Consider the following 288358-nt stretch of genomic DNA (forward strand, 5'->3'; position numbering starts at 1 on the left):
TAAAAACTCTGCTAATTGGCGAATTACAATTTTTTCCAGTATTTTGGACATAGCTGGCAAGACTGATATTGGCCTTAAATCATTTAAGTTCGAGGGGATCTGCTTTTTGGGCAATGGATGTACCATACTTTTCTTCCACGCCTGTGGGAATTCACTCTTTTCTAGAGATACATTCATTAGGTGAGTTATTGCATCAATCGCAAATGGGCTGACGGATTTAATCATTGCAATGCTTATTTCATCAACACTGACAGCTCTAGATGTAATTTCATTAATAGTTTCCCTCACTTCGGGTAAGGTAAACGCACCAGTAGCTGACAGTATAAGAAACTATACGCACTTAATAATCCGTGGTTTTGAATAAATAGGAACTAAAGAGATATTACGGATTTTATGTGATTCTAAATTTAGTGTAGTTTTCAAATTTGTCATACAAAAAGGGTTTTTTAAATATATTTTATAACATTTTTAAACTTAATTCAACCTTTGTACGTGTTCCAGTGGCTGACAGTGAAAAAAGTGCTTGTACCAGTAACTGACAGTCAGTTGTCCCAGTAGCTGACACTGGAACTTAAATGTATTAGCTGCTAAACCTAAAGGTTTTATAATTTATAAGACGAATAAAATCTAACTTAATAATTAAATTATAAAATCACATAAAACGTTATTAAGAAAATTTATTTTACATATTTTAAAATCCTACTAATATTATAAATGAGAAAGTTTGGATGTATGGATGTATGGATGTATGGATGTATGTTTGTGACAAGTGAACGCGAAAAATACTGGTCGGATTGGGCTGAAATTTGGCATGATGATAGCTCACATTCCCGATTAACATATAGGCATATTCTTATTTCAAAAATCCTTTCGGGCTCTGCCCCAGTGGCTCTGGAATTTCCCATGTTAACCTTATGAGAAATGAAATTATTGAATCTTAACAGCTGTTTCAATTAAACAAGTTGGTTCTGTTCTGTGATGTTCAATAGCATTAAAGTTACAAAAATTACCAACAGGGTGCAGCACTATTATTTCTTTTACATTTATGACAACAGCTAATTTGCAACCAAAAGGTGAGTGAGCGTAGCGAACGAACTTCAACCTGGAGGCGAGTTAGCGTAGCGAACGAGCTAACCTGAAGGCAAGTGAGCGCAGCGAACGAGCTCCAACCTAAAGGTGAGTGAGCGTAGCGAACGAGCTCCAACCTAAAGGTGAGTGAGCGTAGCGAACAAACTTCAACCAGGACGTGATTGAGCCATGCGAACGAGATAATCTTGAAAATTAAGAAGTTAAACGGGGCAAAGCCCGCGGGTTACAGCTAGTAAATAATATTTACATTAAAATATATATACAGGGTGACAAAAAAGTCTGGAAACGGCTTGATATCTTTTTAACTAAATTCGTTTGAAAATTCAAACTTTTCACATCAACTTATATGTATGATAACTACTTTTTGCAAGCATTACCATTTTTTGACCTCTACCAGGGGACGACCCATGAGGAGTAGGCACATAATCTTTGATGTAAGCATAGGTTGATATGCACATCATTTAAAAGGTCTGGTCCAGTGGAGTTCATTGCCGGAAACCGCGTCAAAAAAGGTTCATCCGTTACAAAATGGCGGCTGTCCAAAGTTCTTGCGGAATATACCTACAGAGGCCTTAGTATTGGTAAATACTCATATTAAACATTAGCCGGGAAATCTGAAACTCGGTAAAATTCGTTTTGAAGATTTTATAATATTAATCTATGAGCTAGTTGACTTAAAAATACAGTTTCAGCTCTCAAGCTAATGTTTAAATTGCTTAAATATTTAACCTTTTTTGACGCGGTTTCCGGCAATGAACTCCACTGGACCAGACCTTTAAAATGATGTGCATATCAACCTATGCTTTTTTTTTGACGCAGTTTCTGGCAATGAACTCCACTTGACCAGACCTTTAAAATGATGTGCATATCAACATATGCTTACATTAAAGATTATGTACCTACTCCTCGTGGGCCGTCCCCTGGTAGAGGTAAAAAAATGATAATGCTTGGAAAAAGTAGTTTTCATACATGTAAGTTGATGTGAAAGGTTTGAATTTTCTAACGGATTTATTTAAAAAAATATTAAACCGTTTCCAGACTTGTTTGTCACCCTGTATATATTTTATATATATTTTAAAAAAATATACATTTTTTAAGATAATTTGGCTTATAAATTAAAAAATTAAAATCATTTTATAAAAATGTGAGATCACATAAATTATAAATAGCATGCAAATTTCGATGGGTGAAACCAATTTAATATTGTGCAAGTAGCAAATATCCCCTGTCAGCTAGTGGAACTTGTATGGCTTTTGTGTACCAAAGCCTGACATTGATATAATTTTAAATCCAAAACCCCTAACGCCCCAATTTTTTCATGAAATTGTCAACAAAGGTATAATTGATAAAAATAATGAGCCTAATCATTAATACTATTTAAGAAATTTAGCGAAATGACAAAAAACTAAACTAACTTTCTTAACAATTTCATTAAGGGAATCGACTAAATGTGATGTGTACGGACAGGGTCGCTTTCAAACCACCACCATTCCGCAAGTATGGGCTAAATTTAACTGATTTTTTTGAAAACAAATCAAGAATAAACATATGTTCTTCTAACAATGCAATCATGTGTAAATATTTTTAAGAGACCACATTATAATGTTAAGAAACTCAAACTGTCAGCTTCTGGAGCACTGTCAGCTACTGGTGCATTTACCTTACTGATAGTTTTTTAAACTGGAATTTATTTGCATTTGTATTATGTGTATCTTCACTGTATGATTTAATCAAATCTGCATCAGCTTCAAAAAATGATCCCATTTTTACAAAAAATTCATTCATTTCACTGACCTTAAAATCATTTGGTAAATTATTTCTACCCTTTCCTGCTACTATGTCACTCTGTTTTAGGCATTTCCAAAAAGTCCTTGTATCCTTACAGTCTGACAGTTTTTCTGAGAAAAAAATTCTTTTTGCCTTCCATACAGCCCCATTAAGTTTGTTTCTTACTTTTTTATAATCCACCCAGTCTACATCCTGCCCTGAGCTTGAAAATTTCCTCCTTAGCTTATTTTTCATTTTTGTTAACATAATAATTTCATTATTCCTCCATGGTGCTTTTTTCTTTGTCACTCTCTTTGTTACTAGTGGTGCATGTTTATCATAAATATTTTTTATAGAAGAGCAAATGAAAGAATTTGTTTGACTTGAATTGCTCATGCTCATTACTAATCCCCATTCGACATTCTGTAGCATTGAAATCGCATCTCCTATGTTAAACTTAGAAAAATCTCTGTAGGTTACAAACTTGGACATAGATTTATCTTTTTTTACTTCTAATTCACAATAAACAAGTTTATGGTCGGTGATTTTCTTATTTCTATGATCAAGTATAGCTGAAGTGTCAATTATGCCACATCTATTTAACTGCAACGCTTTATTTGTTATAACATGATCAATCAAAGTTGCTGAGCTGTCAGTGATCCTAGTCGGTTCAGTGATGTGCTGTACACTGTTATGGAAACGTAGGTGACGTCGAAGATATTTAGCTTCAGGGCAGGAGTTAGATAGTAAATCCATATTAAGGTCACCCAAACATACCACATAGTCCACCTGAACTGCTACATCCACAAACAATGCCCGAAGCAAGGAGCCAAGACAGGTGTAGCTCACATGCGGGGGTCTGTACACAAAGGCTACACAGAGCTTGGCACCCCTCACCTTGAGGATCAATGAGATAGATTCAATGCCTGGATCAACACTCGCCAAAAGGACCTGTTCAAAGACTATACCACATTTGATATAGGCAGCGACACCACCACCAGTTCCAACCGTGCGATCGGCTCTAAGGAGTGTATAGCCAGGTATCTCATAGTGATCGGAGGGGGTAGTTGACCCAAGCCAAGTCTCAGTTACGCCAAATACATCAAAGTCAAAATCAGTTGTCAGTGCAGACACCTCCTCAAACCCTGTGTTGAGCGAGCGCATGTTCAAATGCGCAACGCACAGGCCCCTGCCAGCTCGTTTCCCGAAACCCCAGGGACGGCCGGCCTTGATCTCTCCTCCTGGGAAGGTTGAGAGCTCGGCACCGGGTCCGCCCCGAGAGTCACGGGATCCGACTGGGGAATGCATTGTGACGTCCTCCCTATCATACGCAGTGCCCCAGAGATCACCGCATCAAACAAGGAAGCAAGACGCAACACACCCCTTCGATTGAGATGCCTTCCATCACGGGCAAGATGGCCACGCGCGACCCAGCAGTTGGCCTCCACATACATAACTCCGAAATTGTTACACATAAGATCGAGTTGTGTGTTAAAATCATGAAGTGCTTTATACCCAAGGTCGGATCGAATTATTATGCTGTTTACATAAACTTTTGAATTTTGAAATTTGGTTCTTACAGTAAACAGCAGGTCAGCCATGTCATGGAGAGCCTCGCGATTGCCCTGGCCCCCATTGTACCCTGGACCTCCCCTGTAGCCCCTCCTCAGATTGTTCGTGCCAATATGGATATGAATTACATCTAGATCTTTGTGGTTAACATATTTCAACAGAACTTTTTTTAAACTCTGTATACGAGCACCTGGACAACATTCAACAATGGCTCCTTTGTTTAACAAATCAGGCCTTACGTGACGGATCATAGAATCACCTATAACTAAAACATTACTGAAACTAGACTTTATTTTAGGTTCTGAACAATCGGATTGTTTATTCTTCTGACTCATTTCATCATCCATGGTTTCACGAACCTCCGAGGGACAGCATGATGGCGTGGTCCCAGCTTTCAAATGTGACACTCTTTTCTTTGCTTTTGGCACATGCCTACTTAAAGTAACACTAGACTCACTCTCAGAGCCACTACTCAAATCAGACTGAACATTATCCTGGTCACATAAAATAACAGGATTGTTTGTGAGCACACCAAACTTGTTTTCACATACTACATCAGGGGTACTCAGACACACTCGCCTTTTTCTGCGTTTTTTGGGAGCCACTGTGGCCCACTCATCTTTTCCTGACGTGTTTGAATTTACGTTTGCAACATCTTCACATGTATCTGAATCACTTTGCGATGCTAGCTCAGAAGGAACAGCAGCGAGTGATTCACCGCAGAACAGATGAGTGTATCTGCTTACTCCCCACCACTCTTCAAATGTACACAGGTGTGATTTATTGATACAATAAAACTGTAAAATGTGTTTTGCATTAACCAAAACATTTAGCCCACACTCAAATGAATTGTCTTGCTGGTAACAGGGCATTTCCATAACATTATCGATTTTCAATTTGTGTGCTAACAGTTTGCTAGAATGAGCATTTAATCCACCCAAAGAGTCAAAATGGTAGGCTTTACATTTCTGCATGTCACAAAACAATAGACTCCAGTGAGAACCAGAGTCCTCATCTGGGCTATCAGAGTTATTCAGGCAAAACAGAGCAAACTTCAACTTATTAGAAACAAGTTGTTCAAAGACAGACGAGACGTTACTCTGACTACACAATTTTAACAAGTGAGTTTGTGAGGGCCCAAAAAGAACAATTTCATCTTTGTTACTAATAGCTGTTGACATAGCTTCAAAATAAGAGTTAAGTGTATTATCATCAGCCCATAAATGTTTGTTCCAAGATGGTTCGGCTTTACTTTCTAGAGATAGTACCTTGTCACTAAGTACATTAATCTTACTTTTTGCATGGGAAATTGCATCATTTAAACTATTGTTAAGTTCAGATAGTTTAATACTGGTTTCTTTTTCAGTTTTTAGCTCACTTATAGCAGAGTTTGCGGCTAACTCCGCAGCCCTACATTTGAGTACTAGATCATGTAACTTGCTTTCTAAATTACTTATTTTATTTTTAAGAAGTGTAACTTCTTCGTCAACTTCGTCCTGAATTTTAAACGAGTTGTTCATCTCCTTCGCTCTCATTAAGTAAAGCAGTTATTTAAGTAAAGTTATCATTAAGTAAAGCTCTTATTAAGTAAAGCAATGGTTCTATCCAGTAAATTATGATTTGATTTATTGCTTTAATCCGTAAATGGGATAAATCTATCACGTATTATCTGTTAACCACTGAATGATTTATCACAAGCACAAACATCAGTTCGTTACCAGGATCTCTGTAATCATCACGTACAGCTGTTGGTTATTGTTATTTGTGTTTCATACACTTCATAGGTCTTTGTTGGAGCAAGTGACGACATGTTGCCCGCGATGCAAGACCCAGACATCACCCCTCTGTGCGCATCACGTAGAGACTCGATACGAATGTTCTTATTCTTCATTTTCGTAATTTTAGTGTTTTCGTCAATGTTGTGTTTATTCTTTGCTGCTCTTAACCTATACATCTTGTCTAATAAACAATAAACAATCATGGTACCGTTGTTGAAGCTTTGGGAAGAGATTGGTTTACGCTATATTATTGTCAGGATTTTGCTGTGTTCTTCATTTCATAATGTAGTATGGGTGATGTATTATGGCCACTAAAGTGACCCTAAATAACAATTAGTTTTAATACCATGGTTATTACTATTAGTTTGGTAGCTTTAGCTTTTTTTCATTTGAAAATAACTATGTATGTATTACGAAAATTTATATTTATGTTTAATATAATATTTATACAAAGTAAAGAAACAATAAACAGGTTTCTTCAAAATTTTTGCCTTATTAAAATCAATAATTTACTATTTTACATTCACATAAGTTTTGTTTACACATTGTTAAAAATACATTTTTATTTTAGGCTTCATAGCATGACGTCTTGTCTACTTAAGTTTTAGTTTCAATTTTATATTCATCGTTCATTTAAATGATCAAACAATCTTAAAACTAAATGTGGAAAAGTTCTATAATAAATACTAATAACTTCTTTATTGTTGGAATGTCTGCATAAAATTCTGCATCACTCATCTACTATACATTTACAGTAAGTGTATATAAAGTATGCGTGATTGGACATAACATAATATTTATGTTCTGTGTATATAACTAAATATTGAGACACGATACATTTCAAATAGTGTTGTAAGGTAAAATCTAGGAACCACACAAACACATGTTCCTCATTTTATTTAAGATTTTTTACAAATGTCATGACTAGGGAAGTTTTACTTAATAACAGCTATGTCAATTATCTAGGCTATATAAACTCGCTCATAGACTACAATGACTTTAACTAGTTTATTGGAATTTGTAATTCCAAAGCAACGAATAAATCTAGCCTGAAGCCGTTTAGTGATTACATTTTGAAAGATTATCCATCAACAAGTTTTCTTCCGTTAGCCTCGCCAGCTTCACGGAAAATTAGAGATGAAGACACATAAGTATCATCACCAGCTAAAACCTTTGACGGTGTCGTGCCAGAAGCGACCGTGCCAGAAGCGACCCGTGCCGGAAGCGACCCACCAATTTTCTACCGTGCCGCTAGCGACCCAAGAATTTGGAGTGGGAGGCGAGATATGAACTATCGCCGATTCAACTTATATTCTTAACAAAAACTAAACCGAATTAAAAACCATGAAAGCGATTTGCTGTGACATTAAATACATAACAAAATACTCCCGGGTATACACATTTACCAACACATATCCATAAATAAAATAAGCAAACTATAACTGTTTGTAGACTCCAGGTGCATGGTGCATTTATTTTTGGCCTATTTATTTTTTATTCGTTATTGTAGGTATGTGTGTGTGAAAGTTTATGGACATTAGTAAACAATGATAAGTATTTTTTTCCAACTGTAATGTTTTGACAATGGCGTATACAAGCCGAAACATGTAAACAGCCTACTATTTGAGCTGTTTGTCGGATCATAAGGTATGTAAACCTATTTAGCACATTGAATATAACAGCTCAGGAGCTAGAATGGAAATGAATTAAAACCAAATTACTTAAGTTACCAATAACATATTTTTTACGAATGTAATCTCTCGGGGCATCAACACGAAAAATGAAATAGGTCCCGGGTCTAGGTCTTTCAATGAGACCTACGGTAGTAACTTATTCCCTATATGGAAAAGAGTATGCTAGCACAACTAAATAAAGAATATTTTGAGGTTTCTAGTCATAGTGACAGCTTACAACCCCTGATGTTGTTGACCTGCTATCACGAAAAATTACTAAGACGTCTCTACTAATTCAAGGGGGATATTTTAAACGTAATGAAATAAGAAGAAAAAAAATTAAATGAAAACAAGCTGTTGCAATTTTACTTTGCAACTGACAGGACTTTGAAGAAAGAGTCCAAGTATCTATTTCAAATCCTAATCCAAACATAATATATTAACAATTGTTAACGCGTTTACTTCATTAAATTCTACGAAGCCACTATCTCCAAACAGGCTAGTAGCGAACATCAAAAGTTTGACGATTCGAATGGTTTCTGCTTTTTGAATTTTGTCTGGATTTTATTAGTCCAAGTTGCACTAACTATCCAAATAATAAAACTGTCTTCCAGTTATTTTGTATACCTTTATTTTTTATTTTAGTTATTCTTTATTTTTTCTTTCAACCAAATTATTACCAATTAACTTTCATCTCGTATTTTATAAATATCTATTTTTTTATATTTATAATGTTTATTTACTGATAAAGTAAATTTCTCACGCACGGGCAGTAGGCTACGTGAGAGGGATTTCATATTTAATGACTATGACAGTATATTATTACATAACTATGGCATAACTATAAAATTTGTACTGACAAAGTACCTATTGTAACATAGTATTTTACATACTGAAATAAACATTATTTTTTTTATTTTTAGCGAATATTCCTATAGGGAAGTAGCTATTAACGTAGGTGGCACGGTAAGACCTAGGCCCGGGACTGATTTACTTTTTCATTTTGATGTCCCCAGAGGCTAAAAAACACAATTCGTTCAAATTTTAATATATCCGTTTTATATATGTCCGCACACGCGATAACTTGTGTAATTTTTGTCCAATTTTGATGAATTTTGGTTTAAACGTGTAAGGCGGGATAGACTTGAATGAGTTCGCGAACCAGCATGATGGGACCATGGGAGTTTGGTTTTATGCAGTAAAAAGTGGTTTTTCTCATTTTTGACCCTCAAAACACAAAATTACCCAATTTCTCTCTAAATCTTTTTAAATAGCTAAAAAAAAGAAAAATGATTTTGTATATCAAAGTGTCTTTGTACGGTTATTGGTAACGGAGAAAATTAAAAAAATTGTAAATTTAAAACTTCCATGTTATTCTTGTGGAGAATATTGTAAAATGTTGTAATTTGCTTGTTTATGCATATATTTTGATCAAACTTGGCATTTATATTTATTTTATACTAAGCTATTTTATATTTTACTAAAAAAATACACTTTATTAGTTTCCTTGTAGCAGCAAACCTAGATACTCATACCTAGAAACTAATGTTATTTAAATAGATTTAATTGAAAATCAATTCAGACAAATGGAAATTCATTTAGTCACAGCAGGTTTGCTGCGGCGGGGGTATATTTGATAAACTACCTCCATGTGAAGTTTTATTTAAATCTTTTGAATGGTTCCCGTGCGATTGAGTAGTATACAAACAAACACACATCCATTATCTCATATTTACATATTTAGATAATAAATTGAAAAATAAAGAAAAGGTAAGGTAATTGTTATATTGACTCTTATAAAATTATTAAAATTCAAGAAAAACTGTTTGATTAAGTTAGCACACATAACTTGAGCCTATGCTAGCAGCTGGAAACTAGAGATGCTAAAATAGCTCTTAAGGTGAATATTGGGCTCTTCCACATATTACTATAACAAGAATAGGATTTGTTTATAAGCCATTAACACCGATTTGAACAAAACATTGTAAAATCCATTATCAAACAATGGGTCGCTAGTGGCACTCACGCTACCAGGGTCGCTTCTGGCACGATATTTGCTGGGTCGCTTCTGGCACGGTCGCTTCCGGCACGTAATCCCTTTGACTATTAATACAGTCAATGCTAAAACATAAATAGTTCGATATCTCATATTATTGAACAGCCTAAACATATTTGTCTTTGCACATGGCATTAAATGCAATGTTTATAATATAATATGTCGTTTTTAACTTGATACCTTTGTTGGAACCTACAATCATACAGATAAATTTGAACCGTGGCCAACACGGTTCATATGTAAACATAGAACAAAATATCAATAAGAGCATTTTGAACTGTAATCTAAGCTACAAATACTTTGTTTAGTAATTTTCTGATGATCTTCCTTCACTATATTAAAAAGAACCAGTTTTGACACTGGTTATCGGGTAACAATACAATTTTAATATTTTACCATATTTACCAAACTATTTTGAATCCTTTTTCCGGATGTGTGTGTTATATATTGAACAATTCAGCAATGGAAAAGTAAAAGTGTTCAAAGTATTGAGCAGCCCAAGTCCCTACTATTGTCTTTGAAATATGATTGTTTTATTTTAGCAGATCTTTTACCCTTAGAGCAACACGTACCTAGGCTGCAAATGCACAAGTCAGTTGAAGCTTCTTTGTCAATTGAATGACACGGATTTTACACAGATGTACATATTATTTTCTTTCACTTTGCAGATCTTTATATTTTTTTTAAGTTTCTCTGTTATTTAATGACTGTTTTATCCAGGCATTACCTTTACTGTATGATAAACCAAACACGAGTCTTAGTGACAGGCCTGTTATGTTGGATAACTGCCCTTCGCAGATCTTTCCCTGGCCCCTTGTCTTCTTTTAATTTTATCAATGAATTATTACAGTCAAATATTACCTAACTATCTTCAAAAAAAGGTATCTGATTATATTAATTCACAGCACATCACCAATTACCTGCGTTACATAAAATCTTTGACTGTAAAACAAATTAGTTATTATTATTTGTAGCTCTTCAATACATGCAAATATTAAATGCGTTATTGAGCTGTTCACAACAAGTTAAAAGTAATCCAGTTGAATGGACGTCAAATTCTTTCGTAAAATCTTTCCTCCTTACCATGCTGTGTCTTTTCATGGGAAATATATTAAAAACTGATTCCTTAAGTTTAAGATGTTTTAATTCATCACGATAATTTTGATAATCTTTGTTGTTACCTCAGGCTTTAATGTGTAGAACACTACTTCAGAGAAACAAAATTACTTTCAGCTATTTAACACTCGAATTAACATTTTATAAGGTGGAAATTGAAAACAGAGAAGCCCTTGGCAGTTTGGAAGAACACAATTTAACTCCTTTGTAAAGTTTCAATTAGAGTTATGTTTACAGATATTTGTTTTAGTTTGTTTATTAATTGTTTGAGTAGACCACATTACATATTCACGGCTTTGGTGAATTTTATAAGGCAAAAAAATCAAAATAAATAAATATATAAATATAAATAATAAATAAATATAAAAGTAATATAATAAATTCATATAAATGTAGTGAACGTGCAAGTAAGGAGTACTTACTCAAAGGAAGTAATATTAACAAAAAAATCCACAGTAAGAAATTAAAGATATGTTTGTCGAATTTTCAACTTTTGACGTATTCTACTGAGATATACAAGTGTAACCTACATTGTTAAAAGGTCCTGCAATGTCTTCATTTGGAACAAGGAGTCTGATCAATAAATTAATACACATATAACGCATCATCACAAAAATTAAGTAATGTATTTTACATACGACTACTACTGTTTTTTTTTTAAGTGGCCGTTTCAGATCAGTTCTTAGAATTGAAAAGTTTCCCATAACAGCATTGTTTACTTTCATGTCAGTAAAGTTTTACTCATAACAACACAGGACCGATGAGGTTCAGGATTGAGAGAAAAGAAGTAAAATTGTAATCATTTAAACTTTAACTGTTCAGGCCAATTTAATTGTTGAGTGGTGCAATTAGTTGGTACAATGCTTCGTTGCATCACTGTCAGTGGCAATGAAAGGTTATAAACGAAAACATACCCTCTCTAAAGTTATGAGTAGGCCTAGTGATTTTTAGTAATCAAATCACTGTCATAAGGTAAAAAAGTGTATGCAACTCGCGTAAATAGTGTTAACGACACGAGTAGAAAATGTGGTCTAATATCGGAGGGGATAGACGAAGTGTTATTTTTCCCTTGGGGTTCGGTCTCTGAGATGACATTTCCAATTTGGTTGACCCTTGACAATATCCGGCCAAGGCGCGGCGACGGTTAGTGACGTGTCTGACACCCGTCGTGGGGAGTGACGTTGTCATGCTGATGACGTCACCAACCCCTCCTCATAAAAATACCACTACAGTATTTATCACCGGCTTTCTTCACTACGGTTCTTGTCTGGAACGTACGCAATGACATGTTGCCCCTTTGTGTATTATATTGTTGATTATGGTTCTCTTTGTACTACCAGTTTTGTTTCTTTTCTTCAGTTTCTAAAACGTTGAAAAAATTACATCGTTTCCTTTTGGAATTGTGATGAATACCGATTTAGATAAAAAAAGCTCTTAAACATATTGTAAAAAATCTAAATTAAAATTTATAATCAGATATTCTGTTCGAATGTTTTCACCTTCATGGGCTTAATAAATAACAACTAAATCATACCTACTACAGTTTATAGAGCCTTAAGCGTGGCCACTCGAGTGGCTCGCGACCACGACTGCTCAGTCGCTCTGGGTGGCCACAGGTGTGGTGGCTAGGGGTAGCGACAAGTGTGGCGAGGTCACGCGTCTGACCGAATTTTATACAGTCTTGTATGTAGTTTCTCAGTGTGAATGATGTGGTAGTCAAGTGAAGAAGATGAACTATTTCTTCTACTTTTACTTAAGCGTCGTAAACGTAGGCGAAACAAAAGTATTGGAGTCCATTTGTTACAAATATACCTTAGGAGTATTTTTCACACTTTTTGATGATCTCAGTAAAGAGGTCATGTGAGGATTACTGTCTGTCTGTCTTCTTCTCCTGTCTTTCTCCTGTCTGTCTTCCTTAGAGTCAATCTTCGATTTTTTGTAGTTAACATAACGAAATTCAAAAAGGGTCTTTACTACTCAATGAAAAAAAGGTTAACTCGCACACTGGTGTCATAATGTCATGTAACGTACATCACACTTAAGTGTTATCATCTTGTGTTAACATCTTGTCTGTGTGGATATGTCATGAGATAAGACAACCTCCAGGTCGTCATAACTCATGCTCAATGGTCATTCACACACCGGTAGTGATGATATCATGTGACGTACATCCTATTACTGGATTATCATCAGTCTCTGTGTGTTTGTCTTTGGACGTACATATGTCGTGATATTACACAACCTCCAGGTCATTATAACTCGTGCTCAATGGTCATTTTTACGCCTGTAGTGATGATATAAGTTTAACCTTTCACTTTGGTTTTAAATAAATTGCGTTTATTCATTTGTCAATAGTATCTCAATTTTGACATAGAAGACATTTGTTTGTTGGAGGTACAAGTTATTTTTTTTTCTATTCCTGACTAATTATTGCGATTTGTCTCACGGTACGCAGCTATTTCAATGTACTGCGTGAAGGCCCGCGATATCTCGCGAGTACAAACGGAACTAACTACTGCCATGGTGACCTTACCACAACAGTTTCTAAACCGTATCAGTTTACTGCGTTAAATATAAATACTATGGGTTGCTATTATTACGTTCACGCAATGAATAAATACGTACGATAGTTAACATACGTCCAACTAATGTTTATGTACAACAATATCATTGTTGTTGTGTTTTACACCAGAATGACTCAGCGTCGGTAAGTTGATTTTCTATTTGAAGACTTTTGAATAAGTGCTTTTTCTTGTACTAGAGCTAGTATAATCCTGTGTAACGATGCTGTAAGGTAATTATTGTTTTTTTTTGTTTTTTTTCAACTAAGGTGTCCATATTAACATTTAAAAAATACACATTGCTTAAGGATATGGTATTATTGATCGTTGAAATCAGTAATAATTGCTGAGACCGACCATACCCATTCCATCAAAAGACTTTGGGCTACATACAGTTATTAATAGGCTACAGGTTTATTGCGTGTAATAAAAGACGATTTGGTGTTAATTATATATACGTCTCTTTTAGCCTAAACCAATCAAACCCTACCGAGCATGTCTCGGTCTCCTGGTACTTTCATATCTACCTACAATAGATAACACCGACCAGGTGTTGATATAGCCTACATGAATAGTTACTCTCCATCAATGTACTGTATCACGTGGTATCATTGATACCACCGTACAAACAGTCTAGATCTTCTTGCCCTAGTTGTAGTCTGTATGTTCTGATATGAGCTACAGTGGCCAGAATCTGTATGTCGCACCTGGAACAGGACGTCCAGCGACAGTGACAGCGACGGCCCAGGTGGAGGTCACTCAGCCACCGCCACCTCCCTACAGCTGCTGGAGACGAGCGCTACCCGCCGTCCTGCTTGTAGCTGCGGTAGTCCTGCTGGTGCTGGTCTTCTGCACCGAGCCCCTCATGAGACCCAGGGAGCAGTTGCCTATCTACACAACACACAGGCAGTACCCTCGCTACACCACTCTACCTGCAACCGATGGCCCTCGACGGTCAAATCACACATGACTGTGTCGACAATAAGTGAGCCTGGGTGGTCTAATAATAATAGCTACAGAGACCTGAAATATTAGCTTCTAATAGACTAAAACATCGTAACATCACATTGTTGTTAATATTTGTAAGCAATAGTTTAGCTTAGCTGATTATGCAATTTGAAATTGTTGACAAACGAAACTGTTTAGAAACCATACTCTAACGTTATTGAAATGTTACTTATAGCCCAATCAAGAAAAGGTTTAACCTCCGAAAAGTTTCGAAAGTTTTAAATCAAAAGATCGAAAGATCATTAAATTTACAACAAGAATGATATTTACGTTTTTATTTTATTTCTAATGGTCACCGATTTATAGGGTGCCAAAACAACCCCCCTAATTGTTTTAGTTGTGTGTTTTTTTCTCAGACTGTCGGGGTGCGAACAATGGTGTAAACTAAAGTAGGTATTTCGTTGGAAAAAGCGCCATATTTTAGCTCCTATAGCTCGATAATTATTTGAAATATATTTTTTTTATTTAATGATCTTTCATTTGGTACGCAGTAACTTTTAACTCCAACCGACGGTTCTTGAGAATTTGGCCAAAAACCATAAAGGCTAATAGCCTTTCACTAATAGCCGCTAGAGCTCGCCTCATATTTATAGAGACTTTCGGTATAATCTTCCCTAGGTACCTAGATATATATGTGCAAAGTTTAAAACCTTTCGGATTTTTTCGGAGGTTGGGTCATCAATGTATATATTTTGACTGAACCGTTAAATTATAGTTATTTAACAAATTTGTTTTATAAAAAATATTAAAATACCATGTTTTTTATAGACGTAGTTCATTTATATGGGAATTTCCGTTTTGTCCATAATGAAGTGCAATTCCAATCTATGCTGTAATTTGTCAACAATGAAAAAGTATTAAATTATTTAATTGATTTACACTAATAAGTTATAATTTGACAATATTTATACTTTGTTTAGGTTGAATAATACACACTATTGCCTAATCTATACTATTGAATTAACGCCACCATGTATTGCAAATGTATGAAGAATAATTACAATTCGATCCGATCGTGTTGAGCCTACAACAATGAGTGAGTCAGGTCTCAGGGGATCATGGGTTCAAAGTGATTAATTACTTTTCTGCCGGATGATTAAAATGTTCCACTTTTGTGTGTCGCTGCTCTTGAGGCTCCAGTGCTATTCAATTTCCCTTGTACCTTTTCACGCTACGCACACTGTAGGGACACCTGCCAATTGAATTATATAAATGAACTTCATTATGAACGTGAACGCATAACTCACAATATATAGTTATTTCTCCCTGGAGATCAATCGTTTAGCCCGATGCAACAGTTAGGCTGATGCATGGACGATTTAGCTAATTTAGCTCGAGATGTTGTTTCCACAGAGGTGCCACAGTCTCACATGTCACACCAGCACCAGGCAAGGAAGGTCTCAAGGTATCTCATAACTATAGTGATTTGACAAATCTACAAAATTAAAAATAATGCATACAATAATAAGCGAAAAATTTTAAAATAATTGAGTGAAGCTATTTAGCTTGGACCCAAATATTCTTACATCATCGCAAAATAACGGATGAACATATTTTAGCCATATATTCCAGAGTTTTTTTTTTTTTTTTTTTTTTTTTTTTTTTTTTTTTTTTCAAAAATAGTAAGGAGGTTTGTGAGAAAACAAATTTTAATTTGATAATAAGTTTAACTACTAAACTTAACTATCAGTTAAAAACTACCCGTACTCGTAAATTATTTTATTTGTATTTCTAACTCTAGTCTTATGGGTTGCCTTGATGGTTACGAAATAACAACGTATATGTAAACAAAGAATCATAGCATATGTTTACAACCAAGGCATTTTACGACCATGACACAGTGCAAAGGAAAACATTTATATTGTGATTGTGACCATCGGTTAAATAATACACAGAAAGTATTACCATAGAATAACCACCACAAATAGACTCATTGTCATCACCCCATTGTAAATTTTGAAGCTTTCGTGTCTAGCTCATGCCCGGTGACATAATCTCACGAACCACATTATTACCTTTCGTGTCCTTTTCCCGTTGCGAAGCACAGGCATAGCAGCTAGTTTATTAACAATTACAAATAAAAACAATATTACAAATCCAATAAAATCAACTATTTAAACCCTTACTATACATTATAATGAATATACGTCATAAAAATGTTACTTTTGCATCCCTATTTACAAACTGGACATCGTTACAAACATTGTCATTGAATTTGAACAAAATCAGAGTATCTTTTCAAGATTTACAAAACGTCCAAGCTGCTTTTAAAAGAAATTAAAACTTTGGAACATGTTAGTTTAAATCGTATATATTTGTACATAACTAAATAACTGATGGAGTCTCGTTTCACAGTAAACGTATTCAGCGCTGTACACACTGGATGTTGTTATACCCGCATTTAAGGTTTGTTTGGCTAAAGGACGAAGTACAGTTATGTGTGGCAGAGTTAATTAATAGCAAACGCAACGTTGATGTTTACACCGTTACCTTGGCACCGCTAGCAAGTAAAACTGTATCAGTCAGAATATCTAACTAAGTTATAAATACATTTTAGAGCATGTGTACACATAATAAAGCATGAATTGGTTTATTTTTGACAATCTTAAGAATAATTAATTATTAGTATATTCTAATTTAAATAAAATTAATCCATATTATTTTGTTAACGCTCCAACTGGTTAAAACTTAATAAAATAACAACAACGTTGATAAAAAGCGTTGTCCCTATCTATAGTCATATAATTTAAATAGTTAGTTACTTTGAAGCAATATAATTCAAAGCCAAATAAATTACACTGGAAAACACAACAATATTTTAGTCAAGAGTAAAAAATCCTGCTTTGTTTAGAGAAAATTAAAATAAATTAGTTTTGTTAACCTACAAAGAAAAGTGTCACAAAGAGATGGACCTTAGTTTTTGTTCGTTCACTTTAGAAATCCGAGCTCTGCAAATATTAATTTTAGAAGCTATGAGAATTGTTGCAAAAATACAAATAATATTAAGCTTTTGTATTCAACTAATTTATTACCATAACAATGTGATGTTATAGTCGTTAGAATAATATTGATTTACTCCAACCTCATATTCCACCCCATATTCTTGAATGAGTGAAAGAATTTTATTTTATGAGAATGAATGCACTGATTAAAAATTGTATTTCTAACTTTATAAATCATGGTCAAAATCTATTAATCTGAATTAGAGATGAGATGGCACCACCGACTCTTAAGAAAGTACCAGTACCGAACACTGGCTTTAAAATGTCAGTACTGGTAAGTATAATTCATAAGCTTTTTTGTTCAGGCATCAAAATACCCGTAGTTCAGTTACCTATGATATGATATACAGTACTGTTATATAACTGACTAAAATAATTGTGCCCATATGTGTGCCTGATTAATTAACACTTTGTTATTTTGTTACTAGGTATCCCTACTTTCCCATTTGTAATCATTTTTGTGTTGTTTTAAGGAGTTTCTACTCCAAACTTGTAAATGGTTAATCCTCTGCGAAATTATCAAGATTTCCTTACAGGTTTACACATTATAAGATTATGTTTGTTACTGGTTGATTGATTGAATGATTGATAACTCATATGAATAATGCATGTGTTCACAATAAAAGAATTTATTAATAAAGCTGAAAACAATAACTGTTTCATTAAACGACACAGATTCATAAATAGGTTTTGTAATCCCTACATGAGATTATGAGGCCAATGAAACTAAGATAGGGTAGTGTCCGAGCATGGATTACGTTTCAAGAAACTGATAAAACGCAACATTATAGCTCCTCCATCCAACCGTATCATTTTTTCCTAGAACGCTAGGCACGAGCCCGGGATTTTTTTCACATTACTTCAGGCTAGACCCAGGGGTTGCGGCATTATCACTTAGATAAAATCCATTGGTGATTTGACAGGATTTGAACCCGGGACCTCAGGCACCAAAGTCCCGCGCTCTAACCACTAGACCAGCTCGCTCTCCACCAACCGTACCATGTTACAAGTGTATCTGGCACAGTCAGGATTAAGTGTTAAACTATTGCCTATGTTATAATACTACTTTATTACAACACATACACATTTTCTATAAATCTTGATCAGATTTCAAATAGTGAATCGGTTAAAGTGTTTAATGTTAGCTGGTGGTTGTGGTGGTGTTTGGCGGTGACACCACATTAGTTGGGGACGCAATCACAAGTTAGCTGGCCCACGAGACAACAAAGTTTAGCTCCACTGATTGGCTGGCTCACGTACGTGATTAAATGTCAGATTCTGTTCGGCGAACTTACTTCCCAAGTCTTGTACATTGCATTTTTCCTTGTAAAAAATATCCACTAAAATGTACGAAAAAGTACTAAAATGTACTAAAATGTAAGAAGTAATGGTATAGTACAGTACACATTAAACGTCCTAAATTAGTGTTATGGCTGATATGCAAAATGTTAAAGTCACTGTTCAACATAAATTATAGTTGATATCTTACAGGATTTTCATTACTCTCATATCGTGTCTAATCAAATATACCCACAATATCATCAACTAGGGAGCGAGCTGATCTAGTGGTTAGAGCGCGGGACTTGCCCGGTCTCTGAGGTCTCGGGTTCAAATCCCACCAAAGTCACCAATGGATTTTATGTAATGATAATGCCACCACTCCTAGGTCTAGCCTGAAGTTATGTGAAAAACATTAACGGGCTCGTGTCTAGCAAAAAAGTCTTGTCTAATACATTATGACTATTTGTTTAATAGAGTTTGGTTTTTTGGCAAATTGAACGAGTTATATATTAATTGATAATATGTATAAATACTATAAATTTTTTTAACTAATAAATGATTAACCTAAATAAACCTAATAACCTAACTGGGCCTAACCTAGAAATCAAAACTTTATTTTATCAATACAAGGATTTTTGTTATTAATTACGGATCATCTTCAAATGGTCCAAAATCGTTTGGTCCAACAGTTGTAAAACAGTTCGTTTGGTCCAACACATTAATACGAGTTCGTTTGGTCCAACAGTATAAACTATTGCGTCCCTCACATTGAAGGCGTTCAAATATCCGCCGTCGTATACAATAATAATATTAATACAATTTTTGCTTTAAACATGTAGACTTTTCAAATTCATTAATATCCGTAAAGTGGTTCAAAATATCAAAATAAAAAACGCGTTCATATATTTATATATATATAGTATATCAGACTAGTATTTATCCGGCACGTGTTGCAGTACTAAAAACTATTAAATCTATGCAAACAATATTTATAATTTTTATAAAGGCATAACAAATGCAAACTATTTTCTTTACAATAATTTATTCACGGTTCTCATGGGGAGTAAACATAACATTTTGGGAAGTTTTACAAATAGGATATATCTTCACTGAGAAATTCACTTCATATATTTGTAGGCCTATTATTAACTACATGATTGTTACAAATACCATGACAAACACACGACAAACATAGATTGAATTAAATATATAGATACTGTAAATGAAATAAACCATCTGTTTAACATTAACTGCAAAGTCAAAGCAAAGTCAATGTTTATCCACAAATCTAGGGAATTCAAACGCGTTGTTTTAAGATTGACATAAAAAGTAAACAGGACAAAAACACATTATATATAACTAAATATATGTATATGTACGTTTATATAAATGCAAACGTTTAAATTATTTAGAAACATAACACAAACAACAAATAGGCCTCGGAAGGCAGGCGGTTGGGTTGACGACGTGACGGCGATTATTTGAACGCCTTCAATGTGAGGGACGCAATAGTTCATACTTTTGGACCAAACGAACTCGTATTAGAGTGTTGGATAAGACGACCCGATCGAATGGTCCACCGTGAAACGTACAGTCTATTTCATAAGTTTACTCCACAATGCAAAATTGTACTTCTGGTTTTGCCTGTACTTTTGGACCAAACGATTTTGGACCAAACGAACTGTTTTACAACTGTTGGACCAAACGATGTTGGACCAAACGAACTGTTGTACAACTGTTGGACCAAACGATTTTGGACCAAAGGAAATACTCCCTTAATTACCAATTCGGGATGTTTTAGTTTCACTAAAATATTTAACTCTCGGTTTATTACATGTGACCACATAACAACTGTATGTCGAGGATATGAATGTTGTTATAAACAACTGATTGAAATGTATACATATACAGTGTATGTCCCAGGGGTTGTCGACACGTAAGGGTGGTGAAATGTAACGCAAACACATGACCATCCCCCTTGGCCATCGGGTGTCCTTGGCAAATATTGGTATTGAGCGTTAGCAAGGAAAAGTCACAACCTGGGTAAACATTGCTTTTCTTATCAACTTTATTTAACAGGACAACTTATACTACAGTTAAACAAATCATCTACTTTTCCTACTCTGGTTCATACGTTTATCCGATCTAGCCAGAACATTTTAATAATTTAAATTAGAGTACGATGAATTGAAATTAAATTTATGAGGATTTCCTACAGTAAAAGTTGACGCAGTAACAGAAATGTAGAAATTTTCGGGCAAAATTTATACTGTATTGGCTACGATATGCGTGAACTATTTAATTAATTTAGTGTCTTATGTACAGAGCTACCTGAACTCACTCTACATACTGTATTAGTTACTTGCCTTAATATGACGTTTTTGTTCATATAGGAATCAGTTTTAAGTTTGCATCATTGCATAGCACGTTAAAGTCTTTATTTTGTGATGACATAAATATTTTTATAGTCTGTTTAAGACATAGTTTCTAAACGAACACATTTCCAAAACTCATTCTACAGTAGGCCTATATAGAGTTCAGATTTTGTAACCTGTAACGTAGTTTGTTGGTTTTCTAAATAAATACCAACAATATGTCTAAAAGCTAAACTTTAAAACTGACTTGGTAAAAATTCTACTTCAGAAGAATTCTTTTGTGCTAATTAAATGGCTGTATCATACAAATACGTAGTTGACAATGCCTGTACTGCTTCTTTGTCATAACACAATGGCTAACAAAAGCGTCGATCTAGATACATGAGATGTTGATTACAAATACATCTTGCGTTGTAATTGTTGATGCTCAACATTGTTCAACTGTGTCCTGGGTTGTGGTTAGAGTACAATAACTGTCAATCACTCTTGACAACGACTGTTGCTGAACTGAGGGATCGGTGCAATAAGCAGAAACCAATGCTTTAGGTCATATGCGTACTGATATAAACTAGCTATCATGGATTGTGAGAACAATAATTCACCTGAGCACGGATAGTGATAAACAAGGAAAACAATAAAAGAACATTTTATTGCTTTCACCTCAGATCGGTGATTTTTTCAAACACAATTTTCAAAAGAAATATAATTGAGTAGAGTTCACAGTAAAAGTTTAAACTTATCCTAAAAGTATTTACAACATTTTGCTATGAAAACATTTAATCTTCGAATATTCATAATAGATTGAATTACAGTTTAGGTTTTATTCACGTTATCAATAACCCTAAAAGTGTTGTAAATTTGAGATGTTATGTGGAAATTATTTTCGTAAGAGTACATGTGTGATCACCGATTAATAGTTTTTCATAATCCTAGGTTATGGAAGCACAAGGTGTTTAATCAGAAATTCTCATAGATTTTAATAATCAATAGCTTTCAGTTAGATGATTCGCCTCGGTTGGCATCACTGGGAGAAATACTGCCTCAAGTTATCAATAAACTATGTCCATCATTTCAAATTTTCTCTCAGCCCCGAAGGTATTGTTTTTAAAAAATGTAGCCACTTTAACCATGGTGAAGTTGTAATATCATTGCTGGGTTTCGAGGGTCGAAGAATATAAACACACGACTGTCGAAAAAGAAGTTTCATGAGTTTCATGTGTGGTTTAAAAGGTATTATTGAATAAGTATATAACATCGATGTCACAGTAAAAGCTATAGTTTAATAGAGGCGTTATAATAATGTTACCATTTAGCCCGGGTGTTATAGTAAAAATAGAAACACAATGTGAATGTAGTTATCACAGTAAACTTTACAATATAAGACAGATTTAACGGAGCAAATAACATATAACTACCGTTACAGTGATGTTCTGTAAGACATGGGGATTACAATCAAACTACAAGTTTGTTTTTCAGCGTGCCTTATGGACCGAACTTGTAATCCTGCTGTAATTACTTCAACCCGAGTCTACTTCAAACTCCCTACGTTGTAGCTTTCGTTTCGTCTTGTAATCTATTAGAAATTGTAATCAAATCCTCTCGATTCCTAATTATAAAATTATTTTCAAAATTTCTGTTTAATTCAGTCTGATTAATCACATAATTGTTAAAGTTACGTAATCTTAACATAAGAAAATGTTTAAAATAGTTATTTATGAGTAATTTTATTGGCGTTATGTCAGTGGATATATTAGTTTTTTAACCATGGATTACATAATTAAACTGTTGATAACACACTCATCGTGCTTTATGGCTTGGCATCACTACTATATTTACCTATTAATTGCCTGTATGATGTAGGGCTATTCTTTTTACTATCCGTCTACCTGGGCCTGGCCATGGACCATTGGCCAGTCTCCAGTTAGACTGAGGGTCAGGTGACGGGTTCTTTCATACAGACTATAGCTGTTACGGGCTTTTTCAATCATCAGCCTACAATAATGTCATTAACCTACTTCAGTGACCCTTGAGGTTGATATCAAACATGGGAGAGTCAGTTGTAGCCAATCACGTGTTTTGCGATAATTGCTAGTATTATTCTTACGTGTCGTGTTTGTAGAGCTAAAATGCAACATGCAAATAAAACAAAAAAGACTGAGTATTAATTAATTAATAATAAATAATCATCACTAAAAACCCGGGTTTTTATCGATTTACACCCGGACTTAATAGTTTACAATTAAATGTGGCTGCAGGACCTCGATACATGTGAACAATATTAATGAAACAACTTATGTACTTGATACCAGCTGTTTTTGGGGGGGTATGAGGGTAGTATAATCACAATACATGTATTGAAACAGATATTATTGCAGCCGTATGCGAAACATAATTCATTATTAGCTCTCAAAATTAAATAATAAACACATACAGCTTTGACAAGAAAACATCCAGTTCCAATGTATCTTACTCTCGACTGGCCAAACGGGCTAAGTTAAATGGAGCAGTTTGTTTCCAGGTTAATTAATAGTAAACAGAGATTGTTTGGGCAGCTCTGACGTGTGTTCTGTCTGTAAACCACATTCGTCGTCAGTGTACAGTCTGAGATAAGGGTGTTAATTAATCGATGTTAAAGCATTCTATTTTAGTTTTATAAAACTAAAATGTTCTCGTCCATCTCTCACGACATACTTTGATGGTCATTCAAATCGATCAATCCCAACAATAATCATGAATTGGCCTAAAAAGCTTCCCATTAAAACAATCCTTTCGCTTGTAGAACTGACTGCCAAAACTACTGATTCAATCCAAAAATGGACAAAACGTGATTAAAATTGAAGTAATAACATAAATAATATCAAACCTCTAATATAACGAATGTGGGACAGTTTCACATGGCTGGTCTTAGCATTTACTAGCATAACCATACATTTGGCTTACAAACACAGTCAATACGGTTGAGAACTAAGTTTACCTAGTAATGGGGATCATGAAAATGATCTTTATAAAACCGGAAAACGATCAAACTGTTCATACTTGGCTTAAAATACCTACTTTGTATAGTCGCCATTACATTGAAAAGGTATTGAAAAAGTAGTATTGTTTACGGCCTTGGATTTGGGCTGTAGTATAAATACACTGCGATTTTTTAGATTTTAAATGTAGGCTATTAGTTCACGATTGATTCGATGCATATCAATAAACAAAGAACATTAGGTAATGATAGGCTTGAGCTAACAACATTCTCTTTGAAAAACACAAACGTATTTTCTAGAACTATTATGTTAATAGTTCAGTCGCACACATTTGTCCTGATTTATACAGAATATTCACTAATAACACCGTTTCCATTCCTTTCTTGCTTTATCAGTCAAAAATACGAGAGTGCATTAGGTTGAGTAGGAAAATACAAATAGAAAATAATGATTCCAAGCTGGGGCTTCGATAGGTAATTATTGTGTGAGTAGATTTGGACGAGGAAATGAATCAATCGCTTGGTGTATGACAAGCCAAAGAGAAGTAGTAATTATTGCAGCCGCTCCATCGTCTGGGCTTATCCAGACTAATGCTACAATAACTCCAGCTGACTATACCTGGGATTATAATGACGTATCGAGGCTCTGTGAGGTCGCCTCTAAGAGCCTCTCGCCATACATTTTTAGTATCAATCCATCTATCTTGCTTAATACAGTGAATTGATCAAATGGGTCAAACCATCCATGTTGAATATGCTAGGTTTCTGGATATTGTTCAGGTAATTGTGATCAATTAAAATTTATTTCCCCGGAAATATAAAATTTGAAATACCCCTTTACAGCAATTTGGAATGCCAATTTTTAGTCAATTTATTTGGTTGTATAAGAAATTTCACAATAAATTGATACTTGTCTTGGATAAGCTTCCAGAACTGTTAACTTCAATTTAATGTGTTGGTTTGATGGCTGATACAAGAAACACCAAAAATTGCAGTTTGATTAAAATTAAAACCAGTCAAAAAATTTATAAAACACACATACAAATATATCTTGTAGGTTTTCGTGACTCTTAAAAGATTAATAATACCTTCCCTACAGACAAATTTATAAAATCGATGAGACAAGCATTTAATATATACCCTAGCTGTAAACATGCATACTTTACTTGAAGCATAACTTAACCATCATTAAGTATCCTGAATGTCTTAAAAGTTTGCTTGTACTGTGTAATATACATTTCTTAGTAGATTAGAAACGAACTTTCGAACGAGCATTTAAATCGTGGTACCAAAAATTCCTGGATATGTACTTACAAGCTGCTTCGCAGCGGGAATACAAACATTTGACGCCATTTTCCATTTACTGATCTTATTTACATAACACAAAACCAAGAACATAATTGTGATACCAAACGATTTTTACAGTTTCTGTGATACTGAACATTTTGCCATTATACATTAAGTACTATGTAAAATTCTCAACACATTTGAAAAGATGAACTTGTTTAAAAGTGTAGACCTTCTTACTTCAAAACCCCTCTTATATTTGAAGTCAACAGATGGAAAAGAATTTAACAAAATACCGTAGAGTAACAATGATAATGTATTTCATCACAAGAGCGTAAAGTGACTCTTTTCAACTGAGTGAAAATTCTAAAAAATATTATGTGTCCATTTGAAACATTCTTAGATTTTAAACATAATATCGAAATAGTTAGCCATACATCACGTAAGGATTTTGCGTATATTCAAACAAAAGAGACTTTACAACGAAGCATCAATCTACCGCCGAGCGCCGCCTGGCGGAGGCAAATGTTGACAGACTACAAATTGAAAATCATCTTACCGGAGTCCCGAGGTTTACTTTGCAACGTGATTCCAACCCACTGAACACCGTCGTGCATCTAGATACTTGGAAACTAATTAATTGTCAGACGTTTATTGCATAAACCTAGCGACAATTATCGGAAAATCGTCTCCAATAAAACCTTGCTGTGGGTATAAGTTTTTTCACACTTATATTATTACTAAATCAAAACATTAATGTTTTTGTTTTTTTTCATAATAGTTGTTTATGTTTACTTACAAAACTATTTTTTCAGATAATGCTATGGAGGTTGTGAATTTTAGCACCTTCGTTAGGTACAAGAACATCTCTCTCCACCTTAATTTTTCACCCAACATAGTGAGATTCATTTTTTTTAATACTTGAAGCGGTTTTAAAACTGAACATAAGCATTCTACGTGGAATGTTTAACAACATATATTTAACTGGGGCTTATTTAAGCGTTGTACATTATTGTAGACCCATAATGTAAATCGGGGCTATAACCACACATACTGTACAGTGTCCCATAGCTATAATCATTGACTATATATACCTACCTGTAGGTATATATAGTCAATGCTATAATGTACTGCTAACTGTACACATGTACACTAGCACGATGCGGCATATAACACACCTGTACCTTACAATACACTGCATCAATACATCAATGAAGCACATAATCGTCGCAGTACATCATAATTCCACGCTGCTACAACACAAGGATCAATACATTGTAAAATAGTGAAAACGAATAATTAAAAATCATGAGGTAAATAACTGCCATGGTAAAAACTACAAGTTAAAATCCACCTAAAATGAAGTCACTACACTAAAACAAAATTGTACATGGTAAATAGGAAAAAATGTTTATGAATATAACCTGCAAGAATTATAAAATTAACATCTAAAATAATGTCCCTTTGGAACCAATCTACGAGTAATTACATTGAAAGAAACTAACCACAACAGAAATTGGTTGTGTTGCATGAAAAAAAAAATTGTAAAGCCAAACAGTACAACAGGGATACTTTATTGATAAAAGAGGAATTGAAAAATAAACTTATCAACATTTATCATGCAATTTGATGTATTTTTTGTGTGTCTCCATAATAAACAATAATATGGTAATATGCACACCAGTGTTTATAATCGCATCATGTTAAGCTGTAAGAAGGTAAACACATAATTATGAATAAAGATAATAGTATTATGTATTATTATAGTCACGAGTTCATACAATAATATTATATTTGAAATTTGAAACATCATCGAAACTAATGAGATGAGCAGACATTATTAGCAATAAATTCCTCTTCTGAAGATCCAATTATTCCTTCTGACGATTGAATAACCAATTAACTTAAGAAGGCCTTCAGGAATGCTTCCAAGTGAGATCGATTTAGCTCACAATCGTCGGTATATTATGATAATTTGTTACATTTATTTAATGTAGTTTTTTTGTCAAGTTTGAGTTTTATACCAGTGCAAATTTAACTCTATCCTATAGAATGTTATTTATAAAACAAATGTTTGAATATCTCTTGTAAAAATCCAAAAATACTCCCGCCACAGCAAGCCTGCAGACTAATCGAATTTCCATTTGCCTGATTGGATTTTCACTTAAATTAAATCTATTTCAATAACACTGGATTTTACAAGTACCTCGATTTGCTGCTACAGGGAGGGTAATAAAGTGTGTTTTAGTAAAATATTAATAGCATAGAATTAAATAAATACATTTTCCAGGTTGTATTAAAATATATTCATACACAAGAAAAATATAACAGTTTACTTATCCTCCATAAGAATAACATAGGAATTTGAAAATTTTTTTAATTTACTCTGTAACCAATAATTGTAAAAACACAGTTTAATATACTAACTTATTTGTCCACAAAACAAGTGATTATAAGGCCCCTTTCATTGTGTCATTTATCTGAATGGGTTTTCAACCGCTTAGGCTATTATTTATTTAAATATACAATTTCCTACGATTCCGTATACAATTGTTGGGTTTGTAACTAAAAAAAATTCAAGATCTTTGTTTTTACTTCTGAAGATATTGATTCATGTGGCTCTCCTACCTCAATGTTTAAATGATGTCAAATACTGTTTTTCATCTAAGAACCCTGGTTTTAGATAACCATTAGGAAGTATTCATGGTTAAACTAGTTGAAACTACTGAATTACAGTAATTAGATAACCATTAGGAAGTATTCATGGTTAAACTAGTTGAAACTACTGAATTACAGTAATTCTTTCTTTCCAAAAGACTGACTCTGATGTGGTATAATGAAACACTAGTTTATTTCCACTTTATTTTACAAAGTCTGGTAATAAAAGACTTTTTGTAGCTTTTTTGTAGTTTTTTGGACATCTGCATTTGTATAAAAGGTACCATCAAATATCAACATAAAAACACAATATAATAACATTTACAAGTAGTCTGCTACTAGTTTCTGTTATAATAACATTTGCAAGGTAAAAAGTAAAAATGTAATAAATTAACTTCTTCGGGAGAGGTTCACTCATGCTAACCAAGTTCATTCATAGTTTAAATACAGTTAAAGTTGCAACTACCTTTCCACTTTCTAGATCTGCTTTCAACACTTTAAGCCAAATATTTATCACAGCATCCTACTCACAAAATCGTCATGAGGTTCACACAATACTACTGCTTGTATCAGTTTTGTCAATCCATACAGTTCTCCAACAATCTGTCATTGTTTCTCTTGATGTTTTCTTAGTTCACTCTGCAATGCCTTGGATTTATTGAAGAGTTTGAAGTCATTATAAATTCCTTAATTTGTTTATTTTATTTTTGTTGTTGTTGATGTTGCTTGTTTTTATGTTAATGGCATTTTCTAATTCAAACGCTTTTATGGGAAAGTGATCTAAAGTTTTGTGGATGTGCCAGGAATTAAATCCTTAAACAACAATATTCAACAATATTCAAACAATATTCAAACAATATTCAACGTTCGAATATTAGCTGGGCGTGTTTTTACCATAGGATACACCACTAAAAGTAGTACAGTAAAAATATGTTTTGACCCAAAAAAATTAGCACAACCGGGGAATTTGGTACAGATGTTGGGTGTACCTTCCTTTTGAACATACTAAAAGTCCCCTAAAATTGAAGCTGTGCTACGGCCGCCATATTGGAAAATGGCGGCATATTTCTGTATTTTTCGCTATAGTGACTTTATTATTAGAGATACAGGAAAAAGCTTAATATACAAAATGTAGGTCATCTAAAAATACACATTTTTTGTATTTATCATCTTTCTCTAAACCCAACGGTTTTTGAGTTATTTGTTATTAAGTATATTTAGTTTTTTCTATTTATCAAAAATAGGTGAAACACGTGGAAATCGACCGTTACTTTCAAGGATTATGATAATTTATCCTATATAGTTAAATAGTGTGATACTATAAAATCTAAAAATTTAAGCTTATTTCATGAGTAAAACAACTCCGCCACAGCAAACCTGCAGACTCAGCAAATTTCCATTTGATTGGATGTTTTATTAATTGCATTTAAATAATATTATATTCAACAGGTACCTAGGTTTGCTGCTACGGGTAGGTTATTATAGTGTTTGTTTTTTTTTAGTAAAATATCAATAGCTTACTATAAAATAACTAATTTTCCAAGTTTGATCAAAATATATCTATAAACAAGCAAACTGCAACAGTTAACTAATTCATTAGAATAGCATGGGAGTTTTAAATTTACAATAAACAAATTTGAATATACAAATTTTGGTTGTGTTTACTAAAAAGATAGCGATTATTCGTCACGATTAGAATATTAACCAAATGGGGTTTCAAAAGGAGATGGAGCCTGCTATTTAAGTAATAATTATTCGTACCAAGCACCGAAAATATTGTATGCAGTAAGGTAATCTACCATATTTTGTAAAGTACGCAATAGTCATATTAATATTTTATCTTCATTTTTTACCCATTTAATAGTTAACATTTTAGTATTTTTATGGCACCACCACACTAACTAACTATACTTGACATCCCATTGTAAATTTGGAAGGGTGTTTTTCGTGTCTAGTTCCTGTTGGTGACTAATTAAGTATGGTATAGTATAGTTAGTTTTATTTATCAAAAATCGGCGAAACCCATCGCAATCGACGGTTACTTTCAAGGTTTACGACAATTATTCAACCCCCTTAGTTGATATCAGAGTGATAGTGGTAGTGCCATCAAAATATTAAAATATTAATTTATTAAATGGGTAAAAATGAGTATAAAATATTAATATGAATTTGCGTAGTTTACAAAATATGGTTGATTTCCTCACTGCATACAATATTTCCGATACTTGGTACGAGTTAATATTACAGTACTTAAATTACTTGCTTCATCTCCTTTTGAAAACCCCTTCGGTTAGTATTCGAATCGTGATAAATAATCGCCATATTTTCAGTAAACACAACCAAAATTTGTATATTTAAATTTGTAAATTGTAAATCTTAAGCTACCATGCTATTATTATGAATTAGTTAACTGTTGCAGTTTGTTTGTTTATAGATTTATTATGATCAAACTTGGAAAATTAATTATTTTATACTAAGTTATTGATATTTTACTAAAAAATAAACACACTATAATAACCTACCTGTAGCAGCAAACCTAGGTACCTGTTGAATCTAATTTTATTTAAATACAATTAATAAAACATCCAATCAAATGGAAATTTGCTGAGTCTGCAGGTTTGCTGTGGCGGAGTTGTTTTACTCATGAAATAAGCTTAAATTTTTAGATTTTATAGTATCACACTATTTAACTATATATGATAAATTATCATAATCCTTGAAAGTAACGGTCGATTTCCATGTGTTTCACCTATTTTTGATAAATAAAAAAAACTATAAATATACTTAATAACAAATAACTCAAAAACCGTTGGGTTTAGAGAAAGATGGTAAATACAAAAAATGTGTATTTTTAGATTACCTACATTTTGTATATTAAGCTTTTTCCTGTATCTCTAATAATAAAGTCACTATAGCGAAAAATACTGAAATATCCCGCCATTTTCCAATATGGCGGCCGTAGCACAGCTTCAATTTTAGGGGACTTTTAGTATGTTCAAAAGGAAGGTACACCCAACATCTGTACCAAATTCCCCGGTTGTGCTATTTTTTTTAGGTTTATGGAATTTTTCTCTTATTTTTACTGCACTATAGCTCGAGAATCTATTCCTGTGGTAGTATTAGGAGTTAGCCTAACCATTAAATGAAATGAAAATACTTTTTTACTGAAGCGAACAGGGCCACATGGTCCTTTCTAGCATGTATCCTCTAGAGTACTAAATATAAACTAAACAATAACTAAACAATTTTTATAACACTTGTTTAGCTATAAACAAAATAATAACAGTAAACTAAAGTGACAAATAATGGGTGGTGGATGTGAGTTTGACGAGCGTGAAGGTTGAGTGTAAGTTGATGTATTCACCACTGTTGTGCTGATTGTACTGGTGATGGAGGTGCTAGCTGTCAGAGATGTGTCCGTGCATGTTGTTGTGGTGGTACCGCTGCTGTCTGTTGTGGAGGTAACTATTGGAGGAATAGGTGAGGGTCGAACATCAGGTGGTGTTGGTGTGAACAATGTTGTCACTGTCACGTTACTACTCTTGGTTGACGTAGTAGACGTCAACGTAGAAGTGTTACCAGGGGCGACACGCGGAAGACCAAAGAAAATCTTGTAGTTAGTGATAGCCACGCTTACGAAAATTAAGGTAAAAACCACTACGTAAACAGCTCGAGTGGGGGTTATCCAATCTGGACAACATCTTCTGGAAACTGATTGTTCATCTTCTAGCACTGGAATGTCTGGCAGAGGCCTGGAAGCCCAAGAAGGTCGCTGAAGCCCTGGAGCTACTGAGCCGCTGTCTTCAGCCGCGTGCAACTCCATGTACATTTCCGGCTTAGCGCCATCACGCTCACTTTGTCCATCGTTATAGATCGTCGATATCGGCAAAACATATCCATATGAACTCATCTGTAGTGCGGTTGTAACGTACTGGTTGATCGTTGGCGCAAAGGTCTGATATGATATCGCACGCGGTATCAATACACGGGTTTTCACTTCTAAATATTGCAGCGATAGGAGTGTGTACTGTGTTTTTTTTTTCTCTTGACTCTTAATGTTTAACAGGTTAGGTGTTGGAGGTACATTTAATCTGAATACTTCAGATGAGTTTGTCGTTTATGTGCTTTTATAAACTTTCCTTCAGAGCAACGTGATACTTCGGAACAATCGACGTTTAAGCTTAAAAATTAGGCCTATTTTACTTGTTTAGAGTGGTGGTTGGTGCAAACCCAAGATCGACTATACAATCTATACACTAAATTGTTGTAGGTTAACAGTATACATCACAATAAAATCAAAATACACAAGTTAAATACCAATATAATAGTGAATATACGAGTACGGTATCAATTATTGCAGCGAAATAAGAGTATAAAAAAATGGGGAAAAATATTTTATCTCATAATAGCGTACGATTTTGTATCTTTTGTTACAAATATGATAACCATGTTTGTTTACGCTAGATTAATCACTGTACCATTTCTTCTGTTCGTTATAAAGAGGCCGATAAAAGTAGATAGTCAATAAATGTTTTGAGTATAAAGCTTTTGGGCAAAACAATAGCGATGTTTTCTCTGATAAATCCAACCGATTTGGGTGGTAATCAATTTCATTTGATGCCATAATGTATACAAAGCGGCAAATGAAGAGCGATGATAACAACACAGATAGCTGGGTGAACAATGACACTGGCTCTGCGGCCTGACCCGCTTCTTGCAAACTACAAATTGATTTTACAAAAACTAAATAACTAACAAATAACAAAGATCGTAAACGTTGGCTACCCCAAACATTCGATATTTTTATTTGCATTATTATCGGTGCATAAAATCACAAAATGAGTGACTCGTGCCCCTTTTAGCTTGATAAATTGAGTTTTTTTTATGTTAAGGAGGATTAACACCCCCACCGCATCAAAACTGCAGACGAAGCGATTTTTTTTGCATGATTTGATTTTCAATTAAATTTATTTCAATAACATTATGTTAAACAAATACCTCGGTTTGCTGCTACAGGGAGGGCGATAAAGTGTCTTTTCACTACATTATGATGTTTTTAGCTGTTTTACATACGTTAATTGGTGGCCGAAAGTTACGTTTTGCTAGCCATGCCAGCTGTCATCGTTATTTGGGGACCGAGCAGGTTTTTACATCCCTAGGGCCGCAAAATCAGCTGCTCGCTTACTTTCTTAAAACATGAATGCATATTAAACACACAATCAGTATCCATAACATTACAATAGAATTGTTTTATTGTTTTTTAATTGTGTTGAATGTTAGTGTGCATTATTATTGTGGTGAAAAGTGGTGATAGAATAGTGTGGTGAAAAATAGCGTTCGTACCACGGACCGAAATGGTTTTGCCGCTCTCGATCGTTTAAAAACTATCTCTAGCCGGCAAAACCTCATTTTCGGCCCTAGGTACAAAATGTACTATTTTAGCAAAATATTACTAGCTTAGCATAAAATAAATAAAATTTCCAAGTTTAATCAAAATATATATCATAGGTAAATATGCAAACTCCAACAGCTTACTTATTCTCCATAAGAATAACATGTCAATTTCAAATTTAATTTTTTCGGTAACTACTAACCGTACAAAAACACTTCAAAATAATAATTTGTTTGGTTATAAACCATTTAAAATAGTTCAGAGATAATTTGGGAGATTTTATGTGTTGGGGGTCAAAAATTAGGAAAGCCAATTTTTACCCTATAAATCCTATGAAATTAAAAATGAAATTAAATGCTACTGACTGTGATTGTAATCTAAATTTGGCTTCCGACAATCCTTTTGAGGCTTTTGCAGCTTATTGGACATGATGAAGTGTAAAGCTTAATTTTGTATTTAAATAAATAAACAAATAGTATAATAACTAGCCCAATATTAGTTGTCTGTAGGAATCTTTCCGCCCTAGTAAATTCCACTAAAATTTTGCACTAAAAAATATATCCAAACTAGGATTTGTAAGACTCATGCTCATTTCTTCTCGGGAATATTTTTCTGCCAACGAACAAAGATTTACTCCATATGAAACAGAGACACAATAAACCTGTTCCATCAGAATGTATGGCTTCCGAGTTATTGTGAAATACCAGAACAAGTTCACTTTTATGTGGAACACCAACAAACATTGTTTACTTCAGCACATTTCATATTTTTTGTAAAACTTAGAAAGTAGTTAGTTTGTATTCAATTGGAGATTTATATTCCTTATTCATACCTTTAAACTAATCAATATAAAAGGCCGACAACAGCCTTTATATTTTATAAAACTATGGATTAACTCATGTTTGTATGAAATGTTCATTCAGTCAAAACCCCACCAAACAATGTGAGATGATGTTCGTATTCAGTGGTGGTAGGCTTACACAATACATTATTTAGTAGCTATACACAATATGAATGATATTACAAGAGCTATTTCACAACCCAAACCCATAGTTGTACAAGAACTAAAAACAGAACTCTTCAGCTCTGGGGGAGATTATGTTATTGATTAAAAAATCTCCTAAATTGATTAGCATTTAGGCGTCATCAAAGTTTTATAGACCTCAATAATTGCTGACTGGACAAGCTTTAAAAACATATTTATGTGACCGTATGTTTAAGGGAATATATTTTCTGGAACTAAGAAAACTAGAAACCCTTATAAAACATGATGCACCAGCAAAAATTGTAAAAATGGTTACTGGCTTTTGAGACTGTACAAATAAACAATACAACTAATATTATTGTTGTTGGTTAGCTGTGAACAAATAAAAGCTACAAATGGCATTCTTTTTTCCGAGATAGGCTATTCTACCATCATGTAAATAGTAAAATATAACTATCAAAATCTGAGAAAGAGGAATTAACTGAGAAAGATAAGAGTGAAATTATATTCAGATTTTATTTTAATCGAAAGATAAAGAACGTAAAACAAAATTGAAAGTTAGAAGGCGAGAGTTGATTAATTAAAGCGGGACATGGCTTGTAATTAGTTAAATTAGTTGGCACCGGTGTGACTCTGACTTCCTTTGTTGCGACGAACAATCGCTTTGGGAACTTTAGTAGGAAGAAAAATTCAAATTAGGTTATTAGAAGTAATATGTAAATAAATCATCGTTCAGGTCTGTGACTAAGTTATTATTTTTAAATTAAATCAATTTTATAAGTTTTTCCAACATCTCTTGTTTTGCATTTGTTTTTGCATACGTTACTTTTAAAATGAGTAATTAAATAATTTTAACTTGAACGTAAAAATATTGCATGAAGATAGGGGTTATCAAAGGTCCTTACTGATATTCTAGGGGACAGTCTCTGCGTGAAAATTTACACTCTTGAAATAGAATAGGTTATTGAGAGTATAAATAAAAAACTTTTGGTGCTTTTTTATTGGTTTTAAATATTAATTTTAAATACAGAAAGAAACATCAATACAATAATTTCATAAAATAACAATACAATGTCTGCTAATACAACAAAACAAGTACATTTGAAGAACACTAACAATGCAAATAGTACAAACACTCGACTGATTATTTGCAATAAAACTTTCGTTTAGAAAATAAGAGTTTTTCCTGGTTGGATGAAGAACAACCAGGATCGTTTAATTGGTACCAGGAATCCACCGGATTGAAGTCGGTGATTTAATGAAAGGTCTCATCAGCAAATATCTGAAAGGCTTTTGAGCTTGAATTGCCTCAATAATCCATTCATGTTCAATAATTGCTATTGGCCTAACGGAGGAGATGCCTTCAAATATTTTACCATTGTTACAATATCACACAAATCACATAATAGCTGGTGGTGAAATATTAAAATGAACTTAAAGCCGGAAATCAAATTATTATTACATTTTTAAGCTTTAGATATAAACGTTCTATTTATTTGATTATCTGAAAATATTTAAAAGAAATAACTAATCTTAAGTGTCAACAAAAAGGATAAATATGTAAAATGTTACATTAACATGCCGTCCCCGTAGAATGTAAACCATGTACTGGAACATAAAGGTTTTTCAAACGCGTAAAGGTCTTTACATGTTTAGAAATGTTATTTGTTTTAAAACATGTTAATTCATTGAAGATCAATTAGTAATATCAAGTTCTCGGCTACACGGTTAAATTAAATAACAGAAGTGTCAGGTAATGAGGTAAAACAGAGCATAACTATCAAATAGTTACATAACACATGAAGTAGATAGAGTTTCGATGTAAAAAAACTTCTTAATTGAGATCTGATAAAATACATGTAACTGTAATGATAATAACAATTCTGGCTTGAATGCTCTAGAAAATATAAACTAAGTTATTTGAAATCTTACCTGGTTATCTCATAAGATACTACCATTGGCTATTGGATACTGAAGTTGACTTCCCATTTATATGGTCCAGCTGCAGCCATTTTTTTATTTTTTTTTTTTATTAAAAAGGAACGTATTTGAGTGAGCAAGTCACAGAATGCGCTAGAGTCTAAAATTATATTTTATACCTTATTTTTTGTTGCTGACCAGGTTGAGGGGTCATACCAATTGCTATAGCTCATCATAAGTCATTCCCTATGTTTGACATGGTAAAAAGGTTTGTGTATTTGACCGTATTATGTAACTTAGATCAGTGCAGTCTATAGGTGGCTCATATCAACTACGACGATTTTGATAAAAAAAATCCGGCTACAAATTTAACATGGGCATGGAATGTATAGTTGTATTAATAGTCAGAGATACTACTAAACGTTTGAAAATTATTTCTTTAGATTATTAAGTTCAAAATATATTGCTTGAAAAACTAAATAATATTACATCTAAATAACATTTATATTTAGCGAGTTAGGCTTCTATAAGTTGAGAAAAATAACAAAACTTAGCACTGCGGAGACATAACACGAGATCATCTAAGTACTTATGCTGGCTACTGACTGGGCATTTGACAATACAACATTTGCTAGGGTTGCTATGTTCTGGAATGTGTTGAAATTAGATAACTTGTCAAATATATTACCTAAAATATGAAGGTATTGTATATCTTACTAACAGAGCTTACAGAATAGTTAAATCTTTCTAGTACTATTATACTATTGAACACATACAAGTAGTTCAATCCATTTGTTTTTTTAGTACATAGTTTGTTGATTGAAATAAAAGATTGGTAACATTTACTGGTACCCTTTGCCCAACATTTGATACTGAGGATCACAATTGAATCTCGACGTCATTATCCTGTTGTACGTCCAGGTCTCATTTCGATTGTATAGCCTTGCTTCCAGTTAGGTCATCAATCTAAGTAAGATTTGTTAAAACATGCTGTTTATCTTATTGTCACTGTGAATATATATTTGTTTTAATTGGTCAGTTTTTATGCATAAATGATTGGATCTGATAAGACTATTCACACATGTAGACCAGTGATAATAATTAGTGATTTAAATGATTTTATCTAATAAACGATTTTTACGAATCAAGTATGCATTGTAATGCTTTTCCAGGAGGAGGGTCTCCAAATCATAAACTGATTCCATCCCCCAAGTTTAGAAGACCCGTTATTTTAAGGTTGAGCTTAGACCAAAATTACTCAGAATTAGAGAACGTTTTATGTCATTTACTACCTGATTTGTTTTTGGGTTTTTATTTAATCAACAAAGAATCAAAAGAATATTTTGATAGTAATTTGGAATATCGGTAGAATATGACTTTTTATTGGAAATGAAATCTTCTATTACATTACGTGACATCAAATAAAACAATCCATCCAATAAGTTTGTAGTAGAAGAAGCATATTTTTTTAAGTAATTTGTGGAATTAGTTGTGTGAAGTTACACTGCAGGGTGAAGCTGTTACGTTTTGTGGAGTGGAATTGGAATAGATTGGTTCTCAAACCAAAAACAATACATCCAAGAAATCCTGTAATATCAGAAGCTGCAGAACTTTATGCTCACCATCAGATTCAATAGCCCTTCTAGGTTTTATAGCTCCTAAAATGATACCCAATGCGCTTAATGGTTTAGAAAATTGAATACTACTTTTGATGCTGATTCGTCGAGAGATTCTGTTGAATTTACGGTAAATTAAGTTAAGAAAACTATCAGTATAAACAATAATAAAACAACATTTAAAAATTTTAATTTAGCATTAGTGGAACCCAGTTGAATTCTAAATAACTGCTGAAAGACAATACCACTCATTCTACTCAAGTGATCCAGATATACGAGTAAAAAGTTTGCACAATGTGAATGTGTACTCGAAATTCGAGTGTTCGAAGAACATTGGCTACCTTTGGAAAATTATTATCAATAGGATTATTTTTGATGACACAATTAGGGGGGATAAACATTCGATTCGAAACTAAAACACGTTTGTAATATTTAAGAGCCACAGAGGAAAGTTGTGTATGGTTTGAAGCAAAGATTTCACGCGTTTCTAAGCTGGTTTGTAAAAAAAAAAAAAAATTGTGGTTAAAAACTCGGAGTGTAATAATAAGACGTCCAAATCCTCAAACATAGATTTTTGAGGCATTTTGGACGTGAGTGAAACTATGTAATGTAAGTGGTTTTATTAACTAATATATTATATCCATGAACGAATAATGTAGAGTCGTAAATAAATATTGTGCACTTGGCAAATTGTCTTATTTTGCAACCAAACAAAGTAATAGTACCAAAACAGTTATAATAGACCTAAGCATATAGGGCATACAGAATTTTTATGTATCTAATCTTAAAAATTGTATTTTATTATTTTACGCCTATCATCGTTTATTTTATTGGATGAAAAGTAAAACTGTGCCAAAGGATGCAATTAAACGACGCTATTCCAACAAAGCTCGAGTGAATGTTGAATATTCCAGGGAAAAATACCTAGCACTTTAAATCATTATTCTCGAAAGCTCTTGTGTAAGATAATTGGTAACTCAATCATCCGACAACATAATTGGAACTTCAGCAGAGTATTTTTGCGATCGTTATCTTCAACGTGATTTAGTGCTTGCAGCTAATTCAAGATCAACTGCTTCGGCACGTTATATAAACTCACCCTTATATTGGAAAAAGATATAGTCAAATACATAAATCCCGTTCTTCTCTAAGCTAATGATTATTATAAGATAAAGATTAGTTACAAAATCATCATGAGCATTAAAAGTATTTAGGTACACTTTAGTCATATGAATGGTTAAGCGTTTTTAAACTGGAAATCTTAGCTTAGCAACAAATACTAGAAACGTAAAACACAAAATAAATACCCCCAAACCATTTTAATTCAGGACTTTCACAGCAATTATCATTACGTTTTTTCATGTTTTATTGCCTTATGTTTCTATTCAGGACGTTATTATCCAGAATCATAGATGATTGTGTGTGTCTTTATGTTTATGAGACACACATAGCCACAGTTTGTAGGACCTTTGACCATAGTTAGTCGCAAGTAATTAGATTTTGGACCTGATCCTGTTACTAGTAAAGCCGAAAAAGTATTAACTTGTTCTGGTTTGTATTGTTCTGGTTGAACACCAATTTGTGTTCTAGTTGATGTAATCGTTGCTTCTACAACCATGTTATTTGAATTTTATTTTTAATTATCTCACAGTAGTTATCTGGTAATTGTTAGTGGGTTTCCCATGTAATTGGTTTGCTCTAAGAATAGCTTTTGAGGAGGTGTTAATATTGGACATATATTACGTGCATAATCTAAATTTTCCATTGAGGCAATAATAAAAATCGAAATATTTTTTCTCAAGTGGCAGCAACATTATATTGATTATCAATTTATATGAACTATTACTTGATTCGTATAAAGACGGTATGGTCATAAGTAAAATTCATGTTGTGGTGTATATAAATGGTGTTAAAATAATCCAACCCCGATTTGCTCCAATTGTTTTATAGATCCTGGTGGGGTTTTCCATAGACTAACCAACACAAGTAGATTTCTTATCCCATTGTAAATTTTGAAGCTCGTTTTTCGTGTGTAGTTCATGTCCAGTGACACTGATCGCTAATGTCGACGAAATTTGTTTCTATTATTATTTTATGGTTAATTGCATGATCTGTGCTTTACTGCTTGGTTATATAACTAGGGAACGAGCTATCTTATATTATTAAATCGCTTTATTTGGTTAACCGAGGTTTCAAATTGCTGATAAGAAAATAAACAAATTGTAAACAATTTTAGATATATTTCATCGACGGAAGGAAGTGAAAGTTTTGTATTATTTTATTTTCCCCTATATCTAAGATTCCTTTTCCTCTTTGACTTCAAATCTAAGAACTTTTATACTTTTAAGAGAGCTTTTGATTTTTTGTATGTTAAAATAACTGCGGATCAACGCTATCGTACCAAGTAGCCCAATAAGATTTGTCCACTTATTACATTTAAAGAAAGATTCTTGTCAAAAATTTCCTTTAAAATTTAACTTTCTTATAATCCATATAGTTTATTATTTAAAGAACCAAAATTTCATAAATCGCGTCATCTCTCCACTGCAAATGTAAAACACAAGTATAACTTTATTACAATAAGCAAGTTACACTTATACGTCAACCCAGTATGAAGGACGAATACTTTGCTAGTTATTATAAATAAAACATTGCACAAAAATATTTAAGCGATTTTTAAAATTCTCCTCATCAATATTTTCTGTTTTATCGGTACGTTGTTAAATTAAAAGGAGGATGACTTTAACCAAAGAATTACTTGAATGTAACTTAATTTGCGGTCATCCATGGTAAATCTTGGTATTTAAGGCACTTTGTGATATATTTATTTTTTCTTTTCAGCTAGACGCCACCCACGGCCGGGACAGTTTCTGTGTCACACTAGATATATTTTTAATACATTTCCATTCTATGCTCTCTGGTATTTTACCAGTGAGTGTAAAAGTTTAGTATTTTAGTTCGACGTTATTATTACTACTATCATTATCATTATCAACTAACGTATTTGCGTATTTTAGCCCAAATATTAGTTAAGAAGGATGAGTGTGAGATGATCTGTAAATCGTGTCCAGAAAAGAGGTTTGATCGATGATATAAGTACAGTAGATGAATTACACAGTAAATTGGTTTGGCTTGGACCGTTACCTTTCAAAACATAAAATACCCCCGCCGCAGCAAACCTGCCGTCTAAGCGAATTTCCATTTGTCCGAATTGATTTTCAATTGATCTATTTAAATAACATTATTAGGTTTAACGAGTACCTAGGTTTGCTGCTACAAGGAAACTAATAAAGTAGTGTGTTTTTAGTAAAATATTGATAGCTTACTATAAAATAAATAAATTTGCCAACTTTGATCAAAATATATCCATAAACAAGCAAACTACAACATTTTACAATATTCTCCATAAGAATAACATGGGAATTTTAAATTTACCATTTTTTTAGTTGTCTCCGTAACCAATAACCGTACAAAAACACTTTGATATACTGAATTGTTTGTTTTTTAAGCTCTTTAAGAAGGTTTAGAGAAAAATTGGGAAATTTTGTGTTTTGAGGGTAAAAAGTGAGAAAAACCCATTTTTACCCCATAAAACCCCCCATAAAACCCTGTTCCCATGGTCCGATCATGCTGGATCGCGAACTCATTCAAGTTTATCCCGCCTTACACCTTCAAACCAAATTTCATCAAAATCGGATAAAAATTACTCAAGTTATCGTGTTCACGGACACATATATATATAAATCTATATATATACCTATATATATATATATACATATATAAAAATTTGAACGAATGGTGTTTTTGGCCTCTGGGGACATTAAAATGAAAAAGTAAATCGGTCCCGGGCCTAAGTCTTACCATGAGACCTACGGTAATAGCTACTTCCCTATAGGGAAATTCGCTAAAATGACACTCGCGTAGAAAACACAAATAAATGTGTACTGAATTTTGATCAATGATAATTAATGTTTGTTTGTACTTATAAATACTAAACACATATTTTTTCAGTATCACAAGCAGTATAAAATATAAAAGAGCCACACAAATTCAAAAGAATAAAAAAGTAATTAAACGTCTTTGTATGATTTTCTTCAAACGTAGTCATTAAAGGGTTCAGCTAAAATACCAGGAAAATTCTGGTCATTAGAGATGGATAAAATATCATATACAAAAGAGAATTTATTTAAAGTTCGGCTATCGACATTTGTTTTTTCCAAAGATAATCTTTAACTCTTATCATCAGAAATGTATTTTGAATAAGCAACGCGTTGCAGGATTTGTTAATATTCGACGCCATTGAAGGTATAGACGGTGTATGATTCGGAGAAGTGAAGCATGAAATACTTGAGCTGCTTTAAAGATGCTCCAATTAAATTCCTTCATAGATGATTATCCTTGAGCTCTTTGTAAACAAAGTAATATCTCTCGCGTTCAAGATCAAAGCGTGCCATTAATTTATTATTAGTTATCAAACCGATCCCCGTGTCTCGCTAACAACGCTAATCTACTGATATAGTAATGTTCGACCTACAGTATCAAACTGATCCCCGTGTCTCGCTAACAACGCTAATCTACTGATATAGTAATGTTCGACCTACAGTATCAAACTGATCCCCGTGTCTCGCTAACAACGCTAATCTACTGATATGGTGATGTTCGACCTACAGTATCAAACTGATCCCCGTGTCTCGCTAACAACGCTAATCTACTGATATGGTAATGTTCGACCTACAGTATCAAACTGATCCCCGTGTCTCGCTAACAACGCTAATCTACTGATATGGTGATGTTCGACCTACAGTATCAAACTGATCCCCGTGTCTCGCTAACAACGCTAATCTACTGATATGGTAATGTTCGACCTACAGTATCAAACTGAGCCCCGTGTCTCGCTAACAACGCTAATCTACTGATATGGTGATGTTCGACCTACAGTATCAAACTGATCCCCGTGTCTCGCTAACAACGCTAATCTACTGATATGGTGATGTTCGACCTACAGTATCAAACTGATCCCCGTGTCTCGCTAACAACGCTAATCTACTGATATGGCAATGTTCGACCTACAGTATCAAACTGATCCCCGTGTCTCGCTAACAACGCTAATCTACTGATATGGTAATGTTCGACCTACAGTATCAAACTGATCCCCGTGTCTCGCTAACAACGCTAATCTACTGATATGGTGATGTTCGACCTACAGTATCAAACTGATCCCCGTGTCTCGCTAACAACGCTCATCTACTGATATGGTGATGTTCGATCTACAGTTATCAAACTGATCCCCGTGTCTCGCTAACAACGCTGATCTACTGATATGGTGATGTTCGACCTACAGTATCAAACTGATCCCCGTGTCTCGCTAACAACGCTAATCTACTGATATGGTGATGTTCGACCTACAGTTATCAAACTGATCCCCGTGTCTCGGTAACAACGCTAATCTACTGATATGGTGATGTTCGACCTACAGTATCAAACTGATCCCCGTGTCTCGCTAACAACGCTAATCTACTGATATGGTGATATTCGACCTACAGTATCAAACTGATCCCCGTGTCTCGCTAACAACGCTAATCTACTGATATGGTTATGTTCGACCTACAGTATCAAACTGATCCCCGTGTCTCGCTAACAACGCTAATCTACTGATATGGTAATGTTCGACCTACAGTATCAAACTGATCCCCGTGTCTCGCTAACAACGCTAATCTACTGATATGGTTATGTTCGACCTACAGTATCAAACTGATCCCCGTGTCTCGCTAACAACGCTAATCTACTGATATGGTTATGTTCGACCTACAGTATCAAACTGATCCCCGTGTCTCGCTAACAACGCTAATCTACTGATATGGTTATGTTCGACCTACAGTATCAAACTGATCCCCGTGTCTCGCTAACAACGCTAATCTACTGATATAGTAATGTTCGACCTACAGTATCAAACTGATCCCCGTGTCTCGCTAACAACGCTAATCTACTGATATGGTGATGTTCGACCTACAGTATCAAACTGATCCCCGTGTCTCGCTAACAACGCTAATCTACTGATATGGTAATGTTCGACCTACAGTATCAAACTGATCCCCGTGTCTCGCTAACAACGCTAATCTACTGATATGGTGATGTTCGACCTACAGTATCAAACTGATCCCCGTGTCTCGCTAACAACGCTAATCTACTGATATGGTAATGTTCGACCTACAGTATCAAACTGATCCCCGTGTCTCGCTAACAACGCTAATCTACTGATATGGTGATGTTCGACCTACAGTATCAAACTGATCCCCGTGTCTCGCTAACAACGCTAATCTACTGATATGGTGATGTTCGACCTACAGTATCAAACTGATCCCCGTGTCTCGCTAACAACGCTAATCTACTGATATGGCAATGTTCGACCTACAGTATCAAACTGATCCCCGTGTCTCGCTAACAACGCTAATCTACTGATATGGTAATGTTCAACCTACAGTATCAAACTGATCCCCGTGTCTCGCTAACAACGCTAATCTACTGATATGGTGATGTTCGACCTACAGTATCAAACTGATCCCCGTGTCTCGCTAACAACGCTCATCTACTGATATGGTGATGTTCGATCTACAGTTATCAAACTGATCCACGTGTCTCGCTAACAACGCTGATCTACTGATATGGTGATGTTCGACCTACAGTATCAAACTGATCCCCGTGTCTCGCTAACAACGCTAATCTACTGATATAGTAATGTTCGACCTACAGTATCAAACTGATCCCCGTGTCTCGCTAACAACGCTAATCTACTGATATGGTGATGTTCGACCTACAGTATCAAACTGATCCCCGTGTCTCGCTAACAACGCTAATCTACTGATATGGTGATGTTCGACCTACAGTATCAAACTGATCCCCGTGTCTCGCTAACAACGCTCATCTACTGATATGGTGATGTTCGATCTACAGTTATCAAACTGATCCCCGTGTCTCGCTAACAACGCTGATCTACTGATATGGTGATGTTCGACCTACAGTATCAAACTGATCCCCGTGTCTCGCTAACAACGCTAATCTACTGATATGGTGATGTTCGACCTACAGTTATCAAACTGATCCCCGTGTTTTGCTAACAACGCTAATCTACTCATATGGTGATGTTCGACCTACAGTTATCAAACTGATCCCCGTGTCTCGCTAACAACGCTAATCTACTGTTACGGTGATGTTCGACTACAGTATCAAACTGATCCCCGTGTCTCGCTAACAACGCTAATCTACTGATATGGTGATGTTCGACCTACAGTATCAAACTGATCCCCGTGTCTCGCTAACAACGCTAATCTACTGTTACGGTGATGTTCGACTACAGTATCAAACTGATCCCCGTGTCTCGCTAACAACGCTAATCTACTGATATGGTGATGTTCGACCTACAGTATCAAACTGATCCCCGTGTCTCGCTAACAACGCTAATCTACTGATATGGTAATGTTCGACCTACAGTATCAAACTGATCCCCGTGTCTCGCTAACAACGCTAATCTACTGATATGGTGATGTTCGACCTACAGTATCAAACTGATCCCCGTGTCTCGCTAACAACGCTCATCTACTGATATGGTGATGTTCGATCTACAGTTATCAAACTGATCCCCGTGTCTCGCTAACAACGCTGATCTACTGATATGGTGATGTTCGACCTACAGTATCAAACTGATCCCCGTGTCTCGCTAACAACGCTAATCTACTGATATAGTAATGTTCGACCTACAGTATCAAACTGATCCCCGTGTCTCGCTAACAACGCTAATCTACTGATATGGTGATGTTCGACCTACAGTATCAAACTGATCCCCGTGTCTCGCTAACAACGCTAATCTACTGATATGGTAATGTTCGACCTACAGTATCAAACTGATCCCCGTGTCTCGCTAACAACGCTAATCTACTGATATGGTGATGTTCGACCTACAGTATCAAACTGATCCCCGTGTCTCGCTAACAACGCTAATCTACTGATATGGTAATGTTCGACCTACAGTATCAAACTGATCCCCGTGTCTCGCTAACAACGCTAATCTACTGATATGGTGATGTTCGACCTACAGTATCAAACTGATCCCCGTGTCTCGCTAACAACGCTAATCTACTGATATGGTGATGTTCGACCTACAGTATCAAACTGATCCCCGTGTCTCGCTAACAACGCTAATCTACTGATATGGCAATGTTCGACCTACAGTATCAAACTGATCCCCGTGTCTCGCTAACAACGCTAATCTACTGATATGGTAATGTTCGACCTACAGTATCAAACTGATCCCCGTGTCTCGCTAACAACGCTAATCTACTGATATGGTGATGTTCGAACTACAGTAGCAAGGATTAGAAAATATGATTTTTAGTCAAGAAAGGTTGTTGTATAAAAAACAAGTTAAGCAAAAGTTAAAACCTTTGTTCAACGTAGTTAGTATAGACAAACGTGACATAAAACGGATTTGATCATGACAATCTTCGAGTTCAATTAAAGATTAGTATAATTAGTTTAACAAATAGTAACAAGAACCAAAAAACCATACACAAGAATGCTTTGGTTGGATCCCTAAATAGAGTTAATTAATACGAAAGGGTAAAAATGTTATGATCAAGCTTGTTTATGGTTTTCTCAGACAAGTTTTGTATACAATTTTTGGGAAAATATGAGCCTGTTACAATTTTGATTTTTATTTTATTTTTGTAGGTACAAGTATCAAATTGTTACAATTATTTTGACGGGTAAAAGAAGAATGAAATGTGAATTTCCCAAGGAAACTATTGGATTATTCTTCAATAAACATACGCCAAAGATGACGTTATCCTAGAACGTAGATCATGTGGACGTGTTATCAACCACACAGGCACCTGTTGATCTGACATGAGTTATGGCTCAGGCTACAGAATGGTATAAACCAGGTCTATATGCAATACTGTGCAAGAACTTTGGCGGGTAAAACACAGAAATAACACTGAATGATTCTCATACCAGCTAAGGCTTAAGTTATAGTGAATGTCAAACAGAGAAGATGAACCGAAGTTTAACAGGTCTTCCACGTGTCTAAGCCAATTAAAAGTAAACAAGCCATGCCTTACTGTCAATTAACCTTCTGTTTTAGGTTGGTGGATTCGCCTACAGCAACAGTTCAACAAAGAAACCAGATTTTTGTTGTTGTAAAACATACAAAGTCTGGACAAGGTGAGAGGAGAATAATCCATCAGTCCTTATTTGCTAAATTAATTATTCATTTAGCACATGTAAAAAAATAAATACATAGATTAATTATTATCAATTAACACAAACATACATTGAATTGAATAATACAAATTGAAAATTATGATCCATTAAACATTAAGAGGTTCATTGACAATAATGAGAAATCATTTATATGGCAAACATCAAAATTAATCAGTCTTATAGCTGTTATAATCCTTCAGTATTTTAAGTGTATATTTTTTCTGTGTCATTGGCAACAAACTCTTTTCTCTTTATGAAGCGTAGGTCTATAACATAATTATACATGATCTCGGTCTCCATCTCCAGTAGGATCTAAATATATTATTAGCGTAAAAGTGACCGTATGGAAACTTACATTCTTAACATTCGGATATACTAGCTTCCAAGAATTTACATGTTATGCACTTTAAATATAATCGAAAATTAATTAGGTACCTTATTATTAATACATTGTATTAATGAAATTGTGAAATTTGGCAAGGTGGCAACGACGTTGTGGATTCGTACATGATATACGTTCTAGGAACATCATCCATTGCTTATGTTTGTTGACGATAAATCCAATAGTTTCCTTGGGAAAACAACAATCAATTTTTTCATTCGTAAAAATAATTATGAATATATACAATATAAATAGACCTAAAAATATCTAAAACAGCAACACTTAATTGCGATAGATAAGAGTGTATTGCGTACAATAGTTTTTGACAATCTAGAGCACACTTAAAAATGTTGTATTTTAATTGTCTATGAACGATTTCATGGAAAAAATCATAGATGTGAGGTCCTTTCTTTCACAACGTTTATCGAGCTATCGAAACTCGTGTAGGCCTAAGTAACATAATGATAAAAATATTCAAAACTGGTCTTGAAAGCGTTTGAAAACCATGATTAGTCTTCCAATTTTGAGCTACGTCAAATTTAGTTGAAACACCTTCACATATAGATCTTATCTGGATATTGAAGGAAAATATAATTAAAGAAGTTGGGAACCCTCCAAACGATCTTCAGCTAACTTTTATAAGTTTGGCGGAACTTTATATTTGTCCTGCACTCCAAGTGAAGACATATGAGAGTTTACTAGTTTCGGCTTCGAGATGAATTTCCAACGATAAATAATAAGAAATAATCAACGCTTTAAGAATATCGGGGTTGATATGTTGAAAAGCTTATTTAATCTTACTTTATCACAATGAAAAAAACCCCTTGGTTTTGGGGTTATATGGTTTGTTTGTGTAGGCTATATAAAGGTTAAAAACTTGTACATTTCGGCGGTTATTTCGGGTTTCATCAGAGGTTATTTCCACTAATATCCAAATTAAAATTTTGAAGACTTTCGTTTTGAAATTTTGAACGAGCATAATGTCGTTCTATGTTGCACTTTATAACAAAACAACAGCAATCCATAATCCGCAAATATATAATGGAAACAATGAAACGGTTGACCAATTATGTATGGTTTCAGTAATGTTTGTTTTAAAATGTAAATCAGTCTGGAAATGATAAATCCGATTGATTCAGCTTAGTACTGCACATGATTGGACGTTGATACCATTACCGGCTTAGGGGATTAGCCGTGTTGGCTTCGGCCTTCTCTCGTGTCGGGATTTACATCTACTTTTAAAATTAAAAATTGACCATTTTACAGGACATTTCTGTGACTACTAACTATTGAAATAAGTTGAAATACTAACTTTTATGTAGGTTTTTAACCTGCCTTCTATTAAAACTTGTATGGGTTACAGGACCGCTTTCAACAATCAACAAGACAATTGATTTTCGTTGATTATGAAATAACTTAATTTTATATTTGAAATAGAAAGTATATAATTAGCTGGAATTACTATGTTTTTGTGAAATTTCCTTATTTTCGCATATTTAGGTCGGCTCACAACTTAATATTTGTTAGTATGTCCGAAAAATGTTTGTTCAAAGTCATTTTAATATTGTTGGAGTATTGTTGTTGTTTTGGTGGAAGGATTTTAATACCAGTATCTAAATCTAAGCGCATATGCAGGTGGCGTTTTCATGACACAATATTATTCAGGCAAAACATTACTTTTTCGATTTTAAAATATTTTGTGGTGATTCATCTTAGATCCGCCTAGCCTTCCTATAGGCTACTCATTGTAAAGATTTATGTCTCTAATGAACGATTGATTTTTGTGTGTTTAACTTATAGTTAAAGATAATTTAATAAACAGATTGTTTTAGATCTTACTGCACCTATACAGTAAACAAATTTAATTTATATCTCAAATCATGAAAATTATAATCGTGAATGGAAGATACGAGGCAAAAAGAAAACCGGTGACTACGATAAATATTTAGATCCACCGTTGAAATAAACTTTTCATTGCTCATACTGTTTATGAACAGATGTAAACTTTTCCATCGGAAGAGACTTACGGCTCTCGAAGAGAGTTCATAAAACCACATTTTATGGCTCGTACTAAACTTGGCCCTATAATTCTTCACAAAAAACTGTCGTGCTTCAAAAAGCTTTTTACACTAAAGTTCATTTATCTAACAAAAAATAATGCAAAAGGCATATTAAATACTGAATAGTGAATACCAATGAGTACGAGATTACTATATACATAGGCTACTCGACTTGATCCCCCGGACGCATTACTATACACACTTGGAGAAAATAGTGGATGTTACTCAACCATTTACCAAGCTCCCATCATAAAATGGCAAACTAAACTCGGCACATTTTAATCCATGCGCATACAGGTTTTGGCACGTTTTAGCGTATATGCGTTTAAAGTCAAATGAATTTTCGATTTAGAACTGTTTCCGAGTAAAGTTTGTTGCTTCACATTGCATAGAAAATATTACAGAATCCATCTAATTAGCTTAGATAACGTCACCCAAATAACCTCACTATTTGAAACCTGAGTTTCGCGTTCACGGATAGAGAATGTTTATGTTTTTTTTCTTGTATTAATTATAAAATATACACAATTTGTATATATTTCTAAGCACTGCTGTATTTATCAACTTGAGGAAAATTATACTAAGCCTGGAGTACTGTCATTATGGGGTTTCACTTGTAATTGTTTCTTTTCTTCACAATAAACACTGAGAAGACAATATGCATTTCTTATTACTTAATAAGAGACACAAACACCCTTTTCGTACAGCAGACACCTGGAGTAAAACTTGTTGGTAAGCCTTTAAAATACATCCATACTAATAGGGCAGACGTATTTGGAATTTGTTGGAACATGATATTTTTGTTAACGAATAAATATTTAAATATTATTGGTTACCCCAAACCAAGGCACTCTAGATGAGTAGACAATTTAAAATATAGACCTCACTCCCAAAACTTAAATCTATCCAGTGAGTGCTGAGTGCTATAGATTTTTTGCTCACGTAAGAACACGCAATATAATACTAGCAACAAATTCAAATCAAACTGTTGGCACTAAATTATTAAAGGATAATAGGACTGTTTGGTAAATAGGTTAGATAAAAATTATTATTTTTGCAGGAACAGCCGATACAGTATGTAAGTTGATTGTGATCGTATTTAATAGTTACTATTTTGGCTGAAGACAAACGGCTCAAATGAACCGCAGTGGCGACCGTTCATGAGCAGACGACAGCTCCAACACGGATTTGCTTCTCATGAATAGAACTAGAAGTCACCAGCAGTGACCCCCTTTGGAATCCCGACAACCAAAATAGGTTACTAATTTGAGAACAAATTACCATCATATGCTTTAATTAAAACTAAACGTCGTATTCAGTGACAAAAACAAGTTTGCGTCTGAAGTCGAGAAGCAGAAGTAATGTGAAAGAATGGAATTGGACCTGAGTAGACTGTCTCATAAATAGCTTAGCCGTGACATAGCTTCCAGACGTCAGTTCCAATTTACTGTGACTTCGGTTGAAAACCTCCCAAATTTATTGCGACTGTTTCGCTTAGTATTTTCATTTGCTCTCTCCTTTGCAATTTTCGTACGAGTTCAATTTGTAAATTGACATGTTATGATTAAACATATAATTCATCAGGCATACAACTGGCTAAAGATGTTCATATTTAATTCGATAGAGATCGATGTTCTAATCTCATGCACTTGGAGCGAGTTTTAGTTATGAGTATATATAAATATTGCTAATATTCAATACATCGTAGCTGTAAACGAATTACTGTAGTTCCTGACAACGTGTGACATTATTTATTCAAATCTACGAATGTTATGGCTCTGGAAGGTGGTGAAACTAGTCTAGAAGAACTTAGACTTGAAGAAGATTTGATTTCTTTTTTATTCTCTGTGTTAGGATATTAATGCAAAACATATAGTGATCAAACTTTTACTGAGACCCAGAAATTTCAAAAATGGTGAGAATTAAATCTAAATTTTCTTACTTTCACCCCACCTTTAAAAAAAACTGAGGTAATTAGGTATTATTAATGTATACTCAATTTACCACCAATTCGTATACACAATATCTTTGGAAGTAAGTCAGTTACAACGGAGTTTACTCTACCACGCGTTCCCTGAACTTCAAGGTTGAAAAGGATACTGTGCGTTTTAGGGAAGGAGTTAAATGGTTTTCACTTTTAAAATGCCTATTGCCACGTCAAGGGTTTTTTTAATTGTAAATAAAAAAAATTGTGAATCATTGTACTGTTAAAAGTTTTTTAGTATTAGCATTGACTAAATGTGTTTTTATAGTTAACTTTTGACACTACTATTACGCAGATACTTCTGTGCGCTATTGAAGATTTTTTTTATTTTATAAGAGTAGGAACAAATTCTATCAGTCACAAAACTGTTTTGTGAATTCAAGGTTCAATGCCCAGAGGTACAAGGAACCGCTTCTGCTACACCATGCGTTGATGTTTAAATTAAAAATTATAAAAACCAAAGAAACTGGGGTTACCCATTATGGTGTCTGTATCCTGAGTGTTAAAAACTACGTTTTTATTAGGTAAGTAAAAGCATTTTCGTACCAAATGTCAGTTACTTCGAACTTTCTCCCAGTAAACTAAACCGCTTAGTCAGAAAACGAAATCCACAACCAAAGTAAAAGTTTCTTAACGTCGCCGTTTCTGTGGTGAAGATGTAGTAAATTGTTGAGGTGGAAAACTACAACAGAAGTACAATCGGCATTGGTTTGGAAACTGTGGAATGGAGTCAGCCAAGAGGAACGAAGCGGCTAGCGCCTCTCTGCCTCCTCTCCACTGTCCCTATCTACTCAAAACGACCGCTCTATCTGTAGCAGAGCGTCCCAATGTAGACACTGCTCATGTAAAGTTAATCATATAAGTTGAAGTATTTTTACCAAGTAGTAAACGACCACTGTTGTTGTTGCAATTATTAGTTTGTCTTTGTTACAATTTGTTACTGTTAATATTGTTGAAAACATTTATATCTTTGTTAATTCATCACCCTGTTATTCTTTGTTAATTAGGGGATTAAAGAGAAGAAGAAGAAGAAGCAAAGTGAAGTGTCTAACTCCCATTAAGTCTCTTGGTTTTTATCGATTTAAAGTTAATTTTACAATAAAATAGGCAATATATATAGTTCTGTGACAAACTGTAAGTACGAAACTTCACTTTTATTCATACATTTTTATCAAACCTGCTATATATTCGCTTAAAACTAGACATTTAAAAGTGCCGGCTGCAAGACTGTTCAGACATACGTAAATGCTCCACCTCAAATTTTTAAAGTCTCATAGTATCTAAATTAACCAGAATTTACAAAAACCTATTTATTATAAACATTCTATAAACACTCTGAATCAATTGTATATCATTTCATTCAAGCCAAATAATCAAATAGTTTAGTGAGTGATTATTTTAAATTTGTGAATTGGTGAACCAAAATGGCGACCTGAATAACTCCAACTGTTGGACTCCATCACCATCTCATCTATATTTCTCTCCAACTACGTCATTGACAAATCAGTATTGCCAACATCAGAGACAAAATTGCCCACAAAACACATTTTACCCTGCACACTTTGCTACATTTTAAATTCACTTCACACCATCATAAAAACCTACAGACTTATGGGGAAACACACAGCATATTAAGATAAGACACTAAAGCAAATTGAATTCATAAATCAAAACAAAAAAATAAAGTAAAACAAAAACACAAAAAAAATTAGGAAAACAAAAAACACAAAAAAAATAGGATAACAAAAAAACAAAAAAAATTGAACAAACCCCCCAGCCTAGCCACACCTACCTAGCCTATCCACCTGCTCCGCCCTAGGCCAAATTATGCCCCCGAAAACCAAAAGGAGTAAAGCTTCCACTACCTCCCCTGACCACACATTAGACTCTCAGGACTCACAGGAAGAGATGAAAGACGTCTACTCTTGCCCAATTTGTACCCAGAACGTTCTCGACACACAACAAGCAGTAACGTGCAACTGTGAAAATGACACATGGTACCATGCCAAATGCGTTCACCTGACAGAGGAACAATATACGCTCCTAAATGAAGATCAAACAAAACTGACCTAGGTATGCGCACAATGTAAATCCCTCTCTTGTAGACCAACACCAGAACATACTAACCAATCCAAGCAATTCGATGAAATTACAAAAATCCTTCTCGATGACATTACCACCCTGAAAGAGGAAGTGAAAGCGCTTAAACTAGAAAAAGATGGGCTATCCGAGATTGTGGCAAAAAAGACTGAAATAATTTATAGGCTTGAAAGTATAATCCTAGACCTTACCAAATTATAAGTGACTTAAGTGACTTAAGTGACTTACCAAATTATAAGACCTTACTACAAGGAATTTATAAGTGTAGTTTTTAGCCAAATTAACTATCTTAGTATAAAATAAATAAATTTGCCAAGTTTAATCAAAATATATCAATAAACAAGCAAACTGCAACATTTTACAATACTCTCCATAAGAATAACATGGGAATTTTAAATTGACAATTTTTGGAATTTTCTCCATTACCAATAATCGTACAAAAAAATTGTGATATAGGCCTACTAAATTATTTGTTTTTTAAAGTTCTTTTAAAAGACTAGAGAGAAATTTGGAAATTTTGTGTTTTAGCGGTCAAATATGAGAAAACCCAATTTTACCCCATAAAACCCCCGTTCCCATGGTCTGATCATGCTGGTTTGCGAAATCAATCAAATTTCATCAAAATCGGACAGAAATTACTCGAGTTATCGCGTTCACGAACACATATAACTCTCCATATATATCTATAGATAATATCTATCTATCTAAAACGAAACAGTGTTTTTTTATTTCACGATTCTGGATCAACCACTCGACGGATTTTCATGATTTTTGTGTTGAAAGAAAGATAATTTTGAGAACTAGGGAATGTCGAAGCCATAATTTTAGTTTAGGGTCCCAGTTTTTTAGAAATTAAGTTTTAATTTTTTTAAAGTCTAGCAGCCGACGCTAAGATTCTAAACTAGCTTTTGGCATAAAATAATTTGCTTAAGATAACAGCTGTAAACATTCAGCTTTTGTGTCACAAATTCAGCATTTGGATAATAATGGCATACATAGGGTTGACTTATTAATACTATATGTAATGCTAATGCTATACTCATTGATCCGTTCATTTAATCGGTAAGAGGATGAAAGATTATTTAAATAAACATGGTAAAATGCTGGATGTTCTAATTTATTTTTTAGGGCAGTCTAAAGTTTAAGTAGTTTGTTTTAGTGCAATATATTTTGTTTTAACTAACAGCTGGTTGAATACAAAAATATTCTATAGAACCATAGATAATACCCCCCGCTGCAGCAAACCTGCAGACTAAGCGAATTTCCATTAGCCTGATAGGATTTACAGTAAAATGTCCCCTTAAAAATATCATATTTATTCCCTATTTAAATAGAATTAGTTTAACAAGTACTTAGGTTTGCTGCAACAGGGAGGGTAAAAAGGTGTTTTTTAATGTTAGTTTAGTAAGAAATGAATGTATTTTCCAAATTCAATCAAAATATGTTCATAAACAAAACAACCAAACTACAACAGTTGACTTATTCTCCATAAGAATAACATGGGGATTTTAAATTTACAGTTTTTTTGGAATTTTCTCCGTAACCATTAGGCGCACAATAACGCTTCAATATACAAAATTATTTGTTTTCTTACGCTCTACAAAATGGTTTGAAAAGAAATTGTAAAATTATGTGTTTTTAGGGTCAAAAATGAGAAAAACCTATTTTTACCCCATAAAACGCCCCATAAACCCCCGTTCCCATAGTCCGATCATGCTGGTTCGCGAACTCGTTCGAATAAATGTAGGTTTACACGTTTGTACCAAATTTCATCAAAATCGGATCATTTTTGCTCGAGTTATCGTGCTAACGGACACATATATATATATATACTCGCCTTTGGCTCGCTGGGGGCTCCGCCCCCAGGCCCCCTTTTAATAGTAGCCGTGATGAGAAATTATCACGGGGGACAGGATGTTGTCCGGAGACATTTTTGCTTTTTGCGTAAAAGACGTAGTGATAACTTGGCAGTTGCGAAGTATTCCATAGGGGGGTTGTTTAGTGCAAACCAAACCAGTCTTGGCATGTTAGAGTCTCGATGTAGGGCCTGTGCTATGATGAATTAAATTTGCTAAGTCACAACCCTAAAACTTTCTTCACATCAATAAGCATCGATATAAAGTCTTGGGAGTTAGAGTGAGGTAAAATAATATTTTAAAATGATCTTAGGCCCCCTTCGGGGGCGGGGGGTTGGTAAAAATCATCGGCATGAAGAATGGACCCCTTGCGCAGTCAAAATCACCAAAAATAGGGAAAATAAGGTAAAATTTCAGGTTTAAACACGAATTTGGGGGGGAAAGATGGGAAAAATTAAACTAAACGCATGGCTCAATCATATCCTGGTTGAAGTTCGTTCGCTACGCTCACTCACCTTTAGTTTGGAGCTCGTTTGCTGCGCTCACTTGCCTTCAGGTTAGCTCGTTCGCTACGCTCACTCACCTTTAGGTTGGAGCTCGTTCGCTGCGCTCACTCACTTTTAGGTTGGAGCTCGTTCGCGACGCTCACTCACCTTAAGGTTGGAGCTTGTTCGCTAAGCTCACTTGCCTTTAGGTTAGCTCGTTCGCTAAGCTCACTCACCTGTTGGTTGCAAATTAGCTATTGTCATAAATTTAAAAAATAATAGGGCTGCACCCTGTTGCTAATGGTAAAATTTTATTAATGGGGATGAAAGAGAGGGGGTTAGAATGGGATTGGTCTAAAATATCCATAATTCACCTACTTACATTTAGATCTCGTTTGCGTGTATAAGCATGTTAATCTTCTATAAGGAATACGTTAAAAAAGAGTTAAAAACTACCTTTTTAATTTAAAACCCGCCATTTTAAATTTTTTAGCACGTTGAAATTATAGAAGGTCACTCAAAGGATTTTCTTTTCAACGTTAAGACCATAAAAAGTACATATATATGGACGAAAAGTCGTTTTATAAATTAAAAACAAAAAAAATCAAGAATTTTCACAATTTTTCGAAGTAGGGCGTTTTTTGAAGGTGAAGGAGTCAGATTTTCGATATGATCCCTTCTTTGAGAAAAGTGTCTTGTAGAAAATTTAATTCTGAACCTACGATTTTCCCTCAATTCGATTCTAGCTCTTACCGTTTTCGAGCTACAGCAGTTGTAAAAAAAAACGTGTTTTTCCCAAAAACTAGGGTTTTAAGGGATTTCTTTTAATGGGTTTCGGTTGGAAAAGACTAAATTTTGGGACTTTCTGGACGGTTTGGTACCCAGACAAACTTTTACAAAAAATTTCAGCTCCGTAGCAACTCTAGAAGTGACAAAAATGCTTTTTCTGTCGCCAAACGCCCATATTTCACCTACTGACGTTTGCTTGTCGAAGCATGTTAATTCTCCATAAGAAATACGTTAAAAAATAATATTTTCGATTGAATATCCGCCATTTTTAATTTTTTTTAGTACGTTAAAATTATAGAAGGTCACTTGAGGCACTTTCCTTTCAATGTTGGGAGCATAAAAAGTACAAATATACGAACGAAAAGTCGTTTTAAAAATTAAAAACGCGTAAAAAAATCGAGCATTTTCAAAATTTTTGGAAGTAGGGCGTTTTTTTAAGGTGAAGTAGTGCGATTTTCGAAAAACGCTTAATGGTGTCTTGTAGAAAATTTCATTCCAAACTCACAATTTTTCCTCAAATCGATTCTAGCTCTTACCGTTTTCGAGCTACAGCCGTTTTAAAAAAACGTGTTTTTCCAAAAACCGGGATTTTAATGGAATTTTTTTTGGGGAGGATGAATTTTGAAAATGGGGTTTTTACGAACTTCACCGGTAACATAAGATCCTATAGTGCAATACTACGCAAATTCCAAGTCTCTAGCATTTTTCTAAACGGTTCAGATGAGCGTACGAAAGTCGGTATTTTTCCCATAAGAATAACATGGGGGGGGGAAATTGTTAATTTAGGGGGGGTTGAAAGGGGAAAATGCTACTTTTCGGAATTTTCCCGGGGGTTTGGGCACTAGACCTACAAAACGCCAAAAATTTCAAGTCTCTAGCTCATCTAGAAGTGCCCAAACATTAGTATACCTGATCAGTGAGTTACACATCGGGCTGTATAGTTAAGACCTACAAAACGCCAAAAATTTCAAGTCTCTAGCTCATCTAGAAGTGCCCAAACATTAGTATACCTGATCAGTGAGTTACACATCGGGCTGTATAGTTAATTAGATTAGATATATAAATATATATATTACTAAGCAAATCAAAATACCACAGTACCCTAAAAACATTTTATTTTATATTACTTACATGTTTCGGACATTAATGCCATGATCACAGTATAGTATATAACCTATTAGTTTCTTTTATTTACAAACATTATTAGATATTTCTTATTAAAGAACAGTCGAACATTCGAAGTCAGGTACAAAGAGCATATACAGGCAATCAGATCAAACAATATGACAACACAAAAATCCTCATACGCCGAACATATACTTCAGACCGACCATACATACTCAGAAATGAATAAAAATATGCACATTCTGGATGTTGAAAATAAAGGTGAAAAAATGAATACAAAAGAAGACTTTTATATTTATACTCATCATATTAATGACAAAGACAATTTACTAAACTTGACACAAATTCAAAATCAAAACGTAATATTCAATGAAATTATACATCTTAAAGAAAACACCTCCTTCCCTTAACATAAAAATTATCACCTGTTCTTTAATAAGAAATATCTAATAATGTTTGTAAATAAAAGAAACTAATAGGTTATATACTATACTGTGATCATGGCATTAATGTCCGAAACATGTAAGTAATATAAAATAAAATGTTTTTAGGGTACTGTGGTATTTTGATTTGCTTAGTAACATTTAAAGTAGCCCTCATTGATGTATACAATAACAAAATAAATATATATATATATATAAATATATTTAAATATATATGAATTTTAACGGATGGTGATTTTGGCCTCTAGGGACCTCAAAACGAAAAAATAAATCGGTCCCGGGTCCAGGTCTTACCATGAGTACTACGGTAATAGCTTATTCCCTATATGGGAAATTCGCTAAAACATACTCCCAGGTTAGTTTATTATTCTGTGATTTTGCCATTGATTATAGGAAATAAATAGGATTCTATAACCACTGATGTATACAAATTGAGGCTCTGCCCCGGAGTCTTCAGAGAAAAGTTTATGCAAATTATTTTTCTGTTCAACCTTTTGAGGAGAGAATAGGAAAATAACAATGTTTACATGTTTTAATTATTCTTGACAGCTTTTTGTTTACAATAAATGTTTAACCGCTTAAACTCTGCTTGAATTAGAAATGGAAATATTGACATAACTTCAGTTTTAGTTGACTACTCAATTCCCGTACGTAGGACGGGCCAACAGCTCGTATAATATAAATTTGAACGAATGGTGTTTTGGCCTCTGGGGACATCAAAATTAAAAATAAATCGGTCCCGGGCCTAGGTCTTATCGTACCACCTTCGGTAATAGCTACTTCCCTATAGGGAAATTCGCTAATAAACATGTTTTGTAATATTGTATTCCTTATTCCTTGATTATGAGCATGGAGTGAAAGCTAAGTTAGTGAATATATCATTCTTATAAAAATGTTAGGTTATCGCCATAATAACACTGACTTGATTGACGTGTGGCTTATTAAACAAATTTAGTTGGAAACGCTTAAATAGGTTTATGTTCGCGTTGGCAGCGTGTTGTGTGTTGTTTGAAAGTTGATTTCGTAATCTATAATAGTCTTTGTGGGTTTTATTTGTGACATTATTGTTCAAAATAATGACATGTCTGGAGGTATATGTAAAACGATGCAAGTTAAACTGGACTAAACTTATCTATACCGGTTATTTTAGGTATACAATCTCTTAATTGAATTAAGATTTCGTCGTAGTCACGATAGTTTTATTGCTGGTCAGTGGCCACACTAGGCACGTACGTCCCGGAAGTGATGTGTTGGTATTCAGTCCTCGGACAGCGCGGCGTGGTGGTCGTGGTGACGGCGACACAGGATGCCCAGACAGTGGGCCACGCGCGTCGTCGTCGCCTTCCAGAGTCTGTGTTGGTGCACGGCCATCCTCCTGCTGCTCACCCGGGGCCTCGCCAACCTGAGGTCCGCCGCGCCCCAGGGTTCCGCCCTCGGCGTCGGCCTCATCGTCCTCGCCGTGCTCATGATCGTCGTCAGCCCCGTCCTCCTGGTCGCCCGAGCCTACGACCGTCGTAACCGCAGATACGCGAGTGTCGTAAGTATATAGAAATCGTAGATGACGTCATAGATTAACGCCCTAGTAGATAAACATAAACACAAGTTTGTGTTGGGTAATATCTTGATCGAGGGGCATTTTCAGCAGAGGCAAACCGATTTGTTCCAGGGGTCGTTAATAGAGGCCACACCAAAGCAATAAAAATATAAAAAAAATAACTACGCATTTTTGCTGTTTTAATGTTATCATTATCTTTATAAAAATTTACTTTGTTTTTCATACTTTGTAAACATTTCTCTCATGTGCAGCAACGCACACTAGTTACACAATAACTAATTTTGCTCTCCTTTTTTTGTTTGACTGTTTTATATTATACCTTAGGCATACTGATAATAGACTAATGAAATTAACTGTTGGAAACATTTTTCAACGAACAACTTTACAATATGTAATATAACCACACCATTTTTTTTTTACACAATTTTAGTTATTTAAACTATTTTCCTTTTAATAAGTGTGTGCAGAATTATGTATGAAATTATGGCTATGGTAGTAGATATATATACCGAAAAATTAAATAACCACTTTTTTGCAAACCGTTCCTCCCTCATCGCAAACTAAAGCACTATATAGTGCAACTACAATAAGCATTTTATACCATCCTATTCGCCAGTCTCCAACCCTGTACGAATTAAGGACACGATTTTTTGGGTTCATTCAGCTGTTCATCAGAGGTGTATAGTCAATGGTAAAACCCACAAATATTAGTTAACACAAATGTATTAGGTAAAAAAGCTTTTGTTTTTTAACCTCTTTTTTGTCCCCTTCCCTTACAATGCCCAACATCTTGGTTAACAACTGACACTTTTAATTGACAGTAATAATCAACAATGAACTTTGGGGGGGGGGATCAAGTCACAAAAAGGACCTAATAAAACAGTGAAAAATAATAATCTAGCTCATAATGACTCCTTCCTTGACTGTCCTAAAACCCTACTCACAAAAGAGACCTAGTGTTTTAAGGACGTAGAGCTCACTTGATGACCAGTGCTAGAATAGTTTGTATGCATGTGAGAATGCTGTGTAGTTGCCAGATCTGATCATCAGTCATCACCGCTGATGCTGTTGAGTTTACTGAGGTCACACCTGCCTGTGTTATGCTATACTAAACATAATCTTCTAAACCAACAATAATAGCATGTGCAGCCATTGAGAGATTCTCTAATGAAAACTGCATACTGTTGGTTATAGATCTGTATTTGTTGATAAGTTACCACCTAGTCAGCTGCAACTCAATTTTATAAGTTTCCTCTTCCCCAACTTGAAATTGACCAACCCTAGGGGCCGGTACACACACACACACCGACTTTTGTCGTGCCCCCTGTACGATTCAAGAAATCTTATAGCTGCACGACAAGCAAAGAAACAAAGTAGGCAATGGAAGTCGTGGAGGTGTCAAAGTCGTGGAGGTGTCAAAGTCGTGGACGACAAATTTCAAGTCGCGCCCTACACCGACTGGGGGTCCGACAGGCAAGTCGTGTCGTATGGGCTCACGACTGTTTTGAGTCGTAGCGGGACATGGCGTTATACGGCTGTCGCGTCGGTGTATACAAACTAGTGGGTCTCAGGACACGACTGCGGGGCGCCACGCTGGGAAATAACGTGTTTTGTCCCTAAAAGTATCCAACAGGATGTCAAATGACATTGGCGACATTCTGAAATATCCAAAAAACTTTTTTCCATCACTTTTCAATTCGTCAAACGATACACTAAAAAGTCCTTTTGTCCTTTTCTCAAGTAAAAAGGATCTGTTTGGATACTTCTTCTTCTATGTCGACGTTTTCTCCTTAACAAGAGAAGGAGAAGGAGAACCTCTTCCTCCGGCGACATCCTCACAAATGAATAGTCCTAAAGCCAGTAGAGTTCGCTGTTGTGTTTGCTGAGTCGTATACCGATACGACAACTGTTGTCAGGTAACACGACTTTGTCATATGCCAGCACGACACGAACAGTCGTACTCACATGCCTCAAAGTCGGTGTGTGTGTACCGGCCCTAACAGACTTTATTGTCTCCCCAACACTGACTCGACCAACCATCTTCTCGACTGTCCTCTCACACCTCCCCAACTTTCTACAGTGTTTGTGTTAACTAAATTGTTTGTGTTAACCTTTGTTCTTGTTGTCTTAAATGCAGTTTTCAATTAATTTAAACAGTGTGTATAAACATGATGATCAATAAGTACGATACATCAAATATGTTTTAATTATTCTAGGTCATAATAGTTGGGACGATGATCAACCAGAATTGCAATTTAATCTGCCATAAATATACCATAATGATGCTCAATTGTAAGGACAAATAAAAAATTGAATTTACTAACTTATGTTATACAAAGATGTTAAATGTTTGAGACTACTGATTTTAACCCAACTGTTTGATGTTGTATGTACTATGTACAGGACCAGATGCCTGACCTGGGCTGTCCCCCAGCCTACGAGGACATTGTGAGCCGAGCCCCCAGTTACACATCACTGTTTGATGTTGTATGTACTACATACAGGACCAGATGCCTGACCTGGGCCGTCCCCCAGCCTACGAGGACATTGTGAGCCGAGCCCCCAGTTACACTTCACTGTTTGATGTTGTATGTACTATGTACAGGACCAGATGCCTGACCTGGGCCGTCCCCCAGCCTACGAGGACATTGTGAGCCGAGCCCCCAGTTACACTTCACTGTTTGATGTTGTATGTACTATGTACAGGACCAGATGCCTGACCTGGGCCGTCCCCCAGCCTACGAGGACATTGTGAGCCGAGCCCCCAGTTACACTTCACTGTTTGATGTTGTATGTACTATGTACAGGACCAGATGCCTGACCTGGGCCGTCCCCCAGCCTACGAGGACATTGTGAGCCGAGCCCCCAGTTACACTTCACTGTTTGATGTTGTATGTACTATGTACAGGACCAGATGCCTGACCTGGGCCGTCCCCCAGCCTACGAGGACATTGTGAGTCGAGCCCCCAGTTACACTTCACTGTTTGATGTTGTATGTACTATGTACAGGACCAGATGCCTGACCTGGGCCGTCCCCCAGCCTACGAGGACATTGTGAGCCGAGCCCCCAGTTACACTTCACTGTTTGACTGTGAGATTCCTCCGCTGCAGCTGCAATGTTCATCTCCTGAGGTCAAGACACATCCTCAGATGACACCAGAGTGACAAGCCCTTGTGTCAAGGTCTCCACCACACTACATCTCCTAATCCATAGACATTTGTACTTCTGTAATCTTAATTTTTATAATTTAAAAACACACACAATTGTTTTTCTTTTTTGACCTTATAAGGAGAAAAATTATGGTTGGGTTAAAGACCAAATGCATATAATAGTGAAGTCCTTGTAATCTTGCTGCAAACCAAACGTTTACTTAAATATTCAAGAATTAACTGTGAGATTGGTCTCCATAGAGCTTATGTTGCTCCCAAACAAAATACTAATCTGAGACTGACATTGTGCTCCTTACTTCATTCAACACTATTCAAGCTGGTTCCCTATGGTACGATTATAGTCTGGTCATATTAAAAAACTTTGTGAAAGAAAATAAACTATAACACCCCACCCAGTATTGAATGATGTTTTGAGGTTAGGTTTTTGTAGGGAGGTGGATACTGATGTCATTTTACAGATTTGCATGCAGAAAAGTGTTTTCATATATGTAGAAAATGTGGATTAATGGCTTGGGGGTGCGTTAAAACCCGTATATATTTGCAAAACGGAGCCAGAAGCAGATGTTCATCAGTTTCCATCGTGAGAGTGATTGATATTAAGGAAACTTTGCTTGCAAATCAGCATATTTCAGACTTCCAGGGCTGATCATAGTCCTCGATAGTCTTCTAGACACATACCATTTGAGTTCAAAATTTTCTCTCGTTATAAGTCACACAGCAATGTGCATGCAGAATTTCCTAACTTTGTACAAATGAGACAGGTGAACAACAGCAGTCCGCCTACACCAAGGAAAACATTGAGCAAATGGTAAATCCCCTTTGAATCCCCTCCTCCTCTTGTTCAAATTTTCTAGGTCCAAATTCTTTACTCCATTTGTGTCTATCAACGGGAGAAAGAATCAATAGCGGTTGACCACTGATAGCACAAAAATCTACTCACAGAATGCAATTTATACTTGGCAGGAGCATCAATTTTCTTTTAATATGACCAGACTAATCAGCCTGTAAGACTATGGATCAGCTAGAATAGTAGTGAATGAATTAAAGAACAAAATATTTGGTCTCAGGTTTGTATAGCTTGCTTGCTTGTGACGGGATTTGATGCAGATCTTATTTACAGACATCCCTCGCATCTACATTTAGAGGTTAAATTTCGTTGTAAATTCAGGAAGAAAGAAAATTTAATATTGAATATGTTATTTAAAAGTAGATATTAACAGATTACAATGAAAAATCAAGCTGTAAAAGTTTACCTAAATATTGTGCAAATTTTCTTTATGGATTGAAAAGAATTAAAGGAGATTAAAATGATTATATAATTAATTAAAAAGCTTTATTAAAAGTTAACAAGGGTAAGTTTTTATTTAACTAACATTTTTATTTGCGCAATAATGACATTACTACTCAAACAATTAAGCTACAACTCTCGCAAAGAACTTAACACTTTCCTAAAACTAGTGTAACTACTTTGTAAGTTTAATAATACCTCAAAATGTATAGTACAAACTTTATCTTGGATATACACAGCAAACATTCCATTAGAGAGAAAAGTGTTAAAATAACCGTGTGGTTTTACACAATATATGATTATTTAAATTAGTAAATTACTGCTGGTAACTAAGTAAAACTATTGATATCGATTCAAAACTTTACATTGTTCTGTTCTATATGGAGGTTATAAGTAATCTTTTCTAACAAAAATTAGCACCACAAGAAAATTATCATGTTGATTTATAACTAACATTTTCAAATAATATACATATATACAAGTTTAAAAAATCTTAAAATGATTTTTTTTTATTGTTTAAAAAATGGAAGTATTTACAGGATTTACTTCTTTAGATTGATTACTGAGTTATAATGTACATTGACTTTTCCATTAATGGCTTCGCTAGAAACAGCATTTCATAAACAAACATCTTAGTGGCATCTTGATGGCAGGCATGCCAACCTACCACATTTTTCTGGGAGGTAAAGCAAGATAGTGACCATTTAAAAAACAAATCCTAACCATGTGTACATTGTAATCTTCATTTCAATCAAACCATAATAAACTTACATTTTAACCTTAACTATGTTTAAATGAGAATTCCCTTGAGGTTAACAGACATAAACTTAAATTGTATAAGTAAACAAAACTTTCTTTTGAAATTAAGTCTACTAGTCTAGTTTGAAATTAAGCATGCATTTTAGAAAAACATGCCTTAAATCCGTCAAGTGTAAAACTCTTAAAACTAAAATGACCAATCTAACTGTTGTTACTTCTGCCAATTTTTAAATGAATCACCGAGAACATAAATACAGGGTGAAGTAAGGTAATTTTGTTATAGTTCAGAGCTGTTGGTTGAAGAGAAGGGAGATAAAAGTGGCTGTGGTTTAATTGATAGGTTACAACACAGGTTTGTAATCAGCTGATTTTTGGTTGTTCAGTTGCCAAAATGAAGTGGACAAAAGTGAGGAGTGCACAATTTGTCATGACATGAATTATTAGTCACACACTCAGTTATTGCTATGCAGCTTGGTTTTAGTTTTCAATTAATTTCGGGCCCATATAAATGCATTGGCCAGTAAATAATTGTTAGAAAAAACTTTATTATGTACCTAATGTAAAGAACATTTGCTTTTTCACAGATTTCAATACTGCTGTTGGTACAATCCCGTTATTCAGGATGCATTACCATGTAAATATAATTATTGGTTGCTATCCCAGGTCATGTCAGAACCATAAATCGCAAACCAAAAACCAACTGGACAAAAGATCAAGTGGGGGATAGAAAACGTACATTTCATTGAAGAATTAGCACTCCTCATATTTTCACTGTATTATGGCAACTGAACCTGGGATGTTTCTATACGTATAGAAACCACGAGGTTTTATTTGTGAACCACAAACACTCTATCTTTTCTTTAACCAAATGCTCTGCTGCAGTGTGGATAAAAAACAATTTACCACACTTCATAAAGTACAACTAGAGTGGACAATATATTGTACTCATTTATTGGAGCAATTGTTGACACTTGAAACACTGAACTGTTAGCTATGCATGACTCAGGAGTTCAGCCAGCTTAAAAGAGTGTTGCAAATTTAAAATATGTTCACTACTTACAACTTTAAACCTGGCTAATTCCAGTTATATTTTATATAAATGTTATGTATTTCATCTGGCTCTAGTAAATTACCGACTTTACAGAGTGCTTAGTTACAATATCAAGGTTAAGGAAAGGGTTTTTTTCATAACTAAGCGTATTTTTACCCAAATATGAAAGAAAATTAAGTGTTAGATGCCTTGTGTAGCATTTATTTGTCCACTAAATTATGTCTATCTTAATGATAATTTACAATCACTTTTTGCTTTTTTTAGCCAATTAAATATTTAGGATTAAGAGCCACTGTAGTAGCAATTAAAATAATATAGTACACTCCCTAGAGAGAAAAATTACTAATACAGTTATAAAAATTGGCTTAACATTATTGAGGTAATATTGTTGTTATGAAACAATATGATAGGTAAATAATTGACAGCTATATTTTAATAGGATAAATTTTATAAATTTAATAGGATAGTCACATTTCAGTTAATACTTCTACTAGTGAGAGCAATCTTAACATAATTAATAGGAGATAACCATTAATTAAGACAAATACCTTTTAGCACTAAACTTCCAAAAAAGTTTTGCTTGGTCTAATAAAACTAACAAACATAATATACTTTGTTTTACTCTAGGCTACTATATTAAATGCTCAAACACATGTTCACATAAAAATCCATAACAACTAGTAGATAACCTATAGCAATTTGAGTTTGGATATGATTACAAAGTGCACCATTTTTCTTGTACTTTTGGTAATATAAGGATCCTTAAAACCCCTTAAGATTAATGACAGAGTGAAAAGACCCTTTGCTGACTTAACTATTACTTTACCAAGAAATGCAAGGTTTTAATCAGCTAATGCAAACAATATCACTGATGCTTTGCCTCTGAAGCCAAATAGGAAAAACAGCCAGTTGATAAGTAGAGGTGTTCAGTACTGCTATGTTACACCCATACAATGTTCTTTGTACCATCCAGGACAAAACTAGTTGATAAGTAGCACAAAAGGCGTACAAAAATAAAATTCTGACTCTACATTTTATATAATTAACTATGCATTATTGTTTTTTACCAACACTATCTGAGAAATGTATTTCAATTTCACTGGACTGTTTATGTTATACTAAGCTTCAGTTACTGTGTCGTCACAGATTATTTTTGTAATGCTCAGTGAAGTTGTTAAAATGATCAACGCCTACTCATATTATTAACAACTTTCCCACTCATGACATGGTGAAAATACCTGTTTGCATTACAGAATATCTGGGAAATAATTTTGAGTGGCTACCTACACTAGTGTAAGGAGCATGCATATTTCAATATCATCACAATCCATTTACAAGAATTTGAGGAATTTGATTTTCCTGTCAAAGTAGCGGTTGCTATACCTCTAACTATTGATACAGTGTCCAATAGTCAATGTTGCTACCCAGCCTGGTTTTTCTTATGTAATTAGATAACGATACAAAATGAGTTGATATAACTCCTCTCTTATAAACCTGAAGCAGTCAACAGAGAACAAGTGAGTGTTAAATGTATTTAGTTAAAATATACATAATATCAATAATAATACTGGTAAAACAGAAAACAGTCTTTGAGTGAGCCTATAATTGAACAGTTAGCCAGATATAGCTACATTATTTGATCAATCTGAAAATGTGTTACTTAATACTGTTTAATAGAAGCTATAGATGATATAGTCTTCCTTCAGTACTTCTTAATTCAGTTTTGTGCCTTGAATACTTCCTTCACAATGACAAATTTCACAATTTCAATTTGGTCTAATCGTAATGGTTCGCAAACTTTTTCAAACAAATGTAGGTTTACTCATTTATACAAAATTTCATCAAAATGGGATCATTTTTGCTCTTAAGTTATCATCATGCTAATGGACACTCACATATATAAATATATGAATTTGAACGGATGGTGTTTTTGGCCTCTGGGGACCTCCTAGGCTTTTCAATGAGCCTAACCCCACCACCCTCAGACGACCCATGAACAGTACGCTGCAGAAAAGAGATCGGTTATTTTGTAGCACTCTGTATGTTTCCGTAAAAGTCCGGTGATTTTAGAAGAATATGACTACATCCAAGAAAAATTTACTAAAATTTTCATTGAAGGAATTAATTATTATTCACCGTTGGGAAAAAACCACCTGAACAACATTGGGCCTTTTAACTCTACACTTTCTCAGGTAAATATAATTGACTCTATTACAGCAAACTAACCAAAAGAATGCCATTTGAAGCGAATAAAATTGTGGCAGATATGCTATGCAGGAAAGTGTTAGGTTTTAAGGTCCTAAGGCTTTTAAAAGTAATGTGAACAAATGTTATGCCTATAAAAAAAATTACTGAAATTTGTAAACATTCTGGCGACAATAGTGGTACCATGGGCTACATTATCAATAACAAAAGATAAACATGGACAACTTATGCGGCTGTTGGTAAGTTGAGAAACATTTGTAGATAACACTAAAAAAACAAGATCAGCTTTTGAAAAATTATAAAATATTTACAAGAAATGTTGATTATAATGAACTAAAACTTTTACTGTTATTGTGAACATTGTGAATATTTCATTTCCATTAGTTACATAATCTTTGAGTTGACTCTTATAAAAATCATCGGAAATTATTACTGTTATTGGTTTTTAAATAACTCCTTTAATACTTTGCATTTGCTCAGATTCAAGCAACAGGTACACTAGTGTGTTATAAATTGAATTGACGTTTGAAGTATTATCAAACAATTAGCAGTTATTAAATTTTCTGTGTTGCAAAAATAATATAAAAATGGAATTGGATCCCCCTTTGCTATTAGAAATCTCAAATCTGTATGAATTTCTAACTAGATGGAGGATATCATGATATCATGACCTTTAAGAGACGTTACCTCTTGATGATTAAGATGACAAACAATTATTAGGAAAATAACTCGAAATACTTCTAAAGCACAATGACAAGTTTAAACTGAAATTCCCAAATTGTCTTGAGTTCTATCATATTATATCAGTATACACCATCTTAGCTCCTATTAACTAAACTACTTCACATATTGCAATTTACTTAAGTAAAAAGTTTTCAGTGCACCTTTACTTTGTCATGAGCTTATTGTCAAAAACTACGACTTGATCTACATGGTGAGTGTTGCAAGAAAAAGCACAAATACAAGTTTAATTTACATAACACTTTTTACCAGTATAATCTAGTATAAAAAGACCATAAGTGACGTTCTCAAATATTAGAACAGATCTTAACAGATAAGAAACTGTTTTCTTAACTTTAAGATGATCACAGCTTTGTTCATGGCTATAACTTTTAGTAGCAAATGTACATTAGTTATAAAACTTCAACTCTACTAATTGTGCTATCAATAGTAACCTACTATGAGCCTAGGTACAGGAGGGTATCAGACACAACTACGGTAGACCACCTCTTATCTGGTCACTTTTTAACCGGACTAGACTCGGCAGAAAGTGACATCTCTCTAACTGGACAATGTTTATCAGCACATCAGTTTAACCGGATTGGATTGGCAAGGATTGGGTAACACTGAAACAACTCTTCTCATGGAAAATATTTGAGACCAGCAATTACTTATATAAATACTATGCTCTCCCAAATTTAAGTAAAATTATTATTTAAGTAAAATAAGAAAAGGTTTAGTTTTCGAATTATTCAAATTTTAGGGGACATCGGATTAAGCGGAAAACCCGCTGTCAGAAATAGTCTCCATCTCGAGGAGTCCGGATAAGAGGTAGTCTACGATACTAGTGTACTAATGGTTACATCTTATAAAACACATCATTAGAGTACCATGACGGGGTGGTTAGGGGGTCGAGTAAAAGGCACCACAGTACCAACCCAACAACACACAGCGCCATGATGACACTTCGCTGGGGCTCCTGGTATGTGTATAACTCTGACAGATCTGGGAAGCCCATGTGATTGCAGAATGCGTGAGCCATGAATGGAGCGATAAAGTGGCCCGTCCGAACAAACAGGTAAGCCGAGTAGGCACCAAACATTGTTGTGTAGGAAAACTGAAAGCCTGTGGATCAAACAGATCAAGTATGCTGGCTTTAGAAGTTTTCCATTTGATCCACCAATTCAACAAAGAAATCAGAATGAATTAAAGATGCCACATTATTCTCCTAAGTATTCTTGCCCGCTTGCAAAGCACGGGTATATTAAATAGTTCACAGTAAATTTATTAAAAAACCCCATCTTTGTTACTAGGTAGGGTGTGGTAATTGAATGGCTTTCTCTCTAATACTTTGTCCAAGTTTATAGCTAAGAAGTGATCATAATCTATTTATATCTTTCAAGTTTTACACCTGTCACCTGTTTCACTAGCTAGACTGGAAGAAAAAAAAAATTGTGATGAAAAATAAAGAGTTTAACTTTATTGGTTACTTCATATTTTGTTGTGGTGTTTCCGGACCAATAAATGTGGTGTTTGATTGACAAATAAATAAAAGGTTAAAATACCTGCTTGTCGCCTTGTGGTCCAAGTCTTGGACTACACACTTGGACCACAAGGCGACAAGTAGGTATTTTCAGTGGCGTAACAGCCGCCCCCGCAGACCCCGCGGTGCGGGGGGGCCCGCGAGGTTTAGGGGCCCGCGAGGTTAAGATACCCTTTTCTCATAAAACCGTCCGTAAAACCGATCCTTTGTTCACAAATGTTTTTCTCTCCTGACAAATTATAAATAAAAAAACGATGTGTTGGTAGATACTTTTATTCTGCCAAATCTACCAAAGTTTTATCTTTTAATTAACAATATTGTTAACGAAACGCCAACGCTCCCTACGATCACCCGACGATGTGTATTGTCAGTGTGGTTGTGTAGCTTCATGCTAGCGCTAGGAGCTGTGTGCCGGGCCTGCCTGCCGGCCTGCCGCCGCGCCGTGGCGACACACACTCGGAGCCAGCCCCTCCGCCTCCCCCCTCCCCCACTAACCGCTCACGTGTACTCAGCTGACCGTAGATCACCTGATTTTGGAGATCCATTCCATGCGGATTGCGAGTGACTCGTCAGTAGTGCATGTCGCGAGAGTTTCTCAATCAGGTGGCATGTCATTAAATTGGGCTAATTTAGTGAAGCACTAACATTTACAGTTGGGACCACGAAAGTTTGCAGTTGGCGGCAGCCAATCACAAGACTAGTGCGACGTTGCCATATCGCCCTTTGACGACACTAATTAAAATACTAAACAACATTTTTCAAACAGCTGGTATTATTCGATTTGGCAACACCGCACTGCCCTCATTGGCTCATTTGAAGTCAAATGGTAAATATGCTACTCCCTCAACTGCAAACTTTCGTGGTCCCGACTCAAATTATAGTTGGAAGCTTGGTTGAGTTTAGTAATGAATGTGAATGGTGGAGTAATGTAGTAGCCCATATATATTAATCACGGACATAACTCCCAAGTTTATTATCACTGTGACAGTGACAAAATATAAAATATGTTTCAAGGACGACTCTGGTCGTGTGGTTGAAGAATAGGTAAATACTTGATATTGCTAGAGACCATCCTCTGCCAGTCTGATCGTGTAGGCCGTATGCCTGCCGTCACCTACGTCATGTGATAGTTGTGGTGTGGTGATGGTTGTGGTATATAGTGCTGTGGTGGGGAATGGGAGGGGTAGTAGGGGGCCCACAGACATATTTGCGGGGGGGCCCGGGGAAATACTGTTACGCCACTGGGTATTTTAACCTTTTATTTATTTATTGGTTATTTTCTTATATACAGAATAGCCCAATAAATGAAAATCGTGAATGAAGAATCCAAAGAAATCAAGAACTAAGAACTCTGCACAAACATCCGGACTTAATAGCCATCATCAAAAGCAGGAGATTATCGGACGTGGCGAGAAAACCCGAAAAATCCCGTTATTAAAGAAGTATTTGAGGAGAGACCGCAGCAGGCACCAGACTGCTAGGAATGCCAAGACTTAGATGGAAAGATCAAATGGAAAAAGACCTGAAAAGGATAAGAGTATTCTGGGAGCAAGCCGAGGACCGGGAAGCCTGGAGGCGCATCGTTGCAGAGGTCAAAAAGCTACTTCTGTTTGAATGGCCACATCAGTAAGTTAAGGTAAGTTATTTTCTTATTAACACTTTCAGGGTGGTTGAGCGATGGCCAGCTGCGGCCCATGGCGGGAACAGCTAATGCACTGCGTGGTTGAGTGCCCGAAAACGTTTTAATTTAACTTCATTCAAATGAGAGGCATATTGTAGCATGTACTGGGTTCCAGTCGTTGTGGGTGTAGTTTTACAAGACAAGAACAGAACAAATACAGAACTAAACAAAACTGCTATCGGTAGCAGGCCCTCAGTATTGCCAAATGGAAGGAAAAGTAGGGGCAAAAAAACCCAGATACAAAAAATACCACAAAAAAAGCAAGTAGATTTGAGGTTAGGCTCCCTCAGGTTAATGTTTCACTACAGTAATAATTATAACATTCTATTACATATCAATAAATTCCAACCAAAACATCACACTACACTAAATTTGGAACAACCCCACCACTTATAAGTTAGTCGGATTTAAAACCAATAATACTGGATTGAAGTATACAACTGGCACAATAAGCGGCAATCGGATACAACGTTCTCTGTAAGAGGAGTTTGTTGTTGGCATGAGAGAAGGACAACATTTAAAATCAAATCAAATCAAATCTTTATTCATCATTTAACATGAGTTAAAATAGATTTTGTCAAAATGTATAATGTAAATACCTTAAAGACACCTCAAAACATGACTAGGCCTACAGCATTAAAGACAATTTGTTTAAAGGTTTCCAGACAATAAAATAAATAATAAATAAGCAGTTCAGACAAATGCACCTCGTAAAGAATTATTTTGGTAACTAAGTTAACTTATTGAATAAATACATAAACACTGGTGTATAATTTTAAAAAGCAGGTACGGTACCGGTACATAAATAATTAAGATTATCACAGTGGCTTAGGCAAAAGACTAACCTAAAATAAATAAATATTTGAGTGATAAAACATGTAAAGTAGGCTACTAAAAGAAACTAATAAAAAATTTAAATGATGCAACAAGCAATTTCCCGCCCCGTCCCACTGGTGTGGGTATTGTATGTCGAGATTTCCCACACCGTGCTAACAAATATTAACAATTGTTAGTTTTCTTTAGAACCAGTGATGTCAGAGTCAGTGAGGTCAGAGTCTGAGTGATCACTAGAGTGTGCGTAAGATTCACTTGTTCCCTGCTGAAGATAAACTGGTTGCTATTTTAGGTTGGATAATACATAGGAGATTTGCTAATTAGGAGATTATCACATGGAGGTAGGCCTATTGAGTGAAACACAAAACCTAATTGACACTTCTCTTATTTGGGAAATATAGAGGATACTTACATGAAAGTAGAAGAGCTTTCTTCAATTCCATTCCGTGACTTAATCTTTCAGCCATGTGGTGAAAGTGTGCTGAAAAAACACCAAGTACAGACTGGATTATAGTCAATACAAAGGACACATTTTAATCTTAACTGGACAGATTTGGCCAAATTGTGTACCACATTTACAAAGTCAGTACCAGTATTGGGTTCTTACCAATCTATTCACGGTTCTTGGTATTGAAATTATCATCAAACTGTCATCATGATGGAATGGCCTCTGGATTGTCTGAATTAACTATATAGTGGTTTAAAATACCTTGTTACTGTCAAAAACGATCCTTCGTATGCAAGACTACAACTGTTTCATGCTTCAAAGGAGCACATCTTCAGGTCGGAAGAACGTAAGTAGTCTTCATTAAGATTAGATATTCCTCGTAGTGGAGTTTGTCAAAAGTTTAATAAATAGGTAACAAAACACATAGCTCACGGAAACACAGCTCTCATTACGGCTCGCTTTAATCCTCCTTAGCGTCAACCGTTGACAGTCCCTTCCTGAAGCCGTACTGACGAGGGGATAGATTTCCTGCAGCAACCACGGTTGAATTCAGTCGGGAACGGATCAACTTTTCCAAGACTTTCCCAGCAGTGTCCAACATACAGAGAGGTCTGTAAGAGGAGGGTAGGTCTGGGTTTCCTTTTCCCTTCCCCACGAGCACAAGCCTAGCTGTTTTCCAGCAAAAGGGAAACTTGCCCTCGGCCAGACAGGCATTGTACGTGCTCAAAAGGATTTGTGGATTTATTGAAAAGACTTTCTTCAGGGCCTCACCAGGTACCCCATCCGGTCCAGGAGCCTTGTTGTTCTTCAGGGATAGAACGGCCGCCTCCAACTCCTCGAGACTGAACAGCGGTACGTCGTCCACCCTTCCGAACTCCCGCAATGGGCGCAGTGTGTGAGTCGGGAAAAGGGACTTTACGATCCTCTCCATAGAGGCCCCGTCCATAACGGAAGGTGGAGAGCGGGTGCCAAGCGGTGCGAGCCCTGTGGGCTTAGGTCACATGTTGGCCTGACTTGAAGTAATGTGACAAACAATTCCAGGTCTGTGTCCAACAGAGTAGAGGGGGTTTTTTAGTGAGTAGTCTGTGATAAACTCAGGAGTCTCACACTACAGGCTGGCTACCTGTGTGTGTAAAAGCATTTTCCCTCCTCACCCAAAAAAAAAAAAAAAAACTATTATCATCCTAACTAAATATTACTCACTCTTTATAAGACATATTTCCATCATAATATAATAAGTTAGCTAATAATAATATTATTACAAAGGGCATTTAATTGATTTCATTGATGTGATTATGAATGCAGTTTAATAATTGGAAGCAGGTAACTTTTTAAGTATGAATGAGAATTGTTTTCAAATAGGATGGATTTAACTGCCCGGGTACTGTTCTCGTTTAAATAAGCAAATCTTGAACCAAGTAAAATAATGTTGAACTGATTACCTATTTGTTTGTTTTAAAAAAAATCAGCAAGTCGCAGAAAAATAAAGAGGAAGTTGTGGGAAAAAAGAAGAACAGAATTAGGAACTAAACAAAATAGTAGAAGACAAAATAAATACTGAGGATCTAATTAGCGAGATTGAAAAGTACCCTGAAATTTGAATAGTAACGCGAGAAGGGAATGTTCAATAATTGCTCGTTAGAATTTTATCAACAAGTTCTACGGTGGATATTGGTGGAGTGGCTTGTCAGTTGCCTGTAACACCAACTGCGTTTGCCTGGGCGGTAACTGGTGGCGGCAACTAGTGACCTTACGTGAAACGGCACTAAAAATTAACACAAAATTATATTTTCTTACCAGTGCCAAAAAATAACGGGCAGATGAAGATTGCTGTGTTAGGACGGAAGCACTGCAGCAAGAGTGGTAGCATGCAAGCTCTGAACGTGAATTCCTCTGATAATGGAGCAACAATGTGGTTCCTCATCCATATCAGATTCAACATATTGTTAACCCAGTACATTGGCTCTGGAAACAGACAAAACAAAACCTTAATTTTCAATTTTGTAATTCACTAAGTTCATGAGAAATCTTGAGAAAAAATCAGACAATTAGAGTTAGACTTTGACTGTTATTTCAATAACTTAAATTATATGTTCAGTAAATTGTCTGATATCAACAATATGCAGAAGCGTGCTTTGAGATAAAGTACATTACTTATTTCTGATCAAAATTTGATTCTAATTCACAAATTATTGACCAGTACCATATTAGTTTAACTATTTTATTCAAAGTGAGCTGTGTAAGATAGTTTAAATTGTCAATTACCGTATAACATTTAGGCCTGGCTTATGAGCTGTGATGCTCATGACACAACGGATCAGGCCACGCAGCATTTGAATGTTTGACTAGCACATGTTGAGGCACAGCACACACACTACGCAGTCGCCAAGATCCAGAATAGCAATTTTTCTGATTTCGATATGGGAATTGAATTTTTCTCTATTTAAATGACATTTTCTTTAACGTATTTTTTGGGAAATAAATGAACTTGCCAAATTAAATCCAAATTTAAATTAATAAATAAATAAAAAGCAATTTAAATTAATGAATAAATAAAAAGCTTTTAATTTACATGGGAATTTCATATCAAATGGATTTCAAACTAACAAAAGTCAAAACTTAAACTAAACTAGCCTAATATACTGACATAAGAATAATATACAGAAAATGTCTACAAAATAAATTTACAATAGGTACATATTTTAATTTTGTTTTATTGTGGTCCTCAATGAGCTATATTTTTTGGAGCAGGGCCGCGTTAAGGGTCAGTGGAGCCCTGGGCAAACTCAAAAGCAGCGCCCCCATTTTTCCTAGTGCAGGCGAGCAGTAGTTGTACGGCATAATGCCCAGTCTGCCCATTTATAAGAGCGGGCCTGATTTGGAGTTCTTAATCTCCTGAGGAAGGCCATTATACAAATATGGGCCGAAATAAGAAAAAGACTTCTTCCAACCTCAAGCCTCACTTTAGTAAAGTGTGTGAATTGGTCAGAGCGAGTATTACACAGACAGATTCCCTCCCTGTACTTAAGCTTCTTGCTGATGTATTGAGGCTCTCCCAGCTTGAGCACTTTGGACCAGGCAGCAAGTCAGCTTCCTGCATCATCCATTAGGACGAGCTTTTGTAGCATCTCAAAAGGAGGACACATAGTCAAAGCGTAAGGCCAAAAATTAAGCTAATGGCAGAATTTTGATTTCTTTGAACTCTTACCAAATACTCCTTAGAGATGCTGTTTCTATATGTAGGAAAGCAATACTGTATGTAAGGACTGGGAGGACCTCAGCCTCATGAGTTGCGTTTTGGATTATTCTGCCGTTGAAATGCAGATGTGACAGGGGAATGAAATGCCAACAAGGGTGACTTCTATAGCTCAATTCCTGCATCAGAATGTGTGATCCAGTATGTATGACAAATCACTTATCAACATTCAACCAAAGGCCATTCATGACAGACCATTGCTCACAGAGCTATGTTCTCGCCTAATGAAAAATGGCAACAGCTGGTCCATATAGATGGGATGGCTACTGCAATATCCAAAAGCCAGCTATCACAAAGCCCTTTGGACTGTGCTTAGGATAATAAAATAAATGTCTGCTTTAATTAATATCTTTTTGCATTAAATTGTCAATACAATACAGATGACTATCAAACGCATACCTGCATAAAGCCTCCAAATGCCACTTCGCCCTTGCATTGCCAGGGGTCCAAGAAAAAGAATCATTGTAAGAACCAACGGTAAAATGGAAGCAACCAGTATGCCTGGTAATCTGAGACCTAATAGCTCCCATATCGTGTTCTGTAAAAAATTCATTAGCTTAACACAATTTTGATCTCAACATGGAGTTTAAAAAATAGTTGTTTTGTGATATGCAACTTCTTCATACTCTAGCATAGTTTTCTATTCAACTGATATTTTATAATGGATTACTCAAGCACTACAGAAAATTACTTATGTAGTACTTCACTAGATCAACTAGAACTAAAAGTAAGTGCACTTTTTCTGCTTGTATAAACCATTCATTTAATCACTTGATATTTACATTAACTGCAATTGCATGTAGGCCTAATACAACTTTGCATACATAAACAGAGTCTTCTTTACCACACTGTTCTTGTAAGTGAGCCAGGATTTGTAAGTGAGTGCTAGCTTAGGTAACCTAGACAGAGATAAACTTTTTTAACATATTGATGTGCACAGATACATTTATTTACAACACAGATTCGCCAGAGAGTGCATTTTAAGCTGGATATGACATTTGTATGATGCATACAAATTCAATTATAATAAACAAAACTCTATACTTGAACAGTGTCAAGAAATAACATTTGTCTAAAACCAACATTTCTGTTTTTCATCTATGGGTCATGAGCCCTACAGTACAACATGCAAGGAGGATAGTGTCATGTTTGTAAGATACTAGCTGTTACCGCCCCATTTGACTTCATATGTATTAAAAAAAGCTATTGATTGCCATACCGGTTTGAGTGGCACTTTAAAAGGTTTTCATGGTTACTTTGAAAAACAAAATTGGGCTTAATAAGCTGTCAGGGCGGAGCCATAGTAGAGTATTAAAATTAAAATGACTATGTCCTTAAAGTCTGTGGTTAAATATTGGCTCTACTAAGGGGAAAAATCAGCTCAAATAATCGGTCAAGTATTTGTCACGTTATTGACATACTCAAAACATTCATATCTATAATATTAGTTCTTTACATCCAAGTCATTGACTTGATCAGTAATGCACTAAAATTATTAACACACTAATCCGTTTCCCAGAAATTTCTCTGGGAAACAGAAACAAAACACTTTTTTATAATAGTCAGGTTGGGTAGCAGGAAAATATTTCAGTTCTGGCGGAGAGGCTGCAATTTTAGGTGGTTATAGTATACAAGTTTCTGAATCAAAAACCGCCGAGACCCCAATTTTTAAGGACCTCGGTCGTCCGTAATGACGTCATCAAAATGGCGGCCGTAAGAGGATGCTGGGTCCCCATGAATTGGCTATAACGACCGAATGCCTGAACCGATTTTCATGAAATTCGGCACACAAGTGCTTAAATACATTATCTCGGCCTGGGTTGAAAATGGTCAAGTTTCATCAAGTCATTTCTAAATGGCGGCCGTTAAAACCTAAAATTAAAAATAAATCATTCATTGTTTTGTGTTCTCAACTCCCTCCAAAAATCTGCAGCAACCTATTCACTTTCCTTGCAATAAAAGATTGCATTACCGTCTCTGCATTTCATGGAATAGGCAAAATACCCCCACCACAGCCAACCTGCAGATTAAGTGAGTTTCCATTTCCCTGATTTGATTTTCAATTAAATCAATTTCAATAACATTAGGTTTCATGAGTATCTAGGTTTGCTGCTACAAGGAGATTAATAAAGTGAATTTTTATTAATATATTAATAGCTTAGTTTAAAATAAATAAATTTGCCAAGTTTCATTAAAATATAATCATAAACAAGCAAACTACAACAGTTTATGTACTCTCCGTAATAATAACATGGGAATTTTAAATTTACAATGTTTTAAATTTTCTCCGTAACCAATTACCTTATAATACCCCCGCCGCCGCAAACCTGCAGACTTAGCGAATTTCCATTTGCCTGATTGGATTTAGGCCCTACTCTAAAATATCTCCTTAAAAATGTCACATTTATTCCCCACTTAAATAGCATTTGTTTAACGAGTACTTAGGTTTGCTGCAACAGGGAGAGTGAAAACGTATTTTTTTATGAAATGTAATAGTTTAGTATGAAATGAATAAATTTTACAAATTTGATAAAAATATGTTCACAAACAAGCAAAATACAACAGTTAACTTATTCTCCATAAGAATAACATGGGAATTTTAAAATTACAGATTTTTGGAATTTTCTTCGTAACCATTAGGCGCATAGCTACGCTTTAATATACTAAATTATTTTTTTTTTTAAGCTCTACAAAATTGTTTGAAAAGAAATTGCTAAGTTTTAAGTTTTTAGGGTTAAAAATGGGAAAAACCAATTTTTACCCATAAAGCCCTCCATAAACCCCTGTTCCCATAGTCCGATCATGCTGGTTTGCGAACTCCTAACTTAATGAAATTTTGCAAAAACAAGTAAACCAACGTTTCTTCGAACAAGTTCACAAACCAGCGTGGTCGGGCCTTGGCAACGGGGGTTTTGGGGTGATTTAAGGGGTAAAAATTGGGTTGACCCAAAAATGTTTGACCCTCAAAACATGAAATTCCCTAATTTTTCTCTAAACAATTTTGAAGATCTTAATAAAACAAATAATTTAGTGAATTCAAGTGTTTTTATGAGGTTATTGGTTACGGAGAAAATTCAAAATATTGTCAATTTAAAACTCCTACGTTATTATTACGGAGAGTACATAAACTGTTGTAGTTTGCTTGTTTATGATTACATTTTTTGAAACTTGGCAAATTTATTTATTTTAAACTAAGCTATTAATATATTAATAAAAACTCACTTTATTAATCTCCTTGTAGCAGCAAACCTAGGTACTCATGAAACCTAATGTTATTGAAATTGATTTAATTGAAAATCAAATCAGGGAAATGGAAACTCACTTAATCTGCAGGTTGGCTGTGGTGGGGGTATTTTGCCTATTCCATGAAATGCAGAGACGGTAATGCAACCTTTTTTTGCAAGGAAAGTGAATAGGTTGCTGCAGATCCCTGGAGGGAGTTGAGAACACAAAACACTGAATGATTTTTTTTTAATTTTAGGTTTTAACGGCCGCCATTTTGAAATGACTTGATGAAACTTGACCATTTTCAACTCAGGCCGAGATAATGTATTTAAGCACTTGTGTGCCGAATTTCATGAAAATCGGTTCAGGCATTCGGTCGTTATAGCCAATTCATGGGGACCCAGCATCCTCTGATGGCCGCCATTTTGAGGACGTCATTACGGACGACCGAGGTCCTTAAAAATTGGGGTCTGGGCGGTTTTTGGTTCAGAAACTTGTATACTATAACCACCTAAAATTGCAGCCTCTCCGCCAGAACTGAAATATTTTCCTGCTACCCAACCTGACTATTATAAAAAAGTGTTTTGTTTTTGTTTCCCAGAGACAAAATCTTGTACGTTACACGTTACGCAAGAGCGTGTTTACATCACTTCGGTAAATTATGCAACTCGCTTCCGCTCCTTGCACAACATTCACCTGCGTGATGTAAAAACGCTCTTACTACACTTGTAAGGTAAATAGCTATTATTATATTGAAGTGTTGTTGTAGCCTTTGCATAAAAGTTTCAGAGAAAAATCCAACAAACAGTAAATTTCAAATTTCTACCGTATGTTCTTCAGCAGAATAAAATAAAACTGTTTTAGTTTTCTTGTTTAAGAATATTTATACATATTTTGATAAAATTTGGCAAATTTGTTTCTGTAACAACAAATATTGATGAAGTAAGGTTCTAGGAAAATCCATGTTGAAAATTAAACAGAAAATAAGAATATCGACAAAATCATGAGTTTGGCAGATTCACTTTGTGTCTGAATTTCTTTAAAATATCTACCTTCACTAACCTTGTCAAACACATCACATCCAGAGAACATGTAGAGAAATAGGGGTGAAACAAACATCATAGCAAATACACTCAAAAACCTCTTCTTTATGGTTGTTGGATGATCTCTGTAACAAAAACAATCATCATACAGCTATAACATCACGTTGATTGGGCTTTTCTTTATAAATATATGCCTAGATAGATGGTGTGTTGATGGCCTAGACTCCCTGATGGGTTATCCACATTGACCATCGATTCAATGTATAATAACTCCCTGGATTGCGCGCTCAGGTAGAAAAGTAGGGCTCGAAAAACTGCCAAAGGCCATCGCTACCTCGCTCTGTTCACCATAGGAGTGGTGTTAAAGGCACGACCCACCCTAGTGCGGAGCGTCACGCCCGCTCTCGCCGTGTATTGCTATGTTAGTTTTGTGGAATCATACCGAGGATAATTGATTGTAACGAACTTAGGCCCATTCTACACGAGAGTAAAACCCGCGAAGGGATTCCCGCGTCGTGGCCACGCGCTCGACGGGGACCATTGCGTTAAATTGGCGTGTCTACACAAGCGGGATTCACGACGCGGGTCAACGCGTCAGTAGGCGGGAGCGAGAAGTTGACGTTGATGTCGGCGATAATCCCGTGTCGGAAATCCTGCTAGCCATTCTACACGTAGCGGTATCAACGCGCGCGGCAGCTTACTTCACATAATATTGTCCAGTTGCGTTTAACTTGGCCTCTAACCACAGACAATTCTGTGGTTCAACTCAGGGTGGTGTAATGTTTGATCATAAATGTAGCATTGAATTAGTTTTCATATGTTATACATGTTGCATGCCTTTATTCAAAAGTATTTTTATTTTAACTATGAAAATAATTGGTAAGCTTCAGCTGGTAACTTAAGTAATGTGTTTGACATACAGTACATTTAATTTATTAACATCAATTAAAATATTCATTTCTAATGCCAAATAAAATAAAAATAAAATCATAATATGACAACCATAATATGTTCTATACAATTGAAATTGCAATCTATTCGTCGGAGATAAGCGATTTTGTATATACTGAAGTTAAATTAAGCTATATTTCTAAACAATGTGAATAAAGAATAAAAGAAGAACTTGGTCCAAATTAATAGCTTGAGTTGGACAACTCCGGCTATAAAACCGAGCTCCACCAACTCGTTTACCAACTCGTGTCCACCAAGCGTCTACGTGACGGGGATCCCACCACGTGTAGTTTGCACATAATTTTGGGGCGTTCACGCTGGAATCCCGTCGCGGGTTTCACGCTCGTGTAGAATGGGCCTTAAGGAGGTTTTATAAGCAGATATTATTAATCTATGTACTTGCTCACACTATACAGAGTACTTGGGGACCGAGCTTTGCTCGGGGAAAATCATTAGTTCACTCTGAAAGCACCTTAGTATTGGTGATACATAAATCCATTCCCAAACTCCACACGGCTCGCCTTTACTACGCCCTACACCATTTCCTACGTCATGGACCTGTTTCCCTCCATTCCCATTGCATTTAAAGATTGCAGATACCTTAATCTAATCGTCATAAACAGTTCCCACACTCCGGACTACTCGCCTTGACTACTTCCTTCACCACTTCCTACGTCGCGGACCTGTTTCCCTCCCTTCCCATAGCATTTTAGGTTTGCTGATACCTTAATCTAATCGTCATAAACAGTTCCAACACTCCGGACAACTCAACCTAGACTACTTCCTTCACCACTTCCTACGTCGCGGACCTGTTTTCCTCCCTTTCCATAGCATTTGCTTCCTCAAATTTACGGTATGCTATAGTATTGCAATGTGAGAAGACACGGTTTGAGAAAATTTGCTTCCTCAAATTTACGGTATGCTATAATATTACACATCTACCATAGCCATTATGTTCTACCACTTCACCTACACAATAGAGAAAGAGATTATTAAATACCCCCGCCGCAGAAAACCTGCAGACTAAACGAATTTCAACTTGTCTGATTACATATTTACTAAAATACTTCCATAAATAAGACATATTTATTCCCAATTTAAATAACATTAGATAGGCTATAACGAGTGCTTAGGTTTGCTGCTACAGGGAAGGTAAACAGTGTTTTATGACCAAACGTCAATAGTATAGGATGAAATAATTAAGTTTGCCAAATTTGATCAACATATTTCCATAAACAAGTAAACTACAACAGTTTTCATTTTCTCCATAAGAATAACATGGGAATTTTAAATTTGCATTTTTTTTTATTTTCTCCGTGATCGCTAGGCATACAACAATGCTTCAATATACTAAATTATTTCTTTTTTTAAGCTCTACAAAATGGTTGGGAAAGAAATTCTAAAATTTTATGTTTTTAGGGTCAAAAATGGGAAAAAAACATTTTTACCCTATAAAACCCCCCATAAACCCCTGTTCCCATATGGTCCGATTATGCTGGATCGTGAACTCGTTCAAATAAATGTAGGTTTACACATTTGTACTAAATTTCATCAAAATCGGATCATTTTTGCTCGAGTTATCACGCTAACGGACACACATATATATATATATATATAAATAAATATATATATATATATATAAATATTTATATATATGAATTTGAACGGATGGTGTTTTTGGCCTCTAGGGACCTCAAAACGAAAAAAAAAATCGGTCCCGCGTCCAGGTCTTACCATGAGTACTACGGTAATAGCTTATTCCCTATATGGGAAGTTTGCTAAAATTCGCAAAATATAACAAATTATTTGTGAAATTAAAAAAATAAACATAACTGTAAACAATCCTACTTTTACAGTTTTCATTGCGTATCACAGTTTTTTTGTTGCTGTTTAGTTCAAATTCGCTGTTTCATAAATCTTAACCCTTCCAGAGCTATGGATGGATATTTCCGTCAATCTTTGCTTACTCCCAGGGCTGAAAATGGATATATCCGTCCCAAGAAATTTCTTTTCTGGGATAAAGACGGATATATCCGTCCAAAAAACGAATTGATATACAATGTTTATAATAGGGTAATAAACATTACACTGCATTATAAATATGTTATTTTGTTTTTGTGGGTGGTAATAATAATTGCCGCAGCTGTTTCGGCTATTTTGCACCATATAGAGTGTGCGTAAGTAAATATTGCTGTCACTTCACACATGGTTGTTAGTGAGTAATGTTAACATTTTGTATTTTGTACCTTATTTTTATGTTATTGAGCTAAAGTTACTAACGCAAACGATCTGAAATTTGAAGATGTTATTGAGATGCTTAATAAAAGTATGTCTGAGGGGGGTTTTATACTTGGCAGTGAAAATAATAGTATGGAATGTGATGGATATGATGAACCTGAAGAACAGTCTTTAAGTAGTGGAAGTCTTGGCGGGGAATGGGATTGAGGACATGGGAGCGGAACTGAGTGGTTTAGATTTACTTCAGAATGATAGATACATTTTTATGGATAAAAAATAAAACAAGGGAAGGAATAGCCTAAGGTTGACGGATATATCCGTCTGCCGCCCACAAGAATACTCAAGATTATTGGCAGTGTTCATATTTTATTTTGTGATTATCACTGAGGGCGGCAGACGGATATATCCGTCCACCTTATATTTTTTGTGGGCCAAAGACGGATATATCCGTCAAATCAAATTTTATTTTGTTCATAACTTTTGTACAAAAATTAGTTCAGCCCTAAGGAAAATCTTTTTATGATCCATGAATTATTTCAAGTAAAATAAGTACAAAACACAACCACTTTAGTTTTTGATTTTTGGCAAAAAATAATTAAGCTCCAGCCCTTCATTTAATTTAGCCCTGGAAGGGTTAATATATAAAAGAAAGTTGTGTTAGTTACCGTACAGTGTTTATTACTAGAAAACTACTAAACCAATTGACATGAAAATTTACAGGGATATTCCTTAGGTACTAGAATAACATAATAGCCTGTTTCCGTTTAAAAACCCCTTAAGGGAAGCGTCCTATGGCCCTTTGCAGTTTACATGCTAATCTTATGGAAGAATATTTTATTTTGTTTACCATGCCATGTTCGTCATTTCTTGATTAAATTAAATTAAGGAAACAGCTGTTGTAATGATAACCTAATTTTTAAAACAAATATATGCAAAACAAATGAGAGCTATCAAATAGGTTTCTATTCCATTTGTTTTTTACGAATATTTGTTGTCAAATGTAACTGAAGGCAAGTGAGCGCAGCGAACGAGCTCCAACCTAAAGGTGAATGAGCGTAGCGAACGAACTTCAACCTGGAGGCGAGTTAGCGTAGCGAACGAGCTAACCTGAAGGCAAGTGAGCGCAGCGAACAAGCTCCAACCTAAAGGTGAATGAGCGTAGCGAACGAACTTCAACCAGGACGTGATTGAGCCATGTGAACGAGCTCATCTTGAAAATGAACGAGCATTTGACATAAAACCACATTAGGACAGGACGACGTCTGTCGGGCCAGCTAGTAATGAAAAAAATAATAATACTGCACCCTGTTGGTAAATCTTATAACTTTTTAATGCTTTTGCATATCATAGAACCAACTCTTTTAGTTGAAACAGCTGGCTAAATTCTTTAATTCCCTTTAAATATGAATACTCATAAGGTTAACATGGGTAACTGCAGAGCCACTGGGGGGGAGCCCAAAAGTATTTTTGAAATAAGAATATGCCTATAATATGTTAATCGGGAATGTGAGCTATCATCATGCCAAATTTCAGCCCAATCCGACCAGTATTTTTCACGTTTACTTGTCACAAACATACATACATCCAAACTTTCTCATTTATAATATTAGTAGGATAATTATTTGATCACATAAGCATGTCATCATTTGCTGCTGTGAGGCCCAATTATTATTAAGGGACTTTGCAACATTTAAGAATATATATTTTGTTACCTGGACCCGGGACGGATTTCCTTTTTCGTTTTGAGGTCCCCAGAGGCCAAAAACACCATCTGTTCAAATTCATATATATAGAGTACCTATATATATACTAGCAGTTTATCCGGCACGTGTTGCTGCACTTAACAACTATTATTTTAAATGGTAATTTGTTCTGTACAATTATAATAAAAATGTATAGGCCTACCAAAAACAAAAATAGAACATTTATGTTAGCCTAAACAATGTTTTTTGTTTTTTCATTAAGTGAACCCTTATGTTTACATATTTAATAGTGGAGAATTTAAAAGTTGTTGAATGCACATGTGTGTTTGATTGGGGCTTAATATATTTAGGCTTATCCAAAAGTAAAATAGTTTTCTGTGCTGCATTCTGTGGGTACGGTGTGGCAGTATTTCAAATCATGACTAATACAGAATGATTATTCATACCTACAATCATTGACTATTGGATTTACAATGCAGTTGGTGAACGTAAACTTCTGCTTTTAAATTAAATTTATTTGTAAACATTGTAGTTCCAAAAGTCTGACATTATTTGGACTTTGGACCACTTAAAAACTCTCTGGGGCGGAGCTCTTTTCATGGATCTGCACCAAACTTCACACAAACAATCCTTGAGTAATGAGTACCCAATGCTTAATAATGCATGAAAGTTCTTTTGATGAAATTTGGTACAGACGTTTAAACCTACGTTTATTCGATCGAGTTCGCGAACCAGCATAATCGGATTATAAGAACGGGGTTTAATGGGGTAAAAATTGATTTTTCTCATATTTGACCCTAAAAATACAAAATTTCATAATTTTTCTCCGAACCATTTGTTTGAGGAAGCGTTATTGTATGCCCAACGGTTACGGAGATAATATAAAAAAATTTTTGATTTAAAATTCCCATGTTATATTCTTATGGAGAATAAATAAACTGTTGTAGTTTGCTTGTTTATGGATATATTTTAATCAAATTTGGCAATTTTGTTTATTTCATACTAACGCTCCTTTCACACTTTACGATTTCGCTCGTGCGGTATTTGTTGTATCGCATTGGAGCTTATGACCCCTCTTTCACATTATACGATTACCAACCGTGTACAATTTTCACCTGCATAGTGACCGTAGGTGCACGTACGGTTGGTATCCGACTCCCGCACGAGTAAATAATCATCTCTACTGCTAGTGGCCATGTTACGATTGTTTAGTCATGCGAGAGCCCTCCCCGAGTGCAGTTCATTGTGTTTTTGAAATATAGTTGTTATTTCGTTTTTCAGTTTTATTTTTGTTATTGAGTTTAATTACCTATTATTCAGTTTTTGTGCCCAACTTATGATACCCATAATCTTACTAGATTTTGTGTTCTTGCTCAATTAGGGCGCATTAAAGTAATATTGTGTTTTATTTTTTATTTTTCTACTTATGATGCCTAATTAATCTTACTAGATTTTGTGTTCTTAACTGAATTCTATATGGCGCATTGAACGTCGTGTTATTTTTTTGTAGGTCACTTTTCATTCAATTTTTCGTGAAGTTCATCGGACGATTCTCTCGACATAATAAAATAATTTAAAAAGCTTGCCTTCATCGTTCCTCAAGTCTTGGAATAAAGTATTAAACATCCCCACTTCCTCACGTTTTTAAATAGGATGTACCCAGTGGAGACGGTTGCGTTTCTTTCTTTTCCTCCGTCTGTAAATAATTATAGCAGCAATAATTTGCTCGCGATCCATACTGCTCAACACTTTCCACTGAAGTATCAAAGAACTCTGTTCAGGTGGAGTGGGGGGTTTCGATTTATTAATCGTACGATTACAAATCGTATAGGTAGTGTGAAAGCAACAGACCCATGATTGTCTGCCCGTACGATTAAAACTCGTTTTGGTAGATATTTCAAAATTATAAATGAACTAGCTGTGTACCCGTTCTACGCACGGGGATCTTTTAGTAATCAGTTGAAACCTTCTTATATAAAGAACAGCAGTTGGTTTGCATATTTTCAGATATGCTGGCCAAACTATTTATTATACATAACTTCATTTTATGTCGTTTGTTGTTGTTCTGGATCGGTATGACAATCAATAAAAGGCTAAATTACCTGTGTCCGCTGGTCGATCCTAATGTATCCTATTACAGGAGATGCATTTCGGCGAAATTAAATCGCCATCATCAGTCCTAAAGGTCTTGAGCTTCCCCATTAGGCGCGTCTTGGAGTTTTTGAAACACATACACGAACTGTACACTTATACACATGACGAATAAAACATAAATACACGGTTAGGCCCACTTTTATTTTTACTATAGACAAGTAGACGGGCGTCGGTCGTGTGCCGAGTCTCGACTGAAAACGCTCATTTAAAAAATGTAAGTTTCCCAGCAATATACAACACTGATTCAAGGTCTATTTCCCGGTTATCAAAACTCAAGAACAATTTTATACACAAAGAATCTATATTTTCATTTACTGTTACCCTACATATTATTGCACTTGCGATTAATTAAATCCGTTATGTAAGGAAAAACGTTTTTAATCTTAATTGGTTTGGATTTGCTTTCAAAACGTGATCGGAAATGGTTGCGGTATTTGTAAACAACATTCAATGTAAACATATCAGTGACAGCTAGAAGAAATAATCTTGATTTGAACAGCTGTTCGTTATTTCATAGAAGAATAGGTGCTAAACAAAACATTGGGAGAAAACTTTACAAAAAATCGCACAAAATTGGGTAAAACGTCCGTTATTTTATTTACAAAGTGGTGATGCCATATTTTAATGGCTAAAGACAATTTCGCCAATCCAGTGAATAAACTTACATTAAAATGATTTGGAACTTGATTTGATAGGTACTCTCGTTTTTCAGGAGTAGGCCGCGTAAAATGGCTCTTGGGTCGTAACAGACATGAAGACAGACAGAAATTTAGATGAGACTTGTTTCGGTTTCTCTAATGTATAAAACGTAAAAATAACCTAAAAGTTTATGATTCTGAGCAATGTACAGACAAAACTCTAATTTTATTTATATAGATATATAAATGTAATCTTATGTAAATAAAGGGAAAGCATATTCATACTACCTAATTATTTTGCATTTAAATTTTAAAATTCCCCCCTTTTTGCGGGGAAAGTCCTTCAAACCACTCATACCCAGATCAAACCCTTTCTTGATCCTTGTCAGGCGTACCCAAAAAAATATTTCTGGAGCCACCCCTGTCTGCAGGTTTTCTGCGGCGGGGGTATCCTTGGTTTTATTTCTGTTCTATTCTGATGCTGGTTCTTCTAAACCCAAAAATATTGGACCTCATAAGTATTTATTTTTATTGATAAATTATTTCCTGAGAGTCACGAACAGTGGCGGATCTAGATCAGTCACAAGGGGGCGGCAAACAGGGGGGTTCGGGGGTATCCCCCCTCCCGAAAAAATAGTGTAAACTAAGTCTCCAAAATGGCTGTTTTATACCATTTCTTTGTCCAAAGTGAGTTTGACAAATTATTTTACACAATGTGTATGCACTGGTACTGTATTACACGCAGTAAAAAAAATACATTATGTATGCCCGAGGGAGGGGCGGTCACCCCGTTCCCTCCCTCTGGATCCGCCACTGGTTACGAAGACAAATTAGTATAGAACTTGAAACTGTTAAACAAAACATTTGCATACATTATACATTTTCTACATTATCAAGAGCTTCTATTTTATGATTGCAAAGTTTGCTCGTTGGCAAACCTGCCATGCCAGCAATCATGATGAGGGGGCCTATCCTGAAAATTACACAGTTCTTTGATAAGTTATAATCTTTGATTGCGAAGGGTTGTAAAAATTCTTACCTGCTATGAGGCGAATTCCAAATATAAAGACTTGACACATAAACAACAGAAAGAATAAAACAAGCACTAATCGAGCTTATACATGGGAAATTCTCTACAGGGATGCCAGCCATGCTTGCAATCTAGTCACGTGACACACATACTAGCTCCTGATTGGTCAATTGGGCTTCCGTCTACTGACTGACTTTTATGAAGGGACCACGGAACGAGAAAATGGCTGCTATGGTTGGTGTTGCTGTCTCCTTTGTTTGAAAAATTAACTTTATATTTGCATTGTACTGACTGTAAAATGCCGAGTGCTACATTTAGTTCATCACGATCCTACGTTCGGCGATCCCGGAGAAAAGGTGCTAATAGGATTCCTCTTCCATCTAGAACCAGTTCAGGTAAGTTGTTACGATAAAATTATTTTATCTATTTAAGGATTGACCATGGACTCGTCCTGCCAGTAAATCCGTAATGTCTCCCACATTTCATCTCAATACTAAACATTCAATGTTACCGTAATAATCATGGGACGGGCACACAAAGTAGTATATTAAATTAACTTAATAGTTTGACCCGTTTTCCTATTAATTCTTGTCAGCTTAATGTTTTGATCAGGACCTGTCAAATACTGATCCACAGCTGCACGGATGATATAGTGGGCCCTAGGCCTAGGCCCTAGTTAATAGGTAACTTACTAGCCAGGCCAGGAGGAGGAGACTTATCGAAGTTGCTTCCAACAAATGTCTTATCTAAGTTTATTATGTTATTAAGTTACTTAAGTTAATCTATTTAAATTTAAACGGGTTCAAGTTTTAACTTAAGGTATTCTATTTTGGATCCTGGCACATCCTAATGTTGTAAATTAACTTAGGCCTAAATGAACCTTGTTTTTTAACCAAGTTTAGGCCTAAGCCTTTATTTTAATCATGCCCTTGACCTTAACCCTGCAACACTCGCGCGGGTGACAGTTGTCACCCAGCACTTTTGTTTAGGGCACAGCTCGGTCGCCGAGTGGGGGGGAGAGGCGTGACCTTCAGTAGCTTTCCGTTACAAACAATAGATCCTCCTATGTGCGTGTTCGCGCGTCGAACCGGTTGGTGGCCCGTGTTATATCGCTAAATAGTCGGCTGGGTCACAAGTGTCCCCTGCGCGAGTGCAACCGTCATGAGTGTACCGAAGCGCCCGAGATTGTGCGATGACCCATAATTTTGGACATGTTGATGGAAGATAGTTTTGATAAAGATATAATAGAAAATGACAGTAAAGAGGACCAGATAGAGGCAAAAAACAACGTGTCGGACATTGAAGAACATTGTGGACAGACATTGTCGGACATTGTGGAGTAGACAATACCTCCTGCCATGTATAGTTTAGCGTAAGTTTTTTTATATTTTTTTATTTTGTTTTTTAAGTTAGCCTATGCTTTTTATTTTTAGGCTAAGTCAGTAGAGGAATAAACAGTCACATGTTTCAACACACTTGTAACTATGCATACCTTGAATGTCATGTGATGTACAAAGATGCACACTTTCATTTGAAACTGCTATATCTACAGTAATTTCAGTTTTTACTACGGTAAATAAAAAACATATTTTGACAATGAAATATCTGTGTTTGTGTTCATTATTAAACTACTTATTGAAATAAAAATTGTTTTTACTATGTTATCTTGAAAGTAAAATTACAAATTTTAAGGGTAAAAATCCATAAATTTATTTTTGGTCAAAAAAGAATACACCGTATTTAAAAATTTAACATTTTTAAGTTATAGGCCTACTGGACAAAAAAAACATGAATACTATTCATAAATAATCTAAAATAGCCACTTAATAGGTTTTGAGACATAATACAATAAAACAAATTAATATTTTTACATATATATATATATATATATATATATACAAAAACGAAATGGGGGACAACTGTCACCCGCGCGAGTATCCATGTTATGAGATATGGCGCGAGTAGTGCAGGGTTAAGCTAATGTAGCTCTATAGATCTCAGGGATAACTTAGGCTTAATATAAGTCTTTCAGTTTTTATCTTTAAACTAGTGGCCTGTAGGGGTCATAGCCCCTAATTTAGACACAATTGTCCATATGAAGGCAACTCCCCATTTCGCGGTAGTAAGTCAGAAATATATCTATGAATTTGTCCCTGAATTTTAAAACAGGAAGGCCCATTTCCCTGGAATCTCTTTATGTGTAGCGGAAAGCGACGCAAAAGCCATTGCACTGTTGTATTGCCTTATACTTTTTATGAAGTTAGAATCATAAAAACATGACTTTTAGTTCATAATTTAATTGTGGTTGTGGCATGTTAAATAGTCCATAGTGGCAACATGCGTCGAAATGTCCATTTGTGGCCTCCTCTGCAAATAATGCGCCACAATCACAATGCAAGTGCTAAGAGGACCTAAATAGATTGTGAGAAAAAACACTCAACTCCTTTTCCAGCGTTCTTCTGAGGTCTTCCCCTGCCCTGTCTAGTTACTTCACTCATTATAAAAACGGAAAACCAAAAAATTAAACGAATACATTTCATTTTGAAACATTATTTAACAACATTGACTTTCGGAATAAATGTAAACATTACAAATAAATTTTCAGTCGTTTTTCAGTCCCCATGCTTTTCTTATGGTTGATATTTTACGTTATATCTCGTTTTCTGGTAACTTTATGGGAATTCCGATATTTTTCCCGAGTCCCTGGGGTCAAGACCTTTAATTTAAGACCCCTCCCACTTTTCTGCCACTTACCAGACATCCGCAATTTTCTGGTAAAGATTTTGTCTTACAGAATTATATATATATATATAATATATAAGGATAGGCTACCGGTACGGTAACTTATTAGGCCTGGGCCTACATTAAAAAAACCTTTTGAGTTATTTTATGCAACGATATAATGTATCTTTTACTAAGATCTCTAAGGGAAATAGAGAGGAAAACAAAAAGTGGCAAAACGGCCATTGGTGACCTGCATGTTCATAGGATAGGCTACACTAACAAGCACTTATCGTAGCTAAAAGATTCGCCCAATCCGATGATTCGAGGTGTATGTCTAAATCAAGGATTAACTTATGAACACCTCACTATGCCCCAGTGGTTGTAACTTAAGTTAGTATATCGCTACAAACACACAGGTCACCAATTATTTGCCACTCGTGACAGGACGGGAATTGAACCCGAGCAAACAAATGCCAATGGCCAAGTGACACATGGCATACCGGTAGCCTACTCGGCTATCTGTGCTTGGAGACTGAGGGTGTCAAAAATCGGTTTAAACTTTTGATTTGATTTTGAACAATCAAATCTCAGGGGGTAGACTTAATTTAGGTCTTTCAGTATTTTTGTTTAGGTAAATATCGAACATACGCTAGGCCTAGGTTAACTTATATAGGCCTACCGGTAAGGTATTCTGTAGGGTCAACCGGGGCTAATATGAACACACCAAAATATTGGGGCTAATATGAACAATGACTTAAAAAGTCATTTATCTGGGATTTTTAATCATGAAGAAAATATAATTAGAAAGGAAATTTATTGTATTTTTTGTGTCCATAATGAGAAAACTTCAAATTTGACTTTTAGGTACTTTAAAAAAATACTTTGTTAAAACACTTTTTTTCCGCCCAAAAAACTTTTCCGCGCAAAGTGAAAACTTTTGTTATAACAATTTTTACATTGGTTGTAGGAATAATCTTAAGCCTGAATTTTGTTAAATAAGAATTGGGGATTATTTTTCTTTTCCCAAAGTTAAAATATATTAACAACAGCCAAAGTTATAAGCTTTCAAAGTTGGGGGGCTAATGTGAACAGTGAATGGGGGCTATTATGAACAACAATATATACAGTATATATTGTACTATATATACAAGCTCAGGCTGACGGGGAGATCGAAGTGATGGGATTTAAATCCTGCGATGAGGAAAAAAAATCATTCCTGAAAAAAGAAGATGATATATTTATTGTTTCTACCACTGACATTTTGGGGAAACTTCCAGCCCCTAATGTATGTGGAACCAGTGATAGACATAAGTATGTCTTCGACAAAATTGTCGAAGTTTTTGAGGCGTAAGTTCCTCAATAAACTTCTTTGAAGGCCTTACAGTGATAAAACAGTTTTAATTTTACAAAGACAACAGTTAAGGTGTTGAATAGGCCTAGCCCACATTTTTATATTTACCTAATAGGCCTAAAAGTGCAATAAACTGTCATTTGCCTAAACGAACAATTTCCATTGTCTTAAATTATTGTTTTTTTAAGTGCTTTAAACAATTTGTATGTGGAAGAAATTTTTAATAAATAGGTACTCAGGTATGTTGACAGATAATTTTTTTCTTGTTTATATCTTATTATTAGCCTTGTATAATATTTATAAATGGTTTAAAAAAAAAGGGTTACCGTAGGGCGACCCGCGGCTCTCCAAAGATACCTTCATATCTCAAAAACTATTTGAGATAAAATATTGAGACTTATTGCAACTGGTAGACTAGACCCTAGGCTTGTTCACAACAGCCCCCACATATGCCTAGTGTTGTAAATAACAGAGTTATTAAGAGTGTTCACATTAGCCCCATGGGCTGTTCACATTAGCCCCTTTTAGCGGGGCTAATGTGAACAGTGGTTTTTAATTTTTTTTTAAATAATGGTTACATTTATGGTTTTTGTTAGTAAATAAATAGATTCAGCTAAAAGAGCTGTATACACTACTATTTTTTCTTTTCTTCTGTCATTTACCATTTTTGAGTCAATGTCAAAAGTTTACTTTTTTTGTTCATATTAGCCCCTGTTGACCCTAATTAAACATTAGGGCCGCAATTAGTGAAAAGCCTAAGCCTAACTTATTACCTTAATTACCTCCTTCGTCTTCAAGACCAGCGATGCCGGATAGGTTGTGTCAATACTATTTACATATTACTAAAAACAAAACTTTTCTCTTTAGATAAAACTTTTATGTCATGGCATTATATTGCTGTACTTATAACAGAGACCACAGAATTAAAATAGACCGGGCATGCCAAATGGTAGCATTAATTGGCCTTAACCTGTTTCCAAATGATCATTTCTTGGACCATGCTCCTACTGAAAATCATTTTTAGCGAATTTCCCATATAGGGAATAAGCTACAGTAGGCCTACTCATGGTAAGACCTGGACGCGGGACCGATTTACTTTTTCGTTTTGAGGTCCCTAGAGGCCAAAAACACCATCCGTTCAAATTCATATAGGCTATACTAGTAGGCTATATAAGGTACTAGGTATATATACACCGGTACCGTATATATGTGTCTGTTAGCACGATAACTCGAGCAAAAATTATCCGATTTTGATGAAATTTGGTACAAACGTGTAAACCTACATTTATTCGAACGACTTAGCGAACCAGAGTGATCGGACTATGGGAACGGGGGTTTATAGGGGGTTTTATGGGTAAAAATTGGTTTTTCCCATCTTCGACCCTACAAACACAAAATTTCACAATTTCTTTCCAGGAAACCATTTTGTAGAGCTAAGTAAAAAAAAAATAATTTAGCATATTGAAACGTTATTATGCGCCCAATGATAACAGAGAAAATTGCAAACATTTGTAAATTTAAAATTCCCTTGTTTTTTTTTTAGAATAAGTCAACTGTTGTAGTTTGCTTGTTTATGAACATATTTTGATCAAATTTTGACAATACATTCATTTCTTACTAAACTAGTATTAACATTTTATAACAACAAACAATTTTTTACCCGCCCTGTTGCAGCAAACCTAAGTACCGGTACTTGTTAAACTAATTCTATTTAAATAGGGAATAAATGTAGGCTAATATTTTTAAGGAGACATTTAAGTGTAGGCCCTACTGTAAATCCAATCAGGCAAATGGAAATTCGCTAAATCTGCAGGTTTGCTGAGGCGGGGATATTTATTGTTAACCAAGGTAATTTGTAAGAAATTCTTCACAGGCAGGATACATCACTACACAAAAATTTACAATGAAACACATCACTGATAGAAAATCAGGATCCACTAAAGCAGTTACCTTTATGAGACCCATTGAAATGACCGAGATATTTGTTCGAGGTACCATTAAACATGAATTTAAAAAGGTAGGCTACCATGTTTATTGACAGTAGGGATGGACGAGATTGGATTTTTAGTTCGAGACGAGACGAGACGAGATTTTGTATTTCTCATAAAATTTCGAGACGAGATCGAGACGGGATTTCCCTTCTCATACACAACGGGAAATGCACGTTCAAAATTTTTACCTGATTTTGTAACATTGTTAGATGACTGTTTAAATACAAAAATAATGATAATAGGCAAGAATATTTACAACCTTTTATTAAAAAACATCAGCATAACATTTTTTTATTAATCACGCCTAACTTATTAAAAATGCCTACGATTAGGAAACATAGTGATATCAGTTAGGATAGAGTTCAACTTATCCTAAAATAAAATAAATCATAAAATAAAAGCAATATTAATTTTTATAAAATAGTTACTTGTTTTGAATTTTTATAGTAATAAAACATTTCTCACACTGCTTACACTTTACAAAACTTCTCAAATGTTATTAAAGTAATATTATTAAAATAATTAAAGTAATATTTACATTTAAAGAATTAATTAAATAAGAAAGCCTTCACAAAGGAAACTCAACTACGACACGCTCCTGTATTGCGGGTATTGCATTGACTTTCTGCAGGCGTTTTTTTTTTTTTTTTTATTCCCGTCTCGGTAAAAATCTCGGCCAAAAAGAAATCTCGTCTCGTGTAACGAGATTTAAAATTTCCCGAAATTTCGAGACTTGACCATCCCTAATTGACAGATAAAATTCTTATTGTAGTTAATATTATTGTTTTTAATTATTATATTTGAGGTTGTATGAAGCTCGTTGTCGTTATTTGAGGTTATTTGCTTTTGTAAATAAATGTATTTGTTATTGTGTTGCATAACTATATATTCTATATAACCACCCTAATTTAGCACTAAGTTACCTCTATTCATTTTTGTTTGGCTACCAGCAATTTGATGTAGGCCTAGTAATTGATTTTATGATTATACACAGATGTACTGATTTGACCAATGACTGTGTATGTATTTTAATCCTTATGGGCCTTACAATAAACTAGTTATTATTTTTTATGCAAATGAATACATATCTTAATATAAGTATTGATATGATGCGGTTGGTAGACTTAAAATGTTACCAATAAACATATAATTACCTTCCTGTGTAAATAATTCGGATTCCGAAACTTGGCTTAAACACAGGAGTCGACCCGGCAAGTAGAGGCCGGACGCGCGTTCAAGTTGCCGTAAACAGCATTACGAAGCTTGTGTTGTACATTTTGTATTATCAAAACTACATACAATAGCTATTTTTTTTCTTTTTTTTTCTAAAAATAAGTTTCTGAAAATATTGTATTCTGGCTACATTTCTCTCGCTTACATAACACACCTGCCTTAAAAACAAAAAAACTTCCTCACAATGAAATTTTTTGATGTCACCGATTGAAATGTAGGGTAGAAGGGGGGAATTGGGTATGAACTTTTTTGAAATTTTTTAAAAAATACATGCCTTATATTAGAAAGAATTAAAAAATCTGTAGCTAGCTATGATGATAGATAAAAATCATATGAATTATGATGATTATTATGAATTAGATAAAATTCGCTAGAAAAATGATAGCTAGTTATGTTTTATAAACCTCAAATTTATTTTAGGTTGTTATCTTGAAATTGAAACGAGTTAAAAAATAATTTGTTCACGCCTTACGTTTTTCAATTTTTAAAGTGCCTATCAAACTTGGCCCGAGTAACCTTGGAAACACTATAAAAATTTCAGTTACTGCAAAATATTTACTTTTATCTCATAAGAGCAAAGTATACATACTAATAGTAATTTTCTGAAGTTTGGGAATATTTAAATGGACTTTTATGTGTATTTTTAGGGGTTGAAAATGTTAGTACCCAATTGCCCCCTCATGAGAAAATGGGTACGGTACTATATTTTTTTTGCCTGATAACAATACATCTGTTTTTTTTTTAGTTAGAATATGCTTTTAGGGGGTAGTTAAGAATTGCTTTAGGTTGGTATGACTTCTGTGCATTGAATATTAAAGAAATTATGGCTTAGTACCCAATTCCCCCGTCACATCGGCTTAGAGGCAGAAGACCATAAGAAAGTCCAAAACTATTTAACCCTCCGAGTGTTATTTGTCGCTGCAGCGACACATAACACACTTTGTGTAGTGTTTAGTGTCGCTACAGCGACACACAAACACTATTTACGGCGAAGGCTCTATGACTGACTGAATCGGATTGAACTGGATCGAGTTAGGTATCGTTCTTTTCGTTAGATTCTAAGCTTTCTCCAGAGGTCTGTCTCAGCGCTTTATGTTCTCCGAGCCGATCGTAATTGTAGCAGACAGATGACGTGCGTATTTGTAAACAGCTTGGTTATAACCTCGGACCGATGACTGATGTGTTTTATTACGTTTATCATTGTTTTAGTGTTAAAAATCAAAAGTAGTGATATACGTGGTGCATTATAAGAAGATTTAAGTGATTTTGAAGGGCTGGTTGATGATCCTGAAGAAGTAGGTAGTGATATTGATGTAAATTATCAGCCAGATTTCTAGCTATGGTTAGGCTATGTATTCTTAGCTAAACGCTATGTACTGAAATCTGTTTTTTGCCCATAACTTATTTATTTGCAAATCTACTTCCTTATATTATCATATATTTGTAATCCTCATAAAATTTAGAACAAAGTGGCTATTTTCAAATATTTATAGGCCTATAATTTATACAATTTCATTGATATAATTTTTTCTTATTTTTTTTCCAAAATATTTTTTTTTTAACAAATGTTCTATATGTTTTATATATAATACTAGCTGTTGTACCCGTGCTTTGCAACGGGAAGAGGACACAAAATATAAACATTTTAATCTTTACATCTGTTGCATATTACACATTCCCCAACGCTTTTAGAAACAAAATTAAGCTTTTATGGCCTTAATAGAAACGTTTAAGTTATGACTTTTAAATCTGGTAAGTAGTGGATACCACCATTTCTTCTCCCTTAATAATATATATTTTTATTTATTATTGACATTTTATATTTCAATTTTAGGACTAAAAATTAATAGCAAATACAGTATATGTTTCATTGCATCTCTGATTCTACTCTACAAAAATATTAAAAAACATCTTAAACCAGTTTTTTTAATCAGTTCCATCGTCTATTGCCTTTATATTTTCACACTTACCATTAAGTAAACATAGTAACAGATATTTCATTAATTTTTTTTTAACAAAAGAACACTGCTTAGTTTTATGATATTTTCCTTGGTTTAATTTAATCAGTGGTGTGGCAAAACACAAATAATAAATGTATCAAATAAAGTTAATGTGAACTGAAAATTATGTTAAGATAAAATAAGAGTATTTTGTATTACCATTTTATAATTAAATATAGTTACACATATACAACAGATTTTAGAAAACAAAAATCAACGTACAATTTAGTTATTGATGATATTCTTTAGTTAAATTAAAGCATAGATTTAGCAAAACACAATAACTTAATTTACCTAAATATACATATAAAAAACAACGTGATGTGCAAGTTATGTGAAGTTAATCTAACACGCATTTATTTAAAGTAGCCTCCAAATTCATATAAAACATCTATACATTGTAATTTTCATGCTGTTTTCATGAAATCATATTAATAACATTATTTTATATAACTTAGACGCTTTAAAAAATCCAAAGCAGAGCCGGAGTCGAGACAGCAACGGTTATAGAATCTTTTTTTTCTATAATCATTGACATAGTTTTAGAATAAATAATCCATGATAAAAGGTTAGATTAAAATAAACCTACCTCATAGTTATGGAAAATTTAATTTCTTTGTATCAGCTGTCTGAAATTGTGAAATATGCAGTTTAGCAGTTCTTCTTGTTTACATTTAAATGTCAATGCAAATGTAAACAAACATTATTAGTGTTCTCATCGCAGCCATGGAGACCAATCAATATTTACTTTTAAAATCTTCACCTCACAACTTTTAAAGCCAAAGGGCAAAGCTTACGGTCAGTATTGAAATGTGAATAGTCATATAATGGTCCTTGGTATGGTAACTATATTTTTGTAAAATTTTACCCCAGTTTGTTCAGTAGTTTTTGCATCTATTAGTAACACACATACAGACAGACACCATTAGATTTTTATATAATAGTATAGATATAGAAGTATAGATTGAAGCCCATGATTTTCCAAACAAAATGGTATATAGAACAGTATAATTAACATTGTTTTTAATCTTCTCAGATCCGTTTTAATAAAACCTTGCAAATGAGCTAAAAATAGGCAGACATTAAGGCCAAAACAAGGGACACTCGGAAGGTTAACAAATTAGGTTTGGAATTAGTTTTGAAGCAAAAACCATATTTTTATGGACTTTGAACAAGTAGCCTACAGTAACTTAACCCTCCCAGTGTTACTTGACGAAAATTCGACAAGCAGCACACTTTGTGTAGTGTTACTTGTCGATTTTTCGACACGCAGATATCGTTTACGGCGAAGGCTCTATGACTGACTGAATCGGATTGAACTGTATCGAGTTAGGTATCGTTCTTTCCGTAATATTCTAAGCTTTCTCCAGAGGTCTGTCTCTAAGCGCTATTCATTTTAGTTCCGAAAATATTGTAGCAGACAGCTGACGTGCGTGTATTTGTAAACAGCTAGGTTCCCCCGGACCGATGACTGATGTGTTTTATTACGTTTATCATTGTTTTAGTGTTAAAAATCAAAAGTAGTGATATACGTGGTGCATTATAAGAAGATTTAAGTGGTTTTGAAGTGCTGGTTGATGATCCTGAAGAAGTAGGTAGTGATATTGATGTAAATTATCAGCCAGATTCCTAGCTATGGTTAGGCTATGCATTCTTAGCTAAACGCTATGTACTGAAATCAGTTTTTTGCCCATAACTTATTTATTTGCAAATATACTTCCTTATATTATTATATATTTGTAATCCTCATAAAATTTAGAACAAAGTGGCTATTTTCAAATATTTATAGGCCTATAATTTATACAATTTCATTGAGCGCAAACTTATTTTTTTTTTTTGAAATTTTTTGAAATTATATTTTTTTTTTTAATGTTCCTTATGTTTTATATATAATATTGAAGCCCATGATTTTCCAAACAAAATGGTATATAGAACATTAGAATTAACATTGTTTTAAGCTTCTCAGATCCGTTTTAATAAAACCTTGCAAATGCGCCAAAAATAGGTGGACATTAAGGCCTAAACTATGGACACTTGGAGGGTTAAAAAAAGGATTAATTTATTTAAGTGTGTCTGGTGATTAACAGTTTAACTTTGTTCGAAAGCGCAGAAATGGGCACTTTTTTCAAAGTTTTGTCTTCTTATAACTTTTTTTTAATAAGTTAGAATAATCCAACTTGTTTTATGTTTAAGTATGTCTAAGAAGCTACAATTAATACAATTTTTACAACCCTAGGTTATAAGGATTTATTACAAAGAAATATCTTTGAAAAACTGTAAAGTTTTCAAAAATTAACTTTAACGCTCTATAAAATTGTCAAAAATAATGATAAGAGACTAAAACTTGTCTTAAAATGCTTATTTGTGTTTTCTTAATAACACCCATTTTCCCAGAATTTTTAATACGTCATTTTAATGTATAATAGGTGTAGTACCCAATTCCCCCCTTTGGGGTAATTGGGTATGAAAAAAATATATATTTTTTTTTAATAGAACAAAACAACTTGCAGGTCTGAAAATAAGTGAAAAGATGTCTATTGGAAGCCTTTAAATGAAGGCATAAAAGTTGTAAAGTGATTCAATTTGTTTTAGCCTACAAAGTGCATTTTACAAAACCTAGTACCCAATTCCCCCTTCTATAAAACAGTTTGGATTTAATTTAATTTTTACAATGCCAAACTAATTTAATTTTCTGATTATAAACATACCATTAGCATCCTATAGGTAGGCCTACTAATCTATAGCAAGTATGTAAAGTTAAAAAAACCATATTTTACTTCAATAATATTAATAAACCAGAAATGCAGGGCCTAGGCCTACCTTTAACTAAACTGGATGTGAAATCCAACAAACTAAACATCAACACCAAACCAAAATAACATTTTAACGTTAGCTTAGTTGTTTTATAGTTTTAAAAATTAGATATTTTGAGTTATGACAAACAGGTGCGCCAACATCAGTTCTACCCATCATAACGGTAGCTTGTCATACAGAATTTCCAGACTGTGGTCGATGGCTGCCCTGTTTTAGAGGAATGGCGTCATGGCACCCTCAGCGCTGTTCGGTTGTTCTGCCATAAGATTACATTTATTGGAATTGGGGCGGTCTGGCCACCGTCCGCACCGTCCTTACTAAGCAAGCGATCATCAAAAATTAGTCTTTACTGAATTTAATTATCCAATTATTTGATATATTTATGTTTTATATTGTTTAAAGTACTCGTCAAAGCACTCGTCAAAGCAATTTTAATTAAATTTAGCTGAATAATATTTAAATGTAATATATTTATGTATTGTTGGGAGGGCGGCGTCCGAGAGTCCTTATGGGCTAGCCGCCACTGGATTGGAGGGAGAGTCAGTTACTTGCTAAATTATCCTCCAGGCACTCCTTGATCGAGAAATAGTCCAACTGGATGAGATGATTTTTCATAGCCAAATTATTGCTGTGAATATTGCTCAATCATTTATCATTTTCAAATATTGTACAATCTCACCCCACCACACATTATGGACTTTTGAGTACATGGTCTAACGGGTGTCTCGGGAGTGTAAAAATTGGCATTACAAGTTTGGTACATGAGATTGATGTATTGTTTCTGGTTGGTAATGTTTAACTGGATAGAGGCTTATTTAATTTCATAATTTGAGAGTAGGCCCTACACAATCCTTTTAATATCTGAGTTTCTAAATTTTGAAAATACTTCTTAGGCCTACAAGAACCATGAGGATGAAAGTAAGTCATAGTAGGCTACCACTCCTCATTAATCCTTTTTTTTTTTGTAAGCTGAGTTGTATCACTCCATAAAATTATCTTATATTTTAAAGACTCCCATGAGCATCATAAACAACTAAAAGTACCTCAATATAAATACAGTAGAGTCCCGCAAACTCGGCGTAATGTGGACTGGAAGGGTGCCGAGTTTGTGAAATACCGGGTTATCGGGAACTAGGGTTAAAAATCAGAACAATTTAGCTTTTTAACCACCTTTTTTATTTATATTATTTTACAAGTCAGTATTAAGTCATCAGATATAGTACAACAAATACATATGTACTAATAGTACAACATTAGTATAATATGATGTCTCTTGTAATGTTAGTCTGCAACTATTTATTCTACTTGTTCATGCATGTTTTATTTTGTAATGAGTAGGATCATTCTATACAATCTGTCTAGTCTCTTGAATGTATTGTTCCATGTATTTGCTATTCTTGTATTTATTTTTGCAGACCATCTTGTTTTGATATGTATTGTTTAATGGCATTTGCCGTAGAAATGAATAAATGAATGAATGAACAAATCCTTGTACCATTTGGGAATAATTTGACTAAAGCTGACTTAAATCCAGCTTAACTCGGACTAAAAAAATCACTAATTTTCTGAGCCAGGTAATGGCCGAGTTATCCAGACTGCCGGGTTATCGAGTGCCGAGTTTGCGGGACTCTACTGTACTGTCCTAATTGAAAATACCCCCGCCGCAGCAAACCTGCAGACTACGCGAATTTCCATTTGCCTGATTGGATTTACACTAAAATGTCACCTTAAAAATATCACATTTATTCCCTATCTAAACAACATTAGTTTAACAAGTACTTAGGTTTGCTGCAACAGGGAGGGTAAAAAGGTGTTTTTTTTTTTTTTTTTTAAATGTTAATAGTTTAGTATGAAATTAATGCATTTTCCAAATTTGATCAAAATATGATCGTAAAACAAGCAAACTACAACAGTATACTTATTCTCCATAAGAACATGAGAATTTTAAATTTACAGTTTTTTGGAATTTTTCCCGTAACCATTAGGCGTGTAATAACGCCTAAATATACTAAATTATTTGTTTTTATAAGCTCCACAAAATGGTTTGGAAAGAAAATGTTAAATTTTATGTTTTTAGGGTCAAAAATGGGGAAAACCAATCTTTGCCCCATAAAACCCCCCATAAAGGTTTACAAGTTTATACCAAATTTCATCAAAATCGGATGATTTTTGTTCTTGTTATCGCGCTAACGGACAGATATAAAAATATATATATTTGGTCTCTAGGGACCTCAAAACGAAAATTAAATTGGTCCCAGGTCCAGGTCTTACCATTCTGAGTACTACGGTAATAGCTTATTCCCTATAGGGGAAATTCGCTAAAAACAGCTGATAGGCTATTATTTATGTAAATAATTAAATGTGTATGTCCATTTAACAGCCTCGTCTACATAAACTCGTAAGAAATAGGGTCTATATTCAGTGTGCCCTGTAAGTAAACAGTCAAACTCCATGAAATGGTTCCATGGGTCAAAATAAAGAGAAAATTAAAAATGAAATTTTTTCCATTGAACGCTTTGTTGACCAGATATTCGCCTTTTTTCTTATTTCTAGCATGGAGTTTATTTTTACTTCAATCTCTATTATGCCCTACTTAGTAGCCTATATATAGTTTGAGGTATAAGAAACCTTTATTTTAATAAAAAAGTTGGTCCAATTAGAAAATTTCAAAATGGCAGTCATTTTGGTTTTTAGTTTTTGTAACATTAATTGCTAATAATAATGGCCAATTTTATGAAATGATGCTAAGAAAACTTTAATTTTGGTAATTTAAGTTACAAAAAATTTCTTTTTAGTTTTGCAGAAATAATTTAAAATTAGGCATAAGTTTTGGATTTAGGTTTGTGAGTAGGCCTATTAAATTTAGTAAATACCCCCGCTGCAGCAAACCTGCAGACTAAGAAAATTTCTACTTGTCTGATTAAATTTTTACTCGAATACTTGCATAAATAAGACATATTTATTCCCAATAACATAAGATTTTATGAGTGTTTAGGTTTGCTGCTACAGGGAAGGTAATACGTGTTTTTTGACCATACGTAAATAGTATACCTAGTTTTGATGAAATAAATAAATTTGCCAAATTTCATCAACATATATCCATAAATAAATAAACTGCAACAGTTTTATTTTCTCCATAATAACATGGGAATTTTAAATACACTTTTTTAAATTTTCTCCGTGACCGTTAGGCATACAACAGCACTTTAATATAATAAATTATTTCTTTTTTTAAGCTCTACAAAATGGTTTAGAAAGAAATTGCTAAAAATCTTTTGTTTTTAGGGTGATAATTGGGAAAACCCTATTTTTACCCCATAAAACCCTCCATAAATCCCCACTCCCATAATCCGATCATGCTGGTTCGAAAACCCGTTCGAATAAATGTAGGTTTACATGTTTCTACCAAATTTAATCAAAATTGGATCATTTTTGCTTGAGTTATCGCGCTAACGGATTATATATATATGAATTTGAACGGATGGTGTTTTTGGCCTCTAGGGACCTCAAAACAAAAAAGTAAATCGGTCCCAGCTCCCAGGATCAGGTCTTACCATGAGTACGGTACTACGGTAATAGCTTATTCCCTATATGGGAAATATGCTAAAAAATTACATAAACATAGGTAATATTAAATATTTCATAACTATAGAGACATTTAAAAAACACAAGAGTTAAATGTGTCTTCTTTTTCTTATAGAAATCCAAAGTTAAGCCTGTATTGATACTTAATCTATTTATACTTTATATAACTATAACTATTTATACTTTATTTATACTTGCTTGAGTTATCGTGCTAACGGACACATATATATATATATATATATATATAAATATTATCTATTCTATACTTATTTAATACGCAAGCAGGTTTTTTGTGACAATTACTCCTCCGAAACTACTGAACCGATTGACATGGTTTTGGTGTCATTGGAAAGAGCGTAACGTGAAGTTGTGCAGGAAACTTGCTTTTTAGGGAAATAGTTAGAGAGTGAGGCCCTGGGGCCCTATAAAGTTTTGTATTTCTCCATAAGATTAACATAGCAATGGGGATTTTGAAGACATCCTATTATAACAAATTAATAAGTATGTTTTGATTGTGGTAGATTTTTTTTCAAAAAGAGGTTGGCGGCCTCTTTTAACCTTGCATTTGCCCGTCCACATAGACTAACCTCCCGTGCATGGATCGTATAAAGCAAAGCAAGGAGTGAGCCAGTACATTACAAGTACAGATGGTAAAGTTAGTACTGAGATTGTATTGATATCCGCTAAATATAGGCCTATTTCTTACAAGACAGCAATAACTTAAGGCTCAAATATTAGAAATTTTTTGTTTATAGTACTATATACACTAGGCATAAAATATATCTAGGCATTTTCTTCAGTTGATCCTTAAGGGTGATAAAATTGCAAGGAAATATGTCCAATCTATGTTGGAATCAATATGAAATGTAATAAGAGTGTTGATGTTGGGTGTTGCAGTAGAACCATGTGAGCCGCCTTGCCCTCCGATGCCCAACGCCAATGAGATTATGCATGCACACACAGCCAGTGCCAGTGCCAGTGCCAGTACCAGCGGAACGTCAGCATCTCCCTCGGCTCCTCCCCCTTGTCACCACCCCCCCTATGACCTCCGCCGCAAGTCTCCACCTTACCATGACAGCAACACTCCCAGCACCAGTTCTCCTCCCCAACCCTTCAATCACACATACACGATGTTACCTGCCAGGAAACGTCCCCGTCGCACCACATCATCATCTACTGAAAGTTAGTTCCTTTAATATAACAGTACTAAGAGACACATGATTTGTTTATGTTTAATTACCAGAGTTTAATAGAGATTTTTTGTTATTATAGAAAATGTATTGCTAAAAAAGTATTGGTATTGAGAATTAATTTTTAATGTATCTGCATTGAGAATAGATAAATGTTGGTATCAACACATCTACATTAAATTCCTATCCGTTTAATGGTTTCTCTGAGTAATGTAATGCCATGCTTGAAACTTGTTCTGTTTATTCACTAGAATATGTAGACTAACTGTCTGCATATGTTTAAGCAATCATTTTTGTAAAAAAAAAATATAGCCGTTTATGTAAGCATAATTTATATATAAGAATGCAGGGTTTTTAATGTTGTGTAACTGATATTGTTAAATAAACTGCAGGTTTCTTACATATGTTGTGTATCTGTTCTGCAGCAGTGTCAGGGTGTGGGACGCCGGCCGCCCACTACCTGCAGTACGAGCTCCCAGATGAGGTGTTGCTCACTATCTTCAGCTACCTCCTGGAGCAGGACTTGTGTAGAGTCAGTCAGGTCTGCAAACGCTTCCATGGCATTGCCAATGACAATGAATTATGGTAAGACCTTGGCAATCGGTTCTAAAATAAATCCATGAAATGTTGTATTTTAAAAAGGATCTTGCAACCTATTAGAAGTACGAAAATACATGGTGTAAATACAGTCCCGCATGGTTTTTATATGTCCAGAAGATAACAGATAAATCAGTAAGATTTGGTACATCAACACAACACCTTAAAATGTTTTCTGTCATATCATGGACCCTGGTGTCCCACAAGGAGTCTGAAATAACTCTTAAATGGAAGAATTGTGTTGTTGGCACATTAAATTAAAGGTCTTTGTTAGTAATGTACAATGCCGCAGACCCTGACTCACACGGAAAACCGAGTAAAAAATTACTGCTGTTCAAAGATTCCTTGAATTTGCCATGCTACTTGCGCTACCTCCTTAGGCCCGTTGGAAGTTGGAAAAGAATCATAAACATATTCATAGGTCAATCTGCACATTAAATTAAAGGCCAATTAAGGTTTAGAATGCAATGCCGCAAATTTTAGCTCAAAATAACAACTGAGTGAAAAATGGTAGTCTTTCAAAGATTCAAAATGGCAGATTCAAAAAATCTTTGAACAGCTGCCCTTTTTTCTAAATTAGCGGCATTGTGTCCTACTTATAGGCCTAGAGATTTAATTTGATGTATGTCAACCTATGCTTACATTTAGGATTTCCTTCTGACTCCTTGTGGGATGTCCTCATGATATGACAGAGAACTGATAGTTCCTTCAAAAAGTAGAATTTTAGGTGTCGTGTTGATGTACCAAATGTCATTGATTTATCTGCTGTCTTTCAGAACATATTAAACCCTTGCGGGCAGTGTTTCCACATGACCAAAAAAATAATCCCGCTTACTGGGTCGAAAAATCCCCGTTTTATCCCGCTTTTAAATTGTGAAAAATCCTGTTTTATCCCGCATGATTTCTTTTGTACAATACCTAGTATTATACTTGACGTATCATGTTTATAAAGTTGTTTAAACATCACTATTATATTTTGCTACAGTATTTAATCAATTTGAGTTAGTATTTTCTTTAAAATTAAGTAGAAAAACATAATAATAGTCGTCACAGCCTAAAATCCCGTTTTATCCCGCATCCCGTTTTAATCCGGCTCAAGGTCTAAAAATCCCGTTTTCGGGATAATAATCCCGCGAATGAAAACACTGCTTGCGGGACTTAATGTACTTAACTATCAAGTCATTTTTGTCATGTTTTGTCCACTCCACTAGGTTTTTGTACTCAAGTTGGATGCGCTGGATATTGAAAAGGTCGATTTAGGCTACCAGTAAGAAGGACATTTAAACAGTGTAAAAGCACACTCAAGCTTGATCATAAAAATATGTTTTCGCTTCAAGTAAACGCTCTGTGAAGAATGTTGAAACCTTCCATTCTAATGTCTCATTGAATTTTGCTGTGGATGTTATTTAAAGCGTAGTTTAATAATCGGAAAAAAGTGAAGTGGAACAGTGCAAAGACTTGACGGATAGCATCAGCTATAACATGGTGAGAGCCACCATTCTCACTACAAACCACCCTGTGCAAACACTTATCTTGAACAATCTACTGGTAGTCAAGAGTATTGCATAAATTCAAAATGTATATTGTCATAATGCATTATTTCACTTGAGCACGATGTTGCAAAACTGGTACAAACCTACATCTTAACCATTTCCGTATTTCAGGAAAACATTGTTCCACAACGTATACGAGTATGACTTGCCGTTGTTCAACCCAGCGCAGTGTCGGTTTGAGTTTGTTCCGCCAGAGGAGAGTGAGCATGCCAACCCGTGGAAGGAGAGTTTCCGCCACCTGTACCGTGGAGTGCATGTCCGCCCAGGCTACCAGGGAGTGGCGCGTCAGGGCCGTCGCATCGCTCACTTTGACACTGTGCAGGCAGCACTAGACCACGTGGACGACTTTACTGGTGGATCACTCATCTTCCTCCACGCTGGAACTTACCGAGGAGAATTCCTCGTCATAGACTCAGATGTTGCAATCATTGGTAAGTTTGGTTGAAGAAATCTATTAGGCCTACATATATAAGGTACCAGGTTTCTACCTGTTTCATTATTTTCCTTATTTGATTTTATTCTTTTATTTATATAATAGGCTATAGTAAATCCACAACAATTAAAAGATTGGATTGAAATGTTAAGTAGCTTGGTTGATTTTTTAAATAGACTTAATGGATGACCCTGTCAACTTTTTTTAACATTAAGTTTTCTGTTTTACTCCAGCAATTTTTACTGTAAAAGCTACATAGGCCTAAATGATAATTTTCCTTTTTATTTTGAGAATGTGAATGTTTATTTGCCATTAACTATTGTTACAAACTTGTATTATTATTTATTTGGCCTATATGTGTTTTATTGTGTTAGGAGAAATCTTTGTAGCAATAATCTTTTTGAATGGGTTTGAAATGTTTTAAACTTAAATGTTGTGATAAAGTGTTTAATTTTTTAATACACCAGTTTTGAATTAAGGTGATCTTAAGATAAAATAAAATAATTGATTTAAGTTAAGCTATTAATGAATTGTTATTTCTAGAAACAATGAATAATTTAAATTATCGTTCTTGTTTCACTATATAGACGTAAAAGCTATATTTATAAAATCTATGATTGCATATTGTGTTTTTTTTATTCTCAAATAACCAAGGTAGGCCACCACAATGTTTGATGTAGGCCTACCTGTCTTATGATTTTGAGAATTGCATGAATTTATTTGTTTTATTCTAGGTGCTGCGCCTGGTAATGTAGCAGAATCGGTTATTCTAGAAAGAGAATCCGAGTCAACCATGATGTTTGTTGAGGGTGCAAAGAATGCGTACGCTGGACACCTGACATTGAAATTCTCTCCAGACGTAACATCAACTGTACCTCATAACAAACACTATTGTCTAGAAGTTGGTGAAAATTGTAGTCCCACAATTGATCACTGTATTATCCGTAGTTCGTCTGTTGGTAAGTTTTATTGCCTTCTAGCTAAAGAAACATTTTTCATCAATAATTCCTTTAAATAATGTTAGAAAATGTTTTCATAAAGTCCCATAACATGTTTCCTATAGAGTTGAATTCCTCTCAACTGCCTTTGGTTGCACTTCCGCTCATTATCTAATCCAACTGGACTAAAGTTTTAGAATAATCTCCCTCTAGTCAATAAAACCCTTGATAGCCATACCTTATGTTTAATTTTTCCATGGGTTAATGTGGCGCTAACTTTGTCTGAAAATTTTCATTTTCAAGTACACACTTGCGAATCAGCTTTTTGCCACATTGTGCTTTGTTTACGTTGAATTTCATCCTAAGCCAAAATATTCTTACTAGAAATTTACAATGAGAATAACGGTTAATAATTAGTCTATTTACTCATATCAATTCTCATTACTCAAATATTCTTTTATTTTTTTTATTTTTTATTTGCAATGTGCCAATGACATATAAGTTTGTTTTGTCTGTATAATTTTTGTACATAAGTATTGTTTATCTGCAACATGATTTTCTTACCTAACAAACTTGTTAATTTAAGACAGATTCCTTCTATGCACCTTTAACATAGGTACCGTAATGTAAACATGATTTATTTCCCCTACAGTTTCCTGTGTGCCTGCATCCTTCTCTATTTTTCCTCTCCTAGTTTTCTACCCTTTGTGTTGGTGAAATGTTTAGCAGCTGTTTTTAAGATGGGTAAAAAAGGTATTACATATTAGATTATTTCCTTAATCAATCCTTCTAAACTAAATTAATTTTGAATCATCATTGTTGTTAGATAGACAGTGCTTGAATAAATGTTTTACAATGCATTAACAATTTTCATTAAATACATTATGCTTTTATTAATACAGCAAATGAATATTAACATCCAATCAATATAATAACATCTCAAATTTAAAAATTACAAGTACAATTAAATAGAAAAATCTTTACATGTAAAAAATGCTCCACTGTATATAAATGTTTTTGTATTAAATAGATAAAATAATTTTTTAAACTAACAAATTGATCTCAATTTTTTTTATACGAACTGATAAGTTTAATTATTATCCTAAAGATCTAAAAAAAATAACTTGAACCCTCTACAAAAGGACAGTCATTTAAAATTGTTGTTAAATAATCAGAATGGAGATACACTCGTTTAACTCTTCCATACCTAGTTATTTCTAGTGAAGCTAGATGTACACACACACACACTGTTGTTTTTTGTGCCTAATTATTTGTGTATTTACCAGTGGGAGCGGCTGTGTGTGTGACTGGCACCGGAGCTTCACCCACCATCAAGCATTGTGATATCAGTGACTGTGAAAACGTTGGACTATATGTGACTGATTATGCTCAAGGAACCTACGAAGACAATGAAATATCAAGAAATGCTCTTGCTGGTATTTGGGTTAAAAATTATGCGAACCCTATTATGAGGCGCAATCACATACATCATGGAAGGGATGTTGGTATATTCACATTTGACAATGGTTTGGTAAGTTACTTTTTATTTATAGTATAAACATTATTCTTTCTTCTTGACCTTGAAGCTCTCGATGGTCATTTCATTGTTTTGCTTCCATTTAGTTTTGTCAAATGAACAAAACAATATTTCAACAACAATAATGGTGAAACCTACTGCCATATACAGTGCATTTCAACATATTAGACTGAAGAAACACAATTTATAAAATGTTCTTGGTATTTTTGAGGTTATGTAACATTAAGAGGCATATCTATTGACCACAGCTGATCCGCCGACCGGTTGATTCGCCCCGGTTAATCAAGGTTCTACTGTAGTTGTTAAGTTATTAAATAGGAAATCTAAATCTCACAGATATGTCAAACAAAACCTCAGGGAAACAAACTATTCAGGTACTTTTTACGAGACGAGGGAATGATTTCCTTAAATTTGATAGTTGGAACATCTTAGTTTGAGTTTCTAACTTTTAGATGAATTACTAACATAATGCCATCGCCATTAGTTTTGTACCCGTGACAGTACTTAGTAAATAACTTCTTGATCAGCTTGAAGTAACCCAACTTCTCCGCTTTTCTACAAAAAACTAATTCCTTGTTTTCAAATCCTAAATTTTTTTAAGAGCTACATAGAATTGCTGGGTGAATTATAGTAGTACCTTACATAATAGTGGTATTGTTATGCAAGATAACATTTTTTAGCTTTTAACTAATTGCAGGCTCATAAACTTTTACAGTTTGTTTTATTCAACCGTCTGTTTTGTATTTCAAATTCTCAGTTTGGTCCTGTCTGTTATCTACTATTGTAATTTTGTTATTGTTATTGACCAAATTCAATTTTCCTTCTAGGGGTTTTTTGAAGCAAATGATATCCACAACAACAGGATAGCAGGGTTTGAAGTGAAGGCTCAAGCAAATCCAACAGTGGTTCATTGTGAGATTCATCATGGACAAACAGGTGGTATATATGTGCATGAAAACGGTCTCGGGCAGTTCATTGACAACCGCATCCATTCAAACAACTTTGCTGGTGTGTGGATCACTTCAAACAGTAATCCCACTATCCGACGCAATGAAATATACAACGGCCATCAAGGTGGTGTGTACATATTTGGTGAAGGAAGAGGACTAGTTGAACACAATAATATATATGGTAAGTCAAAAGCTTTGATAGCCTATATGAAGTGATAAAAATAAAATAAAATTGAACTATCTTACAAGAAATAGATTAGGAGTTAAGGAAAGGCCAATTGGCTGATTAGGATTATTATGTACAATACCTGGTGTTTTATGTGTAATCAAGGCTAATCTGGACTCTATCTACCAGGTAAGCTAGCTGATCCCTATCCTTGTACATAATAATCCTTACAAGAAATAGAGTTTCTTCAAGGATAATCTCTAGTCAGTGTGCTTAGTGTTTCTTGTAGACAATTTGAATCGTTGATGTACTCAACACTTCATTGTGGGCTCAGAATACATTATCTACTCAAAGATATATATGAATGTGAAAATTAAAGAAAACGTTAACTTACTTAAGACTATTTTAAGTAGACATGTTTTAATTATCGTATTAATTATGTATTTAATTTCATAATGATCCTTATTAAATGTTAATATTTGAATTCTGTTTGGTCAGGTAATGCGTTAGCTGGTATTCAAATTCGCACCAATAGTGATCCGATTGTTAGGCACAATAAAATTCATCACGGACAACATGGGGGGATCTATGTGCATGAAAAGGGGCAAGGGTTGATAGAAGAAAATGAAGTCTACGCAAACACTTTGGCTGGAGTATGGATCACAACAGGGTCAACACCAGTGCTTAGGCGGAATCGAATACATTCTGGTAAACAAGTTGGTGTGTACTTCTATGACAATGGCCATGGGAAGTTGGAGGACAATGACATATTCAACCACCTATATTCAGGTGTCCAAATTAGGTGAGTCACCATTTATTTATGTTTTCTTAAGTGTTCAGATAAATTTGCAGGTTCCATTCAAATAAAAAGAATTATACCAGTAAATGTAAATACTAGAAGCATTAGAGCAAACAAATTTTAGATTTGGCAATATTTTTTTGTAACATGAACTAAGTTACATGTCTGAATAAATTGTATTAGTTTTTCTTTACAAGTACGACCTTTTTAAAACACAGGAATAAACAAATTAATCCAACAGTTGTTGTTTTTTTAGAACTGGAAGCAATCCAATCATCAGAGGCAACAAGATATGGGGAGGACAGAATGGTGGAGTGCTGGTCTACAATGGAGGACTGGGCTTGTTGGAACAGAACGAGATATTTGACAATGCCATGGCAGGAGTCTGGATAAAGACTGACTCAAACCCAACGCTCAAGAGAAATAAGATATTTGATGGGCGAGATGGTGGAATCTGTATTTTTAATGGAGGAAAGGGTGAGTTAATTTTTTTAATTTACGCCTATATTAGTTGCTTTTCTCCGGGTATAAATATTAGTCTGTATTATATATTTTTTTTCAATTAAGGTAAATTTGCCAACATCTGAAGGACCTAATATTTGTTTTCTTTTCTTCTAACCAAGAAGTATACTAAAATTATTATGTATCAATATTTAATTTACCTCAAATAAAAATATTAATAGATCATCATAAATATCCTCAATCATAGCTTGAGGCTTACTTGATGAATAATAATAACAAAATATATTTTGTGAAATTCAAACCTCATTCAAGTCTGCAAAATGTACTGATTTTTTAATGAGTTTAAATCAATTTTAAATGTATAAATTGGAATCTCGGATAGAGGTGTCTGTTGAGAATTGTTTACCCACAAAAAAAAACTTGTTTACTCAAAAAATCTGTGTTTATCCACAGAGGAGTAAGATACAGAGGAAACATTTAATGATACCTTTGACTATCAATACAACTAGTCATTCCATCCTTATGTTAAATTTATAGCCAGATTTTTTATCGAATTCTTCGTTGTTGATGTAAGCTACCTACAGATGGCGCTGATCTAAATGACTAAATTCTGTCAAATACACAATCATTTATACCAAATGACCCATCAACCTAGTCAGCAACAACAAAAAAAGGTGTAAAATAGAATTTTTGACACTAGCGCATTCTGTGACTGGCTCACACAACTATTTATTTATTTATTTATTTTCCAATAATCACATAACATCATATTCAGACAGGTGATTCGTCATTGTTACAATATTTTATAGTCTCTATTATACTAAAATTATTACTAAAATAAATTTCATTGCTGAGCCTTAACATCTACATAGCTTCCATATATTCCTCCAATGAGAAGAAGGCCTTCTCCAAAAGAAAGTTTTTTAACTTCTTTTTGAATTTAGGGAATGAATCAGTGTCCCTAATTGAAGAAGGTAATTTGTTATATATTTTTGGGCCCATATACTGAGGAGATAAATGGAATACTTTAAGTCTGTGTTGAACTGGTTTTATATTGTTTTTAAATCTAGTGTTGTGAGGATGGGCATGTTGATCTTCCATGAATGTGTCAAAATCACTTTTAACCATTAAAGCTAGTTTAAAGATATAAGAACTATACAAAGTAAGAATTTTAAACTGAATGAAAAACTCTTTACTGTGAGTAATTCGAGACACTTTCGCTAAGACTCTAACTGCTCTTTTTTGGAGGATAAAAATTTGTTCGGCATGACTAGAAGAACCCCATACCGTTAAACCGTAATTCATAATGGAAGAAAAATAAGCGTGGTATACTGCTAATTGTGTGTCTAAATTTGTAGTATGTCGAATTACCCGAAGAACAAGTATAGCTGATCTGAGTCTCTTAGATAGATTCTTAATGTTTGTTTGCCAATTAAGTTGCCAATCTATATCAATTCCAAGGTAATTAACTGAGTTTTGAGAATATATTGATGTTTGGTTTGAATTTACAACAATGTCTCTATTCTCATTAGCAACTGAAAAGTGAATTAGTTGTGTCTTTGACACATTCATAGATAGACCATTTACTGTGAACCAGTCCCCGAGGATTTGAAACTCATTAGTAATTAAGTCTTGCTTAAAATCCAATGTTTTTTGTTCGGTGCAGATTAAAGCAGTATCATCTGCATATTGAAAAGTATGCATTTTTGTAACATTACATAAATCATTTACATAAATTAAAAATAAACAAGGTCCAAGAATGGAACCTTGAGGAACTCCGTAGGGTGTGTAACCCCACTCTGACTTATATTTGGTTTGGCATTTCTGTAATATAATTCTTTGTTTACGGCTTTTTAAATATGAAATGAACCATTTTAATTCCACATTTTTTATTCCATGTCTACTTAATTTTTCTAGCAATATATCATGATCAACACAGTCAAAAGCCTTGGACAGGTCACACAGCACACCTATTGTGCGCTGCGACCCGTCCAAGGCCTCTGCAATGCAGTTAATCATCCTGGTAATAGCCTTTTCAGTACTGGATTTTGAGCGGAAACCAAACTGAGATGGATTTAGTAAATTATTTTGTTCCAAATAATCTGTAAGTTGAGTTTTCACAATTTGATTTGAGATTTCATTATGTAATGCTGTGACAAACGCTTCATGTGACCGCCCCCTCCAAAGAGTTCTTTGTGCTTTTTGGTCATAAGAAACTATGCAGACCTCAGCACCAGTAGCAAAATGAAATCTTACTAGGTTTTTAATGAAGTGACGAGGCTCAATCATATCCCTAACGCAACCCATTGCAGAGCAAAATAACTTTTTTAAACCTTTTCTTTTGAAATCTAGTTCCAGGTCACTGAAGGCTGCATCATAGTCCTGATTTCTTGGTTTTCCACAGTAGGAGTCTTTAGTTACCAAACTGTACACTAACGGGCCATTTTCCACCTTCTGGAGAGCTAGATTTTTTGTGACACAGTCAGAGATCTGAGGTCTGCCGTATCGTTCCCTGAAAGCCACTGCCACTCCCGCTGACATGTGTCGGGGGTTGTTAAAATCAGCAGAAATTGTATGAGCCAGTGCTACAGAGGTGTCATTTTGTATTTGATCAAACACAAGTCTCATATCTTTCTGAAGAACTGAGATTTTAGCATTTGGTGGTTTAGCATTTGGGTTGACTGTCTTTAATGAAGTTGAAGAAGAAGGCAGCAAAGGGAAGGCATTTGTGTCTTGTATATTGCCATTAAATTGCAATGTGGCTGGCTCAATACCAGGAGAGTCTGATGTACCTGGGCAGGTGAAGGACGGAACAAAGTTCACCAGTTTGGAGCATGAACTGCGCTCTCTATTGTGCCTAAGTATGGAACTGGTTAGGGCATTACTAAGTTTACGCTTCCCGTTGTAATTAAAGTGAAGTCCATGCTGAGTATGATCCCTTCTATAAAACCTAGTCTTCTCCATGATAACGATTCCAGGGCATCTATTGTGGGGTCCAAAAAAAAAACTACATTCTTGTTTTTAAAAAAATTGGCTACAGCTGGTCCATATAGATGGGAAGTCTACTTCACAGTATCTAATAGTCAATGATGATACACTTAAGTAATTTATAGAGCTAGTACTGATGTCCTAGATCATCAGGCTGGTTTCATGAAAGGCAGGTCCACAATGAATCAAATATTTATCCTTAAAGAAGTCATATCGAAGTACTGGGAGTATAATAGGGAGTTTTTTGCAATATTTATTGATTTCCAAAAAGCGTATGATAGCATAAATAGAGAGAAACTGTGGAAAAAGATGGACAAATTTGGAATCCCAACCAAACTTATAAACCTTGCTAGAACAACTGTAGCAAATTCCACATGTTCAGTAAAAGTAAACGGGAGAGTCTCGGAGCCCTTTACAGTAAATGCAGGGGTAAGGCAAGGGGATGGGCTCTCCCCAATCCTCTTCAACTTAGCAATAGAAGAAGCTCTACAAGAAGTGACAACAATAGATAAGGGAATTTCAATTGGCTCCAGAATTAACATATTAGCGTTTGCAGACGATGTCGTCATTTTTGCAGAAACTTTAGAGGACCTACGCCAACTAACAAAAATATTTATGGACAAAACAGGACAATTAGGATTAAAAGTAAATGATGGGAAAACCAAATATATGCAATTTTCAAGAAATCAAGGTATAGCCCAAGACCCACTGCAGGTAGATGACCATACATTTGAAAAAGTAGAACATTTTAAGTACTTAGGGGTTATCTTATCCAGGGAAAACAAAGAAGAAATAGAAATTCAAAATAGACTAAATCTGGCAAACAGATGTTTCTACGCTTGCAACAGACTGATGTCCTCTAAGTTACTGTCAAAAAACACCAAAGTTAGAATTTATAAGACAATAATCAGCCCAGTATTATTATACGGAGCTGAAACATGGAAACCAAATAAAAAAGAAGAAAAGAAGTTAATCACATTCGAAAATAAGATTTTAAGAAAAATTTATGGACCAATTTATGAAGGTGGTGAATGGAGGAAGAGACACAACAGAGAACTGAGAGAACTCTACAGAGATCCAGATGTGGTGTGTGAATTTAAGTGTAGAAGAGTTAGATGGGCTGGACATGTTTTACGAAGAGAGGAGCAAAATAAGTTAAAATTAGTTTTACTAAGAAATCCCGAAGGAAGACGACCGAGAGGAAGGCCAAAACAAAAATGGTGGAGCCAAGTAAAGAAAGACATGGAGCAACTAGGAGCAACTGAGGAGGATGCAGAGGATAGAGCAAGATGGAGAGGCTTTGTTGGTGCGGCCAAATATCTTCTTAGATATGCATGGCCCTGGGAGTAAGAGTAAGTAAGTACTAGTGTCTAAAGCAATGACTCCCCCTCTGCCCTCCCCCCCTCCTCACCTTCCACCATCATGTACTTTAATGCTCGTGGTGGAGAAAGACCAGCTGTGTGATAGAAATTACCGCACAGGCGAAACTCGCCGTTCAGGTTCTACCTTGCTCCGTAACAAGTAGCCTATATTTCCGCCCAAACATACCATAGCCGAAAGCTCACGGTTGTCCCATAAGCCTGTATCCTCTGTATCTTACTTCTCTATAGTTAATCTAAAACTGTCCAAATAAAAACAAAACCAACATTGCCAAATGAATGTTTAAACATTACCTCTACTTCAAGCACCTGGGGTAATTCAAAATTATAATGATGTGTATAATCCAGACAAGTGTAGATATAGAAATTAAAAAGTACTAAGATGATAAAAACCCTACTGCTTCATTCTTAACATTAGCTATGAATTGTTATTGATAAAATCATTATTCATTACAGGAGTCCTGGAAGAAAACGATATTTTCCGTAATGCTCAAGCTGGTGTTCTTATTTCCACTCAAAGCCATCCCATTTTGAGAAGAAATCGTATATTTGATGGATTAGCTGCTGGAGTTGAAATCACAAATAATGCAACAGCAACGCTTGAAGATAATCAGATATTCAACAACCGTTTCGGAGGGCTTTGTCTAGCAAGTGGTGTGCAGCCCATCACAAGACGTAAGTGGTGTGAAATATCCGATAAGTATAAACCTTTGTTAGGTAATAAACGTATCACAGTTTTACATGTTATTAGTAACCTATTGCACTGAAAAATGGATTCAAATTGTGTACAAATATTGGTGCCATGTTGAACAAATATTACAAATAAAATCTAATGAGCTTCAATATATTCGGCCACTTCAAGAAAGTCCCAATGTTTAGTGCTGTTCACAATAGTCTCTGGTACGTAATATTATGTTATTGTTTGCCAAAGTGAACTTCCCTTAATATAGGGGAAGCTATTAATGTAGGTCTCATGGTAAGACCTAGACACGGGACCGATTAACTTTTTCATTTTGGTGTGAAAAAGTTTTAAAAATGCTTAAAGAATATTATTTTTGCTAAAAGAATAAAGTTGTCTGAGGGGTTTATAGCACTTTTGTTAAAACAAATTTCATCCCGGCCTATACCTGATACAAGCGTTTGTTATCAAGTAGATAGGTTTTTTTGTCGCATTCTGTGTAATTAATAACTTATCGATAGAGAACCTATATAGAACTATAATTCCTTTTCTAATGAACTCTTAACTATTAGGTTCTGTATGATTAATTAACAACTCACAGTAAAGCCTCACAATTTGTTGGCATTTCTTTGGTTTGAAATTTTAAGGTTTTATTATCTCAATTAGAACTCCTTCAGTAAGGACTCTTTGGTTATCCTTGTAATAATTTTTTAAACTACCTTCTTTTTAGCGAATTTCCCATATAGGGAATAAGCTATTACCGTAGTACTCATGGTAAGACCTGGACGCGGGACCGATTTTTTTTTTTTGTTTTGAGGTCCCTAGAGGCCAAAAACACCATCCGTTCAAATTCATATATATATATATATATATATATTTATATATATATATATATATGTGTCCGTCAGCACGATAACTCGAGCAAAAATGATCCGATTTTGATGAAATTTGGTACAAACGAGTAAACCTACGTTTATTCGAACGAGTTCGCGATCCAGCATGATCGGACCATGGGAACGGGGGTTTACGGGGGGTTTTATGGGGTAAAAATAGGTTTTTCCCATTTTTGACCCAAAAAACATAAAATTTAGCAATTTATTTCCAAACCATTTTGTAGAGCTTCAAAAAACAAATAATTTAGTATATTGAAGCGTTATTATGCGCCTAATGGTTACGGAGAAAATTCCAAAAAATTGTAAATTTAAAATTCCCATGTTATTCTTATGGAGAATGAGTAAACTGTTGTAGTTTGCTTGTTTATGAACATATTTTGATCAAATTTGGAAAATGTTTTTATTTCTTACTAACTATTAACATTTTACAAAAAAAAAAACAGTTTTACCCTCCCTGATGCAGCAAACCTAAGTACTTGTTAAACTAATTCTATTTAAATCGGGAATAAATGTTATATTTTTAAGTAGACATTTCAGTGTAAATCCAATCAGTCAAATGGAAATTCGCTTAGTCTGCAGGTTTGCTGCGGCGGGGGTATTTAGTATGATGCTAAGGTTTATCTATGAGCCAAACTAGTTTATACGACTTTTGGATATTGACATTCAAATGGTAGGTGAATTTTTTATCTGGGTTTCAATTATCAGAACTGTTATTTGATAGTTTGTATTTATATCTTAAGGGATATAAAAACTGAAAAAATAACACCTTTTTAAAATGTTTCAGTTAACAAAATATTTAGTAATCAAGATGCTGTGGAAAAAGCTGTCAGAAATGGCCAATGTTTGTACAAAATATCAAGTTACACTTCATTTCCTATGCACGACTTCTACCGCTGCCAGACCTGCAATACTACAGACCGCAATGCCATCTGTGTAAACTGCATCAAAACTTGCCACGCGGGACATGATGTAGAGTTCATCAGGCACGACAGGTAATAAACACATGCACACAATATTACTTTTGGACACTGTTATAATAAACCGTTAGTAAAATTTTTAATGAATTACTTTTTCAGTTCTTTTCTTATTTCTGGTTTACAGTTGACAATCATTATTAATATCACACAGCTAGTATACAAGAATACTAATAGAGGTGTAAAAATTTGCAATTCGAAGCAACAATTTGATTCAATAGATTTTTGATTTGAATCGATGCAACTCGATTCTAAGCAGTATAGAATTTTTCTATTCATACTTGTCAATTGAGTGAAATGACCATAATTAAAATTTACCTGCATTTGTGTAATGCAAATTGTTGTTGATGTGGTATTAGGGCTATTCAATACATATTATGACATGAATTTTAGGTGAAAAAATATTTATTTTTATCATATTTTAGAAGAACCTGTATTGCTGGTAATGTCAGTGAGCTGCTTTAATTGCCTATTTCATCATTTTTGTTCATATAATCATATTGTTAAGCATGTTACCTATTTTATAATATTGATTTTACATATAAAGTCATGTTTTGTTTGGTGTAAACAAATAAAAACATTTATTTGTAAGATTTATACTGAAACTTGCAATTGGTTTACATTAAAAAGAGAGGATAGTATCAGACCTATAAACTACAAGGTATAGGCCCTACATAGCTTCAGACCTATAAACTGCAAGGTATAGGCCCTACATAGCTTCAGACCTATAAACTGCAAGGTATAGGCCCTACATAGCTTCAGACCTATAAACTGCAAGGTATAGGCCCTACATAGCTTCAGACCTGTAAACTACAAGGTATAGGCCCTACATAGCTTCAGACCTATAAACTGCAAGGTATAGGCCCTACATAGCTTCAGACCTATAAACTGCAAGGTATAGGCCCTACATAGCTTCAGACCTATAAACTGCAAGGTATAGGCCCTACATAGCTTCAGACCTAAAAACTACAAGGTATATGCCCTACATAGCTTCAGACCTACAAAAATACCAAATTTACCAGTCTAAAACATCAGTCTTATTAGTAGGAAGAAACAATTTTTCAAACTTGTGTTATTTTTTAGAATGATCTTGGAGTGACTTGTTTTGGCTATGTTTACAGTAGTAAAACATGTTACTCACACTGCTTACTCTTAACAAAACTTCTCATCATTTGCAATGCCAAAACAAAACAAAAATTAAACAATTAAAGCAATATTTACATACAAATAATTCATTAAATAAGAACGCCTTCGCAAAAGGAATTAAACAACACGCTCCTGTATTGCGGGTGTTGCGTTGATTTTCTATGCGTTTTTTGTATAAGGGTGACTTTTTATCGAGGTTCTACTGTATTCTTGACTGTTGCTATTGCAGTGCATTGAGGAAGACACATGATCTAAATGTATCTGGGTGTGTTGACAGATTCTTCTGTGACTGTGGAGCCGGGACCCTCAGTAACCAGTGTCAGTTGCAAGGAGAGCCTACACAGGACACAGACACACTGTATGACTCTGCTGCTCCCATGGAGTCTCACACACTCATGGTCAACTAGACTCTCTCACCACTCACCCCTTTTATTTATACTATTGTACATTTCTGATGCCACAAAGTGGATACAAAGCACAACATTGTAGTAGATCAATAATCCCCGAATCCTCATTTGTCACCTTTGTATTTTTTTATCGTATAGATTTATACAGAGGGTTGACTCTTGAATGTCAGAATGGCATGACCCTTGTTATACTAAATGATCATTATCCACTGCGGCGTTTATGTAAATACGATAATCTCGTACCGTCATATTTAATTAAAATGTTAAGTTGTGTTTGTATGTGTATATTTAGATTGTATTAAACTTGTATTATATGTATTTCGATGTACTGGCACAAACATTTCTGAAATCGGTGTGCCAACAAACCTTTTTCTATTGAGGGCCTATCTACTAACAAGGGCTACGCAAGTGCCATAAATTGTATTTCTATCATGGAGTTAGGTTCAACTATAAAATTTGTGAAGATTTTATCAAAATAAGTTGTAGATATCATGGCGGAGGCTTTTAAATAACCCATTTCATTCAAAGATCAACTATTCTTTAAATTACGTTTCCCTAAATATTGTCTTTCTTTAGTTAGTAGTTTAAGCATCACAAAATCAAGTTAACAATATTTTGTTTCATGAAAGATCCTGATCCTGGTGGATTTGAAGATTATTTTTTTTTTCTTTTTAGTTGTGAGTTTGGGTGTGCATGTTTTATTGTTATTTATTTGTTAAACAAATAAAATATGTTGACTTTAGTAATCAAATTACATATGTATTCCATTTTTTATTTATTTCAAATGAAATTTTCATCTGAAATCCACCTCTTTACTTCTTTTGTTTAAGATACTGTAGCTCAGAGAGAAAGTACTAATTATATTTTATTTGTAATATTAATTAACTATTTTTTTGTTGGCAGGGAGGGACATAGTGTGATTATTAATTCATTCTGTTGAGTGGTTGTGATAGTTTGATCTATCGGTTAAGCAACCAACAGTTAGAAAGTTTATTTTTTTCTATGGGTAATACCACAAGTGTTGCTGTCTATTTTTGTTCTATAAATTATTATTGACAGCTGAACAACCCACTGGTATATAGCTATATAGCAAAGTTAATTTTATTATTAGAGAAGACATTATAAACTTTAAAAGTGGTCAGGTGGTCCTTAACACCTGACTGACTTACTATTGTGTGTCAATTTTTACTTGCCGTTAAACTGAAACTATCTGAATCACCGATAATCCAAATCGCTTGTAGAAAGAATTAAAAAAAAAAACAAAACATAAAAAGTTATTGTGGCAAAATCCCTTTCTCACAGTTGTTTTTCATCGTCATCGGCAAAATCTTGCACACCTTCTGCAGTGTTATAGAAATCATCATTGTCTTCTGTAAACGCAGCAAAATATAAAATATATTCCGTGGCCATGTATCATCGTCTCCTGCAGTCATAGAAACTCATAATCGTGTTCCGCGATCACAGGAAATATTGCACATCTTCTGCTGTCTTGTAGACATCATAATCGTCTCCCGCGGTCATAGAGACAACGTCATCTTTATCCGCGATTGCAGGAAAATCTTGAATATCTTTCTAGGTCTTTGTCTCACGCGGTCACGTAAAATCATAATTGGCATCCTCAATCGGAGCACAAGCTAAAATCTTTTGATCACAAAATCTTTGTAGATGCGTTCTGCGATCGTAATAGTTAAAGGTCGGCAAACTCTGTGAAATGCCCTGAATTTCGGTAATAATCCAACTAAACTAACCAAATTTTTGTTTGTCCAAATGTGTTACAGTCCCAATTGATTTGGATGATTGGAGTTCTCCTGTAACGGGGTTTACATTATACTCAGGCAGTAGGAGGTATACTTTAGGCATTCAAAGTGAACATGTTATATAAGGCCTATAATCATTATTATCAATTGAGATGTGGACGAACTAGGTGCATATTTTATCCCAAATATGAGTGGTGAATGATGAGTGTAGAATAGTGAGAGATGATCTGTGTAGCTTTGTTACTGACTAAGATCAGCTTTTTCAACAGCCAAGATTATTTATTTAAAGTCCAATGATCAGGGACCGCTGGGTCCAGTTTAGAACCTTAAAAAAGCTACTGACTTCTCGGATTAAACCAAAACATAGATCAAACTTACTCCCTTGTAGTAGATTTGGTCATCCTTAAGAATCAGCTGAAGACACTTTTATTATTAGTTCCGTCCAGTGCCAATAGGATTGTGTTCTTGTTTATTATTTGCAATTTTTTGTAAAATGTTTGTTTACAATTTTTCTTGTCTTTGTTAAATTTCAGCTACCGGTACTTAAAAATGTCATTTAGCTAAATACTCTGCACCTGCAGACTAAGTGAATTTCAATTTGCCTGATTTGTTTTCCAATAAATCTATTTAAATAACATTAGGTTTAACAAGTACCTAGGTTTGCTGCTACAGTGACAGTAATAAAGTGTTTCTTGGTGAAATATTAATAGCTTAGTATAAAATAAATAAGTTTGCTAAGTTTGATCAAAATGTACCCTTACAATTTTCCATAAAAATAATATGGCAATTATAAATGTAATTTTTTTTTCAAAAATCACTAAATTAACCCTGAAATATTATAAGCATATTTTCACCGATACTAGTGACCAGTGTCACCAATATGTACTAGACATGAATAACAGGCTTCAGTTTTTTACAATGGTATGACAAGTCTACTGTGTTGGTTAGTTTGATTTGAGAAATATAATTGTAAACAAATTTTAAATTGTCAACTAACAGATGAAATATTTTATATTCTCCTACAAGCATATAATAGGCAAAACTAAATTTTTTTCTACAGTTACCTGACAAAGCAGGCTTCCTTGCACTGATTATAATATGTGTGTGCTTGAAATTAAGTTGGTAACACTTAGAAGATACTACGACTACGATCAGCTGCTGCAGGGTTTCACAGCCTTTGAGTATTGATTCTACAAATTAACCTGTTGTTTCATGTTAACATTCTATTTTCGTTCAATGCTTAGATTTAACCTAACCTAAATGTGTTGTTTAGTGTTTGAAAGACTAATTACTTATATTCTTTATAGTAACTGTAGGAAAAATATAGTACCGAAATTACTACTACCTTACTATTGCATAGTAAACATTCTGTTTGCGTAATGTAATGATGAATTTTCATAGGTAATGAACATATATAACAAAAACAGGTATCACAGTAGTGTAGCGAAAAATATATATCTGATCACTCAGAAAGTGCATCAGAACAAAGGACAGCTTTAAAATGTTCAAATATCAGGTCTTAAACTCAATTTATAATTATTTTTCATTGTTTCTAACTTATCCAATTAAACAAACAAAAATACATAAAGCTTGTCAGTGTCTCATTGGCAATTTTAATTTTGCATTTGGGGAATAATGCTACTTTTACCAAGGGAGTTCCTACGTCAGCCAAGTCAGATTTTTAAACTTACAAGGTTCTGATTATTTTAAATATTGCTTATTATAGAATATTCTTAATACATACTTCATTTCATTCCTTCCATTAGTTGATTTCAATTAAATACAGTATATACAACTCATTTAGAACCACTAAATAATTCATATACATAGTTGGTTTAGTTAATCGTCTAATTAAAAATATAATTTTCTGGTATGCAAATATTTTGAAACAGCAAAATGAATCATTTTTATTGATGACTTCTTTGCTTTTATTTCTGGTTTAAGGTCAACTACAGTTTTTTATAGTGATGTTTAGCAGTGAGGACAACATTGATTAGTTTCCATTGAACAACATCCCCGTATGGAATGTCAGCAACATTAAACTGCATGTATTATTAGTCAAATCTTGCAATTTTTTTATGAAGTTAGGTAATCTGATTACCAATAACTGAAAAATGTTTCTTTCTTGCTACAGTTAGGTTTCATTGCTTCCAATTTTGTAGTTATTATAACTCCATGGTGATCCTTTGTGCATTGTAAATCAATTTGTAGGTTAGATATAGTTAAGGAAACCTTTACTATCAAAACATAGCATGTATGGCAAAATTTCCTTCTTTGAACATGTAAGATATATAATATATCCCAGCGGTGTGGATAGTGCCCGAGTACTTTACAAACTTGTAAATTAATTATTGTTTCCAGCGATTTTTGTTATCAATTTTGTTAATTTTTCAGAATAATTGTGTATTGTAAATTAATTTTATTCTTTTGATCTGTACATTGTGAAAGTTTTAAGAATAACACAGTTTAGAATATTGGCATAATAAATTGAATTAATCTTAATATTCTACTTTATTTCCTAAAACCTATTAGGTATATACTGAGGTATAATAAGATTTGTTGCAACTTTATTTATTTTGCAGAAGTACTGTTTGATGTATGCCATCAACCTTCCTCCTTCACTGGAAAATATGTTTACGCCACACTACATTATTTTGACGAACTTCCCACGCAAGGATTTAGTCCAGAAAACAGCTGTTTGCCGCCAGCTTATTCAAATGGGGTTTCATTGCGTAATACTGTTCTGCAATGAGTTTTACCGGACACCAATCAGCTGATTATACTGTATTTGCGTGGCAATGATTGGTTATAAACAAAAACATGACTGGTGATGTTTAGTCCTTTAGTTGGTTGAAATATATAAGGATTCGTACGAATTAAGTAGTATGGCGTAAACTATCGTACGTAACTCGTCCAAAATGTGTGTACCGGACTCGTATGGTAATCCCGTACTCGACTTCGTCTCGCACGGGAACGACCACACTCGTCCGGTAAACACTTATTTTCAGGACTAGTAACGTAATATACTATTACCTACGACAATTTTTTTAACTAGCCTTTTCAATTCAGTTTTTAGAATCGAAAAGCTTCACTTTACCACATTTTTTACTTACTTTACAGCACTATGTGGTAGAGTAACAGACCAATGGGGTTCAAGGATTGAGAGAGAAAATAAGTAAAATTGTAATGCTTTTTTTACGCCAACGAATCAGCTAATATAGTCAAATCCAGTTTTAGATCTCTTGGCTTCCGCTTTCCTTACTGTAAACAATTTGTTAACCATCAGTTAGGTTGTAGGAAGGTTTAATGAACGACTTTAAAAAATTATAGTGTAATAGACGATGTAAAAGTAAGAACTTTAACTAAGTAATAAGGATAATCATAACAATTTAAGGTACTTTGATTTTGTTTGTTTTGATTTGAATGTTGTAAATCTGTAAAAACTGGTTCAATATGTTCAGTATTGCTATAAAATGAGTAATGTTTACGTCTATTTGTGCCTTGAGACAGTACTGTTGGCAACAATTCCCTGAAAAAGTAAGAGAAAGAGTAAACGGTCATAGGTAAAGTAGTGTAAGCAACTAGTATAATTAGCCTTTACGCCAATCGTAGAAATCAAGGCACTGCCTCGAGTGCCTAAATCAAAAGATCTACTTGTGTCGTAAGATTAAAGAGGTTACTAATTAGTAAAAAGTTTCAAACAAACAAAAAAATAGTTCTCAACTGTACAATAAATTGTCCAATGAATGATGAATCCTCGCTATAAAACCATCTCGCTGTTATGAATGAAATGTGAAAAATATCAAATGTATGAAAATAAAGAAAATTCGCTACACATTAATGATCAAGACAAAAAGAGCAGACTACTTTTAAAAGGTCTTTAAAAATGTATTATATTGAATGTTCTCCTTGTAATTTAACATTTAAACTGTTTGGAAAGAACAATCACCATCACCAAACTAAAAGGATTCAAATTTTTTAGTAAATCTCTTATTTACAAATCGTAGTTGAAGTCAGTATAAATTTTGAATATTTATGAAATCATAAGCAAGTAATTATTTTAATAAGTAATTTGTTTTTCTTAACCAAGATAAAAAAAACCAAAAAACTGCATTTGAAATAGGTATTAAATTAGCATTGTGTGGTGCTTCAGTGGCGGGTCGCCAGCATTTTATCCCCCTGGCCAAAGCTGACGTCACTATGACGTAGTAACCTGAGCGCTCAAAAGTTTGTTTGCGGGTGGAATTTTACCCCCGCGGATTTGGAAGTCTAATGAAAATAGACAGAGCATGATTAATTAGATTAGCAATAAAAACTGGAATTTTACCCCCTGTTCATGTAACTAGCGTTTAGACAACTGAAGATGTACGGGCCGGATTTTTACCCCTGGATTTTACTCCCCGGCCGGATATAGAAATTATTAAGAATGATTGGTTTTATTATTTTTATTTTTATTTAATTGTAAAAATTGTATTATTAAGTAGCCTATCTTTATTTATTTATTTTGTAATCTCAACTAAGTAAACAGAATTCGCTGTTTAATTTTGATCATATTAACTATCAGTTAGCTTCAATGATCAAATCCTGATACTCGAATCTCTAAATTTAAAAAAAATCAATTAGTTGATGTTACAAATAAATTAAGATAGGCTACTTAACAATAAAATGTTTACTATTAAATTAAAACTGAATAAAGAGAATTAACCATTCTCACTAATTTATATATCTGGTCAGGGCGTAAATATCCGGCCCGAACACTCGAGGTTTTTATAATTTTGGTGTTCTGATTAAATTCACAACCCTGAAAATATACTTTTAATTCCGCGTTTAATCCATCGAACTGATGTCGCGAAACTCAAAAGTTTGCGGCCGGAATTTTACCCCCTGGTTTGTGACGTCACGTTTGCCCAGGGGGATAAAAATCCGCTACCCCCTGTGGCTAGGTACTCTATATTCTGTGAACCATGTAACTGCAATGTGACATTTCTTCAACTCTAAATGACTGCCAGCTATAAAATATATCTGTCAAACAATAATTTTATACTATATTAAAATTAAATGTTTTGCTTACAATATCCTCTAGTTTTATTTTGGGAATGCATTGCACGTCTAATAAAATTTTGGAGCTGCTCACGTCCAATATAAAATATTTGACTGTAAAATATATAGGCCGTCCAAATCTCACCATGTCCAAAAGTATAGTAACTGCAAAAAACCATAGTCTTTCTACAAGTTTTGGTCGTAGTGAAACAGCACAATTTACACTCTTAAAAAAGTAGCAGTTGCACCATGTCTAATAGCTCAGCGCTGTCCCATGACGTTCAGAGCACCTGCACACTGTGATTATTGTTTTACAACCAAACTTAACTTAACCAATTACTTGCTGTGTATGCAGGAGCTCTGGACATCTTGCAACAGCAGTGAGCTATCAACGTTGTGCAACTGGCAGCGGCTTTGGATGTGGCGTAACTGCCAAGTTTTTTTAGAGTAGAATCCAATCCCATGAAAAGAAAGACTATTTTTTTTTTTTGCTGTTACTGTATTTTTTTGGACGTTGTGCAACAGTCAAATATTTTATATTGGACCTTGTAAAACAGCTCAAAAATTATATTTTGAACGTTGTGACACTGATTTTATATCATTGGACGTTGTGCTACACTCCCGATTTTGGTCGTTAATATGGCAGCCCTCTGCTGAACTTCAACTAGTTAAACTGAGAACTATCGGTATAAAATTGTGCTAAAAGTCATCAAAAACTTTTAGAAATAATATAAGTTTTATTTTCAAATTACAAACACCTAGTAAATATAACAATTGCAGCAAGCTTTACCATTCCACGAGTTTTGGAAGGCCAAAAACAATAACTTAAAATAATGACAAAGGGTTTACATAAATGCACTTTTATAATAATTAAAGAGGATTATATTATAAACATACTGTGTAAACTTTATTAAATTGAAACCGTATCAATAAAATTCATCCACGGTATTAAAATACTCTACATAACATTCTCTTTAACATATTTATTAATGAAACACTTGTTTGTAAATAATTTCTAGAAGAATTATCTGAAAATTTGATCATTAAGTAAATCTAGTATGTAGTAAAGCAATATAAACTTAATCACAAACAGTGAATTCCTACTAAAAATGAACGATGCTGTACAATTTCTATTAAGGATGTACAGCTAAAAGTTATTTCTTAAGCGACTTTTCAGTAGGTACTTTAAGAAACAATCTAGCGCCTATTACATTGAATAATTTATAAATAGTTCAATTATCACATCTAAAACTTTATTGCATAAAACAAGTTGCAAATAAAAATACAGTACACTGTTAATACACTTTTGTTTATCAGTGATTTACTATAAACAGATGAGTAGCAAAACTTTTAATGTGCGAAGTATTTTCTTCAAGGATGTTACATGAGTCGTGGTTTATTGGTTACTCAGGGGGCGATACGAGAATACTTGGGAGGAGTTCGCCAGACCGCGCTTGACGTCCGAATCCTCCTCTTGATGGGGTTGCCAGCAAATATCTTGTTAATGTCAGGGCACGGATCACATTCCATGAAAAGATCCCATGCCTTCTTGGGAATGTATTTGTTGACTGTTAAAAGCCGTTCACGATTCTTGGCTGCAAATTTAAAAAAAACAGGTTATTTCAAAAGTGTATTTGGCTAGGTCTCTTGTGACCTTGCTGTTAATCAGTTGTTATGTTATTTAACTACAGTAGTCACCTTGAGCATGATCTCTTGATTAGTTCTACAAAGGGTGACCAAGCACCTGACCTATTATGATTTGGCAGTAATAATAAATGTTTCATTTTTATTAACTACATCCAGAACATTAACTAGGATTTAATGTATACTGCTGTATGAACTCAGCCGCTCGATGAGGCTTGTCTGTGCCGATGACTTTACTCTGGCATATTCAGCACACAAAAACATCAAAAGGTGGCACTATACCCTTAGAAATATGGGAGTGCCCCTGAACGCCAGGTCGTTTGTCAGTATGATGGCGGTGACCATGTTAGGGGAATTTTGCTTGCAATCAAAGAATGTTCAATAATTCAATTAATAATTTGATCATTCAATGTAATTTTTCATTCCAGAGCAGGATCAAAAATTGGTTCCAACTTTAAAAATTCTAAACTAAATTTGGAAGCTGAGGGTTGAAGTAATACTTATATTATGTATGATAGCTCCAGTAGCCACAAGTTCCAGTACCTTAAAATCTAGAAACCAAGCATTAGCACGAGTAGTATCCATGAATGGTTGGTTCTTAATTAAAATTTGTGTTGTTAAAACAAATCTACTGTGCAGGAATGTAGTACATTGAATGTAGGCAAATGAGGCTAATTGGGTAAACTAAAAGTTAACCATGAATTGATTTAATAATTGAAATAAATGTAACATTTTTTTATTAGTTACAAATATTATACATAGGCTACTTACACTGAGCCCATAAGGGTATCATCTTTCTTGGCTGACTTTCATCATCACTCGAGTCTCCACTGTGAGCATCATCAATTCCATAATCATTTTCACTCTTGGGAGGCAGCAAAGGTCGATCTTCTCGGGCCGGAGTTATTTCATAACAGTTTGAAGGCTGAGCTGAGTTCGGCTTTTCTGAGGGTGTTGTCCCTTGCTAAAGGCAATATTACAAACATAAGCGGTTTTGATATTTCTCACAAGTCTATATACAAGATATAATCAGTTACAGATATAGTAAACTAAGTAACTAGTACAGGTTTTTCCGTAACCATTAGATGTACAACGACGCTTTGTTAGACTGAAATTATTCGTTTTTTAAGCTCTACAAAACAGTTCAGAAAGAAATGCAGCAAAATTGTATTGGGGACAAACCAATTTTGACTCCATAAAACCTAGTTCGCATAGTGCAATCATGCTGTCTCGCAAATTCGTTCAAATAAATGTATACATACGTTACAACAACAATAACAATGTTCTTGATTGTCAACAATTGAAATAAATTCCGTCCCAAGAAATTCCTGAATGAAATTTAATCTCATGTTGATGATTGGGAATATATTTTCCTAAAGATTTCCTGAAATTTTTGTCCATCCCTATATTGACAACTAGAACATCAATAATTTATTGTTTATGAAAATCAACCTCTAAAATAATATGTTTCTTCCTGCCATATTTTAACATGAGCTTTATACTATTACCTCTATCAAACTGAAATTGAGAAAAAAACTATATTAGATTTTGCTCATACAACTTCTGCCTAATTGCTCACCTGTAATTTTAACTTTGCATTGTTCACCGCTGCTATTTTGCCAAGTTTTCCTCCTTGAAGTTTCAGCTTCTCAGCTTCAGCTAACCTTGAATATAACAAAAAAATTAAATGTATTATCTTTGTTGAACATGGTTATAGTACTTGTACTAATATTGCCAGAACATTGTATTTGTTGACCTCTTGATATACAGTAATCCTCCTAATACCCAAGATTGTATGTAGTAAGTAAACATTGTGCAAGTACAGTAGAACCTCGATGGTCCGGGGTAATGGGTGGGGAAGACGATGGATAACTGAAAACCTCAGTTAATGCAACATGACATAAAAAATATACCAAGTGTCTCAAAAGACCCACACCCCCATATTATTTTTTTATTAGAGATAAAATTATAATATTCAAGGAGAGGGAATGTTTATATGACCAAAAAGGAATTCTTTGGTGAATGAAAATTTTTACCCCCCTCCCCCAAAAGGGGTAGTTTGGGTGTAAGTCAAAATTTTCAAATGTAAACCCCTATTTATAGTGGTTGTAAAGTTCATGATAAAAGAAAAATAATGGCACAAACTAGAAGTTAAACTAGAGGTTTAACTAGAGGTATCTAGTTAATCCTATCCCTATAAAAAGTTATGGCAGTTTTAAGTTTGAATTTTTTTTAAGATGGGAGCAAACTAACAGAGCTGTTATCTCAAAGTGAGCGCCTGGCATATGAGGTTAAGCAGGGTCGCTTCCCTTGCCCCGTCACTTTGGACAGGATTTAACCTGTGATTGGAAACTGCCTTTGTGCAGATAAATCAAATTTAATCAAGGTACTTTTTCCATTCAAAAGCTGAAAGCCCAATAATTTTGCAGTTCAGTTAAACAATTTTAGGGCACTCGCATTTTACCTCCTGGCAAGGGTTTAACAATTCTGGGGGATTCTGCGACATAGGTTTTGGGGGGATGGGCACCTCTGGTGCTACCCCCACTACTTATCATGCCACGCTCAGACGGCAGTTACTTCGTGGATGACCTTCATACAATTTAAAAGACGCATTAGGTGTGCTGAATTACTTGTCTACAGTAACAGTGTTGTCAGCAGAATCCAGTGGCGGATCCAGAGGAGGGCGCCCCCCCCCCTCGGGCATACATAATATATTTATTTTACTGCATGTAATACAGTAGTGCATACTCATTTGCATAAAATAATTTGTCACACTAACTTTGCACAATGAAATAGTACCCTATAAAACTGCCATTTTGGAGACTTAATTTACACTAATTTTTCGGGGGGGGGGTACCCCCGAACCCCCCAGACCCACAGGTTCGCCCCCCCCCCCCTTGTGACTGGTCTAGATCCGCCACTGGCAGATTCGATAAACAAAATTCACGCATTTTCCCCGGTTTTCGCAGCTAAAAAGTACAAAATTCCCGGCGACTAAGAAAAGCCCAATGAAAGTTGTAAAAGCAAATAAAAATAACGGATATTTTTAAATAATTAAAAACCCACATACGTTTATTAGCCCTTAAGGCAAATTAACTCTTAACCCTTCGCTGACGGGTGACGGATATATCCGCCTAAGTCTTTGGCGATAAAGGACGGGTGACGGATATATCCGCATATGGTTTTTGATGTTCCGGACGAGAAGCGGTTATATCCGCCTTCTCTTCAGACAGACTGGCAGGTGCTTGAGCAGTAACCCAATGTTACACGATACCAAGGCGCCACTTTCCTGCTCTTTCCATGACTGCGCTCTCCCCCTCACTCCCCTGCCAACCCCTCTCCTGTGCCTCACCCCCTCCCGCGCACCTACCACACCTCCTACACTCCTCCCCTCGACGTTTCGCGCTCAACATTACGTTGTCTCTGTTTATTGTTTACATATTGTTCTTTATTTATTGCCTAACGTTGTCATGGTCATATCTTCAAAGACGGGTGGCGGATGTATTCGCTGCATTTCTACTCATCCGCGGACGGGTAGCGGATATATCCGCATAGTTAAAAACGTGTAAAAAATTATTTTGACGGTATGATGTGTTCCACTGTGTTTATTTTATGTATTACTAGCAGAGCACCCGTCCTTCGTACGGGGTTGGCATATAAGTATAAAATGCTTATTGCAGTTATGCTCAAGCTTTGCGTTTGCAATGGGGGGAGGACATAGTTTGATCAAATTTGGTTCATAAATTTACGGTATGATATAGTATAACACATCTACCATTGCCATAATTTTCTACTATTGCACCTAAACAATAGAAAAAAAAATTATCAAACATTCGCACAATATCAAATTATTCGTTAAATTAAAAACTAAAACCTAACTGTAAACAATCCTACTTTGACAGTTCTCATTGTGTATCACAGCTTTTTGTTGCTGCTTAGTTCAAATTAGCTATAAATTAATGTAAAATACCTGCATTTATGCGATCCTGTGTTGTAGCTGAGTTGCTACCGGTTTCAACTCACATTGGAGTCATCTTCAGGCAGTTATAAGATGTCTTCTCGCTTCATTCGAAGGTCGTCAAATGGATAATAAATAAACAAAACACAAACACGTACACGGACATAAAAAAGAACATTTAAAGCTGTAAAAATACTGAAAACGGTAGGCCTACGGGACACGACACGACGTGATCGGGCGAAAGTTTTGTCTAGACTAGTCGATCACGTCGACTTCGCCCGATCACGTCGTGTCGTGTCCCGTAGGCCTACCGTTTTCAGTATTTTTACAGCTTTAAATGTTCTTTTTTATGTCCGTGTACGTGTTTGTGTTTTGTTTATTTATTATCCATTTGACGACCTTCGAATGAAGCGAGAAGACATCTTATAACTGCCTGAAGATGACTCCAATGTGAGTTGAAACCGGTAGCAACTCAGCTACAACACAGGATCGCATAAATGCAGGTATTTTACACCAATTTATAGTGTTTAAATGCGATCAGGAGGCTAAAATTCAATATAATCAAATTAGCTGTTGTCATATATGCACAAACAAAATAATAATAGTGCTGCACCCTGTTGGGAAACCTTCTTATAATTTTTTAATGCTATTGCATATAATAGAACCAACTTGTAAAGTTGAAACAGCTGAGTAAATTCTTTAATTCCCTTTAAATATGAATACTCATAAGGTTAACATGGGGAACTACAGACCCACTGGGGCGGAGCCCGAAAGGATTTTTGAGATAAGAATATGCCTAAATGTAGGGATGGGCGAGTAGTGTTTTTTTGAGTCGAGTCGAGTAATTAGCCCTAATACTCGAGTATCGAGTCGAGTCGAGTCGAGTAGTTCACGAGAAAATCAACAATTTTATTTTACATATAGCTGTGGCAAAAAACCTACATCTTCATTTTTACGAACAAAGCATTTCTCAATTCACCAAAAATAGACCTGGTTAACCCTTTCCACTCGTATGTCGCCGCTACCGCGACATTCAAGTCTGACCGTTCCACTCGTATGTCGCGGCCGCCGCGACATTTTCAGCATCGGCTTTTTATTAATAAATCCCTTTTATATAGTGTTTGCATGTTTTGAATTTGTGTTGAATACAAACTTAATGATTTCCTTATTCATTTTACATGTCTTTGGTAGCTTGAAAAATAATTGTAAGTTTATTTAGTCAGCTGTGGATTAAAGAATAGAGAAGTGTAAATAGTAACCATGACGACCAAAATCACCAAAAAATCTAAGTTTGAAAATGCATTTTTTCATTAAAAATACACCTAATCCTTCTTGTAATGGCTGATTTGAATTGACAACTAGATATCTAATGTTGATAAAGTGTTTTACAAATCCTGAAAATGTGTTAACGTTTTTTAAAAAGCCTCCTAAAAAATATTTTGTACATTTTATTTTGCTTTTTTTTATATTATGACCACACAAAAAATATTTTATGGGTATATTTATTTTGATATTTTGTTTTACTTGTGTACAATTTTATGCTGAATAAGAATCAAGCCCTCAAGTACAACAAATAATTTATTTTAGTCAGTATATGTACACAAAACTTAAAACATGTTTTTTTGCATGGCAATAAATGCAAGCGTATGGGACAACAAGGGGTCAACTAATCCGAGTGGAAAGGGTTAAAAGCTTTTATACCATATAAAAAACACAATATGTATGTGTATCAAACTTATATTTTGGTGTTAAAGGTTTTTTATTAATTGAAAAAAAAATGCAAAAATATGGAACTAAGTGTTTATTTTAAAATAGGCCTACTGTAAATGTTTGAATTTGACTAAAGCATGAGATCTAATAAAGTTTCCTCTAATTTATAAATAGGCTTATAAGTATTTATCTAAGTCATTTCTCAGTTTTTGTATTTATTTGAAATTCCATGAAACTGTTTTAGTTAACTCATTAGTTTATAATTTTTTTTTTTAATTACGTAGCCTACATCTTGGTCTACAAATACTCTTTGTAAGGTAAGTTTTTTCCCCCAAGTGAGTAAAAACTAACTTCCTATATAATGACATTTTCTCACTAATTATATATCTTCAAAATTTGTTTAACTATGAAAAAGTCACCAAGTCTAGCTGAAAACATAATCATAAATGAGGATATTTTTGAAATACAGAATAACTAATCAAACTAAATTTTTAACACTTTTACTTCTTAAATTTTTTTTCTTGAAAATGTCAACAGTTTTTCACTTATTTTTAATAAAGATTATCACTTATAATTGTTTTAAAGAAGTCCAGATGTGTGAACTTGAAGAGCAGGCAAGAGACATACGTCACTGCCACAAAAACTCTTCTCTACTGTGAATGAATGAACTGTTTATTGTGTGAAGCCCCACCCACCGTCTAACGGGACATGGGGGAGGAAAAGAGAAAGTTTGGCAGAATTTGCCCTTGTTCTAAAGCCTGGTTCACATGCCCTCCCTCACCCTCGGCCTCAGTCGCTTGCAGATTTCCATTACACAAGAGTGTTATTTTGAAATACTGTAAATGTTTGAATTTGACTATGATGAGATCTAATAAAGTTTCCTCTCAAAATAGGCTTAACTTTTTAAGTATTAATCTAAGTCATTTGTCAGTTTTTGTATTTCTTTTTAAAAGCAATTGCAGTTATACATTAAAAAAATTACAAACATCTTGGCCTACAAATACATTTTGTAAGGAGAGTCTTTTCTCTAGTGAGTAAAAGCGATCGTGGTCAAGGAATGAACTGTGCTAAAACAGCACATTGTCAATGTTTACAAAAGTATTTTGACTGAAACCTGAAACCCTGGTATTTTTTAAAGACATTGCATAATAGCCTAAGTCGACGTCTGTGGAGAAAAGTATGGCAATAGATAGGTTTTACTTTTAGCCTATAATAAAGATTATGTTTTGGGACTAAAATCTCCAAAAGACCAAAAGAGTGTTTTTAACAAACATTTCATAGTTTTATTTAGTAACAAAAGTGTTTGACTATGTTCCCGATTATACCAAGAACAAGGTTCGGCATAGTGGATTCACTGTGAACCGGCCTGCCTGGCAGTGTTTCCACACGACACACGACCAAAACAATAATCCCGCTTACTGGGTCAAGAAATCCTGTTTTATCACGCTTTAAAATTGTGAAAAATCCCGTTTTATCCCGCATGATTATTTTTGTACAATACCTAGTATAATACTTGATGTATCATGTTTATAAAGTTGTTTTAACATCACTATTATATTTTACTACAGTATTTAATCAATTTGAGTTAGTTTTTCTCTAAAATTAAATGGAAAAAATAAAAATAGTAGTCACAGCCGAAAATCCCGCATCCCGTTTTAATCCCGCTCAAGGTCTAAAAATCCCGCTCAAGGTCTAAAAATCCCGCTCAAGGTCTAAAAATCCCGCTCAAGGTCTAAAAATCCCGTTTTCGGGATAATAATCCCGCGAATGGAAACACTGCTGCCTGGCCCTTATGCACGACGTCACTATAACCTCCGTGTAGGGGTGTCAACAATGGATCGGAACAATCGAAGTTTTGAACATGTCTGTAACCTAGTTTTTTATACTTAAATACTCATTATTTATAAACAAACACGTACTACATATCGGATCTCGAATCACGATATATATCGATACCCTTTCCACCCACAATAAAACATTAAACGATGCCAAAGCAATCGTCATTTGCTCCATTGAAACACGAAAGTCGATTGGCTGACATGGTAGTGCACTGACGCCTCCTGACCAATGAGAGCTGTTGTTACATACTTTTATTGTCAACATTCACCATTCGTTATAACTTTACAAAATCGACACGGACTAAGGCTTATAATATTTTTCAATAAATACATTATGTTATAGTAGCACTTAAAACTTCACTAAACTCTTTAATCAGTAGATAGTACAGATCAAAATATGGATCTACTTTTTGGTGCAATATAAAGCAAGCCTAACCATACGACGATGTTAAAGTTTAATGGTTGAATATAATTTTTCTAATGATGCGTATAATGCAGGGATTATTAAACTGAAAATTTTGACGTGTTTAGGTTATTTATTTTGTACTAAAAATAAAAATAATACATCTAAATGTCTAACTTATTGATACAGACATTGTTTAGTATAATTAATTTTGTGTTGGCGGGACATTCGCTCGCCGGTTGTCTCTTGAGTTGAGTCTGACATCTTGAAATTTAGATTCGTAGATTGTGTTGTGCAATGCTGAAGCTAAACAATGTCACCGGCACCGTCGCTGTTTTGAACTAGATAGTTTCTAAATTGGCTATGAAAATTGTTAACCGTGATTACAAAACTAATACTGTAGCTATACAGTAAATAAATGTTAAAATAAAATATTTATCCCTGTCGGTATCATCGGAATCGACTTTTGACAATCGAGTCTTGGTACCGATACCAATGTCCAAGTATCGGTGGTATCGATGACGATAATCGACTCATCCCTTTTACTAGTAGAGCTGTATCGTGACGTAATCGATGCATCGGGATTTCGATGCATGCTGGATCGAATCGGGATTCGATGCATCGCACTCGCACACCTACACCACTGCCTATCACCCAGTGTCAGCTCAGCTCTCAGCTGTCGGCGCTGTCGCTGTCAGTGAAATGGATTACGCAAGCGATGTCTAGGTTGCCGATTATTAGTAGGCCTAGTATGTCAATATTTAAAGGGGTTAAGGGATTAAATAAAACTCAAACATTTTCCTTTCTTACTATTTATTTGGGGAGTGTTACAGAAGGTCTAAGTCCCGGAAGGTCTAATTAGACCTTCGACACACATTTTGCAGTTTGTACTTGTTGCTGAGGGTCTAATCTGGTAGTATGTCGAAGGTCTAAGTCCCGGAAGGTCTAAGAGTACAGTCAATGCAAAGAAACTCATCCACTGATACTGTTTTAGACCTTGCGGGATTAGACCTTGGGCACACAATGTATATTTTGTAAATAAATTATTATAAAATGCGAGTTGCTGAAGGTCTAATTTCCTGAAGGTCTAAGATTCGAGTCCCTGAAGGTCTAATTCCCTGAAGGTCTAAGATTCGAGTCCCTGAAGGTCTAAGATTCGAGCCCCGGAAGGTCTAAGATTCGAGTGCCGGAAGGTCTAAGATTCGAGTCCCGGAAGGTCTAAGATTCGAGTCCCGGAAGGTCTAAGATGCGGGCGGGCATTGCGTCGCCAGAGATGAAGGCTATACAAGCAGGCAATAACGCAACAACTTTTAGAGTTGGAATATTCTTAGTGATAGTTTTAATAACTCTCACGTCTTTTTTTTTTTTTCTAGCTTGTTATTACAAGTACGATGGAGATATAAAAAAATCCTTATTTATATTATATCATTGACTATTGGATACTTTAATTTTTGCTACTGGCATAGTTGCTGGGCCATAACAGTTGCTATAGCTCAGAATAAATCATTACATAACTTCACAATGCATATACATGTTACACTGTTCTAGTTTCTTTAGAATTAATATTAAATTCATCGTTTTATGTAAAAATGTTTAAATAGATAACCTGATACGTTCCCAAGGTTCTGCTCCTTACCGAATTTACTAAGTCGGGAACAAGTAATCACTGTACCCATGGTAAAACCTACACCCGGAACCTATTAAGTTTAACGCGAAAAACATAAAGTGTGCCATTACTTTCTAAACAATTTTGTAAAGCTTATAAATCAAATATTTTTTGGACGTTCTGTTATGCGCTTCATGGTAAACTAGCTACAGAGCCCGCTGGGGTTTAAATACGACGGCCTTTAAATACGGCGGGGTTTTTAATATTTGACGGCCTTTAGTCAAATAATGCTTATAAAATCCATACACCACTTAACTCACAAATATTAATGGTACAGATTAAGCACATAACATTAGAACAACACACCTATAGTCTGTCTAAAATAATTGTGCGGTTGGAATTCAACATATGATTTCCCTATTATGGTAAATCTCCCTCTCATTTACCCTTTTCTACACTAAAATACCCGTAACAATCATCTGTTTAATATTGCAGACAGGTTTTTAGGAAGCATTTGTTTATTATGATTGAACTACACACATAATAAAACAAGAAGATTTATTTTAACATAAATAATCTACGTATTAATTTTAATTTCACTAGAAGTTTTGTTGTAATATAGATAATCTTGGGCTAACATTTATGCTTTATGCTTTTGATGGATTGTTTTAAATACAATTTCAATTCAGGTAATGTAACTATACATTATTAAATTAGTTAATATCGTGGAGAACTGGTTTCACAATTCTAAAGAGATTCTTCACTTCTTATTTAGTTATTATTTTAATACCGTCGACAATGGGAACTTTGTCAAGGTCTCTAGCGGAGCCCTAAGGTCAGATCAGGATGAAAACCATTGGGTTATCCTCTTTATGTCTGAATAATCAGTGTACAACATCAGAGTAGGCCTACTCATGATGAACAACGGAGTCATTTCATTAAACTTGTTTTATTATACCATACATTATTTGCTATAATTTTCTTTTACTGAGGATAAACTAACATAACAAATTGATCATACTATTTAAATGAACGAGTTATGTTTAAAGATACACAAAAATTAAACCATTTGTATGAAACAGCTATATTTAAGTTTTTGCATTTTTTCATTGTTTACTAATTGTATAAATATTTCAAATCCCTAATAGTAAAAGCCCAATATGCCTGAGTACACACCAAATAGAAAACAAAACTCGTAAAAATACATAAATATAATTTTATTTATAAAACATATATTAAACCACAAAATGAACACAATGATGTAAATTTAACAAAAGTTAGATGTAATGTGAACGTTAACAAAGTACTGGAAACGTTCCATTACATCATTCACTCTCATAACTGGAAAGTAGATGTTCACCATCATCTTCGCTTAGCCACCAGAGTCAGTGTCATCCTGCAGATTTATAATGAATGGTTCCATAATTTTGTCACGCAGTCCTTCTTTAAAAAAATCTTCTTCCTGGATATTTTCAGCATGAATTACGCATTGCTTCCAGTCTTCTACTGTTACATGGTTCATGACATTTTCAAGAAGGTTCCTGACATCCTTTATTTTAAAAGACGTGTTATTTTGCGCTACCTCCCCTTTCACTTGAGCCCAAATTAGCTCTATGGGATTGTATTGACAATGGTAGGGGGTAGGCGAACAACCTCAAACCCATCTGCAACGCAAGTTCATCCAGTTCGTACTGTGGGGGAAAATCTTGCCTGTGCTGCCGCACGGTGGTAAGGAGTTCTGCTACTGTGTGGACTGGATTGTGTTCAATACCGTTATCTGATAGCCACTTCACAATGTCTGCCTTTCTTGATTTTGAACTTGGAATTTTGTTAAGTAAGTCGTTTTGAATGGTAGCTGGCATTATCCATTACAATAATCTTTTGATATATTTTCTATATTACAATCTTCGGAGTCCATATTATGTGCTGCAATGCATTTGTTTCCTTCCCCCGTTATGTTTTGCACTGTTTTGGCTATTTATAATTAACACTAATCAATTAAACCCAGACTGAATAATATTAAACTGCACAAAATATCATCATAATAATCACAATGTTGTTTACTACTAAAATGTAAACAAAGTGACACCTGTTGTAAAATTATGAACAGTATGAATCAGCTGTAGGCTAATATGTGGTGGTGGCAGGGGCCAGGGAGAAAACAGGGGAAAACAAATTTGTCCTTCAACCGCACATTAAATTCAGACAGAGTATAACATAAGGAATGCACTTTAAACACAAATACAAATTGTTAACAACAACATTTAACCAAAGAAAATTCATTTAAATAACACTATAACAATAAGCTGTTAAACTATTAACAGCTGTTACGTATGATTAGATTATGTATGCATGATGGTAAACCAATTATTGCCATCTATTAAAATTATTGGTTTTTATTTTCCACGTAGGGTTAGCTCTTCTACCCAACCGGTTTTTCATAGTTTTGGCCTTAAACTTAAAGGTGGACGCACCACAGATTTGACATTAAGCATCGGCATTAATTTTTACTTTTTTTCGAGTTAGTTTGTCTCTTCCACTCGACCCATTTTCATACTTCTATATCTTGGATATGGAATTTAAGTTTAAGATTATTATACATTTAAATTATCCTGATCGTTCAATCCAATGTGCATTCGATCAAATAACAATTCAAATAATTCGATTTATAACTTGTCGTGCCCTTGTGTATGCACGCGTATTTTGTTGACTTTGATAATTGAAAAAGGTTGATTAATTTGAAAAGATTTATTTTTCAATACATAATTGATTGATACAAAATGTGTAATGTTGTTGATGACTTATTTAACTCTAATTATTAACAATAACACATGGTTAGATGTTTACTTATTGCCAACATAGGATAACAATCTATTATCTATAATATTAAAACCAAACAGTGTTATTTTTATTTCACGATTCTGAATCAACCACTTGACGGATTTTCATGATTTTTGTGTTGAAAGAAAGATAATTTTGAGAACTAGGGAATGTCGAAGCCATAAATTTAGTTTAGGGTCCCAGTTTTTTAGAAATTAAGTTTTAATTTTTAAAAAGTCTAGCAGCCGACGCTAAGATTTTTAAACTAGCTTTTGGCATAAAATAATTTGCTTAACATAACAGCTGTAAACATTCAGCTTTTGTGTCACAAATTCAGCATTTGGATAAAAATGTAAAGACATACTTAGGGTTGACTTATTTATATTATGTGTAATGCTAAGCATTGATACGTTCAATTCTTCTGTAAGAGGATGGCAGATTAATTAAATTATACATAGTAAAATACTAGGATGTTCAAATTACAGATGGATGACATAGATGAACACAACGTCAACATTGACCTAGGATACTGCAATTAGACAAACCATCCTTTTATGAAATCGTGTTCAGTTGTGGTTACGTTTGGGGGCGACTATATCAGCGCCCCAAAACGTGAAAATATCACTTTTATTTCAACTATGAATATTGAATATATTGTAGTTTAAATTAACTAATATGGGAAATTACGATGTACATTTATTCAATGAGGGTGGGTAATTATCAAGGATAGAACTGATAACGGTATGGATAATAAACATTGACAATTACGTCATTAGCTTGACTAGCGTGTTTACTTTTTATATTCCTGCTACATGTGACCAGTTCTTTTTTTCAAATGAATGTTATTTGAACCAAACAGCTGTTTCAAAACAAACTGTTATTGTTTTTACTTTTCTTTGTTTACGCTTATTTATTTAGCAATTAATGCAGTGAAATTGATTCAAAGGATAGGTGTGACGATTAGTTTTGATTTTAGGACACCAAAGTTAAATTATGTGTACTGTGAATTTTATTGGATAATATGGTTTTATTTTAGGTTGTTTCTATTCAGACCTACTGGAAATTGTGTATAGTAGTTGTATTGTGGTGATAATAATTATGGAAGAGGCAAGTATGCTATGGAAGGCGGTATCGTTAACTAGGTCTATACACTTCTCAATTGACTATTACTCTCTCTACTGTAGGCTACTTATAATCAGTGTGCGTCTGTGCGAATCGGCTGCAAATCTCACTTCAAAGCTTTTCACATCGTAAAAATTGCAGAATTGCTGTTTTATTGTAAAATTATCGGATTTAAAATGCATATCGTATAGGCCTATGATGGAATAAAAACATATTTGGTCACACAACATTTGTTTACAAGATGATTTTTCACATTAAAACTGCAAGAAACTTTGTCTTTATATGTGTAAACTAGCTGATCTGAATTGTACACGGTTTTAACTGACTACTGAATTCCCGTACGTAGGACGGGCTTACACCTCGTACTTATTTAATACGCAAGCAGGTTTTTTGTGACAATTACTCCTCCGAAACTACTGAACCGATTTACATGTTCTTGGTGTCAATAGTCAATGGAAAGAGCGTAACATGAAGTTGTGCAGGAAACTTTCTTTTTAGGGAAATAATTAGAGGGTGAGGCCCTGGGGCCCTTTAAAGTTTCGTATTTCTCCATAAGATTAACATGGGAAACAAATATTGTTATGAAACTCCAGCTGTTGTCAGAAATTAAAAGTGAGAAGAAGAACATATGTTAATTGTAAACAGTAAATAAGTTTGCTAATTTAACAGTTAGTTTGCCACAAACATTTACTTACTCGGTTGAAATGAAATAGTTACTATTTGAATTTGGGTTGGCGTAATTATTACAATGGGAAAAAACGAGAGAGCCTGGATAAATTGATATACTAAAAAGAAAACTGAATTAACACTGTGCTGCATTTCTTAGTAATCATTAAAAAAACAATTTGCAAACTATGGAAACATAGGAAAGTCATAGAACACCACCAAGGGGAAGAAATAGAAATAATGTGTGTTATACACTAAAAAACAAAATCAGCTTTTGTAAAATGATAAGATATTTACAAGAAATGTTGATTATATCGATCTGTTATGTACATCTTGAGTATTCCATCATCTTTGAGTCGAATCTTTTATAGTCATAAAAAATATGACTGTTATTCGTTTTAAAATAACGCCTGTAATACTTAGCAATTGCTCGATTTCGAGCAACAGTGACACTAGTTAATTATAAAACATGTTGTTGATATAGTATAAAATGTACAGTGAAATTCAAAAATTATATTCTCTAGGCCTACTTGTTAGTCTACTTATAGAGCTAACTGTACACGTTGGATTGAATGAACAGTGGAGTGAATGAACAGGCAAATAATTTGTAAAATACTTTTTGGAGTGAACCATCTTGGAGTGAATGAAACATCTCGATAATTACAACTCTAAAAGTTGTTGCGTTATTGCCTGCTTGTATAGCCTTCATCTATGGCGACGCAATGCCCGCCCGCATCTTAGACCTTTCCCGGACTCGAATCTTAGACCTTCCGGGAATCGAATCTTAGACCTTCCGGGACTCGAATCTTAGACCTTCCGGGAATTAGACCTTCAGCAACTCTCATTTTATAAACATGTATTTTAAAAAGTTACATTGTGTGCCCAAGGTCTAATCCCGCAAGGTCTAAAACAGTATCAGTGGATGAGTTTTTTGCATTGACTGTACTCTTAGACCTTCCGGGACTTAGACCTTCGACATACTACCAGATTAGACCCTCAGCAACAAGTACAAACTGCAAAATGTGTGTCGAAGGTCTAATTAGACCTTCCGGGAATTAGACCTTCAGCAACTGATCCTTTATTTGTCAAATATCAATGAAAATAACGAAATCGGTGTAACGTCTACTACTCGACTCGAGTCAAGAGTATCTTTAACTACTCGACTCGACTGTCGAGTATTGCCAACTACTCGAGTAATTACTCGACAGTCGAGTACTCGCCCACCCCTACCTAAATGTTAATAGGAAATGTGAGCTATCATCATGCCAAATTTCAGCCCAATCCGTCCAGTAGTTTATGCGTGATTGAGCAACACACAAACATACACACAAACTCACAAACTTTCAGATTTATAATATTGGTAAGATAAGATTGTATAACAAAGCACAAATATGAAAAATTAATTTTTATTTTTTCCTCTAATTTTTTCCCGTCCTATATCATGATTTCGCCCATTCGGGAAGGTTAATATTCACTCGACAAACACTGCAAATTAAGGTTAAAAATTAAAATTAATGAGTTTAACATTTTGCAGAATAATTTGTACTACTGAGATAGGCCTCCTGAAGCAGTTTCGAACTGATGAACGTTACGATTTTTGCGTTATATTTGCTGATAGTTACTTATGATTAACTGTAAACTGGTAAAAACCCAATAATTATTACAATTAAAATTATGTATTTTCCAAAATTAACTTACACAGTCGAGCATCGATTGGATAAATTGTTGTGTCGTCTGTCTAACATGTATTTTATTAAAACTACCGGTAGACATTAAATTCAGTGAGTCGGTGGCTCAGTCGGTAGCGTCGCGGACTTCGGGCCCAAGGCAGCGATGTCGTGGGTTCGGATCCTGGTCACTGCCGATAACATTTTATCAGTACAGTTCACCTTTGTACTGTACCGGCTCACTCCTTGCTTTGCTGTAAACGATCCACGCACGGGCGCTTAGTCTATGTGGACGGGCAAATGCAAGGTTAAAAGAGGCCGCCAACCTCTTTTATAAAAAAAAAAAAAAAAAAGGAATGTAGCAATTATGGCTGTGTTTACAGGTTGATGCGGAAGAGTGGATGAGTCCTACGCAGGTGGGGGTTTGAACCTAACAATCTGAACGAGATAGAGTTTGCTGTACATTTAACTGAAAGATTTTATAGTTGGATATGAATATGATCCATGCATTTCTTACCTTAGTTCTGCTTTATGTTGTTTTTGTAACTCTAATTCTCTTTCTCTTAAGGCTTGTTGTCTTTTATGTTCTTCTTCCTGTTTAGACAGATCAAAAGTTAAAACAATCACTCAGCCGGAGAGAGGAAAGAGACAGAAAAACTTAACCACTAACTCTTCTCCTACCCTGAAGACGTACAGGAATAAAAAGTATAGCTCCTTGTAATTTTACCAGCTGATCATTATTAGTCACTGATTTTGAATAGTGCATGTAAACTTGTCATCCTATTGCAAAATCTAAAGTCTTTTCAGGGAATTTCTATATAGCGAATACACTGGAGGGAACAAAAAAATGTATATTTATTGTGACCATGAATAGAATAAATTGATTAATTGATCACATGTTAATTATTCACATATTGAATGACTTTTTCTTTTCCTTGGTTCATTGATTCCCTTGAATTATGTTTGATTAAAATGGAAGTAATTTTTCCCGTGTTTTGATTTATTTAAAATAATGTTGTTATACCTTTTTACCATGTAAGAAACAGTCTTACATTCTAACACAGAGCACACCTCAAAACTGGTGGGACAATGCAATGGCAGCAGTCATTTTAAAATTCCACTAAAGAGAAAGAACAAGAGATATGATGCTTACTCTACCTCAAATGGATGTGTAGCCTACTGAATTTAGAAATGTTCTGATTCTAAGACGGACAAGACGGTTAATGAATAGCCTTGCCTCAAGTGGCACCAATGAGAAAAATGTACAGCTTTTTGAACGGCCCTAGTAAGATTTTAAAATCATTTATAGAGCTAAACCATATTTACCTGTTCCTGCAGCTTGGCCAAACGGGCAGCTTCTTCTTGTCTCCTTCTTTCTTCATGTTCTTGAGATTTTTGTTGCTGCAATTGTTTCTTCTTTAGTTGCTCTTCTTTCTGTTTTTCTTTTTCAATTGCTATTTGCCTCATTTTCTCTTCTTTTTCTTTTTCAGCCTTTGCTGCCAATCGTTCTTTTTCCTTTTCAGCTGCTTCTCGAGTTGCAGCCACTTTTTGTAATTTTTGTTCTCGTTTTCTAGTAAATAAATATAGTTACATAACTAAGTCTGTGTATTTTAAAGGTATCTTATCTAGTTTTTAGAAGTGCATTATTTCTTTTTCTTTAAGCATCTACTCTAACTTTATTCTTATACTGAGTAAGCACTAGCACGGGGTATAAAGGAACAAGAAAATTAATATTCAAATTTTTGTGCATCAATTTTAATGATGAATTCATACTAAGTTTGGTGAGTTTACTGGTTTTATTGCAACTAAGTTAGTGTGAGTCAACAGTAAATCTAGCTAACCGTTGAAAATAATCATAATGCATAGGCCTACAAGATTCACTAAATGAACAATTAAACTATTTACTTACCTCCTTGTCTCCTCAGCTGTTGCTTTCAATACCTTTTCTTTCTTTCGTTTAGCTTCTTCCTCTTTAGCTTGCCTTTTTGACCGTTCTTCTTCCTTTCTCTTCCTTTCAGTTTCTTCAGCAGCTTGCTTGTGTATTAGACTGCTTGGCTCTGGCCGGTTAGAAGAGCCTAGTCCTTTGTTTATCTATAGATAGTAAAAACAATATTACGTTCTGAGACGAGGGTAGGCTTGATCACACTGCATTCAGCAGACAGGCCTAGTGAGGCTCTTGCAGCTTTTGTAAACCCATGAATGACTAAAACTTGCTTTGGTAATTCAGTAAATGAACAAAAAGCTTTTTTCTGTACAGTAAACCTTCAGCCTCTTATAGATGGTACAACACATCATTGCAAGTTGTTCCTATCACTCGACTCCACATTTAGGTTTAAAACTAACAAAGAAAAATATATATTACACTTGAGCAGCCTATACAATCCCAAAGGTGTATTCATTTGTGGAAACACAAGGATGACTAGTATGTAGGTGAGAGTACCTGGGTTTTGTGTGCAGATTCTAAGCCAGGAGTTATTCTAAGGTTGGAGCCGAGAGGTGTCATCCGAGCTCTCTCTGATGACATTGGAGGCTTGGTACCACTAGCTTGCAGCTTGGCCATTGCGATATTCTGGAGTGGTAAAGTAGAGTTAGTATTAGATCAAGTTACAGTGGGAGTTTTCATAACCAGTTCCTCAACCGATTATAGATTGGTTGGAGTTTTTGACTCCAAAAATAAATGTTGTGTGCTATATTACTTACTCCGGGAAATGGTTCTATGCGTCAAAATAATTAGAGAAAATCAAGAATAACATTTTTTACAAAATTGCTTCGTTAACCAGATATCCGCCATTTTGTTTTTGCACATTAACACATTATGATCATTATGAAACTTGGTGTGCATGTTAAGGTAGAAGAGACCCAAGTTAGAAAAGAAATTCATCTTGATTCATCTTAAGATTTCAAAATGGCGGCCATTTACATGTTTTAAACTTAAATTACTAAAAAAATGGCTGCAAAAAGATTGAATAAGAAATAGCTGAATTATTATGATTTTTAGTAGAAAAATAGGGCAAACCTGAATAGCTTGGCCTTTTTCTACTACATTTTACAACTAAACATTGTAATATTTCAGCAATTTCTTATTCGATCTTCTTGATCTTGGGATTGTTTGATAGGGAATTAAAAATTCTAAATAAAAAGTGATCTTGCAATTTTTTATAAAATCCACCATTTTTTGTAATTTAAATATAATAAACGGTATCAGCATTCTGACACATACTTTCTCCCATAAGTTTGTCAACAACCTTTATCATGTGTAAGCGGTGAGAGTAAATATACGGAAATGGGATTTGTACAATTTTGTTCAGAATTTAAAGGTCTATAACATACAAAATTTTTATCAAAATCGTTCGGGCCATATTTGGGAAAATCAGATTTTTCTGTTATTTTATGGGGGTTTTATGGGAAATTGACATAATTTACGATAACTTTTGAACCGCAATTTTTACAGAAATGGGATTTGTACCATTTTGTTCAGAATATAAAGGACTATAACATGCTAAATTTTTATCAAAATCGTTCGGGCCATTTTTGGAAAAATCCTATTTTTCCGTTATTTTATTAGGTTTTATGGGAAAATTTCCTATTAAAAATAAAAATTTCTAAAAAATTAAAAAAAAACTATCAAAATTGTATGGACAACATTGTATAGCACTATGTTAAATCAAAACCGGATTTTTTTCTAAAATCCTATTTTTCGTAGTTTTATGGGGCTTTTATGGGAAAATAACATATTTTACCATAACTTTTGAACCATAATTTTTACAGAAATGGGTTTTGTACCATTTTGTTCAGAATTTAAAGGGCTACAACATACTAAATTTTTATCAAAATCGTTCGGGCTATTTTTGAGAAAATCCTATTTTTCCGGTTTTTTATGGGTTTTTATGGGAAAATCCCCATTAAAAATAAAAATTTCAAAAAATGAAAAAAATGCCTGGAGATACCATGGATTAGAACCTACATACCAAATTACATCGAAATCGGACCACAGCTGTAGTCTCTAGCTCTGTACACATCCACACACACACACACACAGACATCACTTCAAAAACCACTTTTTTGGGTCCAGGGGGACCCAAAACGAATATATCCACTCAAAACTCAAACTCAAAAATTTTGACGAAAACAATACTTTCTCCATATACTATGGTATAGGGGGAGAAAGTAAAAATTAAAATGGCCGCTATTTTGAAATCTTATTATGAATCAAAATTAATTTTTTTTCTAAGAGGGCCTCTTCTACCTATACCTTCTACACATACCAAGTTTCATAATTATCGGTTGAAAAACTTTATAAAAATGTTAATGTGAAAAAAACCAATAAGGGATATCTGGTTAACAAAGCGATTTTGGTAAAATGTTATTCTGGATTTTCTCTTTACCATAGAACCATAGAACCATTACCGGTACCCGGATTTTGACTGTTTACTTACAGGACACCCTGCATATGCATACATTACAGCTTTTGACAAAATAACACCCTATTTGTAATTTTTGGAGCAGCCATTTAAAATCCATGATAGCCTTAGCTGAGTTTTAATACTTCTGTAAGTCAGGAAAATTATAAATTTGTAAGCATATTCACAAAAATGCTGATGGAGATTAGTAACCTATATTTTATTGTGCATTTTTTAGGTGTAAAAACAGGTTAATTTACATTCATCCAATTGATGAAAAGAGAGAAAGTTGGAGCGTTCAACACTTTATTTCCAGGCTTGAGGAATGATGAGGTCATATTTTTAAATTATTTCAGGAGATGTCAATTTTGTAATTTCGGAATAAAAGACACACTTCCCGCCATGTCTTCTCCCAAATGCATCTAGTCTTATCCCACAGCACAGGCCTTTCTTGAACCAAATGAATAACAGTTCATTGTATATCACAAATACTTCAGCAATGCCACTTTAATGTCAAAACTATAACCCTTAAAAATGAAAAAAACACAAGCTTTAAACCAAACAGGCAACAACGTTGTGCAATTTCAAGCATATCCAACACTGATTTAGCGGACAGTGTCAGATAAACCGAAATGTGTGTATGCACGTATTTGGTCACATAGGCCACTGTTTCGGCGGAAGCGGAAAAATTTACGTTGTTGTAGTGGCAGTGGGCGGCTGCACAGCTACTGTCAGCGGTAAAAAAAAATTGTTTTTTTCCGTCCAATGTGTTCCAATGTGGTCATATATTCTTTCACGCCACTGTTGGTAGGACGGCGATGCAGAATTTAAGCTGTGGTAGCATTTTTAGCATTTTGCTAGACACAACCTAAAAATGCTTCATTCTTTTTGCAGGCTATATTGCTACAAAAAAATTGAAGATGTAATATTACTGGAAAATATTTTTAAAATGCTTAAAGAGTAATATTTTTGCTACAGTTGTCTGAGAGTTTGTAGCATTTTTGCTAAAACAAATTCCATCCTCAGCCTATATCCTGCGGGGACGTCAAATAATCCGTGGTGGACCCCAACATGTGTGTCCCCAGCTTTATTCCACTTCAAAGATATTCAAATCAAATTAACACATTAATGTCTACAAACTGAAATCAAACTTCCCCTCAAACCATCTAAATTTTCAGACTACAGAAAATGGTAGGTAACTCTATATGGCATATATAGGTAAATGTGGCATAATTACCCGAGTTTGTTTGGAGCTTTGGACCTCAGTGGCAGATACAACAGGCATATTTTTCTTTGTATTTCTTGTTAGTCTTCCAACTGCCATTTCTTCTTCACTTTCATCAGTTCCATTTTGCATCTTTTCAAAGTCTTCAATTCTCTTTTTGACAAGTTCCCTAAAAGTGTTGATTGGTATTTTTACGTAAATTATAAAGTTACAGTCAAAGTGTAGCATTTGGCAAAATTTTCTGGGTTGGTACAAACTTTTAGGTCTGATAATAAACTACAGTTTAAGTTGGGTTTTACATTTTGAACATGTAGCTAAACAAGTCACTTATGGCTTTGTGTATTGTATAAGACAAATAAGACATTTATTAGTCATTCAACAAAATTACAAAATTTGCAATAGACATTGTTCATATGATTTACATTGATATAAACATAAACTATTCCAATCTTAGTGATTTTTAAAAACATGAAAACTACAGGTAATTATTCAAATACAAGTATTTGCTTGTGCACCTACCTACAACTAAAAAGAAAATGTACATGCTTCTAATCTTGCAAAAATGAACATTGTTGATCATTTTGTAGATATTAGATGGATAAACACTCTCCAGCAAGAATGAAAAAAACCTTGAAATAATTACTGTACATAGCATGTATATTTATGTATACACGCTAGTATGTCAGTATATATTCAAGGGAAGTACTCTGTTCCATTTGTTATTACATTTCCATTAATGTTTTTTCAGGGTGTCCACCAGGCCAACCAGAAAAAAATCATGAGTAATTCATGAGAAAAAAAATCCAGGTAGTTCAGTTTTACTTTTCATACTAATATTTCCAGAGTGTTTTGCGCCAACTCTCGCAATGCTGTTTTAGCGCTAACACAGCTCGCTATTTTAGCTATCGAAAAGAGCATTCTCAGTTAAAGAAACCAAATTTATGATTCATGAAATATAGCCTGACACAAGTATTAAATTTTTATATATTTCTGATTAAATAATCCGAAAATTAAAAACTAATCCTTAAACCTGCAATTTATTTAAACTAGCCAATTTAAATTCTAAACTCTTCAAAAACACATTAAATAAATAGGTACCACGTTAAAGGTTAATGAAGATATTACAAAATATAAAAAAAACTTCCTATAAGTTTGCCATTTTGAAATTTTTGGTCAATCCAAACTTGAGGTTATATTGTGAATTGTGATCATCTAACACTGTCGTAGAAACACCATCATCGTTTTCTGCTATAACTGAAAAATCCCGGATATCTCACTCAGTAACAGAAACATCACCACTGTCTTTCGTGGTCATTACAAAATTCTGATATTTTTCAGGGGTAACGTCATCGTCTGCTCCCGCGGTCACGGAAACGACATCGTCGTCTCCCACGGTTACGGAAACGTCATCGTCGTCTCCCACGGTTACGGAAACGTCATCGTCGTCACCCGTGGTCATGGAAACGTCAACGTCTGCTCCCGCGGTCACCAAAACACCATCGTCTGCTCACGCGGTCACGGATACGTCATCATTGTCACCCGCGGTCACGAAAACGTCATCGTCGTCACCCGCGGCCACGGAAACGTCATCGTCTGCTCCCGCGGTCACGAAAAAGTCATCGTCGTCACCCGCGGTCACGGAAAGGTCAACGTCTGCTCCCGCGGTCACGGAAACGTCATCGTCTGCTCCCGCGGTCACCGAAACACCATCGTTTGCTCTCGCGGTCACGGATACGTCATCATTGTCACCCGCGGTCACGAAAACGTCATCGTCGTCACCCGCGGCCACGGAAACGTCATCGTCTGCTCCCGCGGTCACGAAAAAGTCATCGTCGTCACCCGCGGTTACGGAAAGGTCAACGTCTGCTCCCGCGGTCACGGAAACGTCATCGTCTGCTCCCACGGTTACGGAAACGTCATCGTTGTCACCTGTGGTTATGGAAACGTCAACGTCTGCTCCCGCGGTCACCGAAACACCATCGTCTGCTCTCGCGGTCACGGATACGTCATCATTGTCACCCGCGGTCACGAAAACGTCATCGTCGTCACCCGCGGCCACGGAAACGTCATCGTCTGCTCCCTCGGTCACGAAAAAGTCATCGTCGTCACCCGCGGTCACGGAAAGGTCAACGTCTGCTCCCGCGGTCACGGAAACATCATCGTCTGCTCCCGCGGTCACGGAAACGTCATCGTGGTTCCCGTGGTCACGGATACGTCATCGTCATCATGCGCGATCGCGGCAAAATCACTAACAAATCCCACGGCCGTTTAGACATCATCGTCTTCTTTTGCGGTCACAAAAACGTCATCTTCATGCGCAATTGTGGCAAATAGAAAATTCCCGGTAAAATACAAAATTCACGCATAATTCCTGGTTTTTTCCTGGTTCAAAAAATTCATGCATAATTCCCGGTTTTCACTCAATGAGGTTAAATGAGTAAAATATTTTCATAAACAAACTAAGTTGCCTGTAAAAATTACTACACTGTATTTATGACATAGTAAATACTGAATAACTAATTACAGTAGTAGCAATTTTGAGTTTTTATGCATATAAGATTTTGTTAATAGCATCACTAAAAAAGGTCTAGGACTCTTTTCCTAACTTTAGCATTTTAAAGGAGATTACAAACAGAACTTCTTTATGTCAATGTCAATCAAACAATACACAAATTGTTCAAATCAGTTAACACGTTCGCTACTGCACTAGTACAACATTTTTCATTCATATAGACCAGCGACGGCCCATTTCTACTCATAGACTGCCGTCGTATATATGAGACGGTTAGTCACTTTAAAATAAACGTCGCATAAGGCCCTGAATTCTCTGCAGTGGTCTACAGGGATGTCTGTCGCACAACTTTGTCACTTGGTCTGTGGATATGATGATTGGTGACGTAATATGATAGTTGGAAAAACTGTTTTTAACTTTGCTGCATCACTGTATGTATGTATGCTGCATTATCCTATGTATCGGGTAGCTTTTATATTTGTTCAATTATGAACTTCTTTTGAAAAATCTATTTTTATTACTTATTTTCACAAAAATAAGTAAATAAGTTTATGTTTTTTGTTTAAAAACATGAACAATAAAATTCTGTCGCATATATGGGGCGTTTGGGCTATTTGAAGAAAAATATAATAATTTTAACTATAAACTGGGCATCGCAAATATGCGACATTACAAAAGGTTATCAAAAATATAAAAAAAACAAGAATACATTATTTACAAACACGATTGCAACGTATTACAAAGTAAATGATCACTGTTTAATAGGTTTTTGCCCGTGGTCTGCGTGTACTGTTAACCAAGTGACAGTCCGTCTATATGTAAGATTAAATAGCATACCTCGGTCCGTGGCATTGTGAATGTTTTAATGGGAAAGATTCTAATCACAAAACTTATGACTATTTATTGATAGTAATAAACAATATACAACAGATTTAATGCCAACCTTATCAAACTCACCCTTTAGCTGGAGCAGGTGATAGCGGTACAACCCTGTTAGTTTTGTTTGTTAACGGATTATTCTTTAATTCAGATACCAAATGGTCTTGATCGCGGTCATTGTTTAGATTAGTTGTTTTTCCCTTTCTGATTGTTTTGGTTCTGGATCTCACACCACTTGTTTCAGTGTCAGAAGAATCAGATTGGCTTCCTTTCTCGTTTTTGTTTTTTAAAGTTTTTGTCTTTGGTTTCTGGTCTGAAATTTCACCATCAGATTTTATATCCTGACCATGTTCATTGTGTTTGTTAAATGTTTTAGCACGAGATTTGGCCTTGATTTCTGGACTAGATGACGAGTCAACTCTTTCAACTTCATTTACTTCATCATCTGCTGATTTTTTCAAAACCTTAGTTCGGGATCGAAGGTTTGGAGATAAGTCAGGTTTGCTAGCAATAATATGAGTTTCATTATTTCTGTTCACATTTTCTTTTTCTTCCACACTAATAATTGTACGTGTCTCCCGGCTCCTTAATATTTTTGTTTTACTCTTTGTTACAGTAGTATCTATTTTTTCAGTTACTTGGATCTCTTGTTTTTCAATAGTCCTCTTTGATAAGACTTGAGTTTCCTCTCTTTTTTCATCAACAACATTACTAATTTCTTTAGCACAAGCAGATAGTATATCCGAATTAATGTTAGCAATCTGCTCATCAAACCCTTTAAATTCCTCATCACATTGTTCAACTAAAATAGGAGAACTTTGTGCAATTGGTAGATTTGTTTTTAGGAGCTGAAATTCTTCTATTTTTGAAATAGATTTCTTTTTAGTTGATTTGGGTAAAGGATCTGAATTAGGAGGCTTACTTTCACCAAACAAATCTCCACTCTTTTCTCTAGAAGCCCGGTCTAAACTTCTACTAGATCTTGTACGACCAGTATGAGATTCAATGGTTGGTGTGTCTATTTTTTCGATGGAAACAGAACAATGTTTATTAATTTGAGTTTCGCTATTTCCAACATTTTCAATTATGTTTTTGTTAGTTTCAACAGAGTTAATATCATCTGTTTGAGAGCTACTGCTGCCTGAAAATTAAAACAAATTAGTTAAATTAATCCCGTTAAATTGAAGTCCCGTTTAACTTCATAAGTACAGTATTAATGAAACTATTGATTGGATAAGTTAAGCTGAAATAAACAAAACAGAATACAATACAAACAAATAATCACACCTGATTTTAATAAGGTAATAAATTGAAAGAATAACATACAAATAAGTACAGCTGAGGTATTTTTAACATTAGGTATATGGAAGTTCCCTTTAGAAAGCAATCACGAACTTAAAAAGCAATATATGAAATAATGGATAGTTTAGAGCAAGGTTTCTCGTCATGACGAACATTTTAAGTATATGGTTTATGGGGGTGTGACTTTTAGTTTTCTCAAAAGTTCATGGGTAGGTACTTTGGGTTTTATATAATTATGGATTACCTCATTATTCAAAGAAAAATAACAAAATTAGTTATTTGTGCAACTAGTGAGCAAAGTGAGCAATTGCCTCACTCGAGAGAAATCCTTACTCACGAGCCGCAGGCGAGTGATGAATGGTTTCTTGAGTGAGGCAATTGCACTTTGCACTCGAGTTGCACATTATATTTTTCCTACAGTTCCCATAAAACAAATAAATTGGTAAAGAAACGTAACATATTTTTACACAGAAGTGAACTTTTAATATGACATTTAATGTGATGACAAATACAACAGTACAACAGCTGACCAGCTGATTTACGGCCAGTGCTGCCAACGTATTTCGCGTGCATACGACCTTGTCTGCATGTTACGCGCTCACTATTTCGTGCCTTCACGTTGCAAATCTGGAGTGAGACAAAGTAATTAGACAATGTTAACATTGTCTCACTGATGAGCGAATTGGCCACTTTGCTTTCTCAAATCAGTGAGAGAACATGTACATTGTTAGGTAACTGCAGGAAAAATTTTATTTATTTATTGTATTTCAATATTGTAATCCTAATATCGTATCCTAGTATGTATGTTGATTCCATAGGATATGTGGGAGTGAATTAAAAAATAATATATTATCCTGAGAGTTTCCAAGTTACAAACCTTGGACATAAGCTGCAAGGCATAAATGTCAGACGGTAATTTATTTACTAGGTACCAAGTTTATGCAACTATCCCAGGAGAGATTTTCATCAATGACCGTATCTAGTATTTGTTCATAAACTTCTGACGAATTGGACTGTTTAGTTCAGTAACAGGTGTTTGGCTCCAAAGTACGTACAACTTAATGAATAACAATACCATATAGTTTTATTACCAGCTGATTGATTTCTCTGTGTTCTGCGGCACTTAGCAGGGGGAGATGACACAGCCTTTGCCTGCTTGTCATCAAAATTTGTTGGTCTTCTTAATTTTGTATTCAGCTGAACCAAGCTTTGAACTTGGGCTAGCTTGTGTTCTGCAGCCTACAGACATTTCATTTTGGATCAAATAAATTAAAGAAACATAGTTGTTCATATCTACATACCATTAGTATAAATCTCCATTATTATTATAAATTGCAAAGAAAACAAAAAAAAACTGTCACTTCCAAAAGCCTTAATCGCTGTAGCAAAAAAAATTATAGGTTTTGCACATTGCACTTATTTTATAAGCTTTAATTCTCACCTGGGCAGCAGCTCTTCGACTCCTGTTAGACGATGTAGATGCTGAAGAATCATTCAGAGAAACACAGTCTGAACTGTCAGACCTTGCCTCAGCTTTGACTCGAGCCTCCGAGGACAGGGTTGATGTTTTAGGTGGCCGTCCCCTCCTCCTCGGCCCTTCTTTCTGCTGATCTTCTAAAATTACATTTATACCATCAAACAACTTCCATAGACACTATTGTTTATTCTTCAAAACTAAGTGTCATGTGAAAATAGTTTTTAGTTTTTGCACAGACTTTCTTTAACAACATTAACAACAGTAAATGAGCTGCAATACGAATAGCAAGCCAACGAATATATTTAATAATTAGCTTACTACCATCATTTAGGCCTAATTTTAGGCCTAACCAGAATTTTATAAATGTTTACTCCAGCATATGATATGCATCTATTTAATAACATAAAACTATCTTTGTTTGCATCTATTTAACATACAACTAGCTTTGCTTGGTAAATGTTTAGAATTGGAAAATAAACGCAAACACTAACAGTTTGTTTGGTATTCGTCTGTTTAAATATTGTTTTTTTTTAACACAACTTTACCTAATGAGTTTTTGTTGAGACAAGAGTCAGCTTTATTTATAAAAAATCAAAGTTAAATAGTAAATACTAATACCAACTTATATTTTTATATCCTTATTTCAATCAATCACTTGGTCAAAATGTGTAAACTATCTTATACAATTTAAATTATTTGTTCGAAAAGAACAAAAACTGTAAGTAATTTATTTATTTAGTCTTAAGCGTTAAATTTTTTTCAAGCAGAGCATTCCATTTTGTTTATACAGTAGAACCTTGATAAGAAGGCCCTTATGGGGATGATCAAATATGACTTGTTATCAAGGTTGACACCTTATAGAGGTTTGCAATAACATGCATTTAAGGGCAATTTAAAATCATGGGTATTTGAAAATGACACTTGTTATTGAGGGTCTTCTTATCAAGGTTCCACTGCAGTGCAACTTAACAAATTTATCTTTATTCATTATAATTTATATTCGGTGTTAAAATTTTTAAACCACATCCCGAGTATAGCTTGGGGTTTCAGTTCAATATATGTTCAATAATATATATATTTTTTTCTTTCTTTTTTCAATTCAAAGATTAAGTGGTCGGAACATGTTGAATATCTATAAAATAAATTACAATTATTTGTTTCGTAACTAGATGTGACTGAAGGTATCTACACTGTATTTTAAATGTTATATTATTACCTACGCATATATTAAAGATTAAATGCTTTCAAAGTCAATGTTAGGTAGGCCTATTTCAGGTTAGGATTGCGTTATCCACGATCTCCTACCTCACACCAAGACCTCAACCCTACACTCGTCAGTGTAATGCCTTATAAGCACACTAGCGCTTGCAGGTGAGATTCAATGAACAAACACCCCGCGCTATACTCGGGCTTAAGATTTAGTTTTAACACCGAATATAATTGTAATGAATAAAGATAAATTTGATATCATTGAAAACATTTTCCCATGTATTACCACCTAAACTTGCAATTTTGCAATAAACTTGACAAGGCATCTCCCGAGGCGTCATTATCGTATTCCATGATTGCGGAAATATCGTAAATACTTCCCGTAGTCATAAGTCAAGGAAGAAACATTATCATAATTTACCGTGATTGCAAATGCAACCAAACCTATGACATCATTAGATAGCAGCAGCATCGTCTCCCGCGTTCACGGCCCAATTTAATATCACGGTCTAATATCTCCCCGCTCCCCGTCGGTGGTGACAGGTAAATCATTTTTCCGTAATCGCAGCTGAATCCTAGATATATCTCTCGCTAAAAAAGATACGTCATTGTCGTCTTCCGCAATCCCGGCCAAATATTGAACATCTGCGGCCGCGGAGACATCGTCAATGTCACCCGTGGGGAAATGTTCTCGTCGACATCCGCAAAAGCGTAGGCCTATTCTTTCAATTTCGTGAGCGTGATCCTCACGGATATAAAAACTTTTACTTTTAATTATGCATTATTGTATTGAATACTGAGAAAATCGGCTCGAGCTTGATTTGATGACTGTCCTTAATCTCTCAAGCTTGTAGTCCAGGCTCTGCTTGGCTCGAAAATCGACATTATAGGCCTATTACAAAAATCAAACGTTTCCAAAGCAACCCGATTTTGAACCGATCTGATTTGGTCTGAGGCCCTTAGGTAAGTAACATTTTTTACCTGATTCGATGTAAACTAAACACATCTAAAGTGCGGAGTAAATAAATCTAAAGGGCAGCCTCCTAATAGTAAGGCATGAAATGAAATGAAATGAAAATCCTTCTTTAGCATCAATGAAAGAATGGAATTATTTATTAGCTAGTGCCCTAGCCACCTAGGTTAATTTGCCGATTTGGTCGTAACAAAATTGTCAAGTTTATTTAGTCGAATCAGCATAGAGGATCCTCTATGGTGTCACCCGCTGGGGACTAGGAGGATTAAAATTAATGTTTTACTTTCCTAGGCCAGCGGCCACATTGGTTATAAATACGGCCCTATTATTATGCAACAAATTTTGACTGCGTCTTCACACAATCCACGAGGACAGTTAATGCAAACTGCATGACTGATGACAATTCTTTTACGGTCGGTCAGTAATAGTGTTAGTTTAGCTGTTGTAAACTACTTGAACTATAGGTTTGAACACATTTTCATCATAAAAAAGGGATTTTAATTCTCATATAAATATTGTTATGATAGGGGATCCGTGTGGCTGAGCCTGTCACACTATCGTGGGCCCGTGTGCCGGTGAAATTTACCGAAAAACCCGGTCAAGGCTCACGGGCCCCCCAAGCTCGCGGCCCCCCCGCACCGTGGGCTATCGCCGCCACAGGTTACACTGAGAACAAAATTGAAACACTTGAGATGAAAGAAATAAATCACTTACAGTTTTGTTCTCTTCATAAATCATTAAAATTGGATGAGATAGTTTTAGTTTTCATATTTTGACCAAGTGACAGAAATAAGGTGCAAGGATTACGCCCATGCGATTGAAAGATTTAGACTTTTGCCATGATCGCGGATGTCAAAAACATTCCCCTGCGTGTGACGATGACGATGATGATGTCTCCTCGGCCACGGGAGACCTATTTCTGCACACGCCACACCCAGACAAAACAGCTCAGAGAACTAAACAGCTTTTAGTTGCAGTAATTTGTTTTAATTTTATTTTATCCTTTAAAAATCAGGAATTAATTGATTTTGAAGAATCAGGACGATGATGATAGCCAATGAATGATCGAATGATTCATCCATATGGTCTGAGCCCAGCCAAAGCTCATGTTCATGTTCAAAGCTCATCACATCCTAATAAGCACATCCGAGGCTAATTAGGTGTAATATTTTCTCCTCCCAAAATAAATAACACCTTACAATCTTAAGTCACTTAGTTTAGTTACCCCTGTGAATAATTGACAATATGATCATTAAAAACAATGCACCTTGGACAAACTTACCACAAGTTGTGTTGCTGACAACAGTGTTGCTGCCATCATTTGATTTAATTTTGATAGACTTATTTTTTATCCAATTCAATATTTCTTTAAGATCTTGAATATCATTCTGAAAAAAAAATAAAACAGCAAACAATGTATTTAAATTAATTATCAAAAATTCTTTTAAAACTATTTTTAATACTTTTTACTGTAAAAATATTTACTCAGAGAACTTGGGTTTGTACAGGCAAAATCATAGCGGCATCGCATACAGGGATTTGAATAATTTGTTTGTTAGCAAAAAAATTTACTCCACGATTGATTTTTAGTGAATTTTCTTATAGGAGTAGTTAAGCTATTGCCGTGGTATGGTATAGTACGACCTAGACCCAGGATCAATATTACTTTTCATTTTGATGTCCCTAGAGTAGGCCTTCAATCCGTTCAAATATTTATACCATGTGTCTGTAAACGCTATAACGCCCTATTTTGATGAAATTTGGCTTGAAGGGGTAGGGTGGGATAAACTTTAATGAGCTTGCTAACCAGCATGATTGGTTCATGAGAACAGGGTTTTGTGGGGTAAAAATTGGTTTTTCTCATTTTTGACGTCCTCAAAACATAAAATTTCGCAATTTAGTTTAAAAGCATTTTAAATACCTTAAAAAAATAAAATATTATTTAGTATATTATGTAGCCTAAGTGTTTTTACAGTTATTGGTTATGGTAGGCCTACGGAGAAATTTCAATAAAATTGTTAATTTAAAATTCCCAAGATATTCTTAAGGAGATTAAGTAAACTGTTGTAGTTTGTTGATATTAAGATCAAACTTGGTAAACTTATTTATTTTATACTAAGCAATTTATATTTTATTAAAAAACACACTTTATTACCCTCCCTGTAGCAGCAAACTAGGTAGGGCCTACTCGTTAAAACTAATGTAATTTTAAAATAGATTTAATTGAAAATCTAATAAAGAAAATTGAAATTCCCATAATCTACAGGTTTGCTGAGCGTGGTTCATTTATACAAAGAACCTTTGATAACACCGAGGTCGCTAGGACTTTGATGTTCAGGGTTACAGCAACACATTTTGATGAAAAATACTTTTAAAATATATGATTTAACAATAGGTACCGTTCATAGCAAGTAAAAATATCCAAATTGTGTTTTTTATGCAAACTTTTTTGTTTTAATAAGGTTGTGTTCTTAAAGATAACAGTAACACAAACGTGCTAAGCCCTTCTCAAAATTGTCTTAAAAAACTTAAAATGCAATATGATTAAAATTGTGCTAAACCAACACAATAAAGTAGGCCTATTTAAAATTACACAATCAAATGGTTCTGATGAAAGGGACTTAATTGAAATTTGTATTCGTTACTTAGGTTGAATAAAAGAGTTATTGATTTATCTTTCCAGTTTAAAAAGAATAAAATTACTTTTTGATTGAGTTTGACCTGAGCTATGAATTACTTGACCCTATGAAGTCAATATCAAAACATTGCGATGACAAATGCCACTATTGCTACCCTTTACGTTCTCAGGGTGTCTACTACATTCTGGATAAAAAATTCATGGACAATTCCCGTACATTTAAGGGCACTTTGGCGTAACCTTTGTCGGTGTCATTAGGCCTACCGAATAATTTTCCTGATTGGTCAAACTGTATTAATCTTGTTATTAACTGTAGTTGTACCAGAGAGAAGAGTAAATAATAATAGATAGCCTAAGAGTTAAAAATTTCAAAATAGAAATTTATTGACAGTAAACAAGCATAGGCCTACCTATACTTTAGGTAAAACTTTTATAGTGTAACAGAGAAACGCAATCATTGTCTCCTGCGATAGCGACAAATATCTCCATCGGTCACGTTAACTTCATAACATAGCTTATCCGATCCAGGCGGATTAATTTGGCACGATTCGCCCTGGCACAACGTTAGGCTCTCGACTACTTTTGAAAAAAATAAATCTTTAATGCATATTGTTGCTCAGTTCTTAGTACAAAATCAAGGTATGGTAAGCGGCTACCAATAAGCAATAAGCACAGAGTAAGATTATTGTATTTTCATTTGCAAAGTTAATATCGACACATAGCAATCATTAGTTGTTTATCTAGGCTCAATTACATTTTCTTAATATATTTTACAGCTCTTTCAAGAATCAAAATACCAGGCCTAGGCCTAATTATTTAGGAGGGCCTAAATAAACTGGGTAACAAACAATGAGGTTATAATAGCAGCAAAGTCACTATCATCATTCTAGTTCTTAAGATTTAGATTGCTTAAAGCATACAACTCAATAAATAAATATATGGGAAACAAAAAACATTTAAACCTGAATAGCCAACAATATAAGACAAAGATACAGAAAATGCAATGACATAATTTGAAACCAAGAAGGCCTACATAGTGATAAAACATTAATGCAAATAACAATGCTTGTAGTTTTGTCAATTGAAAGATAAAACATCCATAAAAAAGGGGTTAACTTACAAAATAAGACTGTAGATTATTTACATGTTTAATATGAAACCATAAACAGTTTTATGGCACTAGGCAATGGCCGCGGCAAAATGAATCTTCAAGCCAAGTACAAGTAAGAAGTGAAATTTAACAGCCATTATAAAGCTATTATTTTCACGATAAAATAGGTTTGGGATCTCATAATAATTCCTCATAATATAATCTCATAATAAGCCCTAGTAATAAAAACAGAAGTTGTAAAGGAATAAAAGTGATACAACTTTTATGAGCTAGCTAACTGAGTCAACAGTTCTTGGAAGTACTTGACTTGACACTTGATTGTCGTGATAAAATATTAATGGGTTTGAGATTGTTAATGGGATTTTTATTGCATACTCTAGTAATAAATTATGAAAATGTAAACAAACATCTGATAAACCTTTTATGTGCTCCTAACCAACTAGCGATCAATAAAATTATGACCCATTAAAAATTTAAGGACATAGTCTGGCATTTAAGGACAATTCCCGTACATTTCATGGCCAGTAAAAAATTAAGTACAATTCCCGGTTTTCCCGGTTGGTAGACACCCTGTCTGCAGACAGCTCATCCAGCTTGTCAACGGTTGGTGGCCAACCTAATGTGTGATTTACATTTTCTAGGTTAGTTTTTTTTTTAAATTGACTTTTTGTGGTTTTATTTTATTTTAATTTTTTTTTGTGGCCTGTGGGCCGTAGGTAGGAGACCCCTGGTCTAGAGGTTGCGGCATTATCCCTTATATACAATCCTTTGATGATTGGCAGGATTTGAACCCGGGATCTCAAGCACCAACGTCATAAGCTCTACCACTAAACCAGCTTGCTCTGTTTTCTAGGCTATTGCGTATCATGTGACTTTAAAATAATAGCCTACTAGAACTTATTAAATAATAATAATCTTATCTTAACAAATCACTAAATAATTGATATTTTTACTTTATTTTACATTACATAGAAACAAACATTAATAGCTACGTAACCAGTAGGCCTAATTGTTTTCCAGCCAAAAATTTAAAAACATAAATTCGGGCCTAAAACAACCTATAGCAACCTGAGGGCCCACATGATCAAGGGTGTAAAGTACTAGATCAATTTGCTGTTAAACAGCTACATACAAAGCAAAGAAGACTTTGCCTGCAATTCACATTCATATCCAATTTGTAATATCAATATAGTGATGCAATTGGATTCATTTATATAATGGCTACAATAAAAATTTGGAAAACGATCAATCTTTTGGATTGGGTTGCAATTTTCTATGCAATTTGCAACTATTGAACGTTTTCTTGGGAGGTTAGAGAAAAGTATAGGTTTTAATTAACTTTTCATTCATTGCTTGGGGCCACAAAATCTAGATGCTTGTTTATGTAGGTCTACCTATTTTAATCAAATTTAATTTGGCAAATTTGTTAATTTCATACTAAGCAATCTAGGTTTGAATCAAAAACACATGTTCCCTCTAGCAGCAAACCTAATTTCTTAGGCTACTCATTAACACTCATGAAATTTAATTAAAGGAAATAAATCTGACAATTTTAAGGGAATATTTTAGAGTAAATCTAGCCAGGTTAATGGAAATTAGCTTAATAGTCTACAGGTTTGCTGCGGCGAGGGTATATTTTTTATCATATGGAACTTAAAAACGGTTAATTATGATATTGGGTGATAAACTGATGAATTAGTTATTAAACTACTTTAGCCTACATAAGTTACATGAATTGGGGGAACAAACTAACTCTAGATTCTTACCTCTACGTCAACATCTTCCTGATTCCAAATTAGCCTGGATTTTTGAAGTGGTCCTTTGAGTTGAACTTTTAATGTTTCTAATATTTTCTTCATCTTTTTAAATCTTGCAATAAGTGATGGCGGCCAAAATACAGTATCTGAAAAAAAATGTTTACTAAATTTTATAATTGTACACATGATCTGTTATTTAGGCTATTTATTTTGTTTATTCTAACGGTTTCTCCGTTAGCCTCCTAGATACAATTTTGTGGTAACACTAGGTTTACAAGATGGCAGGTGTTAAAAATTGTAGGCCTAGTTAGTTAAGTAGGCCTATGTAATTCATCCTAGTGAAGCAAAAATAAATAAGTTAAGTTATTGTCAGTGATAACAGAAATCTTACAATAATAATAAATACAGTAACTAAATAAGACTTAAGAACTACAATAAATACTAGGCGTAACAAAAAAGTACCTATGCCAAGTAATAATGGTAAGACGTGATAGACTTTACAACAAACAATAGGCCTAGGTAACAACAACAATAAATAAGACCAACAAAATGGTAACCAACACAGGCCTACAACAACATCCCCATAACAATAACAAATTATAGACTAGGCCTTTATACATGTAAACAAAAAGTTAGCGATAAGAATAAAAGTATGACTAGCATTTTGTGAGTGGGTGTGTGCAAATGACTTATGGATAGGACACTGTGTCAACACCATACCATGCTGAATATCACCAACTTTCATGTGTATCACCTCGCCTACACTCACGATTACTAGAAAAATACCGGTATGGATCATAAACATAAACAAAGTGACATTGTTGGCCCGAATCCTATACTAATAGCATTGAATATATTTTGGCAGTTCCATTTAAGCAATGTTACATAATGTTTATTTCGGGCCAAAAACGTCATTTGTTTATGTTTATGATCCATACCGGTATTTTTCTAGTAATCGTGCCTACACTGCACCTTACTGAGGTAATACCAGCCTCAAAACAAAAACTAAGATGTGGCCCATCTATATATATAATACGCTAAGCCGATTTTTGTAAACAGAACTCCTCCCACATTTTTGGACCGATTTTAAAGATTAAAGTGTCAAAAGAATGGCCCTGATCTGTAGTTTTGCAAAGTGTTTTTAGTTTTTTTGAAATCTTTATTAGTCTGGGCAGGATCTTCCATCAAAGTAAGGTTTTCTCCCATAAGAATAACATGGGGGAATCTAAATATTTAATTGGAAACTTTGTCTCCACTAATTTGAGAGAACGGCTGGACGTAGAAACTTGGTAGAGGTCTCCAAAGAAAGGCCTTGGTCTGTAGATGAGTTATCAAAAGAAACACGAAGTAAAGTCCCTTAGGGCTCTGCCCCAGGAGCCTTTAAAGATCCCTCGACACATTTGCTTACATTTTGGAAAACACTTTTTAATGAAACAGCTGTTAATTTTTAAATTGTGCTTTAAACAACACATATTTATTTGGAGTTTCTGAGTTATCCAAAAGATGTAATTGCTATGTTATTTTCTGATTTTAAAATTGATATAACATTCTATTACGAAATCAGTGGAAATTCCTTTTATCACAGAACTTTTACAATAATTTCTTATTGAACTATGTAATATCTGTTGTACGGGTTGTTGTCTGCCTTTAACACCACTTTTGCCTATATTTTATCATATTATTCTACGGATCATCATAGGTTCATGAAATTATTGTCATACATGTTTTCAATCATTGGACAAATCTTCGATTGTGTAATACAATACAAAATAATACAAGTGCAGAAGAGCACGTTGCCCATTTGAGCCGTGTCCATATTTTTTTTAAAGTTTATAGTAGTTTATGAGGTTACAGCAACTGGATAAAACATTTTACAATATTTATGTATAAATATGTGCATGATTTAGAAAGTCATTAAGCTGTATAACTGCAATTTACTACAGACTATTCAGAGAGGTTACTTCGATGTATTCATTCAGCATAGTGAACCCATAATATGTATATATATATATATATATATATATATATATATATATATGTATACAAATAAAAATTGGAACTCTTAGAGAGCCTTTGAATGTTATTAGAATAACAAAATGGGTTGTGCATGTTTACTAGCGCTACTCAGCAACAAAAACCATTTAATTTATCTCTAAAAAATATATTCTTAAAGTGCACTAAGCAGCAGCCTAAAAAATAGTACGTAACTTTACCCATATAGTTACAAAATGCCCGAACTAGCATTGTCACATTTATAATTCGGCTTATAGTTCTCCAACAGATTATTTATTTGCAGAAGAAGTTTGTTGTGCTCTTATCGTGTCTAATAACATCCGAAGACAGAAACCTTGGCTAAAATGGTACCTATCTTTAAAAATTATTTCAGTGGCCCATATTACGGGCCGTGGCCCACTGGGTTGTTAACATGATTAAAAATAACACGACAGTTGGTTGTAAAATAGGCACAAAGAGTATAACCAGCTACTGTCATGACAGAAATGTCATATTCCTTTTAAACTAAGTTAGATCACATCATCCTTTATAAGATACGTTGTTTAACAATGCATGTAAACGTCAATATTTACGTAGCTGCCAATTTACAGTATTTTTTGCTTTTTGCAAATGCCGCATGCTATGTCAATTGCATTATTAGTTGCCAACGAAGGCGCACAACCATATAAACGAGGAGGTCCCTAAAAGTCCAAGAATAAAAGCCAACTTGACTTCAAGTATATTCCACTACACCTAACTTTCTGTAGATGAATTAGCGTAAACCCATGAAAGTAACCGTCGATTTCGACGGGTTTCACCTAGTTAGGGCTCTATTACACTTGGTCACCAGGCGACGTATATATATACCTATATACATTGTTAGTGTAATTCTGAAAATATTTATTTGTTGTTAATGGTTTGATAAATGGTATATCTTATGGTGATGTTATATTGTTACATGTTCATAGTACACATTTTTTTGCTGTGCTGTTGAATTTAGACTAGGCCTATTGTATTAATACGTTGCTGCTGTTGTTGTTGATTACCTATTTGTAGTATTTGTATCACATCTTGCTTTGATTTTTATTGTTATTTCTTGGTAATGTTTCAATGTAATGGGTTTCCCGTTGGAATAAATAAATGTCATAAATGACGTCACCAGTGACCGGACTGGTTGGAGGGAACTGGTACTTACGGCGCCTATTCGGCCTACACTAGGGTCACCGGTTGCGTCACCAGCCTTTGGTGACTGACCGGTGACTCTGCCCCGTGACCACAAGCAACCACTGGTGACAAAGATTTGTCGCTGGGTATTGAATCAAATGGCACATATTACACACAATCACCGCTGAGTGCGTCACCACTGTATATTTGTGTTATGCAAGTTAATATTGTTGCCAGTGTAGTGAGTGGACGTAATGTCTGAATGGTATGAAGAAATTCTACTTTTTGCTCTTTTGTTGAGGAAAAGGAGGAGACGAGCAAGGTAAATGCATGTGCACCCCCAATGAAAATGTAGTGGTAGGCCCTACATCTTTTTCACAACTACATTTTACACTAGACTGGCTTCCTTTCACTGAGTCGTCTTCCCTTTTTCCTTTCCCTGCATCTCTTCCCCGTTTATTCATTAATGTTTGTTCACTGGAGATTTTTTAAACTGAAAAGGTAAGACGTGGATAACAGAGCACTTTTTCCTTCAACGAGGTGACAGCGCTGAATGTATGTAGTCACTGGAGTAGAGGAACTTTGGGGGTTGGTCTCACTCTTGGTGACTTCTGGTGTTGAGGCTGGTTGCCCGTACAGTAACCGGCGACGTCACTGGTGACGTTGCTTGGTGACCAAGTGTAATAGGGCCCTTAACGGCACCACTTAAACAGGCACTACAAATCACTTGTTCACACAGGAAGGCAGGAAAAGGCTTCTATGATGTTCTCTTGAGTAAGTATCTTTAGGTGTCCCTCTTGACAGTTACAAAAGGAAGAAGAAAGCCCAAAGAAGTAGAAGCGAGACAAAGCCCCTTGACTTGCCCTCAGCAACCTGGACATCCCATGATGGTAGGAGTTAGTTGTTTCTTGCTTGGAATTGATTACAAGCAAAATAAAGCGAATAAAGTTTTGGACCTGGTTCCTCTCTAAGGGACAGAAAAGTATCTATTATTCAGCAAAGATGTGCAGTTGATGAGACCATTCACGAGATTGAAGAGGAACTGCAGGGATGAAACAGGCCCCAGGTCATAACATCTCCTTCTCGCGAGTGGTTCCAATAGGCCTAGCCTATTTCTCCAGGGAGACTAGGGATATTCTGAAAGTGGTTTAAGTTACCCCAATCTGAGACCAATCAGTCTAATAGGCTAAATCTTCTTTGTATCTTGTCAAGCATTCCATCTGATAACGCTAGTCAATGATTTATTTATTTATTTTACGGTAAACACCATTTTTACAATAGATAATACATGAGGGCAAGTTCAATAAAATATTTATAAATAATGGCCTATATAAGTTGGATTCAGATACATCTTGCTGACAAAATAAAAGATTGCTTACATGAAAAATTACACCAACAGGATTGTACCAAAAATGCTAACAAAGATTGGATAGGCCTAATGCGTATTATAAATCCTAGTTGAACAAGCATAAACATTTTTAGAGAAAAATAACGATTACCAAAACTAGATAACAGTTGATAAATATTTCAATATAATAACAATAACAAGCAAAAATATAAATATGTTTGATACAGTAATGATGATACAGTAGGCTAAAACTTATCACCAACAAGGTACAGTAACTTAGCCTACTTTAGAAAAGTTACTCGGAGTAAAACTGGTGTATTTTGGAAAAGTTTTTTACAGGCCTAGGTCTATTAAAATCAGAGCTGTCAAAATCTCACTTGTTTGGTTTTGTAACTAGGCTTACTGCAAACACTGAAAGTCAACAGAAAAATGTGTTCGAAGATGCAAAAGTCCACTCAACATGTTTAAAACTAAATAGCCTGCAAGCCAAATAAGATAAGGACCGAAAACATGCATGAATTACAATTAAAAAATATTCACTTTTTAATAATAAGACACTAGGACCTACCAACTAATGAAATTCTTAAAAAACAAAGTATGTCCTATCTCTTTGTCTGAAGTTCCTTGCCAAATTAGGTAGGTATACAAAATTAGACCTTAAACTATTTTACTTACTTACTGTTTTTTTAAGACAGAGTGAATCGTGATGAGGAAAAACGCGTGTTTTATTTCAAAATACACTATCACAAGCCCGACATAATAAGTAAAACTCGCTTACGGTGTAAAAATTAACGTTAACATTTCAGAGGAAATAGCCGAAACCCGAAACGAAATAGGCGGTTAAAATTGTCAATCTTAAACCTTAAACCTAAAAAAGTATAAGCCCAGCTGATTGTAAAAACGGTTTTGCCACCTCACTAGAGAAAACAACATTTTATTATTTTTGCGTACATATATACGCCAGTGATTTGTTTTAATGGTTAATGAGGGCTGTAAAAACAAGAGGTATTTATTCGAAGTCTTGAATAAATTCGTCGTCAAAACTAATATTTTTTTAACCAATAGTCCAATTACAAATGAAAGCTGGGTCTACAATCCTCATGCTCACTCTGACACTTACAAAAAACATCCTCTGGAGCTATTTAATCTATGGCCATCAACTTTGATTACTGTAAGTAGATTTCTCAAAATCCCAACTGAGAAAAGATTACAATTAATAATTATTTCACCACGCATGAAGGTAAGAAGGTTTTGAGTTAAGCCTCCGAATCACTAATCAATACGTGTACTGGTGAAATCCAGGACCTGCTGTCAAGTGATCCTTTTGACCTTGAAAGGCGACCGGTTTCGACCCTCACAGGGTCATCTTCAGGCGGACGTCGTCATCGTCTTTGCGTTCTTGCGAACACGTCGTTTTTTAAAAAACATTGAGGTTTACAGTTTTTAACATTTAAAACACTTAACACAAATCACGAAAAATGGCCAATAACTATTATGGTACCGATCGGTGGTGCGGCGGGCGACACGGAAGTTGAGTCTAGACTACAAGTTGAGCAGTCTAGAGTGTAACAGGTGAGATATAGATATCCCAAGATGTATTTTTTTATAGTCACCGGTGTCACTGAAGGGGGGGGGGCGCCAAGGTCCGCGGCCACCAAAGGTCGGCGACCACCAACCTGACTCAGAATTTGTGGTGCGAACTGGCTGATCCTGGACCCAAGGTGGAAAGATATGGACCAACGGTGCCGGGGGACGACGGAACACAGTTTGACTTGACCGGCCATGACTAAGTCTTCTTTATATAATTAATATGTATTTGTTTTTTACTGATACTATGATTATTATGGCATTTAAAATATAACTCAATAACTCATTTATTCAACAAAAGTAACAAATACAGATTTGCATTAGAATGTCAAACAAATTATATCTTTACGTCCAAAATTAAAATAAATAAATTGTGCTTCAATCAAACGAAATTGTCACTACGAGTGACAATTTTCACTCGTAAATTAAGTTTGAAGAAGCTTGAGCTGCTTCTTCAAACTTAGTTAAACCACAGATCAAACATAAACCCATCAGCGACACATTCACGGACACTGTGTAGCGACTCTTGGCCAAGATATGATGAGAGTAAGCTTTTGCGTGTATTGCAACAACTATTCCAGTTCCAATATCATTTCAATAATTAATTATTTTGTTACTTTACATTATTGTTAATTATTACCAATATTATTATGTTTCACAACTATTGTAATATTAATATTTTCTACTGAAATAACCACAACCTCAAAAATATATTTGACTAGCTGCCCATGGCTTCACTCCGTTTAAGTTAATGAGTATTAATTTTATTTACAGCGTTTATTTCTTGTTCAATGATGACATTATTCACAGAAGTGTTAACAAAATAAACAAGACATTAACAATAATAACATCGTGGTTTGCCCAGATCTGAGACACCCTGTAAAAAACATACTCGTTAGTCTATGCTTCGACGTAGCCTCCTGTTCTCAGTTGCTTCGCCAAGATGAAAGTTAATGCACCAGGAACATTGTTTAAAGATTTCAGAAATTTTGAGGGGGTTTTTTCAATAAAGGCCGAGATAGACTCCACTCCTAGCTCTTCATGTATATGCCTGTTTCTAACAAACCACTCACCGTTATTCTTAGAATTTTATTTTGAATCACTTGAATTTAGAGGAGTTTGTTTTTTGATATAGCTAATCCCCAGATAGGAGGCTGAATTTTTAGTTCAGGATTAATTTGGCCAACAGTGTCATTTGGAGGCTTCTGATTGGCTGAGGAAACTCCATTACCGGAACTATACAGTTTGCCGTTATCGGCCTCGGTGGTATAGTAGATAGGGTGCTTGACTGATAAACGGGAGGGCCGGGTTTGAATCCCTCCAAGAGCACTAACTTTTTATCTAGGATTTTTTCATTATCAGCAAGTTTGGTTGGTTTGGTTAGGTTATGACCTTATAATTTTAACATTTTAACATTATAAAATTGAATTTGAACCATTTATAGTTTTATTTTATGAACAGAACAATTTTTCCGATTAAACCTTTATTAGATTTTTCATTATCAGCAAGTCTGGTTAGTTTGGTTAGGTTATGACAGTTTAATTTCATGATTTAAAAAATATAAAATTGAATTTGAGGCATTTATTATTTTATTCAATGAACAGATCTAATTTTTCGATTAGTAAACCTTCAATAGTCAATCAGAAGCCTCCAAATCACACTGTTGGCATAATTTATCCTGAAAAACAAATCGTGCAGATAGGAGATGCAAATGTAATCAAAGGCCGAATCATTGATTTGTAGATTAGATAATTATTAATAAAACTATTGATTGGTTATAAGTTAAGCAGAAATAAACAAAACCGTATACCAATGGTAATACACATACAAATAATTTGGGTCTGACTTACGGGAGGTATAAATGAGGCAACGATGATATCATAGATTAGTTCAAAATTCTTCCATTGGACAGCGCTATAGTAGAGAGCACAGCGCGTAATTTTTATTTCACTATTAGTTTTGCCATCAGTGTCATTAATTTGGAAGCTTCTGTTTGGGTTCTGATCCATAATGTCACACTTAATTATAAAATTTAAAAAGTTATAAAATTAATCTTATAATTTTTTAATTATGAAACTAAACTGTCATAACCTACCCAAACTTGCTGATAGTGAAAAAATCGAATGAAGGTTTACTAATCGAAAAAATAGTTCCGTTCAAAAATTAAATTATAAATGCCTCAAATTCAATTTTATAATTTTTTTTATTATAAAATTAAACTGTAACCTAACCAAACTTGCTGATAATAAAAAAATCAAATAAAGGTTTTAACCGAAAAATAATTCTGTTGATAAAATAAAATTATAAATGCCTTAAATTCTTATAAAAGATGTACAGTTAAGAAGTATTCTATGCTAAATCTTTGACAAATAGTTAACGGCTCCGCGGTGGGATTCGAATCGCCTACTATCAGTTTATTAGCCAGGTACGCTGTCCAATACAACACCGAGGCTCATGGCTCTACTCCGTATCGTTGCGGTAATGGTGTTCCCTCAAGCTCAAAGAAGATATCTGACAGATGACGTAATCGAAGGCTCTTCTATACCTTCCTTGAGTAAATACCAAATAATTACATCTGATTTTAATAAGGTAATACATTGGTAGAATAACAAACAAATGAGTACAGCTGAGGTATTTAGGTATATGAAAAGTACCCTTTGGTAAGGAATTACGACCTTAAAGGGCAATTTATGAAAATGGATAGTTTTGCGCAAGGTTTCTCGTCATGACGAACATTTAAAGTATGGTTTATTAGGGTGTAACTTTTAGTTTTCTCAAAAGTTCATGGGTACTTTGGGATTTAGATAATAAAGCTTAATACCCCCGCCGCAGCAAACCTGCCGTCTAAGCGAATTTCCATTTGGCCGAATTGATTTTCAATTGATCTATTTAAATAACATTAGGTTTAACGAGTACCTAGGTTTGCTGCTACAAGGAAACTAATAAAGTAGTGTGTTTTTAGTAAAATATTTATAGCTTACTATAAAATAAATAAATTTGCCAAGTTTGATCAAAATATATCCATAAACAAGCAAACTACAACATTTTACAATATTCTCCATAAGAATAACATGGGAATTTTAAATTTACCATTTTTTTAGTTTTCTCCGTAACCAATAACCGTACAAAAACACTTTGATATACTGAATTGTTTTTTTTTTAAGCTCTTTAAGAAGGTTTAGAGAAAAATTGGGAAATTTTGTGTTTTGAGGGTAAGAAGTGAGAAAAACCAATTTTTACCCCATAAAACCCTGTTCCCATAGTCCGATCATGCTGGATCGCGAACTCATTCAAGTTTATCCCGCCTTACACCTTCAAACCAAATTTCATCAAAATCGGATAAAAATTACTCAAGTTATCGGTTTCACGGACACATACATATATAAATCTATATATATATATATATATATATATATATATATATATATACATATATAAAAATTTGAACGAATGGTGTTTTTGGCCTCTGGGGACATTAAAATGAAAAAAGTAAATCGGTCCCGGGCCTAAGTCTTACCATGAGACCTACGGTAATAGCTACTTCCCTATAGGGAAATTCGCTAAAAGTTGGACTTTTTCCCTCAAATTAAAATAGTTATCATACGAAATTAAATTATGATAATTAAAATACAATACAAACATGTTTACTTTCAGGCCAACGACGTAAGGTGTTTATGTTTATTATTAATTCATATCGCATTTAAATTCACAGTAAGTTGGATTAAGCAATGGACTAACAAAAACAAGTAGACTTCTCATCCCATTGTAAATATTGAAGCTCATTTTTGTGTCTAGTTCATGTCCAGTCCGGTGGGTGGTGATACTGATCACTAGGATTGAAGAAATTGTGTTTCTATTATTTTAGGGTTGATTTAATGATTTGTGCTTCACCTATACAGTTCACCGGACAGAACTGAACTAGCAATACAATTGGCTTCAGCTGTTCCTTGAGGATAAGAAATCTACTAGAATTAGGGAGTATGTTTAATCTATGATTAAGCACTAACCACAACAGACCCCATGTCATGGTACTTTTATACATATTAAAATACATGTAACATATGGTGAGATTAATTTATTCTATGATGGTGGGCCTTGATTATGGAGTCCAATAGTCACAGACTATTGAGTAAACGATAGTCGTCTCGTCAGTCTTCTTTGTTTGACTTTTGGTCCATATGTTATTAGGTTAATAAAAAAATGTCAAATTTTTCATGGTGAACATTCATAACAACATAACATCGTGAAGTGTCATTTTCTTATTGTTTGTATTGTATTGTATTTTCACCACGATGAACTGCGATTCCACATACTAGAAGATCACATTAATTTTAGATACATTCCTACGAATATACATTTTAATAATTAATTGTTGATAGCATACATCCAAAACGATAATGGAAGCCTGCATTGCAGTTGAAAGAGAAATTGATAAAGTACTAACTAAATTTGGATGTATCAATGAACATGCTGAGAGAGTAATGAGAGAAATTTGTACTCATTTTGAAAACCTCAAGAAAGAATTAGATGATTGTAAGTAGCCTTCGAAACAATCCAGGCCTTTAGCTGATTACATTTAACAGGCTTATTATCTTGAAATCAATGAGATTTAGATTTGTCAAGTCTGTAAAAACAAGGCCAACTTAGTAATAAGGTACCTGATAACCAAGCCCAATGTATATTTTAAGGCCTGTCGGAGAAATGTATTGAGCAAATAGGCCTAGGCCTAGTTGGGTGGCATCGGGTTGTTGACCTGAGATCCATCCTGAGAAAAAGTCACTAGTAGGCTGAGTTTAGCGTTTTGATGGTTTAAAACTGAATTCAGCGGTGGGGCACACGGGAGGGACTAAGGCTAACATATCTTGTAGTGTCAGCGTTCGCCGCTAGGACTGCTAAGTTGAAAAAATTTAAATTAATTTTTAATTTTTTGTTATAAAATTAACTTTGTAATTATTAAATTAAAATTACAAAATAAATTTTTAATTTTTAAAATTAAATTGTCATAACATAACCTAACCAACCAGACTTGCTGATAATATAAAAACTATATAAAATAAAAATCTAATTAATGATAACTTATAATTTTTAATTAATTATAAAATTAATTTTAAAATTTAGTATTATAAAATTAAACTGTCATAACCTAACCTAACCAACCAAACTTGCTGATATGAAAAATTTGTTGATAAAAAGTTAGTGCCACCGGCGGGTTTCGAACCCCGGACCTCCTGAACATCTACCCGAAACGCTACCAACTTTGCCACGAACGCCGCTGAAATCACATCGTTTCGTTACGGTAATCGTGTCGCCTCAAGAGAAGACATTAACCACTAGAGATATGACGTCACTACACCTGAGCCTTAGTCCCTTCCGTGTGCCCATTCCCTGAATTCAGCTTAGTTATTCTTCATAAGTTTATTGTGCTTTCAATTTTACAGTCTTAAGTTATGGGTAGAGAACTAACTTAGCTGATTGTAAAAGGAAAGCTTTCGTTAGCGAAGCCATCATCCATTTAACACTCATTCTCAGTAATCTTTGCATATAAAATCAAACTTAGGCCTACGCACCTTGGTGTCCCGACATTGTTCATGTTTAAGTTAGGTCTCATCTAATCTTTCGGGTAGACTTCCATAACTTATTTGTTGGCACAAACAACCAAATGAGAATATCGATTGATATATGAAGAAAATGCTTTATTTTCCATTAGGCATGAAATGTAATAGGCATCGTCATAACAAAAATAACAATATACAATTTTCATAAAAATTAAAACTAATATGCAAAAATCACACAGCAAACAAAACCAAAAACAAACCAAAATATCAAATGAAACAATCGAATAATCAATATTTTCACTCGGTTGTTTGTGCCAACAGATACGGAAGTCACCCAATCTTACTAGGCCTATTTAGGCTATAGGCTATCGGGCAAATGTTTTAACTCTAAAATTAAATCCACGTCAATCTCATTGGACATTCTCAACAATGAGTTGGCTACAAAAATAAATTTTTACGACCAAATGTCTACATTGTGCTGAATGTCCAGTAAATATAAAAGTCCATAATCAGTTAGAGTTTAAACTAGCCTAGTATATTATTTAAATTTTAGGCCTATTATTTGCAAGTGCTAAGTTACCCTGGCCCAGCTGAAACCAGCAAAAATCAACCTTTGAAGAGCATTTTAATTCATTTTAACCCTAGGAGTGGCCAATGTTAGAAGTGGGGAATGGCCAACCCATTTTGGCGATTTTGCAGACTTTTTTTGAAAATTCGTAAAAATTCAACCGTACAAGTAAACCTAGCCAACCTCATATTCATTTTGTTTGGAAAGAACAGGAGAATCTAGAAATAGTAATATCATAATGATTTCGATAGTGTATATTATCGGTAAAGTGAAAAAAATAAAGAAATGAAATTTCAAAAGCGGCCTCGGTATTTTTTTTTTACGGATTTTTTTATGGGAAATTCATTATATAGGCTACATTTTGTAGACAATCTAATTCCCTACATAGAAATATATAACATGTTAGGAAAATATTTTTTTTTATAAGTTTTTGGGGCGAAATATAATGACAAACGGAGAACCGAAAAAATTGAAAACCGTACAGTGTTAGTTTATGTTGTAAAAAGTTCTATAATATATGTGTATACTAATAATGATATATACATGTTTGTAAAGCTAATGAAGTAAGGAATCAAAAAAAGTCATAAAGTTTATGGTAAAAATAACTTTTTATCTATAAACATATGTATATAAAATAATGTTTTTATATTTTAGCGATTTCTCGAGAAAAAAAATTCACAGTACTTAGTATACAACTTTTGTACCAAATTTTTTAACTTCAAACCAACATAATAATCTTGTAGTGTATTCAATTACCTACATAAAAATGTATAACATGTTAGAAATATTTTTTTTGTAGGTACGTAATAGGGACATAATAATACAATAACCGCAAAACCGCAAATAAGTGTAAACTATAGCCTACAGTGTTTGCTTGTGTTGTGAAACATTATGTAGGCTGATGATATGTAGCCTACATATTTGTAAAGCTAATGAAATAAGGAATCCAAAAAAGTCATAAGTATGATGGTAAAAAGTTATTTTCACCTATGATTAGGCTATGAATCAATTTGAGAACGTTTTGAATTTTTTGCGTATTTCGAGAAAATGGAGTGTACAGTATTTAGTAGCCTAGCCTATATAATTTTTTTACCAAATTTTTTACACCCAAACCAATATAAACATGTTGTAGTGTATTTATTTACCTTTATAAAAATGTATAACACCTTGGGTACCTATATCATTATATAGGTACAACAATCTCTGAATGTCAGAAACGTCATTTTAGGACATGATGCTAACAAAATACAGTAGTAGGCCTATTTAGTATAGGCTATAACTTTTTTACAAAATTTTTTACCCCCAAACCATTATAAACATGTTGTAGTGTATTCATTTACCTTTATAAAAATGTATAACACCTTGGGTATATCATTATATAGGTACAACAATCTCTGAATGTCAGAATCGTCATTTTAGGACATGATGCTAACAAAATACAACCTTTTATGAACACTATTTCACACAATTCAGTAATATTTATGCATGAAGATTACTGTTATACACACACACAACACTTCACTAACACTAACACTACGAACTAATAACATATTTAGTAATAAATCGCGGATAAAACTATTACCGGCAACAACACAAACAAACAATGGCAATACAAGACAGCTGACAGACAGTAGCAGTAATGACTCACTTGTCGTCTACATGCGAGCATACAGAAAAATAACCCTGAGTGCAGGGCTGCCACTCTCTGAATCTAAATTTCTTCCTCTTCAAAATGATATACTATATGACTAGTAATAATAACTTTCACTGTATATAATTCGTATTTTCCATACTGTCACCAGACGACTGTTGGCCATTTGTTAGAAATTTCGAAAACAGCTGTTTTCATAAAATCGTACCGATTGTGCAATCAATATTTAGTTATAAATATCACCACCACAATGAAGATAAAATCAATGGCTATCCAGTGGTACCACCCGCAACATCCCAAGACGAAAATTACCCGAGCAGGGTAATGCCAAACAAGACGTGTTTTGCCAGTTCCCAAGTGTCGGCTGCAAAAGTCGTACCACGCCAAAATTTCATTTGATTTCTAATCGTCGTGACATTGTTATAAACCTGCTACAGGGTTTGTTTTATGTAATCAAATGAAAGTTCAGAATGTGATCTTTCGAATGGTATATATATTATTCTCATCTGAGTTGATTGTAAGTGTTTTTTTTACCGTTAAAAAAACTTCGGCCCATACGGTCACCAGACGACATTGGCCATTCTAAGCATCAACGTCATACCGTCACCAGACGATGGTTGGCCACTGCTAGGGTTAACCATTCGACAAAATTATACATTTAGTAGGGAAAACTACATAATACAGTAGGCCTATGAATATACATAACCTTCGCAAGCACAGTTTTATCTGACAGTTTCAAGCCAAACGAAATGCTTTGCAATTAAATGTTCACCCGGATATTAATCTTTTTTATCTATGTTTGATATCCAATGACTGAACTAAAAAAAACAGCTTTACAGATCTATGAGGCATAGCCCAAGTTATGAATGAAAGCTATATATTCCACACTGGTTTAAAGTACCTAGTTAATACTACTGATCATTGCATACTTTATTCCGGTCGATATTTTCACTATCAAAGGTGCTCTTGTATTTTCTGTGAAACACTGAGAAATAAGGGCACTAATGTGTTACCAACAGACACTCAAAACTTAAAATTAAAGACAGAATCAAATGAGGACATTTACTTCGCTATAATCAAACCTATGTAGGCCTATAAATAAAATTAGGCCTAGTAGGCTATTTGAAAAATTTTGTAGTATCACCGTTTTGTAGTATATGGTCACATTTACTTATAGTGCAGTGATTATGCTGATTGTAATGACAACTTATATTACCTATTTTTTAATCCCAAAGTGAAATCCCATGTTTAATCCCGAAATGGCGTCAAAATGACTGCATACCATTAATGTACAATACACTTAAACTACAAACTATTGATAATCAAACAAGGTGCACAGAAGGAGCCTCCCCGAAGATTGTGACCATTAGACGCTATGAACGACATCACAATCGGGCGCACCCCGGGCAACGCTGACATGTCAGCGGCAAATCCTTCTACAACCGGACGACTTCGAAAAATGAATCTACCTAAACGGTCTTTTACATAGCCATTAGTAACGATCTCGATTAATATCGAGGGAATATCGAGAGACAAAGAAGTACTACTGTCTGATATGTGCAAGACGTACGAATGCGACTTCCTCCATGTGCAAGAAACACACCGGGGCATTTTAAAACCTAGACCCAACATAGAGGGAATGAGACTGATTCTAGAGAGACCTCATGATCAATATGGTAGTGCTGTTTTTGCCAGGCCATACATTGACATCACCTCAGCTTCGCTTACTGAGAGGAACAATACTGAGATACTAACGGTCAGGACACCACAGTACAGTGTCACCTCTTTGTATAAGCCTCCCGAATCTCAGTATGTATTTACAGAGCCCGATATTTGGTTTTTGAATACATTTTGCAGTGGACTGAAAACCGGGTTTCTTGTCTTGACCTTCAAATTATTTTTGTTATCGTTTACTAAGAATTAAAACTTCCCTTCGGCTTTTGACTTAGACCTATCCAGAATTATCTATGTAAATTTAAGAAATAATTTAACCAAAAAGTATTTCCTTCTACTTTATAATACAGTAGGAGTAGACTTTCAGTATTCCAGCAGATTTTTCAGATTTTTGAAACAATTAAATATTTTTTAAATATTGCTGAGACTCAAGAATTGCCTGTGTATAATTATAATACAAGGAGTAAAAATTATTTAGCTAAAGAAAAACCAAGACTTGAACGTTTTAAAAATAAACCTTCTTATATTGGAAACTATATTTTTAGAAAACTTCCTAGCTTTTTAAAAAAAGAAAAAGACAAATCTAAATTTATGAAAAATCTGAAGGCATTCTTATTTGACCTTGCACCTTACAAAATAGAAGATTATAGTAATTTCAATTTAAAATAATGTAGCCTACAGTATTTTGTTTAAATGTTTCTTATTGCTAATTTAGGTAGTAAGTAACAATAGACACTATTCATGTACGAAAATTTGTACTGTGTGAATAAAGACTCTTTGAATCTTGAATCTTGAATATAGGACCGTGATACTGCCGAAATTAGTGATACTGCGGGATTACTGGAATGTCATCAAACACTTAAAATGCACTTAAAACATGTCTCCGAAGATTGTGCGATCAGAAACCGCTATTGCCACGATCGGGCATGATGACGATGACGTTTGCGTAACTTTGGGAGATGATGATAATGTCTACACTATCACTAGATAATCATGATTTTGCCGCAATAGCGCATGACGACGATGACATATAACCGTGACCGCGGGAGGCGATGATAATGTCTAAACGACCGCAGGAGATGTTCATGATATTGCCACGATCGAGAAAGATGATGATGACGTTTCCGTGAGCGAGGGATTGGATGATGTTGTCAACACGGTTGCGTGAGATAGTCGGGATTTTGGAAGACCTCACCCGTCAAGAGACACCGGATTACTGGAGTGCCGGAGTGGCGCAGTGCCGGATTAGAGGGGGTCTTTGGCAAAATTGCGTTGAACCCCGTTGATGATATTAAATCGCCTTTCTCTTACAAAAATTACTTGAACCATTGAATGCTGTAGATTGTGCATCCTAACTTTCTCTTTGGTAAGCTATGTCTCATATTGATTCCAAAAATTGTACGCAGTTGACTATTTTTCTGTATAATAAATATCTAGTTCTCAATTTAATAATTTGGCTAGGCTATCAACCATCAAAGTTGTGAATTAATTAGTGTTTTGGGTTGTTTCTAAATCTACTTTATCCAGTGTATTATAATAATGAAAGATCTTTTTAGGTCCTCCCGATCATGAGTTGACAGCCTCGCAGATTATTATAATGAAGCAAGCGATGAATAAAGTTCGGGAAACTGTACAGAGGCTTGCCACAGACCACAGAGATCTTCATAGTACTGTTTCCAAAGTAGGAAAAGCTATTGATAGGGTAAGTAATACTTTGATATATGCTTATTAACCAGGATTACCATATATTTTTGTTGACCATAACCAAATCACACCTCATGGGTTAGGAATATTCCACTAATAAATAGAGGTGTGCGGATAGTGAAATTTCATTTCGGATCGGATAGTTGAGGCTCAGTTCGGATCGGATCGGATATTGGGAGGTTCGGATTCGGATATTTTCGGAGTCGGATAGTTCGGATCGGTTAATAATAAGCTGCATATGCATTTTTAACCTAAAACACTGTAAAGCTGTGTAAATAAACTTAAATGACGATTTTGAATTATAGAATTTAAATTAGCCACGTCCACAGTTTTTTCTCTCTTGAAAATCACAATTCACAACATCTATTTTCAAAAGTTGGTTGCTTGAATGAAGTACACTAGCAGCCGAAATCTACACACAACACTTTAGCTCAGCAGGACTGATGTCAAACGTTTGGGCTTGTTTACTTGAGGTTATGTTTTATGTTGTTTCCTGGTTCTCGCAAGACAAGGAGTTCTATCTTAAGTTTATTTTCACATTGTATTTCCTTACGTTTTTGGAACGGATTATTGGCCTTAAGGGGCATTCTGCGGGTTTGCCAAGTTTAGAAAACATCACTAATGCACTAAGCTGGGCTCTAGATTTGATGTTGTGGCAAGTTAATTAGGGCAATTAGGCTTTATAACTCTGTAAAAGGTGTCTATCCCTGAATTTATAAATTTTATTCTACACTTATTCACTGCCAAACATAATTCAGTAGAGCCTTGATGAACAGAGAATTACACTAGCCTACATAACTTCATTACCCCAAGTAAAATACCAAGATAATTTTTAAAATTGTATTTGAATAGTATAATCTTAGTTTGTTAAAAATAGATTGTATATTCAACAATTATTGCAGTCCATAATGGTTAGGGAGCCTACCAGTAGACCGACAAGATACTTGGTCGTCTGGCCACTAGACCGTCTTTTTTAATTAAATAGATAAATACTGAAAACCAGTACGTCGACAAGTTATTTCATCGTCATTCCAGTTGACCGGCCTGTAAAACTAAATTATTATATACGAGAAACCTACTTGTCGTCAATCGACCCGACCGACTTACCACTTGCTCGTCTTTTAGGTGGGGATAGGGGGCAGAGTGGGAGGAGCTAACCGGGGATTACCCAGGAGTTTGAGGCGCTTCTCGTGGTTGAACCACGTCGCTCGAGGCTAGAAGCCAGTCTTGCCAACTGAAAGTAGCCTAGCTCCGTCGAACACTACACACTCGGCGTGTTTATACAGTCTGGAGTTTAGTTGACGTTGGCGCGCAATTCTAATGGATAGTTTCGTCGTTTCTATAGCAACCGTGAAGTGACCTCGTTCTCGCGCATTCCTCTGCCTTTGTATTATTTAATCTGCTTTGAAAGATAAGACTCGCTTATGTGCATTGACTATTGAATCAAATAACAATATCATTAGGGGGTTTTGATCGTTTGTTTGGATAAAACTACGTACCGTATATTGTAGAATTACATTTGTAGTGTGGTAATATGGTGTATATATATATATAATTAATACGCTACATGAAACTTTGTCGGTTGAACTCCTCCGCCATTTCTTAACCGATTTTATCCATTGACATCTCATTGGAAAGAGCGTGTCGCGTAGATTTGCCAACTGGCCTTACATCTTTTACAAAGTCCCTTGGGTTCTGCCCCAGTGGCTTTGAAAGTTCCCATGTTATCCTTATGAAGAACATAATTGTTTACATTTTGATCAGCTGTATAATTTAATTACTGTTATTTATTTTTCGATTCAATGAAACGCATTGAGTAAATTTATTTACTATTTGAGTTTGTGTAAACATAACCCCCAAAACGAAAACGGACCGTGTTAGTATGGTTGTATCTTGAATTTATATATTTATCGTTGCTTTGTGTCGCTATGACAGATCGTGTTAGCATGATTGTAACTTAAATTTGTGCATTTATCGTTGTTTTGTGTAGCTATAATTTGTTTATTTGTTGTTTTTTTCTTTTAAATGCCTCCGACGCGACAACAACGAAACATAGAAAGGAGGCGTACACGTCAGCACCTGACCCTGGACAATCTCAACTATTAGGTTACGAATGCGAGCTAACACTACCCCTAAAAGACTTTTCGTTCTCAATTTGACCCTCCACAATGACATGTGTTGCCTGTACAGCGAGGCATTTTGAGAAGGAGAAAACCAGCCGGAATGCTTAAGGTTTATCAATAACGAAGATCAGGGATTTAGGTAATCAGGGTCTGAGTTACACAATGGTAATATTTGAGTTGACTCTTTTTAAACTCTTTTTAAACTTTGAGTTAAACTTTTTTAATTATGACTGTTATTGGTTTTGAAATAACCCCTGTAATACTTTGCAATTGCTTGAATTTGAGCAACATGTACACTAGTATATATATAGGACCTGTGTATAATTTTGGGTAACATGGAGGTCAATTTACCTTGTGTAGGCCTATATCAAAAAAGTTTAATATCTTAAATTAATCCAAACGATTCATAGTAGCCAACAGGCACAAAGTATTGTAATTATGCAAGATGTTGTAAATTTCAAACATGTGTAACAGTTAAGTTTACTGCAACAGTAGTTCGTTAGGATTGCCTATTTAAGTAAGTTGTTATTAGGTGTATAAGTCGTTCATCAAGCGTCATGAGAAACGAAATCTGTTATAGAAGTGAAAAAATACAGTTAATCAAATGGTGCTGTATATAAAATATCTGCAAATAAAATTAGAGTTTTGTCTGTACACTGTTCAGAATGACATATTTTCCTCCTCGATAAGGGTTTACCTCCTCGCAAGCTATGTCAAAAAAGGTGTAATTGTAATTTTACTAAGAAAATTAAATCCAAAAAAAGGACTGGTTAATAGAACCAGATTAATGGCGAAAGTTATGAATGATGAAGTCTTGAAATTATTACTTGAAGTTCAGCTGGAAAACGAGTGTTCCTCTAAAATTCGTCCTCGAAAAGTTGGTCTTTATCTGCTAGAGCTGCATCCCCTGCTTACAGCATGGGGAATTGTACGTAACAATTTCAAGATGCCGCGCTTTTGATGATCTAAAAATAATGGTTAAAGAACAACGAAACCAAGGTCATTTGGCTGAAGACATTAGAGTGTTTACAAAAAGACATGGTATGTGAAGAGTTTCTTATTTAACATTTTAAAAGTAAGATAAACATTTTAACTGGTCTGTCAGTCAGTATTCTAAGCCTACTCTGTTAAAACCTTTATTAAAACAGTATTGAGCTTAAGATTTTTATTTACGGTTAGTTAAAAGTTAAGCGCTTAAAATTCTTCCTTTTTTTGTATTGAGAAGTTAAAAGGTAATTAAATTTTTTTAATGATTTTTAAATAGGTACTGTAGGCTATAGTTAATATTAACTGGAAACAACTAGTCTATACTAGAGTAACAAATTACAAAATACAATACAAAGGGAAAGGGCATTCCTATGAATGCTATTGAGCATTGATTATTTAATGTATTTGGGTTTTATGATGTATTACTAACCAAAGGAATACTTACTAACCAACCGCGATACCAGTGACTTAATAACGGTCAACAGATGTTGGGTATCACAAGCTTAAAGGATCGCTAGACAAAGTTGCCCGAATCGCATGGATGGTAAAATAACTTCTTAAGAGTTAAGAATTTTATATTTGAATTTCAACACAAAAAATCTTTTAAAATCAATATTTCATTTTCTCCGTAATTTTCTCTCTACAGCTTAAACCATACATTTTCGAAAGTTTAAAAATACCATAATCGGATTCCTCACCTATTAAAACATACATTTTGACATACGGATCAATATATTTGTACAATCCGTTCCTTAATAAAAACCTATATATTGTCATAATCGTCGCGCGAAATATAAGAATTTGTATCGACCTTATGGCTACATTTTCGATCATAGTTGTAATAAACATTATGAATCGGCATACTTTGGGGTAGGAGTTAAGAATTTTATATTTGAATTTCAACACAAAAAAATCTTTTAAAATCAATATTTGATTTTCTCCGTAATTTTCTCTCTACAGCTTAAACCATACATTTTCGAAACTTTGAAAATACCAAAATCGTATTCCTCACCTACTAAAACATACATTTCGACATACGGATCAATATATTTGTACAATCCGTTCCTTAATAAAAATCTATATATTTTCATATTCGTCGCGCGAAATATAAGTTTTTGTATCGACCTTATGGCTACATCATCGATCATAGTTGTAATAAACATTATGAATCGGTATATTTTGGGGTAGGATTTAAGAATTTTATTTTAGAATTTCAACACAAAAAATCGTTTAAATTATATATTTGATTTTCACCGTAATTTTATCTCTACAGCCTAAACCATACATTTTCGAAAGTTTAAAAATACCATAATCGGATTCCTCACCTATTAAAACATACATTTTGACATACGGATCATGGTATGTCCGATTCGTGGTTTAATTCGATTCGTTACAAATTATTCAATTAAAATGCCATCAAAAACTACTTTCGGCCAGATATTTGGTTGGAATGTGGAATATCTTAGCTATTGTATAAAATTATAGCTTAACTAGTGTACATGTTGCTCGAAATCGAGCAATTGCAAAGAAGTACAGGAGTTACATATAAACAAATGACTTGTTAAAAAACTAATAACAGTCATAATTTCCGATGATTTTAAAAGAGTCAACTAAAAGATTATTAACTAATGGAAATACTCACAATTTACATAACAGTCCTATTCCAGTTTAAAGGGTTATTTTTTAACTATCAAACTGCCCATGGACGGGAAATGGTAAGCTTACAATTTAAGTCAAAATAAAAAGTCTGTCAGCTTTTATAATGTACTGTACCTAAGTTATTTAGCCAATTTGTAGACAATAAGGTATAGGCTACAAACTCTACAGAACTCTCATGCTTCCATGGGGAGCAACTAATTATTAATATTTAATTCCTAACAACAGCTGGAGTTTCAAAACAATGTTTGTTTCCCGTGTTAATCTTATGGAGAAATACGAAACTTTAAAGGGTCCCAGGGCCTCATTCTCTAATTATTTACCTAAAAAGAAAGTTTCCTGCACAACTTCACGTTACGCTCTTTCCAATGACACCAAAAACATGTCAATCGGTTCAGTAGTTTCGGAGGAATAATTGTCACAAAAATCCTGCTTGCGTATTAAATAAGTATAGATGTGACTGTGGACCCAATTTTGTACTAAACAAACGCTGTTGTTTGATCTCGAGTAGCCGACCCAGTGTTAGCATCAAGAGGCCAAAAACTAGGAACGTAGCGCCAGCCACGTCCCTTTCACTTTCAGCAATTTTACAACCCTCGCCAACCCTACACATCCAAAGACAGAGAGAGAGAGGGAGAGAGACAGTAAAACAGCTGTCGAAGTCGATCGGGTCGACCTAGCCTCGGTCGTCAACTCGCTTTCTTTTTCTTCGCCTACAAGCGTTTGAATAGGGGCGCGGGAAAACTACTTGTGTGATGCGGCACGCGTAATACCGGAAAAGGCCTTCGGGTAGTTCTAGAGCGCCGCCAGAATTGGGTCGCTGGAGTCGCGTTTTAGTTGCCACTTTACTATTGAAGATTCTTAAGTGGCAAAAGAGTTTATGACGAAATATACCCCCACCGCAACAAACCTGCAGACTAAGCAAATTTCTATTTGCCTGATTGGATTTACACTAAAATGACTTTTTGAAAATATCACAGTTATTCCATATTTAAATAGAATAAGTTTAACAAGTACTTAGGTTTGCTGCAACAGGGAGGGTAAAAGTGTGTTTTTTTTTTGTAAAATAATAACATTTTATAAATAAATAAATGATTTTTTTTCTAATTTAATGCAAATATTTTCATAAACAAGAAAACTACTACAGTTTACTTATTCCCTGGTGTGAGTGAGGGTATACATTCAACTCTAGAAAATACGCTGGTCAACAAACGACAAAGAGCCGCCGATGTCTAGAGTTTCCTTGGATGGGTGGCCGACCGACCGGTGGTCATAGGGTGACGACACAAAGGGGGTGGTAGGCGGGTATCCGTGTCGGCCAGTGAGTCAGTGTTACCGGTGTTACTTCAAAGATGAATTATTGCCCTCGGGGAATCCCGAGGTAGGCGCGGCGCCGCCAGCTCGACACTTGTTTCGGTCACTGGTCTTGGTTGATTGTTTCGTTTTCGTTTTACTATCTTTTGATACTTTTACATAAACGATATAGCCATGATATATTACTAATGAAAATTCAATAAGTACATTGCACACTAAAAAAAAAAAACTTACATATAGGATAGTTCATGTAAACAGTTGTTGCTTAAATCGTTTGGAACTCTGGCCACGTCTATATTCTTCATTAGATTGAACTTAACTGCAGGCTATTCAATAGACTGTGAAAAAAAAACTGTGAATGATTTTATGTACTTGGTTTTTTTTTATAATTATAGCAAAAGCTACCAATCTTTGTCATCCGCGTCATAATTCTTGAGCTAACTACTTCTGCAGTGATATACCTTACACGTCACAAAACTGTATTAACCCTAGATCCAGTACCTCTGCTCCAACTAGTATTATAACATTGCCGTCCAGGAATCTTTGAACATATAGTTTGACAATAATTGCATGGATAGTACAGCCGTTTCAACAAGGATTTATTTACTATATGTTCTTAAAACTGAAATTAATTAGAAATACTATTAAAATAAATTAAATTAATTAATTTGATGTGAATTTAGCTTTAGTTAACAACACTCATACAAGTTCATAAACATAAACCAAATACAATTTTTTTTAATAGAAACGATTTGCAGGGTCGTCCAGATGAACTTGGAAATAGTACCATAGATAAAAGGAGTAGACATACTCTGTCATACATACATGTCTATACTCCTTTTATCTATGATAGTTCATTAGAAAATCTGAATATACAGTAGTGCCGTGCATTTGAAGTACTTACTCAGAACACAGACTTACTTGAGGACAGTTAAACAATAAAACGCAAAGATCCACGGAAGTAAAGACTACATTATTTAGTAAAAAAAAAAACAAGGATGCGTCAGTTAGGGCCAGTTAGACAATTGAAGTACACAGAATTGAATCACCATAGTATTGTCCACGCAACAACGTGAGAGGATAAAACATGTACTTCTTCAATTATAATTACATGTTTCTGTGTAAAACCGAAGACGTCTACAGACTTTACTAAGAAAAACTTCTCCCCGGTAACACAGGCAATGGGAATTCCTTCTAGACAAGGTTTTCAATAGGCCTACAACAAAATCATAAAACAAAAGATGTTTCTCAGGCTAAGTAGCACACTGTGCACTTCAGCAAATAAATAGTTTACCGAGATAACTATTGCTTACCAAGACAGCAGTGTCATTTAAGGAGAAATAGTACAAACTAATGTCACCAAAAGTCTAAATTCATTCTTTATTTTATTTTTTTAAGATAGGGAAAAATAGACAACAAAGCTTTAAATAACCGGTATTATCAATTTGTATTTATCTCTCAATTGAATAAATGTAACGGTAGTTACCTCACCACTGTTAACAATATTTGACCCTCCTATTACATAAATATGTTAGTTAATTTAATATTCAAACTCGTGTACATGTAGCTCGAATTCGAGCAATTTCAAAGTAATCTATATAATTAATACGCTACACGAAAGTTTGTCGGTTGAACTCCTCCGCCATTTCCTAACCGATTTTATCCATTGACGTCTCATTGGAAAGAACGTGTCGCGTAGATTTGCAAACTGACCTTACATTTTTGAAAAAGTCCCTTGGGCTCTGCCCCAGTGGCTTTGAAAGTTCCCATGTTATCCTTATGAAGAACATAATTGTTTACATTTTGATCAGCTGTATAATTTTATTGCTGTTATTTACTTTTCAATTCAATGAAACACATTGAGTACATTTATTTACTATTTGAGTTTGTGTAAACATAACCCCCAAGACGGATCGTGTTAGTATGGAAGTATCTTACAAATACAAATACAAATACAAATACAAATATATTTATTCTGAAAATTACAACAGCCTGGCCTCACCAAGTTTATAAACTTGTCGGTGAGGTCCAATTGATACAATAAGGCTAACAAACAAATAATTTACACATTTTTTTTTTCTTTTTTTGAACAAAGATTTCTTAATGTCCTATATTTCTACGGCGGTTTGCGGCAGGCACTTTAACTTAAAACAAAGTAGTTGGCAGCACACTAAAAAATCTAAAATGTAGTGACATAAATATTTCTTTAATCTACGGAATTCTTTTGGATTGCTCATATTTGGTCCTCTTTGTTTTCCATGGTTCGTAGACCATGTTTGAACTGTTTGTTTGTTTGCACAGCAGACTGGCACTGGCAGCGCCGGCCGAGCTGAGCTGACTGAAAAAAAAAGAAGAACAAAAAAAAAGACCTGAAACCTTAGTCCGTTTGGTTTGACCGAACGAACATAACCTCTCATTCACTGTGAAACGCCCATGCATGCATGCATTCTCACAATTCACAAAAAGCAGAGAAAAATAATAATAATAACAATTATAAAGCGTCAGAAATTGTATTTCTTCCCTATAAAATGTTTTAAGTGTTGTGTCCTTAACATAGTGGGTTTGATGTGTGTTTGTTAATGTGCTTCATCTTCATAGTATTATGATTGTTTCCTAACAAAGCCTTAGCCTAATTGAAATCCTGGTTTTTGTCTGTGTTGGTGTAGGGAAAACTATTTAGTGTTTGTAAAAGTGTCTGTGTTAGTGTGATTTTGTGTCAGTGTATTGTTAGATGCCACCTAGGCCTAGTCATTTTTGCCTGAATCAGATCATTTGGGCCAGGGGATCTAATTTCTAAGGTAAGTTTAGGTCGCAGCTTGAAAGCCATTCAGAGACTGCTATTTTGTAGGCCTTTAGGTTCTGTATATTTTCTATCCCTGTTGGTAGTCTATTAAACAGGTATGGCACCAAATACTCTGCCAGTCTTTGGCCATACGTAGTATTGGGTATTGGCGTCCTGTATTTTATAACATTCCTTGTATGTATTACCCTATGTGGTTTGGTTTTATACAAACTGTTTCCATGGTGCTGGATTAAAACATTGTATACAAAGAGTCCTTTTGGAGTTAGCATTTTGTTTATACTATATTTGGTATCATCTTGGCTATTATGCTCTCCCCTTAGGCCTAATGCCCTTAAACATCTTTTCTGCAGGCTATTTACAATTTTTAAATGGCTATTAGCAGCAGTTCCCCACACATTAATGCCATAACTCATTACAGGCTCAAACAAAGATTTGTAGACAACTATCTTAACCTCTGGTGTAATTTTATTTCCTAAATTGTACATCAATGCAGTACATGCGCCTAGTTTTCTATTTAACGTAGAAACATGATCTTTCCAAGTTAATTTATTATCTACTGTAAGGCCCAAATAATTTGTTTTATCTGTCACCTTTATGTCAGCACAGTTACACCCTTTTAAGCCCTTTAAACAGTTGCAATCATGGTACTTTATAACTACACTCCCTTCTAGTTTGATATTTTTTGGGTGAAAATGCAAGATACAAGTTTTTTGCTCGTTAATAATTAGACCATTATCATGTGTCCATTTATTGAGTATATTAAAATCGTCCTGTAAATTTTCAACTGCATTTTTTAAATTTTTGTGACCGGAGAAAATGAGGATGTCATCAGCGTATGCCCATATATCACAATTTGTAATTCTGTTTAGTAGGTCATTTATGTATATAATGAATAGTATTGGTCCAATTTGGCTCCCTTGAGGCACACCATATTTAATATCCTTTTCATCGCTAATTTCATTCATTACTTTCACTACAAATTTTCTGTTTTTGAGATAACTGTCAAATAATCTCAAGTAGGGGCCCCTCACACCTAGTTTTTCAAGAGCTGAGACTACTTTTGAGTGTTCAATTGTATCGAAAGCTTTAGAAAAATCTATAAATATACCTAATCCATGACAAGTATTATTCAAAATGTTGTTCACGGTATTTGCAAATTCTGTTAGGGCATGTTCTGTACTGAGGTTCTTTCTGAAGCCAAATTGTTTTCTGCTCAAAAAGTTATTGCTTTCTATGTAACTGTATAGGTAATTCAAGATATATTTCTCCAAAATTTTTTCAAAGGATGGTAAAATTGCTATTGGACGGTAGTTCTGGAATTCTTTCTTACTTTTACTCTTGTAGATAGGCCTAATTACTGATGTCTTTAAGCAATCTGGAAAAGTTCCCTGTGAAATTGATAGGTTAATAAGTTTTGATAGTGGTTCTGATATGTGTTCAGCTACTAACTTTATATCCTTCATTCTTATTCCATCGATACCTGGTGATTTATCTGAGTTCATACATTTAATTATTGCTTTGATTTTTTCTGTAGTAGCGGGTGGTATATATAGGCTTTGTAGGGGTTGTATATCAAACTCTGGCTGTGGTGCTAAGAGTCTGTTACCATTAATACAATCATGTTTGATATTATCCACTCCATCAATAAAATACTGAGCAAAGCCACTCACAACATCTGTTTTACTTAATATACTTCCCATTGCATTTCTAACTGTGTCATCAATACTGGTCTTTTTCTTTCTGTTTAGTAGCCCGTTTAAATTTTCCCATATCTTTTTTGTGCTTTTACTGTTATCTTCGAACAATCTCTTATAGTAGTTATTTTTAGTATTTCTTATTTTGTTGACTACCTGATTCCTAAGGGTTTTGTATAGTTGTCTGTGCCTATTGTTTGAGGGGTCCCCTTTCCATAGCCTAAAAATTCTGTCTCTCTCCTTAATCAAGTCTAAAATCTCATTGTTCATCCATTCCTTTTGCTTGATTCTCTTGTGAGCGCTTCTTTGCCCAGTATGCCCCCCACTTGAGGTGAAAAAAGTAATTGAACATTCTTGGTAAATCTTTTTAAACTTTAAAACCAACTCTTCAAAACCTTTGTTTGCATCATCGTGGTTTGTAATAGTCCAATTTTCCTGCTTCAGCTTTATTTCCAAGAGCGGCTCATTTAATCTAGGTTTTTCTACCTGCGTGTCTCTTTTTCCTCCTCCCGCAAATTCAATTTTTGCTACTATTGGGTAGTGATCTGAAATTTTGGTTCTTATCACACCTGTGTATATTTTCTCAAAGGGATTTTTAAATCTGTAATATATATGATCTATGCATGATTGTGTTAATACATTTAGCCTTATTTCCTCTCTAGTATTGTCCCAGATACCTCTATCTAGGCCCCATGACACCAGCATGGACTCATATTCTTGTACATATGCATTGGTTTTATCGTTTAGATTGATGTTAACGTCTCCAAGTAAAATAAAATTCTTGTAGTTATTATAATTACTGATATTTGTATCCAACTCTTTGATCGCTTGTGGGAGGGGAAAGCCACTACAGGAGGAAGGGGGTCTGTACACCGCATGAATGAGGCATTTTGTTTGATCTTTCGACCCAAGCAGCTCTAATTCACCCGTTATGTTTTCATAGGTTATAGTGTGTATTGTGATTGGTGTGAAAATTAGTTTTTGTGCATTTACAAACATTATAAGTCCTCCTCCACCTTTTGTTTTCCTAAGCCAAGAGAATGTATTGTAACCTGGCAATGTGTAAAATGTGCTGTCATTTTCATCACATGCAACCTCACCCAGAACAATACAGTTAAATTTGTGTATTTATCGTTGTTTTGTGTCGCTATGATGGATTGTGTTAGCATGATTGTAACTTAAGTTTGTGCATTTATCGTTGTTTTGTGTAGCTATAATTTGTTTATTTGTTGTTTTGTTTCTTTTAAATGCCTCCGACGTGACGACAACGAAACATAGACAGGAGGCGTAATCGTGATAACGACCGCAGCTACAGCACAGTAGCGCGTAATAGGCTTAACTCATCACAGTCAGCACATGACCTGGACAATCTCAACTATTAGGTTACAAATGCGCCCTCTATCAATGACATATGTTGCATGTACAGCGAGGCATTTTGAAAAGGAGAAAACCGGCCGGAATGCTTTAGGTTTATCAATAACGAAGATAAACATGGATAACCTTATATGGCTATAAGTCAGGAAATGTTTGTAGAAAACATTAAAAAGCAATACCAGGTTATGAAATATGATATAAATTTACAGGAAATGTTGATTACTGTTATATACAGCGTGAGTATCTCCATGAGTTACACACCGGTAATCTTTGAGTTGACTCTTTTAAACTCATTGTAAATATGACTGTTATTCGTTTTGAAATAAGTCCTGTAATACTTTGCAATTGCTCGAATTCGAGCAACATGTACACTAGTACAGAATTTATTTCAAAACGAAAAAAAGTAATAATCAATGAGTTTAAAAGAGTCAACTCAAAGATCACCAGTGTGTAACTGCTGGAGATACTCACGATGTATATACAGTAATCAACATTTCCTGTAAATATTTTATCATATTTCATAAATTGGTATTGCTTTTTAATGTTTCTACAAATGTTTCCTGACTTATAGCTGCATAAGGTTGTCCATGTTTATCTTATTTATTGATAAACCTATGTATGGCACCACCCTTGTCGCCAGCAGTAAGTTTACAAATTTCAGTAATTTTTTAATAAAGATAAACACTTTTTTGATCATATTAAGGACTTCCTGTTGTCTGTAACAATTTTATTTGTTCAATCGGCGTATTTTTATTTATTTAGCTAAATAAAACATTTATTTCATTGAAGTAAACTAACATAGGCCTATTTATATTCACTGTACTGTGTATAACAAAATATCGATTGCGAAACAAACAATTACACGTAATAAGAACCTCGCTAGTCCGCTGCATTGTGATAGCTGAAAATCGTCGGAATGAAAACCGCCGCTACAAGATACAGAAGTTGGTACGCCTGCAGTGCCCTCCACAGCTGCGCGCGCCGCTGGCACTGCCGCTCAACACATCCCCACCTAAAAGACGAGCAAGTGGTAAGTCGGTCGGGAGGATTGACGACAAGTTGGTTTCTCGTATATAATAATTTAGATTTACAGGCCGGTCAACTGGACTGCCGATGAAATAACTTGTCGACGTACTGGTTTTCAGTATTTATCTATTTAATTAAAAAAGACGGTCTAGTGGCAAGACGACCAAGTATCTTGTCGGTCAACTGGTGGCCCCCCTAATGGTTATGCAGTATGGTCAAAAATTATTGTTGTTGATTTTGAAACATCACAGTTCATTTGAAAAAAATTAAAGTTGAAGCAGTCCAATGTCAAGTCACGCTTGTGCAATAGTTTTTTTACAAGCTTTCTCCAGATCACTGGGGAGGGTTGGGTGTGATAAGCCATCTATTGTCCACCCCCAAGGCGGTTTAAACCTCATTAGTGCCGCTCGGCTGCACTCAGTGGGGAACCCAATACCACAAATCGATCTTTTAAATTAATAAAAATATTTGGTAATAATTGTTTTATTGATATTCACCTTGAAATTTCAATAAATTTGGTGTAAAATTTGACAAAAATCGGCCAATTTATTAATACAGTACCAATAAAGTACATTGTTAATTAAATAATAGGTAAAAGTTAACAGATTTTTGTCAAGTTTTACCCCCTGCTGTGCGCTATGTCACAAAAGCTGATAACGACATGGGTGATTAGTAACCATGGCAACTAGGCAACTTGTTGAATGCGTGATGAAGGGAAACCTAAGAAATAGAAGAACAAAGAGAAAGTATAATGGTTGTTATATTTATACCCTTTTTACAATTGCTATTATATCTTTATGTAAGATTTTATGATTTTGTTTTATAGGTTTATAAAATAATTCTTTTTAACCACGGGAATATCAATTTATAATTTATCATTTTATCAACGTGCTTCTCTTCTGAAACAGCAATACCGGATGCATAATAAAGGTCAATGACCTAAAATATCATGATTGTGCAATATTGTATTTTGATGTTTAAATTCAAATCATGACAAAAGTTTGTATATTTCCCCTGGTCCCTATCATTTAATCATTTAATATACACAATAAATGCTAAATAATCGTGGTTAGTTCTAATTTTATTTTTGATTATTCAAAGTTTCTACACAATAAGACAATCCAAAGTCAAACAACCAGGCAATGAATACCCAAAAAACAACGTATCTTGTCCTGTGATTGGAATACCACTCGCCAGTCCTTTAGGTTTAGGGAAGTAGTGCAAGTCTATATATAGCTTCAAGGTCGACCCGATTTTTCGGATATCTGCACACCTCTACTAATAAATATTATAAAAATTATACTTCTTGAAATATGAAAATATTAAAACAATAAACGAGTCATGAACTTTGTTGACTGTGAAAAAACCTAGGCTTAGCACAAAACTTTGGCTACAATGAAAGAAATTCATACGAGGTACGTTTGGAAAACGTATTTTCCCTTTTGAAATAAAAAATAAGAAGTACAGATACAGAAAAGAAATTTATTTAAAAAATCTACTACCCACACTATTTTTTAACATTGCTCAACATTCTCAATTAACGCAGCCATTAAAAACAAGCGTTACAAAGTGCACAACAACAATAATGAGTTAAAAATGGCATCACCTTCCAGTTGACACAAAGTAACTGCTGTGGATATGCTGAACTGCGATTGCAGCACTACCGCAAAGAATAATGGAAATGGAGCTTACTTTCCGAACGTGTCTCGTAATTCAAAAAAAGGCATAGCACCAGGAAAAATTTTTATTTCATTAATTTGAGTTTTTTTGTTTGATACTTCTCATAGATTTTTCTTGCTGAGCAAATTAAAATTCAGAGTTTCTTTAAACAGTCTTAAGATAGATGTATTATGTTTTAGTTTGTCTAAATATTTGTCGCTCTCTCACCTTTGTGGTGAGACAATTAAAAACTTTCTAAGTTATCTCGTTGGATAGTTAGTTTGGAGATCCCCTCACAAAGAATAGACAAGTTAAATATATTTAATCTAATCCTCTTCATATTTCCAGAATTTTGTTGCTGATTTTGCATCTACGAGTAGAGAGGATGTTTTTTCTGGCTCAGATAAAATCATGCTCTTGAACCAAATAATTTGTCAACACTTTTATCGCCAAGGAATGCTGGACATTGCACAAGAACTTGCTCAGGTATTATATATACACTTTTACATTCATTGAAAATTTCATTTCAAGTAGCCTATTAGTATTTATAAGAATAAAAATCCATTTATTGTCATTTGTCAACATTACATTGAGTAGACAACGTCAAAGAACAAAAGAAATACAATAATATGCAGTATAAAAGGAAAGAGTACAATGTACTTATCAGGCTAACAGATATATAAGTGTTACGCTACTCCATATTAATAGGTTAATTATCATTGTTTTTATACATAAAAGATAAAAGGTATAAAATTATCTGAGTACTGGCAGAGTGATCCTTGTGGATTACACGTTTCGAGGACTTAAGTACAGTAGACTCCCTCTTATCCAGACTCCTCGGGACCATAGCCAGTCCGGATAATGGTTTTCCGGGTAAACCGAGGCCCCCAAAACCTTAAAACGGACCGTTTAAATGCATACTGTATACAGCATTTGACTTAAATTTAGGAGAGCATTGTATTAAAACACTTGATCACTGGTCCCAAATCTTTCCCACAAGAACAGCCGTTTTAGTACCGGCCACTTCTTGCCGATCTAGTCCGGTTAAACCGATATGCTGATAAAAATTGTCCGGTTAAAGAGATGTCGTTTCCGCTGAGTGTAGTCCGGTTTAATCGATGTCCAGTTAAAAGGTGTCCGGATAAAGGGAGTCTACTGTACTCATCTTCAGATCTTGTACAAGAACATTGTAAACTGGTTACATAGACTTAAGCCCCTATCTTAACAACCTTCACATTCATTTGAAGAACTTAGCTATAGGTAAATCATTATTAGGCTACATTAGTTTTATTTGAGATTTGGTTTGTTTCAGGATGCAGGGTTACCTTCAGAAGAAGAGGTGAAGGAACCTTTTACAGAACTAAATAGAATATTAGATTGTTTGAAACAGAAAGATCTCGGCCCAGCTCTGGAGTGGGCAGTGGCTCATAGAGAGGCGCTGGATGCTCGGGTAAAGTTGACAACTGAGATCAATTATACTTGTTTGAATACATACAACGTTTATCTTTCTAATCTGTTCGCTTGCAAGACCTTGCTATAATCAAACATAAATATTTTTTTCACCTTTTGTGATATGGACTGGGCCTCCATCACCCAAGCTGGGTACCCAGTGGGTATTTATAAAAGGTGTGAGTGTTTATAAGAACACTAGCATTATTTTTTATTGGAACTATTGTGTCGTGTTAAAATAAGAAAAACAGTTATGGTCATTTTGTTGAATTAGAGGTTATAAGTTGTGATATATGGTGGGTAAACAGCTCAAGAAACTTGCAAAATACCTATGTGCTTAAAAAAGTTGGTATTTATGATTTTAAAGTGGGTATTTATGACTTTTTAGCGAATTTCCCATATAGGGAATAAGCTTTTACTGTAGTATTCATGGTAAGACCTGGACCCGGGACCGATTTGATTTTTTGTTTTGAGGTCCCTAGAGGCCAAAAACACAATCCGGTCAAATTCATATTATATATGTGTCCGTTAGCGTTTTTTTTTTTTTTTTTTTTTTTTTTTTTTTTTTTTAACAGAGGGCCAGGCTTACAAGTCACCATGGGATTGCATCGCAGCTAGAACAGCTCATTGTGCACCCTCATTCACAGGTCCTCATTCTCCATCAAATCCCAGGTCCTTGGTGAACCGTGAGAGCCTTTTGACTATGGCTATTGATCTCTCATCAATAGGCCAAGGAATCTCTTAAGCAGACCTTGTAGGGCTGGGCACATAAATATACCTTCACAGCTTTCACAAGGTCTCTGGCTGGGGCAAGCCGTAGTGAGATTTCCCTGAAAGGACTCAGCTCCTGAACTTGCTTGACCAGCCAATCCTTTTTGGCTGCGTTAGCACAGCCTCCACCTTTCTTCCTGGAGGCTTCATTAGAGTCAGCTTTGGGGTACCACCCTTGCCCTGCTTTTTCCCAGCATCCTAGTTATGGGAGGAACTGGCTTTGCAGGGATCAGAGTTAGGGTGGTTGGCAGCCCACACCAGCCTCCTCTCACTTCTGGATAGCACCTTTTCGCCTTTGGCTAAAGCATCCGCTATCCTCCGTCTTTGCAACTCACCCCTGGAAAGTCGTTTTTCGTACGAGGGATCTCATACGCAGACCTTGTAGGGCTGGGCACATAAATATACCTTCACACGCCCCTGGAAAGTCGTTTTCCATTCCTTTCCGGTTTCTGAGAGCTTGTCGTCATCGTCAGATTTCAGTAGACCTTCCTCCTCCATTTGGGTCAGATTGTCTACATTGTTCTCACGAATACCGGGTATCTAAGTCCACCTCCCCAGTGACCCGATTAGAGAGGTAAGGGGTGCGTACGACTGGGTTACCCCTGGTTCCCAGAAGGCTCCGTTAAGACACTGAATATTAGGCCCCCAGTGCCACAAGACTCTTGGCACGGATTGCATTACACCTTAGTCTAGGGCCCCCCTCAATTGGTTCTGTAGGTGGACCAACACCCAGTGGCAGAAGGTAGCTCTCCGCAGCTAACAAGTGATAGTTGGGGTTTAGGTTGTGGCCAATCTGCCGAACCAACCCCGTATGCGAGGTTTGGCCGGAACGGCACGAAATTTTCTCCCACTCACTAAACCCCCATACCTTCCGTCCGTTAGCGTGATAACTCAAGCAAAAAATTAACCGATTTTGATGAAATTTGGGACAAACGAGTATATCTACATTTATTTGAACGAATTTGTGAACTAGTATGATCGGACTATGGGAAAAGGGGTTTATGGGATGTTTTATGAGGTAAAAATAGGTTTTCCCCATTTTTGCCCTAAAAACATAAAATTTAGCAACTTATTTCCAAACCATTTTGTAGAGCTTAAAAAAACCAATAATTTAGTACAATGAAGTGTTATTATACACCTAATGGCTATGGAGGATATTCCAAAATATTTTAAATTTAAAATTTCCATGTTATTCTTATGGAGAAAATTTTGTAAACTGTTGTAGTTTGCTTATTATTTATGAGCATTTTTTGATCAAATTTGGAAAATGCATTCATTTTATACTAAACTATTTTACATTTTACAAAAAAAAAAACCTTTTTATCCTCCCTGTTGCAGCAAACCTAAGTACTCGTCAAACTAATCCTATTTAGGCCTAAATAGGGAATCAATGAGATATTTTTAAGGAGACGTTTTAGTGTAAATCCAATCAGGCAAGTGGAAATTCGTTTAGTCTGCGAGTTTGCTGCGGCGGGGCTAGTTACCGTAAATTTTTTTTAATTTTAAGATGGTAAAAATGAGCACGATTAAATAGTACCACTGTTTAAGTAGTAAAAAAAAACTAATTTAATGGACAATTCTCCTTATAATCTATAAAAATGAGATGGTGTGTGTTTGTCTGCTACTCAATAGCGCAAGAACCACTGAACCGATTGAAATAAAATTTTGTTTGAAGGTAGCTTCTGTTAAACATATAGACATATTCCTGTTCCTGTTATTATATTTCCCTTTGACTATGCCCCATGGGTTTCCAAAGTTTCAATGTTTACATTTTGGAAAAATGTAAATAGTCAAACTTATAATTATAGGCTACATAAAATTAATTTTACAAGAAATTGTAATATTTTGTGTTTCGAGGGCCAGAAAGGGGAAAACCAATTTTTACCCCCATAATACCCCATTTCCGTAGTTCAATCAATCATGCTGGTTCGCAAACCCAGTCCTAATAAACCTAGGTTTACATGTTTGTACCAAATAATCAAAATCGATTGAATGTTAGTTCAGTTATCTTGTTAACCAACACACATGTATATGAATTTTAAAGTATATTATTTGTGGTCTCTGGGGACATAAAAATGAAAAAGTAAATCTGGTATACGGTAGACTGCTCTAGGATAATACAGGTTTAACAGGACTACACTCGGCTGAAGTGATATCTCTTTCACCAGACAGTTTTATCTGCACATCAGTTAATAAGTTTTACAGGACGCTGGTTTAACTGGATAGACTGTTATCCCGATTGGCCTCCGTTTCGAGGAGTCTGAAAAAGAGGAAGTCTACTGTATGTCTTAGGGCCTACGGGAATAGCTTATTCCTTATTCCCTATATGAGAATTTTGCTAAAGTTAAACTTGAACATTTTGAATATTGTGGGAATATCTCAAATAGTAGTACAGTTGAAAGGTCAGTTCTCAAGGGTTAAAAAGCCAGCTGATTAGGAGTTTTGCCAATTCTACTCAGGCAAGTTTTAAACTCCGATGTTTTCTAGACTATTCACATTAATTTTCAGATTGTTTGAATCCTACACTGAAACTATAGATGCATTGTTTTTACTAATAGGCCTACAGTGATCTTTTTTGACATTGACTGTGACAATCAATCAACTTAAAAAGTGTCTTATACTGTATTTCAACTAACACATTGAGTTGTCCTTAGTTTGTAATTTTTCTCGTTCTGCTTTATTTCTCTTTTTTAATTGGCTCGTGTTTTTCAGTAGTTTTTCCGAGGTGATGGTAAAATTAAAACTATTTGAATTGAAAGGCTTTTGCCTACAACCATTTTTAGTGAGTATTATTGCATTTTCAGAGTTCAATTCTCGAGTTCAAACTCCACCAACTTCGGTTCATTGACCTGATCCAGCGAGGATCTGCAGCTCAGACAGAAGCTATCCAATATGCTCGAACACACCTCAGTCAGTTTGTAAACAGACACGAAAAAGGTAACCCTTGAACAGATTGATTATCTATGTTTATAAAGGCAAATAGATACCACTCTCTCAGTCACTCACAATCATTACAATATTTAAGAAATAGAGCTACTATAACTGTAAGAAGAAATAACCTCAGTTAGCAAATGAATTATTTTGTAATTTGCTTTAGAGTGTTTCATTGTTGTTATCTACTGCAAGAAAGTACTTGCTATTACAATTAACTCTGTTTCTGTAGACATCCAGAACCTGATGGGAATGTTCCTGTACCTACCTCATGGGATCAGCTCCTCCCCGTACTCCCATCTGCTGGAGCCGAGACTCTGGTCAGAGATTTACGACATATTCACCAGAGATGCTTGTTTTCAACTTGGACTCAGTGTTGAGAGTCCTCTTAGTATTTGGTGAGTTGTTCCATCTCTAAAACACATTTACACCAAGATCTAAAGCAGAAACTGTGAAATGTACAAGTATTGTAGTACTTTGAGTATGGTATAAAATAATCTTCCATAATGATTACCTTACTTACCTTAAAAAAAAAACAGCAAAAGGTTTGACTTTAAAAAATATCAATGAGGAAATTCACCAAGGATAACTTGTTGAAAAATAAAGTTAGATTATATCTATGAATATTTTTATACAGTTGACCCCCTCTTAACCAACCCTAATGGGACCGGACCAAGTTTGGACCTAGTTTGGATAACTCAAAAGGTCGGTTAAGGTAGGCCTAAGTTCTCGTTAAACCTAATGTTATTCAAATAGAATTAATTTAAAATCAAATCAGGCAAATGGAAATTTGCTTAGTCTGCAGGTTTGCTGCAGCTGGAGTATTTTAAACTAGCCGTTTCAGTTTAGTTCTTAGAATTGAAAAGATTCACTTGATAGCAATTTGTATTTACTTTACAAACACCTTTTTTTTACTCTACAACCCTAGTAACAGTAGTAACGGATCAATGAGGTTCAAGAATTGAGAGGAAAAAAAGTAAAATTCTAATGCTTTGAACGTTGTAATAGTCTTTATGTGGTTGTTGCATTAACTACTATTTCGCATGTTTTCAAGTTTTTAAATTGATTTTCCTGATAAAAGGATTAAGCATAACCCCCTTTATTTTACAAAGGCTGCTATTCAAGGAGGTTGAAAAATGTCATAAAATTAAAATAAATAAAGTATAAATTGTCTAAGGCTGCCATCATAGTTAGGAAAGTTAGTAATATATTCTAACTAGTTAAGTCCCGTAAAAAGTAACTGATAGAAGTTATTAGTTACCGTAGTTAAAAACTAACTGATAGAAAATAAAGTTAGTTTTCGGAGAAGTTTGCTGTTTGTTGGGTAGTTGTTTTAAAGGATTTCATATTAAATTAAATAATGACACATCATGGTAACTAATTGTGTTATTAATAATTAAACATTGTCACATTACCTTAATAACTTATTAAAACCATTACTAAAATCACTAAAATATAACAACTAAGAAAGCTTAAAGCATGTACACTCAACTGGGAAACGTTCCAGGAAAAATAAGTGAAATTAAATGCAGACGGACGGTCTTAATTACCAACACAAGTCAATGTTTTTAAACTAATTCAATGATTTTGAAACCGCAGTGTCTCTTTCTGGGTAGGAAGGGTCGTTAGGATGTAAACTAAAGAAACCAATAAATAATAATCACTTTCACCAGCCTGGCCCAGGCCCACTCAAGGTCATAGACCCTCCCCTCTTACCCAGTTTGCAATACAATGCTCCAATTATTGCAGACAAGATTGTGTAACAAAACATGAAAGTAGAGTAAAAAAAATTATTTCTTTGTTCAAAAATAGAAAACTGTTACAGATTTTTTTCAAAGAAATTAATTCACGGTAGTTTGTGTCTTGTAAATATTTTATTTTGATCTTAAAGACCAGATCTTCTTTGTATTTACGAGTGTCATTTTGATCAAATATGTGTGTTATTCATTGTGGTTTCTGTCAAATATAACGTTCAATTATGTTTTGGTGCAATATAAACATGTTCATTAAAATAATTTAATACCGTATTGTATTTCAATACACTCAATAGTTTTTTGTTTATTAACCGCCATTTTACATATCCAGGAAGCCTCAACCCTACTTTATCCCGATTAATCAGAAGTTGAGTATCACAGGTTAAGGTTGCTAACACAGTAAAAATTACTTCTCACACTTGTCAGAGAATGAAGATCAACTTAAGACAATGTTTTGAAATGACAAATCACCAAACAAACATTCCCCTTTTCCACCCCTAGGTGTCGTTAGTATCTGTCACTGCCCCATCCCCCATGATCAAAATGCATACCAAATTCCAAAGCTACTGGACTTTCCCTTTGCTTCTAACGCTAATTGTTAGAATTTCTATTTGTTATTCCAAAGTATAGCTGCCATGAAATTGAGTGTCAATCAAGTGTTTGTTGTTTTAGTATCAATGCTGGCTGCACAGCTCTGCCCGCTCTGCTTAACATCAAACAGGTGATGCAACAACGACAAGTTACCGGCATCTGGAATGGCAAAGATGAACTACCTGTAAGTAACTGATAATACAGGATGGTCATAAATCACTGTACACAATTTAAGATAAAATAAATAAATAACTAAGCAACGTAGAAACATGGGAATTGTTTAATTAAATAGCTTTGATTCTGGTGAGCAAAACGCAAACAACTTGAAACAACTTGTTTATCCGGTCACAGCTAATGTGTCACCTGAATCTCAATACTGAAAGGCACCAAAACATAGAGATAGAACGTTTTCTCAGCTTCAGATAAGTTTGACTCACGTCACGCTATGTCAATTATAAATATTTTTAATAGTGATTTAGAAACCGCTGTTGAAACGGCGCTTTAGGTAAAATGGCCAGTTGACAATAAAACTGATTTCAAAAATGTATTCCTCAGACTTCCTAACGTACGTACATGACAAAGTTCTCTTTACAAAAATAAAGAACAACTCATGTTGTTTCGAATGTTACAAACCGCTTTCTGTTTGGGCCAAACAAGATTTTACCGATCGCGACTCGAGAATGCTTCGGGCGCTATAAAAATAAAAGTTTAGAATCTTCTCTTTTCAACGGTATCAAAATTATTATGCTTCTGGATCATTTTCATTGCGTAATAAGCGTTTGGAAACTGGTGCACACATGAAACCGCTGTTCAAACGGTGGAAGGCAGTTCTAGGGTTAAGGCCTTATGTTTACATTTTCGTTGTTAATTGTTATAGGTAAGAAGAAGAATAAGAAGAATAAGAATATATTTATTTCCAAAATTACAAATTACAAAAATTACAATCGTGGCTGTAAAGCAAAGTACAAAGGAAAAAAATCCCCACAAAGACTGTACATCTGCGTGTGGGGAGAGTCTTCTCCGTCGCTCACCACTTCACAGACAAGATAACAAAATAAACAAATAATTATTTAAATAAAAAGAAGTATTTTTTTTTTGCCATATTGTTGGCAAAAAAAGACTGAACATGAACAATATTTGAAGTACTTGAATGAGGGTGCCAGTACAGAAGTAGTTTGGTATTGTTAGCCTAATTTAGTTTTAGAATTGTCATCGACTTTCATTATGCCCTGTACTGGGATCTGATGAGCTCTTCGGCAGCATCATCGCTCAGACCGAGAAGCCAGCGCCCGATCTTTCTGCTGAAAACCGTGACACTGTCTCCCTCCCATTCTCTTATCTGTATGGGGAGATTAGTGTGTATAATGTGGGCTAGATAGTGAGGGGTAAGAAGCTGTGCTTTATTGTTCAATTTGGGAACGGAGATGCCTATGTGTGTTCTAGATCTAGTGTCATAAGAATGTAGCGAATCGGAGAAAATTTTGCTTTTATTATTTTTTGAAAAGGTTATAACTGTTTTTAGGAATTAGCTTATGACAGGTAACTGTCATAAGCTTTGGGAACCCATGAGCCTTTAAAAAATTAAAAATCTTAAATTGTGTTAGAATTATCTAATTGAAATAGGTTTATTTATTATCATTGCTACTATTTTTCAAAATAATCTTGTTATTTTGGCTGAAATATGTTCAGCGGTTAATGCGGGATAATGAAAGAAAGTTTGCATTGCAGTCGATCCCAAAGAGAGAGCAAGCGGGAAGCTCAATTAACCTCTGATTTTGTTGTGTTTCAGATAGAGATTGACCTTGGCCAGGACAGCAGATATCACAGTGTATTTGCGTGTCCTATATTGAGACAGCAGAGCACTGATCTCAACCCGCCGATGCGGCTTGTATGCGGCCATGTTATATCCAAAGATGCACTCAACAAACTTGGCAACTCGAACAAGTCAGTTTCACTTTTTCAGTATTCTACCATTCAAAATAAGTCACAATTGGGTTGTCTTGACCCAAATGTGATTAAAGTATGAGTGTGGGGTGGGTGAACTGCCTTATACAGCAGCTTTGGTAAATAGAATATCTGTTTATATGGTCAGGACCATACAAACAGTCTGCTGATAAAGGACCAATTTGGAACCATCAAAAAGCTACTGACTTGATTAAACCAGTAACATACTTGTTACCAGGCAAGCTTTATAAACTCAGCTACCCAGTTATATTTACTATAGCCTACATACTAGTTTACTACAGCAAAAAAAGCTTAGATTATTTCAACCGCAATAATACTTGTTTTAGATTGTGTTAACCGGTTTTGTGGCCAGCCAACAGATTAGCTACATTTACCATCAGTTGTCCTTGCATGGTACTTACCAACGTAAAAACACTGTAACACTAAAAAAACCAACAGCGATGTTTGTTTACATTTTTTACACAACATGCTGTAGGGTTTAATGCCTGCTTAGTAGTAATACCTGGTGAGAGACTTTGTAAGTTTAATAAACTAGGAAGAAGTTTCCATTATGGCTGCCAAGCTGATAGGCGCAGTGCAGAGAAAGATGGCCACAAGAAACTGATTTTGCGCCCGGCAGAGACAGCTTTAACAAAATACCAACCTGTTTACTTTATTAACAAACTGGCTAGTATGACTGGCTAACAAGCAGGGTGTCCACATTCTGGAAAGTCAGGGATAGTCATGGAAAAAATTGTGGCCATTGAAAATCATGGAAAATAGCCAAAAAGTATATAGGAAGGAAAAAAAAGAAAGTGGAACTTGGCCAGCTATGGGAACGGAGGACGCTGGGTTTTCTTTTTACCCTTCCTTATTTTAAATACCATATTTTTGCAAAATTTAATCCTCCGTTGTTATCTGTTAATACATGTTTCAGTATTTTTTGTGAAATAACTTGTATAGGCAGTATTTAGGCGTGTATGTTATATTCAAATTTTCAAACAAAGTTAGATTCATGGAAATCAATGGTAAATGGTCTTGGATAGTCATAGTAAGTCATTGAATTTAATAAAAAATGTTCTGTGGACAAAAAAGGCTAACTTTTTTAATGAATACCTGTAACTCAAAAATATCACTTCAAAAATGTGTATATCTCTTTTGGTTAAATTGTCTAAGTTTGTATAGTATAGTAGCCTATACAGTGTGTAAATTAAGTCTGGCACACAATTTTTATCTTTTTTTCTATAGTAGATAGAAGTAATCAATTTGCGGGACTAATTAATAAAAAATGTTAGGTACTTTTTACAAATTTTGAAAATAAAAATTCCCTTAAGACAAAGGGGGGGTGGGGGGTAACTAAAAATTTTCAAATGACAACCCCCATCTTGTGACCCATCATTTTAAAGGTATTTGGAAGACAAATTTAACGATGTGTCTAAAAATGTTATTTAAGCACCCTGTCCAATATGGCGGCTTAAAATGTGCTTAGGGTTGAACAAGTAAATTAAGTCTGAAACACCCTTAGGGGGATTTTTTCAAATAAATAAAAAAGTGCCTAATTTTAGCTCAGTCCCACAAGTGGATAAGTTCTATCTATTAATGGCAAAACAGGTAAAATTGTGTTCCAGACCCCATCCGTTTAACCCCAAGCACATTTAAAGCCGCCATCTTGGACAGGATGTAAAAAAAAAAAAATCAGACACATCGTTAAATTTGTCTTCCAAATACCTTTAAAATGAGAGGTCACAAGATGGGGGTTGTCATTTGAAAATTTTTAGTTACCCCCCACCCCCACCTTACCCTTAAGGTAATTTTTTTTTACATTATGAAAAAATGCCAAACATTTGTTCTTACTCAGTCCCGCAAAATAATTCCTTCTATCTACAAAGAGTAAAAAAGATAAGAAATGTATGCCATACCTAATTTACCCGTTCAACCCTAAGTACATTTTAAACCGTCATCTTGGATAGAGTGCAAAAAATTTTTTTTCAGACACATCTTTAGATTTGTCTTTCAAATACCTTTAAAATGAGGGGTCACAAGATGGGGGTTGTCATTTGAAAATTTTTAGTTACCACCCACCCCCACTTGCCCTTAAGGGAATTTTTATTTTCAAAATTTGTAAAAAGTGCCTAGCATTTGTTATTAATCAGTCCCGCAAATTGATTTCTTCTATCTACTATAGAAAAAAAGATAAAAAATGTGTGCCAGACTTAATTTACACACTGTATGTCTTGTACCATTCTCAATTTTTCAAATTTTCCTAGTTATAGCCTACTCATTCCACAATACTCACGTGTGTACAATGTTGCAGATTAAAGTGTCCCTACTGTCCTGTAGAGCAGAACCCAAGTGAAGCACGCCTCATCTTTTTCTAAGCGCTTTAGTTATTTAGATTTGGTTCTGGGTGCAATAAAATAATAATCTTTTGTACATAGATAAAAACCGTTTTAATGTTATGTTATATTGTGATACTGAAAAATAAAGATTTTTATATTTTCAATGAGCTGCGCAGCTTTTTTTGTAATTATATTTTTATTTGTTTACACATGAATTTTTAACATTTTACATCAAATTTTCCCATTAGTTTAGTAACTGATTACTTCTGTCTGAAAATTTAAATGAGAGAAAATGTTTACAGATAAGATATAAAAGGACTGTTTTGATAATTGAATCAACAACAATGTAAAGTACATGTAGATTAATAAATAAATTGGAATTTTTATCTGACATTTTTATTTTCCTTCTGGAGTTTTTGAGATTTGTTAGATTAAATGAATGGTACAAGTTTCCAACCTCATTAAAGCTAAAATGAGACAAGGCTTATGCCATTTTTGAAAATCCTAATTAGTTGGTGAAACAAACTGTTTGAAGAAGCATGTCCGTTCTTTCGTTATGAAATCAAACATACCTCACTAATCATTATCAACCCAGCTTCATTTATATTGTGGAGTCAAAATGATCCACCTGGTGATGGTCGTAGAAGGCCATTGTTCATTATGTGGCTTGTCTCTGATTCAGCCCCCATATGAATTTCCAGAAGTTCAAATTCAAATGTCTAATTTCAAAAATTCAAATTAAAAATTCCTGGATCTGCCAGAGTAATCCAAAGGCTGTCTGTCGAGACTACGCGTTTCGAAGCATTAATAGCTTCATTATCAGGTCTTCAAGAACAAGAACACTTATCACTCATCAGAGGTCGTCAAATAAATATAATTTTTACAAACATACATATGAAAAATAGTAGGCCTACGAACCGCGTGTCATGACTGTCAAACCTGTCTAAGTGCACGCACGTGGTTCGTAGGCCTACTATTTTTCGTATGTATGTTTGTAAAAATTATATTTATTTGACGACCTCTGATAAGTGATAAGTGTTGTTGAAGACCTGATGATGAAGCTATTAATGCTTCGAAACGCGTTGTCTCGACAGACAGCCTTTGGATTACTCTGGCAGATCCAGGTAACATTATACCTTTTATAATCTAAAAACAGTAATCCTGAGACAAGAAACAACATGAAGTAAAAAATTCCACTTCTTACCTAGGAGGTAACCAGCTGCTGCTGTCGGAAGCTCAAACTTTTCCAGTTGATAAGCGCATCCTAAGACATTGGTCGCCCTCGAAGTCTTATTGGGTGAAAGAAAATAGATTCTCAGCTAACAGGTAGTTTGCAATGATGGGTGCTTGGTTTTTTAGGCAGGATTTTCTTTATGGCAGATATAAGAAGCAGATGTATGATTTAACACTAAATGCCAGGGAAGACAAGTAGGCTTTAAAGTTTTGGTCAAATAATGACCCTTTTAAGCTGTGCATCAATTTAAAAAAATAAAAATAAACACCGCTCTAGAATCAACTCCTTGCTTATGGAATACAAACTTCAGAAAACTTGTTACGTTGAAGACAGGGATGAAGCAAAGTTTTAAAGGTAGGAGTCCAAATTACTAAGTGCCAAATCACAATTCCAAACTAATGTAATTGTTGATGTTAGCCTCCGAATCACTTTAGCTAATTAATAAATGGTTTGAATACCTTAACTGTCAAGTGATCCTTGGAGTAGTATTACACTGCTGCAGTTTCAGCCTTTAGGGGGCTTTCTTCTGGTGTCAAAGGAAGTCAAAAGTTGTCATTCATACAAATTCGTCACATTTAATTTACAAGAACACAAATACGGTCACGAACACAAACATAATAACGAAGCACGTAAGAGTCACAAACATTTTTCATATGTACCGGTATTGATGCGCGACGCGTGCGAGGAGCTAGTCTAGACTGATTAATTGTAATTATTTCATGAAAATTTGTGAACATGTGAAAGTGAAAAATTGTTAAGCTTAAGAACAATGTCCGTCAATATTTCCTCTTTTTTTGACTCTGGACTTGTGATTTTTTACATTTTGAAAGATGTGTACTACAAACTTTTAAATGTTAACATATTGAAAGACTTATAAAATAAATATAAGACTATAAAAATTCAGAAAACAAATTTTGAAATTGCATTAAAAACATATAAATGTCAAATTGACAAGACATTTTTTATTACATTTTGAAAGATTTATACTGTACTACAAATTTTAACATATTGGAAGACTATAAATATTCAGACATCAAATTTATTTTTTGCAGTACAGGAAAACATTTCAATATCAAATGGACAAGAACTTTTTTACATTTTGAAAGATTTATACTACACACTTTCTACTTATAAAATGTTGGAAGACAACAAAAATTCAGATATCAAATTTAATTCTTACAGCGCTGAAAAACATTTGAATATAAAATCAACACGTATTTATTTTTTTTATTTATTACTATTTTTTCTAAAACCTCCATTATAGTCAATCAGAAGCCTCCAAATGACACTGTTGGCAAAACTAATCCTGAAATAAAAATTGTGCGCCCCTGCCCCCCTCCCTTACAAGGGTTCACTTACACTGCAAATTATACAGGGTGGTAAAAAAGTCCCTGGACAGTTAAATATTTTAAAAAATAATGCAGATAGAGCTACAATACTTGGTACAAAGTTACAGGGCATAAAACTCTATTTTAACACGTATTCAGTGATCCAATAACTCTTCAGGGGGACGGCCCACAAGGAGTCGGAAGAAAATCTTTAATGGAAGCATAGGTCAATATGCACATCAAATTAAAGGTCTTTTTTAGTAGAATACAATGCCGCAAACCGCACTTCAAAAGGTTGATCCTGCGCAAAATGGCAGATGTTCAAAGATTTCTTGAATCCGCCATTTTGAATCTTTGAACTACTACCATTTTTTACTCAGGCATTCTTTTGAGCTTGAATTTACGGCATCATAATCTACTAGTGAAGACCTTTAATTTGATGTGCATATCGACCTATGCTTACGTTAACAATTTTCTTCCGATTCCTAGGGCTGTGCCCCCTGAGGAGTAAGCGTATAATAGCAATGTAAATTAAATGAATCTTTGAACAACTGTCATTTTGCGCAGAATCAACCTTTTGATGTGCGGTTTGCGGCATTGTATTCTACTAAAAAAGACCTTTAATTTGATGTGCATATTGACCTATGCTTCCATTTAAGATTTTCTTCCGACTCCTTGTGGGCCGTCCCCCTGAAGAGTTATTGGATCACTGAATATGTGTTAAAATAGAGTTTTATGCCCTGTAACTTTGTACCAAGTATTGTAGCTCTATCTGCATTATTTTTTAAAATATTTAACTGTCCAGGGACTTTTTTACCACCCTGTATACACTATGAGCCTCGTAAATAATATTGAAGGTTCACTTACTCTACAGAGCATAGTGCCTATGAGCCAAGCGTATGAATTATTTTTTAATTCAGGAATAAAGATGGCTCATGAACTTACACTACAGTCATAGATAAAATGTTAATATGTTAAAATGTTAATCCATAAATTTATCTATGCTACATTTCATTTAGCTACACATCACGCGGTTCGCAGCGCATCGTTGCAGGCGATTATGGTAAACCAATAGAGCAGTATTTGTATTTTTTAAACAGTTTATCTGTTCATTTTGTAACAAACTTAATTATTCACAGTACAATGCTTAGTGAACAATTACCAGATGATGTTTCATTTTCGCAGGTTAGGGTTCACTTACTCTACGAATCATTGACACAATGAGCCTCCAAATATGTAATTCTTAAAACACATGGCTCACTTACTCTACAAATCATAGTCTATACGAGCTTCGTAAATAATATTGAAGGTTCACTTGCACTACAGGCTCGTATACTATACGAGCCGATCAAAAATATCAAATAAATTAAGAGGGTTCACTTACTCTACAGATCATAGTGCCTATGAGCCAAGCGTATGAATTCTTGAATAATTCAGGAATAAGCTCGTATAGTATACGAGCCAAAATACTGAATTTAAATAAATTACAGGAGTAGGCTCGTATACTATACGAGCCTATTTCATGATAACTATTACACAAATAGAAGACGGCTCACTTACTCTACAGTTCATTGGCACAATGATCTGTAGAGTAAGTGAACCCTCTACAAATATTAGAAGGCTCACTTACTCTACGGTTCATTTAGCTACTCGTCGCGCGGTTTGCAGCGCATCGTTGCAGGCGTGTATGGTAAACCAATACCGCAGTTCTGCCGTTCTGCCTTACTTCTGCCGTTTACTAGTCTTGCAGCGTGAAAGAGAGCTTGTTATGTTAATGCATTGTTGAATTTTTAACTTGTGTACTCGTTGCTGGAAATCAAGCAATTATCAAGTACCGGTGTTACAGGAGCTATTTTAAGAGTTATTACAGACTTAATTTTCAATTAATTAAAAAGACTAACGTAAAAGCTTATGCAACTAATGGAATTACTTACTGTGTTATGAACATTTCTATATAATTAAAGTTGTAAATATTTTAAAATTGTTTAGAAGATTGCCTTTTTAGTGTTTTCTACAAACGTGTCTCAACTTATACACATAGACTGGTGGAGTGGTAATTTATATTTCTAATCATTTAACTTTAAATTATGAACGCTTTCAGTCACGTGAAGTTGAATTAATTAAACTGACATTAGTTTTTACCATAAATGATAAACCTTTTGAAATTGACTTAATAGCTTTGTATAGAAACTATAAATATGATTTTTATTTTTTCCGCAATGATTTGCAACGTATTTTGAGTAATTGTAAAAACACAGCTATTATGTTAGGAGATATAAATTTATGCATTTTAGAACAAAATAACAGTGTCATTGATTATTTAAGTATAATGAACTCATTTGGTTTTGAGTCGTTTATAAATGAGCCAACTTGGGGGAGAGAAAATTGGGTAAAGTGTTTAGACCATGTATTCATCAGAAGTAAGACTAATTTAATTTTTCATAGTAATTTAGAAAACTATGACTTTACTGATCATGCTGGAGTTAATGTAAATTGCGTAACAAGTTGTGATAGTGCTTTGAAAGAGGAGTTTGTCAAGGCTGTAGATCATTCAATTTTAAAAAGAAGGTTGGCTGAAGTGAGCTGGATGCCAGTGTTTGATTGTGAGGATGTTGATAAATCTCTAACAGTTTTTTACGATATTTATAATAAATGTATTGAGCAATCAAGTTTTTTAAGGCCTATTAACAGTAAAAATAGGCATCGAACTCCATGGATATCGGACACACTAATTAAAAAGATAAATGAAAAAACAGACTTCACTCTCGATTGAAAAAGCACTATGACATACATTTGTTTAACAGATATAAAGAACTCTCTAGAGAATGTTCTAATTTGAAAAGACGGGAAAAACTTAATTATTACTCATCTAAAATTGAAGCAGTAAAGGGCTGCATCAAAGTCTTATTGGAATATATGCAAATCTATTATGAGAAAGTCAAAAAATGAACTAACATCGATTAATATAGATGATAAAATTGTACAGGTTGAGGGTAATGAAAAAATAGTTGCTGACTCATTCAATTTCTATTTTACTGGTATGCCGGATAAGCTGATTAGAGAATTGTATGGGCCGGGATTCCCCGCCATGCCGGATATCGGTCTAGCGTGCAGCTCAAGGTTACGTTTATCTGAAATTACTGAGGTAGAATTAGAAAGTTTAATCTTAAGCAAACCAAATAAACAGTCTGTTGGCTTTGATGGTATTTCCATAAATACTATAAAAGAAAATGTTAAGGTTTTTGTCCCAATATTACGTCACATTTTTAATTTATGTATAAAGCTAGGTTACTTTCCTTCTAGTCTAAAAACAGCACTCATTGTTCCAGTATATAAGGCAGCTGATCCATTGCAAATGAATAATTACCGACCGATTTCACTTTTAAATACCTTTGCTAAGCTGTTAGAAACTTGTGTGAAAAGCCAATTAGTTAAATATTTTTCAGATAACAATTTATTTTCAAATAATCAATTTGGGTTCATGAAAGGTAAAAATACTGACCTAGCAGTTGAAAGACATATAAGCGAGATAGTTAATCATGTTGATGAGCGTAAACCAACAATAGGAGTTTATCTTGACTTTACTAAGGCATTTCACTTAGTTAATCAAGACATATTATTACATAAACTAAAGTTATATGGAATTCAGGGAAATAGTTTTAAGTGGTTTGAGACTTTTTTAAATGAAAGAAAACGGATGGTTAAAATAAAAAACGTTTACTCAGATGTATGTTCTCAAAGGCTTGGCGTCCCTTAAGGGGGAGTGCTTGGACCAATTTTATTCACAATTTATATTAATGACATGTTATCAATGGATTTAAAATCGAAGATATATGCTTTTGCTGATGATACATCTTTAGTATGCAGTGCTAACAATTATGATTTACTGAGGATGAAAATTAATAATGATTTGGACGTAATATCAAATTGGGTGATAAGAAACAAATTAATCGTCAATACTTCTAAATCTAATGCAATGATATTTACTTACAAACCTCATTTGACAGAGTCGTTGAAAGAAGAGATCGATCTACGTTGTCATTTAGTTACTTGTTTTCGTGATTGTTGCTGTACAAAAATTAATTTTGTTGATTCGGTCAAGTATCTTGGCCTTCATATAGATTCAGATTTAAAATGGCATACACATGTTAATCAACTATGTAAAAAACGTAGAAAAATTAACTATAATTTCTTTCATTTGAGACAGTTTATTACTCCTAAACTTCTTAGAACGCTATATTTATCCTGGTTTGAATCTACTCTTAAGTATGGTTTAATTCATTGGGGAGGGACGTTTTCAACAATACTTAAACCAATTGTAATAATGCAAAAACTTACATTAAAAACTATTTGTGGTGTAAAGAAATTTGACTCAGCTGCACCACTGTTTCAGTACTTAGACGTAATGCAGCTAGAGAAGATATATTTATATTCAAAAAGCTGTAACCCGAGGGCTTTGTCCCGTTTAACTTCTTAATTTTCAAGATTATCTCGTTCGCATGGCTCAATCACGTCCTGGTTGAAGTTTGTTCGCTACGCTCACTCACCTTTAGGTTGGAGCTCGTTCGCTGCACTCACTTGCCTTCAGGTTAGCTCGTTCGCTACGCTAACTCGCCTCCAGGTTGAAGTTCGTTCGCTACTCTCACTCACCTTTTGGTTGCAAATTAGCTGTTGTCATAAATGTAAAAGAAATAATAGTGCTGCACCCTGTTGGTAATCCTTGTAACTTTAATGCCATTGAACATCATAGAACAGAACCAACTTGTTTAATTGAAACAGCTGTTAAGATTCAATAATTCCATTTCTCATAAGGTTAACATGGGAAACTCCAGAGCCACTGGGGCGGAGCCCGAAAGGATTTTTGAAATAAGAATATGCCTATATGTTAATCGGGAATGTGAGCTATCATCATGCCAAATTTCAGCCCAATCCGATCAGTATTTTTCGCGTTCACTTGTCACAAACATCCAAACTTTCTCATTTATAATATTAGCATAGATAAAACATACTCCCTTAGTAGATTTCTCATCCTTATGGAACAGCTGAAGACAATTTTATTGTTAGTTCATGTACGGTTTATGTAGGGGTCGTGTTTTGTTTACAATTTGTTTCCCGTTATTACAGCCATTTAAAACCTCGTTTAAACAAGTAATACGATCTAATCATAAACAATAACTTGTCCCCTAGTTATATAACCAAACAGTAAAGCACAAATCAAGAAATTAACCCTAAAATAATGGAAACAAAGTTTCGTCGACACTAGCGCATTTGTGTCACGTACATGAACTAGACACGAAAAACGTGCTTCAAAATTTACAATGGGATGAGAAGTCTACTTGTGTTGGTTAGTCTATGATATTAGTAGGAAGTAGGATTTTATGTTATTACTAGCTGTAACCCGCGGGCTTTGCCCCGTTTAACTTCTTAATTTTCAAGATTATCTCGTTCGCATGGCTCAATCACGTCCTGGTTGAAGTTTGTTCGCTACGCTCACTCACCTTTAGGTTGGAGCTCGTTCGCTGCGCTCACTTGCCTTCAGGTTAGCTCGTTCGCTACGATAACTCGCCTCCAGGTTGAAGTTCGTTCGCTACGCTCACTCACCTTTTGGTTGCAAATTAGCTGTTGTCATAAATGTAAAAGAAATAATAGTGCTGCACCCTGTTGGTAATTTTTGTAACTTTAATGCTATTGAACATCACAGAACAGAACCAATTTGTTTAATTGAAACAGCTGTTAAGATTCAATAATTCCATTTCTCATAAGGTTAACATGGGAAACTCCAGAGCCACTGGGGCGGAGCCCGAAAGGATTTTTGAAATAAGAATATGCCTATATGTTAATCGGGAATGTGAGCTATCATCATGCCAAATTTCAGCCCAATCCGACCAGTATTTTTCGCGTTCACTTGTCACAAACATACATCCATACATCCATACATCCAAACTTTCTCATTTATAATATTAGTAGGATAAAAAGTTTACTAGTTTATTTCAAACAGTTGTTATTAATAGGAGTACGAGAAACTATACTGAGGGTATGCTTATGATACCACCTGTTATGAAAGACACAAGCAGGTTACAGTGTTACCATAAAGTAGTAAAATGTTTTAACTTTAATTTTAGAGTACTCAAAAATATGCAGGATTTGAAAATTGAATTATATAAAAATAAATTAAAGGAATTGATAAAGAATAACTCAATCAAACAAAGTGAAATAATTAATTATCGAATGTAGCATATACCGTTAAACGATTTGTAAATATAAAATAGTATGTAAGAGTGAATAGCCAGTGAAGGGATGAACCATAAGTGTTTGAGAAAAATCTAATTAGATATAAGGTATCAGTGACAGTGAATTTAAAGTTAAACAGAAAAAGAGACAGTTAAAATAAAATGAACCTACTCAAGACAGTGTTTATAGAATATAAGTATAGTTTTAAGTTTTTCAACCACACGTGTTTTACAACACATGGTTGAATATTTGTATAAAAAAATGTTTTTTATGTGAATACAGATTTTAGAACTGAACTGAACATAGCCGCATTAATGTTCATGTGCATGTGCATTTTCGCCAATGATAATGTACCAATGTCGACCGTACCAATGTCTAAACTTTACTTTCCAATGAATTTGTTGTTAATTTTTTTTTATATTTATACATCATACAGAATTTAAATGTTTTTACGTGACAAAAATAACGAAATATAACAAGCTACATTACATACAATATAATTTAGGCTTGAGCTAATGGAAAACTGTAGTTTTCGCATACTTGTCTTAACTTACATATTCAATTACATCCTTTGTTTACCAAACAAGATATTTACATTTATTGAAAAAATAACACTTAGACAGATCAATAATTGTAAATTACGATGACAACTGCATTTACATAACAATTCTTATACAAAGAAGTATGTTTTTGTGACAAAGACCGGCCTTTTACACTAATATGGTTTACAGTACTTATTAATTGCGCGGTTGTTAAATGCCCTTATAAACATATGGAAATTAAAAATTTAAATTATTAAATCATTTTCTTTACAAACTCATGAACAATACAAAACGTTCGCTGACCCCTCATAGGAATGAAAAGTAAAGATGATCGCAAGATCTCAAGTTCAAGTCACGTTCTCATGGGCAAAGACCTGGCTGAGAACAAGCCAGGCATAGATTGAATTTCGATCTGGAATGCATCGTAGAAGAAATTGTAACCGATGGGAACAATCGACGAGAAACAATATTGTTCCCATCGATTCCGAGAAATTTTACATGCATAAAGAAATAATTTTACTTACGGTCAGCACCACGCCATCTGGAGGCTGGTCATGAGGGGAGAAGCCAATGAGGACGATGATCGAAGATATTCCACCGATGATTGGAGGGTAGGCGTTTCCCGAAGACATCGGGGGGAAGAACCGATAATCCAGGAGGGGAAAGGAGGTCTTGGGGAAGAAAAGTGTTAATCAGTCTTGGAGAGGTCTCAAGAAGTAGCACTTCAAAGAAGAAACCGTCGGGAGTCCCGGATCGAGTAGGGACAGTGACTTAACAGGGTAGTTTGAAGCACCTATTAAGATCCCGACCAGACTCAAGATCACGAGGACACAACCACGGCTATTCTTCAAGACCAAAGGCACCACTACACTACCACGCTACCAAGGACCAAAGCAACCCGAAGAGGACGGCCCATAGGACGAGCGACCGACGACGAGAGGAAGGACTACGCTTGGATCAACCCTTGAGTCTCGAGCGAACAACCCCGGAGTCTACGCCCGCACCAAAGGAACGCCCCGGGGAACCTTCCAATCGTTGCCCAACTGCCTCGTCTTGTGGTATGTCCAAATATCTTCACTCAATTGGTAGCGTGCACAACTTAAATGTTAAGGAGAAACTCCATAAGATATAACAAAATCTATATATAAATGAAATAAATAAACTATAAGAAAGATAAAGTAAATATATAAAAATAGGGCAGACGAAGTAGAGTTACTTTAAAATTCATATAAACATCAACCCTCAATTAAACTAAAAGGGGTCAACCTAAACAAGAGCAATTTTGAAGTTTGAATAAAACAGGATTCAAAACGAATCCAAATAAATAAACCTGTTAGTTAGACTATTAATATAGACGTGTATATAATAATAGAGACAATTTCAAATATGAGTAAATAATTGAAAATTAGTGTGTTAACCACGTAAGCACGTATTTTAAATGTATGTTTAGTTAATATATATTATCAGAGGGATGAACTAACTTGTATGTAAATATTGGGTTTAATTTAGCTTAGAATGTTTTAAGTGTTTACGATTCATATAACTAATAACATTTAAGTGTCAAGGGAAATATTTTATTTCTTATCATTTTGTATAAAGAAATTTTAAATACAATTTAAGTGTTAAGGGAAATTGTCTTTAAATATCCTTATACAAGAAACAGAGTATAAAAACAAAATAGGCTGTAAATAGTCATTTATATTATTTCAATTTTATTTGTAATTTTTCTATTCTGAATAATAATAATATCACTGTATAACAATTATCTTCATTTTATGTACTTATTTTATGTGTGCACATTTAGTTATTTTTATTAAATCATAATTATTATACTGGAACTGGTGTTCACTTATTCCACGATCCTAGAGGTCCTCCACCTAGTGAGTACTCTACCCTAGTTACATCCCCCCCTTTGAAGTAAATTTTGTTTGGTCAAGGTTTTCGTAAGTTTCTTTTACCTCTACAGAGGAGTAGAGGCTAGAGAGTTTTACACCCTCAAGAACTAACTGTGTAAATTTCTTTAGTGTGTTACGTTATATGAAAGATCCATGGTTTAAAAAGATCAAAATCACTCATAGAGAAGCTTACTGATGTGATGAGGTGAGGGAATTTACTTAGCTAAATATATAGATAGTAATCCTGGTAATTATATCTCAGTACAATTATATCTATTGTACCAACACGTACAATAGATATAAGATAATTCGATAAGAAATTATTTTAAGAGTTATTGTAGTATTCAGATTTTCCAAAGATTTCGTAATTGATCGTTATATTGCAAAACATCAGATGATGCAGAACAAAATATCATCATCATCATCTATATATACTAGGTGTGCAATGCAGTTGTATGCTTGCAATATTGAGCGGAGCAAGTATATTAATATTTTTTTAAGTCAATGCTACGTCTGTTATATGTAAATGGAATGTCTACTTGCTGTATCCAAAGTCAATGCTAAATCTAGTTCACGTAATTGAGACATCTCCTGGTTGAATCCTCTTATTCAATGGTACGTTTGGTTCACATAAACAATGGAATGTCTACTTGCAGAACCCAAAGGTAATGCTACATTTGTTATACGTAAATGGGAAGTATACTTACAGTATCCAAAGTCAATGCTCCTTTTGGTTAACGTAAATGAGATGTCTCTTTGCAGTATCCAGTGTCAATGGTGCATTTATATCACGTAAACGGGATGTCTAGTCTACTTGCAGTATCCCAAGTCAATGGTACAATTGGTTCACGTTAATGAGATGTATACTTGCAGTACCTATCTAAATCCAATGGTCTTTCTGTTTTTATAAATTAAATGTCTATTGATGTATCCAATGCAAATGGCACAGGCACATTTTGGTTCAAGTAAATGGAATGTCTACTTGCAGTATCCAAAGTCAATGGTACATTTGGTTCACGTAATGAGATGTCTCCTTAACGAATCCTAAGTCAATGGTACGTATGATTCACATAAATAATGAAATGTCTACTTGCAGAACCCAAATGTGTTATATGTAAAGGGGATGTCTTCTTACAGTATCCGAAGTCAATGGTCTATCCGGTTCTAATAAATTAAATGTCTACTTGAAGTATCTAATGTCAATGGCACATTTGGTTCACGCAAATGAAATGTCTACTTGCAGTATTTAAAGTCGATGGTTCATCTGGTTCTCATAAATTACATGTCTACTTGCAGTATCTAAAGTCAATGGCACGTCTGGTTCAAGTTAATGGAATGTCTACTTGCAGTACCTATCCAAAGTTAATGATACATTTGGTTCACGTAAATCGGATGTCTACTTGTAGTATCAAAGTCAATGTCTCTGTTTCTTGTAAATGGGATATCTATACTTCCAGTATCTAAAGTCAATAATGCATCTGGTTCACGTTAATGTAATGTCTAATTGCTGTATCCAAAGTTAATGATATATTTGGTTCACATAATTTGGAATCCCTATGTGCAGTATTCAAAGTAAATTGTACGTCTGGTTCACGTAAATGAAAAATGTCTACTTGTAACATCAAAAGCCAATGGTGCATAATCCTTATTGGTTATACATTTTGTAGCAAATAATGCTCAACGGTATCAATCCGATTGTTCTTCCCTTTTGTTCTCTATTTTGCAATGTGCTAGTTTAGATGATTTATTTGTAAACACATGTTACAACTTTTGTTTACCTTTTTGAACGGAGCGAAGCGAAGCTCTTATACTACACTCCTGCTTTAGTTTTACAAATACTCCTCATGAACGGCTGAAGCGATCTGCATGAAATTTAGCACAGTCATAGTACCCAACCACGGGAAGGTATAAATCTGAAATGGAACAAATCGGACCACGGGGGTTTTCCCTATGTGAATTTAAACTTTTAGAAATTTAACATGGGCCTTATGGGTTAAGTGGATGCCATGACAGTATTTGCAAGATAACAATAAAAAGGTATTATTCCCCTAAAATGAAAGTCTCCTGCACAACTTCACGTTACGCTCTTTCCAATGAGACCAAAAACATGTCAATCGGTTAAGTAGTTTCGGAGGAGTAATTGTCACAAAAATCCTGCTTGCGTATTAAATAAGTACTAGTGTACATGTTGCTCGAAATCGAGCAATTGCAAAGCAGTACAGGAGTTATTTATAAACGTTTAAAAACTAATAACATTCATCATTTTCGATGATTTTAAAAGAGTCGACTAAAAGATTATTAACTAATGGAAATACTCACAATTTACATAACAGTCCTATTCCAGTTTAAAGGATTAAATTTTAACTATCAAACTGCCCATGTACGGGGAAGGGCAAGCTTACAATTTAAGTCAACGTAAAAAAGCTGTCAGCTTTTATAATGTACCAATTTGTAGACGATAAGGTGTAGGCTACAAAAGCACTTCCATGAATACTACGATTTTAGTCTTAAAGTTACCTTCAGGAAGATTACCCTCAAAATTTCTCATAATGAATATGTGTAACCTATTAAAATATAGTTGCCCATGAACGAAATTGGTCTGGGTAAGAACAGTGCTAATCTTTAATTAAAGTGCTTAATTTACTTGGCTTGGTGCTTTCATAACTGCAAATTCAAAATACACCCACAAGTAAAAAAGAATCAAGTTATTGGTTGTGTAACAGTGTAACCTATGTTTGTGTAACAACATTACTCACATGAATAAGATGATTTGTTTGATTTGTCAATCAGCTGTTTTGTTTGTAATGAATTAATAATGTCAAAGATTTGTGATTTTAAATACATAAATTATTATAGTAAAGTTTTCTAAATCTTGGTAACTTATTCTTAACTAAATCTTACCATTCCCAGTATTAATATAAAGTAGTAAGATCCATTATGAGTAAACTTTTAAGGTATACAATGCTTGATTGAAATTTAGTATACATTAACAGTCATAATACACACCAATTATTATGTAGTAGACTTTGACTATATGTTCAAGTAAAAAACATATGTTTCTGTAAATAAAAATTATCTCCCATGATATCCTTATGGATAAATACGAAACTTTAAAGGGCTGCAGGGCCTCACCCTCTAATTATTTCCCTAAAAAGAAAGTTTCCTGCACAACTTCACGTTACGCTCTTTCCAATGACACCAAAAACATGTCAATCGGTTCAGTAGTTTCGGAGGAGTAATTGTCACAAAAAACATGCTTGCGTATTAAATAAGTACTAGAGGTCGTCCAGTGGTCGAAAACTCGACCAAAAATATGTAAATGAAATTAAATGAAAAAATTAAAATTATATGAAATGAAAAATTATATATTTATTCAGACAAAGTTAGGGCCACATGGCCGTTTCTTACACTATGTAATGTACAGTGTAAACCCCACACTGTAAATAAAACATGTGATAGGAATTTGTTTTGATTTTCTGTTTATATTTTGTTGTTATTTCGTCACCAACATGGCAACCCATAACTCCCATGTTATTTTTTTTTAAGTTTTCAAATTCATTTATTGTGCTTATTTTTGAGCCTATTTTAATTTATAAAGGGATTCTGCACATCTACAGGAAAATATCTTTCCAACAGTATGCGTAGATTTTCCCTGCGATGCACACGGGCTGAGATAAAAGGTTTTAAAGAAACATGCTTGCCTATTAATATATAGATAGATAGACTAGTGTCCCTCTTGCTCGAATTCGAGCAATTGCTAAGTATTACAGGCGTTATTTTAAAACGAATAACATTCATAATTTCTGATGACTTTAAAAGATTTGACTCAAAGATTATGGAAATACTCAATATGTACATAACAGGTCGATATAATCAACATTTCTTGTAAATATCTTATAATTTTTCAAAAGATGATCTTGTTTTTTAGAGTTTTCTACAAATAGACTTACTCATAGCCGCATTAGGTTGTCTATAATAACGATTATAAACGAAAAATAAAAATTATTTCTATTTCTACTCCTTGGTGGTGTTTTGCGACTTTCCTATGTTTACATAGTTTGCAAATCGACTCTAGATATTTCATTTCAACAAAGTCAGTAAATGTTTGTAGTAAACTGTTAAATTAGCAAACTTATTGACTGTTTTCAATTCACATATTTTCTTTTTCTCACTTTTAATTTCTGACAACAGTTGGAGTTGCATAACAATGTCAACAAAACACACCCTACATGAGCATGGTGGTTTTTTGTGTTTATTACCATGTTAATCTTATGGAGAAATACGAAACTTTAAAGGGCTCCAGGGCCTCACTCTCTAATTATTTCCCTAAAAAGAAAGTTTCCTGCACAACTTCACGTTTAGGTCTTTCCAATGACACCAAAAACATGTCAATCGGTTCAGTAGTTTCTGAGGAGTAATTGTCACAAAAAACCTGCTTGCGTATTAAATAAGTATAGATATATGGATTTGCTTATGTTAAATTTATTATTTTAAGAGCGACCATCACTTAATTTGAAGACGATAATTAAATAATAAATAATAATTAGTTGATTTGGAATTAGGTAGCTGGTGCCCATTCTACGTACGGGAATCTTAGTAGAAATTTCTTAAATTCAGAACAGGAGTTGGTTTCCATATTTAGTGTGCACTTTTCCAGATATGCTGGGAAAACTATTACTGTATAGGAATACATATAAACCTTCGCAAATACAATATCTGACAGTTTCAAGCCAAAACGAATGCTTCGCAATTAAATGTTACCCAATCTTGTTAGTCCATATTTTATATCTAATGAAGGAAGCAAAGGAACTGCTTTATAGATCTACTAGCAACAGTTCCCGTTATGGTTAAACACAACGGCCTCTAGTAAAATAATGGTTATGAAATCCATACACCACTTTACTCACTAATATTAATGGTACAGTTTAAGCACATAACATTAGAATGTTTAGAATGTAGAAAATTTAATCAAAGAAAAATTAATTAGATAACAATAAGCTGTTGAATTATTAACACACTAGGTGAAACCCGTCGAAATCGACGGTTACTCTCAAGGCTTACGCTAATTCATCTACGGAAAGTTAGGTTAAGTGGAATGTACTTTAAGTAGCTGCTTAAATAGTATTTACTCTTTATGCCCTTTTTAAAGCCGAAATGTGTTATTTTCAATCATGTTAACAACCCAGTGGGCCGCGGTCCGTAATATAGGATACTGCAAATAATTTCTCTAGATAGGTACCATTTTAGGCAAGGTTTCTGTCTTTGGATGTTATTAGACATGATAAGAGCACAATAAACTTCTTCTGCAGATAAATAATCTGCTGGAGAAATATACGCCGAATTATAAATGTTACAATGCGAGTTCAGGCATTTTGTAACTATATGGGTAAGTTACATAGTATTTTTTAGGCTGCTGCTCAGTGCACTTTAAGAATATATATTTTAGAGAAAAATTAAATGGTTTTTGTTGCTGAGTAGCGCTAGTAAACATGTAAAACCCATTTCGTTATTCTAATAACATTAAAAGTCTCTCTAAGAGTTCAAATTCTTATTTGTATACATATATATATTATGTGTTCACTATGATGAATGAATACTTTATAGCAACCTCTCTGAAAAGTCTGTAGTAAATTGCAGATTTATAGCTTAATGACTTTCTAAATCGTGGACATATTTCTACATAAATATTGTAAAAAGTTTTATCCAGTTGCTGTAAACTACTATTAATTTAACATAATATGGACACGGCTCAAATGGACAACGTGCCCTTCTGCACTTGTATTATTTTGTATTGTATTACACATTCGACTATTTTTCCAATGATTGAAAACATGTATGACAATAATCTCATGAACCTATGATGATCTGTAGAATAGTATGATCAAATATAGGCAAAAGTGGTGAAAAAGGCAGACAACAACCCGTACAACAGATATTAGATAGTTCGATAAGAAATTATTGTAAGAGTTCTGTGATAAAAGGAATTTCCTCTGATTTCGTAATGAAACGTTATACAGTATTGCAAAATATTACATAATACAGAAGAAAATCAATTTTAAAATCAGAAAATAACATTGCAAATACTTCTTCTGGACAACTCAGTTACTCCCAATAAATGTGCGTTGTTTAAAACACAATTTAAAAATTAACAGCTGTTTCATTAAAAAGTATTTTATGGCCAAAATGTAAACAAAGCTGTCGAGGGATCTTTAAAGGCTTCTGAGGCAGAGCCCTCAGCTAATTTACTTCGTTTATCTTTTGATAACTCATCTACAGACCAAGACCTTTTTTTGGAAACCTTTACCAAGTTTCTACGCCCAGCCGTTCTCTCAAATTAGTGGAGACGGAGACGAAGTTTCCAATTAAACATTTAGATTCCCCCATGTTAATCTTATGGAAGAAAACCCAACTTTGATGGAAGATCCTGCCCAAACTAATAAAGATATCAAAAAACGAAACACACTTTGCAAAACTACAGATCAGGGCAATTGTTTTGACATTTTAATCATCAAAATCGGTCCAAAAATGTGGGAGGAGTTCTGTTTACAAAAATCGGCTTAGCGTATTATATATATAGATGTTTCGTATGATTAGATTATACATACTGGTAAACCAATTATTACCATCTATAAAAATAATTGGTTTTTCTTTTCCGAGTCGGGTTAGCTCTTCTACCCGACCGATTTTCATAATTTTGGCCAACTAAGGACGTACCGCAGATTTATTTGAGCTACTGTATTGTTTATTGAGATCGGACTACCTAAAGCACACTGCTGAATCACGAATCAACGATAATTACCTATCTGCAATCAATGATACGTAACTCTATTTTTATTTAAGTTATTTTATATGTCTTAAAATACTTCAAAAGCTTTCACTTGAGATATTGATAGTTTTAATCAATTAAGTTCAAGATACTGTATCGCTCAATCATAAAGTATAAATTGCACTATATCTTGGATATGGAATTTAGTTTTAAATATATTTAATTAATTCTAACTACGTTATTCTATTTGTTTTGACCTAAGAACCTTCATTGAAATACCACTCCCATTTCATTAAAGCACACAGCTAAATCACGACCAACACAAATTGTTCAAAAAATTGAGTTCTTTATCATCGATTTATATCCAAACGATCTTGCTTGCAACCTCAACAGTACTTTCATAATTATTTGCAAATACAGTGTATTCACAAATTAGGCTATCCAATGACATATTAATTAATAAAATCGGTTCAGTAGAACTGTAGATTTAATTGTACAAAGCTTAAGAACAACATCTTTAATTCAGTATTTTCTCACTACTATACATTTGGAGGTTGCTTAACGTTTTTGCAAATAACTTTGAAATGGCGAGGAAATCGACCAAAGTGGAGCGTGATATTCTGAAAGAGAATAACATTTCCTACAAATTACCATTATGTATTTCTTGAAATTACAAGAAATACATACTGTTTCATTAAAAAGTAGTGTAAAATTATACATATTGTCATATTTGATAGATAGATTGGCATTAATTTGGCTAGTTACGTATACAGACAAATTAATATTTACGTAACAAACAATTTACAGTATTTATTTTGCTTTTTGGAAATGCCACATTGCTATTTTATTTGCATCATTTGTTGCAAAAGAAGCCACATGACCATATAAACGAGTAAGCCCCTAACATTACGTAGAGAGAAATTGACAACTTTATGTAGCCTATGTATAAGGCTGAGACAACTAACTGACATCCCCCATGTCAATGAATTTTAGCTTTAACAGTAACCCCACAACCAATTTCTCAAAACTATGATAGAGGGTTATTCATTTGCACAGAAGTACATATGTACGATATGAACTGACGCGACAAGACGAAGGAAAAATCAAAAACGGATATACATCCCTTTGAAGTTAGAACGTGCCTTTTTAACAAACAGATATTTTTTCTTATATAAAATCATAGATTAATCTGCTTTACACTGGTAAAATAGCGGACATATAGAAATCACTACTAAAAAATTATAAAAATTTAGCATTTTTTTTAAATCAGAGCAGGTAAAGTGTTTAACTGCAAAAGATCCACCAATACGATTTCAATAAACCCTGCTATAGTAGTGTGCTGCTCCTAGTATATCGAGCTCTAAATATTTGCGTTACCAACGGAAGCGCAAACAATGGCATTGTTTCCTATTGTAGGCCTACAAGCCTTCGAGCGCCCGGTTGGCGGTTTTTTGCTGTGTCTGTCTACTCACTACTGCTTGATTTCATCGCAGAGGCGCAGTGTGCGTGATGTTAAGCGTCACAAAAATGCAAATACCCCATTTATATTATTGAGCGAAGCACTTATAATTTTGCGCTTATTTTTGTATTTTAATTTATAAAGGCATTCTGCACATCCACAGGAAACTATCTTTCTAACAGTATGCGTAGATTTTCCCTGCGATGCACATAAGCTGAGAAAAAAGGTTTTAAAGCATACTAGCTGTTACCCACGGGCTTCACCCACCCCGTTTTAATTCATAAGTATTAATAAAATTATTGATTGGTTAAGTTAAACTTGAATAAACAAAACAGAATACAGAAATACAAACAAATAATTACACCTGATTTTAATAAGGAAATACATTGAAAGAATAACATACAAAGGACAGCTGAGGTTTTTTTTAACATTATGTATAAGGAAAGTTCCCTTTGGAAAGAAATTACGACCTTAAAGGGTGATTTATGAAATAATGGATAGTTTTGCGCAAGGTTTTTCTCGTCATGACGAACATTTTAAGTTTATGGTTTATGGGGGTGTGACTTGTAGTTTTCTCAAAAGTTCATGGGTACTTTTGGCTTTATTTAAAGATTTCTGCTTGCCTATTAATATAAAATAGATTCACTTAGATCAAGCATCTTCAGTTGTTCGCATTTCACGGATTGTGGCCCATTCTGTAAGTAACAGCTGTGTTTACGTCGTATACATAAAATTGGGCATACTTTGGTTCAATGTTAGAGGGTATTAACGGTCCAATCAGATAGTAGTATGTTTTCTGTGCCGATGGTAAAAGGAGTCCGAGTACTTAAAGTTATATAGACTAACTGAATGATGTCGATTCATTTTGACACATCGTTTTTAAAAATCCATCCATTATTAACGGAGGAGTGGTGTTTCGTAGAAATCACCTTCACGTATTATACAGTATATAAGGAGTACCATAAGATATTTTTATTAACATTTGAATATTTGATATTATTACACACCAAGTTTAACATGGAGGATTCGAAATGTTTAATGTCAAACTTTGTCTCAACTAATTTGAGAGAACGGCTTGATAAATAAAGGCATGTTTATTTATTATTTGTTTTATTAATTAGTTTGAAATAAATAGAAGTAGGGAAACTTCTTTTTTTTAGCAGTAGCAAAGCTCTGCCAAAACAATTACATATAAAAACCGATGTTCATAGTTTGGTTTACTGATATCAATATTTAAATGAAGGATGATAGCATTACTAAGTGACAAATTATCAGTTCACTGAGAGATTATGTGAACACGAGACATCTTCTATATAAATAAAATTAGAGTTTTGTCTGCACATTATTTCTTAGTACGATCTAGGACTTGCCTGAAATATTGTGTTCAACTGTTACGGGCTAGAACTAGCGTAAGATGTGTTGGTGGGATAGAAAAAGGTAGAAAATTACAGGTCGCGTGACTTTCTCTCAGTAACACTGTCTTAAATTGTATTTTAGCTTTTATTATGGTTTAAAACGCAATACCATAGATCCAAAATGTTATAACACACATATTTTTCCTTTGTTCAGTTGAATTAGTGATTAGGGTAGAGGCAGCGTAAAGAAAATGAGCAAAATACAGGGCAGATAGTGGCGTACACAGGGTAGTATTTAAAGGCTAAAAATAGATCGTTTAAGGAGTTTTCTTATCGAATAAATTCCTACTGTGTGTATTGATGTCATTAGCATTGTTTTTCAAACGTGCTATTATCTCACGTCAAAAATGTGCTAGTATAATTAACGACTAGTGTACATGTTGCTCTAAATCAAGCAATTGCAAAGAAGTAAAGTAGTTATTTAAAAACAATTATTAACTAGTTTAAAAACGAATAAAAGTAATAATTTCCGATGAGTTTAAAAGACTAAACTCATAGATGGAACGTACCTAACATTTCCATATAATAGCCTAAACATTTCTTGTAAATATTTTACCATTTTTCAAAAGCTGATCTGGTTTTTAGTGTATTCTACAAATATTTCCCACTTATAGCCACATTAGGTAGTCCATGTTGATCTTCGTCAATGATAACGTAGTCAACATGGTACTACCCATTGTCACCAGTACAAATTTCAGTAATTTTTTTATAGAGATACAATTTTGTTTACAATAGGTACTTAAGAACTGCCTGATTTTCTGCATAACCTCTCTGTCACAATTTTATTTGCCTCAATTGGCATTAATTTGGCTAGTTACTGTTACAACGTACCGTAAGTTATATTTACCTGAAAATATGCAGAATTGTAAGGCCTACTGTTGTTCAGATGGGTTTTTGTTTCCCTTGAATGTGAATAATGCGAATCCTTCAATGCAAGTTTTAATAAGGTTTCTTGGATGTAGTCATATTATTTTAAAATCACTTGACTTTTATGAAAACATATATAATGTCCTTGCCGTACCAGTTTAATTCAGCCTTAGAGGGGTTTCCTTTGCAAATCATCATAAAGTTAAGTCCGTGTTTCCTACAAAATAGTAGCACTTCCGATAACATCCTTGTTCATTGTTTGTGGGAATCTTCATATTGTAGGTGTTCTTCTTTTATATAGGATGATAACGATAATATTTTTAAAAAAATCTCGATTTCTGCTACTTGGTGGCGTTCTATGACTTTCCTATGTTTCCTTGGAAAGCAATTACGACCTTTAAGGGCAGTTTATGAAATGATGGATAGTTTTGCGCTAGTTTTCTCGTCATGACGAACATTTTAAGTATATGGTTTATGGGGGTATGACTTGTAGTTTTCACAAAAGTTCATGTGTACTTTGGGCTTTATATTGATAAACTAGTGGCTTGTAGGGACATAAGTCCCTAAAAAGCTCAAATGTAAAACAAACTATTGTAATATTTAAACAAACTCAGAATAAAACTATCTATGTGTCAGAATCGATACAGTGCTACAATACTACATGTACTCATATTAGTACCCTGGCCCAGTTATTATTTCTAATATTAGACCTATAGCTCTACTCCTTTTGTAAAGGCACAACTGAATTAGTGTAAAGGCTGCCCTATAAGTTATAGTTGATAGTTATAGTTGATTATAGTTTCGTTTCTGATCAACATAAAATATAAACTACTCTCTGTGTCAGCTTATGTGGTGGTATTCCTCCTAAAGCTGTGGTTGATTTTATACACTCTTTAAAATAGGCCAATTTAAACGTTCAATGGGTTCATAGTTTGTTAAGACCATAGTAAAGTATTTATTTGCTAATCCGTTATAATTTTTAAGTTAATAACACAGCGCTGTCTGATGTTATGATGCAATGTACAGATAGCCGACAGCTAAGCCATATCAGCTATAGTCATGTTAATAGTATATTATTTTTCATTCAATGGATGTAAATTTTGTTTGAAAACATTTTACCGTTTATATTATTTATTTAGCCTACAGTTAAAAAAGCGAATCATCGACTGATTACTTGCCATTGGTTAGGGTTCCATTATCATGTTAGTGAAACCAATCAAGAAAACAAATTCATCAGCATTGATATAGGTACATATTTTTGGTTAGTGAAACATAAAGAATCGGACACTACCTCCAGGGTTTACTGTTATAGATTCTATCTTTACTATCTATATAGATTGTATATATATACAATGCATGTTGGGCTATATTATTTTAACCTTTTTTTCCTTGGAGCAACAGACAGTAGATACCTGGTTAAAATCTACTCCAAACAATTTTATTTTTCCGCCCATTGGAATTTGTTATAGTAATTAATGAAAGGAATATATGTATTGCCTGTACAAACCTATTTCAAATTTTATTCCCAGGTTATTCTCTAGAGTAACTGTTAAGGTTATTCCACTCGATAAAATCATAGATTAAACACTACAATTACGTGTCAAATTAAATGTTATGAAATTTAAAACAAAAGTTTTGAATAAATTTTCAACATATGTTTTGAAATAAAAACAAAACAGAAGTTTTCTAACTAATCTTGATTATTTAGTCAATGGGGCTATTTCATGTTAAACATTCCTTCAGCACAACAATAACCTACTAATGTGAAGAAATGTAATCAAAGTAAAATAATTTTGTAAACTTCGTGAACATATGTTTAAAGAAACCAAATCTTAAATGTTTCAGCCATTCTACTTAGAGCGGAGGCTGGCGTTTACCCCCCCTCCCCCCCCCCCCGTGGGAATTTTCGACATATACATTTTTTGGTTTGTATTGACATGTACTTTAAGGTTTTAGGTGTTTGCCACTTGTGAATTACAGCATGTTCCGGAAAACACGAAAATATCATGAATATATATATTTAAAAAAATGGTTTTTCTTTAGCGAGTTCGTTTGGCTCTACAACCCAACCGATTTTCATGATTGAGGTCTCAAATTGAAGGTATTAACGCACAGATTTCACATCAAGCATCGGCATATAGTTGCCTACAGTTCCACTCGGCTTATACGTAAACAACATTTTTTCCCATGTATTTCTTATGGGAGTTAAATTTGGTTTTTCTTTTCCGAGTTCGTTTGGCTCTTCTACCCACCCGATTTTCATTATCGAGGTCTCAAATTGAAGGTATGTACGCACAGATTTCACATCAAGCATCAGTATATATTTATCGAGAGTCCCACTCGGCTTATACGTAAATTAAATTTACCCCCCATGTATTTCTAAAGGGAGTTAAATTAGTTTTTTTTTCTTTTCCGAGTTTCTTTGGCTCTTCTACACGTCCGATCTTCATGATTGAGGTCTTAAATTGGTAGTATGCACACATATATTTCACATCAAGCATCATCGTATATTTATCTACTTTATTACTCGACTAAAAAACATAGGTTTGATATATTTTTTAATTCGTATTTCAATTTAAATTATACAGTATTTTACCATTTGTAATTATATAACCCTATATATTTTGGTCTAAGAACCCTCAGTGAAATACCGGCTTGCATTTAAGATATTAGTTATTCAAATCGGACGGTTTTCAAGCAAACGCAAGGTGAACATCCAACATAAAAAAAATTATAAGGTTTTTCTATGATTGCACATCAATAGCTCCAGTATTGTTTAAGTTTTTTTATATGTTTTAGACTCAAAATAATCAGTCAATTATAGGCTTTAATTTGAGCTATTGATCGTTTGATAGTTTGAATCAGTTAAGTTTAAGATACTGTATTACACAATCAAAAATAATCAATTTGATTATTTCTCGGATATGATATTTATTTTAACGCCGCAGTGCAGCATGGGTCCTTTAATATAGATTTTTTTAGTTTGTTTTGATTTGATTAGTTGATTCCTGTGCGTAGGACGGGCCCACAGCAAGTTAGAATTTTAAAATGCAAGTATGGTGAAGTCATCAGATTGTTCTCAGTGACATGCAAGCAAATGAAATGAAACGAAGTGAGCAAAGTATTTTGCAAGTACTGTACTTGATGCTTTTGAACAATGCATTATTCTGCTTGAAGTTGAAAACTGTGATCAGAATTCCTAGATGGTCTGTTTATCAGCTGGAAGACCTGTACCCGAATCGGTGGAAGACAATTTACTCAATGTAGATAATCTAGGGAAAGCTGCATGCAAACAGATTAGTTGAGATAAGAGCAATAAGAAATATTTTTCTGGAGTTTTACTGCTGTCCCAAGAACGTGATATTAACCTTGAGAAGCTGATGACATACCCATTAGATCCACAGTACCATGGGCATCAGCCACTGTCGATGGATGCCCAACCAAAACAGAAAAGGCCAAACTGCTCCATGCTTTGGAGAACAAGGGTATAGACGAACCTCTCAAGATTGAAGAATGTATGTATGTAATTGACGGTATGACTTACTTTTAGGTTCTTACTAATATTCCAGAAACCTCTGGTGAACTAGCACAGATTGCCTTCAGCCGTTTTCCGAAACTCAGCAGGATATACTTTATTGCGGATACCTATTTAGATGTAACTATTAAAACATTGAAAGAGAGAACAGGATTTGGAGAAACGTTCTTAATGAGATGTCCAAAATCAAGATCCCACGGGATTGGAAAAAAATCCTAGCTATGTAATGGTAAAAATAAGGAACAATGGGTTTACATGCTAAATAATGAATGGTCTCAGCACAAATATTCATAAATTCAAACAAGCTTCAATACACGTTTCTAGGGTAATGTAAGGTTGTTTTTGGTGATATTTTGAAATTCACCCCCCCAGCCACAAACAGGGTTGAAATTTTTTAAATGGCAACCCATATCAATCAGCACATTATTTTAAAGAGATTTTAAAAAATAAAATTATTGCCGCAAATCCGATTTTGATACGAGGAAAACGAAGTTTTAGACGTTAATTTTACTGGAACCTTACATTCCAGTAAAATTTACGTCTAAAATGTCTCAAATAAAATTTATTTAATTTAATTTGAATCTCTTAAAATCGCTTTCCTAGAGGTACTCTTTAAATCTAATGTTATTTAAATAGATTTAATTGAAAATCAATTCAGGCCAATTTGAAATCCGCATTGCCTGAAGGTTTGCTGCAGCGGGGGTATTTTTTTAACTTTTTTATTTTCATTTAAAGTCTTTGGATATATACTGAAGAAGTCCATAAAGAATATTGCACCAGTAATTAAGGCAGGCTACCCTTTTCTAATTTAAATAAAACAGTTTTTTTTATTTAATAGTTTTTCTTTATTTTTTGGAATACGCTGTAATTTTAAAGAAGCAAACAACTGAATTCTTAATCTGGTAGGTAATACCAACAAAAAAAAGTATAAGTCATAAATTCCCACGGGGGGGGGAGGGTTTCATATTGGTGGCTCATGGTCTAACTTCCATTTACTTTGATTTTAAGGCCGGGCGCGCACTATCTCGACCACGACCACGACCACGACCAAACGCCCGACCAGTGGTTGTCATTCATCATGCGACCAGAGCACGACCCGACCAAGGCAACGAATGTTTTACAAACTTCAGTGTCAAGATGATTGTTGAAGAAGTAGTTGTTATTGTGCATTTGTATTGTAAGTACGTTAAGCGGAAGAAGACACTATACTGGGTATATCCAATGTTAACTGTCAGGTCTGAAAGGGCATTTTGCAACATTTTATGAAGAGCTACGTCAATAAGAAGACAGGTTTCAAAAGTGTCAAAATCCTGCGACATTTTACCAAATGAGTCACTTCACAGACCGGCGCAAAAAGCTAGTGCTCACCATTTGATTGGTCTATGAATACTGGGGGTTGAGTGGTGTCCTGGTCGGGTCGGGGGTAGTGCGCGTCGTCCCATTACATTGTGTGCTATTTTTGGCTGCAACGACCAGCGGGTCGGGCCCGACCAAACTGGAAAATTTTGGTCGTGCGACCAGGGCCCGACCAGGGTCCGACCAGTCGACCAGTGCGCGCTGTTCCATTTATTCCTATTATAAAACTGGTCGTATCCGACCAGTCGGAGTCGTGGTCGTGGTCGTGGTCGGGATAGTGCGCGCCCGGCCTAACCATCTCCCACGATTCTACTAAATTTCATGCGCTTGGCTAATTTACATACAAATACACAAATTTGCAAATTGCACAGTAAAATTAATTTCAAAATTCTAAGACATAACGACAAAAGTCTCAATTGTAGGTAACGTCATCGCTGGTTTTATATAGTATACAGTACATTGCAGAATTTACTGGCAAATGAGTTAAATCCAAATGTAATATTGCTTACTGGCTTAGATGAATCACGATCAGCTGTATTGAGGTAAACAAAAATCAACAGACAAATGGCTTCTAATGCTATTCTTATGGAGAACATTTTACGTTATATTATTGACTAAGTCAAAGGTTTTATCAAATTTTGTGTTAAAATTTGGGGAATTTCACTATTTTTCCGGGATCGAGACCTTTAATTTGAACCCTCTCCCGTCGTTCTACGACTACCCAGTCGCCCACAATTTTGACGCAAAGAATCGGCTTTCGTAATTAATATATAGATAGATATTTAATTTCCACAAAATCAGTTAATGTAACCAATGCGTTTCGTTGAATTGAAAAACAAAGAACACAATTAAATAATTAAACAGCTGATGTAAACAATATTATGTTCTTCGAAAGGATAACATGGGAACTTGAAAAGCCACTGTGGCAGAGGCCAAGGGACTTTTTCAAAAAATTTAGGCCAGTTTGCAAATCTACGCAACACGCTCTTTCCAATGAGACGTCAGTGGATAAAATCGGTTAAGAAATGGTGGAGGATTCAACCGACAAACTTCGTGTTCGCGTATTAATTATATAGATTTCATATGGGGAGCCTACCAGTAGACCGACAAGATACTTGGTCGTCTGGCCACTAGACCGTCTTTTTTAATTAAATAGATAAATACTGAAAACCAGTACGTCGACAAGGGAGTCATACCTAGGTCCACCGCGGTCAATCTCCCCCGCGCTAGTTTCCGCAAGGTCTGCGGCCGGCGGAGCATGAGACCAACAATCCCTCCCACTTGCCTCTGAGTCGCACAGTTTGGTTTGGCCGATCTAACCAAACGGTGCGGCGGACAACTGGAGACTACTTCACTCGTAACTACGCCTGCAAAATGTGGGATGCTTTACCAAAGCACTGCTGTATTGCGGGCTGACTAATGAGACAGTTTTCTGTAAAGTAGTAATTGTACAAATTACCGTACACTTGCTAGGCTACGAAAAATAATTATTAAATTTTCATATCTATTCCACGATTATTTATTGTTAGTAAATGGTATGTTTATCTTCTTATATCTATATCTATACTAGCAAGAGGCCGTTGTGATTAAATACAACGGTCTCTAGTAAAATAATGGCTTTGAAATCCATGCACCACTTTACTCACTAATACAGGTACAGATTAAGCACATAGCATTAGAATAAGAACTCACTTTAAACACAAATGCAAATTGTTAACGACACCATTTAAAGAAAAATCAATTAAATAACAATATAACAATAAGCCGTTTAATTATTAACACAAAAGGTTTCGTATGATTAGGTTATGCATACTGATAAACCACGGAATTAAGTTTCTGATATTTTTACTCAATTCAAATTACGTTACTCTATTTGTTTTGACCTAAGAACCTTCAGTGAAATACCAGTTTCCATTTGATTTATTTATTATTAAGATCGGGCGTACCTTAAGCACACAGCCAAATCACGAACAACACAAATTGTAAAAAAACTGAGTTATTTATCATCGATTTATAGTCAAACGATCTTGCTTGCAACCTCAACAGTAACTGTCGACTTTGACGGGTTTCACCTAGTCAATCTTAAAAAAAATCAAACTTTCCTAATTATTTGCAAATCTACACAAATTAGGCTTACCAATGACCTATTAATTAAAAAACTCGGTTCAGTAGAACTGTAGATTTAATTGTACAAAGTTTAACAACAACATCTTTCATTCAGTATTTTCTCACCACTATAAATTGGGAGGTTGCTTAACGTTTTCGCAAATACAGTAACTTTTAAATGGTGAGGAAATCGACCAAAGTGGACGGTGATACCTATTCTGAAAGAGAATAAAATTTACTACAAATAACTAATATCAAAGATTACATATGCTAACGCAAAAATCTTTGCTAATATGCATTTCTTAAAAATCTATATATATAAAATCCAATGTATGTTTGTCCTTTATGGACTCCAAAACCGCTCGACAGATTGTAATGAAACTTTCAGGCATTACTAAGCATTATTCAAGGATGGTTTGTGTGAAGATTGGTGCAGATCCGCCAATAGGGCTCCGCCCCAGTGGCTCTGGAGTTTCCCATGTTAACCTTATGAGTACTCATATTTAAATGGAATTAATGAATCTTAACAGCTGGTGCAACTAAACAATTTGATTCTGTGATGTTCAATAGCATTAGAAGTTAATAGGTTTACCAACAGGGTGCAGCACTATATTTATTTTTAATTTATGAGAACAGTTAATTTGCAACCAAAAGGTGAGTGAGCGTAGCGAACGAACTTCAACCTGGAGGCGAGTTAGCGTAGCGAACGAGCTAACCTGAAGGCAAGTGAGCGCAGCGAACGAGCTTCAACCTAAAGGTGAGTGAGCGTAGCGAACGAACTTCAACCAGGACGTGATTGAGCCATGCGAACGAGCTCATCTTGAAAATGAACGAGCATGTGACATAAAACCACAATACGTCTGTCGGGCCAGCTAGTACTTAATAAAGGCAGCCAAATGCTGGCTACAGATAGAAACTTGAAAACAGCAGTTTTCAATCTAAGGTAACGCATGTACAAATTTACTGATTTTGTTGAAATTAAACATTTAACTATTTGAATTTGGGTTTGCGTACATATTACAATGTAAAAAAACCTTGAAAATTTGATATATTTCACCAAATAAGAAAAATGAATGGACAAATAGTAGTACTGTATTTCCTAAGCAATCATTGAAACAACCAATTTGTTAACATGTAAACTAGGAAAGTCATAGAACGCTACCAAGTTCGTGGCTCCATAGAGGTATATTTTAAAAAGTGGATCACTCAATGTTACTAGATTGAGTTACATTACTTCACCGAGTGAAGTAAAGAAGTTGTTTACGTCATGCTTGGCATAGGGAATTTTGACATGGCGGGTTAGGTAAAGAATCTTAATAGCTGTTTCAACTAAACAATACGATTCCATGATGTTAAATATAGCATTAAAAAGTTAAAAGGTTTACCAACAGGGTGCAGCCCCCCTTTCAGGGATTTTGAAAGAATTTTAAATAGATTTGTTTTTCTAACAAAATATATGGATGAAGTATAATTAATTTAAAACATGCTAGGTAAATTAATGGTATGTTTCGGGAATAAATAGTTTTATTTTAAAATGACGTACACATGTTTGTAATATTCCTGGAATTAGTTTGGGTTTTTATTACTCAACTTAAATGATGTAAATAGCCAAAGGCAAGACAACGTCTGCCGGCTTCAGCTAGTTTTTTATCATCCTATCTCTTCTCTGGCATTATTTAAAATGATTACTTTGCATTATAAAGTGATTTCATACGATGTAGGCCCACTTAATATGTCTTACAGTATGCTCCTTCAATCACGGCTAAAAGATCATATACACCTATAAAGAATCATTAAATTGTGAGTGATGATGATAGAATGATAAGTATTTGTTATTTAATTAGAAGAAGATTGGCCTAAAAATGGGACCCATTGGCTTCATAATGGGGCAAGAATAAGTGACCCAATGTCCCCAGTGTCAATAAGCAAACTTTTTTAATGAAAAGAAAACTGCTTTTCGTGGTGGGCCCTCCATAATAGTAGGCTATTTTTATGACGCATTCATCCCTTAGCCACCTTCCTAAGATAAAAAAATTATTACATATGAGATTATGAGTTTCAAAATGGAAAAGAGGGTTTCTTCAGCGTGTAGATTCTTACAATAATAATAATACGACATATTATAATAACGAATAATATGACAGAATAAAGTGTTTTCCGTACGTGAATGTGAGTGAGTGTATGTATAATTGAAATAACATAAATTATGTAAGCAGCCAGATTGGGTAAAATAAAATATGTAAAAACAACAATTCATTTAATTTAAATAACAACCCCTAATTATTTGGCCCACAATGGAATGATATGCCGGGCACGTTATCGGTACTCATACTTGAGTACCATCTCCATTAATCGAGAATAACTGTTGAGAGACAAATGCCCTCAAACACCAAACACCTACTACAAAACACGGGGTGGCCACAGGGGTTGCAAAGCCTCGTGAGAGCTGCTAACACCGCAGAAGCGGCGCGGCGGTTCGATGACCAGAGGGTCCAGTATTGCAAAAATTACTTTAACGGAGCAAGAGAACAAAGAGTTTGAGTTCCTTGAAACCCAAACAAAGACCGTTGTGTTGGGGTGCGAGCTTTCCCTCGGCGGCAGGTAGCTACAGCCGCGACAAGGGTCGCTGCAGTTGTAGCTAAATAATATCATCGACGCATTGACGGTGGTGGATAGATATTGTTAAAATAAAAATGAATTATACTAATTATTATAGTTCAATGTCCTAATTAAGAGCTTAATTTTTACGCAAAAACCTTATATCAGACAAATGTGCTTTATGGACAGATTTCACGTTTAAGTCCCTACCACGTGCAACACTTGGTTTTTTTAGCGAATTTCCCTATAGGAAAGTAGCTATTACCGTAGGTGGCACGGGAAGACCTAGGCCCGGGACCGATTTACTTTTTCATTTTTCAGTTTAGAGGCCAAAAACACCATTCGTTCAAATTTGTATTTATGTGTATCCGTCTATATAATACGTGAAGGCGATTTCTACGAAAAACTACCCCTCTGTTAATAATGGACAGATTTTTACAAACGATGTATCAAAATTAAGTATTTTTTGTGTAGACGCCCCCTTTCACCAATTCCTGTAATAAAAGTTCTCGGACTTTGCCCCACAGGCCATCAAATTCCCAATGTATTTATTATTAAGAAAATGTTTTCTCTATTTAACAGACGAATAATATGTATTAACTAGCATACCTGTTGCTCGAATTCGAGGAATTGCTAGGTATTAAAGGCGTTTTTTAAAAACAAATATCAGTCATAATTTCTGAAGACTTTAAAAGATTTGACTCAAAGATTATGGATTTACTCAAGATGTACATTACAGATCGATATAATCAACATTTCCTGTAAATATCTTATCATTTTTCAAAAGCTGATCTTGTTTTTAGTGTTTTCTACAAATATCCTTACTCATAGCCGTATTAGGTTGTCCATAATAACGATTATAAATTAAAAAAAAACATTATTTATATTTCTTCTCATCGGTGGTGTTCTATGACTTTTATATGTTTCCATAGTTTGCAAATCGGCTCTGTTAATTCAGTTTTCTTTTTAGTATATCAAATTATCCAGGCTCTCTCGCTTTTTTCCATTGTAATATTTACGCCAACCCAAATTCAAATAGTAAATATTTCATTTTAACCGAGTCAGTAAATGTTTGTAGAAAACTGTTAAATTAGCAAACTTATTGACTGTTTACAATAACATATGTTCTTCTTCTCACTTTTAATTCCTGACCACAGCTGGAGTTTCATAACAATGTTTGTTTCCCATGTTAATCTTATGGAGGAATACAAAACTTTAAAGGGCCCCAGGGCCTCACTCCCTAATTATTTCCCTAAAAAGAAAGTTTCCTGCACAACTTCACGGTACGCTCTTTCCAATGACACCAAGAACATGTAAATTGGTTCAGTAGTTTCAGAGGAGTAATTGTCACAAAAAACCTGCTTGCGTATTAAATAAGTACGAGCTGTTGGCCCCGTCCTACGTACGGGAATCGAGTAGTCAATTAAAACTGAATATGATTCAGAACAGATAGTTTACAACTTGGTGGCCGATTCACACACACTGGCTTTGAGTACAGTAGCTACATACCACCATGCACTGCATGGGCCTACTATCACTTACCGCACCTTGTTAATCACCTTGGCCACTGAAACCTCTAAAATGATCCTGGCCTCCTGGCTCTTCTATCCCCTGCCATTTCTGGATGACAGGAAGACAGGAAGATACCAGTCTGAAGATGTCTTTCATTACTTGGTCTTCCAAGTGGTCGTCTACCTTGTAGTACTCCTTAGAATACACTTTTAAAAGTTGAAGTATGTTCTCTCCGCCATGCAAAGCCTGCCCAGCCCATCCGAGATCCGAGCCTTTTGGTCTAATTTTGGAATGTACCCCTTTTAGTCCAGGAGCTGAGGGGGGTTGAGCATGCATGAAAGTAGTATGCAATGTTATTGCTGATTATTGTAATATGGACTGTGGTGATCAAAATTACGTATGTCGCCTATTTCAAAAGTGGTCGATAAGGTGGGGGGGAGGGGGCAAACATGGCGGTTTGCGCTATGCGTTAAAACGCTGATAGTTCGAAAACGGTAAAAGATAGAACATCGGTTAAAACGTCGTTGTAATCCTAAACATGTGGACAACAATAATGGTCATTGAGTCCGAGGTCGTATCTCTATAAATAAACAAGTTATTGTATAAAATATGTAAAAATGGACTTTTCGTGTAGATTTTTTACCGAAAGTAGAATTAATTTGTGAGTGTCGCAAAGAAGTAATATCAAATATCTTTGCTGATAGTTGTAATATGGACTGTGGTGATACAAAATACGAATGTCACCTACTTTTCAGGTGGTCGAGAACTTGGGGGAGGGGGGCAAAGATGGCGGAACGCGCTATACATCGAAATGACTGTAGCTCGAGAACGGTACGAGATAGGACATCGGTTAAAACGTAGTTTTAATCCAAAAAATATTACCAATAGAAAAGGTCATTGGGTAAAAAGTCGTATCTTAACTAATAAAAAAGTTATAACAATAATAAGTTTAACAAAATCTACATCGTACAGCTATTTTTTTCGAAAATCGTATGGATTGTTGATAAATAATAGTGTAATTACTTAATTACTCGGCTAAATATTAACTAGATGCATTTTCTTATAAGAAAAAAATATATTATTACGAATAAATATGGTTTAAAATGTAAAACACGGCCTCCAAACTACATATAATACTTGGGGTTTCGCCGCAATCAAATGCATAATACAGACTACCACTACAAATCCAATTTTAATTATTATAATGTTGTAGGTTATTACAATATGATTATGTAACAGATTCTTATTTAATACAGTTATATGAAATAAAAAACATTACTACAAAAGTAAATACCTTATAATAAAAAATACGGCAAATCTCTTCATTCTATCCATAACAATTACACTGGTTGTTCATATTATTTGTTGAATTTAACTAGGTACCTTTTTAATTTCTCTTAGCACCTGTAATACAAATAAAAAATTGTAAATATTTTCTTTGATACAAATGTATATACATCTATATATAATTAATGCATGAGAGCGGTCAAGAAATTTAAAGTTTATGGTGTTTATATTTACAATGGAATTAAACTACTATATATTATATTTCATATTTAATTATTATCTTATTTGTTTGATTATTTATTTATCATTATTTCATTTATATACTCAGTGTATAATGAAATACAAAATACAAGCAATCATTATTTTAAAAACAGCAGCAATTATAACGCAACCTAACGGACGAACCCCAAGGCGTTTGGAGGCCGTGTTTTACATTTTAAACCATATGTATTCGTAATAATATATTTTTTTCTTATAAGAAAATGCATCTAGTTAATATTTAGCCAAGTAATTAAGTAATTACACTATTATTTATCAACAATCCATACGATTTTCGAAAAAAATAGCTGTACGATGTAGATTTTGTTAAACTTATTATTGTTATAACTTTTTTATTAGTTAAGATACGACTTTTTACCCAATGACCTTTTCTATTGGTAATATTTTTTGGATTAAAACTACGTTTTAACCGATGTCCTATCTCGTACCGTTCTCGAGCTACAGTCATTTCGATGTATAGCGCGTTCCGCCATCTTTGCCCCCCTCCCCCCAAGTTCTCGACCACCTGAAAAGTAAGCGACATGCGTATTTTGTATCACCACAGTCCATATTACAACTATCAGCAAAGATATTTGATATTACTTCTTTGCGACACTCACAAATTAATTCTACTTTCGGTAAAAAATCTACACGAAAAGTCCATTTTTACATATTTTATACAATAACTTGTTTATTTATAGAGATACGACCTCGGACCCAATGACCATTATTGTTGTCCACATTTTTAGGATTACAACGACGTTTTAACCGATGTTCTATCTTTTACCGTTTTCGAACTATCAGCGTTTTAACGCATAGCGCAAACCGCCATGTTTGCCCCCTCCCCCCCACCTTATCGACCACTTTTGAAATAGGCGACATACGTAATTTTTATAACCACAGTCCATATTACAATAATCAGCAATAACATTGCGTACTACTTTCATGCATGCTCAACCCCCCTCAGCTCCTGGACTATTTATCAAGTTTCTGAATCATACAGTACTACTGGGATCGTTATGATATGGTATGAATCGATACTGACACCCTGCAGCTTACTGGTCAGTTTTCTGGAGACCTACTACACCGGTTGACATTTTCATTACGAATAAAATGTGTACTGTATGCAGTCATACTTATATTCAAACATCTAGAAAAAGATGAATCAACACGTAAACCACTTATCTTAAAGGATTAAGCACTTAAACTTAGACGGATTACATTTATGACATAACTTGATTATACGTTTAAAATGTTTAGTTCAAAATTACACAATCTCCTGATAACATAGATCTTTTTACGGTAGAAAATAAACTGCATTTTAAAGTAAAATATCGTGTAGGGAAACTCTGACAATCAATATTTTTGTATACAAACAACTTGTAACATAAACATTTCAATGACAGTTAGAAACCAGCTGTTAGTTATACCACCACAAAAACGACTTTAACTCGTCCGTCGGCTGCTAGACTTTTTGAAAATTAAAACTTAATTTCTAAAAAACTGAAACCCTAAACTAAAATTATGGCCTCGACATTCCCTAGTTCTCAAAATTATCTTTCTTTCAACACAAAAATCATAAAAATCCGTCAAGTGGTTGATTCAGAATCGTAAAATAAAATACCCCCGTCGCAGCAAACCTGCATACTAAGCGAATTTCCATTCACCCGGCTTGATTTCTACTAAAATATTCCCTATAAATTTTCAGATTTATTTCCTATTTAAATAACATTAATTTTAGTGAGTAGTTAGGTTTGCTGCTACGGGAAAGATGTTGAGGTGTGTTTTTTTCAATTGAAATATTGATAGCTTAGTATGAAATAAGCCAAATTGCCAAATTTGATTGAAATATATCCATAAACATATTCATATTCATATTCATATTCTTTATTCATATTTTTGTACAAAGGTGGTACAATGAATAGCGTCAATAAAAAGAAATACAACTACAATGATATTAGTGAATATTAACAAGTAAAATAATAACAACAAGTCTTTAGCTAGTCAAGAATGAAATACAAAATTAAAATAACTTAATGCTACCTATGCCAGGGAGGTGGAGAACTCTTCCATAGAATAAATAGCTAAATTTAATATATAATCTTTGAGTAATTTTTTAAACTTATTAAAATCTGTTTATTTTTGTATATTTTTGGGGATAAATTTTAAAAATCTTTGGCCTGCATTGGACGGTTTTTTTTTCATAAAACTTGAGCCTATGAGGTTCAACAACCCCACTTTTTTTCCTAAGCTTATAGTTGTGGCTTGTAATAGGTTTTTCACTCAAATCTTGTTTTCTAGCAATAAGAATAACTTCATATATATATTGTCCATAAACTGTAAAAATTTTTAGATGTGTAAAGTGTTGTTTGCATGAATCATCCCCCTTAAGCTTGAGCATTATCCTGATAGCTTTTTTTGCTGTTTTAAAATAGAGTCCATATTTCTTTGTTTTGTTGAACCGTATAATGCTATGCCAAATTGGATATGGGAATGTACATGAGCAAAATATATATTCTTTAAAGTGCTTATATTGCAATAAAAAGACATTTTTGATAGAGCATAAACTCCAGAATTAATCTTTAGCAGGATCTTTTTAACATGCTCATCCCAATTTAGGTGCTCATCTATCGTTAAACCTAGAAAATTTATACTACTTTCCCTGTTGATGTTATGTGATTTATATTCTAGTGTTGGATCTGAAGATTTTCGGTTTTGTTGTGTTTTAAACGTTATGAACTTAGTTTTTTCAGAATTTAAAATAAGGTTATGATCATGTAAGTAGTCCCCAATGTTATTAAGTTCATTAGAAGAAAAAATTTGTATCTCCTCCAATGAGTCAGCTGATAAAATTAAATTTGAGTCATCAGCGTAGAGAAATAATTTTGAATTTTGTTTATGAATTATCATATTTTCCATGCCCCTCAAGTAACACAAAAAGAGCAAAGGCCCAAGAATAGAACCTTGAGGCACCCCAAATTTGACTGGTCTATAAGCTGAGTTTGATTTCATTACTTTATTTTTATCCGTTAGATGAGATATTTCTACATATTGAGACCTATTTGTTAAATATGAAGTGAACCAATTAAGAGATCTTCTTGATACTCCCAGAATTTTAAGCTTTTCTAGAAGTTTAGAGTGTTTGACACTATCAAAAGCTTTTGAAAGGTCCATGAATATACCTGTTGTAAACTTACCGTGGTCAACTGAGTTGATCACGGTTTCAACAAAAGATACAGCTGCACTGACAACAGATCTCCCCCTTCGGAAGCCATGTTGATTTTCATCCAGCATTCTAAAACTCTCCAAATATTCATAAAATTGTAGATACACAGCTTTTTCATATATTTTGGAAATGGACGGAAGTATAGATAACGGTCGATAATTTGATACATTTGATGTGTCGTTCTTTTTATGTAATGGAATTAATTTTGCTTGTTTTAATTTTTCTGGGAATATTCCTGATACAAATGAAGAATTTATCAAATGGCACAGAATTTTATTAATGTTATTTATGTTATTAATGTTAACAAGCAAACTAGAACAGTTTATTTATTCTCCATAAGAATAACATGGGAATTTTAAATTTACAATTTCTTTAATTTTCTCCGTAGTCAATCAACATTAAAAAAAAAACGGTACTTACGTATTATACGGAGGCCACATATTTTACAGCGCGCTGCAGCGGTTATGTTAGGTTGGGTTACCATAAATATATGTTTTTTATCAAATTAAACTATCTTAACCTAACCTAACCAACCAAACTTGCTGATGGCGAAGGTTTACTAATCGAATCGAATCTGTAGGTTAGGTGGCCTCCGTTTAATACGTAAGTACCAAAAAAACTTCAATATACTAAATTATTTGTTTTTTTAAGCTCTTCAAAATGGTCTAGAGAGAAATTTAGAAATTTAAAGTTTTTAGGGTCAAAAATGAGAAAAACCCATTTTTACCCCATAAAACCCCCCATAAACCCCTGATCCGATGGTCCGATTATGCTGGTTCGCGAACTCGTTCGAATAAATGTAGGTTTACACGTTTGTACCAAATTTCATCAAAATCGGATCATTTTTGCTCGAGTTATCGCGCTAACGGACACATATATATATATATGAATTTGAACGGATGGTGTTTTTGGCCTCTGGGGACCTCAAAACGAAAAAGTAAATCGGTCCCGGGTCTAGGTCTTACCATGAGACCTACGGTAATAGCTTATTCCTTATATGGGAAATTCGCTAAAAACCCTGTTTCGTTTTAATATATAGGATTTTAATATATAGGATAGATAGATATAGATATACTAGGTCCCTTTTGCTCTAATTCGAGCAATGCCTAAGTATTACAGGCGTTATTTAAAAACGAATAACAGTAATAATTTCTGATGAGTTTAAAAGATTCGTCTCAAAGATTATGGAAATACTCAAGGTGTACATAACATATCGATATAAACTTAATCAACATTTCTTGTAAGTATCTTACATTTTTCAATAGCTGATTATTGTTTAACGTTTTCTTAAAATAGTCTTACTTATTATTTCGTAAATTGCCCTTTAAGGTCGTAATTAATTTCTAAAGGGAACTTTCCATATACCTGTTAAAAATAACTTAGCTGTACTTATTTGTTTGTTATTCTTCCAATTTATTTCTTTATTAAAATAAGTGTGATTTTTTTATATTACTGTATTCTGTTTTGAATATTTCAGCTTAACTTAACCAATCAATAGTTTTATTTATACTTAAGAAGTCAAACGGGGTGAAGCCCGTGGGTAACTAGTCGTTATAACACTTAATCTCAATAACGGAACATATCAATACAACTACACAAACAACAAAAATAAAAAAATAACTTAAATAGAAATAAGGAGTGAGCCAAACTTACAACTTACACGAGGTTGTTTTGTCAAATGTTTGATGGTTTAGACGTAACCAATTTCAATTTTTGATAATGTCTATATGATAATGCCAAAAAGAGTTGCATTACGCCCTAGTGATGACATATCTATGTAGGTATATATAATAAGTGAAGCCATTTTTTTTTATTAATACTACATGGTAATGATCGAATATTTAAGGTCAAGACAAGTATATTTTTATGATTTAGTAGAGGCAAATAACATACGCTGTTCAAAAAGAGAAAATGAAAATTGCTATCCACGTCTAATAGCTACAATATTTATCTAACCTATTTTGACAAATGAATCCATACTTTCTAAACTTTTGGAAAGGTATTAGGAGAAACTTCACTGAACAACGTGAGAATGTTCTGATGAGTGGCAAATACTGACAGACAACACTTTAAAATACGTTAACAACTTTCAATGTTTTTGCTGCTTTAGCCTATTCAAAGCAGATTATGGGTGTCCAGTTGGTAACCCAGAGTTTGTGAGTAAAACATGTAGCACATGAAATGGTTGATATCACCCCACTTTTCAGGATTCTCTACGGAGAAAATTCGTTTGCGTAGGTAGGTGTATGTCTCAAATCAAAGAAATAAAATGACTCGACTTAAATTACGTAACACAGGTAATCAGTAAGGCAGATAAGGTTTTCTTAAGTTCTCAATTCTGGAAACACTTTGTTGCAACATGTTGCCTCGAATTGAAGCAGATCGTTTAGCATTCATTAGAAGTCATCAGTTAAAACTGAGAGCAGAAATAATGTAAGTCAGCCTTGACGACGCAAATAGAGATATTTAAAATTAGTTTCTAATATAACTTTTCAAAAAACTGTAAGATGTAACTAAAACTACTCGAATTTAAGCGTGACGTTTTCCTTGGCGTTATGTTTCATACTATGCGGCTCATTGAGCCTCACGGGTTCTCTAGTACTATATAATTAATGAAAATATGATGCAATTTGAAAAATTGTACAAAACTGCAACATAGCAGCGCATAAATAAAATATTATTAAAAGCAACAAAGATTAACAATCCATTGATTAAATGAATGGAAAAGGCGGTCCTGGCATCCCACAATACGGCGGAGTTTGCAAAAGGTATACTAGTTTTTGCAGGCGTTGTTTCTTATGGTACTCAGCCATACATATACAATAAGTGCTATGTATAACAAGCTTTATTTTTACATTGATTTCCTCGTAAAATCAAATAACTCAATTGTTAATATAAGTGTAGGCCTAGTAATAATTATTACAATTAATACAATAATAGCATTCCCCAAAAATTTAAGTCGCCTTTTTAAAATGAAACTTATTATGATATCGTTCTGGCCTAAAGTTTAACTATCGTTCTGATTTTAAAATATTTATTTAACATTACAAAGTTTAAAGTAAATTATTCACCTACTATAGGAGGGTTTTGAATGGGGTGATTAAGTTCAATAAATACAAAAGGATTTTTTTATTCTAAGAATTTTAGCAGAAACTAGATTTATTTATCTTAGTAGCAAAAATGCTATACAAATATATAGCACGGGTTACTTTTGTATTAGTCTTACTCTTATCCCATTTAAATACTATATAATAATAATGATAGTATCAATAAACAAATGCATATTAGTTATATAAAGGAGACTTTGTCCTGACCGCGGCACCAGCCTAACAGATGCGTTGGCCACTGGCAACAAGGTCTACCGGCAGCAAACACGACTACATCCCCTTCACCCGTCACGGAACTGGTTCAGCTCGGACATTTCGCACCACCAATCGTAGGTCAGGTTGGTGGTCGTAGACCTTGTTGGCCGCGGACCTTGGCGCTTCCCCGTCGACAAGTTATTTCATCGTCATTCCAGTTGACCGGCCTGTAAAACTAAATTATTATATACGAGAAACTAACTTGTCGTCAATCGACCCGACCGACTTACCACTTGCTCGTCTTTTAGGTGGGGATAGGGGGCAGAGTGGGAGGAGCTAACCGGGGATTACCCAGGAGTTTGAGGCGCTTCTCGTGGTTGAACCACGTCGCTCGAGGCTAGAAGCCAGTCTTGCCAACTGAAAGTAGCCTAGCTCCGTCGAACACTACACACTCGGCGTGTTTATACAGTCTGGAGTTTAGTTGACGTTGGCGCGCAATTCTAATGGATAGTTTCGTCGTTTCTATAGCAACCGTGACGTGACCTCGTTCTCGCGCATTCCTCTGCCTTTGTATTATTTAATCTGCTTTGAAAGATAAGACTCGCTTATGTGCATTGACTATTGAATCAAATAACAATATCATTAGGGGGTTTTGATCGTTTGTTTGGATAAAACTACGTACCGTATATTGTAGAATTACATTTGTAGTGTGGTAATATGGTGAATATATATATATATATATATATATATATAATTAATACGCTACATGAAACTTTGTCGGTTGAACTCCTCCGCCATTTCTTAACCGATTTTATCCATTGACGTCTCATTGGAAAGAGCGTGTCGCGTAGATTTGCCAACTGGCCTTACATTTTTTACAAAGTCCCTTGGGTTCTGCCCCAGTGGCTTTGAAAGTTCCCATGTTATCCTTATGAAGAACATAATTGTTTACATTTTGATCAGCTGTATAATTTAATTGCTGTTATTTATTTTTCGATTCAATGAAACGCATTGAGTAAATTTATTTACTATTTGAGTTTGTGTAAACATAACCCCCAAAACGAAAACGGACCGTGTTAGTATGGTTGTATCTTGAATTTATATATTTATCGTTGCTTTGTGTCGCTATGACGGATCGTGTTAGCATGATTGTAACTTAAATTTGTGCATTTATCGTTGTTTTGTGTAGCTATAATTTGTTTATTTGTTGTTTTTTTCTTTTAAATGCCTCCGACGCGACAACAACGAAACATAGAAAGGAGGCGTACACGTCAGCACCTGACCCTGGACAATCTCTACTATTAGGTTACGAATGCGAGCTAACACTACCCCTAAAAGACTTTTCGTTCTCAATTTGACCCTCTATCAATGACATGTGTTGCCTGTACAGCGAGGCATTTTGAGAAGGAGAAAACCAGCCGGAATGCTTTAGGTTTATCAATAACATAATTGACAAAAAACATTATGTTTATCAAAAACATAACTTAACAACACCCTTATAAGCCCTAAATGAATAGAGACTATCATAAATATGACAAGCACCTTTTACAACTTCTTTCCATTTCCAATCAACCTGACCTGTCCTTCATCGGCGTGAGAACGAAAGTATTGGGGAAGTCCAGAGAAGCCTAGAACTGCGTAGATGAAAGAGAAGCCGCGTTGGATGACCTTGCCACCCCTTCGCATACCTTCATCAGCAATACTCATAGTGACTTTTTACAACGCAATTTTTGTTGTCAATTTGTCTGATCTGAACAATTTAAATATTTCAAAATTAACTAAGCGAATAGCTGATTATAATTGATTATTTTTATTGGCATTTGTGTAGCCACAATATCCGGATTGAGCGTAGTAAACGAACATCAACCAGGACGTGTTTGATTGATGCGAGCGAGCTCATCTTGAAAATGAAAGAGCATTTGACATTAAACCACAATAGGACCACATGGTATATTGGATTAAAATTTGCACTGGTTATCAGTGTTCGTTGACTTTGGAAATAAGTCAAACGTCACAGTGTCTAATGCTATTCAGCAAACATTCCACATAATTAGTTCCACTATTCGATCAACTTGAAATGCTTACATTTCTTAATAACGCTGCCATTGATTTTTATCGTATTAGCTTATCTAATGGCATAGTAAATACAACCCAAGGCTTCACCTGCGGTGAAGCTGCCATAAATATTTTACAGTACATAAGAAATAAACAGAGTATTACAATCATGACAATAATCATCCGTAGTGGCTTAGCCAAAAATGACAAAAGTAAGATATTATCATCATTGTGTCACGCACAGTTTAAATAGACACATTTTAAATTTCGATCATAGTTAGTTGTAATAAACATTATGAATCGGCATATTTTGGGGTAGGAGTTAAGAATTTTATATTTGAATTTCAACACAAAAAATCTTTTAAAATCAATATTTGATTTTCTCCGTAATTTTCTCTCTACAGCTTAAACCATACATTTTCGAAAGTTTAAAAATACCATAATCGGATTCCTCACCTATTAAAACATACATTTTGACATACGGATCAATATATTTGTACAATCCGTTCCTTAATAAAAACCTATATATTGTCATAATCGTCGCGCGAAATATAAGAATTTGTATTGACCTTATGGCTACATTTTCGATCATAGTTGTAATAAACATTATGAATCGGCATATTTTGGGGTAGGAGTTAAGAATTTTATATTTGAATTTCAACACAAAAAATCTTTTAAAATCAATATTTGATTTTCTCCGTAATTTTCTCTCTACAGCTTAAACCATACATTTTCGAAAGTTTAAAAATACCATAATCGGATTCCTCACCTATTAAAACATACATTTTGACATACGGATCAATATATTTGTACAATCCGTTCCTTAATAAAAACCTATATATTGTCATAATCGTCGCGCGAAATATAAGAATTTGTATCGTCCTTATGGCTACATTTTCTATCATAGTTGTAATAAACATTATGAATCGGTATATTTTGGGGTAGGAGTTAAGAATTTTATTTTAGAATTTCAACACAAAAAATCGTTTAAATTATATATTTGATTTTCACCGTAATTTTATCTCTACAGCCTAAACCATACATTTTCGAAAGTTTAAAAATACCATAATCGGATTCCTCACCTATTAAAACATACATTTTGACATACGGATCATGGTATGTCCGATTCGTGGTTTAATTCGATTCTTTACAAATTATTCAATTAAAATGCAATCAAAAACTACTTTCGGCCAGATATTTGGTTGGAATGTGGAATATCTTAGCTATTGTATAAAATTATAGCTTAACTAGTGTACATGTTGCTCGAAATCGAGCAATTGCAAAGAAGTACAGGAGTTACATATAAACAAATGACTTGTTAAAAAAACTAATAACAGTCATAATTTCCGATGATTTTAAAAGAGTCAACAAAAAGATTATTAACTAATGGAAAAACTCACAATTTACATAACAGTCCTATTCCAGTTTTAAGGGTTATTTTTTTGAAACTGCTTATGGACGGGAAATGGTAAGCTTACAATTTAAGTCAAAATAAAAAGTCTGTCAGCTTTTATAATGTACTGTACCTAAGTTATTTAGCCAATTTGTAGACAATAAGGTGTAGTCTACAAACTCTACAGAACTCTCATGCTTCCATGGGGAGCAATTAATTATTAATATTTAATTCCTGACAACAGCTGGAGTTTCAAAACAATGTTTGTTTCCCGTGTTAATCTTATGGAGAAATACGAAACTTTAAAGGGTCCCAGGGCCTCACTCTCTAATTATTTACCTAAAAAGAAAGTTTCCTGCACAACTTCACGTTACGCTCTTTCCAATGACACCAAAAACATGTCAATCGGTTCAGTAGTTTCGGAGGAGTAATTGTCACAAAAATCCTGCTTGCATATTAAATAAGTAAGTATAGATGTGACTGTGGACCCAATTTTGTACTAAACACACGCTGTTGTTTGATCTCGAGTAGCCGACCCAGTGTTACCATCAAGAGGAACGTAGCGCCAGCCACGTCCCTTTCACTTTCAACAATTTTACAACCCTCGCCAACCCTACACATCCAAAGACAGAGAGAGAGAGAGAGGGAGAGAGACAGTAAAACAGCTGTCGAAGTCGATCGGGTCGACCTAGCCCTAGGAGGATTAAACATTAAGGAGAGGGCACGCGAATAGGAATACACGTGTTGCGGTGAAGCCAGCTTTAGCAGAACACTAGAGGGGCACGCGGAGCCGTAGAGTGGCAAAAAGCCTCGGCTATAACATGGGAGAGATAGGGAAAAACGCGACGCGCGCTGTTTCGAATTAAAATTGCCGCTAAACTAAAACTCCCGTGTTATTCACCGATGGCATTCTTAAAGAAAATTAAATTTCCTATCGAACGGTGTCAATCATTCCTATAAAAACTATTATTTATTATTTATTATTGAAGATCAAAGTTGAATGAATTGACCTGGACTTTGAACATATGATTACTATAATTACGTTTTTGAAAAAAATATGATGTATCTACACAAATTAACAATTTATTCATGTTCCTTAAGAGTTTCTCGAAATAAAAAATATATATTTACCTATATTTAAAAGTGGTATTTATAAAAATAATTACAATAAAGTTTTTTTTATTTTTCCAGATTATAAAACAATCTTACTAATAATAGGTTAAAATGAAAATTTTAATTCGGGTGGGGAAATACATTTTAAATTAGTATTTTTCATAGTTTTCTCGATTTGTTAATATAATTTTTTACTAGTTTTAAGTCATTGATGTGCTAGACAGGTGATTTTAAATAGCCAAAGTTAAGAAAAAATGCAAAGCCACTCTAACTTTTTTTACACCAACAGCCGTTACAATTAAATTACAATCATAAAAAGTAAAACAATTTCTTGGTAATCAAATTCTTGATTTTTTAAATATCATATTGAACTATATTTGATCTGTTTGCCCAAAGAAACTTCGAGTAAAAAGTGTAAATGTTCAACAATCATCGCGTCTTCTGACGCCAAAGTGCGTTTATCATTCTTTTAAAGGATTAAAACCTATTTTATTTCTCTTTAAGAAAATGTTCAAATACACATACAGTACTACTTATGATTTGAGTTTTAATTGGTGATATGGCAGGATTTGAACCCGGGACCCCATGAACCGGAGTCCCGCGCTCTGGTTAGAGTATTATAAATAATACACAATACAAGTATGGCAAAAAATAAAAACAAGGACAACGAATTCAAAAATACAAGTCGTCCTTGTGTAAATTACTCACCTTTGAACGTACTATTGGTTCATAAATATGACTTTCCTCTTAATAGGTTCCTAATATTACGGTTAGAATTTAACTTTTTAATTTTCGTAGCATGATGAAGTCTAATTTTTAAATAGTCAATTGATATTTCTGTTACCAAATCTTCCAGTAACGCATACAACGCAGTATGAGAGGGGGGCGGGAGAGTAGCGCTGCCTCTCCCCCTCCTCAGTACGCTGGCTTCAACGAAACTACAGCGTGTCCTCTCCTTAATGTTTAATCCTCCTAGACCTAGCCTCGGTCGTCAACTCGCTTTCTTTTTCTTCGCCTACAAGCGTTTGAATAGGGGCGCGGGAAAACTACTTGTGTGATGCGGCACGCGTAAAAAGGCCTTCGGGTAGTTCTAGAGCGCCGCCAGAATTGGGTCGCTGGAGTCGCGTTTTAGTTGCCACTTTACTATTGAAGACTCTTAAGTGGCAAAAGAGTTTATGACGAAATATACCCCCACCGCAACAAACCTGCAGACTAAGCAAATATATATTTGCCTGATTGGATTTACACTAAAATGACTTTTTGAAAATATCACAGTTATTCCATATTTAAATAGAATAAGTTTAACAAGTACTTAGGTTTGCTGCAACAGGGAGGGTAAAAGTGTGTTTTTTTGTAAAATAATAACATTTTATAAATAAATAAATGATTTTTTTATAATTTAATGCAAATATTTTCATAAACAAGAAAACTACTACAGTTTACTTATTCCCTGGTGTGAGTGAGGGTATACATTCAACTCTAGAAAATACGCTGGTCAACGAACGACAAAGAGCCGCCGATGTCTAGAGTTTCCTTGGATGGGTGGCCGACCGACCGGTGGTCATAGGGTGACGACACAAAGGGGGTGGTAGGCGGGTATCCGTGTCGGCCAGTGAGTCAGTGTTACCGGTGTTACTTCAAAGATGAATTATTGCCCTCGGGGAATCCCGAGGTAGGCGCGGCGCCGCCAGCTCGACACTTGTTTCGGTCACTGGTCTTGGTTGATTGTTTCGTTTTCGTTTTACTATCTTTTGATACTTTTACATAAACGATATAGCCATGATACATTACTAATGAAAATTCAATAAGTACATTGCACACTATAAAAAAAAAACTTACATATAGGATAGTTCATGTAAACAGTTGTTACTTAAATCGTTTGGAACTCTGGCCACGTCTATATTCTTCATTAGAGTGAACTTAACTGCAGGCTATTCAATAGACTGTAAAAAAAACTGTGAATGATTTTATGTACTTGGGGTTTTTTTTTATAATTATAGCAAAAGCTACCAATCTTTGTCATCCGCGTCATAATTCTTGAGCTAACTACTTCTGCAGTGATATACCTTACACGTCACAAAACTGTATTAACCCTAGATCCAGTACCTCTGCTCCAACTAGTATTATAACATTGCCGTCCAGGAATCTTTGAACATATAGTTTGACAATAATTGCATGGATAGTACAGCCGTTTCATTTTTTTATTTATTTTATTTATTTTACATTCCAACGGACAGCTCCATTTTGATATTTCGTACAAATCAATGCAATACAAACAAGACTTTCTTAAAGCTAGTTATAAATAATGTTGAGTGAAAAACAAAAGAAATTAGAATGAATTTATAACAACAACAACAGAGATGGCAACAAGATGGCAAAAAGACAGCGGTTGCAACAAAACAAGTGAACATAAACAAAACAGTTACAACAAAACAAATCAGTAAAAGCGTTCAACAACAAGTAACGTATGAGTTCAGTAAGCGTTTCAACAAGGATTTATTTACTATATGTTCTTAAAACTGAAATTAATTAGAAATACTATTAAAATAAATTAAATTAATTAATTTGATGTGAATTTAGCTTTAGTTAACAACACTCATACAAGTTCATAAACATAAACCAAATAACATTTTTTTTACTAGAAACGATTTGCAGGGTCGTCCAGATGAACTTGGAAATAGTACCATAGATAAAAGGAGTAGACATACTCTGTCATACATACATGTCTATACTCCTTTTATCTATGATAGTTCATTAGAAAATCTGAATATACAGTAGTGCCGTGCATTTGAAGTACTTACTCAGAACACAGACTTACTTGAGGACAGTTACACAATAAAACGCAAAGATCCACGGAAGTAAAGACTACATTATTTAGTAAAAAAAAAACAAGGATGCGTCAGTTAGGGCCAGTTAGACAATTGAAGTACACAGAATTGAATCACCATAGTATTGTCCACGCAACAACGTGAGAGGATAAAACATGTACTTCTTCAATTATAATTACATGTTTCTGTGTAAAACCGAAGACGTCTACAGACTTTACTAAGAAAAACTTCTCCCCGGTAACACAGGCAATGGGAATTCCTTCTAGACAAGGTTTTCAATAGGCCTACAACAAAATCATAAAACAAAAGATGTTTCTCAGGCTAAGTAGCACACTGTGCACTTCAGCAAATATATAGTTTACCGAGATAACTATTGCTAACCAAGACAACAGTGTCATTTAAGGAGAAATAGTACAAACTAATGTCACCAAAAGTCTAAATTCATTCTTTATTTTATTTTTTTAAGAGAGGGAAAAATAGACAACAAAGCTTTAAATAACCGGTATTATCAATTTGTATTTATCTCTCAATTGAATAAATGTAACGGTAGTTACCTCACCACTGTTAACAATATTTGACCCTCCTATTACATAAATATGTTAGTTAATTTAATATTCAAACTCGTGTACATGTTGCTCGAATTCGATCAATTTCAAAGTATTACAGAATTTATTTCAAAACGAAAAAAGTAATAATCAATGAGTTTAAAAGAGTCAACTCAAAGATCACCAGTGTGTAACTGCTGGAGATACTCACGATGTATATACAGTAATCAACATTTCCTGTAAATATTTTATCATATTTCATAAATTGGTATTGCTTTTTAATGTTTCTACAAATGTTTCCTGACTTATAGCTGCATAAGGTTGTCCATGTTTATCTTATTTATTGATAAACCTATGTATGGCACCACCCTTGTCGCCAGCAGTAAGTTTACAAATTTCAGTAATTTTTTAATAAAGATAAACACTTTTTTGATCATATTAAGGACTTCCTGTTGTCTGTAACAATTTTATTTGTTCAATCGGCGTATTTTTATTTATTTAGCTAAATAAAACATTTATTTAATTGAAGTAAACTAATATAGGCCTATTTATATTCACTGTACTGTGTATAACAAAATATCGATTGAGAAACAAACAATTACACGTAATAAGAACCTCGCTAGTCCGCTGCATTGTGATAGCTGAAAATCGTCGGAATGAAAACCGCCGCTACAAGATACAGAAGTTGGTACGCCTGCAGTGCCCTCCACAGCTGCGCGCGCCGCTGGCACTGCCGCTCAACACATCCCCACCTAAAAGACGAGCAAGTGGCAAGTCGGTCGGGAGGATTGACGACAAGTTGGTTTCTCGTATATAATAATTTAGATTTACAGGCCGGTCAACTGGACTGACGATGAAATAACTTGTCGACGTACTGGTTTTCAGTATTTATCTATTTAATTAAAAAAGACGGTCTAGTGGCAAGACGACCAAGTATCTTGTCGGTCAACTGGTGGCCCCCCTTTCATATGTGCATGAAATGTTGGTGTGAAACCAACTTGTATAACTTTAAGCTAAATGGTTTAAGTTACATGGCTTCGTCAAGTGATCCTTCTTCAGTATTACACTACTATAGTTTCGGACTTGAAAATAAGTCCATCTTCAGAAAACGTCAATAGGTCATCTAACCAAATTGGTTAGATGACCTATTGACGTTTTTGTTAACCTGAAGATGGACTTCCAGAGGCTACCTCACCATGTATACCTTTGAAGTAGAGGCTATATTTATTCCCAAAAGGTATCAAACGCCAGCTCCTGATCAAATCTTTTCTATCACTTTAAAGTTTGTTTCGTGTTTTTAGTCTTCACGTACAGAGACTTATAGTGTGATTGTTGACGGAAAGCGGCTGGCTGAAGGGTCGACCCTACTCACACACACGCAGGCCTCACACACACAGACGCAAGGGATTAGGACGGACGTGGGACGGACCATTGTCCTGCCGCGCGAGTCATCGCTGGCTCACGGAAATTAAACTATGAATTTTTTTAATTTTACGTTTGTTAAAAAGTCTGGTAACGCTTTTGACTTCAGCTCAAAATGCTTAGTAAAATGATACCAAAAATATATATTTTGCTTATAAAGTGTAAAAGCTACGAATATTTAAACACGCTTTGATTAGCTAGCTACTTGTCATAATCGTTTCGTGTTTGGACTCATTTTTCATTGAATTAAACAACAAATGTATTAACACTAACCATTTTACTGTATATCTAACATCAAATGAATTGCAATTTTGAGGTATCATACAACAGATGTTATATTTCGACTTAGTGAATAGGGGATCGGGGCTTTCAGGCTATTAGGACGGTGGTGAGTGTGCGTGCGTGAGTCGGGTCCCTCGCAGGTAGGGCTGAGCTCCAGCCGCACTCCGGTAAAAATCAGACTATAAATCTTTGTATTAAATTGTTAGCAATCATAAATCGTGGACAGAATCTTCCACAAAAGATAAATACAATATAGTTCAACACCCTAGAACTCCTTAAAAAAAATATGTTTTGTTAAGGCTTCGTCATAATGTTAAAAATACTCAATACAACAAATTCATTAATTTTACATATGTAAACGTTGATAGTTGTGTGCGTATTGTATTTTAATATATCTTCTGTATACATCTAGTCCTCTATATTTTCTGTGTACACAAATGCTTCTGTATACACTTTTTTGCAACTCACAGTAACTGAGAAATATTCTAAACTGGTGAACTGTTTTTATAAATTTTTGCCATTATTTCTCAACCCGTGCTTAAAAAATTAGTGACTCGTGGATAAATCCAGATACAAAATTTAATCTAAATCGGACCACAGGTTTTGTATGTAGCTCTGTATCTGGATCATACAAGTGTGTATTATATAACCTGATATTAGTCAAAATATGTTTTATTCTATAACGTTTAATTTAATTAAACATAAAAGTTATGCTCCCTCCATTTTTAAAGTATTCAGTCCAAAAATGTAATAAATTTACTTGTGCATACATATTTATTTCGTTTTAATAAATAATTGAGGTGATGCAATACACTTATGTAGGCAGTCGCAGCAGTCGAATCCGGGCATAGCGCCTAAAGTTTCACGAACGCAAACCGCGCAACGAGTAGCTAAATGAGCCGTAGAGTAAGTGAGCCATCTAATATTTTGAAGAGGGTTCACTTACTCTACGGATCATAGTGCCAATGAACTGTAGAGTAAGTGAGCCATCTAATATTTTTCTGCAGGCTCGTATAGTATACGAGCCTATTCCTATAATTTATATTATTCATTATTTTGGCTCGTATACTATACGAGCCGATTCCTAAATTATCAAATAATTCGTAAGCTTGGCTCATAGTCACTATGATCTGTAGAGTAAGCGAACCTTCCTACTGTATTTTTAAATATAATACACGAGGCTCATAGGCACAATGATTCGTAGAGTAAGTGAACCCTCTTCATTTATTTTTTATTTTCGATAGGCTCGTATAGTATACGAGCCTGTAGTGCAAGTGAACCTTCAATATTATTTAAAAAGCTCGTATAGTCTATGATCTGTAGAGTAAGTGAGCTGTCCCCATTTTCGCATTATCTGTATCATACAAGTGTGTACCTATTATATAAACTTATATTACTCAAAATGTGTTTTATTCTATAACGTTTCATTAAATTTACGCTTATGCCTACATATTTATTTCGTGATAATAAATAATTCAGGTGATGCAATACACTAATGTAGACAGTCGCAGCAGTCGATGCCGGGCATATAGCGCCTAGAGTTTTGTTGGTTAGTCTATGGTTTCACGAACGCATACCGCGCAACGTGTAGCTAAATGAGCTGTAGGCCTATATATTTAATGGCTGTAGTGTAAGAGAGCCATCTAATATTTTACCGCAGGCTCGTGGCTCATAGTCACTATGATCTGTAGAGTAAGTGAACCTTCCTACTTCCTACTTCCTACCGCATGGTGGAAGGAAAAAACATGGTGTTTTTTCCTTCCACCATGTTCCTACCGTATATTTAAATATAAGACACGAGGCTCATAGGCACTATGATCTGTAGACTAAGTGAACCCTCTTCATTTATTTTATATTTTCGATGTAGTGAAAGTGAACCTTCTATTATATATACTATTTATAATATTATCATAGTTTAGTCTATTATATTATTTATAAAGCTCGTATAGACTATGATAATATGTAGAATAAGTTAGCTGTCCCTGCTCAATCCACTCCTTAATAACGAATCCCTACCCTATAAATTCCACCAATCCACCCCAATCCACCACTCCGATTCTGATCATCTGACTCTGAACTCTGACAGACGACAGGGACAGACTGAGACAATTTAATTTGTCATTTATTTGAGCAATTCCGGTTTCCGGTTGTAGCATGTTCTCCAACTCCAACTCCAACAAAATGCTACATGCAAACTGGACTGGAGTGTTGTGTGTGTTGACTTGACTTGACTTAATGACTTGACTTGAGGGTTGGAGGGTTGGACGTCTTGTCTTGTACTTGTTTCAGTTTGTTTATAGGTGTAGGCTACTTTTCTTTTATGAACTTATGATGGCTTTTATCGATGTCAGCTTGGTTTTTTAGTTTCTGTACGATTTATAAACTGTATGAAAATAATAATGTGCTGAACGAGTTTATTCTAGCTCATATTTTTGTTTGATCAAGTTAAAATTTGATTCTGTAATTTTAAAGTTTAAACAATATTTTTACATTTGCATGTCAAGAATAGTTCCGTGTCCAAGTCACATTCTTCTGACTGCTGAAAATTTCAACCAGAGGTTAGTCAAAAGTTTGAAGCGGTTATTTGTCTAAATTCGAATTATGATTTATAAATATTTTCTCATTTCAAAGTGAAGGCATGTGTTTGGGACCTTAGTTTTATTATCTACTTTCTACTTTACTTTGGTCTATATGGCATCAGTAAAGAATATCCCTCTGTAGAATGTGGGCTAGATTTTCATTCTATTCTGTGTACTGCGTCCTGTAATCCAGCTACTAGGAGGTTACCGTACGAATTGTGGATATTTATAGGCAAGCACTGTAGATGAGATACTACCTTGTGTGGATTAACGGCCACACGGGTGAGTACTACGACTATCCGCAGTACCATCCTGATAATTAGACCAATTCGTATTTATCAAAGACAAAAATGTGGTTCGGATTCCACTATTCTGTAGGTTCCTAAATCGCCATTAGCTGTATGGGTTATTAATTAACAGCTGTGTCTAAGGAATATGTCGGCCTTAGTCACTAACAAGACTACAAGATCACACCACGCATCTCCTTTGCTTAAAATACCTACTTACTTTGTATGTTCGCCATTTCAAATAAAAGTATTAATTAATAGCCTATGTAACTTATGCACGTGAAGACTTTTACATATTTTGATAAACTAGTGTACATGTTGCTCGAAATCGAGCAATCGCAAAGAAGTAAAGGAGTTATTTAAAAACAAATAACTTATTTAAGAACAAATATAAGTCATAAATTCCGATGAGTTTAAAAGAGTCAACTCAAAAATTACGTAACTAATGATAATACTCACAATGTACTTAACAGTTCAATATAATCAACATTTCTTGTAAATATTTTATCATTTTTCAAAAGCTGATCTGGCTTAAAGTGTATTGTAGAAATGTTTCCCCCTTATAGCCGCAATAGGTTGTCCATGTTGGTCTTTGTCAATGATAATGTAGTCTGCATGGTATCACCCATTGTCGCCAGTACGTTTACAAATTTCAGTCTTTATTTTAATAGCACCAAATAACCATTAACTAAGTTTACCTGATTTTCTGCATAACCTCTCTGTCACAATTTTACAATTAACATTTGTTCTTCCTCTCACTTTTAATTTCTGACAACAGCTGGAGTTTCATAACAATGTTTGTTTCCCATGTTAATCTTATGGAGAAATACGAAACTTTAAAGGGCCCCAGGCCCTCACTCTCTAATTATTTCCATAAAAAGAAAGTTTCCTGCACATCTTCACGTTACGCTCTTTCCAATGACACCAAAACCATGTCAATCGGTTCAGTAGTTTCGGAGGAGTAATTGTCACAAAAATCCTGCTTGCGTATTAAATAGAAGTACTAGTGGTCGTCCAGTGGTCGAAAACACGACCAAAAATATGTAATGTACCCGCATAGAATATTGGATTCTGAAGTAGACATTCCATCTATATCAGTTGTTGCATTTTATTTACTAAAAACATGTGGTCGTGTGAACCAGTCACAGTATGCGTGTTTAACATTATATTTTCGATCTTATTTTTTGTTGCTGACAAAGTTGATGGGTCATAACAGTTAGTAGCTATAGCTCTTAATTAGTCATTCCATAATTTTGACTTGGTAAAAATCATCGTGTAAAATCATCAACTGTGTTGTTGGTTCCTCTTTTAAACATCCCGTTTATTTGTAAGGGGTGTTAATATTTTATGTTGGTATCAGTGGTATGTATAGTGGAGCAGGTTTTCGTTACCGTTGGAACAGCGTTTGTTACAACCGATCCAGTTTTTTTTTTCTGAGACTAGCCAGCAAAAAAAACAATGACCAAGAACTTCTTGATAACAAATGCTCTTTAAGCTATCAACGTCTCTTCAGTTAAATACCTCAAACTGGAAAATTTACAACTACAGGTTGATGAATTTGGTATTTTATTTCACCTTATAACTTATCCGTAATAGACTTATAAAATATTTATAAGTTATAGAGCTATAATAACTGAAGAGATGTTAATAAATTTAAGAGCATTGTTATCAAGTTCTTCTTTAAAAATAAAATTTCATTGCATATTACCTATAGGTATTTTTACTAGAGAACCCGTGCGGCTCGATGAGCCGCATAGTATGAAACATAACTCCGAGGAAAACATTATGCTTAAATTCGAGTAATTGTAGTTACATCTTAGAGTTGTTTAAACACTTGTTAGAAACTAATTTTAAATATCTCTATTTGCGTGAAAAAGGTTCACCTACCTACATTATTTCTGCTCAGTTTTAACTGATAACTTCTAATGAATGCTAAACGATCTGCTCCAATTCAAGTTTGTTAACATGTTACAACAAAGTTTTTCCAGCATTGAGAATCGAAGAAAACTGTTGCCTTACTGATAGCCTGTGTTAAGTAATTTAAGTTTGAGTCATTTTATTTCTTTGATTTGAGACTTCCCTCTAATCAAACAAATTTTCTCCGTAGAGAATCCTGAAAAGTTTGGTGATATCAACCATTTCATGTGCTCCATTTTTTACCCACAAACTCTGGGTTACCAACTGGACGGCCATAATCTGCTTTGAATACGCTAAAGCAGCAACACAATTGAAAGTTGGTTAACATATTTTAACGTGTTGTCTGTCAGTCACATTATATGACCCACATAAGAATGTTCTCATGTTGTTCAGTTGAGTTTCTCTTAATACCTGTCCCAAAGTTTTGAAAGTATGGATTCATTTGTTGAAATAGGTTGGATAACTCTTGTAGCTAAAGTTTGGAAAGAAATTCTCATTTTCTCTTAACTAGGTGGCGTTCGCAGAGGCATCCACAAAATTGAGCGGAGTCATCAAGGGTTTATATTATATTGTTTTGGTCATACTGCAGTAATACCAGTCGTTTTTAATGCATGCGTTGCGGGTCTAAAGTAGCATTTTTACTCTTTAGGAAGTAGAAATAGTTTTTATCCTTTATGGAGTAAAATCAGCTGTTGTCAACTCAGTTGTAAATTACTATTATAAACGATTGCATGTATCGAAATATGTATCGATTCGTGCTTCGTAATTATTTTAACCTATAGTCTACAGTCTCTTCCCATAGTGTTTTAGCATCGCAGATACATTAATCCATTCCCACACTCAACACGCTTACCTTTACTACTTCCTTCACAACCACCTACGTCAGTGTTTCCCAACCAGTGTGCCGCGACACATTGGTGTGCCAGTAGGCCTCTGTAGGTGTGCCGCGAAATTTTAAGTAGTTAAACAATTTTTGATCAAGAAAGAAACTTTTAATAAACATACGTCAAGCACAAGTTTCCCACTAGAACTGAAACTATTTGGCCACTAGGGCACTATTTGGGTTTATTTAATATTTCTCACTCATTATTGGTAAATTCATACAACATTTTAATCGAGCTCAATGTTTTATCATTATTTAAAACTTTCCACTTAATAAACACTAAATAATGTACATATGTTGGATAACAAATGTGAGTTTTATATTTTTACCTTGGTAAACCCACCTTTATATTATATACACATATATATTTACTTGTAAAAAATAGGTTAGGCCTATACAGAGTAAGATGTAATCGAAAAAAAAAAGATTTTTTTATGCACTTACTAAATGTAATTTTAACCAATGATATTTTGTAGACAAATAAATAAATAAATATATCTTTATTGTCACATAAACGTTTTACAGATTACATAGCATAAGCTACAAAAACAGGTGACATTGTCAATATAATCATATATCATAATAAGTACCTAAAATACTAAAAAATAACCAAGATTCTTAGAAATAATTATTTGGGTTATTTTATAAAACATAATATTTGCTAATTTAAAAAATTACCATCATTCAAAAATTCGTCAATACTATAATATAATAGACAAGTGTGCCGTGACTCCAAAGTTGTTCTAGTTAGTGTGCCCTGAACGGAATAAGGTTGGGAAACACTGACCTACGTCGTGGTCCTATTTCCCTCTCTTCCCATAGCATTTAAGGATTGCAGATACATTAATCTAACCGCTACAAACGGTTTCCAGTTCCCACACTCCACACTGCCCACCTTACTACTTCCTTCACCTCTTCTTACGTCGCGGACATGTTTCCCTCTCTTCCCATAGAATTTTAAGATTGTAGATACCTTAATCTAATCGTCATAAACAGATCCCACTCTCCACACAGCTCACCTTGACTACTTCCTTCACCACTTCATACGTCTCGCACCTTTTCTCTCCCTTTCCATAGCATTTTAGGATTGCAGATCCCATAATCTAATCGTCATAAACAGTTCCCACACTCCAGACTGCTCACATTTACGACTTCCTTTACCACTTCCTACGTCACGGACCTGTTTACCTCCCTTCGCATAGCATATTAGGATTGCAGATACCGTGATATAATCGTCATAAACAATTCCCACACTCCAAATTGCTCGCCTTTACTACTTCCTTCACCACTTCCTACATCGCGGACCAGTTTTCCTCCCTTCCCACGGCATTTTATAATTGCAGATACCTTAATCTAATCGTCATAAACAGTTCCCACATACCAGGCAGCTCACCTCGACTACTTCCTTCATCACTTCCTACGTCGCGGACCCGTTTTCCTCCCTTCCCATAGCATTTTATGATTGCAAAAAATACCTTAATTTAATCGTCATAAACAGTTCCTACACTCCGGACTGCTCTCATGTTCTACTTCCTTCACCGCTTCCTACGTCACGGACCTGTTTACCTCCCTTCCCAAAGCATTTTATGATTGCAGATACATTAATCTAATCGTCATAAACAGTTCCAACACTCCGGACTGCTCGCCTTTACTACTTCCATCGCCACTTTCTACGCCACGGACCTGTTTCCCTCCCTTTCCATAGCATTTTATGATTGCATATACCTTAATCTAATCGTCAAAAACAGTTCCCACACTCCGGACAGCTCACCTTGACTACTTCCTTCATCACTTCCTACATCGCGGACCCGTTTTTCTCCCTTCCCATAGCATTTAATGTTTGTTGATACCTTAATCTAATCGTCATGAACAGTTTCCACATTCCAGACTGCTCACCTTTACTACTTCCTTCACCACTTCTTACGTCACGTACCTGTTTTCCTCCTTTCCCATACCATCATATGATTACAAATACCTCAATATAATGGTCATTCATAAGCAGATCCCACACTCCGGACAGCTCGCCTTGACTACTTCCTTCATCACTTCCTACGTCGCGGACCCGTTTTCCTCCATTTCCTTATAGTTTTTGGAATGCATATACCTAAATCTAATCGTCATTAACAGTTTCCACACTCCAGACTGCTCACCTTTAGTACTTCCTTTAGCACTTCCTACGTCACGGACCTCAAGCTAGTGTCGTCATTTGATAATATTTATGATTCATACAGTTGTTGTTCTAATATCTGTGGAATAATGCTATCAGCTATTTCTTTATCTACTGCATTCAAAAGTCAACAGCTGATCATTTGTCTTTGTTTATGTGTCAAATACTGCTTCCATAAGGTTACATTGAAACTTTGAGACCCAGTGGGGCGGATTCCTGAGAGTTATTTTTAACGCCATATAGATGTTGGCACTCACCGATATGGTCTTTATCACCATCCAAAATTTGAAAACGATTGATTCAGCCGTCTAGGAGGAGTTTGCGTATTACGAAATGCATAAAAGTCGACGTATAAGAGCTTCGCTCGCTCCGCTCAATGAACAGTGTATAGGCCTATTATTTGCCTCTCCTGAATCATAAAAATAAACATGACCGTAACTACTCGATCGTCAAATACATTAACACTGATTCCTTCACTTATGTTTGGTATAATATTGCCACTAAAACTTTCAATAGCAAATGAGTTTCTGAAACTTCTTATTTTTGACTTGAAATGTCTGGATTGTGTTGGTGAATTCAGTCCCAAAAACTTTGTATAAGTTTGTCAGAGATACGGGCAACATAACCTAGAAGCAAACAATCCATTTACGTTTTTCTCAATTGAAGTAGACCGAGTAATACAAAAGTTTACAATAAAAACATAAGGTCAGCAAAGATTTGGTATAGGCCTAATCTTACTACTTGAACTTATCATAGTCAAGGCATTATTAAAGTGTCTACCAAATGTTTTGAAATTTCTCGATCTGTCAGTGTCAGAAGTAAACAATTCTTGCATGCATTCATTTGATCTGTGATTAGGCAAGTTTACTTTACCACCGTGAAAACACTATGTGCTTCGTATATTTTTTCACTTCCAAAGTAAGTTGCATAGCATAACTGTCGAATATTATTCATCTCACCTCTCACCAAGTGAATTTGTATCTAAATGGGTATCTGTTAGACCAGGCATCTCTTTTTCTACTCTCCTCATACGCATAAGATATCTTATTATTAATTGTCTCCTCCTCCTGTTTTCAATATTACTTTTTTGAACTTGAGGCATTTTCTGTTCTTCCAACAAAACTGATAAACTGTTTAACTTGGCCTTAACCTACTGAATATTACAAACATTAATATTTACTCCCGAAAAGCTAACGAGTTTCATTTGATAAACAGCGGTTTTTTGTTTTTAAATTTGTTCTGTGTATTTCTTATGGGGAAAACCCGACCTTTGAGAGGGTCTCATGCCTCACACGTTAACACGTTCGCTGCTACGGACGTTCCGGAACGTCAAACAGGCCACGGCGCCAGGAGCTAGGAAAGTTCCGGAACGTCGCCGTTCATCGATGTTTAACGTTTCCATGGATCAGCCAGCTCGTCACGAGCGTCCTATATTTCTTTGCAGCTTGTGGGGATTTACTTTTCTGACAATAAAAAATACTAGGACCTTTCTTTGGACACCCCTACCAAGTTTCTACGCCCAGCCGTTCTCTCAAATTAGTGGGGACAAAGTTTCCAATTAAAGATTTAGATTCCCCCATGTTAATCTTATGGGAGAAACTCCAACTTTGATGGCCTGTGGGGCAAAGCTCGAGGATTTTTATTGCAGGAATTGGTGAAAGGGGGCGTCTACACAAAAAATGCTTTATTTTGACACGTCGTTTGTAAAAATCCGTCCATTATTAAAGGAGGAGTAGTGTTTCGTAGAAATCGCCTTCACGTATTATATATAAGGATAGTTTCCCAAAACCACCACCAGGGTTGTTTAGAACAGGGCTTTGCCCCACCTCTTTCCTGCTAGATAGCGACACTACTTTACCGACTGCAACCTAGGTAGTGCTGCTATCTATCAGAATCACTTAGTACTATGTCCAAAGCCAGCTTTATTGCAAAACATTGCCATCCAGTACAACTACTGTTGTTTTTACTGAGAGTCAGTGTATCGGCAGCAATGTTTACGCAGCGGCGAGCGTTAGTTCAGCTCCTGGCGCCGTCCCGGCATCTAGCGGTCAGCAGCGAACGTGTTAAGAGTAGGAATTTTAAAAACTACAAAACTACAAATTGAGACGAATCTTTTGACACCTGAAATTGGTCCACAAATAAGGGAGGAGTTGCGTTAACAAAAAACGGCTTCACGTATTATATATATAGATTTTAACCATAGTCTATTTGGGAAGCCTCCCAAAGAAACTCAAACTCATTGGTTTTAGGGAACGACTTATTTTAACACACAGAAAGCATTGACCCAAATTAACTTAAATTTATATCGCATAATTATTTCATAATACTTGTAAACTATTACCTTTCTATTACCTATCCAGATCCCCTTTTAGAATTTTTTTAGGGCAAGTGTGTAGTAATAATAATAATAATAATATTCTGTATTTGCTTCAGACAATACAAAGATTGCATAGCATGCGTCAACATATACAAAATAAAAGAAAAGGGCACAATAGAACAAAATAATCCATGAAAATACAACATAACAAAAATATACAGCCAGAGTGTTATTTATTTTGTGTTGTCATGGTGAAACCAACTTCAGCCAAGGCGTGTTTATTCCCTATGGTCCATGAACTCATCCACCGAGTAGAACACGTTTGACACTAAGAAGCGTCTTAATTTTGCTTTGAATTTAGTGTTGCTGTTTTCATCTCTGATACCTTTCGGGATCCTATTCAGGAGAACGACACCAGCCTGGGACGGCATTCGTGCCATACAGGCTAACCTGTGCTGCACTGGCCTATACACGTCCCTGGATCTAGTGTTGTAATCGTGTACACCTCTGCCCTGTATTAGGCAGCCTTTAGACTTGCAAAAAAATGCAGTCTCTAGGATGTACAGCCCAGCAAGCGTGAGCAAGCTATAAACCCCGGCACGACTCTCTACGTCCAAGTTTAGCTATGATACGGATGGCTTTTTTCTGGAGAATGAAAAGACGGTTTAAATTTCTCTGGGAGCAATTTCCCCACAGAGAAATGCCATATGAGAGGTGGCACTGTATCAAACCGCTAAGCCATCAACAACAACAACTCAGTAGGACAGTGTTGTGAAAGGCTCCTCAGCAAGTATATTGCTGAAGACACCTTCTTACAAACACTATCCACTTGCTCATTCCAAGTCAACTCACTACTGTATCGATGAGCATTCCGAGGAATTTTGAAAACCCGACCTCTTCGATTACTGTGTCATCTATCATTGCAGTTGGGTGGTATGCCTTCCGAGCGGTATTGCCTTTGAAAATCATGCAATTTGACTTCGAGGGGTTGACTTTGAGGTTTATGTTCTCAAAATATTGAATGCAAGAATTTGTTTCAACAAAACATTGAATTTCTATCTGTTCAACACTGTTGGAACTGAAAGAGAGAGTCGTGTCGTCCGCGTATTGGACTATGCGTCCATTAGGTATTGCCAATTTCAAATCATTCACATACACCAAGAAAAGGAGGGGGCCGAGAATCGATCCCTGGGGGACGCCATATCTCAGACTGGTGGTATGTGAAAGTGCACCGTTGACCTGCACTTGTTGGGTCCTTCCAGAAAGATAGGACTTCAACCATAAATGTGGCAAACCTCAAATACCACAGCTCCACAGTTTGTCAAGGAGTATGTTGTGATCCACGCAATCAAAAGTCTTAGACAAATCAAGAAAGACACTTAGTGTCATGTTATGTTTGTCTAAGTTGCTGACAATAATTTTCACTAAGTGGATGATTGCATCCACAGTAATTTCCCTTTCCAGAAACCAAACTGGTCTTTGGACAAAACATTGAATCGGTCAAAGAAATTTATCATCCTGCGCATAAATAATCATTCATAAATTTTGCTTAGCACTGGCAGGATAGAAATAGGCCTGTAATTGCTTGGCTGATGAGGATCCCCTTTTTTGAAATTGGAATTAGTTTGGCAGCTTTGAGTGAATTTGGAAATTGGCCATTCTCAAAAGAAAGATTTATTGATTTGGTGAGGGGGGGGGCACGATGCCCTTGGGGCATTTGTTAAATATCCAAGTAGACATACTATTAACATCCGTTGATTTCTTTGCCTTAAGCTCACAAATCTCTCTCTCCACTTCCCGTTCGGTTACGCCAGTCAGATACATCGACTCGGCTACCTATATGCTGACCTGCCCAGGAGTAGCCGGAGGTGTGAGGCCAGTATCACCGACATTCGCAAAAAGGTTAATTAGGACATTTGCCACATCCAGCGACCCCAGAATAGCTCTAACCTCCACCTCCGGTTCAATTGGTTTTGAAATTCTAACCGAGGGTTTTTTTCTCGTTTATGATTTGAAAAATTATCAGCACTTTTCAGCCTTTTGTTTTATTTCGTAGCTTTTTGCTGCTCTCAGTACCTGCCTGTATATTCGTTTGTATGAATTGTAAAAGATTTTAAATTCAATGCTATTGTGGGTTTTTAACTGCATCCAATAGACCTTAAGCTTTTCCCTTGACACTAAAATGATAATTGAGACAAGCGTTTATTGAATTTAAACATTCATCAGGGCAAGTAACTCCTTCTAGACAGCTCTATCTTTCTCGCTCTATCTCCTTGCTGAGCAAGATAAAGTTTTCAAGGCATGGGTTTCTCTTTGAGTTGACAATTTGTAGTAGGTGGCAGGGTGCAGAGCCCGCGATAGTAGTGACCTGAGCGCAATGATCCGACACGGCAGTGGAGACGACAGAGACAGGCACTTCACCAATGTTGGTAATAACATTGTCAATGGCAGTCTGCGATGTTTGTGTCACCCTGGTGGTTGAGTTCACAGACCATTTCAGCCCAAAACTATCTAAAACATCTCTAAGAACTTGTGTTTTGTAGTCTTTTGAGTCTAAAACATCAATATTGAAATCCCCTGCAATCAGGAAAGATTGTTTTTTTTTAAGTAATGTGCTGCAGAAAATGAAAGGATTCAAATTGTTCAGCAAAAATATCAAAATTACCATCCGGGGATTGGTATAGGGCATAAATACATAAGTATTTATTTTCCTTGACAAAAACTTTAGCTCCACAAATTTGAGTGATAATTTAACTGGCAAAGTTTCTAATTTTAAATTATTCCCAAAAAAGAGTGCAACACCTCCCCATTTAGCATCAGTTCGAATGAAGTATTCCCCTAGACTGTAATTTGGAATTTGAGCAAACTGAACATAAGTTTCATTATAACCAAACTCAGATAGAACCAAAACATCAGGCTTGAGCTCATTGCAGAGAATTTCTATTTCAAGTGACTTGTTTGTAGCAACCTGTATGTTCTGGTGTACTATTTTCAATGAGTTTCTTAAATTTAATGAAGTGCGATCTGTACGAATGTTGTGTTTGTTAATGTGTAACAGTAGTAGCTCTGCTATTGACTGCTTCAGAAAATGTGTCGTAGGGCGGAACCTTGGGCCTCGGTGTTGTGGGTACTGATGGAGCAGACAGTGAAGGAGGAACGTCTTTGTCTGATCAAATGACTGCGTCGAGCAATAGCCTTGCCAAAAGTTTCTTCCCTTTCATAGTGAGTTTTATTTTACTCAAAAAGTAAAGCATAAATAAACCCACACGTATTATTCATCTAACCAAGTTTATGAATATGTGGATTCCTATTAGTAAAAATAATCTGTTTCTCTCCCGCACTGTTCTCAACCGCATGAGACCCCTCACCAATTATCTAACTCCTCCTGTTTTCAATATTTCTTTTTGAAGCTACAGAATTTTCTACTCTCTCAAACAAAACCGCTGCTGAATATAAAAAAAACTTTACTTTATAAAAACATTATTTACTTACTCAAAAGCTTAATGTTTACCCTCATTGAGTCTTACAATAAACACAGGCTGGGTTTTGATTTCATTAGAGTTTGTTTGTATTCTACTTTTAACAACTCTTCTCCTGTTGTAGGTAGGCCTAGGTACCGTGTTTTATTACTAAGACCTGTTATGGTTTACAATTTAGTAAATCTTCTCCAAGCTAAATCTTATGAACGAAAAACATACAATATATATTTATATAACATACTCTAAGGGCTGTATTGCCCCCTTATGTGTCTGTGTTTTGGCTTCAGATCAGACTAAAATTTATATGCCTAACCTTAATTATAGCAAAACTAACAACCGAGGCAAATGTTTTGAAACCTTGACACCTAGCTTGATTTCACACCTTACATTTTAAATAGAAATTTGTCAAGAAATAAAAGATGAGGAATTGTGTAAAAAAAAGCGGCTCACTTCTTATACACAGGGTATCCGGTAATTCATTACAAAGAATGTAGGAATACTAGAGAACCCATGCGGCTCATTGAGCCGCATTTAGGATGAAACATAACGCCGAGGAAAAGGTTATGCTTAAATTTAAGTTATTCTAGTGACCTCTTAGAGTTTTCAATAATAAAATTAACAGTTACCTTGTTCAATATCCTTTGGTATTGTTAGATGACGACTGGTTTTCTTGACGACAGTCTCATCATCGGGTCAATCCTCGTAGAACGATTTGTTATAATAAATACATAAAGTTTTTACCGAACACAAAAAAAAAACACATTATATTTACAAAGTATTTACAGACAGAAACCATCACGATGTGTGCACGCTTACGTCGAGCCGGCCGCGACTCAAGCTTGCACGTACAGTATTTAGTTTATTTAACTATTGCTTTTAAATAGTTAAATAAATTAAATAATCAAGAAGTGTAGGCCCTACTCAGGTTGAACATTTAACTTTTTAATTTAAACTAATGTACCCGTTGCTCTAAGTTGGGCAATTCCTAAATACAGGTGTTTTCTCCAAACAAAGTTAATTAAAAATAAATAACCCTTACCATAAATGTATTGGTTTATTTGATTCAACTTATGAAATAATAATTTTCTTGCACAGTACTTGTAAAATATTTTTTAAAGACTTGCCTGCTTTGAGAGAGTTTCATGAATAGTTTTCACCATACCTTAAAGGTCTATACCCAAGTCGTTGCCATCATGCTGATCAATACAATATGACGATCATCAATTATGTTGCCAACACGATACTATAATCAAATATATTTCAAATTTTACAATAGGTTGGAAAGTATAGAATGCGTTGTTTTAACTCAGTTGTAGACTACGTGATTTGATGGCTAACTTACATAACATTATTTTAACAATACCAGTGGCTTGTAGGGATATAAGTCCATAAGAAGCTCTAATGTAAAGCAAATTATTGTAATATTTAAACATCTCAGAATCAAAATATCTATGAGTCAGGATAGATATTTCAGTACAACTTATCTTTTGTGTAATAAACAGTTTGTTGTTTGTCTTGGTTTGCTTATGTTGATGTTATTTGCAATAAATAATTTGAATTACTCCAGAGGTTTAACTCTGCTAAAGACAGCAAACATGTTTGTGAATAAATATTGGTTTACTAAGGTAGCTTTGGGCTTTTGGTTAATGATTATAAAACGGCTTCCCTGATTGAAATATTGGAAATTGTCTTCGTCAAGTATGAAAAGGAAAATAAAGGTGTGTTGAGATAAACTTAGTTCTTGGTCTTACTTCCTTACTTCTTGGTACGTGCATCGAGCTCCAGGTAATGCCGACCGCACGGTGTCTCTCATATACAAGGTTGGCCAGTCTCCAGTAGGTGGGATCAGTTAGGATTAGTCCAAGAGTACAGTCAAGTTGGAGCCTCTTCCTCAGCTCATCTCTGATATCCAACTTGCGAGTGCAATGAAGGAGGATGTGTTGCAACGTTTCTTCTTCCGTTTGACGTACCAGACACAGGGGTGACTCAGCGAGTTGGAAGCGAAAGAGATATAGATAGAGAGATATAAAGTCAGTCGAGTTAGTTCTTGGTCAAAACCACTAAATTAGCACCCCGACCCAGTTTTTATATCTAAGTTTATGATTCTTTTGTAAAGGTTTAACAAAATTAGTGTATAGTAAAGGAATCCCGTTTACCAAACAACCCTAGATTTGTTTCTGATTACCATTTAAAAAAACTACTATTAGCCTAGTGTAAGTTTATAATGTAATAGCAAAATTACTTTACATCAGCATCTTCGACATGCATATTTTTGGTTAGTTTAAGAAACGGAACCTTTTTTGCTTGGAGAAACAGGCAGTACCTGTTTAAAATCTCCTCCAAACAATATTGTTTTTCCACCCATTGGAACTTGTTATAGTACTTGAACAAATGCCTGTATGAAACTATTCATCTTTATTCCCAGGTTGTTTTCAAAGAGTTGGCCATTGAGGTTATTGCACTTCATACAAAATATTGATTAAACACTACAATAAATCTCCAATATAAATGTTGAAATAAAAAAGTGTGGAATAAATCATTAACATAAGTGTTTTGAAATCAAAACAAAGCAGAAGTTTTCCATTTAAGCTTGAATCGTTAATTATTTAGTCAATGTGATTATTTCATGTTAAATATTCTTTAAACACAACAATAACCTTCAAATTAGGCCTATAAGAAAAAACTTCATAATTGTTTTCAGCCATTCCAAGTTTAATTCCTTTGATTTAAACTTTCTAAGACATAACTAAAAAATCTTTATTATTATAGGTAACGTTATCCCTGGTTTTATATAGTATACAGTACATTGCAGAATTGACTGTCAAATGATTAATCCAAATGTAATATTGCGTACTGGCTTAATGATAAATCACGATCAGCTCTATTGAAGTAAACAAAAATCAGTAGTAAATGGCTTCTACTGTTATTCTTGTGGAAAATATTTGACGTTATATCTAATTTTGAGTTAGAATTTTGGGAATTTAACAATTTTCTCCGCCATCACGGGATCAAGACCTTTAATTTGAGCCCTCTCCTGTCGTTCTACAACTTCTCAGTCGCCCACAATTTTGACGCAATGAATCGGCTCACGTAATTAACATATAGATTTATATAGATTTCGGCCACAACGGGTTTGCTAGTTTAAGTTATAAAAATTAAAATGGCTGCAAAAAACACATAAAAACAAGTAAGCAAATGTTCCTACATTTGTTGTACGTACTTGAAGGACACCCTGTAAAAGGATGATGATATTGATGTGTTTTGTTTATATATTTAGCTATGTATGTTCGGTTTACCTATCAGGTAAACGGTGCAAAAAAAGTCCTGCGCTGTTACAATACAACTGTTATAACTGGTATAACTGTTATAACTGTTGTTACAACTTACAATATTTCAAAAAATACTAAAAAATAGAGCTTCAAAACTCAGTTAATGAACACTAAAATCATTTTAACGCATTATTCAGTGATTCGATACCTCTTTAAGAGGACGTTAGGAGTCAGAAGAAAATCTTAAACGTAAGTTTACTATGCCGCAAAACTGAACTCAAACAGACAATCGAGTAGCCTAAAAAATAACAGCTGTTCAAAGATTCATTGAATTTGCAATGCTATTATATACTACCTCCTCAGACCTTCTAGAAGTCAGAAGAAAATCATAAACGTAAGTAAAGGTCAATATGCGCCTCAAATTAAAGGTCTATATTAGTAGAATACAATCCCACAAATTTGAGCTAAAAAGAACATCTGCTGAAAAAAAATAGCAGCCATTTAAACATTCAAAATGGCAGATTCTAGAAATCTGTTGAACGGCTACCATTTTAACTCTGTTGTTTGTTTTGAGTTCAAATTTACGACATAGTATTTTACTAGTAAAGGCATTCAATTTGATGTACATAACCTATGTCTTGCATTTAAGATTTACTTCTGACTCTTAGCGGGTCGTCACCCTGAGGGGGTAGTGTTTCACTGAATAATACGTCAAAGTTATTTTATTGCTCAGTGACTTTGTGACAAGCAAGTACAATACAAGAAGATGGTGTACTATTTGTTTGCCACAACTGTATACCGTAGCGATAATATCTGTTGTCAGGACCAAGTAAGTTTGCAGTTGGTAGCAGCCAATCACAAGACAAGTCTAGTGTGACGTTGCCACATCGCCCATTGACAACACTTATTAAATATACAAAGCAATATTTTCAAATCAGCTGGTATTATTAGATTTGGCAACACCGCACGGTTCTTATTGGTTCATTCAAAACCATATGGTAAATAGGCTCCTCCCTCAACTGCAAACTTTTGTGGCCCCGACAATAATGACACTTGCAATAATATATTTACTCTTTTACTTATTTATTTTGATTAAGTCATAATGCCAGGTAAATATTTAAAATCTTGTGCCTTCTTTTACTTTTATTATTTTTTTAGGCAATGGGATGCAAGAAGAGCAAGTTGCAACGTAAGGAATCTGAAACACAAGCTCCTGGCGGACACATCAGTCCTTGGGAACTCGGTCAAGAAGTACGTCCTGACAACTTACAACCAACCCAAAACCAAGTATCAAACTATAGGGTTCAATCGGACCGTTATTATAACTATAATGTAACGGGTAATCAACATACAGGTAATTCAAGAGGGTATCAAACAGATTACAGCTATTATAATAATGCAAATGTTACCGGATCGTACGGCAGTGCTGCCCCAAGTTATAACGGTGTTAGGGAATTAAACAGAGTACAAAATTTTAATAATAATGCATATTACAATGGTAGTCTAAATGATCTCAGTGTTTTGGGAAATCCTGTTCCTAATAATTACACATACAATCAATTTGGTCAGGAACTAATACAACACACATACATTTCACGGTCGTACCCCAATCTTCAACAATGCCACAATGACAACCGGGAGCGATCTATGGGTCCCCCGTTGAGGCCTGTGTCAAGGGTAGATCGTTTCTCAAGACATCACTCGTTTAATGATGGTTATAGAAGGGCTCATCAAGACACAAACTACAACTCTATGGTAAGGTACGGATCCTTAGATAACATCCCTGTAAGAGCTACAAACAGATTCTCCAGGAGCAACTCTACCAATAATATCAACCTGTGCCAGAATAGTTCAGTTTGTAATGGTAAATATCCTAAGCGCCGCAACTCAGGGAGACAACGTAATAGAAAACGTAAGTCACTGGACAATGACTCGCTAAGTTCCAGCACCGCTGTCAGTGATGGTTCTGGCTCTGTTACAAATTCTAATCTTGATACTGGTATAATTGTACCTCGGGTGAAACGGAGACCTTCTGAAAAAATCAGTACGTCCACTGATTCAACCAAAGAATCAAATGAGGGGGGATCAAATGAGGAAAAAGATATAACCTGCAAAGATGAGGATAAGGGAAAAGATGTAACCTGCAAAGATGAGGATAAGGGAAAAGATGTAACCTGCAAAGATGGAGATGAGGGAAAAGATGTAAACTGCAACGATACAACCAAAACTTCAAATAAATCTGTAGTACTACTCAGTTGCTATGACGAACCATTAGACATTCTGGATTTGTTAATATACCCAGAGGAATGGTCTTCGGGTGCTGTTGACAAAACTGGTCTGGTTGATATTTCACTACTATCTCCCGAGGGGAAATCGGTGCAGAGATATTTCCATAGATCATCACAATCTAGAGAGTTCTCACTGAGAATCACCGGGATTGAAAGGATCGAAAATCCTTTCATGCACTCGTGTTATCAGTTAAAGAAACAAGAAATGGAATCTCGTAATGAACACGTCGATGAGTTGTATTTATATCATGGTACAAAAGAAGAACACTTAAATGGGATACTCGACAACAACTTGAACTGGAGGTTGTGTAAAGAAAAACACAAGTTTGGAGAAGGAGTCTCTTTCTCCCCATTCGCCACCTACTCCAGCCATTACAGCGACAGAACCTCAGTGAAGTTCATGTTGTTGTTTAAGGTGTTAACTTCCCACAGTATTACCGGTTCCCCTGATATGAAAATACCACCCATCATTCAAAATGTTGTGTATGATACCAGCATCAAAGATGACACTTCCGTCATAGTAAAATACTCGGATAACGAGTTTTACCCTTTGTACAAAATTACTTATTGTAAAATTTTTAGGTATTAGTTAGGAAAAAACTTAAAGCAATCAGTATTTAATTTACTGTTTTGCCTAACTGAGCCTGTAGGGTCTCGAAGATGAATACTGATGACAAGTATTCTCCGTTTTATGGGGAATGTTTTTGCCAAATTGAGTCTGAATACCTCCTTGTTTGTTAAGGAGTGTCAGTGTTCTCCATATTGGAGAGACCTAGAAAAAGCTTTAAGAATCACTAGCTTTGTACGATGAATACTTGAACAGATATTGATCGTAAACATAAACAAATTATGTTACTGGCCCGAAATTAAACATTATTTTAATATTGCTTAAATGGAACTTTCAAAACAATGTGTTAATGCAAATTAGTAAAGTATCAGGGCCAGCAACGTCATATATTTATGTTTATGACCCATACCGGTTCTGTTCTAGTATTCGTGCTTTGTACCATATCTAGGCTATACATGTAAAAAAAACTGTATTGTAGGTAAGTTACTTCTTTGGTTACGGTATTATGCTAGGTTGCCTTTTGTTCAACATTTTAAAATTAAAATTAAAAAAACTTCAAATATTTGATCCAAACCAAAACAAACTTTTTTGGACGAAACATTTTTGATCATAATTTTAAAATTTACATCAATAGGCCTACTCCAACAAGGTTTTATTGGCAATCACCCTGTGAGTGTGTAATTCAAAATGGTCAGGAAAGTTGTGCACATTAACTATGTATGGTTTTATCATAGTAAGTTGCCTGGCCTTGGACTAAGAATGAAAATCTTTGAAAATATTTACAGTAAGAAGTAGATTTAAAAATCCATTGATAAAATAGGCTACATAAATATGGGTAATTTATTGCATTCGTTAATGTGTGATTTTGATTTGTATTTTGTAAATGAATGTGATAATTTGAACAAAAGCTACAGATAGGTAGTGGTAGGATACCTTAAGAGACTATTAATTTTACCTTTTTAGGGGTTTTAAAAACTGCTACTTTATAGAATAAGCCATGTATGTACTGTACTTGGTACTTGACTTTATTCATGCATCTGCAATGATTTAATCTCTTATCTTTTGGTGAGTATAAATCATATTTCAGACAAGTTATAAAGGAACCAAAAAGTCTATAAATAATACGAAACACAATGCGTTTTGTAAAATAAATTATCAAAGAGAGGTATGCATTTTAGTCTGCCTATACTGGACGTTTCATGTTTGGCATTGCTCAAGTGCAACTGCAATAGATACCAAGTTTGCAAAGACATGATATTACAGTATTAGATGTCTTTTAACTGATTCACAAAAGCATTACTCTAAAGGGTTAGTGTTAAAATAGGGTTGCAATATAGTCAGAATTATTATCAAGTTGGTAGTTATAATTTTATTCAATACCTTTTTACAGTCCAAAACTTGTACCCTTTTTTTAAGTTGTATTGCATATTCATTTAGAAACATTCATTATTGGTTTACTTAATAAAATTGGCTGAAATACAGAGACAATGAAAAAAGTTATGTTGTTCCATATTTAATACACATAGAACGAACTACTGTACCAAATTTGTTTTGTAAGTATTTTAATTTGGCATACCATTGTTTATTTATTTGCATTACCATTGTTATTTTTTGCAAGCCAAGCAATGTCTATATTTTGATACAATAAAGAAATTTTTTATTTGTAGTATTGACTATATTATTTATTTTTTCTTTGACATAATGCCTGTACTTTTTATAACTTATTTATTTCAGGAAACTCCTTAGTTATGTTTTAGGTTCATAATCTTAATCTAACTTCTAAAATATGTGTCATAACATTTTATAAAGCATTCAATTAGTTTAGTAAAGGGTGTTGTTTTAGAAGTATACAACTATAAAATCGTATGAAACACATAAAAATAGTGTTAACTATCATGCTATGAATTTATTTCATCGGTACCTTTCACCCATTGAATTATTAGCTATTTTTAACCTCAATTAGGAAACATATATTTAATCATACAAACAGGATGTACTGTGCATCGACAGCTACCCCCCTCTTTAATCTATTGCATGTGTCCCACGTTTTTCGTTTTAAATCTTACAATTATTTTATTTATTCCCTGCACATACAGGGAGCGGCAGAAATATCTGACGGTTTTCAAGCGAGTACCGTCCGGCAGCCAAGTGGAGGAGGGTGGTGGGGAGCGGCTCATTCTCAAGGCCAAGTGAGACAATTTTAGTCGCCATAGAGCAGTGGACCGGTATACATCGCGCGTTTGTCGTTGAGGCGTATTTTAAAAATGGCGATTTTGTTGTTAAAAGCAACGTAAGTTTCGTAGGCATTTTAATGTGGCTCGTGGGGAACCTATCCCATCCCGAAACACAATCGGATACCTTTAGATCCACAGGATCAACTGCAAAACGTAGGCCTACAGGCCGTCCAAGGTCAGTGAGGACGCCGGAGAACGTGGAGCGAGTGCGACAAACTGTGCTAACGAGCCCGCATCGCCCGGCGCGTGGACAAGCTGCTGCTCGTGGCATGTCTGAGCGCTCTATTCGACAAATTTTGCTGAAGTTGTTGGACGATTGCTATTTTATATGGGTGAAAGTGAAGGTCTGAGTGCAAAATTCGTCGAGTAGAGCGCTCAGACATGCCATGAGCAGCAGCTTGTCCACGCGCCGGGCGATGCGGGCTCGTTAGCACAGTTTGTCGCACTCGCTCCACGTTCTCCGGCGTCCTCACTGACCTTGGACGGCCTGTAGGCCTACGTTTTGCAGTTGATCCTGTGGATCTAAAGGTATCCGATTGTGTTTCGGGATGGGATAGGTTCCCCACGAGCCACATTAAAATGCCTACGAAACTTACGTTGCTATCAACAACAAAATCGCCATTTTTAAAATACGCCTCAACGACAAACGCGCGATGTATACCGGTCCACTGCTCTATGGCGACTAAAATTGTCTCACTTGGCCTTGAGAATGAGCCGCTCCCCACCACCCTCCTCCACTTGGCTGCCGGACGGTACTCGCTTGAAAACCGTCAGATATTTCTGCCGCTCCCTGTATTTATAAATTATTTTATAATTTTAGTCTTTAATGTGTAAATATGTTAAATCTATACGACCAAAACCTTTTTATGTGTAATCAAATGTTTTATCTCTACTTTGAAATGTTTGTTTGTATTTAGAATCTCTCGGGAGCAGATTCTGTGCCACTTAACCTCTGCTCTTTGAACAAACTGTCTTATTAAAGTATTTAAAGCTGACTTTAATTGATATAGTTTACTCCAAAATGTAAACATTAAAAATTTTGAAGCTCAAGGGGCGTAGCCCAAGGGAAAAATAAAATAAAATGATTTAATATTGCATTGTCATCTATTCGTGAGCTATATTTCAAGTCCCTAGCTTATCAGGAAGATAGTTTGAAATCAATTGCAAAATTTGTACCAAACAGACAAGAAATCAAGCTAATAAAAACAGGTTAAAATACGGTAATTTTGGGCACGTGAAAGGTGCATGGTAAGAAGGATCAATCTTACAAAGAAGAAATTTTACAGGAGAGCATTTTTTAAAAATGCTTTAAAAATCTCTTTTAACCAAGTAAATGTATGTTACCAGTGCTTTAATGTGTTTAATACCTTTTACTAATTGTAATTCTATGGCAGAATGTTACAAATTAAAAAATACCTTAGGGTATTTTTAATGTAAAATAAAATATTACATGGAGTTTGATCATTATTCCCATGAACTTTACACTACACGTAATATGTACTCATTAACATGTCACACCCCCCCTGCCTGCCACTACTGAAGGGGGCCAAGAAAATATAAAGTTTTCTCGCCCTAGTAACTGTTATTGGATTACTACCAATTAACAAGAACGTAATTTGGCCTAAATCTGTTAACAAAGTTTAATTATTAGGACACTAAACGTACATTGGGTGTCAATTTTGTATACAGTAGGGACCATGAGAGTCTGCAGTTGGCAGCAGCCAATCACAATGACAAGGCTAGTGCGACGTTGCCATATATAAATAAATAAATATCATCCTTTTACGACACTAATTAAAATACTAAACAATATGTTCAAATCAGCTGGTATTATTAGCAGTTGATTTGGCAACAACACGAGGTCCTCATTGGCTACTTTGAAGTCACATGGTAAATAGGCTCCTCTGTCAACTGCAGGCTCTCGTGGACCGTACTGTAGAGAAGTTACTGTTCCCCTAAATAACAACTCATGCCTGCTTAATTGTTGTTAACCCTGGAAAAGGGTGTCTGTGACAACATGTCTCCTGATATACTTTCTCATCATCCCCCTACATAAACACCCATGCGAGTCAACAGGTAAGTATAAATATAATGGTCCCTGCTTTCATTGCTTTCGCCTTTAGCTGGTCTGTGTGCCGTCTGCAGTTGTACTTAGCTTATTTTCAGTCTACGTTCCATTGCTGTATCTTAGCCAGGGGAACTGCTTCAGCCTCTCTACTGGTAAACTTATATTACTAAGAAAAATAATACAGTACCGGTAACTAATATTGTGGAATCAAATAGCTACTTTTAAAACCATGATAGTCAATAAATGCTTTTATGCTTTTATAAATTATGTTTAATGAATATAGAAGTTCCTTAAAACAATGGTCCAACAAAAAAAAAAAATAAAATAAAATAAATAAATAAATAAATACTGACCCATGTATATGTTTACACATCCCAAAATAATATCATAACTACTCAGTAACACTAAAGTTTCTAAAAGTGATCAAGTATAAAATATAACACTGAATGAAATCTAAATCTTCTAATTACAATGATAGTCTAAAACACTCTGGGAGCTCTCTTTATTGAGAATAATTACAAAAGTTGTTTACTATTTTGAATGAATAATCATAAGCAAATAAATGTCAATGTTGGATATTGATAATCAAAAACAAAGATCAATGCTGGATATTGTTTTGCTGCTTATTGAAGTGCAATAGCACAATTTTGGGAGGAATTGAATGGTGAGAGGATTGAGAAGAGGTGTTTTGGTCCAAACCTTTTGCAGGTAGTTGTCTCCCCCCGAGGCAGGCTAGCACTACTCTCACTCCTCTATTCATTGGTTTCACCACTACTCTCCTCAGTGAGCAGTTAGCTTGGTGCAAAAGTTGAGTCTTCCATCCCCCACACGATGGTTTTTTCGTCTATGTGTTGGATTGGTCTTCTCTCACATATACAACACGGTGCCATTCGCTAGGTAAAAGATTTTTTATCCCTGCCTGGCTAGTTCTAAGATCTGCTAAAGTGCTGTTACTAACTGCCTGAAAATACTCGTGTCATGTCTACAATGGAGATTGAAATGTCCACGTACCACCATAAGTTTTTTTTATTTGTGAATATATATGAAAATTTTTAAATTCCATTCTTTTAGTATAAAGCAAACAAATAAACACACATAGAATTAGAGTGTACAAGTTTTTATTAAAAACATATGTTAAGGGATAGACACGTATAAAAGGAAATATAAGTTAAACATAACAGACAATTTCAATTTGACATTTTGTATTCTGCTATTTCTTTTTCTAGTTGCACACAAGCTTGTTCAATTTCATAGTTTTTACTCACAAGACCGACCCACATGGCTTCAAGTTTTTTCAGTTTTTCACCACCTTGCATCTGCATGTTTTTTCGTTGCCAGTTGATTTCTTGAATTTCTTTCCTAAAGAAATGTTTAATTATTAAAACGTAAGAACCATTTAAGAGCTAGTTTTTTGTTTAATAGGTTGCTATATTTGATTGTAAATATAGGTTCAATGAGTTTTTCACTCATGTATATAGGGGCTCTTCTATACAATGGTCAACTATCTTGTAAAATATAAGTTATTGTTTAAATGATCAATTTTGTGATCGTATTAAATGTAAAATTAAACTTGCATTAATTCTACAGTAGACTCAATGACTTCTATAAATGTCATTCAAACCTTCATAAAAGATATATTTTTTAAAACAAAATTTTATTACAATAAAATTCTAGAAAAGAATGTGTTATCAATAGGGATGGATGGGTCCCGAAATTTCGGGAATTTTTCGGGAAAAAAATATTCCCGATTATCGGGACGGGATTACAATTGACTCGGGAATTTTTCGGGACGGGATTTGGTCCGATCGTCGGCGATTTTTCCGCTTCGCGAGTGCCGATAACGCCGTTATTGCGAGCGATAGGTCCGCGAACGCAGGAGACGAAGTCATACCGACGATCGCGCCGTGACCGCGGAGTCCTACCGACGATCGCGCCGTGACCGCGAGTCATACCGACGATAACCCCGTGATCGCGAGTCATACCGACGATCGCGCCGTGACCGCAAGTCATACCGACGATCGCGCCGTGACCGCGGAGTCATGCTGACGATCGAGCCGTGTTCGCGAGTCATACCGACGATAACCCCGTGACCGCGGAGTCATACCGACGATCGCGCCGTGACCGCGAGTCATACCGACGATCGCGCTGTGACCGCGAGTCATACCGACGATCGCGCCGTGACCGCGGAGTCATGCTGACGATCGAGCCGTGTTCGCGAGTCATACCGACGATCATGCCGTGACCGCGAGTCATACCGACGATAACCCCGTGACCGCGGAGTCATACCGACGATCGCGCCGTGACCGCGGAGTCATGCTGACGATCGAGCCGTGTTCGCGAGTCATACCGACGATAACCCCGTGACCGCGGAGTCATACCGACGATCGCGCCGTGACCGCGAGTCATACCGACGATCGCGCCGTGACCGCGAGTCATACCGACGATCGCGCCGTGACCGCGGAGTCATGCTGACGATCGAGCCGTGTTCGCGAGTCATACCGACGATCATGCCGTGACCGCGAATCATACCGACGATAACCCCGTGACCGCGGAGTCATACCGACGATCGCGCCGTGACCGCGGAGTCCTACCGACGATCGCGCCGTGACCGCGAGTCATGACGACGATCGCGCCGTGACCGCGAGTCATGACGACGATCGCGTCGTGACCGCGAGTCATACAGACGATCACCCCGTGACCCGCGAGTCACAAGTTACTATAGGTACCTGTAAATTGTTACCCATTTTTTGGTTTTTATAGATCAGTGCCACAAATGGTAAAAATTGATTTCGTATGTCTTTTTTTGGTAACTGCAATACAGTACTTTCTTTTTATGCACAGAAAAAAATCCCGTCCCGTCCCGTCCCGAAAATTGGGAAGGAAATAAAAATCCCGTCCCGTCCCGTCCCGAACTAAAAATTCAATCCCGTCCATCCCTACAATTCTTGCAAAAATTAAAAGTTATAGCCATTTTATAAAAGCCTTGCATTTAAGTACAACATTACCTCGATAGTTTTCGAATATATAAATGAAAAAACTCTGGCGGCAAAAGGGTTAAATTACGAACTTACCTCAGAGTTTGAAGTTGTTTTTGTGCTGATGAAACACATTTGACTAGCAGTTCTAGATACGATCTCCAAGCTTCACAGCCATATTCCGTCATCAACTCCAAATTGCATATTCTAAGTTGATACAACACAATTATTAGGGTTATTTCAAAGTGAAAAAGTGGTTTTTATAATCAATTAAACAATTTTTTAGTTGCACAAAGTAATGTTTTAATATCGTATCTTTCAACTCTCATTTTAAATATACTTTAACTTCAAATTCTAAAGTGGAAATTAATTAAGGCCAGACATTAGAAATAAACTGTCAGGTTTACTAGTGGTTGTTTTTAGATTGGTTATAAGCAGTGCTCGATTTGTAAAAAATGAGGTGCCGGAACTGTAACCTATTTAGTGTGATAAGTACCTATTTATGACAATATTTGAATCTTTCTGAAAG

General features: G+C 34.7%; 7 protein-coding genes across 8 annotated transcripts in view; 4 read left to right on the forward strand and 3 right to left on the reverse strand.

The window, feature by feature from the left end:
- The first annotated feature begins 59895 nt into the window (after positions 1-59895).
- Positions 59896-63650, forward strand: LOC129001706 (uncharacterized). Its single transcript, XM_054429104.1, has 2 exons — positions 59896-60126; positions 63154-63650. Exons 1-2 carry the CDS (start codon positions 59896-59898, stop codon positions 63307-63309), a joined length of 387 nt encoding a protein of 128 aa, XP_054285079.1. The 3' UTR covers positions 63310-63650.
- A 5375-nt stretch (positions 63651-69025) lies between these two features.
- LOC128987738 (CAAX prenyl protease 2) lies at positions 69026-90450 on the reverse strand. Its single transcript, XM_054408747.1, has 6 exons — positions 90092-90450; positions 81388-81493; positions 77500-77638; positions 75642-75809; positions 73809-73877; positions 69026-70463 (listed from the first exon to the last, which is right to left on the reverse strand). Exons 1-6 carry the CDS (start codon positions 90202-90204, stop codon positions 70198-70200), a joined length of 861 nt encoding a protein of 286 aa, XP_054264722.1. The 5' UTR covers positions 90205-90450; the 3' UTR covers positions 69026-70197.
- LOC128987730 (F-box only protein 11) lies at positions 90074-127130 on the forward strand. Its single transcript, XM_054408736.1, has 12 exons — positions 90074-90477; positions 106678-106962; positions 107396-107555; positions 109232-109551; positions 110288-110512; positions 111778-112022; positions 112856-113159; positions 113643-113946; positions 114200-114420; positions 119229-119447; positions 121129-121336; positions 122742-127130. The coding sequence occupies exons 1-12, from the start codon at positions 90381-90383 to the stop codon at positions 122869-122871; spliced, it is 2718 nt and encodes a 905-aa protein (XP_054264711.1). The 5' UTR covers positions 90074-90380; the 3' UTR covers positions 122872-127130.
- A 3769-nt stretch (positions 127131-130899) lies between these two features.
- LOC128987746 (inner centromere protein) lies at positions 130900-171926 on the reverse strand. Of its 2 annotated transcripts, none has more exons than XM_054408758.1 (14): positions 171769-171926; positions 166595-166731; positions 162362-162467; positions 158862-159034; positions 158512-158659; positions 156197-157259; positions 152740-152896; positions 149543-149671; positions 149012-149193; positions 148429-148672; positions 147620-147696; positions 132892-132976; positions 132084-132276; positions 130900-131263 (listed from the first exon to the last, which is right to left on the reverse strand). In XM_054408758.1, exons 2-14 carry the CDS (start codon positions 166685-166687, stop codon positions 131076-131078), a joined length of 2838 nt encoding a protein of 945 aa, XP_054264733.1. In that variant the 5' UTR covers positions 166688-166731; positions 171769-171926; the 3' UTR covers positions 130900-131075. The 2 variants fall into 2 exon arrangements, with proteins under 2 accessions (XP_054264733.1, XP_054264741.1); XM_054408766.1 differs by having other exon boundaries at positions 171765-171926.
- Positions 171927-176850: 4924 nt separating this feature from the next.
- On the forward strand, positions 176851-210627 carry LOC128987761 (E3 ubiquitin-protein ligase RMND5A). The gene is made up of 9 exons (XM_054408776.1): positions 176851-177209; positions 183681-183826; positions 198813-198950; positions 199777-199914; positions 203489-203621; positions 203848-204013; positions 206042-206144; positions 207750-207904; positions 210219-210627. Exons 1-9 carry the CDS (start codon positions 177074-177076, stop codon positions 210280-210282), a joined length of 1179 nt encoding a protein of 392 aa, XP_054264751.1. The 5' UTR covers positions 176851-177073; the 3' UTR covers positions 210283-210627.
- Positions 210628-263069: 52442 nt separating this feature from the next.
- LOC128987767 (homeobox protein 2-like) lies at positions 263070-282035 on the forward strand. The gene is made up of 2 exons (XM_054408789.1): positions 263070-263356; positions 278855-282035. Exon 2 carries the CDS (start codon positions 278858-278860, stop codon positions 280571-280573), a length of 1716 nt encoding a protein of 571 aa, XP_054264764.1. The 5' UTR covers positions 263070-263356; positions 278855-278857; the 3' UTR covers positions 280574-282035.
- A 3915-nt stretch (positions 282036-285950) lies between these two features.
- Positions 285951-288358, reverse strand: part of LOC128983030 (pre-mRNA-splicing factor SPF27) — a 6974-nt gene continuing 4566 nt past the window's right edge. Inside the window, exons 4-5 of the mRNA XM_054402155.1 lie at positions 287926-288036; positions 285951-286213 (exon numbers count right to left, since the gene is read on the reverse strand). Of these exons, the coding sequence (XP_054258130.1) occupies positions 286042-286213; positions 287926-288036 (283 nt within the window). The 3' untranslated portion in view covers positions 285951-286041. The remainder of the gene's footprint in view (positions 286214-287925; positions 288037-288358) is intronic.

This window comes from Macrosteles quadrilineatus, unplaced genomic scaffold (genome assembly GCF_028750875.1).
Source record: "Macrosteles quadrilineatus isolate MER2022 unplaced genomic scaffold, UCM_ALF_1.0 Scaffold_1__1_contigs__length_201487025, whole genome shotgun sequence".
NCBI lineage: Eukaryota > Metazoa > Arthropoda > Insecta > Hemiptera > Cicadellidae > Macrosteles > Macrosteles quadrilineatus.

Excerpts from the sequence above, each read along its gene's own strand:
- LOC129001706 (XM_054429104.1), top strand. The coding sequence starts at position 59,896 with ATGCCCAGACAGTGGGCCACGCGCGTCGTCGTCGCCTTCCAGAGTCTG. Across the intron at positions 60,127-63,153 it reads ACCGCAGATACGCGAGTGTC|GACCAGATGCCTGACCTGGG; the intron begins GTAAGTATATAG and ends TACTATGTACAG.
- LOC128987738 (XM_054408747.1), bottom strand. The coding sequence starts at position 90,204 with ATGGCTGGCATCCCTGTAGAGAATTTCCCATGTATAAGCTCGATTAGT. Across the intron at positions 77,639-81,387 it reads GATGTGATGTGTTTGACAAG|AACACGATATGGGAGCTATT; the intron begins GTTAGTGAAGGT and ends AATTTTTTACAG. Across the intron at positions 73,878-75,641 it reads CCCGTTATTTTTTGGCACTG|CACACTTTCACCACATGGCT; the intron begins GTAAGAAAATAT and ends GTGTTTTTTCAG.
- LOC128987730 (XM_054408736.1), top strand. The coding sequence starts at position 90,381 with ATGCCGAGTGCTACATTTAGTTCATCACGATCCTACGTTCGGCGATCC. Across the intron at positions 107,556-109,231 it reads GCCAATGACAATGAATTATG|GAAAACATTGTTCCACAACG; the intron begins GTAAGACCTTGG and ends TCCGTATTTCAG. Across the intron at positions 121,337-122,741 it reads GAGTTCATCAGGCACGACAG|ATTCTTCTGTGACTGTGGAG; the intron begins GTAATAAACACA and ends GTGTGTTGACAG.
- LOC128987746 (XM_054408758.1), bottom strand. The coding sequence starts at position 166,687 with ATGAAGAAAATATTAGAAACATTAAAAGTTCAACTCAAAGGACCACTT. Across the intron at positions 149,194-149,542 it reads AATCTGCACACAAAACCCAG|ATAAACAAAGGACTAGGCTC; the intron begins GTACTCTCACCT and ends TACTATCTATAG. Across the intron at positions 147,697-148,428 it reads TGGCCAAGCTGCAGGAACAG|GAAGAAGAACATAAAAGACA; the intron begins GTAAATATGGTT and ends CTGTCTAAACAG.
- LOC128987761 (XM_054408776.1), top strand. The coding sequence starts at position 177,074 with ATGGAAGCCTGCATTGCAGTTGAAAGAGAAATTGATAAAGTACTAACT. Across the intron at positions 199,915-203,488 it reads GAGAGGCGCTGGATGCTCGG|AGTTCAATTCTCGAGTTCAA; the intron begins GTAAAGTTGACA and ends TTGCATTTTCAG. Across the intron at positions 204,014-206,041 it reads GAGAGTCCTCTTAGTATTTG|TATCAATGCTGGCTGCACAG; the intron begins GTGAGTTGTTCC and ends TTGTTGTTTTAG.
- LOC128987767 (XM_054408789.1), top strand. The coding sequence starts at position 278,858 with ATGGGATGCAAGAAGAGCAAGTTGCAACGTAAGGAATCTGAAACACAA.